General features: G+C 40.9%; 12 protein-coding genes across 29 annotated transcripts in view; 6 read left to right on the forward strand and 6 right to left on the reverse strand.

Moving 5' to 3' along the window:
• Positions 1–7,266: 7,266 nt before the first annotated feature.
• On the reverse strand, positions 7,267–26,785 carry klhl14 (kelch-like family member 14). Of its 2 annotated transcripts, none has more exons than XM_076744235.1 (9): positions 26,599–26,785; positions 20,567–21,467; positions 18,427–18,548; positions 14,106–14,195; positions 13,456–13,534; positions 12,933–13,123; positions 10,947–11,105; positions 9,511–9,668; positions 7,267–8,929 (listed from the first exon to the last, which is right to left on the reverse strand). In XM_076744235.1, the coding sequence occupies exons 2-9, from the start codon at positions 21,442–21,444 to the stop codon at positions 8,789–8,791; spliced, it is 1,818 nt and encodes a 605-aa protein (XP_076600350.1). In that variant the 5' UTR covers positions 21,445–21,467; positions 26,599–26,785; the 3' UTR covers positions 7,267–8,788. The 2 variants fall into 2 exon arrangements, with proteins under 2 accessions (XP_076600350.1, XP_076600349.1); XM_076744234.1 differs by lacking the exon at positions 26,599–26,785 and adding an exon at positions 22,304–22,352.
• Positions 26,786–30,559: 3,774 nt separating this feature from the next.
• On the reverse strand, positions 30,560–48,835 carry ccdc178 (coiled-coil domain containing 178). The gene is made up of 19 exons (XM_076745706.1): positions 48,722–48,835; positions 45,985–46,121; positions 45,821–45,882; positions 45,650–45,729; positions 45,190–45,393; positions 44,839–45,059; positions 43,495–43,637; positions 42,739–42,892; positions 42,541–42,636; positions 42,174–42,310; positions 41,873–42,056; positions 41,692–41,754; positions 41,291–41,419; positions 41,056–41,169; positions 40,705–40,850; positions 40,190–40,349; positions 37,448–37,597; positions 33,381–33,515; positions 30,560–31,035 (listed from the first exon to the last, which is right to left on the reverse strand). The coding sequence occupies exons 1-19, from the start codon at positions 48,777–48,779 to the stop codon at positions 30,907–30,909; spliced, it is 2,502 nt and encodes an 833-aa protein (XP_076601821.1). The 5' UTR covers positions 48,780–48,835; the 3' UTR covers positions 30,560–30,906.
• Positions 48,836–50,360: 1,525 nt separating this feature from the next.
• dtna (dystrobrevin, alpha) lies at positions 50,361–70,862 on the forward strand. 4 transcript variants are annotated; one of them, XM_076744593.1, is made up of 22 exons: positions 50,361–50,538; positions 54,471–54,538; positions 55,364–55,444; positions 55,528–55,741; positions 56,082–56,167; positions 56,671–56,825; positions 56,938–57,043; positions 57,536–57,702; positions 57,907–58,031; positions 59,404–59,487; positions 59,712–59,771; positions 62,182–62,277; positions 63,398–63,479; positions 63,816–63,910; positions 65,056–65,169; positions 65,332–65,428; positions 68,375–68,534; positions 68,625–68,714; positions 68,794–68,893; positions 69,267–69,381; positions 69,495–69,533; positions 69,615–70,862. In XM_076744593.1, exons 2-21 carry the CDS (start codon positions 54,472–54,474, stop codon positions 69,510–69,512), a joined length of 2,112 nt encoding a protein of 703 aa, XP_076600708.1. In that variant the 5' UTR covers positions 50,361–50,538; position 54,471; the 3' UTR covers positions 69,513–69,533; positions 69,615–70,862. The 4 variants fall into 4 exon arrangements, with proteins under 4 accessions (XP_076600708.1, XP_076600707.1, XP_076600709.1 ...); XM_076744592.1 differs by lacking the exon at positions 50,361–50,538 and adding an exon at positions 50,619–50,699; XM_076744594.1 differs by lacking the exons at positions 50,361–50,538; positions 59,712–59,771 and adding an exon at positions 50,619–50,699.
• A 1,235-nt stretch (positions 70,863–72,097) lies between these two features.
• Positions 72,098–86,179, forward strand: mapre2 (microtubule-associated protein, RP/EB family, member 2). Of its 6 annotated transcripts, none has more exons than XM_076744548.1 (9): positions 72,105–72,173; positions 74,625–74,664; positions 78,640–78,801; positions 81,490–81,617; positions 82,257–82,402; positions 82,522–82,738; positions 82,869–83,011; positions 84,419–84,577; positions 84,791–86,179. In XM_076744548.1, exons 3-9 carry the CDS (start codon positions 78,680–78,682, stop codon positions 84,887–84,889), a joined length of 1,014 nt encoding a protein of 337 aa, XP_076600663.1. In that variant the 5' UTR covers positions 72,105–72,173; positions 74,625–74,664; positions 78,640–78,679; the 3' UTR covers positions 84,890–86,179. The 6 variants fall into 6 exon arrangements, with proteins under 6 accessions (XP_076600668.1, XP_076600663.1, XP_076600664.1 ...); XM_076744550.1 differs by having other exon boundaries at positions 72,140–72,173; positions 78,672–78,801; XM_076744549.1 differs by lacking the exon at positions 74,625–74,664 and having other exon boundaries at positions 72,110–72,173.
• A 499-nt stretch (positions 86,180–86,678) lies between these two features.
• On the forward strand, positions 86,679–115,716 carry spidr (scaffold protein involved in DNA repair). 2 transcript variants are annotated; one of them, XM_076745752.1, is made up of 20 exons: positions 86,679–86,882; positions 87,244–87,396; positions 87,508–87,571; positions 88,053–88,259; positions 88,870–89,009; positions 91,912–92,147; positions 92,689–92,789; positions 94,253–94,463; positions 98,755–98,959; positions 100,199–100,452; positions 106,377–106,535; positions 108,714–108,801; positions 109,788–109,928; positions 110,035–110,097; positions 110,618–110,816; positions 111,381–111,569; positions 113,611–113,704; positions 113,790–113,901; positions 114,491–114,547; positions 115,187–115,716. In XM_076745752.1, the coding sequence occupies exons 1-20, from the start codon at positions 86,868–86,870 to the stop codon at positions 115,304–115,306; spliced, it is 2,808 nt and encodes a 935-aa protein (XP_076601867.1). In that variant the 5' UTR covers positions 86,679–86,867; the 3' UTR covers positions 115,307–115,716. The 2 variants fall into 2 exon arrangements, with proteins under 2 accessions (XP_076601867.1, XP_076601868.1); XM_076745753.1 differs by lacking the exons at positions 113,611–113,704; positions 113,790–113,901; positions 114,491–114,547; positions 115,187–115,716 and having other exon boundaries at positions 110,618–110,865; positions 111,381–111,484.
• Positions 115,717–115,817: 101 nt separating this feature from the next.
• cebpd (CCAAT enhancer binding protein delta) lies at positions 115,818–117,150 on the reverse strand. The gene has a single exon (XM_076745754.1). The coding sequence runs from the start codon at positions 117,013–117,015 to the stop codon at positions 116,134–116,136; it is 882 nt and encodes a 293-aa protein (XP_076601869.1). The 5' UTR covers positions 117,016–117,150; the 3' UTR covers positions 115,818–116,133.
• Positions 117,151–119,547: 2,397 nt separating this feature from the next.
• mcm4 (minichromosome maintenance complex component 4) lies at positions 119,548–127,485 on the forward strand. Its single transcript, XM_076745386.1, has 17 exons — positions 119,548–119,579; positions 120,558–120,635; positions 120,752–120,910; positions 121,043–121,206; positions 121,331–121,432; positions 121,527–121,622; positions 121,727–121,822; positions 122,080–122,218; positions 122,381–122,601; positions 122,746–122,866; positions 123,326–123,585; positions 124,163–124,528; positions 124,628–124,755; positions 125,770–125,977; positions 126,105–126,333; positions 126,526–126,659; positions 126,960–127,485. Exons 2-17 carry the CDS (start codon positions 120,572–120,574, stop codon positions 127,053–127,055), a joined length of 2,583 nt encoding a protein of 860 aa, XP_076601501.1. The 5' UTR covers positions 119,548–119,579; positions 120,558–120,571; the 3' UTR covers positions 127,056–127,485.
• A 1,609-nt stretch (positions 127,486–129,094) lies between these two features.
• Positions 129,095–136,193, forward strand: ube2v2 (ubiquitin-conjugating enzyme E2 variant 2). Its single transcript, XM_076745770.1, has 4 exons — positions 129,095–129,325; positions 134,728–134,876; positions 135,002–135,127; positions 135,304–136,193. Exons 1-4 carry the CDS (start codon positions 129,310–129,312, stop codon positions 135,448–135,450), a joined length of 438 nt encoding a protein of 145 aa, XP_076601885.1. The 5' UTR covers positions 129,095–129,309; the 3' UTR covers positions 135,451–136,193.
• Positions 136,194–193,880: 57,687 nt separating this feature from the next.
• On the reverse strand, positions 193,881–196,047 carry snai2 (snail family zinc finger 2). The gene is made up of 3 exons (XM_076745505.1): positions 195,850–196,047; positions 195,154–195,675; positions 193,881–194,702 (listed from the first exon to the last, which is right to left on the reverse strand). The coding sequence occupies exons 1-3, from the start codon at positions 195,926–195,928 to the stop codon at positions 194,521–194,523; spliced, it is 783 nt and encodes a 260-aa protein (XP_076601620.1). The 5' UTR covers positions 195,929–196,047; the 3' UTR covers positions 193,881–194,520.
• A 3,998-nt stretch (positions 196,048–200,045) lies between these two features.
• On the forward strand, positions 200,046–230,669 carry sntg1 (syntrophin, gamma 1). Of its 2 annotated transcripts, none has more exons than XM_076745119.1 (19): positions 200,046–200,654; positions 209,013–209,332; positions 209,997–210,046; positions 211,454–211,588; positions 213,583–213,639; positions 213,844–213,901; positions 213,985–214,028; positions 214,434–214,475; positions 214,877–214,979; positions 215,510–215,592; positions 215,940–216,070; positions 217,184–217,313; positions 221,231–221,269; positions 222,711–222,827; positions 225,254–225,325; positions 225,875–226,027; positions 226,213–226,305; positions 228,613–228,723; positions 228,829–230,669. In XM_076745119.1, exons 3-19 carry the CDS (start codon positions 210,020–210,022, stop codon positions 229,009–229,011), a joined length of 1,578 nt encoding a protein of 525 aa, XP_076601234.1. In that variant the 5' UTR covers positions 200,046–200,654; positions 209,013–209,332; positions 209,997–210,019; the 3' UTR covers positions 229,012–230,669. The 2 variants fall into 2 exon arrangements, with proteins under 2 accessions (XP_076601234.1, XP_076601235.1); XM_076745120.1 differs by having other exon boundaries at positions 200,134–200,654; positions 209,997–210,050.
• Positions 230,670–232,055: 1,386 nt separating this feature from the next.
• Positions 232,056–248,251, reverse strand: pcmtd1 (protein-L-isoaspartate (D-aspartate) O-methyltransferase domain containing 1). The gene is made up of 6 exons (XM_076744119.1): positions 248,007–248,251; positions 239,371–239,827; positions 238,768–238,870; positions 237,934–238,105; positions 235,215–235,338; positions 232,056–234,853 (listed from the first exon to the last, which is right to left on the reverse strand). Exons 2-6 carry the CDS (start codon positions 239,675–239,677, stop codon positions 234,480–234,482), a joined length of 1,080 nt encoding a protein of 359 aa, XP_076600234.1. The 5' UTR covers positions 239,678–239,827; positions 248,007–248,251; the 3' UTR covers positions 232,056–234,479.
• A 3,210-nt stretch (positions 248,252–251,461) lies between these two features.
• Positions 251,462–288,358, reverse strand: part of st18 (ST18 C2H2C-type zinc finger transcription factor) — a 41,115-nt gene continuing 4,218 nt past the window's right edge. For 2 of the 7 annotated variants that reach the window (XM_076744123.1, XM_076744120.1), the window contains exons 3-23: positions 273,019–273,134; positions 270,123–270,174; positions 269,287–269,317; positions 268,875–269,062; positions 264,553–265,263; positions 263,745–263,879; positions 262,801–262,891; positions 262,613–262,705; positions 261,859–262,067; positions 261,342–261,541; positions 259,215–259,460; positions 257,888–257,997; positions 257,222–257,284; positions 256,824–256,892; positions 256,509–256,571; positions 256,105–256,185; positions 254,539–254,760; positions 254,289–254,374; positions 254,065–254,168; positions 253,822–253,968; positions 251,462–253,687 (exon numbers count right to left, since the gene is read on the reverse strand). In XM_076744123.1, coding sequence (XP_076600238.1) covers positions 253,547–253,687; positions 253,822–253,968; positions 254,065–254,168; positions 254,289–254,374; positions 254,539–254,760; positions 256,105–256,185; positions 256,509–256,571; positions 256,824–256,892; positions 257,222–257,284; positions 257,888–257,997; positions 259,215–259,460; positions 261,342–261,541; positions 261,859–262,067; positions 262,613–262,705; positions 262,801–262,891; positions 263,745–263,879; positions 264,553–265,263; positions 268,875–269,062; positions 269,287–269,317; positions 270,123–270,174 — 3,042 coding nt within the window. In that variant the 5' untranslated portion in view covers positions 273,019–273,134 and the 3' untranslated portion in view covers positions 251,462–253,546. Of the gene's footprint in view, positions 253,688–253,821; positions 253,969–254,064; positions 254,169–254,288; positions 254,375–254,538; positions 254,761–256,104; positions 256,186–256,508; positions 256,572–256,823; positions 256,893–257,221; positions 257,285–257,887; positions 257,998–259,214; positions 259,461–261,341; positions 261,542–261,858; positions 262,068–262,612; positions 262,706–262,800; positions 262,892–263,744; positions 263,880–264,552; positions 265,264–268,874; positions 269,063–269,286; positions 269,318–270,122; positions 270,175–273,018; positions 273,135–279,297; positions 279,450–283,586; positions 283,824–288,358 lie in introns of those variants that run through there. The other 5 variants (XM_076744122.1, XM_076744126.1, XM_076744127.1 and 2 more) reach the window with 5 other exon arrangements.

Genomic DNA, 288,358 nt, shown 5'->3' on the forward strand with positions numbered 1-288,358 from the left:
CGTTTTCACCATAATGCTACAAAATAAAAAAAAAAAAAAAGGGTACAGAGGCGGAAAAATTATGACTGAATGGTGGTTAAACACATTCATGAACCACTGCTCAGAAAACACTTCACATCCTGCATGTCCCCTCTCTGTTTGTGTATTTTTAGCCACAATAGCAGCATGACTCCAGGGACCGCAATGTTGGTCAGTCCACCACTTTGATCCAGACTGAAATATCTCTCTGATGATTGGATGGATTGCCATGAACTCTGTACAGATAGATGAACCTTAATCTGAATCCGATGAATTGTAGGCCAAAGCCATCACACATCAGTGAGATATCTCTGATAGAAGGGGGCTCAGCTGTGGAACAGTTATATCCAAACTGCATCTCATTCTGCTTCTCTCAAGAATTTCAACGACTGGGGTCAGACCTGTCTGATGAACAAAACTAAACTATCCCAACTGATCATATCTGAGTATGACCTTTTTCTCTGTGTTTCATAATGAGTTGACTGAACAAAGTGTGCTTCAGTATGTCTGCACACACACACTCTCCCATTCGCTACAGCACACACACGCCCTCATTACATTATTTATTAATTCTGTGTCTTTGCTGTTTTATGCTGCATGTTTGTCTTTTGATCTCACGGTCACTTGTTGGCTTGTTTTTGTGGATTATGTGACTTCTGTATTTGCTTACTGTGGTGAGATTCCTTCTATAAGCCTGTAGGGCTTTTCTAAATCTTAGCTGTGCAATTTGCTCATTTTCCTTTGTTGTTGTGTTTTGCTGCAAATAAATAAATAAGTAAATCTCAACATCTTCTGGACATATTGGCACAAAATTTGGTACAGATGTTCATGGATCGCAGATATTGTATCCTGATGACTTTGACGATAACCTGATTTCTCCTCCAGTGCAAGCAGGAGGTTGACCTTTGGGGTTTTGAGTGAAATATCTCAACAACTATCGGACAGATTGCCGTGACATTTGGTTCAGACATCCATGGCTACCTCGGCATGAATTGTAATCACTTTGTTGATCCCTTCACTTTTACTAAATACCTGCAAAACTGACGGTACTCTCATCAGCCACAGCTGTTCCTTGCTTTTAGCACAAATTAGCAAACGCTAGCATACCAATGAGCTTATCTAAGGCAGTGTATATGGTGAACATTAACCCTGCTAAACGTCAGCATGTGAGCATTGTCACAGTGAGCATGCTGACACTTTGATATCAGAATTTAGCTCAAACCACCGCTGTGCATTTAAAGGGCGACTGAGAAGCTTGAGTGTGAAACACAAAGTAGATATACCGACAGATCTGAGAATAAAAACTGCATTTTTCCACTAAACACTGCAGCTTAAATTCAGAATGACTGCCACCATCTGACTGCACTGTGTCTAAACGATCACCGCAGCCACTGGGATCCGTGCATATGAGTGGATGAACAAAAGCTTTGAATCAGCAGCCATCCAGAAATAGTACCAGTAATCACGCTGGTGAGCAGAATAAGGTTTTGTACGGAAAGTGGGTTTAGCAAAAGTAATGAAGGCACATTCAGAGAGGTGAGATGATCTGTATCCAAAAAGCATCGACTGTGGTTTAGAATTTCTCGCTTTAATCAGTCTCGTGTTTCCAGAATACTGAACACAACATAACAGACCTTTTCAAACCATTATCCTGGCGTTGCTGCCATTGTCCAGTTAAGCATAGATGTGTGCGTGCAACTGAGAGAGAGACATATGAGGGTGATGATGTGGCAAGGCTGGGAAACGGCAAGTTTGAGGCGAGCCAGTCAGAGACGGACGAAACAAGGCTGTTTCCACTGAGCCGCAGCTGAAAGGAAGATGACTGAGTGTGGGAGAGCTGAAGCAAAGGCAGAGTGACTCACTCATCAGCAGCAGGGCTCCTCAGACATGAACTGGACACGGTCTGAGTTGAGCTCTGCCCTCAAACACGGCACAGCGCTCGTCCTAAAGCCGGGAGAGGCTACAAGGTCAACGCACACATTCACACGGGTGGCTTGATGGCGGCATTATGCTGCTGATAGGCGGGCTGCCTCTGAATTCAGCGCAGCCGTACAAGTTCAAAAGATATGCGATGCCTTGTGATACCTTGAATTACCAGGTGGGTTTGCAGCTGGAGCTGTGGGGGAATTAAAATGTCAAGGCGCTCGTATCAACAGGCACAGCTTCAAACGGCGGCAGGGCCAACAAACTGGGATGCATATGCAGGGCGAATCCATCACATCTGGGTTACTTATTCAAACAAATGAAATCAACCATGAATGAGCAGCATTGATGAGGGTGCCTCATGGAAAAGAGCATCAATAAGCCAAATGCAGTGTGCCTACAGACAATAATTAGTGCTGCAAGATGCGTCCACCTTATCTGTGTAATTCATTAAAGTTCAAACACCTGTGTGGAGATGCTTTTCTAGTTTAAATTCAAATAATTTCAGCTCCTGGCTGTGATCTCCTTTAATTAGTGCAACCACTGTAGAGCCTACAGGAGACAACAGACTGACCCCCCCCCCCCTCTCCGTCTCATTTGTGCTGTTGTCTGCAGTCGTTTTCTAAATACATTAAGTAGCCTGTTAACGGGTTCTGCTAATTAGCATGATGTGTCTTTCTTCTGGTGGAGTTAAGTGTTGGACGCAAGTGAAGAAAGAAAGAAAAACAACAACACACGGAGCAGCAGCCATAAGTGGAGATACATGAATAAGATGCTAAAAATGTTCACTGGAGGAAGAGCGTGGATGCAGCGCGCGCGCCAGGAAGCAAAAGAAAAGATCAATTAACCAGTGGAAGGATTAATGAATTTGACGGCTTTACCTCGAGGCGACGCGCGCTCCTTCATCGTCAACAGAGCCCCGATCAGGTGGATCCCAAATTCAGCCCCTCAGCACTCAAGTCCCAAGTTTAGTGGTTTGAGGAGGATTTCGCGAGGATTCCTTGAGTGATGATTACGGCTGTTTGGCTATAAATACCGCGAGGTGGCGATGAGCCAGGGGAGTGGAGCTCAGATGAACGTAAACAGGCATGGGGACAAGCGCGAGGCATGGCAGTGATCCCAATCATCTTCACGAGCTGGCTGCGGTGATATGAGTCACTTTATGTAGGTCAGGATTAATGGCTCTTCCTCCAAACTTCATCTGAAGACTTAATTCTCTCAATTCTTCAGCGTCTGAAAAGTTATTGGCTGTCCAGAGATCAGGAGGGTTTTAGTGGGAGATGAATGCAACAGGTCCGCGCGCGCGCGCGCGCGCTGCTCATTTGAGACCGCACTGCTATGAGCGCAAACACGTTGACTCGGATATAATTAACCACTAGATGGTGGACTAAAGCCGCATACCTGACGTCCAGCAGGTTCAGTGGGTAAAGAACTGCATCGACACCACAGGTGATCAGTGCAGGTTTTACCTTCAGCTGCATTTGCTCCTCACATTTCTGTCTTTTGTAGTGTCTAACAGCACCAGTTTGTGTAACAGCAGGGCCGGCCCGAGCCTTTGTGGGGGCCTGAAGTATCTGTCTGACCCCCTCACCCCCCAAATACATAAATAAGCATTAAACAAGAAGTAGTCAGATCTTTTGCTTCATTAAAAGAAGTAATTGGATACCGCAGAGTGAAAATGCTCCATTATGTGAAGAAAAGGCATCATTTGAAATTGTTTGGCTACTTAGAAGTATTATGAAAAAAATGCACTTAAAATAATGCTAAATACTTTAAAGCAAAATTACTCCTGTCAGTGTTACTTTATGTATTATAATATTAGATTATTATTAGTATTACTAATGAAGTCATATCAGAATGAAAACTTATTTATATAACATAATTCATGCATAAAATGCAACACAAATTACTTAATATAAAAAAGATAATCATAACATTTATGATGAAACAAGAAGAAAAAAAGCTGTACTGTACATAACCTACAACAATATAGGCAATAAGATGATACAATTTGTGTATTTTCTGTAGAGTCACTGCAGTTGTTAGTAAGTATTTGCAGTGAGAACAAAAGAACAATATTTGTCTCTGAAATGTGGCCGAGCACAAGTATAAAAGAACTACTCAAGTATACATACCTCAGAGCTACTCAGAAGTACCATACTTGAGTAAATGTATTTTGTTACATTCCACCACTATTAAAGAATAAATCCATAAATAAATCAATGAGTAACTTATTGCTATAAATTAGTTCATTATCAAATATTACCATAAGTGATTTAAGGACTGGATATACTGTAACATGAGTGGCATTAGGAGTGATGAACCAAAGGAATAAACTCCATTTAAAACCACATAAATAAAATAAATCGATTAACCTGAACTTTGTCAACCTATACTTCACACAAATTCAGTAGTTTTGTCTTATATATAAAACCAAGAAATGATTTGGAAAGTACACTTTAAGTATGATTAAGTCAATTCTCCCCCTCAGGGAAAGTCAGAGGAAAAAGTGGACTGACAGATAATCAGAGAAGTGCTGCATGTAAGGATCAAAATCATACAAATTAATGCTAAAAATGAGATGCAGGAGCAGGTGAAGTACAGTAGGCTTTAAGTTTAATGTTTCATGCTGGGTGCTTTTTAACTTAATGGCTCTCACAAAGAGGGAATCTGATGTTAGCACACATTAAAAAATGACTGAACACGAAAAGGAAGTCCTGCAGCGACTGTATGTCGATTCTACACCCCGAGCAGGAATAGATCCAACATAAAGAAGTTCATTTTTATCAAACTAAATCCATTTTTGTCAAGAAAAACAGATGCTACTGATGAATGAATTAAATGAACTGTTGATCAACTATTTTATGTGGAAAACAAGTCTTAAACTATTACATAATACACATATGTATATATATATATATATATCTGTATGACCTCTTATCTTTGATTAGAAACATATATACCATAGATATGAATCCCTTCAACCCTTTCCAGGCCACATAAAGTAGGTCTTGTGGGTACTATTACGAAACTAGCGCCAAGGACATTTCCTGTGATTAAAACAGAGCCATGATGGCCCGTGTACTTAATTAAAAGGCCAGCCGTCTTCATTTTAACCAATCCTGTTATTCCCTAAGCTGGGAAAAGGTGTTAGCAGTGGGACTGAGAGCAGAACAGAAACCATCTGCCGCCACCAACACCGAAGGGTAAATGAAGACTTCAAATCCACACAGGCGCCACTCTCAGTCTTTCTGTGTCTGAACCTCTTGATTTCTGTCCTGGGGACGTCTTTCCAAATCTCCGTGCCCGTCAGCTGTTTGTCGTGATGAAGTCCGGTTAACACTAACTAGATGAGGCATTCAAACACCCTGCAGTATCCTGGTGGTTGTTGTCAGACATGTCTCTGAGGATTTTGCCACATGAAGAAGACTATTTTCTAACATCCCGATGTCATATTGTCTGAATTAGATATGGATTTATGTAATCTAGCAGAATCATCTCTGTGAGGAAATAATTGCCGTCTTATCCTCTAGGCACATGGCCAAGCGGAAGCATGAAGTGGAGACGCCAAGCAGAGAAACTGCTGCCATTGGAAGAAAAAAAAAACAAAAAGATGTTGGAAATAAACCGTCAGGTGTTTGTGTAGGGGGGCGAGCATGCTGTTTGGTGCACGAGACAGTTGGTCGTAAATGGTTGGCAAATCAAATCTGGTCTGGCATGAGAGGCTGCCCTGAGGGTAAACATCAGGTTCGCTCGGTACGCTCACTGGTTTACATCTTACAGACTCCTCCTTGGTGTAATGCTGTGCTTTTCTAATCATAAGGTGTTTCAAGGTCAGGTTTATTAATAATCGTACCTTTTGTAGGCTCAGAGTACGGAGGCAAGTCTTCACTGGTATCATCCACAACAGTCGATCTACGAGAGGACTGCTGAGGTGAGCTCAAAGTTCAATTAATCTCTCTTCAACTCATGTTGACGTTAATTAGTGTGCAGTCCAGTCAAGTCGACTACAGTAAAGCATCCAAGTCGAGCTCTAGTTTGACACAACTGCAAGCTCAGTACCCAGCGAGCAGGAGGGGAAAATGTTCCTGCTCATGTATCGAAACATTTCAAATGTCTGAACGAGCTGCGAACACTTGGCATTCACTGCGTGTCTGAGCTTCATTCTATCAAAGTGTGACGTTGTGTTTTAATCATTTAGATGAGTTATTACACAGATCTGCCTCTCAAACTTTTCGTTCACGACTCCTTCAAATTAAAGCAATTCCTGCTTGATTGGTGAACAGTTCAACCAATGGATGGTTTTGCCTCTGGGTTGTTTCATGTGATTACATTCTGAGGCAGAAAAATATTCCAAGAAAAATACAAAAAAACTGAGAATAATTTGATGAATGTGATGGGAGAAATATGTTTTCTTATGTTGGAAGTCCATCTCCAAAGTCAGTTTTAGCACAGTGTACAGTATGTACAATCAGAGAAAACTTTGTCTTCATATGAAAAGATGCTGAATTAGCTCAAAACTAGAAGGTATTAAAGTGTTTTTTGCTGACATAGAAGTTATCACAATGTTGACATGTCTGATTCCAGTGAATTATATCCTGTGAGAAACATGCTGTCTAAGGAGCACAGAGGACTGATAGAGAGCTTCATCACATGGTGCGATGACAATCACCTGAAGCTCAGTATCAGCAGAACCAATGAGCCTGTGGTGGACGACGATGCTTCAACTATGAATGTTGCTGCAAAGAAGCTACAAATCGTAAAACATGGATGCTTCACACGCATCTTCAAGCCGGCAGCACAGAAGATCCATACAATCACCACAGTTTGAAGATGGACACGTAGGATTAGTGTCACAGATTCAGTATCTGACCAAATATGAAATATAGTCACAGTCTCCCCTTCTGTTCCTCAGTTATGGTGCTGAATAATGACCAGAAAAGCCAAACATTATGATGTCACAGTGAAGCTGACCTTTGACCTTCTGAATAGAAATATCATCACTTCTTCATTTTATACTATAGATATATATTTGTGTGAAAATGTATCAGAATTAGCATATAAATGATTCAGTTATGGCCAAAAAATGTATTTTGTGAGGTCAGAGTGACCTTTGACTACCAAAATCTGATCAGTTCATCAAAGACGTTTGTGCCAAATTTGAAGAAATTCCCTGAGGTGTGACTGAGATGCTGCATTCGCCTCAGGCCGCAGCTGTAGCCATAAATTAATAGATCACGCTCACATCTAATCTGTGGGATTCACAAAAGACTCCACAGTATTAGCTTATTTTCTAAAACGTCAAAGAACTGAGAAATGTATTTTAATCATCAAGAGTCAATTTATTTTCATATTCTAAAATGCAAAGGACATAACAGGATTTGAGAATAAATCCAAGGTTGAGTGCACAAAAATGTTTCACTGCAAGCGATTATGTACAAGAATGAAATCAACAAATCTTTACAGAATTCAACAGGTACTGCATCGATATTTAGAGTCAACTTCATGAACCTAACGTAGACTAGACTGGACTTAGATTCATTTGTACTGAAGATAATTTTTTTTAAACACAGCACATTAATTAATTTACATTTCAGTGAACTAAAAGTGCTGAATTAAAAGTTCACTACTAGTGCATTAAGGACCACCGTATGCTTGTTTGTTTTTCATACATTAAAGATTAAACTCCCGTCGAGGCTCCGTGGCCTCGTAAACAGACATTAACTTGTGAAGAGAACAAACCAAACTACCGTCCTCTCCATCTGTTTACGCAAACGTGCTACCCATAAATACACTGGCTAGCAATTACAATTTGATTGTACCATCATTGTGTAATTAATGTGAACATTAGTGCGTCGTAGGAATATTAAAGGTTCAAAGGTTAATCTTAAATTGTTGTGCTTGCAGCGTGAAGAATAATAGCCACAAACGTTCGGTGAGTTTTTTTTTCTGTCGAGCAGATCATCAGATTCCTGTAAGGAAGTCTCTCTGTTCAACAAGTTATACAGACACACGACTTTAGTTAGGGTGTGAATTCTGAAGATAATTAGTTAAAAGTTAGGGCTGGGTGCTATGGACACGTCCTCATAAAGTTCAGCACGTTCTGTCTTTTTTACAGTGTTTGGACCCCTGCTTGCAGGTCTTGTTACGATGTGTTGTTGTTCATACAATGTCTGTTAAATAATGACAGATGCAGTTTCGGGAAATGCTTAGACACGTAAATATGTTTGTTTCAGAGAGACAACAAAACAGCTGCATCGTGATGCGACCAGGTGATGCAGCAGGATAAGTGCACAGTCCAGCCAGAGAAAGATGAGTTATAACGTGAGCGATGACGAATATTTATACACTTTGATCATCACGGTTAATGTAACTCACCCAGCCCTAGTTTAACTTAACCCCATGACAGCCTGGGATCGATCACCTTTCACCCAGTGTCAGTCCATGAAACAACACTGCGCTTTGCTTGAATTATGCCTCTACTGAATACAAGATACAATGGATCTGAAAGCTATAATTCAGTTCAACACTATGCGTGCTATAGAAGAGAAGCCAAAAACACTTACTATCAGTTTAAATCAAATCAAATATGAAACTGACCATTTCTCAGAACACAGATGAGTTTAAATACATGAGCTACACAATTCTTTTTTTCTGTCTTTTTTTTTTGAAACCTTCAGTTTGGAATAACGAAAGTGCTCTGGTCAAACCTGTAAAAAAATAATTTATACACACCCCCGTCGTCTGACCGGAGGGTTTGTCACAAAATTGTTGACAACTGTTTTGCTTATTGATGGTCCTCCCCCCATTCACTCTGCTGCTCCTCGCCCTTACTCGCCCTTAGTTGTCATTTGTTAAAGGGAAGGCAGGCAGGCAGTATGACGGTGGAACAGGCTGGGCCCGCTAAGGGCTCTGCCACCTCTCCCTCCAACTCTGTCCATGTTCCTTTCTCTGGGCTGTAGCAGATGGTAGAAGACTTATAGGCCCCCTGAGGGAAAAAGAAAATCAAGTCATTCTCTTCATTCCTCTGGAAAAACTCGGCTTTATATGAATGCATGTCGTCAAAAACTGCAGGGGCTACTTTAAAGATGAACTCTGGTGGTTTTCTAGATTTTTCTTTTGTCAACAAATTCCATAAAAAGACCAAAACTAATGAGTATTGGCTGTGTAGCTGAAGCTGGATATAGCTTATTGCTCTGTGCAGCGGATTCCACTGTTGTCCAAACATCATTAAAAACACATCAATGAGGCACAGTGTTGCACTTGCTGTCACCTTCCTGCATTACCATGAACACACACACTGTACTTCATTTTCAGTTAGTTCCAAATATACCATCCTGCTGCTGGAAATACTCGCTAGAGTGCCAAATGTGGACTAACCCGCAGCTGAAAATAGTCCACCATAAATCCAGTACTTATTCCCGTTTGAGTAACATTTGCTAAAAGCTACAGTGCCCAGATTGTTGGTTTTTGTCTTTTTGTGGGATTTGTTCATAATAACAAAATATAGGACTTTGCCAGCTTTATCCTCTGATCTAAAATAACATAATCTGACGTGTAAGAATATACCATGCTCCAGCTGTAGCCCCCCACGAGGAAGATGCTGTCATCTAAAACAGCACAGCCCGGGCCACTGCGACCCTCTAGGATGGGCGTCTGCAGGATGTTCCACTGGTCGGCTTTCGGGTCGTAACACTCCACCAGCATTACGTCTAGATGGGAGAAACCTTTGTGAGAGAGGAGGAAAAATATCTTAAAATGTCAGTACTTCAGTGTATCACATGCAGTCAATAAGCCCTGTAATTGTAGGTTCAGGGTGCAGTAATAAACCGTTTGACTTTAAAGGACTCCTCTTACTGTTTTTCTGGGGGGGAACCGGTTGGTCATATACTTCTGTGCACCAATCAGGATTTAACAGCAAAATCTGAAGGCAGTTGTGGGTTGTGTGTTTGCTTAAGTTGTCAGGCAACCACATATATAATCTGATCAAACCACAGCCACACAGTCCAGATTAGCTGCAGATTAGCTGAAAGTGTTAAACTCTTAATATTTAATGTTATAAAGAAATACTTGAGATTCTAAATCAAGGTTTGAATGTAGTGCATCATATGCAGCTAACAGGCCGTCACTGCACAGCAGGTCCAGCTCAATATATTCTTTACACTTGTGGATGAATATATACAGCGACATAATAGCCACTATATATGCAGGTAAATACAGGAGAAAAATCAGATGAAACATTGACATCTGGATCAGTCCAGAGAATCTGTTTTCTTTCCTCATTCCTTTGAGGGCCTCTGAAGTCTGCTTGACTATATTTACAAGCGTCTGCTTTTCCTGAAAGTACCTGCACATTGCCAACATATGAAGGCAAGGGCTTGTAGTAATATAACACGTTTCACTATAAATGAACTCAATGTGTTTTAGATTAAAATGAATGTACAAACACCCACCCACGCAGTAAAGAAGCTACGTTCACCCGACAAAAACAGACCAGAGACAAAGACATGTGCAGATACACTCCGACACACACATGCAGTAATGGATCAAAGAACACAGATCTCAGTGCACTTATGGAACATTTTCATGCCCTGAATTTGTGGTTGTGAAAAGCCAATTAGAGTTTGCAAACTGTTCACCATGTACAGTAAATGTACATTGAACAGTCTTTTAAATTAGTAGGGAAAGACCGTATTTCAAAGACACACATTGAAGTCGAGCTTTTTCATGATTCCCATTCAAATGCCAGCATTCAGTTTTGCTGATCAAAACAAAATGCACAACACATAACAGCAATTTAGTTGTTGGTCCAGTTTTTTTCATTTTGTACCTTGAATGATGAAGTGTGAAAGAGAGGAGGGACTGTGGGGTCACTACAGCAGTATAATAAAGGTCATCGCTGCCTGCTCATAATGGCAGCATCTCTTTCATACAGCTTTGAAAAAAAAAAAAGGAGCAGTCTTGACCTGCTATCTGTTCATTTTCTGAAATGCTCTAGTACTTACCTTTCAAATGGTTTCCACCAATAGCATATAGGCGGTCGTTCATTCCAGCCAGGGCATGAATGGCACGCTTTGTGTTCATATCCTGTTTCCTAGCCCACACGTCCATTATGGGGTCATAACAGTAGAGCCATGACACATATTCTCCATTGTGAACTCCTCCTGTGACAGAGAAACATAGAACTTTAATACTGTGACACACTCTGTAGGGCAAACTGACACATGTGTACTGATCAATGATTAATTATTAAAAAAACAACAACTATTGATTTATTGCTGAACCTAGTAATTACCAGGGTTCATGATAACATATGACTAATAATTATAGATTTCTTTCTTTACATTTTATCTAATCTTTGGTCTGACAGATCACACTGCGTCAGAGTTAATGGCGCCTTCTCCAACCAGCTCTATTCAAACTCAGGATCCACTCAAGGTTGGTGCCTTTGTTCCCTGCTTCTAGTTTCATATTTTAATGACTGGCATGCTGCATAATACAGTACAACAGTCACATCATAAAGTTCACAGATGATTCAGTGATAGTTTTGGAAGAGGAGGGTTTTGGTTTATGACTTTTTGTGTTGGTGTGACGAGTCTTTGACAGATTTAAATGTCACTGAAACAAAAGAAGTCATTATAGATTTCAGACTGTGGAAGTGTTTCTATAGGCTTTATACTGAAGTTACATGGGGTTGGTTTCAAATCCTTTGCGCTTCAGCCTTTGATGGCACCTATGAACTGCAAGTCTGCACTTTGCAAGAAACCCTGTGACAATCAAATCAAAAGGGTAAAGCGGGTATTAAATCATGTCTTTGGGAAGAAAAACGCCAATCTGGATTTTTTCTGTTTAGCCTTGCTCACTTGTTCCTGATTTAAGAGGAACTCCACTGATTTCACACATCAAAGTACATAATTTTCACGTAACCAGATGGTGCTGTGCTAAACATTGATTGGGTCTGAAGATTACAAGTTTGAAAATGAAAAAAAAAAAATCTGGGGGTGTGGAGTCAGAAAGAAGTGAGCTCCTCAGCTCTGCCTGAGGCTAGTGGCCTGAGGTTACATTAGCTGCACCAAGCGTAACACTCCTGAATCTCTGTCTCTCTCTCTGTCAGCAGTCAAGCTGCTTTGTGTGTAATGTTGAGGTCAAGAAGAAGACTGTGTCGTATAAAAGAAGACAGTATGTCTGTTTCTGTGTGTAACTGTTCTGCACTTTTATCTTTCTGGTATGTACTTTCACAGTTTTTCTCACTGCTAGCATGTTTTATTATTTCTAATGTTTAATTTGTTATAAATAATCAATTACATGACTTTAAGTCCTCCATTCCAAATCTTTCTCATGCAAAAGTACTAAAGTATTATTAGCAATGTTTAATAGCAAGTTCTCATTAGGATTATATTATTATTAAGTTAATTAATTAGTAATTACGTTAATTAATTTTAAATAGTGATTCATTTCTCTGTAAGCAGCACTTTAATGACGTAAAGGGTCTTGGTGAAGGTTAATTTAACTACTTAATATAACTGCTGTGTAATTTAATCTCTAACAACACATTATATTTGATAAACTGATCATGTTTCATGGATCATATCTTAATCTGCAAAGTAACTATTAACTGTAGCTGTCAAGCAAATGTAATGGTGTAAAAAGTACAATATTTCCCTCTAAAGTCTCCAGAATACTAAAACTATCTGTTTGTACTTGAATGAAAGTTACGCACACTGCACTTCTGCTTTATTCTGTCAGGCATGTGTTTATAGTTGTTGTCTATGGTCACTGCTGTTTTAATATGACAGCAATACATCTTCTAACTGTGTTTAGAAAGATTATTGATTAATATTGTTAGTAGATATGCCAAATACGTATGAAATGCTTAGCAAGGAACATTATAGTGGAGTGATAATAAATAATTTGCAGAAAGCTCAACAGGTTTTTCATGACAAAAGAAGACGGGGTAATAAGTGTGACTGCGTGACAGCTCCTCTCCTGACCTGATATGTAGATCTTGCCATTGTGCACTGCTCCTGCATGGGCGGCCAGAGGCTGTGGCAGAGACGACACGTAGTTCCACTCGTTAGTCTCCAGGTTGTAGGACTCCACACTGGAGAGGTAGCCAGTCTCGTTCCTACCACCAATCACATACAGGTGCTTATCCAGGCGGCAGGCAAAGAAACTGGCTCTCCTGAGGAAGGAAGTGTCAACCAGACAACATCATTAAACCAGCGATGACAAGATTTAATGTAGGATTTTCTACAGTTTGTGTGTTAGATGGAGAGGATAATGGGTGTTCTTACTTTTGCAGAAGACATTTTTTTAATATTCTAACTTCAGAAATATATAGAGAATTTTAATGGCAATAAATACAGCTATAGAAATAATGTCTGTCCACAAACTGATGAAAATGTTTGTGCAGTTCTTTCCAGACACCTCAAAATCCTACAATCTTAGACACCATCAAGTGACCTGTACAGATGAATGAATAAAAATTCTGTATTCAACCGCAAATAGACTTACCTCTCCTGCATCGGAGGCAGCTGTATCCAACTGTTGAATCTGGGATCATAGCGGCTGACAAAATTAGTGCTGTGCTTTCCTGCAAAACAGACATAATCAAGATCAATACAGAATAATTAACTACAATGTTAACTGAAGACTTGTTTTTCCAATAATAGAGCGATCTGGTTTTGTACGATCATGTGTAAAAAAACATGTTAAATGATCTCTAATGATGGTACTGAGTTGGTTTTTACTCTCAGAGCTATATAAACTGGTGTGCTGTAATGTTGACATTGAATGGAATAACAACAAAAGGACAGATTTTTTGATCATTTACAGTCTTTGTTTCTTACTATGGCGGTGTGTTACCACCATATCACAAAAAGCACTCTTGACACTTCTACACCACAAATATTTCAGTGTTACTAACAGTAATTTTTCTGTGCCAATCATTGACAAGTGTTGACTGGAGTGTTGTTTGTCCACTCAGAGCTGATCTGGCTCAAGGATGAGTGTTTGAAACTATCTCAAAGTGCTACATTAACTCTGATGGGTTTGAACTTACATCAACTCGTGCTCAGAGTGCTCTCTAAATTAAGTAAACACTGACAAATGTGCCGTGTGAAGTCACTGGAAAGCAAGACGTTCAGTCCGTGGTGTTACTGTACCGTTGGGGTTCCACTGGTCCTCTCCACCCAGCAGCAGCAAGAAGTTCTCCACCTCCACCACGCAGTGATGGGCGCTGTTGTAAGGCATTACTGGACGAGGTACAAAAATCAAAGGTGTCAATCACTAAACATGGGAGTGATGTAGGTCAGTAGTACCCCAATTTGGCCATTTATATGATTTCTTATAGATGTATTGTAAAAAAACCCATTATAAATAAAAGGCTAATATAAACACAATAAACATGACCTTGTACCATCAAATATTCCAAATGAAGAGCGGCATGTAAACCACACTATTTAGGCTGTACTATGGACAGCCCTGATCTTAACTCTGCTGTTGAAATAAAATCTAATAAACTCGTGAGATAAATAATAGTAGATAATAATCTCACAAACAAAAAAAGTGGTGGTTTAGAAGAAAGCCTGTGCAGAAAACCTTTTTTCAGGGCAACGACAAAAACACTACTTTCATTCATCCATAAACAAATAAAGCCACTGTTCATTTTGAGTGGATAACTTAGCAATTTTATCTGCAGTCTCGTAGCACAACACAGAACGTGTGAGCTTGAGTGGACTAAAAAATACATCTGCCCTCAGATATCCTAAAAAAAAAACTTCTGTAGATCAATTTTATTTAATATTGTAAAACTACATTGAAGAAAGCTTCAAAAAACGAGCACTGGTTGAGCAGTAATTGCCGATCCCCGATAGAACTCTACTGATCTGAACAATAAATGTTAGTCACAATTCATAATTTATACACCATCGACAAAATGTTATCTTCATTTTCAATAAGAAATATTTGCTCTGGCGGTGTTTGCCAGTCAGTGACTATTTTTATTTCGTCGTGCTGCGTGTCCTATTGTTCGACGAGGAGTGCTCATAGCACATGATAATGTCAAGATTGATTTAATTTGCAGTGCACTCATCACAACAGGCCAACGTGCTTGTTACGGTGACACAGGCAAACATCTATTTCACAATCCTCAGTGTGAGCCAATGTTATAGGATTTATTTCCCCTCCTCATTGCTTTTGTTTTGTAACCTTCCATTCATCCATCTACAGGAAGTGATTTCTTGTGGGGAATCAAGCCTGTTGACTCTTAAAGTGGAACAAATGAAAGTATGAGGCAGAGTAAAACGGTCTCCTGTTTGTCAGGGCAATATCTATCCATGTATCTATGTATCTGTGTATCTATCTATCTATCTGTCTATCTATCTATAAGGTAAGGTTAATATGTGTCTGTTGTGGGGGATTAACTCACCTGCCGTAAGTAATTTAAGGACTAAACCTCACCCAGCAACACCTTTCCTTTTTTTTCCTCGAGCATTAAAATATGCCACAGCAGCTACCATCCAGTAATATAAAGAGCACATTCAACAACAATGATCCTTTGTTTATCACATTCCTCATCCTGTGTTAGCACACATCCGCATAAACGGCTACAAGCCCACAGCTGCAGCAGAACACCTTGTGGAGGATTTTCCCTTGTGTATGTTTTTGCGCCCCCCCCCTCCATCTTCTTCTGCTGAAGTGACCCCATTGAGATGTAGAGAAATGGTCTTAGGTGACAGTCATAATGAACATGATCGTGTTCACTCAATAAATCTCAGGCCCGGTGCTTTTTGAGCACAAATCAGTGAAATGTTAAAGCCCACCTGTCTGTCTCCATCAGTCATTTCCACTGTCACCTCCACAACGCCTGATGGATCACAGTTGCTGCAAAATTAGACAGCCTTGAATCTCATTTCTTTCCAATTGGCCTCTCCCTGCAATCTCACTCTGGCTGGCTGACATGTGCCGGTCCTCTATGGGAGGGGAGTCTCAGATAGGAACTAATACTACATACACTAAACACAGCTTTATCTCGAACGAAGGGATTAGGTTGCCTGCCTCCAGTGCACCTCAAAGACGAGTGCCATATGACTGCCAAATTCCCTTACATGCTATTTACATTATCATTCAGTCAGCAGTATATAGGACACGGATGGGCGGCTTTTTATTTGATGTCTCGCGACTTGTACTCATTCTAAAAATCATCTCGTACCCCCGTGAAAAGAAGATTACTGCTTTACAGTATGTCACAGGCTACAGTACGAGGAGTGCTGTGGGAGGTTTTGGGACATTTGCCCTACCTCTACACGTCCCTCAGACACAGGTGAACAGTGGGATAAGTGGCAAGCTATAATAACTGAGCCCACTGTAATAGTCTTGTGCAGTGAAAATAATAACACATATTAATTATTTTTCCTTTTCAATGTGTAAGACGTAATGAGAATTATCACCTGGGAAAGAGTGTGAAATTAATCTACCTAAGTGTCCCTTTTCCATGAAATCTTCCACTAACTCTGGGTGTGAACAGCCATAGCAGGGCAGGATGAGCACGTCCTCTATGAGATGGACGCCATCACTCCAGTCTACAGTGAGCTCTAGGGCTCACTAGAGGGAGTCAGAAACCTCTGCATAGAGGCACAGTCGGGGTTGGTTGAATGACTCCACAGCTAATGCACCACTGCTGCTCGAGCTCTGACGTGCCTTTAACACCATTACAATTGCATCCCACTGAGCTGAATTCCTTTGTTCTAGGCCATGCTGTGTGGATGAGGTCCATTTCCAAGTGGGAGATTTTAATATCAGGTTGGTTTGAAGAATAAGAGGAGAATAGTCCAGCATCGTGGCTGCTGAGCCTGTGCCTGCCTTTGTTTTGTGTTCTTCCACGCTGCTGTGGGTACACTAGATGGCAAACTTTACACTGGAATCAGCGAGCAGTAGATATATCCGACACAACGAGAGGGATCAGATTCTTCCCAAATTGTGTTGATGAATGTCTTAATCAAAGGCTGTCCCTCTCAGGTTTCGCCTCATTGAAAAGTTATGATTGAATGTTAATAATCTTCTATTCCACATCCATTGTGTGGAGGCTACATCAGATGGTCACTGATGTGTTAAGGGGATGATTTTGCAGTTTTGTCCTTCCACTTGGCCACGGACCATTTGAGTGTTAACTTTTTAGTTTTGAGTGATGGAAATCCCTGTTGACCTTTTGCTTGTTGCGGTTTATTCCCATGAGTGTGAGTTAAATGAGAAAATGACAATATAAACACCAGAGAGACTCAGACTGCTGTTTATGCATGGCTCCTTCAGTAAAATGCACCCTGATTTGGCCAAACATGAGCTAAAACAGCAAATGACTGCAAAGACATATTTGAGCAGAGGAAGAAACAATGTCCACAACTTTTAATGAATTTAAGAAGCAACAAGAGAAATACCATCTCCGATTCAATAAAAACTTGTGCCATAAAGGGAGAACCAACTGCACAGCATCAAGCTGAGAGAAAAACAGACCCTATGGATAATATGTACGAATGAAGAGACACTGCTGAGATATGGCTCCAACCAAAACAAAAGGACAAAAACTCAATAGGTCTGGCAATGATGATGCAAAGCACAAATATGGTTTCCTATTAGCTCTTGTTTGACCTTTGCAATATGGCAACAATATAGTGGTGAGCCTTAAAAGGTCAGGGAAGACAGAGAGAAAGAAGAGCTTAGTATACTTTACAGAGGTGAGTGCTGCAGGAGTGCATTTGGTAAACTCACAAAGGCTTCACAGATGTTCTATAGAAACACGACTTTTTTTTAATGGAGGGGGGGGAAACTATGACAACTTGCTCTCAATATGACATTGTGAAATCAATACCATATGCTGTACCATAGTATAAATCCCTGCAGGTTATAGGATATGTCTTTATATCTTATATTTTTGCTGTTCAGTCAATTAAAATCATACATTTGCTTGTGAACTTTTGTATCAGATTACAACTGATGTGTTCCACTAAGCCCATCCATCTCTTGGTGTTTAACTCATAGGTGAACAGGCTAATTCCATGCTGCATTTCAGTATGTACGGGGTAATTCAATCTCATGTATTGATCAATGTTAGCGAATGATAAAGCTACATTTAAAAGCTACTTTGGAGAGATGGCATTCATTATTGTTCTATCTCTGCCACAATAGATCATTAGATTCAAGTAAATCTCATCATGCATCCTGCCAGCATATTTCAGCAAAAACAAGGGAAACCGGGCATGAAGCTCCACAGTGCTGTGAAGTCACGCTCTGATTAAAAACTTATATTAAAAGTGATAGTGATACATTATTACCTAAAGGATTTAGGGAACTCCTTCCCCTCATTTTCTGTGGAAATTAACCTGTGTTAAAGTCATCCATAGGAACAACTTCCTCTCATCATAAAAGCCACTAACACAAGATGCCTCAGGAAAAAAAAAAAAAAAAGGCAGCAGAGGCTTTGCTACTCACTTGTGAGGATCTTCCATGTCTTTTTCTCGTCGTCATAGTACTGGACCAAATTGCTGGGGAGACGATCAGGTCCAGGAGGCAAACCACCCACCAGTAACAGCATTCTCTTATTGGAACGGATCCTGTAATGTCAAAAGTGTGAGTGTGTGAACAAGTGTTCGGAAACAGAGAACAAAACAGGTATTGGGACTTGAAATAAACACCCAAAGGCCAAAATACGCACAACCTGAACCAAGACACCTTTAATTTCTTCATTTACATAATTACTTTGATAGCATTACCAGCACTTACCCAGCATGTTGTAATTCTTCACTCTGAAAATGCTCAATGTATGAATGAAACAATCAACCGATGAAATAAAGAACAAATGCATGGTTGAATGAATAACTGCTCCTTGTCTGGGTACAAGTTCTGAACTTGAGACTACTAATCAAGCAATATGTGGCCACGTTTTATCATTATTAACGAAAAAATTGCTCAACAGTGTACTTATCCTTTTGATGTGTTACTGAATGGTTATTGTACTCTGCAGATATCTTTTCAATTAGCTGTGAAGCGAGGACAGTCGTGCAGGGTGCCATGCTGGAGGCTAAAAGCGCAATTGAGTACATAAACCTGCCTATACACTGTCTCCATTTCATTGGCTACAGTGATTCATGTGACATCTCTGAGCCAGTTGTGAGATATTTCCCGCTGTTTGTATATGATATATAACCCAAAAGCTGCACACTTTACTGTACATTAATGACCATTATCTGGCTCCTAATGGATTTCATAACTAATCCAGCAATTAATCACAATATGCAGTAAAAAGATTAAGAGGAGCTGGCCTTTATATTCCGTCACATTCACCTTTTTTCCTTTTTCATGTTTTATTTTTCTATGCTTGGGAAAATCACCGTCGTCTCGGTACATTCTCTCTGCTACTGGCCCACTCTGAAGTGTTTTGAGGTTATTCGTATGCAAATGAGCCCCTGGACATAGATAATGGTGATTAATTGAGAGAGGAGAGAAACAGTGGCATGTGAAACTAATTATGAGGATTCCTGATTCTTTGCTCATTTAGATCCATATGTGGGGATAGATATGTTATTGGGTCAGTGTGGGAATAGATACATGTAAAATTATTTCACTTAAAGATTCTTTGAAAAAATGTGATTTTCAAGTTCGGAGATTCTCAATGTCATGGCTCTAATTTTCTGCTCTTTGAAGACATAAGCAGTGAATTGAAAAATATTGATGCAATCACTACTGAATAGATTTTCAGCCTTGACTGTACAGTCAGCTCTGTAAACAAAACCTGACAACAGCCCCATCAATCAATCAACTTACTGACAATGTGTGTCTACTTACCAGCTCCGTAAAGTGCTGATCAGGACAAACATGGAAGTAAGACATGTTGTTTGGCCTATTTTTGTGTGAGACACGTGTGTCTAACCTGAATATAGGCAGCAATGTCAAATTGTCCCTTATTTAATAAATGCTGCATTTTCTCAAATATGTACCCAGAAATATTGAATTCCCTCTGACTGTATTTCATTTTTGTTTATTGTGACCTCAATAGCCGGAGTATCCTTGTACTTATACCAGAATTATTGTCTAATTACTATGTAATTCTGGTAACGATTTAATTACAGCATTTCAAATTGTATTCATGAGAGCTGTTACACATCGAACGCATAACCTTTATCTGGTTTGCTGCAACTTGTCTACACTGATTAGAGAGCAATTACACAGATGTGTGAAGAAATAGAGTTGTTTTTTCTTCACTAAAACATAAGGTAACCTTGTACAGTGCAGCATAGAGTAGATCAAGCCCCTTGACAGCTGGCATTCTTGTACAGGAAAACCCCCACAATCCCCATTACCTGGGCCTCAAACCGCACATCTCTGACTGACCACCTCCATGCTCTCGACTACACAGGCGATGGGACCAGTACATGAGCAAGTGGGCAATACTTGAGTTGGCAATTTGTTCAAATTTAACAAGTGGGAGGCATTTAATCGCCTTCCGTCCACTCTCACACACCTCATTGCTGTTGTGTGTCTGTGTGTCTGTGTGTGCGTGGGTGTGTGGGTGAACTCAGATATGTGTATTTGTCTTTTTGTATCTGTGTATGTTTGTCTGTGTCATCCTCACCTGCTGGCCACGGTCTGCCTGCAGTGCTGCCTGAAGGGCATTAGGTGGTAGTTCATGGCATCCAGGAGTAGTTTCTGGCACACAGGGTCACTCCTCATGAAGTCAACAGACTGCACCCTCTCCACCAGCTCTGGAGCAGGTATAAGGGCAAAGCGCAGCCTCTTCATAAGGTCCGGCGCATAGTGCATGCGAGTCTCCCGGTCATGCTCCAGCCAGAGGACTGACATCTGGAACAGAGCCAGCTCTGACTCCACTGGAGGTGGCAGAGCATCTAGCATGGCACACATCTCCTCAAAGTTCAGCAGCAGCACATCCTCCACCAGGTACTTGTTGGCCAGCTTCTTGGTCTCATCCAGTCCATGGAGTGCAGCAATCTTGCAGATCTGCTTGTAGTTCTGCACAGAGATCTGGTCGTTGAGGAACTGCACGCTGAGCTTGGTAATCTGGGGGATGTTGAGGATCTTGCTGACTGACAGCACCTCTTCCACTGTGTCCAGGGAAAGAGTCACGTTGGCAGTGTACAGGTACTCCAGTACTAATCGTAGTCCAATGGAGGAGCAGCCCTGGAGTACCAGGTTATTGATGGGCCTGGCACTAGGGGTCACCAGCTTGTCGTCAGGAGAGGATGAGGGGGTCCCACTGCTGCCCTGGTCCCCTTTGCTCCCCTCGTTGTTGATTACATTATGGGAAGAGAAGAGAGATCTGAAATACTGGGAGCAGGATGCCAGCACAGCTTTGTGGCAGTGGAACTGCTGTCCCTGGGCAGTGAGAGTCACATCACAGAAAAGCTGTTTTCTCCATAAGAGATTGAGCCCGTGCAGCAGGGTGTCACTGTGTGTTGGGTCAAAGGTGGATGTTCTATCACCCGATCTGGACATGACTTCCTGACTGTGAACGCCACCTAGGCAACAAATAAACCATGCAAGCCATTTACCTCAGGTCATTTATTTGCACAACACACGTAGCCTACAGATTCTATCAGTCAACTATTATAAAAGCAAACGATTTCTCGAGTAAGTTATTGAGCAGATCTCGCGTCCATCCAGCGGGGAATAACCATCATGCCATGCCTGCCGGCGAGAATCTACATCCAATACGGCTTCAGTCGCTTTCAACTTTGAGCCTTGGTCGTAAAGCAACAAACAAAAACGCAGTAGTTCCCACAGCGTGCCACTGTTATTCATTCTTAACTCGAGAGAAAGATGATTTAAATGGAGGCTGAGGTTTTGAAGGGCGCTGTCAAAACAAAACGAGGATACGGAGATGCTGCAGCGCTTCCTCCCCCCCCTCTCCGTAACGCGGCTGAAGTTGTCGGATAAGGAAAAAGAGACAACGGTGGACGGATAACATGCAGCATTCAGCTAACGCTTATCCCTTCTCCTATCTTGCTGCACACCCCCACAGTGAGGACATTACACATCGCACAGGTTTACGGAGTCATACAAAAGCAATTAGTTTGTCTCCGAGCAGCAGCACGGGCGCGTTTCGCTCGTAGCCTACAGTACCTGAGTTACGCGGACGTGAGTATCGAAAAATATTCACTGAAATGCAGCTTTCGGCAAAGTTAAATGTAAAATGCATATCTATTGTTTCATAGGCAGTACAAAAGCTATTTCTATGTGCGTGGTGTGTGTAAACTTGACACAAGCGTGCTGTAACGTTGTCGCCAGATTCACTAAAAGCGCCTGTCACAACTAAATGATGTGAGCAGCTCGCCTGAGAAGGAGCCAAACTTACCTGACTTGAGCTCTTGACACACAAAAAAAAAGAAAGTAAGCTTCAGGTTCCCAAAATAATCTCACTTGAATTTTCCTTTGTTCTCCTTTAAAGAAGTGTCCTTTCCTTTAAAGTCTATGGTCGGTGGTGTCTCAAAATAACCATTGATTCCAACTCATAAAGTCACTATTTCAGGTTATTTGTTGACGTTGATCATTTGTTCTTCTGAATTAACAAGAAGTGTGTGAGTGTGTGAGAGGGAGCTGTGCTTTCTGCAAGAGAAGAAGAAGAAGAAATATACGTGTGACAAATTATGCTACCAAGAAACAACACATCATTATCCTTGGGCCTGGGGCTCAGTGAGTCGTAACGAGAGTAATAGGAAATCCACGGTTGGGGAGAGAAACGGTCGTGCATGGCCGGTGGAGAGAGACCATGCAGGGGTATGGATGCTGGAGAGACTCGCAAAATTATGGCTCAAGGCTATTGTAAAAACTGTCGAGCGTAAATGACTGCGATTTCAAACATCTATGGAAGAAAGAAAAGAGAAAGGGGGAGAAAAACCGAGTCTTTCCCTCGCTGTTATAGAGAGAACCGTCAAGTTTTAGTGCGCATTGCTAATTAGTCAATTTCTCTCTGCCTTCACAGCCCGACGACTTTGCTGCTGAGCTGAAACTGCTAATTTCTGGGACCAGCCTTTTTTTGGCTGTGAACTGGATGGATGAATGGCTTGTCTCGCACAAATGACAAAAAGCCCCTGCCTTAATCTCCATCGCCAAAATAACCCCTCATCTCATTCTGCTCCTGCTAGTCCTTCAAAAGAAGGTGCTCTACACAAACTCAAGTTTTGCATCTGTATCACAAATAGCACATGTACTATAATGTACACACCTTGTTTATAATGTCGAATTAAAGCATATAAAATCCCCCTTTTTCATTCCTGTGTGGCAGAAGCATCACCATGAAACACGACACATGCCCAAAGTGATGTGAACTCACAAACCAGAAAAAAGCAGAAAAATAAAGTCTGACATGACACACAGTGTTTTCACGTGCTATTATCTTGTCTGATCAGCCCATTGTTTCTCTACCTGAGGTCTAGCTGAGGGCCTGAAAACACAAAGGGTGGAAACCTAATACAGCATCCATCAGTGCACAGTAGTGCTGGTTGCATATTTAAATTCCATATGGCTGCACACTTTCACCTCCGCAGACCCACAAAGCTTACACAACTGGCCTTTATCCATTACAACAAGTTGACGGATGAAATAATGAAAATAAGGCTCCTTGTTGTCATATGCGGATGCCCACTTGATCTTATAGTGCAATTCAGAACAATCCATCACAAACAAACAACAAACTAAAAGCCCAAAGGTACTTCCATTCCTGTACATCTAGTTACTGTCATAATACTTTATGGTAGCTTCATTTACTTCAACCACAGTATACAAACTCCCTTCAGTTCTGTCCTGCTTTGAACTGAGGCTTGACGTGTCTTACACTGACAATTAAAAACTTGGAAACAAAGCCTTCTAATCTTATTATCTAATTTAAGACGGTATCCTTCCGATGACCCTGTCCATGAATGATCAGGCACTGTAATCCTAATCATTAGTAGGTTGACATCGAATGGTTGTAGGTTCACAATAAGCAAAAATAACTTTCTTGCAAATCCAATCAATACCAACGGTTAGAAATGACTTATTAGGACAGACTAAACTGTCAATTAAATAAAGAGCTCAATTAGAGTAAAAAAAAAAAAAAGCGTCCATACAGGACTCCCGGGGGACCACAAGTGACAGATACCTCACAAGTTATGAAATGACAGATAGGGATAAATGGGTTTGTTCATGTACTATGAAATAGCGAAACACCATGCTAGCGTCAAGCAATAACAGGCCATATATAGGTAGCATTTATAATAGATGAAACCACAACATAGTTTGATGTTTGAGTATTTGACAAGCACGCAACCTGCACATCCCCCACTTGTAGTTGTACTGAGCAGATTCATTCTACATGAACTCTGCGAGATGACTGATTAGATTGTGTGCAGCATTTCAAATAATAATCACCACTGATGGAAAACTATAATACTGTAGAATTAATTTGAAACCACTAAGAAAGCAGTTTGTATGTGTTGTTTACTACTATTATTGTGTTGCCTCATTTTCACCTGACACCGCAGAACATTACAGTAGTCTGCTGTATTTCACTTCGGAGTCACATACTGTTATCTGTGCTAGCACTCAGTTAGCACTACATTACCCAAGTCTCGAGCGAGCTATTCTAACGCAATAAAATGACCATTTCCAACTCTTTCAGCTCTTTGTAGCAACTCAGTCTCCTGAGGCCACTGGTCTTCAGATTGCAGGGCGTTTATGGTTGTAAGTTGTTGCAGTGTGCAGAGGGAGGAGGCGCAGGGGGTGGGTGGGTGGGGGGGGGGGTCATCAGATAAGAGAAGAATTTCTAGACTAATTAAACCCTTTGAGACAAAGAATCACACCACAGTGATTTACAACTCTCTGTACCAGTTAACCCGACTCATATTTATCTGTCATATTACTCAGATACCATATCTACCTCTATGGGTAAAAAGTCTTTTTGTCCTCAACATTATGGAAACACAAGAGGGGAAGATACTAGAGTAAATAACAACAGTTGCATGAGATTTAAATACTGTAGTTCACTCATGAGTTTTCAAAGAGACAGCTGCTAAAAAAAAGGGTACACAGAGATCCCAGCCACTGATTATCTACTTCATACAGAGAAATGCTATAATAAGCTCCTTATTTTACCCTCAGCTACTATTCAACTTCCTGTGTAATGCTTACATTATAACATGAATATGTCATTGTTTATAACACATAAAAATAAAACTAAACAACACAAAGCATAGATATTTTTGTGGCCTTGAATAGCTGATTAAAGAGTGAACATTTAATCTAATCAGGGTAACAGAACAAAACAAGAGAAGCTCCAAAGTTGTGAATAGCAAAGTCTACCAGGCATAATTCCTTTTGCTGGCTGCTGCAGAGGGGTATGCTAAGATAGAAAGTATTATTTTCCTAAATGGAAGGTGTCAGATGGTCACGGAAATGTGATCGGCTGTTCAAGATCACTGCTTCCCATCTGCAATTTGTGACGTGTGAAAGATTCAGCCCAAATGTGCTCACCAAGCGTAAATCCTCAGCACTTTCTCTTATCGTGGAAAAGCAAGATAACCAGCTGTTTACAGATCAGAGAACATATCATATTAATATCATGGAGAGGGTGATATCATCTTGTTTGTAAAATATTTTGTTAACTAAGTGTGGTGTGGTATGGCAACCTATAAAGTGAAAGTTGTAATTTATGTGTTAGTGAAACTGTTATAGTTTAAAGGTTTTTGTCTGATAAAAAATATTTAAAGGGGGAAAACAGAAGATGCTGCAGGAGGAAGCATCTTTAAAGAGACAAGATTAATGCAAACTGCAGCTTACAGTAAATACAAAATTATAAAGCAGCATTATATCAGCGTTATAACCCCATTCCTGTTAACTGTATGTCAAAACACAAGCAGGCTTCCTTTTATTCAACATCTATCCCCATGTATTTTATATGATCGTAGAGGGGTTCACAGCTATGTGTGAAATCATATTCTAATGTGATTTGACTGCTTTGGATATGGAAACTGAGGGTTAAGGGCCTGTGATTGTGAATCCCAGTAAAACTGTAACTTTAACTTTCATGGTATGGTTGTACCAGCTTGTCACCTCCTGGGAGTAGTTTTGACATGAAAGGAACAAATGAGTTCACCTGAAGCATGAGTTTAATTCATAGAGGTGACGACAAAGTGAAAGGGTCAGTTTAAGTGCATCATAGCAGCTTCGGTTTATCCCGGTGAATTAGGAAATTTGAACAGGTGCAGTCATGTGCTTACTTGATTAAATATTTCTGATGTAAATTTTGATGTGGCTGATCAGCGCGTGCTTGTCATCTGAGATCAAACTTAGTCAGAGATGATTCATAAACCGTCCACAGTGTAATAAATTGGAGGCACTTATATTTGCCATTCAGGGAGTATGGGAGGCCTGCTGTTTGAAACCCCTAGATCCCCACACATGGCGTAGCCACCACAGACACGGCTCAGAGAGTCAGCCGGCAGCCGGGAGGTGAGCAGAAAGGAACAGGCGGTGTCCCCTTCAGAGTGAGCACAGGAGCATGTGTGTGTGTGTGTGTGTACAGTATGTGTGTGTGGCATTTCTCAAATGACAAAAGGATACCAGTTGTGCCGCTCAGGTGGGAGGAGACATGGAGGTGGTATGGAGACTCACCTGAGGGAGAGTCTGGACTGTAGGGACCATGGCTGCACTGGAGACCCAGAGATGTGTAAGGGCCGCAGGAGGCCACTGTGCCGTGGAGGAGGTTTGGGGGCTGGTGGGAGAGGGGGCTGCTGTTGCGCAGTCTCCCCAGCGTGATGCATCTACCTTCAGGGTGGCAGCAGGCGTGGAGTGGGGTGCGATGGAGCGAGCACGGGCTCAGTGGCGCGGTCACCTAGGGACGCTGAAGCTGCTGTAGCAGGACTGATAGTTATTCCTTGGGAGAATTGCAAGATGAGCCCCATTGTATTAGCAACCCCCGTCTACTAAAACTGTATCAATGTTCTCAAGCCTTTAAAGAATGAAGTTGGGGTGCAGAATATCTGACACTTATCTTAGGAGCAAATGCAGCATTAAAAAAAAGAGACAGAAATAATAATAATGTTGAAGCACTATATACAGTCACTTTGAAAAATAAAATAATGACAAACAAGGTTCTTTATATTCTGTGCATCAGAACGACTATTGTCAGAGTAAAACTTCAGTAAATTCCTTTGGCAATGGGAAGCCAGCAAATTATTCCATACTGATTTGAAATTCTCAGACATTAAGCTTTCTAATTTCCCAGCCATACTTTTGTGTTGCAACTGTTTGAGTCGTATGTTTTAGAAATTCTCTGTGTCTAATATGGTCAGCACTCCCAATTATTCACTCCACTGACAAGTGAAACAAATGGGACCAACCAGTGCATTCTGTATTATCTACACCCCTTGGATTCCCTGACAATAATTAATACAATGGCAAGCTGCTGTTACCAGCCCCGACGACATGAGCTCAACAACATAAGCTCTCCCTTTCCAAGAGCTCTTGAGAGGAAATTACATCCAGCGGTGAGGTCATGTACATTGTGGCCACTAGCTGCCGGGTCATATCATACTATAGATAAAGGTCTGACTGTAGGGTGCTGTTAACATCACCAGCTTATTACTCACATCATTACACCATGAATGTAAGGTGCATGGAATATGTCAAGAATAATACGAATGTAGCCCTGACCATAGAGATACACACAGCCTTTAACAGCAAAGATTGTCCCACAAGGGGAGTTCATTAATATGCCACATGATCTTACTGAAGCAGCAGTGCTGACCACCTCGTTGGTGTGGTCACACACCATTATGTAGTGTCACTTCATCTGCTCATAATACACATAAACAGGAAAACTACTACATCACACAAATAGGATATACTGTATGTAAGCAGTGCTTTATAATTTAGGTGTATATTTTTTTTAATAGATACACTAGTCTCATGTTAAAACTTCAAAATGAAATTAAGGCAGGCACATTTTTCAGTTTTTCAATCAACTGACCAATATGTCCTTTTGAAGGGTAGTCATACAATCATACTCACCCCTCTTATTTTAGCCTGTGAGGATATTAACAGGTTTTTTTAATTATAGAGGAGCACATTCCCCTAACATCCATTAAAGGAATGCCATGCTAATTTTAAATCCTCGCAGCAGGCATTGGCATCAACAGAAGAAAAGTGGATGAGTTTCTCTTTAACAGCTGTAATTTGTGTTTTCCAATCACCATGCTGATTTCTGCTCATTATACTCCGGTTTCACACCGGTAAGTGAGCAAAGTTTGGATTGATTGACTCTAATTAACTAAAAAATGTTCCAAGCCATGGATTTATTATCATGCTAGCTAGCCACAAATGTCAGAGACTTTCACAAATTATTATCCTGTTAAGATAAATATCTTTGAAATCAAATGAGTGTGGAAACACAAGGAACATGTATTGTTATACTGATGAATTTGTTTGGCATGTTTTCTGCAGAGTTCCACATTAAAGACTCACCTGGGCAAACACACTGTTCCAGTGTATTGTTAAGCTATGCAGTATGACTGAATGACAGATGCTGTAGTCACCTAAACTTTAAAGGAACACACTCCCTAATAACCCACTGCAGTGTATAAATACTGAGGGGACTGAACAGTAGACTATGTTTAAAATTATGCAGTTAAAATAAAACAAAATCTTCTGCATAAGATGAAAGATATTACAAGTGACCATAAAAAGCAGTGCAGAACTGCCTGGTCCACTCTATGTTAACAGAGGACCTATTCCCTCTTGTGTACTCCAAAACTTGGCAGCATCTCCCTCATTGATATTTTAGACACAGTAGCACCTCTCTCCACTCACATTCTTTCCTTGACTTCATCAGCTCCATGGCTCAACTCTCCACTTGCTCATGAACAAAGACAGGACGGTTAGACCGGACACCTCCATATTCCTGGTTTTAAAAAGATCTCAGAACAGAATTTTGGTTAGCTTGAGAAGACAGAACGTTCACTTGGCTTCACGTCAGCGATCAGAAGTGATCACTGAGGTGAATCCAAATGAAACGGGCCCATCGTCTGCATGGTGGCGCCAGGCTGAAATTGAGAATCATGCTGCCTGTAAATCAGATTTTCCCAACATGCCTCTTGCAAAATATACCTTTATACAAAAGTACAAAAAAATCCTCTAAACCAGCTTTGATGTATCACAGAATTCAACAACACAGTGAGGCTTGTGCTGTATTTGCCATCCTCATCATACTGAAACAAACATCTAACATAGAAAAAAATACATCTGAGCTGTCAAATAGCCCCATCAGTATTTCCACAGTCCACTCGCTTTTAGAGTAGCAGCATTTAGGTGTGTGCACTTTGAGGCACGCCTGCAGATAAATGTGATGACATCTAGTTGTGGCTCACTTTCATTTATTTAGGGGATTGATTGGATGCAAAGAGAGTAGATAAATGTGTTGGGGAGGCACTTTCGTTTGAGATATTACCATATAGTCAGTAAGGAATATGAGCCAGACTGAACATTTTTCTCTTCAAGGTGCTTTTGGAAATCTAGTGGCATCGTGCTAGTGGTTGATATGAGGTGCCATTATGCCTACATGTTTGTGAATGTATAATACTATTTAGTGTATTTAATTCAAAGCTACAGAAGAAAACTTTTAGGCAGATAAGAGACTATGAAAGTTTAAATATTCCATTTTTTTCAGACAAATTATTTCTAATATTCCAATTGACTGAATAATAATAATCCTTCATCTGACATGAAATGCTAGGGCCTTGTTAAGATAGTAGACTGGACCATGCTGCAGTCAATTATGTCCTTCTAAGGTTGTTGTGTTCACACTGCCCCCTTCTGTCCCCAAGAATAGGAAAGGCATCTGGCGTATCAACAAAACAACAGCATCTCTATCAACCAGACACAGACAGGACGAGAGGGCAACACATATTTCTAAGGAGCAGCCTTAAAGCGTCGACCTTGAGACCAGTAAAACTGCACGGAGAGCATCAACAGCATGTGCACTCTTTCAAGGGTTATATGACCCTTATTATTCACTAAATTCAAAATATGTAATCACCATGTTAAGATTTAGACAAGCACTGTTCAGCCAGAAACATTTTACTTAACTTTTTAAGTCTACATGGAACAGGCATTTGGGTTGTGCATCATTAGTATGACATTGTTGAAACATGATGAAACAAAAATCAATTTTGTACAAGTACTAAATGTGATTCAGTTAAGATTCCAAATTGAAAACAGTGTTTCCCCAGGGTTCTTTAGAAAGCCAGTGGATAGTGCACACACAACATCCTTTTGTGCACACTATTTACCCCTGGATTGCTTCAGGCTAATGTCTCAATAATTTTCACTCCTTTCTCAGGTCCTTCCCACAAAGGACTTAACTAATGATCCATGGACAAAATGAAGCATTTAAATTTATTCATTAATCATTCATCTCCAGCTCATTGAAAATGCTAAACTTCCACAAAATTAAGATTGAATATTGAAAAGTGATTGAGGGAGACAGCTTTCAGAGAGTGAGGCGAGTGAAGGAGTGCAGGGCGTGATAACAAAAACAGGGTCTTTCAAAGAGACAGTGGTCTTCACATGGGCATGGTCAAGGTGGCCAAGGTGTACTAAGTGCTAGTTAAGGTCACGGGGTTTCACTAGTTGTAATTAGATCTTGGAATCTGGAGAAGCGTAGAATTTCTGTCAACACTGCCTGTAATTATTCTCTTTTCCAATTAATGGTGACATAGATTAATTATCTGATGAGGCAAAGCCAATTGCAATCATTCACCCAGCTAAAATTAGATCAGTCCTGACAGCAGCATGAAAGTCACCTGTTTCATTGTTATGGATTTGCTGCAAGTAAAGAGGGGGGAATAGTGAAGCGTGCTAGGGTAAGTAAGTTGTCTGGTACAGGTGAATGTCCAATTACACTGCTATTTGAAGTGAAGGCATCTACTCATTCGATCCAGTGGCATCTGGACTGGCTTGTTTGTTCACCCCGGCATCATCGGCAGTAGTAGATTCATCTGTCAAGGACTGCAGGAACACAGAGATGAGCTGAATTTCTTCTGACAACCCCTCCTATTTAAATAAGGGACAAATACAATAAATGGAAACAAGCTAATTAAGGAAATGCTGCTTTTTGTCGAAAGGCAATAACACAAACTGCTCACTCTGTGTGCATCCCACACACACAGCTGATGGTGGATCCGCAATTGTGAGAGTAAAGTTACCATCTTGTTCTTATTTTTGTGGGGAAGGAGAACAAGAGGCTCCTGGTGAACCACGTCCAGGTTCAGTGCTCTTCTGTTTTAAAAACCTCAGCATCCAGTTTTTCTATTAAACTGCCTGGCACTGTCAACCAGCTTGGGAATCTGAACCGGCCTAGCCATGCAGAAATTCTCTGACTAACAATTATATCAGCAACAGGATCTTGGATTACTGTCCCCTGGGACTGGGGCAGTGGGCGTCTGCTCCAATCATTACTGGCCATTCAACAAGGCTCTGCACTGCTCTCTGCTGTTAGCCATTGTCAATTATGCCATCCCTAGTGTAAACTCGCAGAACACAAAACTGAACTGCCAGTTCTGGCAGGAGTGTAACAGGATGACAGCCCGCCGCCCCCCACTCCCAACACCAACCCCCACCCACTCCCACTCACCCACCCTAGGGTTCCCCGGCCTTCCTCCCCTCAAGCTACTTTTGAGCAAACTGCCATTTGGCGTCTGTTTCAAGCATGCGTTAGCCGTGAAAGCACTAACCTGACCTCTCTTATGTTCTGCTGGTGGGGTTAAGTGGACATGATGGATTAGTATAGGCCTCGTCAGGATTCAGCTCGGTTTAACTCCAGTTACAATATCAGTTATCGGTTGTGATTCCTTCTATTCTTTCTTACAAAGTGGCAACCATACTAATAATTTGTGTATCATGTAATTGTGAATCTCTGTGTTCAGTACTGATCTATGGAAATACCGCATGCATTATCACTATCCGCATACTGTCACATTAAAGGTCTTAATATTTAGGTAATCATGCAGATTGCGTGATTATGCCGTCTTTCAAACTGATAAAGGTTTTGTTCTTCTCTCATAAAGGTTTTTCTACATGTGTACATTTTGGAGGATACAACCCGAGCTGGACTGTTCATGAGGAGCCTGTTTAAAGTGAGTGTTGCCTGCTCTGATGGACCCTGTGCTGAGCTGTGACGGGTGACGGTGTGGTGCGCTTGAATACACCAGCTCTTTTGTCCTTCACACTCTGCAGCTCTCTGATAGCTCCTCCCCCTGTGCCCTACTCCTCCCTGCCTTGAGCTGTGATCTGCTGGGGCCTTTTGAGGCTGGGCCAGTGAGACATGGCTGCTCCCTGTAATGTCTGGACCAGACCCATCAAAAAAACATGTCAGCAGTCAGAGGAGGAGGAATTGAAACCGCTTAATAGTATTTTCATTGGGCACTCCCAGAGAAAACCTCTAATCAAATCTGAGCATATTTTGCCTCTAGCATATCTGTTGAAGTTGAATTTGATTTTTGGCGAACAACAAATTAATCAACAACGACAATGTAAAAATTACAGACTGTGAATGAATAACATGGGTAGTTAGGAGTTTGGGCTGACCTGGTGTTAAGGTAAAGAAAAAGTAAAAAGGGGGGAAGTAGTTCATAGTATGATTGCATGCCACCTGGCTCTGCGGTAATGCTGGACAGGACATTTCATAAAGATTCATCACTGTCTCTCTGTCCGCTTTGACCTCATCTCACATCACAGCACAGATTAGACACCGATTATCCTCTAAATGAAGATCCTTACTTCTCAACCTTGTAGAATATGCTGCTACTCTTCTGCAAGACAGACAGAAGGCTATTCTACTCACGAAGAAGAGGCTGTAACACAGATATCTTCCATGTGGTGCAATGAACTCACTCCAAATTAGCCGTAAAAGTCACAAATGCCCCTGCTAAATGGCAAACAGGCTCAAATGTTAATGCGATGTGACCAAAGCACAATGTTTTGTGTATATCGAGTTATCTAGAGAGGCAGAGCTAGCCTTAGACATGGAGTCACTGCATAGGCACTCTAGCAGACACATCATCCATCACATCAGTCTGTGATCTGATGAGTGAATGTATAGACTGTAATGTAAGAGTGGCGTCTTTAACTCCACCATAGCAGCGAGGCACAAAGCCTTGGTGGATGCTTGCCTGGCTGCCCTTGCTTGGCAAAGAAGACACAAGGCAACTGACTAGCCGGATGAGGCTCAAACAATGCCAAGCATAACATGGAGTTACTGTAGTATGCAAAAGAATACGCTTCCATCTGGTAGAATACCTACACAGGGATAAAAGTTGAATAAAGGGATTTACCATTTAAATGAATTGTGACAGTTTGTGAAGTTTTCCAGCCTGTTTTACATGTATATGTACAAATACCTGGGCTGTTTTTATTTTCTGGTCGGTCTCTTGAGAAAGAGCCTGGCACCGGTCCAGTTCAGCCTGGCTGTAGAGGCTGCGTTGTTTGAAGTATTTCACCAAAGCTTTGTGCATCCTCTTCTGCAACAAAGAGAGCTAGGGGGAGAGAAGGCAGAGAAAAGGAATTGGTAAGGCAGGAGAGGAAATTAATGGCAGTGTTCAAGAAGAATGATGGAGGGGAATAGAGAAAGCAGTCAATAGCCCATTCTGCAGTACACGGGCCTGACAGGAATTTCACAGTCTCTTGGTTTCTCTGCCCACTCGTGTGCACTCATCAGAATCCAGTCACATCTGGCTGCCAGGATGGGGGGTTAATTTTCTCTAAATGCTTCAGCAGTTTTGTTCTAGCCGAGGCAAACTCTGTGACTGCAAAGCTGATGAGTAAAATATTTCTACTTCACCCAGTTTAACTTTATACCAATCCCCTCAAGACATATTTTACACATACACACAGAGTCATGAACCCCCCACTGAAACCAGAAATTATTCCTAGTCTCTTGGAAAGACATGCTGCTTGCTTTATTATTTGAACACAGTTTCAAGCAAAGAGGTTTAAATTCTGATAGATGCCATTGCTTTTCTTCCCCCTCCATCTCTCTACTCTTCCTACAAAGCTTATCATTGCTTGGCAATGTGTTCCCCAGTGCATTGAAAACTAAAGCGAATTAGCTCAGTCATCAGCTCCTGAAGAAAAGACAATAACAAGAATGCTCTTTATGGTGTACCCTGTTAAAACCCAAGAGCTGAAAGCCTCCACATAAACAAAGCAATGCTTACATGTACAGTAGAATCAAAAGGATGGTACATGCTGCCGAGTGGTATCAGAAGCTAATTAATCATGCTTTTTTTTTAAATTAAAAATGACAATTTGCTTATTTGAATGTATTTATACTTGTTGATTTTTGTACCATCTTAGTACAAATACATTTAACATTACTACATCCTCTCTGTGAAAGGAAACACCTCTAACATTAGATAAACCAGCTGAAGTGTGTCTTGATTAATTAATGAATTAATAAACAGCACATTCTTTTTCCACTATCAACAGATAAAGCCTTTGTACACCACAAAATACAGCATTTTAAAGCAACTACAAGGAACTTTCCATTGGTGTGGATTTTGGAGGCCCCTGTGGACAAAAACAGTAGTGTTTCCACTGCCTCGTGTTGTAAAGATCTATATCTGGTAGCACATGCATTTGTTTTGGAGGAGAGGGAAAGAAAGATCCACTTTATTTATGATACTATTATACTGATACTAGGATGCATAGTGATGAGGTAATGCATGTATTTGTGGCTATGTAGGATCAGTAACTAATATGACAATATCGAAGCAAACTTGAACTTTGTCTTAGTAACCCTTCATATTTCTTACATGTAAGCTCAACTAACAAATTCGGTTGCTCAGTGATAGTAATTTTGTTGACAGAGCTAATGTTATCTATATTCAACATATTACATAGCTATCTAGGAGGAACAGGGCAAATTCAGAATTGGTTCTGAATCCCTTCAAATCCTGCAAGTCTCTCCATCATTTGAATGAATGACCGAGGCTGCCTTGTGTTTCCACCAGTGCTCTATCTCTGTCCCTTTTAGCTTTTTTTTTCCTTTAGTCAATTCTTTTATTTTTCCTCTGTTGATCTTGCCACAGTATTAGCCATGACTACAAAACATAATGTCAGGAATAAAATTCTCAAAAGAAAAATGTTCTCCCTCTTCCTTTTAATTGGCTTCTACTCACTGCAAAACTTTGCTTGGGAAAACATAAAAATATGCTCTTTCAGCTTTGTCTGATTTTGTGGGGAATCGTCCCAGTGACAGGCATTACCAAAGGCTATATAGAAATAGCCAGCCTTCTTGCTGATGGTCTCATTGGCTTATCTATGTCATTTAGAGGCATCAGTATTAAATTGAGACTGTTTCATGATCTGTTAAAAACTCTGTGTAGTATGTTTAAATTGTGTGGCTGAATGGAAAATATATTAAAGCTGCAATCGGCAAAAAATGTGATAATGGTTATTGGGTGGCACCTGTCCTGGTTAACAGTGGTGATAAATATGGAATAAATATTACACTACCATCAGTGGGGGACAAAGTGTTGAGATCTTTTTCTTAAGTAAGAACAATAATACTACAATACAGAAAATAATCCATTACATGTAAAAGTCCTGCATGAAAAAAGTCACTCAGGTAAGTATGTAAGTATTATCAGCAAAACATTCTCTGAGTATTAAACCATTAAATATTATATTATTAGACTAATATTACTAAGTAAGTCAGTAGCATTCTACTGTTACAGCTGGTCAAGGTGGAGCTAGTTTTATAAACTGCTGGATAGGCTAATCTATTAAAGCGCATCATATTCTATAAGCTCATGGTGTGATTTGTGTGTAAAATCTTTACCTGTGAAGTAACCAGTACTAAAGGTGTCAAATAAATGAAGTGGAGTAGAAAGTACAATATTTTCATCTGACTGGAGCAGAAGGATAAATTAGCAGAAAATAGAAATACTCAAGCGAAGTACAAGTACCTCAGATTTGTACTTTAGTACAATGCCACTTACATTCTGCTGCGATGTTTCAGTTTTCCATGTTTGAGATGCTTTTTGTATGGTTTTGGTCAAAAAAAGCAAGTTATAGTAGAAATATGGGCCGTATAGTGTTTGCCTTGAAAGCATGGTTAGGGCTGTTTAAAACTTGTCATTTGAACTACATGTCAGGCATACCAGCTGTCAGGATTAGATTTCTATAAAAGGATACTTGAGAGATGCTTTTCATTGTGTCCCTCAGTTGAATATAATAAAAGAGATTATAGGCTCTCCAAACACAAATGACTGGTGTGAGGCATCTCACATGCATGCAGTAATGTTCCGATCTCTCAAATGATCCTGACAATGTTAAATGCTTTTACCTTATTGCCTCCAGTACAAACAAATCAATTAAGGGCAATCACGTTGTGTAATATATGTACTAACTGGGACATAAAATGCAAACATTATAAGGATGATTGTACATTTAAAACAGGGAAGAAGAGTGCTTGACTGTCCCTGTTTAAATCATATTAGATGTGATAGGCCTGCATCTACATTTCAGGAACATTTTTGATTATAAGCTTGTTATAAAAACTAAATTCAGGCATAAAACACTTGCCGAGAGGCTGCTGTTGTAGAAGTGTAGAGTTGAAACAAACAAAAATGGTGAAGGCTGAATCCGGAGTAAAAGAAAATCAGGCTTTGATCATGAGCGTGGAAAATCCTGTCCACAGGATTTTATTTTTGCATGCATTTTTCACTTGATAACATTCATGCAGTTAGATGAGGAATTGCTCAAGTAAAGGTATTAGTCATTTTTGGAACAAATAATATGTACTTTTCATTGCAAGAATCAGTGTGGCTTCTTCCTGGTGTTATGGTTGTCATGTGTAATTCTATTCCAGTTAAATAGTGTCAAAAACTATAAAGATTACACAGTAAAATGATGCTGAGTTGTCTCCCTCAACTAGTCAAGAGCTCTGGTACTATTTCAGCATTGAAGGCACATTCATTGTCTGATCCCAACCTGTGTTTGCTGCTGATCCCAGACCAATGGTGTGTGTGAGCTGTGGTGAGCAGAGGCAAATTTGTAACACCCTGATAATAAAACGTTTCACCTCTGACCACCTCACAAAAACTATAATCAAGAAAATGGAGAAAGTAAAGTATTTACATGTACCATCAACCTCTCTCTTTACTCCCCTTGGTGGCAAAACTACATAGCTATCATTACATTATGTCACATCCATCATCCTCCTCCACTCATTATTAGATTGCTGCAGTAACCTCCTCACTGGTTGCCAAACTAAAATCTTCTTAAAATTACTGCCCATGCAAAGAAGAGCTATCTACTGCGAGGAAGAGTAGCATGGAATAGAACATGAGGGACACAGGACACAACATAACGGCGCAAAAATCCGAAGTCATAAAGCATAATTAAAGCAAAAAGAGAGGGGGTGAGAGATAGTAAGTACAACAAAAGGTTATATAAACTGTACCTGTGTGTAATAATGGAAAGATGTATGTGCATGGTTTTTCTCGCTCAATGCAGACACTGCCTCCTGTTTGGCCTCCATGAGCATCTTCTTCAGACCTTCATACTCTCTTGACAGCTGATGGTTCTCTTTCAGTGCAATTTTTAGTGCTTCCTGTACACACGAAAAACAAAAGGTTTTAGTAAAACAGTACAAGTAAAGTTTACAGTAGCTATTAAGCAGCATGGGCTGGACGTACGTTGTAGCTACTGTACTTGTGACATACCGACACTACATTGCCATGATGCGCTGATCTGACTTCTTGTCTCACAATCCTGATTCTACTCAATTCAGAGTATCTGTCAACACTGTGTACCTATCCAGTATCAGTTGTCTCATTTCTTCAAAATTAAATTGAAGTTAAATTTAGTGCATCTTATCTTAAACTTCTCTGTCAATCTTATTGCGCAAATCTCACTGGATTCATTTTTCTGTAAGGTAAAATGAGGCCACGGATCGCCGTGACTAAATGAATGTAACTGATATCCGGAAAAAAATATTTTCTGAAATTAACAAAGAAACCATATTTAAAGTGGCTCAGTCATTTTTTTCTGGCTTTTTCTGGTACGTCTCAAGCTGTCAGCACTATACTAAAAAAAATCGGAACACCAACGTCTCACACTTAAATGTTAATTTTGCAATTAGAGCAACCAGCACACAAAATGGATTTACGTTACTAATATTTGCAGTAGGCCATGGCTACACTGGCAGAGGAACAACTGCTGAGGCTGCATTAAGTTCAGCACAGATGTAAAATGCATATTGAATGATCACATAGCGCAGTGTTTTCATGACTCACAATCTGCTATGTACACATACCCAAGACAAGATTTTATGAAGGGAACTGGAGAGTCAATATTCAGTGCTGTACATACTGTATAGCAACACCACGATGACCATTTAGAAGATATTTTAGTTGTACCACTGACCTGCTTTGTGTGCATACAATGCAATATACTTTGTGTCTTCGTGCTTAATATATAAATAGCAGGCATAAAACAATGGACACTTTTCTGGGAAATCAAGCAAATAAATCACAGTGAGTATGTGTCTCTCTGCATGTCCTCTTTTCATTTGAACAATGTTTCCCAAGTACAGGAGATGTGGCTGGTGAATATCTCAAGTCTACCTGCAGACATAATGAAGTGTGTCTCTGCAGTAAAACAGAACAGCACTAAAGTGATGAGTTTAACCCAGCAGAAAGAGGGGCTGTAAACATGACAAATGCCTGCTATTGATTTCAGGTTTAATTACTCCATGCAGCACTGACAAAGCCCATCTGATGCTGTTGTGAAGTGTAAATGGAACAAATTACACTTCATTGCCCATAAGAAACTGATAGCGTCGGCAGTTTGCATTGTTTACTTTGTGCTCACCAAATGACAAGACCTGATCAAATCAAAAAATAGGTGCATGTATGAAAGACAGAACACGTCCACATATGTTTTGGTTGAATAGACATGACCGTGGACTCCACAGCATGAACAAGTCAACCTATTTCATCTTGATATACCCTGTAAATGTATCCTTTAAAATAATCATGTTAAGGCTGTATTTAATACAGCCACATACAACACATTCCCATAAGGCTATTACTTATACTGACCTGAATCTCAGTTTCTAGAGCAAAGAGCAGCCGCAACCTTCAGGAGGTTATAAGAGCATAGCATTTGGTCAGCATTTTTAGAAGAAATCTCTTCTTTAAAAAATATTTCAAAGTGCCTAACCATTCTGCTTCATGCACTCTGCTTTCAGAATGCACACTCTGCTTATTATGTTATGCTAATGCAGACATTATGTGTGCTTTATATTGGTCTCAATGATTAAAGTGACCAATTTCCCTCCAACTTCAGCCTCTCTCTGATCTTTTTATTTGGTGAGGAGTATTGTTGTTATATCATCGTATTTCGTCAAGTGAAAAGACTAAACCCTTTTTTGCATGGCTAACTTTTATCTGGCTAATGGGAGTTGTGTCTATGAGGAAGACTTCTAATTCTTAAATTGTCTCACGCCAACAACTTCTTTAAAGTTGCTGCACTTGGATGCATGGCGGCTTAAGCTCCATTGCCTTTTCTTGTTTTGAACTAATGCATTCTTGATCACCGTTTAATGAAACTATATACCACATGGCGATTTCACATTAGATAAGCCATGTGAAACCCCCATCAGCAAAGAGGCTCTGGCTGGGGCTGATAATCCTGCAGATGAAAACCTTACAATAAATAGGGGCTTCTCTTACAAAGGAGTGTTCAAATACATGCCGTACTGTGCACAGTGTACTTGTGTTTTTACTAGATCCTATTCCTGACATAGACAGACACAGATTATATGTGTATTTGATACGGTGACCTGTATGCTTACATTGAAATTGCTATTGAAAACGTTGGCCTACAGGTAACAAAATGGGCACCGCATCTTACCACGACACGCATCATCAAATTCGTCCAGACAAAAGACTATAACAACAGTGAGTTGTCATTTGTGGGAAAAGCACTTAAACAAGATTGACCATGGCTTGTAATTTTAATTGCACACAGCTCTTTTCTCTGCATCTTAAGGGAAGTATTGTGACAAGCAATGTGCTGACACTAATCCACAAACAAATAAACAATGAGATGTTTTTTGCAGCCTGTCTCTGATTGCACAGAATTTGACACAAAAAAGTCATGTATTTACAGAGAGTTGCACTGAACAACGTTTTGTTACCTTGGTGTCTTCCACTTCTTTTTTTCTTGCTGTAACATGAGCAGTGTGTGTCTGCATGGATCGCTGTGTTCGTTGTTGGCAGTTATTAATATCAGACTGCAAGGTGTTCATTATGAGAGCAGCTGATTTGTTTTTGAATTCCACCACATCAAAAACACTTCTGCCAGCAGAAATCAAACACACAAAATTATATTATTTTCCTAAAACCATTTTTGAGTATCATAAATATATGATTACTGCATCAGTGCTCCCACTGATACAGTTATCACAGCTGGTAGAAATTTATACTCAAAACATGGCATTCATTTAAGAAAATCTCCAAACATAAAAATACTCATTATCAAATGTATTATCAAACAAATACAAAACATTCTTAGAAAAAGGTTGAGTATTTTAATTACTAGTAGATTTTCTTTCAAAAGGGCTGCGGAAATGTTGAGCATTCTCCAACAATAATATCCCATTCCTTATTAGAAACTATCATACTGAGTGTTTCCTGTGTAAAACCAACTTACTGGAGTTCTGCTATGACCTCTGGCATGCTTTCAACTATTTTTTCAATTTCATCTGAAGCATCTCGGTATTCTTCGGTCTCCTTCATAAGGTCACTGATCCTGCCCAGAGTGTTGTCATATCTCTTTATAGTGGCAGTCTGTAAATCCTGTAAACAAACAGGAGCATTAATGTTACTGTTAAACATATTGTGCTTGGGGCAAGAGATTATTTTGTTCAACAAAAGAATGACAAGATAAATAGCTGTGACTAGCTTTGTGCCCAATGAGCTCTGCAGAGTAAATCTGACTTAGCAAGTATTCTTTGACTCAAGAAGGATTGCCTTATGCAACCCTTAACTTTTCTTTTCCTACCTGAGCAGCTTTCAGGAGGTCACGTTTGAGTCTTTCCTCCTTCTCCAGGCTGACTAATATGTTCCCGTGTTCACAATGAATCTTTTCCAAATTTTCTATCAAGTTCTTGATTTTCTATTCAAACCAAAGATTAGTCAAAAATGCAGTTGACGTTGAATACATCGGTTTATAAGCGGTTGCTTTTTTGATGTAAAATCATAACTTTATATTAATCACTATTAAGCTTGACCAGTACCTCAAGTTTTGTCTCCAGAGTGTTTGTTGCTGAGGATGCATCTTCAAATTCTTTCTGAAGCTTTTGGTTAGTTAGCTCTGAGCTCCTTTGCTGTCGATGCAATTCTTCATTTATATTTGCACACTGATCCTGAAGCAAAAGAAAATAAAAGGCAGAATGTTTTTATCCTAAGGAAATGTACTGGGAGTAGGATTTACAAAATTATACAACTGAATCCAGCCAGGCATTTAAAATCACCTTTATGACACACATAACGTTCAGCTTTTAGCTATACAATGAAAGTGTTACACAGAAACTGAAAAACTTAGATTTCAGTTTAAATCTATATAAATCATAGCAATTTTGTGATAACATTTTCGTCTCACTTTTGCTGAGTAAAACGTATTCGTCAGAGAATTTACCTTGAGTAGTTCCAGGGCAGTCATCTGACCTGTCAGGTCTTTCCTCAGGTTGTCTATCTCTTTCTGTAGAGCATAGAAAGAACACTGGATAACACTGGAGAAAGCATCCTTATCTCGCATGTTCTTTACAAACTGTGACCAATGCAGAATACACAGAACATGTACATATGTTGTCACTGACCCTGGCCCTTTGTTCTTCCATGAAGGTGAGCTGCTCCTGCTCTTCCAGTTTAGTCTGTGTGACACTGTGCTGGTCCACAACTTGGGTCACTTCCTCCTTGGCCTTTTCCCACTGCTCGTCATTGTCAATGATTTTCTGGAGCATCTGCTTCCTCTCCTCGCGCATCTGCTTCACTGCTTTCCCGCTAAGAAAAACACACAAAAAAGTAACAGAACGCACACATTAGTGGCCTTCTACTGTATAGTAAAACCTAATATGGGATTTTGTATTTTCCTCCACGGTTTTCGCTTCCATACTGCACCTCTCAGAAAGTTTCATCTTGTAGTCTTCAACGTTCTGCTCACACTCCATGTTTTCTTTACGAAGTGCTGCAAAAGCATTATGTTTTGAATGGAGCTGCTCTTCAATGCAGGAAACCTCTGCTTCCCCATTAAGTCTCTGCAGAGAACATAACATATAGTGTGCCACTGAGTGGATGCACTTATCCAAGACACCTTACAGTGCCATGAATTCAAACATTATTAGCATGCATAGCTCCAGGGAGAGTCCAATCATAGTCTGGCAGTTATATACCATGCTCTACCCAATGAACTATCAAGACACACATAAGTTGCCAAAGCAGCACCAACATCATATAGACATTTTAACACTATAGTGACAATACTTACAGTTTTCTCAATGTCTTCCTGTAGGGAAATTATTTTCTCTTGTAATTTATTATTCTGTTGCATTTCATCTTCAATTTGAAATTTCAGTTGCAAAATCTATCATAAAAGGAGAATCAAAACATGAATTTGACTACTTTTATATACTGTGGAAAGCTGTTTGAAAACATTTAAAATGTAAATATGGACAATATCAGTTACCCGGTCTTTTTCCGTTTTCTCCAGTTCCATAATTTCAGGGATACGCTGCGTTACGGCTGCGCACTTTTCTTCTGTAAGAGTAACCGTGCTTTCAGCATCCTTTATTTCAGCACATACACCTTTCTCAAGCATCTTCAACTGGTTTAAATCTTCGCTGGAGAAAAAAATCAATTATATCTTTTGTGAATGAGTTGGTAGATTACAAGTAGTTTTTGAAATCTAGTGCTCACTTAAGGTTGGGAATGACAGTGTCAGAACACAGTGCTGTCACAATATATATACCCTGGAATATGCTGTTTTTACAAAGCAGGAATCAAACCTATATAGATTTTTTGGTACTGGCTTTGTCAGCTTTAAAAAACAAATTCAAAACATTAAAATAATTCCAAGTCCATTGTTTTCATATATCAGCACATCTCAATTTCAGAGTTTGTAGGTCAAATGGTCAGGTTCATTACAGTGAAGCTTGTTATGTGGTAATGCAGCATTAAGCATTGCTGTTGGAGTGTTGTTGCTATGGTTGTGTGCAGTTTACTATACCTTGCACGTGTGTAAACTGTTGACTGTAATTTTGTTTGAGGTGTCATGTTATATAGTTTTAACAGACCCCTGCCAGCCTGACAGAAACCAGAGTTTTCCTAAATACTGCAATACTTTAAATAGGAATTACACATGAAATAATTAACAACAATTTGTGGTTATTCCTGCAAAAATGATGCAAAATCTGTTTTTCATTGCAGCAGGATAGATACTCACAATTTGTTAGCAAGTTGATTCTTCATCGACAACAGGACATGTTCCAGTGATGCCTTTTCACGGTTAGCGTCCAGCTCCATCGTCTTTAACTCATCCTGAACCAGTATGAGATCCCGTTGTGTTTTTGAGCATACTTCATCAGCCTAAAAAAAGAAGGGGCTGAATCATGGGTTTTATTTTCCTCAGATATTATTTGTTAAAAATCCCATAACACTACTGATATCAAAGACAATAGTTTATCCTTTTATCAGATCATACCCTGTCAAAACCAAATATCCTGAATCTCATACCTACAAGAAGCCGCTGCACAAGCCAACAGTGAGGCTGTGCACTAAAGGAACTTTTACATTATTCTTAGCTTTGGCAAATCTTAGAAAATCCATGAAAGCCCAAGGCTACCTTTAATCCTGGGCTTTCAGTAAGCCTGGTTTTAAAGAGTCACACTTGAATATCAGAGCCCAGGGTTAACATCTTCAGAGCACTCACAGCCAATGACTAACAAATGTAATTAAAAAACAAATATTTCATGTTCGTGTTCTAACGCTGAATCAGTCTGGTGTTTTCATTTGGTAACCATGAAGCTGCAATGGTTTCGAGTCAAAGTTAGCCTATTACACGTTGACCCCATCCCTCTTCTCTCTACTGGTACACTTTCATTGCATATTTGCATGAAGGCACAAGCACAGCTGAGGCTGAAATTGGTCATTAGATTTTAATGCATCCTGACTTGAACTAAAGAAATTAACAAGTAGAAAAGCTAAATGAAAAGTCAGGGAATTGTGAAAGTTATTAGGATTCATCCTCTGGGGGCCACGAATGTCTGTACCAAATTTCATGGCAATCCAGCCAACTGTTAAAATGATTGAATGATTTTACTCTAGACTAAATTGTTGGATGAACGCTGGACCAATAGACCAACAAACATTGCAATCCCTAAAGCCATGCCACTTGTGGATTAAAAATAGAGTTAGAGAAGAGAGAGGGGTTGAGTGAGATAGAGTTAGTGTGCGAGAGAGAAACTAATGAGAAACTAAAAAACCTTATTTGGGGCTGATTTTATTGTGCTGAATTGTTAATGTATGAAATGCACCAGAATGCAGTTTTGCACTTATCTGTATGGAACTATAGCTGCAAACCCAACTGCCCATGACACAACTGAACTATGTTAACAACAAAGTCTTCCCTGTTAACTGGTTCATTTTTGCAAAAATAATTCTTTAGCTACCACTGAAGACGGAGCTATTAACCCTGTCCCTGGCAAACACAAGCGTCCAGCCTTTCTGGGCTTCAAACAGAAACATAGGAATTATTTTTAAATCAGCAATAAATGAAATTAGAGGTTACCTCAGCTTGTGCAGTGTTGATTTGAATTATAATGCCTCTCTGGAGGTCAAGGTTTTCTTTCACAATGGGAATTTGTTTTCTGGCAAAACCGATGTCCTCATGCAAACGCTGGTTCAACACCTCAGTGTGTGACAGTTTCTCCTGGGCTTGGTCAAGTTTATCTCTTTCCAGTTTCAGCTGCCGCTTCAGTTCAGTGATGTCTCTAATGCAAGCCTCGTGCTCTAGCAAAAAGCAATTGTCAAAAATAAATTATAACGTTTATTAATGTTTTGAAGTACAACAGCATCACGGTACTTCACGCGAGACAAATATGTCTATGAGGAGATGACAACACACTTCTTAATCACTGACCTTTTTGGACTACAGAAGAGTGCTCTTGTTGCTTCCACAGTGAGATGCTGTTAACTTTGTTCTCCAAAAATCTTCTTTTCCTCTTCTCTTTGTGGAGAGCTTCCTCTGCATACTGCCTATCAGCCTCCAGCCGCTCAATCAGACACACTACCTCTCCGAGGACATCATTTATTTTCTTCAATAGTGGCGATAATGGACAACTTTCTAGAGAATGAAAAACTTGACAAGATTGGCCCACTGTTTTGTACATCACTTCCAACTCAACAAACTAAAGAATAAACAATTTAACATGTTTTTTTTGCAAAGCTACGTTAACATAATCTGATCAGGCTTCTCCAGCCAACTTACGTGTTGTTCTTTTATCTGCATGCGTATTAGGATAGTGTTTGCTTGTCTCTAGTATAACAAACAGTCAAACAAAATATTTTAGAAATGTCTTCATGGAGTTTTTGTTGCTCACCTCTTGCATTAATTGCAATGCCTTCGACGAACAACTCTGTTGACGTCACTGATTCGGTATCTGAGTCTCTGGAATGAAATCTGTTAAAAAGGAATTATCTCATGTCATATTTTAAAGCTCTAGTGAAAATAACAAAAAGAAGTGGGAAATGAAATCAGCAGAGGACCTCACCTTAACGTTTTGCTGTATTGGTGCTTGTCCTGGTCAATCTGTGGCTGACATTTTCTAGATGGCTACAGAACAAAAGGAAAAATATTTTTCAATTGATTTTTACTCCTATCTTATATTTGTCTTACAACTGTTCACAGATTTGATCACATCCAACATCAGTTTACCTGTTGACACCAATTTTCCACTGTCATCTTCAGCTCTTGGATGTGGTAAATAGCATTGTTGACACATGGCGAGGGACTGCTGAGCAAAGCACAAGTGCGACGTCTACCAGAGCAGACAGCTTGAAGATCTGCTTGATCTTGAGAAACACAAAATAGTGAGAACTGGAAAATCCAACTTTAAATTTTGTTTATCATGAACAAACAGTATCTTTCAGAAAAGCAATGAAAAGTCAACCTTACAGGTCTTCCTTTATAAAATTCCCCTAATAATTCATAAATAACACACGGATGAACCATTCCTAAATGAAAAAACCTCCAACAACTTTTGTTGGAACAAACATTCACCCTTATTCATTAACTTTATTTTGAAAAGTAATTACAAAAATGTATTTGGCTGTGAAAGATGTTCTGTGGTTCTTTACTTTTCTTTGATTCTGCTTGCACAGACTCTGCAATATACTGGAAGCATCAGTGAGAAAGCAGAAACAACTAATTTAAACATCTCAAGACAAACCCAAGGGCACAATTCTTAGTGGTGAAAGGACGCCATCTGGCTGATGAAAAGGGTAAAAAGACACCAGTGGTCTTGACTGTAATCCTTCATATGAACATCTGAGAAACAGTGACTTTCAGAGCAGTCTTTTGTCTATATTTTAGTGCAAAGATATGTCATTCTCTCAAAAGTAAGGTAACCTTTGGGCTAATTTGATTCAATTCAATTATTGAAGACAAAACTGATGTTAGTGCAAAAGTACCACAACCCTGATTCCAAAAAGGCTAGGATGCTGTGTAAAACATAAATAAAACAGAATCTGATCATTTGCTAATCATGTTTGATATATGCGCAATTGAAAAGTGCAGAGACAATTTATTCAATGCTTTACCTTATCAAAATCATTTCTTTTTGTAAATATCTGCTTATTCTGAATTTGATGCCAGCAGTGAGAACTGGAAACGCAGCACGATTCAAACACGTTGGGACAGGAGCGACAAAAGACCGGGAGAGTTGTGGAATGCTCCAAAAACACCTGTTTTGAAAATTCCACAGGTAAATTGGTTCATTGGTAACAGGTGATAGTATCATGATTGGGTATGAAAGGGGCATCCTGGAAAGGCTCAGTCGTTCACAAGCGAGGATGGAGCGAAGTTCATAACTTTGTGAACTTTGTAGAGAGGATATTACTGCATGGGCTCGAGGACACTACGTAAAATGTTGCTGTTTGTTTGCAAATGACTGCATTCTGTTAGCGTACAGTCTTTTATGGAATCAGAGTTGTATATACTATATCATTTCAGTATACAGTATGTGTGTATGCTCCCACACATGCAACTTTTAATTCAATGTTTGAGTGATTAATTTAATGAGTCTAGACTTAATCCAACAGTTAGAACTTAAATTTTGGTCCTTGGGTCGAACGTTGTGGCACTGAGGTGATCTCTCACATGAATTTCTAAGAGAAATTACATAAAATTTAATTTGTGATATGATAAGCAGATTTAAAAAAAAAAAAAAAAAAAAAAAACCTGAAACAACCACTTACCATTATTAGCAATTCTGGTGGATGTTTCTGTTTAGGATATCATGTTACATATCATAGACACACATCAGCTTTGTAACACTTACAAAAGTGTACAGAGATGTTAATTATATTATGAATCCTCACTCCTCTGTCTTCATACTGTAAGCTGCTGAGTAAGATAGCAGGTGAGATGGGGGGAAAATTTGGTTTTTTTTTCCCACTGCAAGGCCCACGAGAGAGGGGGAGAGAGCTAAGTCTGTATGTATGGATTGGAATGTAGTTGGAGAACTATGGGTGGATTGTGTTTCTTTGTCAGGCCCAAACTGCTTCTGTCACCCGTGGGTGTGTGCTCGACTTTGTAGGGTGAGGACCAGGATAAAGGGTCCACCCACAGATTCAGCTGAGCCTGAATATACACCACTGAAGGAAAGACCACACTGTGCACAGTGGGATATGTAATCCACCTTGTGGAGATACTACTAAGAATGTCAAGGACCTGGAGCCCAACATATACTCTAATCAGTAAGAAATGGGTAGCTCATAAAGTTTTCCTGCCATGATGCTCCATTAATTAGGAGTGTGGCTTGTGACTGAACTGATTCAGGCCAATACAAGAAGTGTCGAGGAAAAACTGTGGAGAGACCTGAAGTGAAGGCCATCTGTTGCTGTGCAGTTTAGATGAATAATACACAGTGAAAGAACCAAGTGGGGTAGGAAGGTGGTAAGGCAATATGTCATCAGCAGGCTGCATAAGCTCTAAATCATACTGGTGAGGTGTATAACATCCACAGAGCAGGCCCATGAGAGCCCGAGGGCCAATCACCTTCACCTGCCACATTCACTAATGATATCTGATACTTAAATGTAACTATCATCCGAAGTTATTTACATATATTCACCACGTCAACATAATTTCAAGCACTGAGACGACAACAGATTGCAGTTTACAGGCTAATCCAATAACATCACACTGAAGACAACACAAAGACAGGTACCATTTTTCTGCATACTTTTACTTTTGATATTACTTTTGATAAATGTTACTATTAATGCACACATGCTTTATTTAACCTAGGTAAGGTTTTAAAGCCATACTTTTAGCTGTGGTGGAGTATTTCCACTGTTTTCCACAGTTTTCCACATTACTGCTACTTTTACTGAACACTTCTTTCCTCACTGGTTGTTAGGTTAACGTTAATAGACTGAACTCTTCTCACCTTGCTGACTGGGACGTCCTTCTCTTGACGGGAATCTGAGCGGTTCAACGTCTGGCATCGCTCAAACTTGTCCGAAAGGATTAAGAAAGTACCGGAAACGTTGAGGCGTTTAAGTTGAACATTAACCTAAAAATTAGGGGATAACAATGTAACCGTTAATTAACGTTAGCTATTTTATTTACACATTAAGTAGCAGAGGTTAAACTTTCTGACGAAGTCAACGTTTGCTAGCGTTAGCTTAAGTTGCAACCTTCACTGAACTGTAGGTTAGCTTAACGTTAACTTAACGGTTAATTAACTTCGCTAATGACAAATTAATGAGCGCGGGGGGGTCGTTGTCATAGCAGAAAGTGAAAGCGAAAAATGGCTGGCTATCAACTTACTTGTATTAACACACCTTTGGCTGCCAGCTATTTGTTAGCTCTCTTGAAGTTTGTTATTGTTATTTCGTGTGGAAACGCCGCAGCTGTTCTGTAAAAAGTTGCGTGTTGTCAAAGTTTTCTCGAAACGGATCAACCGAAGTTGCTGTCAATCTTCTGCGGAGGTTGCTTAGCAACAAGGGGCTGCGCTTGGAGTGGGTGAGTTACGTTCAAGAGCAACAATGGCTGGCTGTGTTGTTGTTTAGCAGCACTTATTTTTCTCTAGTTGATTTAGGGTAATTCTGGTTGAGTCTTCTGCTGTGTGTAAGCACATGCATACTAATAAGACTTTATAAATGACAACATGCTACAGTATTTTTCTCCTGTGCAGTAATGTGTGACATATTGATGCTGATTATCATAAGCTGCAAATCCAAAGAACATATTATTATATGTCCTTTATATGTCTGATTTCAGTTTTGTTTTACAGGTCTTCCTAGAGCAATGCAGCCATGCGCCATTTGTGGCAATTGCATTACTGTAGCAAAATAATTTACATCATTTGGACATTTCTTGAGAAGGTGCTACACAGCTAAAAAGCTCTAATACAAACCAGCTCAGGTGCAAAACAGTAGAAAACTACACAGCCTTTGAGAGCTTAATTTTTCTTTTTTAATTTGTGGTTGCAAAACCTCTGCAGTTTCATGATTATCTTATTTACTAAAAGCGTAAACTAAATGTGACTTGGGGTCACAACTCTATCCACTGCAGGGATGTATCCAATGCTACCAAATAGTCCAACCACAGGGGGAATGACAGGAAATTAACAAGTTTGTTTTGTAACAGCTTTGCGTCATTTACATCGGTTTTACAAAGTTTACCTAAAGAGTACCTTTAAAACAAAAAGAAATGGCCACTGTAATAAATAAAAAAAGAAAAGTTTGTTTTTAATGTTATTATTTTGATGAATATTGTTTCCATTCACAAATATTTACTGACAGAACACTCATTTCTTTTCGATGACGTCATCTTCCTAAAGCTGCAAAAATCCTTCAATCAGCCGATGAACGCATCTTTGCATGACCCCCACCATGCATATAGAAACATACGTTTTTATTTATTGGGGCTTTTTTTCTTTTCTTTTTTCCTCTTTTCGTATCAAACGTGAACATTTTGCAGCCGAATTACACTGACGCAAATGAAGAGATTCCGCATTACGTCATCGCGAAGGCCACATACAGGAGGCAAATGCTGCCTGTGCTCTGCTCAGCCAGTACGCTATCCGAAAATTTCCACTACACAAGCCTTGCAGGAGAGCGGCACAACAGCGGCCGCTTCGTGCAGTGATGCAGCAGCCCACACCAAAGAAACCCTGATCGCAGCGCGGGACACGACCGGCCGTCGCACTCCTGGGTGGAAAACAGTGATGTTGTCTGACATGCCTCGAAATAAATACTGGTAAGTCTTTTGCAAGTGCGCTGCTGCAGCTGCTGGAGGCTGGCAAGCAGTGGAGGAGCGACCTTAACCTACTTTGTCACTTTGAGTTTTCCGTTCAAGTTGCAGCGATTTAAAAACAGGGATGTGCGAGGATAAAAAACGCAAGAAATGGAGTCGTGCAGGTAGATATTTCTCTAACAATGAGACCTTTTGTCTCTTGTATACACAGGTGTCTCTGGGGTGACAGGTGATGCTTGAACTGAATATTTACCATCAGGTGCCTGTTGCCTTTCTTGCTGCCCTCACCTTCAGTCAATATTCCTGTAGTGGAATTTAGTTTTCCTTAATGTCTTGAAGACGACGTGTCATTGTCTGTGCCCAGGAGTAGAAGCTTGTGATTGAAATGCAAATGTAACTCTGTGCTGGCTATCACATCACACATTTGCAAAGGGAAGCACACTGTGTTTCCCTTTATTCTATGCTCTGTCTGATACTTCAGCTTAAGTTTGTGCTAAGAACTTAAAAACAGTGTTGTAAATAAAATCACAGCACCAGCAAACCCTAAATTTGTAGCTGTGCTCTCTTTTAACATCAGGGTCCCAAAGTTTTGGCCTTTTTGCAGCTGAAACCATGGTGATCATCAGCAGGGGACAGAGAGCAGAGGGCCCTCCAGCAGACATCACTGGCTGGTACCAGACATGAAGAGATGACTGTTTCACTACCTACATAGCAAACACTAAAGCACAACATCTCTGGCTGTGCTGAGCTCCAAGTGATTAACCTTAAGTCAATGGCGCAGCTTTTTTATTCCTGTCAGGGGATGGGATCGGATGCCAGAGTAGTTTATAGTCTCGTGATGTAAAAATAACTCTGGCCAATCAGTGGTAACAGCTGCGATGTACTGTACGGAGCCAGCCAAACACAGATTGCTCTCTAACTCAAGTTAGTGCTTGTGTTTGGAAATGTTGTATGACAGTCTGTTCCAAATACATCAAGGAGGACATGAATTCACAGCACTGTCCACTCTGTTTTATCGAGCTGCTGCAGAAATAGACTCATAATGTAAATAACCAGCTAATAAGGCATTTTTTTGTTCCCGGCCTGAGATGCAATTGAGTATTCGACCAAAAGAAGTCTGTGCAGCATTAAAAGATAGAGTGAGTCATTACTGTGAGACCCTTGGTTTGCTTTTGGCAGCGCTTACCCCACCAGTCTCTCTGTAATGTTAATGGTATATGATGATTTGCTCTTTTAAGGGCAGTTATTTTCTAATGCTGCCAGTGTGACCGTGCCACGGAGAAAGAGTAATGTTTGCTGGGTACACTCCAGGAATGAGGTTTGGGGTCTGCAACTAGAGAGCCAGTAAAGCTGTACAAGAATGTAGAGCCTCCTCATTTGTAGTTAAAGATAGAGGCAGCACACGCTGTATCCTAGCTGACAGTTTCTAATTTCAGATATCTTCACTGAGCCCCATCCGTTTGGGCTGCTTTTGTTGTAATATTTTCTTGTCAGAAAGGAGTTTGTGTTGTGTGCGGTTGTTTGCAGAAGGAGGCTTTGGCTTTGTAAAACTCAGCTTAGGCAAGGGAAAGAAACACAACCATGGTGCTGTATGAAAGGTATGTTGATCATTGTGTTGCCTTCACCAGCATGCAGTCTGTATTGGCTTTGCTGGTTTAATATCTGCTCTTGCAATAGATTGTATCAATCTCAGTTATTTCTGAGACTGAAAGCAGACCGCAGAAGGTCATGGGGCTGGAAATCAGGATGTGTTTGCTTGTGAGGTGGAAAGCGTGCCTATGTATAACACAGTATATGCTTGTGTACACTTTTACATTCACTCATTGTGTAAGTGATTAATGGACTTTTATGTCCATTACTACCTAAATGACATTGCTGTGTATACATTTAAAACTGCTATTTACAGTTAGAGGTGCATTCATCATTGCCTTATAGCAAATGAAACACTCGTTTATTGTTTTTAGCTATTACCAAGATGTCATTTACATCATCGCTGTATAATATAAGCACTATAATGTAGATTATTTTAATTGTCATGTGGATGCTCTGCTCTGTCTTGTTTTGATAATATGCCATTAATAATCAGTTATTACCATTTTATTCTATTGTAGCGTATTTCTTTGCTGTGAGGTAATTTCCTGAAATACTGCACTTGATTCTGTAATTCCAGGTTAATTTATTAACTTCACCTTAATAAATCCTTGTTAAACTGGATTGTAAAGATTCCTAAAGCTCCATAAGTGACTGGCTGTGCTGACTGGAATCAGAGATAGGATAGGGGAAGGGGAAAAAGTGTGCTTTTGTTTGCTTTTTAACACTAGGTGAATTCTAATTTCCACACCACGGGTCTCTGCAGCATAATATTTGGGTCTCCCAATTACTGTCAAAGTAATTTGAAATACCATGCCTGAATGATTGTCTTGCAGAAAAACTGTTTTCAAGCCGTTCGCCCAAGAACTGCCACTGTGCTCTCAACTATCATCCCACCGAGCGTTCTATCATAAAAGATATTAACTTGAGAAAAAACTTTTCTGTACAAACTTTGCGAGTCTGCAGTGGGAGGTGTAGTGTATGTGTGTGAGTATGTGTGTGTGTGTGTGTGTGTGTGTTGGGGGGGGGGGGTGACTAGCACTATGTTTTTACGAATGGAGCGGCTGGGATCTTTGCTGCCATGGCAACAAACCACATGACTAGGTGTATTAGATTGCCTCGGACAGAGTGCAGTGAGGCGTGGTGTGAGCACTCTCTCTGCTGCTCGGCCCCTTTCAAAGTCTTGTCCCTGTCTTACTTAAACTTTGTCTGTGCCCCCCCCCCCCACACACACACACACACACACACAGACGCACACACACACATTTCTGATAAGCACTGTAGTGTGCTACATTCAATTTGCAAATGCACAAAAAAAAAGTGGGATCAGTGTGTCTTTACCAGGGCCGGATGAACCTGCTATGGGGCCCTGGGGTAAAATGAGCTGCCCCCCACTAAGTATTTAATAATTAGTTTTTAGTAGTTTAATTAAGTGTGCTTTTATTTAGGTAACTGTACAATTCAAGCACAATATAAATTAAAATAATGAATGGCTTATTAACTAAGGACCCCTCTATGGCATTGCCATAAGGCCTCAGTCATCTCAGTTCATATTCTGCTTTAGAGGTGCATTCAGTATTATCACATTATCACGCTACTTGACCTGTTAGCTGAAGCCCCTCCCCCAAGCAGCAACTGGCCAATCATAACTTAGCATCCGTAACGCATTAAACAGTATGTTTATCTGCTCTAACTTAAGCTGCAATCATTAGCATGTCCGGCTAACTTCTTTGCACATACGTTTTACCCTGGGACACTGAGCTTTTAGCATATCACGTATTTAGCCATGAAGTGCATATTTGAAACCCTCTTTGCAGGTTTTCAGATAAGTCCGCTGGAAGCTTTCAAAAGTCAGCCAGAGTTTTCAGCCAACTCATGGAGCTAATGTTAGCTTAATTATTTAACTTGCCACCAACTGGCTTTGTGGCCATTGGGCCCTTGGAGATCTGGGGCCCTGGGCAGCTACATGCATTGCCTGGTTGGTAGTCTGGCAGTGGTAATTGCTATTAGAACATCATGTCAATCAATCAGTCAATCAAGTTTATTTGTCGCATGTAATCATGTAAGGTGCAATCACAGTGTAATACAATCCCACTAGTTTCCAGGAGTTTCATAGCTTGAATAGTGATAAATGTATGTGTATGACTGATGGGGAGGGGTCCATGAGAGTAGAAGCTCCTCCTGAGCCTCCTGTGTATCCGGTACCTTCTTCCCAACCGCAGCAGGGAGAAAAGGCCGTTATCCACAACAGGCAAAAGGAATAGCAATAGGAAGAGCGTAATGATTAACCAATGTCTTAACTGGAGCATACAGGCTCTGACATGACTTTTTCTCCTCTTGATCAGAATGATTGAAGACTACGGGCAGAGCGGTGACAACATGGCAGATAGAAGGCAGCTGTTTGTCGAGATGAGTAAGTGCTCTGAGCCACAGCCCAACGCGATCTATGCCAGACCGTTGTGCTCACTGATCATAAAAATGGCAAATTCTAACTTTTCATGTAAAGCAAATGGCCTGAAGATCTAGTGTCCCCACTAGTGTCAACCAGATTGATTTTAATCACAGACAGACACCAGTATGACCTCATTCTCACTCACTATTTAGACAGTGTGGAGGCGCACTTCCATGGAGACCCAAAGTGGAGTGAAAAATCATATTAACAAATGTGGACAAAATCTAAACATAATATAGCCATGAAATGTTGAAGTAACACATTTCATTTTTAAGATTCGGTCCTTTTCATCATAATTCTTGTTCATTGTAGCTCATTTTTATTTTTATCTAGTGGTAAAAAATGTCCTTTTTTCCAAAGTCTGTTTTTGTTTCACATCACTGTGTTTCCTTGTGACTATTTTGTTTCATAATGCCAAGTCTTAAACTGTGTCCCAGCTGCATACTACATACTGATTTGAAGCAGATTTTCAGTGTGTCTTGTGTTCATAATGGAAAAATGAGAAGCATCAAAGCCAGTATCCACACTAAAATAAGCTTTTTTCCCTTTTTTTTTGAGTGTGCTTTTGAGAGACACATCAAAATGTACTGCACCTGGTGAGAAAAGTGGCATTATGAAATAAAAACAGACTAATATGAAAAAATAATGTTTAAGATATTATCGTATATATTTTGTCTGTATTTATTCATATGACTACGCTTTAGGCCTCCGTACCCTCTCTCTCCTCATTATCTATGAACTTGCTCTGACATTTCCAGTCTTACTTGATGAGTTATTCTTCCTCAGGGGCTCAAGATTTGGATTCCATACGATTATCGACATACAGAACAGCCTGCAAACTCAGATTTGTGCAGAAGAAATGCAATCGTGAGTATGATGCAGCGTACGTTCAGCTACATCACTATGCTCATCATCGCTGTTTATGTTCAGTTTTCCCGTTTGCTTTCCAGTGCATTTGGTTGACATTTGGAATGTCATTGAGGCTTTCCGAGAGAGCGGCATCAACACCATGGACCTCAGCGCTGACCTCTCTATGGCTCGTCTGGAAGTGGTACTGTCCACCATTTTTTACCAGCTGAACAAGCGCATGCCCACCACCCATCAGATCAATGTGGAACAGTCCATCAGCCTGCTGCTCAACTTCCTGCTGGCAGCCTATGACCCGTGAGTTAACATGTCACATGACAGGCGGCGGCCGCTTGTGTACTTTCGCTTCTGAGGTTTTGACGTGAGCTAATGTAGTGTGAAATGTGACTCTGAAGTGGAGTGAAAATACAGACTATTTACCTTCAAAATGTCACAACATGTTCGTGTAGAGTCTATATTTTAAGATGTCCTAGAAGCCAAGCTAAACATTTTTTAGAACAATGATCATTGCAATTCAAGTTTGCCTTTAAAGGCCGTGCTTTTTAGAAAAATAGTCGAGTTGGTAGGATTCTAGGCCTTGACAGCTCCATTTAAAAGAATCTATGACCATAATGTAAAATTTATTTTCTCCTTTTAGGGAGGGCCATGGCAAGATATCTGTCTTTGTTGTGAAGATGGCCCTAGCAACCATCTGTGGAGGGAAAATTCTGGATAAATTAAGATGTAAGCAGCACAACAAATCCTTACTTTACTTGTAATTGTGAAGAATGGAATTAAAAACACCTATTTTACCTGTAATAAATCTTTGTAAAGTTCACACAGTTTCTAGTCTAAGTAATGTACTGCTTTAGAATTTCTAATACAAGCTTATTAGTGTGTGCATTATCTATATCTCTGTCTGTGCTTTGCCTGTTGTTCCTAAAAGAAGAAGCAGTCCTGGCCCAGCTCTTCATGGCTGGGAGAAGTCATTATTCATTATCTGAAGGATAGAGTTTATTACATAATCTACAAAATCCGTGGGAGCAGTCGCAATGGCTCGTGAAGGGGGAAAAAGGAGGACTGTGTTGCTGGTGTAAAGAACAATTGATTTGAATAACTGCTTTACTGTGATTTGTTTTCAAATAAGTGGGATAATTGTATTGTGTAATACTGTAATTAGCCGACTGTGGTGGCAACTGACAATTAGTTTGATTCATTTGTATAATGTCTCCCCGCATTGTTCCCAGATATTTTTTCACAGATATCAGATTCCACTGGAATAATGGTGTACCCGCAGTTTGACCAATTTCTGAGGGAGGTTCTCAAATTACCCATGGCGGTTTTTGAGGGACCCTCTTTTGGTTACACTGAACAAGCTGCAAGAACATGCTTTGCACAGCAGGTAAGGCTTCATTAACCAGAGTCTAATACTAGTCAATCTGTGTCTTAGCATTGACGCAGCGGAGGATTTTTGCAGTTGAATCTCACTTCTCTTCTGCACCGACCGTCCACAGAAAAAGGTCTCCCTCAATACATTCCTGGATACATTGATGTCAGACCCGCCCCCTCAATGTCTGGTGTGGTTACCGCTCATGCATCGGCTCGCCAACGTGGAGAACGGTAAGACACCACACAGAATATTTATAAAGCTAGCAGGGCTGGGAGGATGTAAAGTTCAGCCTTGCATCATAGTCTTGAGTCACTACACACACAATCAGTCAAGCAGACATATAAAAGGAAACACACACACATGCACACCTCCAGTGATGATGACCCACAGGGACCTTACACCCTTAGTATGAGTGTGTGTGTTTGTGCGTATTCGTGATGCACTCATCATCACAAGTCACCTCCAAGTGAGCAGGAGAAACACCGTCACAGCTCACACATACACAACACGCCTGAGCGGCGCTGCTTTGTGCAGTTCAAACGAGATGAATGTTGTCGTCAAAACAGACTCAATAGCACATCTGTCCTTAAATTAATTGCAAATTAATCCTCTGCTCGCCGCAGTGTGCAAAATATCTGGGTTTACAATCACATCTGTTTGTGTGCATGTGTCTGTCCATCTCTATGAATGTGTGTGTCTGACCCCTCCCCTCCTCCCTGCAGTCTTTCACCCGGTCGAGTGCTCCTACTGCCATACTGAGAGTATGATGGGCTTCCGCTACCGCTGCCAGCAATGTCATAATTACCAGCTCTGTCAGGACTGCTTCTGGAGGGGGCATGCCAGCGGTTCCCATAGCAACCAGCACCAAATGAAGGAGTATACGTCATGGGTAAGGAGAGGGGAGGGGAGGAGGGGAGGAGGAGAGGGGCGGGCTCAGGGAGGTGTGTCTGAACTAGACCAGTTGTGGTCGCTATTTTTTGTTCACCACAATGTAAGGATGCTGACTGTTCGGCGCAGGTGGCAGCGCTACTGTAACGATTCTGTATGTCTTGAACAGAAACTCGTGGCACCTCACCTCTGTGTTTCTCTCCAGAAATCCCCCGCTAAGAAGCTGTCCCATGCCCTCAGTAAGTCACTGAGCTGTGCATCCAGCAGAGAGCCTCTTCACCCCATGTTTCCCGAAATGCCAGATAAACCTCTCAACCTAGCTCATATTGTGTAAGTGTGTCACCTTGCATTTTTCCTTTCATAATACTGAAACATTCCAGATCGGCACTCCTGCAGTCAGAGGGTTGTGTTATTTTCAGAGTCCGTTTCAGATTTCGAAATGTTTGAGCTGAGCTGATAATTGTCTTGCAGCTGCCTTGAAATCTGAAGTGATTCCAGTCAATCTCTTGGGTCAACTGATCAATGAGGCTTAATTACAGCCTGGGGAATGATTGTGCTCTGCAACACTGCCTCTACCTTTTCCTTGACTTGACTGATGGTTTGTGTTGTTATATGAATAATGAAACAGGAGCCTACACAAACACAGACTGGTGCTTTTGTTAATGGCTAAATCAGGTATAGGAGCATAAGGCTATTTCTGGTGCAAAAATCACCCCCCAACTCTCTCCTTTTGCCCTCAAATTGAAGGTCAAAGTTGAAGCTCTTCCCTTTGTAGTTGCTGTATTTTATAACCCTTAAACAGCTAAAAGGATTCAGGTTATTCAGTTTTCTAGACTTTCTGTGACATGGAGTCATTTTATTTCTACAATTAGCCATGTTTTGTCACTTTTGAACTTTACTGCCATCTACTGGATTTTGAGATGTATGGTATTTAATCTACGAAGGCTAAATGTCTCACAATGTTAACGAAACAGCTAAATAATTAATGCATCCACCAGGTGATTCATATCTTCTCCAACATGAAATGGGTTCTTCATTGGCCCATGCTACACCCTTCCACCAAGTGTCATGACAACTGGGCCAGTAGTTTTTCTGTAATCCTGCTGACAAACAGGCAAAACAATAAACCAGAACAACAACATATTGATACATATTGGTTGATGTGTCCATGTGCAATTGTTTGTTACTTATTGCTTGAAATATGTGCTGATACCGATATAAGTTAATATCAGCAGGGTTTACTTTCTCCAAATGACTGAAATTTCTCTTTGCTGGGCTGATTGTAATAAATTGTTTTCATTCCTTTTCTTGTTCTGTACATTCCTCAGAGATACATGGTGAGTTTGCTTTGATTATTTAATGTGTCTTTGTACATTTTTCTTGCTGTAGATTTGAATCCTTTGTATTGTCCTAATCACACACAGTATTGTCAAGTCCCCTCCATCTTAGCGCACTGACAGTCACTATTGTTAAATTCTTTCTAAACACTTGTTGTGTTTATTGATTCACGGGTTCACTCCCTCCGCTCATTGCATGTTTTCATTGTGTGCCACACACTACAGAACTAATCATATCTGACTTGATTATGTACAGCAGATCATCTACGGAAATGGAAAGTCAGAGGTTAAAGGGTTGGATGAAAGAAGAATGAAAATGAAAAACCCATCAGTTTTGGTTTAAAAAGATGTTGTTTCCTGTACAGGCCTCCAAGACCAGTGAACATCACCAATGACTACTCACTCTCCCACTCCATGCCGACATCAGGGAACCCTTACTCCACCAAAAAGTGAGTACAACAGCTGAACAATGGATGTCCTGGATTTTACAGCAGATCTTTTCAGTTTGCCGTGCTCCCTAAAGGCCCCATGCCCCACAGACTCCATGACCCACACTGCCTTTATTTTCTTTTCCTTTATTTCCCAAAGTGTGTGTGCGCACTGTGGACATTTGTGTATCACCGTGCTTTTTCTTTTCTTTGCGGTTTCTTGTGCTGAATGTCTTGCCTTACAGCAAGAATAATGAAAGAAAGCCCTTGACTGTGGCTGCTCCACATCTGTTGAAAGGGAAAGGGTAAGTGACACAGGTGTGCATCTGAGAATGCCTTTGTAGCTCAAATGCATGTGTGATCTAATATAGATAATAATCATTGGGCAGAAACTAGTATGCTTATCGTCCTAAGGAAACTATTAGCGAAGCAGTTGTCTTATAGAGGGGTTCACATTGTTGTACTCGAGGGCCTATTTGAAAGACGCTAGATGATGCATGCATCATAAAGATCATTGCCAATTATTTTCAAGTGTCTATTGCAATCTTTTCATTCACATAGAAATTGGAAATAACTTTTTCTAATGTTTTGAATTGCTTCGAAGCTGTAGCAGTTAAATAGTATACATTCCTAGGCTCATTGGTGAACATGTTTAGATGAAATGGGAATAGCTTGGTTTTTCATTTGCTATTTATGTTGTATTTTGTAGGCTGAAGGTATTGCTTATCCTGATTTCTCTTGCAAAAAAAGAGGCCATTGAGCACCTCTGCACCTGGGCTTGCAGAAGAAAGTGTCTCTTTAGGGAACACCGCTCCCTTTCATAACTCAGGCTTATAGAAAAAACATGCAGATGTGATGAGTGAGTGGCATTCTGTAGGTTATTCTTGATGTGCATATCAGAACTTCTGACATTGCAGATACTGTTTGCACAGGCAGAAACACCGTATAATATGGGGCTTTTAGGTGATTTAGGGGCCCTCTGGAGGTTGACTGACTAGCTTTTGCACAACAACAACAGAAAACCTGATTACGTTCCAAAATTTATAAGATACGTGACTTAAAACAGCTGGAATATGTAGTTAAAGGGACACTTGAGTTGGTGACTTTAGTATCACACCTCCATAAAGTTGAAGGAGTGATGCTGACATATCTTGGCTGCATATCCTTATCCACAGTCCCGTACATTGGTTAAGTTCTAAAAAAAAACTCCAGACACTACATTTTTTTCCATAATGCAACACAATAAGCTTCCGAACAGGTAAATGACAACATCGTTCAAATGTCAAGCTCCCACACAAACCTACAGATTATTACTGGTGGGTCCTCTCAGCTCCTCAGGGGATTTTAGCATCTTTCAGCTCATTGTTTTGGTTTCATGTAGGGGACAAAGTTAGTGACTAGCTGGTGACCATAGTGGAGCATTTAGCAGCTAATGAGACACATAGAAGAAGAAGTTGGACTTGCATTCATCAGGTGGACAGAAACACGACTCCAAATTAATGCTGATGTTGCTGCATGTGTAAGTAAGCAAGTTTTTGCTAACATGTTAGCCATAACACCTTAAGAATATGAATTACAGTGTTGTGTTCGCTTGTTCGGCTGCACACAATCAGCAAAAAATATAAAAGTAAATTAACACTGCTAGTTGCAAAGTCCAACCTGAGATCACTCACGATGTTATTTTCTTTCTGTTTCACAAGCTGAGCAGAACTCCCCTTCAGTAGTCAACAGGAGTAAAACTGGTGCAGTGACGCTTTAATTTTTTACTGAAAATTCATAACTTTAATTAAAAGAGTAGTTATTGTGAATACTCAACTACCAGCTAAAAATACTCACTGACATAGTGTTTGCTAGTGTTGACAAGCTGATTTGTGTGTTTAGATCATTAGAGCTCTGCTAACTGTTGGCTTGTGACTAGCATGTATAGCAGCCATCATTATGAGGTGAGTAGCTGGTATTTGAATGTTTTGTTCATTTAATTAGTAATAGAATTAGCTTAATGTTTTTTCTTAGCTTGCTGGTTAACAACCCAAAATGCCAATTTTTCAGGTTCACTGGCCACAACTTTAAATGGTTTAGAGCTTAAATTAAAGAAGCAAATAATCAAAAGGGTTCCACCTAGAGTCAGAAACAAGATTAACAAGACAATATGCACTTTTTTTTTTGGTTTTTTGGTTTTTTCTGGATGGATTGACTTTAAGTTTCTTTGTTGTTGCTGCTGTTTTATGGTCCCAGCTAAATCTGCATTGACCTGGTGGAAGGAACCGTGACTATAGGGCTTTGTGATGCAGGTGTAGAGCCTCATCAAAAAGACTGTGCATGCTTGACATAGCCCATCGTAGGGGGGAGAGTGTTTGACTCAAAAATAATGACTTTCGGTAGTTTTAATAATAGAGCACTGAGTGATTGATGCTTGTAGAATGTAAACAGTGCATGTAGCTTGTAGAGATTTTTTTTTTTTTTTTTGGGCCGGGCATGTCCTTAATCGTGCTCCTAGCCGTCATCGGTGGTGTCTCTCCCAAACATAATATGGCCTTGTTTCTCTCTAGTCACCCATGAATGGCTGCTTTTCAGCCTCTCTCCTCCTCTTCTCTTTTGTAGCATTCTCTCTCTTTCTCTCTCTCTCTGCTTCCTCTCCCCTCTCACCCCCAGTCTCTCTGGTATCACCTGTGTAATGTAATGTTTTATGTTTTGTTAAACCCTGCACTGTTCCAGGTTGAACTACAACCTGGATGTTGCTGATAGACTTGCTGACGAACATGCTCTGATTGGCCTCTATGTGAATCTACTCCAAAACAACCCTAGAACATGGTTAGTTGGTGTGGTGCTGTGTTTGCCAACCACCAGTGGAAACTATTTGCTCTGCTGAATTGCCGCCTTCCCCTAATCTAACCTTATTGTGAGTGTGTAATAGCCCTAACGCTGCATGCTGTCAGTTTTACAGACTAGTTTCTGATTTATATCCAAAATGGTCAGTCAGGGTTTATTTTTTATTTGATTCCAAGGTGAAACTCCATTTTTCATATTTGAGTCCTTAAAAGAACACACATGACTTTTTAATATTAAGTTCAGTACTTGTCCAAATCATAATGTACTTACAACTGAAACTTATTTAAGAAAAAAGGGAAATAGTTTCATATTTGTGTGAAAATTGTATAACCCAAAATGCTGAGTGGAGATTAGTTCGTAAATTGGTACTAAATAGTAATTATTTAGCTGTGCCTCAGACTTGACTGCTTTCTCATGAGGTAATCTCTGAAATGAGTTTGGTGTGTTTGGTCCAGTAACTCCTGTGTAAATTTTTAAAGACAAAAAAAAGGTGATGTGTACGCTGACTGTTTTTTATTTAATCACTGGGAATATGGCGCATGCTCTTCTCATCCCATGATTATAGGGATGCTTGTATTTTCAGTGTGCGTGTGCACTAATATGCTTGTGTGTGTGTGTGTGTGTGTGTGTGTGTGTGTGTGTGTGTGTGTGCATTTTAATGCTGCTTACCATCTATCATTTTGGCTATCTGTATTATATTATATATAATAGCCCCCCCAGTATCTTCCTCTTTGAATGCATTTGAGTGCTTTTACTGTGTGCTTGCAAATACATAGCCATGTTTTTTCCCTGTATCAGTCATCAGACTGTACAAGTAACCCCTCTGGTCTTTAAATACAAAGCGAATGATTACTTCACCTGCACTTTTACATAATAACCCAACTTCATTCCTGTTTTTGTGGTTTAACATAAGTAGCTTAGCATGATTATGCAGGCCTCTGCTGTAAAACGTATGAAGCTCTCCTGCCAAAGAACTAATCTGACTCTTGACCAAACTGAACTTTTTTGTTTTGTTTTGTTTTTTTTGTTTTTTTTGCATTTGCTGTACCTGTGTAGTAACTGTTTCATGTTGTGAGTCCCATCTCTATTTTCGTTTGATTAGTTTGCTGGAGAGCAGTAACCATCAAGATGAAGAGCACAGTCTCATCGCCCGCTATGCTGCTAGACTGGCTGCCGATGCTGCGGTGAGATATATATACCATAAGACATTTATTGCACACAATATCATGGCAACTTTCATCTGTGTCCCCTGCCAAAAATCTGTCATTGATGAGGAGAAAGTACCCTGCCTTTGGGATTTCAGCCCTTCTTATTGCTAAGATGATGAAGGGATTTAGAGGTGGTGATCATTTCTAACCTGACTTGTATGCCTGGTTATGCTCTGATCAGCTCTTGATGGATGGCTGGTGACTTGACTGTTTTGTCCCCCTCCCCTGTGAGATATGAGATAAGGTGGTGGGTGACATCATCCAGAGGTACAGCCAGTTCACATGATCTCTCTTGCTTGGTTTCACCAACAGGCTCAACAGCAGAGGGTCCCCACAGACCTGCCCTGCTCTCTGGATGCCAACAAACAGCAGAGACAGCTCATTGCCGAGCTGGAGAGCAAAAACAGGTTAGGGATGACTGCCTTGGTGATACTGTTCAGATCCTCTCTCTTTGTCTTTTCTTTTCTCTATTCCACAACAAGAAATTCACCTTGAGAATAAAGGGATTCCTGGTCTGACAAAACAAACACTTCATTCCTGAAAACTAGAATTATTATTAGCCAAGGTATCATATTTCCTTACTAAAAATGAACATTTTAAGGAGGTAATTAACAGACTATGTGCTGTATAAAATATAGGCCATGTGAGGTAAGTCAAGGCTATTTATTTATATACTATATATTTCCTATATAGTGGCCAAGTGCTTTACAAATTGCTTAATGAATAGGATTAGACCAAAGAAGAGCAGTTAAGAAGATTTGCTGTATAACTGAAAGTAACAATAAATTTAACATGAAAATCAGATCTGTAAATGATAGTGAATAGTTCAGTTCAATTAGAGGCAACAGTGAACAAGTATGAAGATTTTAATGCAGCTATAATTAATATTTTTTAAAATAAAGCAATGGGTCACATGACTGCTTGTACATGACAGGGGTCACTTGTTTCCCTCAGTTCTGCAGAGCTTTATGGGCTCACTGTCACGGCTTACAGGGACTCTTGAACACCTGTACTTTTCCTCCATATAGCTGTCGTGAAAAGTGACTGTAGTGCCTTCACCTCATTCTTTTGGTTTTCCTGCCCGAAATTTTGCTATTTTGGTCCGCTTGCACAAATCTGCTCAGCACCAAATGGCAGACAAAGGTAGTGACTGGATGGTGAACATAGTGGAGCATTTAGCAGCTAAGGAGCCAAGAGCCCTCAGGAGCTGCTAAAGACCACAAACAGTTGGAAGAGAGTGAATATTGGACTTACATTCATCAGGTGGACACAAACCAATGTTGCTCTGTGTCTGCTGGATGTGGAAATAACCGAGGTGATGAAATATTGTTGTCACAGCTTGTTTTTGCTGCCCCCAAGTGGCTAAAACAACACAATAAAATCAGTTATTGCAGGTTTAATGTTTAGATTTAAGCATAGGTTTGGACAGTGCATACATATGTGTAACACAGTAGCAAAATGCAGTTTTATTTTCTGTTGGCCCAAGATCGTACAATACCAATGTCTCAATATAACCCGGTCTTGTAATTGCGTATGCTTATGCTTGTCACAGAGAAATCCTGCAGGAAATCCAGCGGTTGCGCCTTCAGCATGAGGAGGCCTCCCAGCCACCACCTGACAAGGGTCAGCAGAACCCCACTCTGCTGGCTGAGCTCCGACTTCTCAGGTAACTCTGCCTGCTTCAGTACTGCACAGTACAATGTGTTTATGACAGACAGTTGTGCTTAGGCTGAAATACAGCGTACATATTGCAATTGCTTACAGATTTTATTGGGAGCGACGTGATATTGTGGTATCATCGAGTTGTACACCTTGTTCCCTTTGTTAGGCAACGCAAAGATGAGCTTGAACAAAGAATGTCTACTCTGCAGGAGAGTCGCAGGGAACTCATGGTGCAGCTGGAGCAACTAATGATGCTTCTCAAGGTACTGCAGACGTGCCTTTCATCTCTTTGGCTTCACTGGGCTCAATTACAGAGTACAGTTAAGACACATTCATGAACACATATGCTGTGTCCTGTGAGGAACGGTCCGGCTGTGCTTTAGTTTGCTTCTGGGCCAGGACCAGTTCTGCTGCAGTTCCATCAGACTTTACATAAGACGACATGGACGTGTGTACTGCAGCTCGCATTTGTTATTTTTAGGCAGGTACTGAGCAATATGGCCAGATGTGATGCAATATCTCCCAGCTGTGGGTGATCACTTCTGCTCATGTAAAGCAAGCACTGCATTTTGCGGATGAGGAAATGTGCGAGCAATTACCCAACATGGCCACTAGAGGGTGCCTATCTCTAATAATGTAGCTTTGTTCAGACTCGTAAAGATCAGAGGTACAAAGCATTCACTTATATTAGTTAAAATTTTGAGCTATAGGTGAACTATCTGCTTCTGTGTGTTTCTCATCTGACCAAAAGTAATATATTCATGTCAACAGCCTTTAGCAGCATCAGAAAAAAGATTTATCGAGTTGCAGCTGGTGTCTAGTGTTAGTCCTGCTCAAAGACCTGTCAGTGGATTTATGAGTGACAGCTGGCCTCAGTGCTTTACTCTGGTCTTTGTTCCAAATGTTATTGTTCTGTTCACATTTGGATCATCAGAAAGTGCCCTCCGTCACACACATTGTAGTAAATGATGTCACATATACCCCTGGTTAGCCATGTTATGTTAAGGTACCTCATGCTGCCAGACAAGGAGTCCAGATGGACCAGTTGAGAACCGGATATTGAGTTTGGGATTATGCCTCACTGCACCTCAAAAGACAACATGTCTGCCCCCCTCTAAGACGGATAACCTTTGGTGTGAGAATATCTTCTGCAGTCGACAAGACAGGAGTTCCTCAAAGCCTACATAAGCTGCTTATAATACTCGCTTAAGCGGGGAGGATATCAATCTAATTAGCTCAGTGGTTCTCAAACTGGGGGCATAGAGTCACTGCATGGGGGGGCATGGATGACCAGGGGAAAAATACAGAGTAAAACTAACTTAAATAAATATGATTTCTGTTGGAAAAAAAAGTGGGATGCTATCGTGCTGTCATTTATTTCACTAAAATTCAACTTTGATTTTTTTTTTTATCAGTTGCTTCCCCTATCATAGTTCATGATTGCTAAAAATTGTGGGGTGGGGGGCATGACCTTTTTTCAGCTTCTAAAGGGGGGCATGCCAGAGAAAGTTTGAGAATCACTGAATTAGTCTAAAAGGATCAATGTTAATCCATTAAACTTGCATGAGGAACCCACATGCTCGTCACGTCCTGGAGGACATGGTGAATGGATTTCTTTAGAAATACTCGGTGCATTGTGGTTGTTGTTTCATGAGCCATAAAATATTGTTTTTCAGCTGGAGGAGGAACGGAAACAAGCTGTAAGTGTCAAGCAAAAAGAGACTGAAACTACACTTGGGTCTGAAATGACTGCACGCATTGTTGTCAGGTGAAGACTTGGTATCTGCAACATTTGAGCTAAAGTGGTGAACATACTTCAGTTCTTCAGTTTTCTGATCTTTGGAGATACATGGTGTTCACCAGACAGCATCAGCTTGTTTGGTTTGGTCCGTGGGAGTGATTGGAACAGCATCTGTTTTAACAGCATGTTGAATAAATGCAGCTTAATGACTCCGCATACTGCACATTTCTAACGTGTGTGTAATGTTTGTTACTTATAAAGCTATTAGGACAAATGAGGTTTTCTGCTGACTTCAAAAACTATCGAACTGAATTGTTTGTCGCTGTTTTTATGCGTCCATGCTGTCATACGTGCAGATGTCCGTCCCATCCCCCTGAAAGCGACGTTTAATTTGGCACAAACTTTCACTTAAATCAAGGAGTCTTTGTTCCAAATGCTACTGTTCTGTTCACATTTGGATCATCAGAAAATGCCCTCTGTCACACACATTGTTGTTAATGATGTCACATATACTCCTGGTTAGCCATGTTAAGGTACCTCATGCTGCCAGACAAGGAGTCCAGACGGACCAGTTAAGAACCGGATATTGACTTTGGGATTATGCTTCGCTGCAACTGTCTGCCCCCCTCTAAGACGGATAACCTTTGGTGTGAGAATATCTTCTGCAGTCAACAAGACAGGAGTTCCTCAAAGCCTACATGAACTCCTTACTATACTGGTTTAAGTGGAGAGGATATCAATCTAATTAGCCTAAAAGGATCAATGTTAATCCATTAATCTTGCATGAGGAAGCCACATGCTTGTCACCTCCTGGAGTTTCTAATGATTGGATTTTTTTCAGAAAGACTCAGTGCGTTGTAACGGAAACAGAAAGGAAACAAGCTTTAAGTGTGAAGCAAAAGGAGGCTGAAACTACACTTGGATCTAAAGTGATTGCACGTGTGTTTGAAATAAATGCTTTGCTGTTGTCAGATGAAGACTTGGTATCTACAAGATTTGAGCTAAAGTGGTGAACATACTTCAGTTCTTCAGTTTTCTGATCTTTGGAGATACATGGTGTTCACCAGACAGCATCAGCTTGTTGGGTTTGGTCCGTGGGAATGATTTGAACAGCATCTGTTTTAACAGCATGTTGAATAAATGCAGCTTAATGACTCCGCATACTGCACATTTCTAACGTGTGTGTAATGTTTGTTACTTATAAAACTATTTGGCCAAATGATTTTTTTTGCTGAATTGTTTGTAGCTGTTTTTTTTTTTTTTTTTTACGTTTGAGTGAAGAAACTTTGCTGTGATTTGAGCGCTGAACATAAAAAGAGATATTTGTTGCATTGTTCATGAAAGGTGTGCTTTGATAAATCTTTTCCGATCCAGATTATATTTTATTCTTCTTACGGTCGGGTATCTCCATGACGGATGCCAACACAGTGGCACTAATTAACACTGAAACGGTCTGTATGTGTTGCAGACTCAGGGTCCTGGCTCTCCACGCTCTTCCCCAAGCCACACCATCAGCCGGCAGATCCCCACACCAATCCACTCGGACTCTGCCGGCACGACCCCGACACACACACCTCAGGACTCACTCATGGGCGTGGGAGGGGATGTTCAGGAGGCCTTCGCTCAGGGTAACACAGTCGCACACGCAAGCATTTGCTCACGGTCTCAAAGTGTGCTTTGGAAGCTGCGTGTAATCACATTTTCAAACTGTCTCAAAGGTCCAAGGAGAAATTTGAGAAATGACCTACTCATTGCTGCTGACTCCATCACCAACACTATGTCATCACTGGTTAAGGAACTCAATTCAGGTAAAAATGAATGAAAAAAGCTTGTATTTTGTTTTCTGAGTTATTATACAGCAGCTGTTTCATGCCTTTTTTTCCACAGAGGGTGGAAGTGAGACTGAGAGCATTGTGGATTCAGACTTCGGACGTGGTGACCTATTGGCCACAACCTCCTCAGACCCCTTCTTCACATACAAACCAAGGTACTTAGCAGACATACTATAAGATTTGACCTGAAACGCCTTCAAATGGGTCATCGCCATTTTTGGCAACATTCAGTACTTATGAGTGTCTTCTTCTACACTTCCCCAGCTCATCCATTGTTGCTGTTTAACCTGAGAAACTGCTTTGGCACACCTTGCTGTCTGTGTTGCCAGCTTTGCCATGTAATCATTTGTTGTAAGAGATTACAAGTTGGTGGGACTTAAACTTTGGACAATTGTTTTCAATCTTAAATGAAATTGTGTCACTTAACAATAACAATAGTTCTTTCCTATTTTTCTTTGGTCACAATACCTCCAGTTTTCAGGTTGATTTCTGATCTTGTGTCTTGTTTTAACCTGTTTTCGGCCACAGGAGTGCCAGCGCTGCAGAGGAAAGCTTCGAGAACGATCTGGAGCAGCAGCTGGAGGACGAGCTCAAGTTGGAGGAGCTGATGAAGCACAGGCAGGAACCAGACAAAACATGCATGGTGAGAGTGTATTGGAAGGAGAAGATGTCGTATTGTGTGTTTTAAATCATTAAATGAATCCTTATTCTAAGCTGCCGTGTGTGTGTTTTGGTGGTGTTCATGCTGTGGTACAGGTGACGCTGCAGCAGTGACTGTGTTAGTCTGGGTGACCGGTAAGTTGCTTTGGATGTTGGGCACTTAGATTACGTTACATTAGATTGAGCTGTTAGTAACATGGTCTGTGTTCTGAACAGGTGAGCAATATGAAAAGCAACAATAGTAGAAGACACTGGACGAAACAACACTGAGGCGACGGTACAGAGCACTGAAGATATGAAGAATTAAAGCTGAAGAAACGCTGAATCCAACCACAGAATACATTTATGTAAAGATATATTTTTTAACCAACCACATATTTAAGGTAATACTGTGAGCTGATGTAAAGAGATTAATTAGTGAGCTGTCTATTATACCACAGGTGCCATAAAAACCACAACTTTGGAGAATTATTTCTTAATTTTTAGCCTTTTTATATGAGTTGTCAAACAAATGTACAACTGCATTGTTAGTACAGAGTGGCAAACCCGATTCTTTCAAATTCTCATCTTCCTGAAAACAGTGAACCAGGTTTAACCGTTTCTTTGTCATCTGATTTAAAATATAAACCTGAAATTACATCAGAGTTTAAATTATAGATCATACAATTTGCAATATTTTGTAAATGTATAACTCTGACAGTTCTACCACTGTTCCATAGATTTCTTACTGTTGCTGTTGAGTGGCTTTTGTATCGTTTCTTGACTTGCTTTTTTGGAGCAGGCCAGTCAGATACGTTTGTTTTATTTGATACATTAGTAATAATAATGCACACTGCCTTAGCTGATTGGATGAGCTCTCAAAGAGCTCATTCAAACTGTCAATGCAGCATGTAGCTAACTACAAAACACACCTGTTCAGCAGGTCTAATTGTCTAAGTGTCTTCACTGGACAAACGAGGCTAAACGCATTAAGGCTGTTGCTGAGAAGTCACTTTGTCCGCAGAGGGATTTGGTTTGCAAATATGTACATCATCTACATATAGATTGTCATTTAAATATAAGATGTAGAAGGCTCTGTTGTAGTATCTGGGAGTGTTTTCAAATACAGTGGAAAAAGATGCTACAGAAAGACTTCCAAATCACTCAAATTCAAAGGTTTACACTGGTAAGGGCATTGAACAAAATGTGTTTACTATCAATGGTTTATGAATTAAGGTTCGACCATAGATCATTTGCCATTGTTTCATTTCACACAAATCTCTGTGTGACTTGCACAGCAACATACACACTCTTGATGTATTTTCTGAGTGTGCATGAAACTTTACTCAGTCACTTTGGGAAAAGTGGCAAGCCAATCTAAAATCATAAATGTGTGAAATATATCTAGTTTGATTTTTGAGCAAGTTCATAGCAGTGATTTTGCATGGTGGTGATGCATAATAAAGTGTTGACACAATATCACAATTTTTGCCTATGAACTCCTTTTTCTCTTTCTTTTTCCATTCCAGAACGGCACACTTCAATTGGCTTGGTTTGGCAGTGCACATTTATTATCTGTCATAAATGCACTGTTGGCTGCCCTCAACCTATTGTCTATAATTCATCACATAGACCCACCATCTGAGGTAACATAAAAGCAGCCATCCAGCACTGAATCTCACAGTCATGTGAATAGCAGGAGGGAGAATTTTGTCCTCTGGCTCAGGCAATATTACCAGTGTATGAATGAGCTGATATTATTATTATAAGTAGTAGTAGTATTACTTTTTAAAGACATGGAGACAAGCCCGTCCTTTCACCATTTAAGGACAGCATTTATACAGTAGGATAAACCTACAGCATCCATCACCAAGTCCTTGCATAATCACCACACAGCCAAATAAAGTCTTCCCCATCTCCTTTCTTTATCTAGTCACTCTATATGAGCATAGTGGGCAAAGCTGCTGTAATAGTGATGAATTTCCTATTTAGCCATCTCCAGATATCTTTTGCCTTGTATCAAGTGCATGACTGCACCCTGGTGTTAAAACTGAGCAATGCAGTTGTGTCTGCAGCTGCACATCAGGTTTATGGTGCAAACTTTGAGCCCTGTTTCTTCTCTCTGAAAAGCAGTGTTTCTCTTTGATTAGAATTATATTTTGGCTATTTATAATAATGGTAAAAAAAAAAATGTTTGTCAATTTGCTGGCTCAGCAAAGAGTCTGTTGTGCGTACATAATTCAAGAGAGGAAAATGACACTTACTATCAATTGGTGGAGTTAGTCAGTTAATGATTAGATTCATTGAATGTCCATAAATAAATAATAAACAAATTAGTGGAAAAAAAAAGCCATCACAAGCCATCAAGCCATTTTCATAATTCGTTTTTTTTTTTTTTTTTTTTTAAATTTCTCTATGTATTCCTCTATTTATCGCTAATTGATGTTCTACATATGACACGTTATTCATTTTGGATGGTGGTGAATTGAGTCAATGTTGCGTTGAGAAAATATTCATTAGTTTACGGAAAAATATTACATTTTGTTTGTAGGAGAAGTGATATGACAGCGACAAGGCGGAAAGCTGTCTGCTGCTCTGAATGATCAACGCATCAAGACGTGATTGGTCAAAATCACAACATATGTCACCAGCGGGCCAATCAGCTGCCACATCGATGAAGCATTGTCCAATCAGCTACCCGCTTTCAGCTACTCGTATGCTGAGTTTGAGGGTGGGGTGACTCAGCCGGAAAACAGCAGATTTAACACCTTGTAACCTGCGCAGCGGTGTACACTGGTAAGTCCCGTTTGTTTTGCTGAATAATGCCAGTGTGTAATGTGATTTGAAACGTACAATATGGCGTGCAAATGTCAAAACCGGAGCGTATTGACGTGTGTGTCGGTGATTCGTGTTACCCCGGGTCAGGGCATATGTCTGCTGTCACTATTCTGACTAAGTGTCCGCGCGAACAAAATTAGCTTACTGTTACTTGGCCATTAGCTGAACAAGATGTGCGGTCGTCTCTGTGAGTAAGTTCATGTCTGGCTGGGTTAAACTCTCTGTCTTCGCTCTGGTCTCATTTGTGAAATAGCTTGCTTCCCAGTCACTGCTTCTCATTTAACTGTCATTTCCAACTCGACGCTGAGTGAACTTCGCTCATGGCGGAGATTGACTGCAGCTAGCTGCCTTCGTTACGGACCTCCTTTAAACATCTCACTGTTTTTGTATTTCCCCCCATCAGCAACCACTCTTAAAGCTGGTTCTGAGCATCGTGCACTGGGCTCAGACGAGGAGATGAGGGGGTGACCGTGGACCTCCTCGGTCTCTTCTTGTCTTGTGTGCAAAATTTCCCTTTTAAAAAAAAAGGCAAATGAAACTTTTCTGTCCACACATGTTGCCTCTAAAGGAAAGTCTCCAGACACCCACTGAAGATGTGACACATCAGAGCCCCCTCCTCTCTTGTCTTCGCCCTCCCTGCCCTCATTTCGGCTCGGTTTGAAGTCCCCCTCAGTGTCCGTGCACACCCCTGATTGTCCTATATGTCAGGAATATTTTCCATCCTTAATCGTAACTTTAAGCGACCAGCAAACATTTCAACCCACCCAACATATAATTCAGGGTAACGGTGACCTCCTTGCTATTTTTTAAACGTTGAGGGCTGGATCTGTTGGGTGGAGCCACCACCCCTCACCCACCCACTTGATTACCCAGTGCAAGAGAGAGCTTGGCGAGATGTGAATGGAAGGAGCGAGCACATCTGTCTTTACACTAATGGAATGAGTTCCTGCACAGCGACCCAGGGATCCACTGCAGCCTGACATGCAGCATTAGCAGAGGCTGCAAAGCATCATCCTCAAGATGTGCATGGACATGTTACTCCACCCTCAGAAAGCTGAAAGCAACTTGAACATGGAAGCGAGACAAAGCAGCTGTTCGAGCTAAATGATCTTGCTTGCTTGCTGTGAGCCTGGACTGTGGCCCACCTGGTTCTACCATAGCTACATAACCCCACTAACCCCACACAAGTCCAACAAATACATCACTCTAAAAAACAACCCTGATTCCAAAGTAGTTGAGACACCATGTTAACCATAAATGAAACAGGATGTGATCATTCGCTAATCCTTTTTGACGGATACTCAATTGAAAACAGCACAAAGACAATATATTTCATGTTGTACCTCATCAGCTTCATTGATTTTTGTAAATATCAGCTTATTCTGAATATGATGCAGCAAGACGTTTCAAACAAGTTGGGACAGGAGTAACTTAAGACTGGGAACACCTGTTTGGATCATTCCACGGGTAAACAGGTTCATTGGTAACAGGTGATCGTATCATGATTGGGTATGAAAGAAGTATCTGCCGCTCCGGATGCACATTTCCATCTGAAACTGATCCCATTTTTTATGTCTGAGCTCGTCACAGTTAATGTAAGCTGGAGCACTGAGTTTGTCACGCAATTGATAATACCATGGTTACAGCTTGTCTGTTTACACATGTGTGGACACCTTGTAAGTGACTTAATTAGGCTCTAAAGGTAGATTGTTCAGTAGATTACTAGCCCGCCTGATGTGACCAAACCTGAATATCATTTCTGAATTTTTGTCTGAACCCAGCTGACCTCTCAGGTCCTGTCGGGCCCACAGAGGGTATCTACTGTCTAATTCACAAGCAATTACATATTTACATCTTACACAGTGTCCAAGCTTTTTTTTTTTTTTTTGGAATCAGGGTTGTGAAAAACACAGTACTTGTTCCATGTTTATGCATTGAGGTCACTGTTTCCCAAAATCACAGCAATGGATTTGATACATAATGTGGCTGACATCTCATTTTTGTTATTATTAACCCCTGTAAGTGGGTCTACTGTATGTTTTCAGTGGCTCATCAGTCATAGGACGGTTTGAGGCCATGTTCAGACAGCAGACATTAGCTCTGTGTAAAAGAAACACAGCCCCTGTATTCATGTCAGATGTGATGTTGTGCAGCCAAAAGCTGAACTTGGCACCTTTTTTTCTGCAACACAGTGCAGCATCATCTGGCCATGCATTGCTTTGGTCAGTTAAATATGTTTAAAATGGATGGTGCTGGTAATGACAGTGCTGTGCTGTTTTTGGTCTGAAAGCCCAGTGACAGAGTGTCATTCCTTTCAAAATGTTATTTGGGATATGCTCAAACTTTTTGTGCTTTTATTGCAATATAACTGCAGACATATCTTTGGTTTTTCATGGACGCACGTGTTAGCCTTTTGTTAAGAGCGCCCAGGAGGACAGCCCCTCTGCAGGTGAAGCCGTAAAACAGAAACGGGCCTGAAGGGCACTTGTCTCTCTTGTTACGGCCTAATATTTACTCATTCAATTCTACAGCTTCACAGTCTGATCGTTTACTTTAAACAGGACATGCATGCTTCATCTCTGTGGTGACACCTCAAGACCTGTCAGACTGGCAAGTGGCAAGTTCATTTCAGTGACAGCAGGGCGATAGCTTTGCCACCCAAGCGGCACAGTATGGGGGATGCAGTTGCTGCCCATCTGAACAAGCACATGGTTTCTCATTTTTCCTGCTTCCCCTGAAGTTTGACCATGTCACGCATTTGCTGCTTGTCCCCAGATACAAAGTGGACTCCTGTTTTGCGAGTATGATGAGATCAGTGTGCTGCAGTTGTCACATTCCAGTCTGATAGGGCCTTTAGCATTACTGTAGTAGAAATGTAGCATTGCATGCTTTTTGTTCTTAGTGGAGACATTTCTGTTGTCCCCAGTTGAGTCATTTAATGAGATTTGCTCTTGGTAGTGTCTTGCGCTTGGTTCTGCAGGAATTTGTGTAAAGTCTAGAGAGTACTTTTGCCTTAGCAGAGGCAGCAGATACTCAATATTTGTCTCAACAGAATAACCACGAGATGGATTTTATGTCATTTATGCCACTGCCTTGATTTATTTCTAAAAATTTCAAATGTTTTAAAAACACTTAAAAGAGTAGCTTTAATGCGCACATCAGTACAAGGGTGAATTTTTGCAGTCAGATGTGGAATCTGTGTCACATACATCGGCTTTGCTGACATGTGACTTTCAAAATCACCAGTGTGATTAGTTTAAGATGAATGCATGAGTGTGATGGTGTAAATTATGGCCACGATTTCACAGTGAAACACTGTTGGAATATGGAACACATGCAGCTCTTTACTGGAAACCCTGCATCAGTTAACAGAAGGCGACCTCGTCTAACGGTGGCTGAACATACAGAGAATGAAAATCCTGGTGAATAACCCTGATAGGCCAAGTGCAGCGAAGATTAGATGAACTGGTACAACAAGACAAAACTCAAAATGAATGTCAGTATTACTGGGTAAAATAAATCAGACTTCATTGTTCATTGGACATTTATCAGACATAAGTTTAAGCGTCTGCCTGAAGGCTCGCTGTAGAAGTACACTGACAGTTTGGCCTGATGGTGGCACTAGAGGAGCTGTTTTAAGTGAGCACAGGGACGGTGACCAAGTGTTGTGGGAGTATTTGGCGTCCCGTACCCAATTTTAGAAGCATTGATGGACAGTTTGAAATATTATTCTTGGGAGAAAAAGTAAGTGCTGGCAGCTGGTGTACACTGGAGGATGAAACGTCTGTTGGTGAGCCCCGTCAGAGGCTTCTAAAGATGCTTCCTCTGCTCTATGGTTAGGCTGTGATGAGCTTGTACTAGAGGAAGCAAAAAAGGTGTGTTGAACAAAACATTCTGTGACCTGGTGACTCATCCTGGCCCAAGAAAGTCTGAAGACAAACTGTTTACACGCAGAAATGTTCAAACATGACCTTCAGAATGCGAGCTGACCTTTGGACTGATGGATGGATCGCTGTATTGATCTGAAAGGACCGCCATAAGAGAGAATAACAATGGAAATCATCATAATCATTTTATTTATCTACCACTTTTTAGATTGATGGATTTACAGAAGTAAAACTCATAACTTGTAAGCCCCCCCCCCGGCATGAAATGCAAAAATTAGGAACACGAGGGCACATCTGTCGAGCAATACTGAGCCCATATACAAACAGTTGCAATTAAAAGTAAAATAATTAATTTCATGTACAAATAAATGGAATGTGGATAAAGGAAGGATAAAATAGGTGAGATTTGAGTAAAGGATATAACCCCATTTATAAACAAATAAGATGCAAATATAAGATATGATCTCGTGTAAATAACATATATAATGATCTCATATAACACAGATAAGAGAGGAAACTCTTTTGCATATCAAAACTTAAATGATGACACTAAAACAAGCACAGTTTAAATATGTCATGACGATAAAGTTCAAATAAAGCATGACAAAATAGTAGCGTAAGGAGGAAATATGAAAGTGACGCCATAATGGAAAAGAAAAGGTGGAAAAGCACGTGGCCTTTTTAAATAAAGCATCAAAACAGTGACATGAATGAGTACATTTCTGGCTGAAGTACAGTGATGGTGATAAGAAAAACAGCAGGAATCAAATCAAGGCAGTTAAACAACCTTACAGAATCATAGAAATGCTGTGCCTCTGTCCTGAGGCCTTTGCTGTCAGGACGTCCTGACAGAAGTTAAACATACATCTTGCATTAAATTCCTGCATTAATCATCAGCTGTAGTGTGTCGGCTCGTGGTGTAGTCCAGTGCTGTTCTAGAGCCCTGTCAGTTTTCCATCTTGACCTGCCGGTCCACATACAGTAGCGTCTTGACATTGATTACTAACCATGCTCACGTGTAGTCGAACAGAGTTGGCATCATGCAGATATTTTCATATTAGGGGTGTAATGATTTATATTGTCATTCTCCCAATTCGACAAAATTTAGGTTCATTACAGCAAAAAGAGGTTGTAGTTGTGAATTCACTCTTTAGATATAGACTTGAATGAGACAGTGTAGCTTTCTCGGACCCGTTCAGAGCAGTTGCTCAGCAGAATGTACAACAAAAGCAGGGTTTTATAGCATGAAGACAACAGATGGGGCGACACTAACAGGAGAAAGCTTAGCAACCACAGGACTTTAAACACAGCACCGTATGTACTGAGCTGAGCACCTTGTATGAATGGCTAAAGCATATCGTTACACCCCTACTGGACACTTACAAGTTCATACACATTTTAGAGGGAAATGATTAGTCGATCAATCGATTTGTTGGCTTGACAGAAAACTATTTTGATTTTAAGAAATGCTCAAATGCAGAAAAAATACTGTTCAGTCTCTCAATTATGAATATTTACTGGTTTTCTTAATCTTTTAGGATATTATATTTAATATACTTGGGTTTTGGACTGTTGGTCAGACAAAACATCTGAATATGGGTGATGGACATTGTTCACTATAAAAAAAAAAAAAAAGCTGTAGATCAGCTGAAGAAGGATAAGTTTCATCATCCGTAAATGTACCTGTTATTTTCTTGATCAGTCTAGACTGTCAGCAAATAGTGAAGAATGGCCCTCACAAATGTCTTTTGTATGGAGAAGAATCCAAAACTTCCAGACAAACAGAAAACCAGTCACAGTCACATTTGAAGCATTAGAACGAGTGAATATGTGCTTAAAAATGGCTGAACACAAATCACGGATAATTAGATTTGTTGCCGATGAAGTTTCTGTCAATTGACCACTGATTAATCCACTAATCAGCTAATCACTGCTGCTGTAGTCGCGGCCCTTGGAGCAGTCGAATTGACATGGTTTGATATTGTAATTGATTGATTCATGTGGTTAGTAATCAAAACATTTCACTGCACCTCCTCACGCCATTTGTAGCCGTCATCTGTTCGGATCTGCCTGCTTTTTCTTTGTTCCTTTCACCTTCATCTGTTGGGTGTCGCAGTGCCAAGAAACCATCTAATCATCATCAATTTGAAGGTGAATCTGGGCGGGCTGCGTTTTCCTTTTGATCAAATTCATACTTTGCGGTTGATTGGATATTGTCTCTGAGCATTTGATGAGTGCTGTCACAAACTTAATCTGCATCTCAAAAGCCTGAACAATCGAGCATTGATCTGACCGGTGATGATGATTTTTATTTTAGTTTTTTAAAGCACACACAAGTGATCAATGTAATTTGGTGTGCTGAAACAGCCCACCATAAGGAACAGGCAGCCAACCCCATCAGTCACGTGGTACAGGGTGCAGCGACGTCATTAGGGCAGAGATTTGTGAAGAATAAGCAGACAGACGGAAAGAGCCCCGGAGGTGCGGCACTTTCTTAGCATTTGCATCGTTCCTGTTGTTTTTTTTCCCCCGGCCAGAGAGAGAACAGAGTATCTGTTCAACATTTTAGAGACCCAAATGCCCGGTCCCACCCAAGCCCTTTCCCCAAATGGAGAGAATAACAACGACATCGTCCAGGACAACGGATCCAACATCATTCCTTACAGGAAAAATACAGTGCGGGGAGAGCGCGCCTACAGGTAAATCAGTGTAACGTCGCTTTTTGGTTTGATGTAAGAGGAAATATAAAATCCTAAAAAGACACAGTGCTGCAGACAGGACCCTGCATTCTGGCCTGGCTTGGTTTTGCTTTGCACCATCCGCTCTTTCTCCCCTGCTGTCCTTTAGTCTCCTGTCATGTTAGCTGTGTGTGTGTGTGTGCGTGTGTCCGACACCATGGCGTAAACGGCTCTCAAGTTGTCTTAAACGCTTCTCCGGCTGCTCCATGATACAGCACTCCCAGATGATTGCTGCCCCCCCCCCGTAGAAAGGCTGTCAAATGTTGTGTTGCGTGGTGGCATGAGGTGAATTTTGGAGGAGTGGATCGAAAAGGTCCAGCTTGTCAAATGACAGGGACGCGCAGACAGCCGCCCCTGCTGCTAGAATATTCCCATCGAGACGTGACACTTCGCAGCCACCCAGTTATCCCTAATATCACCATCAATGTGTGCTTGGGGTTATGTTTCAATGTGTGGAACACCCCCCGAGCTGCCACACAAGCCCGGTCCCCCCCGGTTTGAATTGAGGCAGCAGCCCAGCCCGTGTCGGCCGGCTATCCCTGCCCGGCTAACAAAGCATGCTAGCAGCTCATACATCCGCTTTGTTGACATGAGATCGGCTGGCCCAGTTTCCTTCCTTCCTCCCGGAGAATCAGTCAAGCGAGCCTCTGCTCCTGCAGTGCTGCGATAGCCCAACTTTAACGCTGAAGGGTTATTATCATCCTGCAAACCCGAGTGTCGGTGGATGGATAGCACCGATGATGATTTAGCATGAGTTAGCAGCGCTGTTTTAATGCAGCGCATCTCTATCAATGAAGTCAGCTGAAATGGTCATTATGCCCCAGTCCTCATTTCTGCAGACGAATTGAAGAGGATTTATATAGTGACTATTACTGAGCACTGCTTTGTATGTGCTAATATTCAGACACTACATGGTCAAATCAGTTTCTTTGCATTAAAAATGAAGACCCACACGTTGATAGGAAAACTGGTTGCATTTGTACAGCAATGATTAGTTCAATGTTCTCAGCATGATCAATGAAATTGGTAATATTTGTTAAAAAATGAGTCGAGATACGCACGGGCAGGCTTATCTTCTTGGCTTGGCTGTTCAGGTATGTCCAGAGTGTGGGACAGGCCCCAGTCCAGTGTTTGTGTCACTGAGAGTTAACAGATGAATTTGTAAGCGTTCATTTATTGTGATGTGGCCGTGCTGTGTGACTGTTTAATCTGTAGATTAAGGATCAAAGTTTTAGGTCTCTGATGCTTTTTTTTTTTTTTTTTTTTTGGCACACGGTATGCTTTTGGTATTTACTGCCGGCCTGAATATCCTTAGTACAAGTGGGGCAGGTGCCATGGGGCGAAAAAGCCACAATTTTGCAAGCAGGCAAAATTGCAGTATATTTCTACTCCAACTTTGCTGCAGCTTTTATTTACCCATGCAGGTAAAATCATATTAAAGCATCCCAGGCACAAATTCAAAGAAGGCCCACAAGGCCCGCGACAGCCAAGATATTAATAAAGTATTATGTTAGCACCATATTCTGTATATTTTATGACTGCCTAAGCAAGGGACATTTGTGAACTAAAGTGTAGAGACACATCAGTGTGTTTTGGAAAATGCAGAAAACAATTTAAATGTACTGAAACAGCTGTAGCCAGAGTTTAGCAACCCAACAGACTAATGACACATTTGTCACCGTTGTGCTCTGTGGGGCCGGTAGTTTAGTTTCTCGTTGTATTTTGAAAGTATGTTTTGTCACTGTACAGATTTTTAGAGCTGCTACAATTAGTTGATTAACCAACCAGCAGAAAATTAACCTGTATCATTTTTGATATTATTAAAATGGCCCCAGCTTTTCAAATGTGAATATTTTGCTTTACCAACTGAAAAACTCTGGAGTTTTGGACTGTTGGCTAGAGAAAACAAGACGTTTGTCGATGTCACCTTGGACTCTGGGAGCGACAAATTGATTACTCGACAGAACAGTCAGCAGATTAATCCATAACATACATCAGATGCTGCAGCCCTACAGGGTTTAAACTCATGACCTAATTATGGAGATAATGCTGCATACTCAGAGAGTTTTGGCCACTATGAATTCTTCTCATTGGTACATTCCTAATTCAGTCTACAAGTCCAACCTTGTCTTTTTAAAAATAACATTGTGTTATCATTGGAGCTTCGACTGCTTTGTGTTATCGTTTGCCTGAACTTCTTCGACAGGGTGTGCGCTGAACATGAGGCACATCCACATTGTAGAGAGTGGACGCTAGTCCTGCTGACAGGGTCCAGCGTACATTGTTGTGCTTCTTTGCAGGTCAGTCTAGTCATGTGGATGAAAGCCAAAGATCACATCACGATGTAAATCTTGATTCAGCCTTCAGGAACCTGCTGTGTGATCACTGAATGTAATATGACCTGATTGGTTGGTTTTTCTTATTTATTGGTCTTTTGAGAGGATACACTATGTGTTGTGTTTTTGAACTCCTTTATGTCTTTCATTGTGGTGTATGTGCTTACTTTAGGATATATAGTAAATTATTATCATCTTTTGAAATCAGTTGAGTTAAAGTATGTAAGAAACTAACTGGAGGCCTGAGGAAGAAGCACCTTTTATTCTACATGCGTTGTTTTTGTTTTTAAGCGCTGTTGTCTTTCTGTTGCAGTTGGGGGATGGCGGTCAACGTATATTCTACCTCAATAACCCAGGAGACTATGAGCAGGCATGACATCACTGCCTGGGTTAACGATATTCTCTGCCTAAACTATACGAAAGTGGAGCAGCTCTCCTCAGGTGAGAACAGAGGGAAAAACCTCTCTCTATTCGCCTCTTCCTCTGTGTTCACATGGGAAGCGTGTCACAGAGATTACGTCTTCGCCTGTAAAGCACGGCGTTCAGTTCATTTTCTATGTAAGCTGGCTGTTAAACCAACCTGTGGAAACATGCTCACCTCGCCCTGGCACAGAGTTGGCTATAAATAAACTTGTAGTCTGCCGTGTTCTCCTGCTGTGACCAAGTAATCCAATTTCAGCCACTCTCTGCCTACAGAAACACCCTCACCCCCCTTTTGTTTAAGTGGAGGCTAATTATTTCATGTAGATTACTTCTTAGCTGCTCTCTAGTTGGGTTAATGTGAGTGTTATCTGCTAGCTAACCCACTGCCAGGTTGAGCTGGTGCCCTCTTTTTCAATTGGATAAAAGTCTAAGTTAATATTAGCCGTGTTACTGAGAATGGGCATTAATAGTTTTCTTTTTAAGGAAACAGGGGCAATGATCTAGACATAGAAAAGGCTCCCAGGATTTTTTTTTCTTTTGTTCCAGTGGATTTTTATTAGGCAAATGCAGGCTTGATAAATCCTGCATTTTTATTGTAGTCTTCTAATTGTCAAGCGACGGTTTCTGTACTCAACTAACATTTTCTTATGTCTTTAGGAGCTGCCTATTGCCAGTTCATGGATCTGCTCTTCCCTGGCTGCATAAGTCTTAAAAAGGTCAAGTTTCAAGCTAAGTTGGAGCACGAGTACATTCACAATTTCAAACTGTTACAGGCATCCTTCAAGAGGATGAATGTGGACAAGGTGAGTTTGCTCATCCGTGTTCAATGTTGTTCAGGTTACCTGCAGTTAAATCTTTGCTCCACACTGTATGTGCTTTGAGAAAACTGCATGAATCTCTCTTTTCGTCCTCCTCGATTCAGATTATTCCTGTGGAGAAACTTGTCAAAGGCAGATTTCAGGACAATCTTGATTTCATCCAGTGGTTTAAGAAGTTCTTTGATGCCAATTATGATGGTAAAAATTATGACCCGGTTGAGGCCAGACAGGGTCAGGATGCCATTCCCCCACCTGACCCTGGTGAGCAGATCTTCAACCTGCCAAAGAAGTCCCACCATGCAGCCAGCTCCCCTACTGCAGGTAAACATCGTCTGTCAGTTACATTAGTGGCATGCTTTCATTTTTATGTTCCTGGTCCGTGAAACGTTTATTTCACATCAACAGCTCCTGTGATTATTACTGTGGGTCATAAACCTTTTGTCTGCCGTAGGTGCATCAAGGTCGAGCTCAACAACCCCCAAGTCCTCTACACCAACATCCAGACCCTCATCAGCCAAAAAGATCCCTGTACCATCAACTCCTGCTAAAGGAGAGAAGGAACTGGAAGCACAGGTCACACATCTTACCGAGCAGGTACGTTAATGAAACGCACATTTCTGACGGCTGGAAGTCAAATTTTACTCGCTGTCAACAGTCAGACCCCCAAACTGGTTTGTTCACATTGCTCACATTCCTGCCTCCAACACCGACTTTTAATTGTCATTTGTTTTCTTGATGAATTGTTTTATCTTTAAAGCGTCCAGAAATAATGAAGAAGGCCTGTTACAGTGTCCTCAAGCCCAAGGTGGCGATTGCTTGTTTACTAAGACATTCTAAGATGGTTTAACATCATGTAGGACAAAGAAAAGTTTCGAATTCACACCTTTGAGACACTGAAATCAGGGCATGTTATGTTATGTGACAATTCTCTGATTATTGAAATAGTTCCCAGTTGGTTTTCTGTTGACTGACGACCCACATGAGAAGCTTTATTACCCATGGAACCTTTCCATACTCCTCGTCTTTAAAGCACAGCACCAGATCGTCAGGAACACATCAGTTGCAGAGCGAGTCAACGACCAACAGCCATTGACTAATTGTTTAACTGTTTGGTGTTTTCTGTGGCTGCTGCTCCCGTACTTGTGAAATTTAAACGGTGGAAGAAACGGCCTGTAAATATATCACATGGCTGCCAAAAATGGTGCATTGGCCCTATCTTTGCTCAACGAATAAAATCATGTTGGTGGCTTGAAACTCGGTCATCGTGGTGTCTTTGCTTCAACAGGTTTGCAAAAAGAACGATGGAAAAAAAAAAAGATGTAGCATCAAGGCTAATAAAGATCAGCTCACATAGATAGAGGCTGTAATTGTTGCCAAAGCTACTTCTAAATATGATTAAATATCATTATTTTCTGTCAGTTTTTTTATTCTTTCTGCTGATCAGTGACAAAATCCTATTTACATCCAATGTGATTCAGCACGGTCCAATATACAGTAAGACATGCACAAGAAAAACATATACATACAAGTCAAATAAATTGTTCCATTGTGTGATTCAACATGTTTCTGCAAATGTAGCCAGCCATTCTGGCTCCATTCGTTTGGTTGGGTACACTTCAGATCCAAGCCAAAGACAACTGAGATGAAAGAGCGCTGGAACTTGGAGCTCATGTTGTGTGACCAGTTGCCAGCAAAAACCCCAGAGCGTTGAATTTATATAATGGGATCTAATGAAGAGAAGTCTTAACATTTGTGAAGCTGTAACCAGTAAATCGTAGTTTTACTTGACAAATGATCAAACAGATTAATGGATTATCTAAAATTAGATTAAGATTGACTTTTAGTCCATAGAACAGTCAATTAAGCATCTTCCTCTGGACTATAGTTATTTATGCACCGTAGACTGCTTCGACCAGTTAATCAGTAACCAAAAAAAAAACCCCACAGTGTTCTGTGTCTTTTGATATCGATGCTAAAAATAATCTTTTTTATCTTTTGTAGGTGAACACGTTAAAGTTGGCACTGGAAGGAGTGGAGAAGGAGCGGGACTACTACTTCAGCAAGCTGCGAGAGGTGGAGCTGCTGTGCCAGGAGCAGGGTGAAGAAAATGCCCCTTTTGTCGACCGGCTAATGGAGGTCCTTTATGCCTCTGACGAACAGGTGAGTCTGTGACCCCCAGATTGATCAGGCTGTTTTTTTTGTCTTGGCTTAGATACGTTTCTGCAGCAGTGTACACCAGGAAAAGTGTGAGTGCCACTTGTTCTGGTGGTAAAGTCATGTGGAAGAACTGAGTCTGTGTGTATAATCACATGTTTGCCTTAGAGCATGCCTCAGTAGCACTAGTATTCAGCTGTTTATGCCCTCCTTTTTTAGGAAGGAGCAGAGCTGGCTGAGGGTGACGGGCAGGAAGTGGACCAGCAAGCCCATGAGGAGGCACCAGATGATCAGCAGGAGGAGCAGGATGAATACTGACTGCCATCATCCCTCACTGCAGTTACACCCTTCTTTTTAATATGTGAGAACTGTTAAAGGATTTTAATTTTTCCTCATGGTTTATTTTTATTTTTTTGTCCTCTCCAAGACTGAGCACATGAAGCAACCTCCTGAATAGAAGCACCATCACAGTTTTTATTTTTTGTATCCCTCTGCTCACTGTTCGATGTTTTTTGTGACTTTTGGTGAACTGCTGTGGCAGACGAGCTCAGACCATCACAGAAGTTTCCGAGGACTGTGGGTGGAAAGTCGGTTCAAAGCCTACAGTAGACGTGATGATATGCTGAAGTTTAGACAGGTAACTGTTATCTGTCAGTGCAAGTGTTAACTTCCCAGCTTCTGTCCTTTTTTTTCCCCCCTTTATTTTGTTTTTATTTTGCATATCAACAATATTAATCACAAGAATGCAATAAGCAAAGCCCTGAAAGGGCTCGTAGTAGCTCTTATTTAACCTCCTTCCATATGTTGCACTGACATTTGACTCTGTACTGGACAATCTGTCCATAGACCCTCACCATATTTATTATTATTAAGCCTTAGAAATTGTGCAAGATTCTGCTTTGCATCCTCATGAAGGAGGAGAATACATTCAATGAATTGTGAATAAAGTGTAGTATAATGCCAATTTATGACTGTTTGACATTCTCACAAATTACAACATTTCAGATAATCAGTGTGCTCAACCATGTGTTATTTCACATCATACAAGGTGGTTTGGTGATATAGTTTACTTGGTATGCCATACTCATAGGGAAGGAAGCAACATTATTGTGGACTAGTCTTATTATGATGCAGCGTTTTAAGTTTTAAACCTCAGCTGGAACTTGTGGTCTGTTCAGATTTTTTTTTTTTTTAAGCCACAGGTCTTAGGGAGATGAGTCGGTTCACTGAGTAATTTGCCATGCTATATTCCAGTAAGTACATTGTATACCCTTTCTTAATATTGCATTTACTAATATTGAACTGGGCAGTGCACCATAATGCTTTAGTCATATATTATTATTGTGTAAATGAAAAGGAATGTAAACATGTACTGTCAATAATTAATGAATGGTAAATGTTTTTTTTCATGTCCCACTCATTATGCATTCCCCCAACGATGTGTTGCATGTTTGCATTTTATTTGTGAATAACTTGACCTGCTTTTTACATATTTAATAAAAAAAAAAAACACGTATGTTAAGTGAGCTTTTTGTATGTTTAACCTGCTATTTGAAAGATGTTGAGATTCGGATGGATTTGCTGGAATAAAATTTCGTTTTGAGTCAATGGGAGTGTTGTCATGTCGCTCCAACAGCTACTAGTAAATGTATTTAAGCATTGCTCATAAATGCAAGTTTGAGGTACAACTTCAGTATTTTCATTTTTGCATGACTGATACTCCACTGCATCCCAGAGTGAAACACTCGCTCCACTATATTTTACAGCAGTGTTTCTTTGCAGATGTAGATTTTACATGCAGAAAACATGATCATCCTCTAAATTACAATTTGCTACAGATCAACATTTTCAACATTACTTCAAGTAGCTACAACTGCAAAATGCTGCTTAAAATGGTAATACGACAAAAAACTATGAATAACAAGGCAAAGCACATAATAAAAATGCAGCAAAACTCAAGTAAAAGAAATTATACGTAAGTCCCAAATTCCACCAAGTAAAAAGTACTCGATTAAATTGTACTTATTTACTTTCTATTGTCACAAACGGGCCATCATTTTGAATGAGAGACTCACACATGAGCCGCCTGCGGTGCACGCTGTTGGATAATGAAACACACCCCTTTACAGACGGAGTAACAGCGAGAAGTAACTCGTGCTGGCAGTGCAAACGTAGCAATCACCGGCAAACCGCAACTGCTCAAAGATGGGTTAATAAAAAAGACGTGTTTGAATAACGTTTTGTAGACACACACATAATCTACGACAGTGGCATAAGCTTACTTTATTTTGCCGTCATGTCTTCCAGAAAGGTAAGAAACTTGCTAGCTAGCTAGCTAGCTAACGTTAGCGAGCTAACTACCGTGCTAGTCAGTTTACGCTAACTTCAGGCTACAGGCTAGTTAGCTTTGGCTTTGGTTACCAGTCTCTGCCCACCCACAGCTCGGTGGAGGTTACCTGTTAATCATGTCTTAAATGATTTCAATTTTCTTTATTATTACAACAGACACACAAGTGTTTGCAATTTACGCAAGCTGTTTCAGTGACCCCGGTAAAAAAAAAAAAAACTGATGTCGATGCAGGATAAGTCAGAGCTATCAAACCAGTTGTTCAAATAGTGATGTAACACGTCTTTGACATGACCCCTCTTGCATTTTTACTCAATTTTTACAGCGTAAAAGACACTTCAAGGATATAAAGTGTGTTTTCTTTCCGGATGATGTCGAAAGTGGTTTTCATAAAGTCAAGAAAGAGCCATCATCACTTTCATCTGTGTCCTCCGCCAAGAGCTGGGAGAGGTGTGGAGACAGTTTCCTGAATACTCCAGTGAGTTTTAGGAGGTGCATGATAGGTACCCACACAGTACCCCATCCCCTCACTCTTATCTATTCATTCCTGTTGCTCTAACATTGTTGATGATAGTTGTTTTTGTTGCAGAACTTGAAGTCATCAGGACGGAAACTGTCTGCCGTAAGAAAGTTGGCTCACCCACCTGCTTCAGGTAATTTGCACTTTAGTCAAATTAAATTGCGCAATACATTCATGGCTGTGCAGCGTTTTGGTATTTTACCATTGCTATAATCATATAGCGGGTTTTCTCTCTACCACAGATTATTAAAAGTGGTCAGGTACTGAATGTTTGGTCAGATTTGTAATCTTGTTTGCTTATTCTTTGATGGGATAGATCCTTATTTAAATAAAACAATTTCCCAGTTTAGACAGTTTTATGAAGGAACAGTTATTGTACAGCTGTTTGCATTCAATATTTGAGAAGTCTCCCTACCTTTTCTCAAAGAAAAGTTTTAGAGATAAACATACTATGTTGTGTAAATAAAAGCAATACCCAGCCCCAGTTTCTTCTGCTCTTTGTGTAAACAGTGGAGAGGACTTGGTTTGGAGCGGACAGGGATATACAGTAAATGATGTGCTGAGCGCTCTGGTTGTATAGTATTACTCTCTGATGTACTCCTGTGTTTTCCCAGTGCAGACCGGTGCCGTTCACTGTAATGATGACTCAGTACACATTGCCTGGAGCTCCAGTGACAGTGAACAGTCTGGTGATGAGACCCAGGAGCTGCACCTGTCCAGAGTTGTGGCTCCGCACCAGCAACATCTCCAGAGACCAGGGAGACCCACAACTTCCATTCAGTCTTACGCCAGAGAGCTGTGCATGCTCAACGCCGACAAAGGTCAATGAATATTGTGACTTGCTGAGTCAGGACTGGGACATATGGGATTGTTCTTAACAAGCTTTTCCAGCTTTTCAAGAGCTGACCTTTCATTTAAGCCTCGTACCTCACTAGCTTTATGTGACTTGTGCCATTTGGGGAACAGTTGTTTCACAAAATAAAAAAAAAGTTCAGCATTTTGGGAAATCTATTTATAACCTGCTGCTCATTATAAACAAGATCTAATATATTGTGAGATTTAGATAAGCAAGTGGACTAATTTTGTGACAGAGCCAGCCAAGCTGTTCCCCCTGTTTCCAGTCTTTGTGCCAGCCAAGCTAAGCTAACCAGCTGCAGGTTGTAGCTTCATATTTACTATGCAGACATGAGAATGGCATCGATCCTCTCATTTAACTTCCAAAATGTCAACATTTTCCTAACTGAAGATCAATTTATTAGCTTTTTCCTGCATTTCGTCTGTTTCCACAGGGTTGACTCAGCTGTCACTAAGGAACTTTGTTCGCTAGATAACAACTGAGCAATCTCCATTCACTGCTCCAGAAAAAGCCACTAAATGCATCTTGAGTTAAGCGTGTTTGGTCAAACTTAAACCATTTGTTTCCTTCATTAGATGACCTTCCTCTTATCGAAACAGACAGTGATGCGGATGAGTCTGAGGAAGATGCTGAAAAGGACAGTGGGCAACAAATCTCTGACTGTGAGTCAGAGTCCTTTGATGAGAAACAAGGTTTACCTGTTGAAACTACAAACGTGAGTAATGTTGTCACAATGCAAGACTTTTAAACTTGGACACAATATTAGTAGAAAAAAAAAAAAACTCAATACCTCCTTTAGTACACCAGCAACAATTAAGAAGCACACACATTACACTCGTACAATGATGCATAGTGGTCTGTAGGCACTTTAACATGGCCGTTTTCTCTGGTGTTTTAATGAACACTAGATGGAGCCACACAACCACTTCAGCTCTATACAGCTATCTGAATCTGTGTATGTTTCTAATTAAAAGAGTTCAGCTGACTACCAGTGTAAGCAGTTTTCCTAGAAGTACTACCTTAAGTGTCAGTACTTTTCCTAGAGTCCAGTGAAACACCACATGATATTCTCCTCACTGCATGTGTTCAAACGTAATGAGCCTCACCATCAGGTTTGGCTCACATGTCACAACAACTTATCTTTCAGTATAATGTAAGATAATACTTGTGACATTGTGTTTTATTTTAAGTTGTCGTATCAGTGTTGTTGTAGCTGTTTTGATTTCATTTGTTTTGATTGTATATTTAGCCATTATACCACCAGGTGGAGTATTGCAGTCGACATGTCCTGAAAGGGCCTTACAGGCTTAAACCAGCGTTGCACCGTGTACTTTCTAGACTCAGGTTATGTTCCAAACTGTCAAAGTTCACTAGCTGAGGTAGCAATAAAACACTGACTGAATGTGGAGGGAATAGCTGCCACTTATTTGCTGATCCAAAGCAGATAGTAGAACAGATGGTCATGTATGAACATTTCCACTTTAATGAAGACAATAGTTGCTTTTGATCCCCTGAAACTCAGATGTATAAATAATATTAAATCACTTTCAACAGGGTTGTTTCTGGAAGTCAAAACACTGTGGCGCTGCAACACAGTTTATTGATAGAATTGATCGACAGATAATTAATTGGCTGTTATTGACTATAATGCCAAATCTTTGATGGTTAGTAAAGTAAAGTAAAACATTTTCAACACAAATCATTCAGTGACATCAGCGTATGCTCTGAAAAATTGCGATGGGCATTTTTCACCATTGAAATTTTAGAAACCAAACTATTTTTCCAGAAAATAATCAGCAGATCAATCGAAAATGATAATTATTGCTAAAACACTAGTGCATGCAATATGATGTGTGCACTGAGCACAGTTTTCTTGCTACTTCATTCGACAAATGTGTTTGTGTTATCATTGTATTCACTCTTTTGTGGGCCCTCCTATATGCTGTGGAGACCTGGATTGACTGTTCCTTCTCAGAAGTTATTCAGACACAGTGTTTGTCCAAGGCAGGGCTGGCATGGAGAGAATGTATAAGGAGTGGTGAGGGTTTCACACTCAGGTTCAAGACCACACACAGCAATTGGTTGTTGCAGTGCACACTGCAACATACAATTGATCAGGTAGATGTGGCTGAATTACTGAGGTGATGTGGCTGTCTAGATAGCGGTTTTATGAGAATGTCCTTGAACAGCATGGTGCTGGTAGAAGCCAGTAATCATCTGACTCAGCATGGCACTGTACAATACTGTGCCCACTAATTAAGCTCGGCTATTCATACTGTAAAACACAAGATGAATTTAACTAGCCAGTATCTGGTGATGAAGCTCCAAGTTTGCAGGCTATGTGCCGAGAGGAAGCCTTTAGACTGATTAACATCACTGCCGCAGACCCAGCTACTTCCTCTTGTCACAGTTTAATTTGCTGCTATCAGCTCTCTGGGGTCAAACAACATTTAAGATCACCTAACAGGAGGCTTGTGGCCAGAGGCCTACCAGAAAGACAGACTCTTAAGGGTCCTAGTTTTCAAATATGGTTGTGGTGGAACATGTGCATGTGGTATTTTTGACAGTTTGATTGCTCTTCGCTTAATGCATATTCAGCAAGGGGAATAGCATTTTGGTATTGACTTCAGTATTGTGTTTCAGTGTACATACACTGGATTTAGATTTAACCAGAACAGCAAAATGTAACCTAGTTTGAATTTGTGTGCTGCCCGGAAAGCATGCTTGCACACTGCCAATTGTAAATCAAACCGGATCTAACAGGATACAGAGGAGACATTCCCAGTCCAAGTCAAAGTTTATTACTCCAGATAAATGTACGGCTGACTCACTTGACGGATTTCGGCCAGATTTCTGTGTTATTGTACTAGCGCGGAAAGTGGACAGGCGGAGCTGTGAGCGCCGACTTTGCATTTCAAGGCCGAAGAGGATGGCCACTTCCCAGATGAAGCTCGCCCAGAAGGGTCAATGACCTCCACCGCATCAGGCCTACGCTTGATCAGGGCCGTGTCGGCAGAGCAGGACTATAAACATCTTTTTTACTACTGTTTGTTCAGGAAAGCATACGAGTGGAAGAGGCTGCGCAGAGCTGTGTACTTACGATGCTTTCAGTGCCGGGTGAAAACATTTTTGAGCCGGGGCCAGGAACATAGTGTTCCTTATTCTCTGTAGCTGGTTAGAGTGTGACGTGTGCTGGCACTCCGCCTAGCAGGGTCAAGTTGATTCAAATAAGAGAGCGCGTTGGCTGACAGAGCCTGGTATGCTGGTCTTGTCTGCACATGACAGGAACTCAGGTTTCTTGTGGATTTTTCCATGAGAGCTGATTCCCTCAGGTGTAGTGAGCGGTGATACAGCAAAAAAGATTGTTTTGTTACCATATCTTGTGAATTAATCAGCCTGACAGCGTCTCAGTGTACCGTATCCAGCCAGTTTATTATTGAGTTCGTTGATTTTATTAAATCTTTAATGACTGTAATGAATTTACTGAAAGCCATTTTAAATGTCTGATACCCCCTGATTTATAATGGTATTTTATCTGTAACTTAACATATCATTTAAAAGCGGTCCAAGTTTTTCTTTTAAAATGAATTAATCAATAATTATGATTTTATCCCTAGGTGACAGAGCTAGACATCTCAGGCTACGTGTCTGATGGTGAGAATATTGGCCATACACTGACCTCAAGCAGGCCGGACTCTGAGAGCTTTCCTCTCCAAACTGGTGAGGGCAGCAAAAGGTCAGTCAGTGACTGGGTCAGATCTGCTCAGGCGATGCTGCAGACACCTCAGAAATCACTCGACAGGCAGTCCAAGACGCCTGAAGACTCCGCCAAAAAGAAACGGAAGTTTCAGAGGTGTGAATGTTGTTCTTGTTTTCGAAAGTCACATTAAAGATGCACCAATTCAGCCTTTCCGCTTATAGCTTTACAGAATTCATGAAGAAACTATATTTATTATGGATGGGTCACGTGTAGCTGGTTTTAAATTTAGTATTGGCCCAGTACTGATCTGGTAGATCTAATCAGTGCATTCCTGTGTCACTTTGTTCTTATGAATCAAGTGTTGCATTGTATTGCCTCATAATAAGAGCAAACACAGTAACACCATGTTGCTCGCTGCCAGATGACAGTCAAACCTTGGTGGCAAAGTTTCCACAGCAGAGCTGATGATAAAAGGGACACCTGGTGTCATGATGTGGGTGCTAAATGTCATTGCCATAACCAAGCCCACCAAATCTGACAGATGGCTATCTGTACTCATCCACAGCTTGTTTTGTTGCATCACAAACAGTTTTTTCCTTGAAATAAACTATTTTGCACATGCTTTTGTTCAAGCCACACATGCCGTCATGTGAGTTTATCAAGTAACATCATCTATTTACCTCTGTGTGCACAGCGGAGGTCTTGCTGAGAGGCTCAATCGACTCCAATGCAGACAGAGGTCAGCCGTTAGCTTCTGGAGGCACCAGTCCATCTCTGACACCTCCACAACAACAGGTGATCCACACGAACCCACCATATCATCCACAGTTACACTCACCTTGTTGCTCACATTCACCTCCAAATCACCATTCATGCTTAACGATGAACTTTGATTTGTGAGTGGGATCAAGCTAGTCTCTAAGTGGGTGTGAATTTTTTTTTGTTTGTATGTGATTGTATGGAGAGGCCACATCGAGGAAGTGCCGGCTGTATGTTGATACCTGTGGCTCTGAACTGTGAACTCAATATGTAGGTGACAGGAAACTGCTTGCCTAGGTCTTTTTGTGTGTGTGTATGTGTGTGTGTGTGTTTTTTCCTTTCCGTGGTGTACAAACCACTTGTGTTCGCTCGTTGTTAAGTATCTTTATAATAGGACACAAGCAGTGGCTTAGAGGTGACAGTTGATTGTGGAAAAAGAAAACACCCGCCTGATGTAACAGCGGTCAGTCGATGGTTTGATGCGCATGATGTGTAAAGAGTTTAACGCAGGGTAGAAGCGTGAAAGTTTACTATTTTTTAAGTTTAAAACTAAAGTCAGATGGTTCTCCTGAGGATTTTCTAAACATAAAACATGCAAGTTAGCATATAATTATGCTTTTTCAGGTGAAGTTTCTTGTTTTTAACTTTAACTTTAACACTGTTACCCCAGTAGATTGTGCTGTTATAGGACACCTGTTTATCTTGTAGTTGTTTTGGTGTGTGATGTAAGTGTACTCACACATGCACATGTGACGCTCACTTACTTCCTGACATAATGCTCTGCCTACAACTTAGCAGATCCTTATAGGTCAAAAGAAGGAGTCGAGTACTGTCTAAGTTTTGTTCTGCTGCAGGTAGGTATTCTGATGATGTTGTAATCTGAGGTGTAACTGCACAAATTATGCACTTAACATTCATGTTTGCACAAATGCATTTTGAAGTATAATGGTTCGCTAGCACTCACTTTGAAATGATTTACTCTTATGATATTAAAATCCCCCCTCTGGCATCTTTCACGGATCGTTAACGTATATAGGCTGAACTGCACTGACTGTGTGCTCTCATGCTGCAGTTTTCACAATTCAGCGCATTCAACTTAACACACAAAATTCCAATGCAGCCAAGTTGCTTTCATATCTCACTTTGATTTACGGCTTCAGGGCATTGTCTTGATTTGCCCTTCTTAATTATCTCTGTCAACTTTATTCTTCAGGCCAAAAGCACAGTCAGTGCTGTGGTAAAATTCCCAACATTTGCACACTCACCCAGTGGGATTCACTGCGTTTCATGTCCAACTCAGTCTGTAACAACTTTTACAGTTTCTGTATGCAGTGTGAATTGTTCTGATGCTAAAAGTGAATTACTCTCATAACTCGTAATGAGTCCCACAGAGGGTCCGTGATAGCGTGAGTACGCTCTGTATGCCGACACACAGAGTTACGCACACACGCACACACGCACACACTCAACATCTGTGTTGTTGTTGCTCTGCTCTCCAGTGGACAGGCCTGGCGTACTGGTGCTGGAGGTGCTGGAGGTTCAGCAGGAGTGCAGCATGCAACTGGTGCACTGTGAGCCCCCCAGAGAGGGCCACCACCACAATAATCCTGTCTCTGAGGAGGGAGCTCGTATGCTGGTGTTACTCAGCAGAGAGACTGCAGCCCAGCTGATCCCTGCACCCGGAGACATCATTCACATATATCCACCATGGTGAGAAGATGCAATGCATGACGGCCTTTAAAGTCCCCCTCCACTCAAAAATGCATTTTATTTATTGTTCCTTCACCTGGATGTTTGACCCTCACTGTGCAGAGTTTGACACTAAAAGGCTGTTTTCACGTAAATCTGCTGAAGGAGGAAGGTTTTTCTGTGCTCACCTTCAAGTTAACACATGAACATGTGAGCATGATTTTGTGACATCGCAACTCGTTTGGAAGCCAATCACGGTCAAGTACACAGCTTACACAAGTATGATGTGGAGACTTGAAACCTCCAGTGAAACTGAGTTTACAGTGTCGTAGAGCACATCTTGTGTCCAGCAGTGAAACTTTTGAAATGAACAGTACTTGCATATATTGATAAGTTCTGGATTTTTCAGAAGGGGAAAAGGCGTAGATATAATATTTTGCAAAACTTTATCAGACACATTGTTATTCAAAGCAGAGTGTTTTCAGATGTCTTATAATGTGTCTGAAGGGGATATATAAATGAAAATCACATTTTGCATGCAAGGGGGTTAAGTCGAAAAGTAACCACTTTGACTTGAGCACCGACAGCAGAAAACGTTGACTTTGGAAGGTAAAGTAAGGTAAAGATCATTTGTCTCCTTGGAGGGTGTTTTCTGCAGTTGAATCACAGGCTGCTGTAAGCATCTGGACTGCAATTAATGATTATTTTTATTATAAGTAATCTACTGAATGTCGCGATAAGGGCACATTACAATTTCCCACAGCCCACGGTGACATTTTCAACTGTTTTTATTTTGTCCAACCAATACTCAGAAACCCAAAGATATTGTGTTCACAATGATATGAAACACAGACTCCTCACAACTGAGAAGCTGGAACAAATTACTCCAAAGAATTCATGCAGAGTGATTAATTGATTATCAAAAGAGCAGCTGATTCCTTTTCTGAATTGTTGATTAATTGTCTCAGTTATAATAAGAATTAAGTTTCATATTACATCACATTACCCACTGAAACAGCAGTGAGAGTGGGGATGGTGACACATCCTGTGAGAGATGATATGCTATTGTTATACTGATGATACTTTTTCTTGCATTTCCCTGTTTTGCTAAATCGTCTCTTTGCAGACCATCAAAAGGCGACACACGGAACAGACTGTTAGAAAGAAGTTACACAGTGCAAGAGTAACAGGATCTCACAAAATAATGCAGAGGAGGCATACTGATAGACCGAACACCACACATGAATCTATGTGTTAAACATAGTAAAAGTCATGATTAGATATGGTGATACAAGCCTTGTTTATATCGCGATGAAATACAAATATTTTGGATTTCAAGTAAAAAAAAAAATGTACTTTTCTCAGCTCACGATAGTAAGCAGCAAAGACCCAGATGTGAAGAACAGTCCCTCACATACAGAGCAGAGAGAGTGGGAGGTGGGGGCTTTTTTTTTTTTTTTTTTTTTTTTTTTTGGGATTGTTTTGGAGTTGGAGCAAGGCAGCAGTTGACTCCAGCTGTTGGGAGTTTTGGTTGAGTGTGCTCTGGAATATCCAAGCTGGCGGAAGTGCAGGGGCCTCCTCAGCGCTCTGACGTCACGAACAGCTCCAGGGAATGCTTCACATTCCTCTTCCTGGCAGTAGTTAGGTCATTTCCAGCAAGCCGGGGAAAAAACACAGTAGGATTATTTTCTGGAGCATTTGGGAGCGGAGAGTGGAGGGAGCCAAAGGGCCGAGATTGAAAACACATGGAGGCTTGAGAGTATCTCTGGCTTTAGCACCTCTCCTTCCCTGTTGTGTGCTATTCCTGAAATCACATGATAGAGTGGAGCCCCCCCACCAAACCCACCCTTTTACTCTTTCAAAGAATTGCTTTTCATCTGAGCAGACACCCCTTAACTCTCTTTTGTTTTGTGTAACTTACTGTCAACAGTCACAGCATTTGGTCCATATTTTAAATCAATCAGTATTCTAACTCAATAAAAAGTCCTTAAATCATAACAACAGCCATAACCAAGAAAAGCTGATGACAAGCTTAACATTCTCTGAAGAGATACGATTTAATCTAACTTTTACAGCTGACAGGACAGGCCAAAGTGGAAAAAACCCGGAATTTAGAGCACTTATCAGTTTCCGGTGTGACACTCAGGGAGTTATCCTCCCCCATGATTCCGGCAGTGAGTAGGTTGGCTCCTCCCACCTCCCACGCCTTGTTGTGAGTGGGCCGAGGCCTCAGTGGAAATACCTGCAGGTATTATTCACTTACGAGCTGTGACGCCAGCAACCAGGGCCACTCCTTAACCTGGCTACCTGTGTGATGATGACAGCTGCCCACTCACCTGTTCACAATGAGATCAGACTTCCTGCATGGTTGTTGTACCTGTTCTCGTGAACGGTACGTTCCGCTCTACTAACATAACAGTATGGCTTTCTCTGATTGCACATCTCTGATCAGATGTTGGTCTGATAAACATCACTATCAGGTAACAGTGGTAGAAGAATATACTACTACTACTATTTCAAAGTAAGCAAGTAGCAATAGTTTCATCATGTGGTACACTATAAAAAGACCCCATTTCAAGTTAGAGAATGCAGAATAAAGACAGAAAAAGACAACACAGATGGTTCAAGAGGAGATAAGAGTATACAGTTGAATAATAATAATAATAATAATAATATAATAACATTAACCATTAAAACTGATGCATCAACATGCATCTTTACTGGTTGAAGGGGAACCTGTTAGGACTGATTTACTGTACATCCTGCTCAGTCATTTCATGAACAACCCCGATTCCAAAATCATGGTTTGGTATGTGTGCTTAGTAAATGATAAAACTGTTTACTGTCGCGATGCCAGTGGATTAATTTTCAGTTGATTGACTAACGGATGAGTCATCCCAGGTGTCTGTACCAGCACACAGTGCCAGGAACCACATGTACAGTCAAATGCAATCAAGGACAATGGCCCTGCAACAAATACTGCTATTGTAAAGCTTGCAATATAATTTATTTTTCCATTTATACAGCCTGAGGTGTTGATTTAACTGCTATGAAGCTGTAGTTCGTACCAACATTTGTGTGATTGTGTACACCTACGTTCTGGCTGAAAGACCTCTCCGAAACAGTTTAACCCAAAATGAACTTTACAGCCGTCACAAAGGTCCCATTAGGCTGTGTTTCTTTTTACACAGGCAAATCTGTAACTGGCATCTGAGTGTATATAATAATTTGGTCTCTGGATAACAATCTGTTCCCTTCTGTTTTTGTTGCACATCCAAACAAATTGTCTTTTCCACTTTATCCGTGGGTTTGATTTCTCTGGCTGAGCTATCGCCTCATCTCTGAGACGAGCTGTGACATGTACCTCAGTACCAGTCACAGAGCGCACTTGGCTCTGAGTCAGTGATAAGCCATCATCATACTATTTATCCATGTCACATGTGCAAGAAATTAAGTCGTAACTCAAACTTAATTCAAACAAAGCCCCATATAATTATCTGGCTGTTATTCAAGGTCCTTTCTTCTCAGGCTCAGTACCGCACAGGTGTGTGTCATTTTTCTTAATGAGCCAAAGCACATGACCAGAACTGTTTTCCTTGAGCTTTTATGGATAAGCTCAGCATCTCCTTCTTGGCACTCACGGATGAGAGTTAAATCTGAGCTGATAACGGTTAAAATGAAACACCAACACAGGAGCATTTCAGGTCACACATATGCAGCCTTTGCGTTTGATTTGCTGTTTTTCATCAGCGAGCTCTTGGCCTGTTTGATTGTGACGGGCGGTGAAGTATTTTTCCACAGATGATGTCACATTTGGAAAGTGTCTTAATCAAGCTGTGCAGCGCTGCGAGGTGAAGCCTTTTAAGAACCTCAATTACATGGAAAATGTATCTTGTACCTCAGTGAAAGAGGACAGATGTATCCGCTGTGTATTTTCACCTTCCTTGGAGGAGTTTAACACATTTGAGCTTGCTGGTTGCTACAGAATGAACAGACCTGCGGAGGTGGTTGGTACCTTATCTGTGTCTGGCATTCAAACAGTCTCGAGTTCTCGCCCCCCTACGTTTGTGCAATAATCTATGCACTGTAAAAGCTGAGTTTTTGCATCTGTTATCAACACAATCACACAACAAACTTCATCATTGCCCAACACCTTAAATATGTATAATGTCTTGTGAATTTAAGGTCCCAAACTCAATTATTTTGCACCAATCATTCAGAAAAGGGAAAATCAAGACGCAGAATGCAATGATAGCGCTGAAAAGCCTGCCATACCTTGAATCTAAAATTAGTCAACTTTTTCTCTTTGCAGGCAAAGTCTCTCTGTAGAAGGTTTCGACTGTGATATTATTCTGAACACACACCTCAGCCAGAAAGTCTACTCTGCCTCCAAACCAGCCAACATGTCCACTCCTAGAGGCTTGCTCTCTGCAGAGAGGTGCAGTCCGTATTCTCTGTGTAAAACATTTGGACTGCTGGAGGTATGCGGGGCCACAGAGGAGCACAACGCCAAACAGGTGTGTATGCTTTAGTATTCCCAATTCAAAATATACTCTATTTAACGGCGTAAGTTATAGGCATGTAGGACATGTAGGACATTAAACAAACTTATTTAAACCCTCGTGCACGCGCTCGGTGCGCACTCAGCTACAGTAAAATGTTGTCAGTCCAATAAATCAGCATACAAACATAGCTGGTGGTGACAGCTACAGTATACAGTGTGCAGGGCAGTTTGGCTACTGGCTTTAATGTCACTGGTCTACTCGGGTTTAGTCGTTTATGTGCATACAACAAAACAACATAGCATCATCATGCATTAGGAGGCTCGTGCCAGTATTCATAAAATTAATACAGTTTAGTTTTCGTAATGAAGTCTTTTAAAATGCCAATTAAATCACAGGTGCAACTCTGCCAATAGAGGTTTCACTTCACAATATTTTTACACAAAGAATAATAGATTCTTAAATAAATAATGTCTCAGTGGAGCATTCAACCCACATCAATCAGTAACAGGTGAATTCAGTCTCCACTGTTGGGATATTATAAGTGGCTGGCTGACACATATGTTTGATTTCCTCTGAATCTCCGTTTGCTTTGAGCAAATACAAAAAAATTACCCAACTACTACTGGCAGTGATCGAGTAAAGCCATGGCATCATCGGCCGCGCCCTCTTTTTAAAGCAGATTTCGAACACTGTGTGAAGAACAGTTGATCCTCGTGGTAAATACTGCTCAGTGGCATAATTTGTGTTGACGACGAACTGTATGCTGATCACTGTGTGACAGCATCAACTGTAACTGAGATTAGTACTGTGTTTGTGTATGTATCAATCGATTAGTTCATCATCAGAAAATGAATTAAATGAAGGGAACCATTTTGATAATATTAATAATAATATTTTGATAATATATTAATGGTGTCAAGAGGACCAAAGTTCACCTGGTTCCACTTTCTCAGTTGAGAAGGTTTTCTGCTTTCCGCTTCTGCTCGTTCTCTCTCTTTGGTTTTACAACCAAAAGTCCAAAACTCAAAGATATTTTTCTACAATTTTAACTTAAAAGCCCAACAATTATTCATATTTGTCAAGCTGAAACCAGCATCATGGCTTTGAAAATCACTTAAAACTATGGATTGCTTCTCAAAATGCTTAATTTTCTGCCAGTCAACTAATTGGTTGAAGGAGTGATTCAGCTGTAAGGTGTAAGACATCATTTGCGTTAAGTACTGACTCTTCTCTTCTCTTTGTCCCCTTCAGGTTGTCGGCTTTGATGCGCTGTGCAGTTTTGGAGGTTCAGGAGTTTTGACGAGACACTGCCTGTCTCTCCTGGAAGCGATTGAGGGGCTGGGCCAGGCTGGCTCTGTGGGGCAGGACGTGGAGGTGGTGGTCCAGAGAGTTTACTCCATCCCTGTGCCTGACTGCTCGCCCATTTCCATTCTTAAGCCCAGAGTTCCCTCCAGGTCTTCGTCGGGTCCTCCTCCTCCTCCTGCTGCAGAAAAAGGGAAAACCAGGTACTGTTGGATGAGCTGATAATGAGCGGCCCATTGAGGTCTTCGGCTTGTTATTTAAGACCAAAAGAGACTGTCAGAATGAATCATATTTTATCTGCTGTGCATGCTTCTCTCCCACAATATGAATTACTCTTTTTGTAACAATTGCATGTTGGCCTCCTTGGTCTGAGGCCTTGCATGCTTGTCCGTGGTGGCACAATGTGTGTCTCAGTGGTCGAGCTATTGTTCACAGCGCAGCAGGCCCCACAAAGTGCTCACACTGTCTCCAGCCATATGGCATTGTTTGACAAAGGACACAAACATTTCTAATTGAATCCAGCCGCTCTGTGAGCGATTCTGGCCAATTCTCAGGAAAGACAACATGATGTTTTCAGAATGTCGTGCACCAGCAAGCCAGAGTTGAATTGGTGCCCACTCGTACTCCACTGGGTGGAACAGATTTGCAACAGCTTTTATTACCTTAATGCACTAAAGAAAACCACAAGTGTAACCACATATATTATATGAGTGTAAAGATGTCATGCCTCCCATTCTCAGCAGTACAAAAAAAAAGGAAATTATGGAGCTGAAATTATTCACTGGTGAAGCGATTAGTCGATCTTCTTCGTCATACACGGTAGTAAACTGAATATCTTTGGGTTTTTGATTGTTGGTCAACATAACAAGAAATTATTTTTACATCATTATTTTCATAGACAAACTTGAATTAACAGTTCGTAAAATACAACACTGACACATCATCACCTTATAAAGCAAACTGCTGCTTCTTTACACATCCAGCAGAGCAACATTAGCACTCTTTGGAGTCATGTTTGTGGCCACCTGGTGGATTTAAGTCCATTATCCGCTCTGCTTTTAGCTCTGTTTTGGTCTCCACCATCTCCTTAAGGAAGTATGTGACTCTTTAGAGGCTAAATGCTCCACTGTGTTCACCAGCTTGTCACTAACTTTGCCTGTGTGCCATTTGGTGCATCGCTGTAGCACCCAGTGGTTTTATCAGACTTTTCTGGCTGATATAAGCTGCCTGTTGTGTCTGTAAACAAAATGAGCGCGATTAGAGTGAACTAAAACAACAACGTTCTGGGGTGAAAAACCAAAATAATGAGCTGAAAGACACTAAAAGGCTGTGTAGAGCTGAGGGGAACTGCAGAGTTAAGTGATAATTCTCTGTATCACTATGAGAGATCAGTTTCACGTCCTTTATTTTTTCCACTATTGATACAAAAATACTTATTATTGCAGCTTTAAAAACATCTGATTATGCTAAAATAACATTATGTGACTATTTTACCTTGAAGTAACAGCTTCACAATCATTTTGATGGTACACGGACTTGTAATAGAAAGAATGGTGACTCTTTCATTGCCGGTCTGCACCCCGAACACCTGTTCTTTCACTATGTAACTTGGGTTGAGCAGGTACGATCTTTATGGCACGACATCACACACCACCAACTATGGGTTATTCAGCTAGCTATAGCAGGAAGCTAGCTTGGTATTTTCAGTATGCGCAAAAAATGGAGAGTGACTGAGCAAAAGGCTGCACTAGAGTAAATCTTGGATTGGCTCATAGTTGTTGGCGAGAGGGTGGAATGGCACTCCGAAAATATCAGTTCTTGCAGAATGTCGCTTTTATCCAGTGACGTGGAGTCTGAGCAATTTTTTTTTTACAAAAACGCAACAATAATTAACTGTTGTTAAAAGGCTCGCAGTGTGGGCTGTTTTCCTGTGTTATTGAATTGACTTGGAGGTCTACTCGAGTGGTCTTGTTATAGTTAATGAATCACTGAATGTTCTACTTGAAGCGACTCCAGCGAGCATGGCCTTTAGTTGCCTGGCCCTCCCCAGGCTTGTTGTTTTTGTCCTTTGCTGAGTAATAAAAGAAAAGTATTGGTTTCTCTGAGTGGAGTGGCCCGAGGGGCATGCTGTGGTGAAGGGAGGAGAGCCCCTGTCAGCTGACAAGCTAACTGACTAAAAGAGCATGGGTTGTAACCTGACACTAATGCTCCTGCCATGCTGCTTCTGCGGCTGGTAAACAAACGCCGCCCTCTGACCGGAAACACTCCTGCCCTTCCCTCCGTTTCTCTCTAACTCAACCAGATGCAACAGGCTCGGTCGGTAGTGAGAGGATGGAGGTGGGGCAGAGGGTTAGAAGGTTATAAGGAGGACTCGAGTTCAGAATATCTGTGTGACCCTTCCTGCTTATTATGACAGATTTGAACATTGTCTGGTCCTCTGGTACATTTTTATTCGTCTGCCCTTTTACACATTATATTTTCACTTTTTACCATTTTGTTTTTTCTTAAATATAATAAAGTGCTAAAGTAACTACCACTTCTATCAGTTTTATCCCTTTTCATGCGAGGTTTTGCTTTGAATTGCTGCACAAAAATAACAACATTTCGCACAATGTGCTGCTTATAGTACTTTTCCAGGATGCATGCCTGCTCTGTGGAGAGGAGGGTAGTTTACTTGGCAGCCCACTGGCCCCATTCTGTATAAAGACAAGGACAGTTTGTACCTCTAATGTTGTGTCCCTAGCCTCTATGACTCACTCTCCTGGTCAACATGCTTATTTGATCCTTTTGTTGTTTAGCCTCTGTGTTAAAACACACATGGGAGAGACGCCAGTGTGATATTTATGCCTGAAGAAGATGTTAAGTTCCCGTAAATTCAGAATAGAATAAACAAGAAGATTAACTGTTTGCAGGAAGTGAGGAGAGGCTAGTTGGTGTTTTTTTTTTTTTTTTTTTTTCCCCCTCTGTGGAGAGGGAACACAATGTGCTGCACAGATCCTCTTACAACCGTGTTTATCACTCTGCCTGCACTGATTGGTGGACAACACATAGGAAGGAATCCCGCCTGTCCGCCCCCCCACCAATGAGGCCTCTCTGCTGTATTCCTAATGTGTGGGTCACTTGCTTAGTGTTGCCAAGTAATGTGCATGTGCGTGGGCTAGCATGCGCAGGCAGTGTGACTGTGTGTGTGCGTGTGTGTGTGTGTGAAGGAGCATGTGTGTGTGTTTGCACAGGCTCAGTGGATCGTAGTTCCTGGAAGAAAACCTGACTTGCTGAGAATTCTGTGATCGCTCACAATAACAAATTCCTGAAAACGGCCTGTGACTGAAACCGGCCACCAGCCAGATGATTTTTTTTGGGGGGAGTGAGGGGTCGCTGTTTGAGGAAGTGGGGTTGTGAACGACTAAAAGAAGGCACTGAGTGGGGAGCTGGTTGTTTATATCGAGCTGGTGTCTCATCACCCTTTTCTTTTCTATCTGTCAAGTGTCATATCAGATTTCATACCAAGTTTTTTTCAAGTTCAGACAAGCAGCACTTAAAGTGAAAGTGTTTATTTATCCCCACCAAATGTGACTCTTGCAGCTGTATTGATATTGGAGGCAAAGTCAAATGTTGTTTTATTGATTTAGTTTAGCACTATTTTGTAATATGACAAGGTAGTTAGAAACTCCTGGTTTCACACACAAAGATTAAGTACAGAATACAGTACGTAACAGCATTTTTCTTTCTTTTTTTAATGTAGATTTTTATTTATTTACTGTGTTTTATATGTGTGTAGTAATAGTCAAGGGGGTTATTGTAGAATTTTGTTGTTGTCAACATACCCTATGAAAAAGCCAATCCGGTGATAAATTGATCCTGTTACTATTTCCCATGTAGACAAAGGCTTGTATACATTATTTCTCTGTGTGCTGTTCATCTTAAACATTCTAAATACGAACAGATCAATAAGCCACACTGCTGCACGGGGTCACATGATTCTTCATTACGATGAACATGCACGCTGTTGATCATTTTGAGTCGGGCCACAAACACCGTCCTGATGCAGCAAACACTCACTTGAACATTGAGTGTGTGTTAATCCACCGCTGAAAATAGTCCCCAACAACAGTAGCCTATTACTCACTCCACAATGATAAGTATTTTTTGTGTTTTGAAAGAATGTGAATGTGTTCGACTTACAGGAATTACATTTTTCCTGAGGCATGTTCTTGTCTGTCTTGAGAAAGTGTTTGACATGTATTTGCTTTGCTATATAAATTGCTGTTGACTGGGGTCTGTTCTTGCGGCTTCACATTTTGAACATATGCACTCATGTTTACAGCCCCGTAAACATAAAACCTACAGAAACATCATTTCTCTCACTTTTTTATGTCCAACATTCCTCGTTGCTTTAACAAGATGTCATATAGGTCTGATTTTGGACCGGGAATAAAGCAAACAACTGAGAATAATCCTGGTTACAACGTTGGCCCTCACCACCAAATGTCATGTCAGGAATGTTATTTAGATATCTATTTCCAGGTTTGTCAAAACAAACACAGACAGACCCCATGTTTACCAACAGAAGACATTTATAGGCCCCGTCAGGTGGTTGAAAACAGTCTCAAAACTTTCCCAATGTCTGGGATGTGCGCATGCATGCACATACATGATGGGCTCACTGACAGTCCTCCTCCCGCTTCCCCGTTTTTGTTTTTTTTTTCTTCCTCCTCCTCCTCCTCCTCCTCCTCCTGTTCTTCCTCTTTGGCCGTTGCTTGTCTAACCAGGAGATATGAACTCCACTGTTTACTCTCAGGGCTGGTACAGGGCTGTGTCTGGGCTTGACTGGCTGAGATACTGGAGCCTATAGCAGTTCCAGCTCCTCGCTCACTGGGAGCAGCAGAGTGCAGGAAAACACAGCAGTTCACTGCCTCACAACTTTGTAGGCCAAAGGGCTTTTCTGTCAGCAGCAGCCTGTCAAACCAGCCACCAGCATTAACACTTTCAAATGTCAGTACTAAGCCATAACTGTGTATCGTTAGTGTGTCACCCCTGAGAGCAGTGGTGTTTCATTCACATAGAAATGCTTAATTTTGTATTAATGGATCGTTATTTTTTGTTAAGAAAAAAAAAAAAGTTTCAGATTTTCTGGTTAAAAAAATTAGAAGTGACAATCTGACTACTGCAGTTGTATTTTTAATGTAAATACATCTACTCTTATTATTCACTGATTGATTCGTTTTAAACTCATGAACGTGCCAGAAATAGTAAAAGTTGTATTGTGTGCACATCCAGCTCCAGTAGCCAGGACAAAAGCAGCATACAAAGGAAAATTAGATGAACTCTGCACATGAAGTGCTGCAAATTCCAAAAAATGTTTCCAAATTAACTGTCAAAACAATCTCAACTCAAGATTGAGTGCTTGTTTGTTCTGAGTTTGCTCAGTTGCCGTGAAACTCTGGATATTTCAACTTTACATTACTCTGACAACTTTCAGGACCTTTTGTCCACGTTGGCTTAAAAGTGAACTTCTTGACATTCAATTCTTGATGGTCAAAATGCTGCCTCATCACATTTTCGGGAGCTTTCGATACTCTGTGTCCTTCAGTGCCTCTTTTCTTTGCATAGTGAAAATCACAACTGTTGTCTGCTTCTTTTGAAAAATCCATGCGATTTCCAATGAAACCTGGTTTAAAAAAATGAACGTGACATGCCCATACTATATCAACCCAACCCATGTTGTGAGATCAGGACAAGTATTCTTTTTTACATCCAAACACACACCTTCTACTCTGTTCTGAATTTGCTAACTCTTACCACTGCCTCTATCCATGTGGCTGCAGTGACTCACATGCTAATGGTCAAGTGCAGGGTTAGCTGGAGTCCACAGATCAGAATTGATTGAATAAGTTTACGTGAAGTTGAGTTAAAGATGAGTCATCTTTTCTTGTCCGGTAAAAGGATGAGAAAAAAATGAAGGATTTTGACATGAAAACACTCATAAAGTGAACAATTAACACATGGAGACAGGATTGAAACTTGAAAAACGTATTCCTTTATTGAACTCTGTCTTTAACATGATTACAATGTTAAGTCCATTTGTGTCTCAGCATGTGGTGCTTTGCTGTTCTTGTTTTTTTCCCAGGCTCTGTGTGCTTGTCCAGGACAGCTATGGGATGTTCAGCGTGGTCCAGCTCCACCTCCTGTCCTGCAAGGACGACCTCCACCAGTACTGCCACATGTGGCAGGGCAGAACCTGTGTGCTGAGAGGCATTAAAGTGGTGCAGCGGGTCACTCGAGAAAGGTGAGACCCGCAAGCTCCTCGTCCCCCATCCCTCCGAGCCTGGGTAGCTTTTCACCTAAATTTCATATCATAGCCATGGGTAAACTTCAACCTGTGACCAATATCAATCTGTGATATGGATTTCTTCTGTATTAGAGGTTATCTTATCTCGCTACTGAGCCATCTTGGACAACAGCCCTGTGATAGACTGGTCCTGATATGAAATGCTAGTAAAGTATCCTCAGGGCGTTGTACTGTAGAGGCACTGAGCCTCAAGCTAAACCACCACACACGTTCATATTGGTTTTGGTGCTTTATGTGTGAATCTCTTGTATCATAAACCACAGCAAATTTCAACCATGAATGCCCTTCACAAACAGCAACACACACAATTATAATACAATGAGAATTTAATGTTTGCAGCCCATGTGAACCTGATTATGCTGTGCTGCCAGCAGTGCAACTGTGTTTACATGTAAAGTGATACCAAGGTGCACGCTCTGTGTCCCTTGTGAGTTTCCATAGTCAGGATCCCAGATTAGAAGCAGTTAGAAGAACTGACATGGGAACATTTAGAGACTGGCTGGGGGTATGTTTACATCCTTGGTATTTTTAATGCCACCGCAACCTATAATGTCTCTGGAGGTTGTCTGTGGTCAAGCTGTGATGGATGGGCTATCTTCACTGCTCGCACATGGGCTATCTTATTAGCTCGAGTGGAGAAACACGTGGGCCTGGTTGGGATAAATCAGGCATTCTTTTTTTTCCCAGTCTCCTAGAACCAGTAAATACTGGACTTCAGAGCATATCATAATAACCTATAGTTTAATGAATAGTTTAGCACTTTGTGGAATATGCATATTCAGAGTTAGATGAGAAGATTGATGAGTTAAATGATGATATGAAGCTGTAGCCTGGAGACAACACTGTCTCAGTTGTCATTTTTACACTGTTGTACAGATTGGGAAACAAGATGTGACATGTTAATTAATGAGCTTTAGAGGTGCTGGTAGGTGGATTTTGTTATCCCTTGGATAGAACCAGGCTAACTGTTTCCCCCTGCTTCCAGTCTTTATGCAAAACTATGCTAACTGTCTCCTGACTGTATCTCCATATTTAATGGAGAGATTTAACCAAAAAAGCCAACTCTTTCTTTTCTTTGAAGGGTGTGGGGTTTCTGAGCAAAGACTCAGAGGCCTCTTTGGCACCTGTGTGAATAGTGTGTGCTGCAGTATTGTCCTCATGGTAATCAGCTATTTTCATAGGAAAGTTTCGTCTTCATGGATGTACGCCAACTAAAAAGTATATGAAAAGTTGTACTTGAAAGTATTGATCACCTCAGCTCTGAAGATTGGAAACTACAGCTGTACCTTGAAATATTTTAAAAGGTGCAATAACATTTGTTAAACAAGTGTATAAGCTCAGTATCAAAACCACAGCGAGTTGAATGAGTCCTGTTAGTGTTGTTACTCATCCTTAAGCAGGCCTCACTGGTCTTGAATGGGCTGCAGAACCAGTTCCATACAAAGAAACCCTGTGAATACAGGCTGACTAACAGGTTGCTAACCACTGACTGATATGACAGCACACATATGGATGAATAAGTATCATTGACCAGCCACCCTCAACAACAAGTACTTCTCAGCAAAGAGACAATAAATCAAGAGATTGACATGTCCTGTCAGACTCGCGGCTTGATATTTTAATTATTTAATCCATACTTCCAGTATCAGTTTGACATGAATGAATCATAAAAGCACATAGAGTATGATCTTATTTCAGTCTGTCAGTGCTGAGATTAAGAATGTGGTGAAAGACAGCAGCATTAGAAATGTGCCCGTTAAAATCACTTGTAATTGGCTTTCTAAACCTTGTTATTTTTGCAGTACAATGATATTGTGATCTGCGTAGGGTGTGAACTGTTTTCCCACCATTCAGTATCTCAAAACCTGCTTGTAAAAACACTTTTTGTGTGCGTCTGCTCTGCCAGCCCAAGCATGCTCTCTGTTAATTCTAGGTGACGTTAAAACCAGCTCTGTGTTAACAGATTCATATTTCACTGGAAGTGAAACTGGCTGTAAAAGCTCTCTATCTTCCCATCAAAGTCCCTTATTCACGAGTTTCTCCTCCTTTTCCCCCCTTTTCAGTGCCCCCTCCTTACTCTTTTTTTCTTTCCCCTTTTTTGTGTTTCACTCTCAGGCACTCCAGGCTTTTCAGCTTGATAGACAGCCTGTGGCCCCCAGTGATGCCGCTTAAAGATCATGGAAACACACCCAATCTGTCCAGTGTAAGTTGTTGCCATAGCAGGAACCATACATCTCCACCAGGAGAGGGCTTGGTTTGGGAAGGTGTTCTTGTTTTTAGGGAATGGCTGCAACTAGTGACTCTTTTGATAACTGAGTAATGTGCTGACTATTTTCACAATTTGATTTTTATTTGGCCACCAGAACTTCCTGAAACCCAAACATTACTTTAATATTAAAATTAATAGAGTGGTTTAAGATGATTTTCTTGATTAGTCAGTTGATGATTCAATCTCCTAATCCTTTCTGCTCTAGTAGGATTTAAATACATTCATTTGAATAGGGAATATTGTTTTTTCAGATAATCAGACTGAATTACAACTTGACAGCATGTTTCGCCTCATTCATTCAGCCCAACATCGTGTTCACGTGAGCTGGTTCTTTGTTGGGAGTTGGGAGGTAAATCAGGGTTTTGAGTCATGGATCGGATCATTCTTCAGATTAGCAAAAAAAAAAAAAAGAAGAAGAAGAAAAAAAAGGGGTTGGGTTAAATTCATTTAAAAATGTGCTAGTTTGGCTCTGATGTAGCTGCCTCTCTCTGCCTATAGTCCCCCTCAATGTCCTAAAATGATAAGATCTCCATTATGTATACATTCGATAGTATTGAAAGTACGGAAGCTATCAAAAAAAGCAGATCTACAATCATATTTTCAAATCATGGACGGATGAAACAACAGTGAACAAACAACAGGTCCTCAACAATTACTATTAACATTAACTTTTCCTGTACCAGCACTGTGTGCAGGTTGTAAATAAAGTATCATTAACAATAATAAAAAGAGTCATAACCTGTCAACACTGAAGACTACTGTGCTACAGACAGAAGAGAATCAAACTGCTCCAGTGAGCGAGTGGGGCTGTGTGTCGAAGGGAAGGCAGATATTGCTGAAGTTGCGATAAATATCACAATCTCATGATCGAGTTCTATGTTGACGAGCATGCCCATTCGCCCCATGTCTTGTTTTTGTAGGAAAATAGACCAGCAGGTCCAGCTCCGAGTTTTTGCTACCTTCTGTCTGGTCAGGAGAGCTCAGTTGAACCGGCAGAGGGGAAGACCGTGTCCTCACTTTACCTCGCGCCCATAAAACAAACCTTACAAGACATACTGCAGGTAAACAGTTTCTCCCACACTCAGAAAATTTTAAGAATTTCTGCTGATCATGATAACTTATCTTCGGTCGGTCCATCTCAAACCTGTTTTTTTCCATCTTTCTCAGAGTGATCTTAAAACCTGTCGCTGCAGTTTTGTTGCCACTGTTATATACAAGAGAATAATGCAGGTATGTCTGTCTTTTTTCTTCCTCCTGAAAACCAGTGATTTGATTTGACTTCAGTCAGAAGAACATAATAAACATCGTGTCTTGTAGAGCTCCTCAGTCGTCCTTTTGGATGATTTGAACCAACACACTGATAAGATTGGACTCTGACGTAGAGAGCAGCGTTCATATCGCTGTGTGTATGACAATCTGTGTGAGGCCCAGGCGTTCTTTACCATTGATTGGTGAGACCTTTAAACTTTGACCAAGATGAGATAGCAGCACAGAACAAAGTGGTGGACTTTGCCACATGCTCACACCACGTTTTAATGTCATACCAGTAACCACCATTGTGTGTGGCCTGTTTAATGAATAATCTCATCACAACTGTTTTTAGAAATGACAATTTGCCTGGAATTTGTGCTTTGTAAGCATTTGGTATTTAGCATTTCCTTTAAGCTGTGTCTTTCTAGGTCATTCAATGTGCCTGTTTCTCAGTAATTCTGTTCTTTTGTGTCTTTGTCTGCCTCTGTTTCTATTTCAGAGCAGTGATGTAGGTCAGGGTGAGGTTTGGTTGGTGCTCACAGACCCCAGTCTTCAGGAGGAGCAGCCCGAGAGGTCGTGCAGGCGAACGGTGGCCCTGTGTGTGAGCACTTCCTGTGTGCTCACTTCCTCTGTCCTCGAAGCACTAAATTCCCCCGCAGCCTGTCACATGTCATTCAGAGATGCCGTCAAAGAACATGGTAGAGCTTCACTTTGACCTGACATGCCAGTCAAACACTCTCTCACAAGGTGTTTTATCTGAGAGGACTGTGTGCATTTACTCAAATACAGTTCCTGAGCGCCTCGGTTTTCTGCTACTTTGTACTTATACTTTAATGAATTTAAGAGGAAAAAATTATACTTCCTATTAGCTGTAGTTATTAGTTTCTTGCAGTGGTGATAGAAGTACTCAGATCTTTGACCAAAATAAAAGTGCCAGTACAAAAATTGTAAAAATACTCCAGTACAAGTAAAAATCCTGCATTTAAAATTCTACTGAAAGAAGTATCAACAGTTTTATTTTAATTCGTTTTTCTGGAGTCCAACAATGTTATGCAGTAGGAGTGCAATGTTAAATCGATAGAGTACTAATGATGAAATGTTTAATCATTGTAGTACTGGTACTTTTACACTGAAGTAAGGGACCTGCGTACTTCTCCCACCACTGCACCCAACTGGTTTTGGGATCAACTCATTGGAGACACGAGACTGTTTTTGCATATTTCCATTGTATTAACATTCATTTTCAACATTTCCAAATTCAGGTGTTCTCCTGTGTGTGGAGCAGTCAGTTGTTGAGATGTGCTCTGTGGGTCCTGAAGGCAATCTTGAGTCCTCACCAGAGTCACTTTCACGGTCAGTGTCTGAGCTTCAGCCAAAGACCCTGCCCCAACCTGTGAGACTGGATCCCCTGAGCCCAGAGGTCACACCCAACTCCCTCTGCTCTCTGACAGGTCAGTTCCCCCCTTTCACTGAGTGCTGTGGTTTCCCTAAAACCCGCTTCATCTGTAGTTATTCCTGCAGAGCATGCCCGACGTGTTGTTTTCTCAGGGGAAGAAAACCACTTGTTTTTTCATATATAAGTTTAGAGCTCAGCAAGGGGCCTTGATGTGGCTTTAAGGCATTGCTTTCTGCTGTTTGTTATTCAGTGGCCTCAGGCTGTCATTGTTTGGGACTTTATGAAACACAAACATGAAATTTTGTTGGATTTGTGTCAAGTCCCATGTCATTTTTCTGTGAAATGAACATGCCTGCTTTCCGTAAGGCTTTGAATTCCAGATGACGGTGCAACAATGTTGTGAAAATAAGTTTGAAGGAAGGAACATAACATTGTTCCCCCAAATCTCAATTGTATCCAGAGAGCGTGCATGTTTCTTTACATTTTTAAGCTTTTTACTATTTGCAACCATCAGATATAACTGCCACAACTATTACTAAACTTTATTTTTTGCAACTTGTAACTGCTGCTATTGTCAAGCTCATTTGCTTAAAGTCCTGGTTGTGAAGTATTCCTTTGCTTTTTCTATTATGTAAATGTGAGAGCAGTTTAAATCAGATAATAATCTGCATCTGTCGACTCTGTGTCACAGTTGAGGGCAAAGATCAAACTGTGAACCCTCTAGTTTCAGGCCCCTCTGGTCCTACATGTTTGGTCAGGTGGCTGAAAAAAAAATAAAACACACTTATTATCTTCTGCACTCATGCACGAATACTATCTTCTGGAAATTACCAGTGGAAAAAGGCTCAGACCGGAATGTACAAGAACGATTTATCAGCGTTAAATTCAATATCTTCTTTAAGGTCCTGTGCTTGTATTTGTGGGGCTGCAGCTCTGGTTGTTCAGTGAAATGGTGTTTAGGCAGGGAGTACTCTGCTGCATTTATCACTGCAATCTCAGATAAAAATGAAAAGGGATGTGTTTATCTCTCACACCCTGTCACAAACATACATACACTTTGAAACCTATGTGTAGATCGTGATAAGTGTTTCTTCTAGTTAGGCGTCAATGTTTTTCCTTTGGCATCCACCAGTTGAAAATACCTTCACATGTAAATGAATAATAAAAACAACTGAAACCATGTAGAAAGGTACACCGTGCATGGATATTTCCCAGAGATGATTTTGCATGTTAAAGGTGGAACATGTCAGAATGTGAATCAGTTTGCATGTATTAATCACTCTGCATTGCCAACGCGTGTACAGTTACTTAACGTAACCTGAAAAATGAGACCTTCCCCGTCTCCTGTGTTCCTTGCTTCTCCTCTGATCCCCTACAGTGCCAACAGTGTGCACTAGCTAATGGTAGCTTAGAAATGGGTTCTGCTAATGTTAATCTGATCTGGTAAATTAGCTGGCTTGCCATTTGCAAATAACAAGTAATATCAGCTGGCGTTACAAAGCAACCTACGGCAGATCTATGTAGCGCGGCTAAGTTACAGCTAGCTGGCTAAGTTTGGCTTGCTTGCTAACTTTATAGCTAATAAGATACTGAGTGGGTATGTTAGTTGGCTAGCTTTCCAAATTATTTCACCAGCTAACGTGAGCCATGATACTAACTTATGAATCATGAAAAACTGTGTTCATTTCAGCCTACAATAAATTATGTATATTATGTACAAAGCAAATACATATAACTAACATTTGCTTCCTTCTAGCCAAGAGTAACACTTGGCTGCATAGTGTGGGTCTGGTGATGATTGAATTGTAGCGTTGGCTGGTGGAGTTATTTGAAAACAGCAAGCTAGTTAGCGTCATGGAGCCAATGGTCCGAGAAAAATATGAGAACTTTACAGGAAGTATTCTATATATATGCAAGTTATTTTCTAGCTTTCATTGTGCATTTCAGCTTTCCTGCTCGTACCTACAGAGAGCTAGCGACAGGATGCTAACTGCAGTTCACTTGACAGCCAACGGTGTCATTAAGGACATGGTCTTCTGAACTTTACACATAGTACCTTTAGTATAATACTTGAACGGTTCTGTTTCTGCCTCCAGGAGTGATAGTTGGTGTGGATGAGAATACTGCGTATTCCTGGCCTGCCTGCAACCGCTGTGGAGGCGACAACTTGGAGATGTCAGCTGAGAGGCCGTAAGTTCTCAACTTTATTCAGAGTATCATGATATTAAATAATGTGAAAAATCATAACTAACAATTTTCTGTTTTCTTTTGATAGTGAAAACTTCCACTGTGTCTCTTGCAAGTCAGTGGTGGACAAGCCGGACACAAGGATTCAGCTGGACGTGTTCCTGAGTTCTTCACTACATAATTGCACTTTGAAAGTTAAGGTGAGAAACAGTGTTATTGGGTTGAAGTGTGCATTTCAGTACTCTTATTTTTATATTGTTTGGTGAATCAAACTTCAAAAATCTAAATGTTTTAAGGCGGACTGAGCATTATTTTAGACTATGTGTAACGGCAACTTCTCCCAGGCTTTAGAGGTGTTAGGCAGAGCCAGGCTAGCTGTTTCCCCCTGTTTGCAGTCTCTGTGCTAAGCTAAGCTCACTGCCTGCTCGTTCCTGATAAAGCAGTGTCCTCGGAGTGGTCACGCTCGGTTCAAACCTTTTAACAAACAAGCATCTGTCTTGTCTATCATGAGACTCATAGATAATATTCTGCACTTCAAAAGAAGAAGAAATAAAACCCGTCACTGTAAATGTGTCTGCACGATGGCATTTTTCATTATGTAAAACCTGCTGAGACTTTGTAATCAGAAAACTAAGCCAAACTGATAAAGTTATCAGTGTTCTCCTTATCAGCCAGCTCATAGTTTAACCTCTTCTGTTAGTCTGTTACTCACTTGTGTTTTATTTACAACATGAAGGCCATGGTTAAAAAGACATTCATGGCTCTGCACCTTTTTAATCACTCTGACAGCTGCAACAAAAGACGATCATGTCCATCCTAAACACTGCAGCGCTGGAGGGCGATGAGGTAGGTTTGCTTGTTACATATGGTTACATAACTCTGGACTGAACTGCGCGGTGCATTGATCTTCTGTCAATATGTCCTGAAAGCAGAGTCATCTGTTCATGTCAGGGTGATTAAGCCTGTTCTGTACTGAACAGTAAAAATCCTTGAGTCATGCTGGTCATTGGTACAGTTGAAGTAATTTGCTGTCAAAGCAATGACATAATGTCCCACCACCTCTTGTATTTAGTGATTCCTTTATTTTTTTTTTTTTAAGTTTGCATGCTGTTTTGACTCTGGGGATATTAGAATTCATTTCCTGTTTAACCAGTGGGTGGTGGAGTTTTTCCTAATCTTGCAAATACAGTGTTATTTGCATTGTAGACATTAATGCTCTTTACCAGGGGAACTTGTGAGTGCAGAATAAGTTGTTAGAGCAACAGAAATAATGCTGACCACTGTGCAAAGGTCAGGGCCTTCAGTGCACTCAGATATTCTTGCAGCATAATCAGATTGAAAATCTAAGTTTTTCTTCTTTTTTTTCATGTGCAGATAGCAGAGGAAGATTTTTAGTTGGAGATGTTTTATGAGTAGATGGCCTGTCAGCCTAAAATAGTCTCAACAAGCAGCAAGTGAAGAGTGTTGTAAAGCTGTATGCTTCAGTTCCCAGGTTACGATGTGGAGAATGTCCTGGGAAAAGAGGTGGGCCCCCTCACCGTTTACGTCCGAGTCGTCACCAGGAAACCTGCCCTCTGGATCGGCCTGGAAGAAATCTGCCTCTGAGGCTGTCAGGGCAAGTAGCTAATGATATCAATCCTCAGGCTTGAGCTGGCTCCAAGGATCTGCACACTAGGCCTTGGTCTGAGCCAGTTTAGCCTCCTCTCCCCCCTCTAAAGGCCTCCCTGACAGCTTCAGGCTGTGCTGAAGTGAACGGGCTGCAAGAAGACAAGGTCTTGTTTGTGTTAATGATATGTGATCCTGTGGACCAGCAGTTGACAGCCCAAGGGTAGAGACCAGTGGCATGCAGTCTGTCAAAGCAGCCCACGTGGTTCATCAAATGGGATGTGACTTTCTGAAAAGCACTTTTGGCTGTAAACATATTCGTTAAGTGGCCTGAAAACCTTTTTTTTTTTCCAAATCATCTACCTCTGTATTTAAGATTGACACCATCAATAAACGTATTTTTATTTTCCATCTCCCGATGCACTTTCTGACTTGTTGTGAGAGCACCCTCCCTCAACCAAACTTAACCATTCCCTGCAAAGAGCACTCACACACCAGGGTATTTCTGCTCCTTTTCAGCAATTTTATTATAGATTCCATAAACAAAAATGTTTCAAGGTTTCATACAAACTATATAAAAGATCATGCTCTGGCTCTTATACAAAGTTTGGAATTATAAAACATGTACCATATCAGGTATAACATCATGTAAATGCAGTGGTAAAATAATTTAATACAGAGAAAATCCCACAAAAAATATGGCAGCAACATCATATATTTTCCAGTGCCATTATGGTAAGCTTAAAATACATCTGGTACAGATGGTAAAAACGAAATGTCTGTTGAGGTATGTCTCCTAAAACTCAGTTCGTAGAATAATGGATTTGTCACCGGCTCTCTGCACTCGAGGAGCCTGCAAAGGAGGAGTTGGGCATCTGCTTGAAGAAATCTCTGAGCCCGGTGAGCTCTCTGGTTAGCTGCTCGATAGTTTTATGAAGCCTGTCGTTCTCGGCGCTCAGTTCAATCAACTTCTGCTGCATCTCCATGTTGCGCATCTTGGCTTTGTCCCTGCTTTTTCTCACCGCAATGTTATTCCTCTCTCGCCTCTGTCGGTACTCCATGCTGTACCTGTCCACCGTCTTCTTCCCCTTTTCCCTCCCCATCTTCCGTGGAGAGGACTTGGCCGAGCTGACATTGGAGACGGGCTCCGGGGTGGTGGGGGGAGTTGGCTGCCCTGTGGGGAGGCTGACAGAGGTCTGGGCGCAGGTCTCGATCTGTGAAGGCAGGGACGAGGACATGTCGCTGTCACTCCAGTCGGACTCCTGCTTGATGGGCGCATTAATCGCCCCTTTCTCCAGCACGTTGTCCACCCTCCTCTCTGCCGTGTACGCGGCTGACGGCTGCTGCATGCCGCCGGGCTGCACGGAGTTCTGCAGGTTGTAGAAATCCACCTTCTCCTGCTTCACAGTGTTGAACAGGTCGAGGAAGAGCTCGTCGTTGCACAGCTCCAGGTTTGGCACGGCTGTCATGGACTCGATGTACTGACTGAAGTCGATGGCACTCTCGTCGTCGTACATGGCAGGGGCGGTGCTCAGCTCCACCATGGTGCCGTCCTCGCCCGCGGCGTCGCTCCTGCTGCCCGGCTTGCAGCCACCCTGCTGCGGGCCGCCCAACTTTGCGCTCTCGTAGAAGTTAGCGGGTTCCATCGCCCAGCTCATATTGCATTGTGGAGACACGCAGTGGGAGTCCAGGCTGTATATGTCACACATGAACCTTGGTGACTTGTCCACGTGGTTTACGAAGGAAATAAACTTTTTAAAATGTAACCCACAGGTGTGACAGCACAATAACCCTGCAGTGACTTGCCTTTCTCTGCACGCGCCTTTTTCCCTTTTTAAAAACGCTTATCTGTTTTTTGTCCCTGGGTCTTGCCTGTCAGGGTCCTGTCATTGACCACACTGAAAGACTTATCTGAGCTTCTGTACTTTTCGCGGAGTGTTTTGTATCGTTTCCCTGCTTACGTCACACGTGCCGCCCTCTCACGAGCCAGTCAAGGCGAAACGGAGGTCACGTGGTGTCCCTTCACTTCCCATTTGAGGAGAGAGGGGCGTGTTGCTCATGCCACCCACTTTTACTACGAGTGTATGAATGGTTCGGAGTTGTTTACATACTGTAGGCTCTGGGTGTTTGGGATTAAGATTAATTTGTCGGTCGTCACCAGCTCTATGAATATCTGTCTCAAACAGTGGTGGGAGAAGTATTCAGATCATTCACTTAGCCTCGTGACACTGCACTGTCAAAATACTCCATTAGAGGTAAAAGGCCTGCATTCAAAATGTACTAAGTAAAAGTACAGAAGTGTTATCAACAAAATATACTCGAAGTATCAAAGTAAAAGTACTTGTTATGCAGAATGTTCCCCGTGTGTTGCACAATATTATACTGGATCATTATTATAATGCAGCTGGTCAAAGTGAAGCTCATTGTAACTATTTTACATGTGTAGTTTAATCTCAGGTCATCACAATTTATAAACTGATCACTGGTTTTGTTCATAAAATCTTAATCTGAAAAGTAACAAATAATTATAGCTGTAAGATAAATGTAGTGAAGTAAAAAGTGCAATATCCATTCAGGGAAGTATACATGTGCAGCAGCAGAAAATGGAAATATTCAAGCAAAGTACAAGTATGTTACAGTTGTACTTAAATACAATATGCGAGTAAATGTACTTTCCAGCACTGGTCTCAAACGTGGTCAAGTATGCCAAACAGTATCTCATGAAAGTGTTGCAAGGGAGGCCAAATGTTTACTAGATTTGCACTTACCATGTACAGCATGTTACGAGTATGGGTTGAGCTGAGTTTGGGATCTGGAGTGTTGGTTTGATGTAAAAACCAGCATTTTTCAAGATCTTCTTAGTAGCTCAATTTACATACACACATAGACCAAATTTACAGAAGGATGCAAAACCGGACACACACTTAAACAAAGATTACAAACTTAAGTAAGCAGACTTTAACATAAGGTGTAGCTGCTCCATACAGGCGAGAGCTGGGAAGAAAGCTTCCTGTGTGCAGGCCAAACTGTTTCTCTGTGCTGGAGGCCAAACATGAAGGAATAAATGTGTGGATCATAACTTACACTATACACAGAGGCGGGTTATTTGATATATGATGAGAGTATATTGGAAGATATGTTCGTATGACGTTTACATTACGAGAACTCTTAATTAAGACCCATACTCCACCCCCCCGAAGGGACACATGTACTGACACTTCTCGGAAACGCTCCCGTGTTTCCGCCTTGGAAGTGCTGTACTTTTCCTCTGTCAAAGTCCTTTATGAAATGCAAACTGCGCCACACGGTGGTCAATGAACGCATCCGCAGGATAAAGCCACATATTTTATTAAGTTTAACTACAGTTCAACACCAAACAAAGCCAAAGAAATGCATCATTATATAAGATTAGGCCTCTTAAATACCCAGACTACTTCTGGAGAGATATTACACTACTCATCTTAGCTGTTTTCTGCAAACTGATAAAAATAATAATAATAATAATGATAATTGAAACTTATTTATTCCCAGTACCACCAAACATCTGTGTCTTTTTGGAAAGTTTCAACATCATCAGTCAGAAATAATTCGTCATACTTAATTTTCTTTTGGAAATGCATCAATAATCCTTATATTTTTGGATAAAATTATATGTGCTCCGGTAAATCTATATATATCATGTATCTGGCGTTGTATTTACCTTGTTGTAATACAAGAAGGTTATAGCACTTATTATAGAATTCAGTTAATTCTTTTACTAGCTTATTTATTTGCATTTACATATCTGCTATTTATATTTTCCATTCCTAGTCTGAGTTCATTCAGTCATTTTAGTTAATTATTTTTTAGGTATTCGCACTTCCGTGTTGTGCTACGGTTTCATTTGTTGTATTTTTGTATGGTGAACTGTTTCAATAAAGAAAAGACAGAAAAAAACGTCATGTGTTGTTGGACCAAACCAAATCAGCTCAGGGTGTCAGAGAGCATAAGGCTACGGGCAGAAACACAGATTTTCTATTTTAAATATAACAACAGAAATACGTTACGTTTCAGTAAGATTTGAACGAGTTATTTAGTTTATTAAGACATTTTATCATGTTTAATTAAAGTCATACCAAGTGAAACTCAACACGAACCTCCCTCTGCAGTGGAGGAATCGGCCGGAAAGCGATGATGATCCTGGCCTGCTATTGGTCCAAAGTTCCCCGCGAAAATAACGTCATCGGCAATTTCGCGCCAGATCTGCAACATTCGCACGCACAAACAGGAGGAGGTAAGAGCAAACTTCATTTAACCAACATATTTCTTTTTATTTATCGATTACACTGATAGAGTCAAAGTGTCTGTTGATACACATGTTTGTCTGATTGTACAGCAACTTCTTGTTTCAGTCAAATGCTCACTTTTATGTGTTAAATCAGGTCAAACTGCTCCTCACTTTCAGCTTATTGTTTCCTCTGCAGCCACATGTCAGATGGTGGAGAGCTTATCGTTAACTGACCGAAAGCTTTAAATAAAAGTAGCAAAAATATAACGTCATATGTGAAGTAGTGGCCGTGTAGTTTGTTCACGTAAAAGACATATAAGTAAAGTTAATCTGATGTTCTGAAGTATCAAGTAAAGGGTGAACCTATTGATGGCAACACTATTTTAACTTTGACGATCGGCTCAGTGGTGCTGGAGAATTTCCATTATGCTTTTATTTGGTTTAAACTGTAACTGTAAATAAGAGTTCATTGTATACTTTGCATATAGTGTCAATCTACAGGAGCCCGTTAAATGGATGATAAAAATAGTACAGTGTCGTGTAATAAAATGCAAATATTAAACTGCAGTAATGTTTGTAATGGAAGCCTACAGCCCCTTATCAACATCAACTAAAAATACACAGTAAAATAGCACATAGAACATGGAGCAAAAATAAAAAAGGCTGGTTAGGGCAGACAAAAGCTCTGTGTACGCGTTTCAACTACTGGCACTTAACAAAACAAACAACCCAACAACCGAGTAAACAAAACCTGGAGGGCAGGAAAACTTTTTCAAGACTATGTTACCAAATATGTCGAATACAATTTTCTACAAATCGAGTAGATCTGCATGTGACAGTCTGCCTTCAGCAAGGTGTTCAGATAAAAGCCCTACTTGAGAAAATGCAGCTTTTGTTTTACTTCCCTTGCAGAAGAAAATACTATGGCAGCATTTGTTTTTTCTGTCAAAAAAATGAACCCACTTGAATCCATTTGATCCTCAGATATCACAGCAACAATGTCTTCCCCAACATCGACTCCTGGTGGCCGCAAGCGAGGCAGGAACGCCAACCCAGCCACACGTGAGTTCACTTTGTCAGCGGTCTCTTATGATTTCAGCCGCTGTGCTGCAGAGATGTCCTCGTGATTGTCTGTGTATGCTGTTATTAACCTGTCTTGGTGTCTTGTGTATCCCCAGCCACCAGCGAGGACCCCACATCGCCTCCCTCTCAGCGGCGCAGAGGCCAGGACTCGTCCGCCGGGGACCTGATGCCGATGCCCACCTCCCCGGCCACCGACATGCTCAGTCCAGCAGCCCTTCAGGACACTTCTCTGTTCTCCAGCCCACGTCCCTCCGGTACAAACCACACACAGTGTGCAGAGTCTTCATCCAATAGAAATGCAAAATATTTTTTGAAAATCTTTTTTTTTTTTTTTTTGTTTTGACACGCTTGAGTTAACCAGTGTCCTGTTTTGTTTTTTTAAACAGTCCTACCCAGTGAAGTGGACATGAGCTCCCCTCTGATGTATGGGACCCCCAGCTCCAGGGTTGAAGGGACCCCACGCAGTGGAGTGCGTGGCACCCCAGCCAGACAGCGTCCTGATCTGGGGTCAGTCAGGAAGGCCCCACAAGTCGATCTTCACTCTGAGCCGGTCAGTGGAATCAAGAATATTCAGAGTATTATTTTTAATGTGTTGGTCATTTATTGGAATGGCGTGAGCCAGAAAAAGGACCACGAGACTCAAATTAACTAACACGTCGTGTGTTTTTTCACAGCCCAGTGCCGATGGCGCCGCAGCCAGCGAGCCAAACGCAGGCCAGAGACTGGTGATCTGGGGGACTGATGTCAATGTTGGGACCTGCAAGGAGAAGTTTCAGGTATGAAATCTTACATCGCAGCTATTGTCAGATATCCCTTACTCCTACGCTGAAGAGTTCATTGTTTGCATGCTTTGGGTCACTTTGCCTTCAGAGGTTCCTGCAGAGGTTCATTGACCCGACCTCCACTGAGGACGAGAACGCTGGTCTGGACCTGAATGAGCCTTTATACATGCAGAAGCTGGAAGAGGTAGCCTGCTTATTTATGTTTTATTTCATTTTGTTAATACAGGAACAAAACCACAGGAACTCTCAGATGTACTATTATTTTAATATTTCCTTCTTGTCTCACAGATCAGTGTTGTCGGTGATCCAGTGCTGAACGTGAATTGTCTGCATGTGCAGTCCTTCGATGCTGAACTTTACCGGCAGCTCATCTGCTACCCACAGGTAATGTCCCACAGATATTTTCTGGCGCCACTGTTCCATCTGTTTTTGCAGTAGTCTTAAAAACTGAAGCGCACCAGAGTGCTTAAACAGCCACACAGTAATAAATCAACGTTAAAATGCGATTATACATCTGAAGCCGTGAACAAGCTGCAGAGTTCATTGTTGTCCGCATCTGTTTGTTATTGTACTTTATTTCTCTGGGGGCTGTTTGACGGCATATCGATGCTGTTAAGTGAGTAATTGTTTTCCCTTTGCAGGAAGTCATCCCAACCTTCGACATGGCAGTCAACGAGCTTTTCTTTGAGCGTTTCCCAGACTCCATCCTGGAGTTCCAGATCCAAGTCCGCCCCTACAACGCCCTGAAAACCAGAAACATGAGGAGCCTGAACCCAGAAGGTGCGTGCCGGATGCGTACAAAGTGAAATCACACTCTTATTAGGGCTACCATTCCAAGATATTCCATCCCATGTGGGATTTTTATCAATGTTGCACATTGCATCGATAAAATGTGAGGTATTGGCTCGCGCTAAAGCTTCTGTGTGTGTGTTTCCTCCACAGACATCGATCAGCTGATCACCATCAGCGGCATGGTGATCCGCACCTCGCAGCTCATCCCCGAGATGCAGGAGGCTTTCTTCCAGTGCCAGGTGTGCGCCTACAGCACCCGTGTGGAGGTGGATCGCGGCCGCATCGCAGAGCCAGCTGTGTGTCGCCACTGCAACAACACCCACAGCCTGGCGCTCATTCACAACCGCTCCACTTTTTCAGACAAACAGATGGTGAGAGTTCGACGGGGCTGGTGGAGCAGGCAGACTGCTTCCAGTCAAAGACACCTAATGTCACATTATGAAAAGTGGTAATTAATAGTGTGTTGCCGTTGAGGTCATGACATCTGTGCAGTTAGTGATCTTGTGTGATTACAGATCAAAATTCAGGAGTCTCCAGAGGACATGCCGGCCGGTCAGACGCCTCACACGACTGTTGTCTACGCTCATAACGACCTGGTCGACAAAGTGCAGCCAGGAGACCGCGTCAACATCACGGGTAAGAGTTCCTAAACCTCTCCTGCAAGGGCACCTTATCTTCTCTATTAATCATTTGGGTCATAAATGCCACAAAATACTGAGTTTTCCAGAGCTGAAGGTGACTTTTTTTTTTGCTCCAAACCCCAAAATTTACAGTATTCTGTGACTTCAAACAAAAAAAGCAACAAATCCTGATGAGGAAGGAGCTAGAAATTGGAGGATATTTGTAATTTTTGCTTGACATATGGCTTAAAAACAACTGACTACTTCAACATATTCATTTCCTGGCAGTCGACGCCTCAGTTCAGCTCTTATATAATCTATAAAATTGATGACATCTTCATACTTCCCCTTATGTGGAACAAATATAACATTTAATATACTCATTGAACAGTGACATAAAACATCGATCTCATGTTCGGAGCAGTGTTTTCACTCGTCGGTCGACCTCCTAACAGCCTCTCGAATGTCCCTGCAGGTATCTACAGAGCGGTCCCCATGCGCGTGAGCCCCATTCAGAGCAACGTGAAGGCCGTGTACAAGACTCACATCGACGCCATCCATTTCCGTAAGACTGACGAGCGCCGCCTGCACGGTTTGGACGAGGAGACTGAACAGAAGCTCTTCACCGAAGACCGCGTGCAGACCCTGAAGGAACTGGCAGCCAAGCCAGACGTCTACGAACGCCTCTCCTCTGCCCTCGCACCGAGTATCTATGAGCATGAGGACATCAAAAAGGTGTGTGTGCGAATGGATGCGAGCCAGGATATGAGTGTTAACCTGCACAAGCATGCAGCAGCGAGCTATCAGGGAGGTTATGATTTGCAGGCTTTGTCTGTAACGGTCTGAGCTCTGCGTTTAATTGCAAACATGCATTTTAAGAAAAATCTAATGCAGTTCTGAGCCCTGTTTACAGCAGCAGACATTCTGAGATGTAATAGGAAAAACTCAGGTGCAGTTAGTCACATTAACGTCTACATTCGTGCCACCTTTAACAAAATGTGCTTTGCTGCTGCTTTTCCTGCTACAGCCAATTGAAATGTCCACGAAAAGGGTCTGTTTGATATCAGTGGAACCATCATTAATATGATCCCACCTGTTGTGTCTGCAAGAGCAGAAATCAAGTTAATGTGGTGTATGCCCAAATGAAGATAATGTGATAAAGGTGTGAACAGAAATGCAGTGATGTATCGCTTGAATTAGAGACCGACTCTAATAACACCATTTTAATGGTCACAGAAAAGGTATTAAAGGGACTCACACACTTTATGTAGTCAGCTCTTTGAGCACTGATGCCCCTCTCCGTTGGTTCCAGGGAATTTTGCTGCAGCTGTTTGGCGGCTCCCGCAAGGACTTCAGTCAGACCGGCCGGGGCCATTTCCGCGCCGAGGTGAACATCCTGCTCTGCGGAGACCCCGGCACCAGCAAGTCCCAGCTGCTGCAGTACGTCTACAACCTGGTGCCCCGCGGCCAGTACACGTCAGGGAAGGGCTCCAGCGCCGTGGGTCTCACGGCCTACGTGATGAAGGACCCGGAGACCAGGCAGCTGGTCCTGCAGACCGGAGCTCTGGTTCTCAGCGACAACGGCATCTGCTGCATCGACGAGTTCGACAAGATGAGCGACAGCACGCGCTCGGTGCTGCACGAGGTCATGGAGCAGCAGACGCTCTCCATCGCCAAGGTAAGTTTGACAAGTTTGCAAGCAGGTGAGGAAAATGTTTTGTTTCGTTGAAAATAAAAAAGAATTCGGTAGATGATTGTCTCTTTTTAATGTCTGCAGGCTGGAATTATCTGCCAGCTGAACGCCCGCACCGCTGTGTTGGCCGCCGCTAATCCCGTCGAGTCTCAGTGGAACCCCAAAAAGACCACGATTGAGAACATTCAGCTGCCTCACACGCTGCTGTCCAGGTGAGCACCATCACACTGACGCACCTGATAGAAAACGATTGTCACTCTCTTGATTACAGTACAGATCTTTGCAGGAAAGGTTTTTAATTTTGCACAATGGCAGCATTTATAAACCACGTGAGCTTTCAGAGCATCGCGAGCTCTTGCAGTTAAACGCCGACATGAGCTCTGATCAGCTGTCGAAGGAGAGGATGAAGAGTCACGGTCTCTACATTTATTTTTTTTTTTCACTAGTTATGGTTTGACTTGCACTTTTTTTGATTACGCCATTTTGTTCTCTCTTCCTCTGCGATGGTATAATGGCTTTCCGATCGGACGATTGGCGCCACCTACTGTTTTATCTTGAACCAGCTCTTAATCATCACATGATGGCGTTCATTCACATTTCCTTCTGCCAGTTTCTGCAAAATTCTGTTATGCTCTGTGATACATTTAGGTGGAAACCAGCTGCAGCCTCTACACTCATTACCTGTAATCCAATCCAGAGTTTTTACCGATCATCTGCTCATTTTAATCAGCGTTGAACTTTACCTTTTCCCTCATTACAACAAAAATAATACTCACATACTGGAGCAAAACTGCTGTTCCAGCCAGTAAAAATGTGGCACGTTAGAGAAGATTTGAATTAAATAAAAAAAACAAGCTCACACTTTCTGTGCCGTATTTATCACCTTGCAGCTCGAGATGAGAAGCCAGATGAGATAAACAGTGACTGGGGGATTATCTTCTCTCTTTGTTGCCTTCTTTCCTTGCTCAGCTTGTTCTGCTGTCACTGCTCCACGATTTTCACTCATCTGATTAAATGTCACGTGGATCCTTGTATACAACACATCCTCCGGTGAATCATTTCGTATCTCTTAGATGAAGCAAACTAACAGCGCTGATAAGGAGGGGCCATGCAAATCCTTCTAATTCACATCCAGCCTCATGTCGTCTTTGTTGATTACGTCTTTATGGTGGAGCTTCTCACTGGTCATGTTTCTGATTTTAACACGGCGCCATGTGCTCCTTCAGATTCGACCTCATCTTCCTCATGCTGGATCCCCAAGACGAGGCTTACGACCGCAGGCTGGCCCACCACCTGGTGTCGCTGTACTACCAGAGCGAGGAGCAGATGGAGGAAGAGTTCCTCGACATGGCTGTGTTAAGAGACTACATTGCATATGCACGAACATACATTAACCCAAGGCTGAGTGAGGAGGCCAGCCAGGCCCTCATCGAGGTTAGTTTCCTCTCACGGTTCACACTTTATGTGGTTTGCCTAATAACACGCTGACTGGTCTTTAACGGTCAGGCAGTAATCATCTGACATCGACCCCCCCACTGACCTCCTGCATGTTGGTCCTCAGGCCTATGTGGACATGAGGAAGATCGGCAGTGGTCGGGGGATGGTGTCCGCCTACCCCAGGCAGCTGGAGTCCCTGATCCGCTTGGCAGAGTCCCACGCCAAGGTGCGCTTCTCTGAGAAGGTGGAGACCATCGACGTGGAGGAGGCCAAGCGGCTTCACCGAGAGGCCCTAAAGCAGTCGGCCACTGACCCCAGAACGGGATTTGTCGACATCTCTATTCTCACAACAGGTATGCAACACAGGGCCTCGTGGAGGCAGAATGTGATCTGACACTGGGTGAGAAATGACACCAGATTGCTGCTTTGCTTCGTCTGATGTGCTAGAAAACAGAATATGATTTGGTTTTTGGACTGCGGGTCAAACTGCTGATGCACTGATGCAGCCCGACGGTGTGTTTGAGTGTCTTAATTTGTGATTCCAGGTATGAGCGCCACCGCCCGCAAGCGCAAGGAGGAGGTCGCCCAAGCCCTGAAGAAGCTGATCCAGGCCAAGGGGAAGATGCCTGCCATGAAGTACCAGCAGCTGCTCGATGACCTCAGAGGACAGTCTGAAACTGTAAGTACTTTATTTTGCCTTTAATTGTGAATCTCCAACCAGTTTTCAGCAGCAGTGAGAGTGGATAAGAAATAAAACCTTTTAATGTCAAAAAAAGGGGGATTCATTTGTAGCAAAAGGTAAAATGTTCTATTTTTATAGCGAAAGGAATCAATTTACCGTCGCTAAAATATTGGTAATCAAATTCAAATGAAAGCGATAATGTGAAAGTTTTAGCGATTCACTTTTTTAAAATGGCACATTGTCCATTGTCACCAACACCGCCGCCTCCTTGAATGACTTCCTCGTGACTGTTTTCAGGCGATCACTAAGGAGCTGTTCGACGAGGCCCTCCGAGCCCTGGCTGACGAGGATTACTTGACAGTCACTGGAAAGACTGTTCGTCTCCTCGCCTAAGGCACACCCTGCAATTATGTACAGTCCTTAATTTGAAGTCCTACCCTGTGTCGACCTCTTTGCTCTCGCTGTAAAATATTTTTGTATAACTGAACCACCATATGTTTTCTGGGCGTATTAGGTGCTTGAATATCTTTGGACTTTGAGACGTGATTCAGAATAGCCACATGAGTCATTCAACCTTTGAAAAAAGGAAGCAAAACACACATTCTGGCGAGTAATAGAGGTAATATTTAAAAGTGCTTGTGTTTGTTGACTGTTTTCAAGTAATGCTCTTGCTGTTTTTTTTGTTCTGTGTTATGGTAAAAAAGCTCTTTTCCTCTAACTTGTAATCAAGTCTGTGACTTATTTCCACAGTGTTGAATTGTGCTCGTAGTTTGCGTTGACTGCTCGTTAATAGAGGAGAAAATAAACTGTTGCTCACTGAAAATGCTCGGGAAGTTTCTTTTTTCCAGCGGTCGCAAGTTTTTGTTGAATTCCATCATATTTTCCCTTTGAAAGTTTTCTTGCAAAGTTGCAGCAACACGAATCCTTGCACTGAGTGGGAGAAGGCACACAGCAGCTGCAGTGGAAGTACACATTTGTTGTTTTCTCTCATTTGTGACCAAGCAGAAATATTAAAAATTAGCTGCTATCTGCTCCCCAAATGCTCTGTTCAGAGAAGCATTCTTAATTAAAGCTGCTGGAAGATGTCAGAACTCCAGCAACACTATGAAATATCTTCGCTGTCAGACCTGTGGGCTTGTCCAGCACGTTTCAGCTTGTTAGCCAGAAGTCAAGCATTTCTTCCTGTTCTGCTGCTAATTTGACAGCTTGTTGGTTGTGAATGCAGCTTCCTTGTTACTGCTTGTTTATTTCATTCTCACACCTTTGGTCTAACTGTTGTTAATGACACCTCATCTTCTTCACCTGCACACTAACTTTGTGCCACAGGACTGAAACAGCGATGTTTGGATCCCACTTGGATCTTCCTCGGGTCAAAAACGTTTGCCAAATGGAAACCACACCCATTTATACATCATGCACACCAAACAGCCGCCGAGCTCTGATGACAGGTGTGGTTAACCATCTAAACCCACAAAGGGTGAAAAACAAATAACTGAGAGAAAAACACTAATACGAATGAGATTTAACAAGCATAAGTCGGGTTGCTTGTAGCCATAACTTCAAATCTATCAGCAGAGATTTAAAACAATAGTTGATATGACACCATTTCCACCACTATCTGGCTCAGCTCCTTCCAACCGCACATGGTTAACAACTGGTATTTTACAGTATTTGTTGGTCAATTTCTTGCATTTTTCACCTTTATTTTGGTGCTTGATAAAAGCCCCTTGTGGTTTCTTGTTGTGATCAATTTGAGCAACTAGAAACGAGGCATTCTGAGTGTGTGTTGTTGTGTGTCCTATGCAAAAAAAATCACTTCCTGCCCACAATCTGCAGTTTGCACCACAACAAAAGAGTGATATGATATTATATGCAAACAGTCTATGTACATTGTTTCCTTTTGTATGTATCTGCTTTTGGAAATAGTTTATTTCTGAGGACTTAAACAATAAAGTATGAAAGCTTGATATTATATTAGTATGGTACCACTCAGTCGTGTTGTAATTAGTAGAACTATTTTAAACACAGAAATGTAAGAAACTGTAAAGTACCATAATGTTAAATGCTATTCCGACATATCCGTGTGTGTATGCACATGTACATCATGCCACCCCTGCATAAATCAGTGCCCCACTTGCCCCCTCCCAGTCAAAAAGTGTGGACACGCCACTGCTTCAAAGGCCAAACCCTGCCTTCAACCTTAACCGGGAGCGCGGTCACGACGTGATTGTGCACGGTAACGTTACCTAACTGCACACACAGTGAGGGAGGAAGTGTTTAAATATATTAGCCAGAGTTTTCCATCTAATGAAATGGTGCAGCCTTTAAAAGACTAAAGAGTGGTATAAGCGAGTTGGTGTAAAAGCAGATAGTGAATACGTCATAAAAACACATAGTCTGCTTTGTTGACTTTAAATAAATAAATTAAAAATAAATGAAAAACTCGTCGTGCTTCAAGTGGCTAAAATTGAGCAGGTGTATAACTGCTGTGTTTGAGACTACACTGGCGGTGTAAACAGTAAACTGTGTTGAAAGCAGAGTGTGAACCGGCAGCGTGCAGTGCAGTGATCCGCCGGTGAGCTGCTGCCGTCGGTTTTAACCGCTGTGATGTCACAGTTCTGTGTGCTTCTGGACTCGGCTGAAGAAGATGGCGGCCTCCTCAGGTTTGTGTGCCTTTAAACTAACATCTACAGCGACAGAAAGTGTTCGCGAACCCGGGGTCGCGCTGACTTCTTAGCCAACAAACGTGGCCACTCGTTGTCTAAAAATGCTTACAAAATTGCTCCGAATTGTGATTTATTCGTTAATATCTGTTCTCGTTGAAGCAACGGTCTTTCATGGGAGCCATCTATGTCATGGAACCACTGTGTTGGCTAACCTAGCTTAAGCGAGCGAATAGCTTGCCCCGTTAGTTAGCTAAAATGGCACAAGGTGTGAAATAAGCGTCAGTAGTGCTAGTAATTACTCTATGTGTCCAAAGAAAACCTAATAGCCAGTATAATGCGATATAGAAGTTTGATGGGTGTGTAAGTTGCGGTTAATATGAGGATTGTAAACAACCGCAGACAGTGCTAGCTATCTTAGCTAACTTAGCGACTAGAATATTCCAACACCGCGCGGCTACGATTGTCGATCCGTTATGTCCGGTTAGCTAGTCACTAATCGGAATAAACCTACTCTATTTGCGTTAACAAACCAGGCACAAATCGTATGTGTGCCTTAATATTCATTAAACTCTGACAACAGTGACGAATACAATGGAGATTTTGACTGCGCCTCTGTGACACACCGCACATTGCCATGGCATATAGCTGACGGTAATATTTAATGCAGGGACCAGTCCCGCTGCTGTTTTCACTAGCGCGCCGCTTGCCATCGTTGTTGTCGAATCTTAAAGGGATTTTTACTCACAAACTGTATGAATAGACCGAGGAAATAACTCGGTGTCTTTACATCATTTAAATGTCCGCCAGTGTTGGGCGGGGAAGCGTAGAGGCGCACCAGATTGATAAAACGTTAACGTTGTGCTGTGGTCGGCACGCTTCTTTTCAGCAAATAGTCGGAGCCCCTGCCTGCTTTAGCGCTCAGCAGGAAGCGTGGTCATCAAACTTACAAAATAAACTCTGAATTTCAGAAAAACAATTCAGTGTTCGTTGAGATAAGAATTTCCACAAGATTGAAGTTATTTTGATTTTCGTCATTTTAACCACACGACGGAGACAGTATTACAAGGTGGAGAAACGGGGAAGTAAGTTCATAATCGAAACTACCTTGAGACTTAACGGCGCGACCCGCTGATTCACTTTTAACCTGAATGGTTTAAATTACTACACTTTGAGATAACATGGGGTGAAAATGACGAGCCTGGGGACACTAGAAACAGGTACAGGTTTGGAAGTGTAGTGAAGGTGTCTATCAGGAAGGTTAACATTCCTGGCATAGCCCAACCCGTGCCTCGTAGATATGATCATTGCAGTTGGATGTAATAGTAATACACTGTCCCTCAGCAACTGAATTGTACAAATGTTTTAGATTGTCGTAGGAACAGCAGCATTACTTTACTACCAATAACAATATTGCGGTCCCAAAGAGAAGTCACGGCTAGAACAACCACAGACAAGAGACAAATACAAAAATACTGATAATAACTATAGAGCAATGAATACACATGAGAGGCACAAGCTGTCTAATCCTGACTGTACTGAGTTATTCTGTCTGTCATTGTGTCAGATAGCAGTGTCCTCTGCTGAGCACATTTGCACCAACATTAAGACTAGATTAGCAACCAAAAAAAAAAAAAAAAAATTCAATATCCCTTAATTTTTTTTTAAGAGATGTGACCACGACCATTTACATAGCAGGATGTTTTATAGTTGAAAACATATGGCCACACCAGCTGCAAATATAATGGTAAACTTAAAGCGTAAACCTCACTGAAAATGTGATTATCTTTTAGATAATATTACTCAATTTATTGAAACTCATTGAATTAGTCAGTTTACAGAACATGAATTGGCAAATATTGATTGTCAACTAATTATTTTCAAGCAAAAATACAGAACATTTGATGATTCCAACGTCTCAAAAGTCACAGTAATTTGATGACCTTGTGAATTTGTTTCTGTTGTCTGACTTTTTATCAGTCATTCTATGAATTGATTTCTAGTAAAGAAAAAAAAAACTGAAGATTAATTGATAACATTGACTGTGAGTTGCAGCCCGAGTATCTTCAGGTTGTCTATGCTGCAGTTTCTTGTTACTTAGCAGCTGTCTTGTATGCCTAATACCAGTAATGCTGTGGTGAGCTAAAATTAGCTGATAACATTGGTCTCTTTACCAGTGTTTGCATGTTGATAAGGGACTGAAAACTTAAACGTCTTGTGAGCAAATGCCTTTTAAGAAAATGGGAGAGCTCATGCACCACTTGAGTCGATCCTTCATTGTGGTTACTGCACACCAGATGTGAACTATTGATTTTAAAAAGTGATTTGTGAATGCTGACCGTGATTAATGTTGTCTGAGATGAGGTGAGATGAACGATTCGATGACAGGGGGAAATTTGAATGCTTTCACTGTGTCTTCTGTCTCAGTCACAGGGCCTTTTTTTAAAATGCTCTTTTCACTTCCCTTTCTGTGAATTTGTCTTCAGGATCATAATTATGAATAGCAGTCGTTTTACTTAAGTGCTGTCTCCTCAACCTCCGCCACTCCTCCAGTCATGAGCTGTAAGTGGTTCATCATTTACACATCCGTGAGTGCCTGTCAGGCTGTGTGTAATGCCAACGTCTGAACTGAGAACATTTTCCCAGTAGCTGAGCACTTTGATTGACTAGTTTTGAATGATGTTATTATCAAGTCAGCTGTTACATCGGTCATAAGATGAGTGGATGTTGCCCTGAACCAGTTGTTAAAAATCAGCAGTATGGGCCCATGTGCTCCAAATCTCATGACTGTTTAAACAGTTGTCAAGAGTGCACATTGTTTTATTGAGCTTCAGTGTTAATCCTAAGATATCCTCAGTAAATGTCTTGTGAACAAGGTATCAAATTAGACGCAGCTCCACAGTTGGTAGATCAGGATGTGCTGTGGCCATGTGCGCAGAGTGCATCAAGCCACTGAGTCATTTCTTGTATTAAACAGCCCGTTCTTGCACATGTTTAACACTCTTACTTATTTGCATGTATTACTTTTTCTATGATTAGAAACATGAATGCATGTCTGCATCAGTTTCCATGCAAGGATGCACAGGTGGAGCACCAGCAGTGACAAAACGCTTTGATAATGACGTTCCAGTTCTCTTTCAGAGGAAAACTGTAAATTTAAACTATTTTCATCTAATGGTAATGCTAATGCTGTTTTCAATTCATTGATTAATCATTTATTGTTAAAAACGTTAGTGAATCAGAAAACATGTCATATTTTCTCAATCTCACAATTTAAAACCAAAAATCTAAGTGGCAAAGAAATTTAAAGGTAATGTGGGTAATATATTCAGATGAACAATATTAAACTTCCATTCATGTTGAGTTTCACGATCTTTTGTCTACTATAGGGTTGTTGTTCAAACTACATAGTGTACTTCCCCATTTTTGTTTGCCTGCCTCCACGAACACAAAGAGTATAGAGTTCAGATGAAGAGAGAGGCAGTGCTGATCAAATATAAACCAAATTTATCTTACTGCATTGCCCCTTTCTCATCCCAAAAGTGTACAGAAATATATTTTAGTGTACTGTTGAACTGTATTACAAGAGTTTTTGACTGGGCCACCATTGCTTGAAAGTGGATGAGCCAAAACGATGCACCACCCAACCCGCAGTACGTCACGCACCAGTGGGAGCATTGTGGTCAGGTGTGGTGCAGTGCATTCTGGTTGCTTTAGGTTTCTACCTTTTGAGCAAAAGGAGATACCGCAGCCCTTTTTTCTGTTTTTCTTTGTTAATGTAGCACCAATTTCAAAAACATTACATTTTTTGGCATTTTTGTTGCAACTATCAAAGTAACTGCAAGTTAATTTTCAGTTGAGTATTAGTTTATCATTTCCCCTCTAAACCAGTTGGTTTTAAAAAGAAAGTGTGAATAAGAACATTCTCTTTATATAGATCATATACTTGTTGTTCCCAAATGCCATGAAAAGATCAAAACCAACAGTGTGTTAATTCGTTGTCTAACAGAACTTTCTGACTTGTGGCTCTCAGCCTGAAGTCCACTGATTCCTACAAAACATGGAAATTTCCAATTTACAAATATATACTTTCTTTTTTATTAAACTCTCATTGATTTCACGAAACAGCTTAAAACTGTAGATTTTAGAAAAAGTTATTCAAAGAGGAGGAAATGGTGCATTTGCTGAGAGCTTCGCTTTTTGGCAATGGATTAATACACATTTGGTGAGTGTTTACAGCAGCGGGACAGTACATGTGGTATCGGACTCAAAACATATGACGGCGCCCATGTTCATCTTAATAGAGGATCATGTCAGTCAGTGTGACAGTGTGGCTCATTGATGGGGTTTTTCAGAGTTTTTGGACAACAGTGGAGGCCTATGTGGCAGAGCAATAAGCTATATCAGGCTCTGGCTACACAGGCAATCCTTGTTAGTAGAATTGATTTAATGTTGGTTTTGGTGTTTTTATGGAACTTAGAAACAGTAGGAGAACTATATAAATTTATATTAAAGATATATCATCATGACCAAAGGTTTTCCTTGTTGACTAATAGTTGTTAGTTCAGCCACTAGTCATCGCATCTTTATGAGATTGAGTTGATTATTTTGCACACGTGTGAAGCAAGCCGCCTGTTAATGATTGGCAAAAGTGATAAGTCTGAAGAAGTCGAAACAACCAGCCATGAGACTGAATGTTCTGTTAATTTATTTCAAGACAGCATAACGCCGGACAAGTCTCGTTGTAGAAAACATGGTAATAAATAACACAATAACATACAGTAATATCGCTTCACAAAAACCAATACTCGTAGACTTATCAACACGATGGATGATGTATACAAATTAACTCACTACACACTCGCTCCTCTCCAGCTTCATGCTTCCTTTGTCCCCGCCTGAGTCTTAATCGCTCCTACAGTCAGAGTCCCGGTCGGAGCCACTGTCAATCACCTCTGTACTATATTTCCTGTTGTCAAATTGGCCTCTGTCGATCTCAGAGTCTGTGGTTGGTCCTGGTCTTGCAATGTTCACTGTGAGGCTGCTGAGCCCAGTTCCCTTGCCTATTTGCCCCTACTTGTCCGCCCTGTCTTGAAAATCTCCTCCCGATGGTCCAAAGCTTCTGTGCGTAAACACTAACACTGCGTCCTGCTCCGTTCTCGCAGACAGAGTCAGCTAGCTGCACAGCTAACTGAGCTAACTAGCTAATGGCTCCCACAGCTAGCAGCAGACTTTGATGTTACAATAGAAAAGGTCCGCGTTGCATCCGCCCCCTTGATAATTTCGTCTCAACCAACTGACTGGAGAAAACTTGGAACTTGGTTGACTAAGGCTCTTCTCATCGGCTAAGACTTTGGTCCACTGTTAGCCTGAATTCATGTTCCGTGTTTTTGTCCATTTAGGAGTTAAAGTTCCACGCAATTTTCGCTTGTTGGAGGAGCTTGAAGAGGGGCAGAAGGGCGAAGGCGATGGCACAGTCAGCTGGGGCCTCGAGGATGACGAAGACATGACTCTCACGCGGTGGACAGGCATGATCATTGGACCAGCAAGAGTAAGCAGAGCAAACTCAGCATGTGGATTTTCAGTCCAACACAGACAGAAAATATAGATCCTCTAACTTAGATCCTATAATGTATGTAAATGTGTTTTTCTATTTCTCTGTTTTGTTTTTTTCAGACCAATTATGAGAACAGGATATACAGTCTGAAAGTGGAATGTGGATCCAGATACCCAGAGGCAGCCCCGACTGTTAGATTTGTAACAAAAATTAACATGAATGGGATAAATAATTCCAACGGGACGGTAAGTGTCATCGCCAATCTGACACGGTTCTGTGTGCGTGTCGCTCTGTGTCATATTATGTGTCGGACATGTTTTGCACTGCAGCTTTGTGACGCTCAGATGTGATGTGTGCAATAACTCACTGTCAGCGCTGCTGTCACAATGACGCATATTTTCTTTGTTTTTGTGTCTCACAGGTGGATTCACGTAGCATACCAATATTATCAAAATGGCAGAATTCTTATAGCATTAAAATTGTTCTTCAAGAGTTAAGGCGTCTAATGATGACCAAAGAAAATATGAAGCTTCCACAACCACCAGAAGGACAAACCTACAGCACTTAATCGTAATGGATTGTTTCGACCCTCTGTCTTAAACCTTACTCTCTTAGAAATATTGTGTAAAATCATCAAGAGGCTCACTTCGCACATCAACAATATCGTCTGCAAGAGCAAGATTGGACTTTCTTATTACATAGCTCATTCAAAAAGAAAATGTCCCTGCAGTTAAGCACTGAATTGATAGTTAAAAGACTACAAGACCACAGTTATCCGCCTTTTAATCAAGTTATTTTGACAATGACTTTTATGTTCGACGTGTTCCAGCTTGAGTGGGCTTGAAGAGGGAAGCATGACGCCACGCAGAGGCTGTACCAGAGTCCCAATAGTTTTTATGTTCAAATGACTGATCACTGAAGCAAGCAGAAAGATGTGTGTATGAAGGCATGTTCTGTAACTAATACCTAGTCAAAGAGAAGCCACATTTTTGAGTTGTTAGTCAAATTTAGCAGGTTCATTGAAGTATCATGCAGATTGCTGAACATTGAACTGTGGCTGTAGTCTAAAAGTAGTGTCACAAGGTAAGAAAGATTTTTTTTTATAAATATATATATATATCTGTATTTGACACGATACCAATATGTTTCTGTTCTGCAGCTCTTTGACATGTAACAGACGTTGAAGCCTGTTCTGTTCTGAAACCCTTGCATTTAACTTCTAGTGAAAATGGCAGGTGTATGAACTTGTGATTTTCTGAAATTAAAATCACTGTCTGCGAAAAAAAAAACAAAAAAACCCCAACATCTCAAGGTTGAAGTTTATTCGACTCCTCAGCTGCACCTACAGTTGCCAGTTTTCCCACAAGGGGGCCTTAGATGACAAGTTGACTTCTGTTGGCAAGCGCAAGCACAAGTCATGCATTATGTTGTGAGTAAGCTCTCGCTGTCCCTGTCGGGCCGTGTAATGGAAACCAGGTTAATGAAACTGCTGGGTGACACCACACTGCAGATATTTGATATGTGACTGGTGGTCATGAGAATAATATAATCAAAATGCCTTTTATTAGACACTGCGGTTCTCATTTAGAGGGATTTTTATTAGATGAACAAGCCTGTCTCCTAATGAGTGATGCTCCATCCAAACCTTTTTATGTTCTGCACTAATTCAGTCTGAACACTGCACTGTGTTTGGTAGTAGATACCCAGCGTGGTAGTGAGAAGCAGGGGTACTGTTCCCTCTGAGAATGCTCCTCAGCTGTTTGATTATTCATAAAGTTTAATTAACCAAATGGCCGTTTAAAGGGGATTCACTGCAGATGGCGTAGTCTTCTACCTTTTTTACACTGGGTTTGTTCATGTTTACAATAATTGTGCATCGCTAAATATTAGGTTGCAGAAGCAGCTTTTTGAATTTCAATATTTAAAACCCAGTTTACCAGAAAAATTGGGTGAGACCGCTTTCTTCTTACTGTGATGGGAGAGTAGTTGGTGTGTGAGGGAGGGTGAACCGTGTATTTTGGGTGATTTCTGGTTATTTCCATTCTCATTATACACTGACACCAGACTCAGCTTATTTTGGAAGGATCCGTATTTAATAACCCAACTGCAAAAAAAAAACAAAAAAAAAAAAAAAACCCTGATGCACCATCAGTCAAATGATCCAATTGACTTTTCAGTTTCATTTTTTCTGCTATTCACAGCTTGTGACATTGACCCAATATTGTGAATACCTTAATGGTGGATGTGTGGACGCTGCATGGGCCCCCCTTTGTAAGCATTTAGAACTCTTGATGAATCTGCGTCCTCAGAGGCATTTCGAGGCTTCAAGACAGTGTGTCTGTGTGTGACATCTAAAAGTGATGAACTGTGGCGGCTTCCACATCCGACCTGAGTGACCTCCGGGCCATACATCTCCCTCGCTGCAGCAGAGCCTGACTCCCGGCAGCTTGTCTTGTCTCTGGGCTGGGATGAGCACACGTCTGTTGAACCGCACCACAGCACTGACGCTGCGACATGGCAAGAGCTCTGCTTGGTGATGATTCAAAAATTCCCCTCTAAAAAACCCTCATTTCACTGCGGTCACATACTCGATCTGTGCATGTAATCCCAAGACAGCTGACTTGCATAAAGATAAAAAGAGCCACACAGGCATCTTGTCTCAGTATGTTGTACTTTATATGAATATAAATTACACATTTGCATGAGCACAAGTGTGAAAGCAACATATATACACACAGAAAGAAAACATGCTTGGATTGAGAATAGTAGGAATTAACAATTTGTGCAGCATTTGCATTTCAAAAGTCACATTTGTTTTAACTATTTCTATTTTCAAGCCACATTTGCATAGGGTGAGCTTTGATGTGTTGCACTGTTATCGCTTGACTGCCTCTCATGTCCGATCAACTCAGAGCTCTGTCCCCTAGAGGGCGCTCCACACTCATGCATGTCCTTGGCAGGGCTCTGTGAAGGGGCCTCTGTTTAGAGGACATGACTTGTCTGAAAAGGCAGCGCCACTGCGATGCTTCCAGGCTCCATTTGTGCATGCTGTCATTATTCTCCAGAAAAGTGACGTGTTTTGCAGTTTGCTGAGGGGAACTACAGCCCCGGCTGTTTGTAGGCTACTGTCACAGCATCTTTCTGCCGTTGTCCCTGTGTGTCCTCGCAGGGCTGTTGAGGTTGTGCACATTGATGGATTTGTAAGGCAACATTTGTACTATTAAGCCATTAGATCTCTGAATGCAAGCGAGATTTCTTATTTCAATTTGTGTGCGTGTGTGTGGGTGTGAGATGAGTCAGTGTTTGCTGCGGAGGATGACCTCGCTCTTCCTCAAGTCTGAGCAAGATGAGGTTTGACTTTCTAGATGTGACAGTTAGTATATGGGCCTAGCTTCCATCAGCTATACTCTCCTTGCTTGTTGTTTTGTTTATTTCCCCCCCACTCCTCTCGGAAGTCATGAATATGAAATCAGAGGCGGCTTGTGTTGCAGCCAGTTCACTCAGCAGCACAGTCATCCCCAAATATAAAAGACACAGCCCCAGGTTACTCAGGCTTATTCCTTTATTCACCACATGTCTTTCCACAGCAGACTGACTCTGAGCCTTTGCTCCTGATGACTACACTCTCATTCGAATTGAAGAAGGAAATCCTTACTCGACTATTTAACCTCCAGCCCCGTCAGGCTCATCTGAATTTCAAACTCAGGCACCTGCACAAAAGCACCAGCGGAGGCCGCACTGGAAGTTCACTGAGCTTATTACACTTGTACCACCCAGTTTATTTTGGTTTCTTTATAAGGTGCCGTCCGGGCAAAAATAAAGAGTTATATTGCTTTGGGTTGGAAGGGACTGAAGGCAGAGAGCCGGAAAGAGCTGTTCGGTGATCTAAGATGGGAAGGAATGTGGTGAGGAGGACATACGTCTCGTCTGCCGGCAGACTGCTGGAACCAGGCCTCTGCTCCCAGAGCTCTCACCTTTTGCCCTGAAAGGCCAAAAGGTCACGTCTTGTGTCTGCTGATACTGTAAAAAGCTTTGTCTTCTTTATAGCCACTGAACGTAGAATGTGTCTGGCTCGAGAAACCCTGTCTGTTACTTCAAGTCCTTGTCATAACTTGAGTTTGACAGAGAGGAGAGCTCATGTGATGTGTGGTGTCAGATTTAAAACAAGGCCGAACAGGACAGAAGGTTTGGTTTAGTCGACAATAAAAGACATGATAACAACAGTAATGTAAAGGATAACACAATCAACTCCAACACTTGTTTCCTTTGTGGTGCTTAATGTAAAGATGTGTAGGTGACTACAGATTACCTGTATCATCATCAATAACATCACTCCAAGTCAAACATCCCAGAAATTGCTGATAAAAAATATAACTAGGATGATGAATTATGCTTCTGAGCTCCCCATAAGACAGGACTTTACATTCTTTTTAAAAACCGGGTGGTTCTTATTTTTTTTTAGTGCGCAAAGGTAATTCAATCCCATTCCTGGCACCGCAGAACCTAAAGGAACGAGTGCCCATAGTGGTATTAAACCTTGGCAGGCACGTATCTGTAATGCATGAGTTCCCCCCCAAACCTATAAGATACTGGTCTTTGCGATACTCAGGGGCTCTGTTGTTATAAATATTATGTATTATGCACTGAGCAGTGATTTTACCGCTCTGTCCTTCAGTGGTGGCCAACTGAGCTGTTGGTTCTGCTGTATGCCAGCATGTGTTCTTGGTTTCAAACCCAATAAGAAAACTACAACCCCCATTCCAAAAAAAGTTGGGACGCTAATCCTTGTAGCAAATTAATGTGCAAAAAAGTTTGGACGCTAACTTGCTAATCCTTTTTGACATATACTCAACTGAAAACAGCACCAAGACAATATATTTAATGTTTGACCTCATCGGCTTCATTGATTTTTTTTGTACATATCTGCTTTTTCTGGGCTTGATGCAGCAGCACATTTCAAACAAGTTGGGACAGAAGCGACTGAGGACTGGAAACACCTGTATGGAACGTTCCACAGGTAATCAGGTTCATTGGTAACAGGTGAGAGTATCACGATTGGGTATGAAAGGGGCATCCTGGAAAGGCTCACTTGATCACAAGCGAGGATGGGGTGAGGTTCACCACTTTGTGAACACATGATTGTGCAGTTAGGTCAGAGTTTTTCTGAGTGACCTGTAGTTGATCTCGGTAGCCATGCAGCAAGCTTTATTGTTGACATCCGACAGACATGGAGCCTTCATTTGCTGTTGTGTGTGTGTTTGAGAGAAACATGGCTCTTAAACTGCTAAATGATCCACAGTGTTCACTGCTGTGTGCACAGTGGGTTTATTTTCTTTGGAGAATCATGCTGGAAACAGCATTGATGAGAGCAGTGTGAGTGAAGCAAAGCGCTGAATTTCAGCGGCATACAACTGAAACAATGAGCTGAAAGGTCCTGAAAGGCTCTGTAGCACTCTGATCCCTGTTACTGCAGATTAAGTGACGCCACTCACATCACATGTAGTTCTTTGATCCAGCGTTAATATAATGTGATAATAATAGAAATGCTGCTCGTAGTGCAGCTCCAAGTGTTTTCCCTCCTGACCCCTCAAGCCACGAACAGGTTGAGCAGTCAAAGCAAATCAGTCTTAAGTCTTGAACTCAGTCAATTAAATTAGATTAGACTAAAAAAGTTCTGCTCACCTTCCCCAGGGTCTTTAATGCCATGCTGTCTTCAGCCAAATTAGGGTTTGGTAGAGTCAAATCTGACCATGTATGACAGCACTGGTTGAACTTGCTTAGCACACACTGAATTTACAATATCTTAAAATAGAGACTGAGAATGATTTTATCCATGTATTATCAAAATCAGTAACAATATCAGTGCTTGCTTAAGCTAATTATCCAAATGGACAGGTTTTTTTTCTTTTTTTGGGGGGGGGGGGGGGGTTTGGAAAACAGTGTGCCTGTTGAGTGTTTAAGTGCTGTATTTACAGTGAGATAAATGAATAGCCTCGTCTCTCGCTGTGACAAAAGAGACAGATTGAAAACACATGTCTGCTGCACTGCCGGCTCTCTGGGCTATTGACATGCTCTTCACAGAGCCATCCACACTCGGATAGGCTGCTGCAGCGAGGGCCTGAGGTCATTTTTATGCTCATTGATGTCAGACTATAAGACTCGCAGAATGACAGTCTCAAGTTATAGGCAGGCTTTGATTTGAATGCGCTGTCAGCGTATGATGTATGGATCACGCTATCTGGAACTTGAATTTAGAAGTCAGCGTGTCGCCTGTAGCTGCACAACCTCCACTTGGGTCAAAGTGACACAGAACAGGGCTTCTTACAAAATGTTGCAAAGAGCAGGAAGAGGAAAAAAAAAAAGAGCAAATCGTCCGTCTGTGTACTCACTGCATTCCAGGTTATTTATACAGAGTGAAAAAACTGTGTAGACTTCATGTCTCTACTTGGTGAGAACTATTAAATTACTGGTGGATGTTTTTAATTACTTCACATAAATGTTGGAACACAACACTTCTCCAGTGTTTGGAGGAGGAGGAGGGGGGTCTATAATGTCTCACATGTTTAGGGAAGCACTGGCTTGCACTTAATCATGGTGGTCCCTGTGTGATTCTGGCGTTGGAAATGTGGCTTTGTGAGAGAAAAGTGAGCATTCCTTCTGCTGGCGCAAGGGAGAGGAAATGGGTAATAAAACCAGGAGAAAAAAAAAGCCTCGGCGGCGTGCTGGAGCCAGTGATTCTGGGATCCACTTAATTGCTCTTAAATGAAAAAGATTTTTGGCTTCCCATTTGCTGTGTTTAAAGAAAAGTCAAGTCAAATCCCACATGTATACCAGCCAAGCGGTGACTTCTCATTCAGCAGTATGAGCACTAATCCCTCTCTTTCAGTGGTGCCATCGGTAATATTATTATTAATATCGAGAAAGCTGCTGTTCACAGTCAGCAAACGCCAGAGGAGGCAGAAATTCAGCTCATTTACTGAGGCCAGAGAAGTCACTGGGGAGGGAGGATATCAATACTACTTTGTTGAATGTTTAATCTCTGTGGTTTCTCAAACTTCTTTCTGACAAATACGATGACAAACAACTATCTTTGAGATTGCAAATGCTGTTTTTCTTTGCTATTTTATCATATCTGGGAAGATGATTCCCATCAAAAACGTTGCAGTAATTCTCCTTATAGCTACAGTTATAGAAATTTCACTTGGGCTGAAGTATAGAAGTATTAGCAGCAAAATAACTTTAAACATCAAAGTAAAAGTACTCATTAGGCAGCAGAATGGGCTCTGTAAATGCTGTATTATAATATTGGATTAAATGGAAACTGAAACATTACTGTGTTGAGGTGAAGCTAGTATTAATACTTTATATACTGCTGTGTAGTTTGTCATATATTTTTTGTACATAAAATCTTAATCTGCAATGTATCTTTAGCTGCTAAATACATATAGTGGAGTAAAAAAATACAATATTTGCCACTGAAGTATAGAATAGCATAGAATGGAAATACTCAAGTAAAGTACAGCCTCAAAATTGCATGGTGGAGGAGTAAAGTACAGTGCTCAGCCACTTTCCATCACTGAACAGGCGTTTTTTCATTATTTTCTCACAGTGTAATTTTTTTCAAGAGCACGACCTCCTGTTGAAGAAATCGTTCTGGCTAGTCTTTTCCGTGTTGCCATCATTGGCCAGTTTTTGTTTCCAAGTGTGATGGCCGGGTGTGAACATGCCACTCAGCGAGCCATTAAGGCCTGAAGTGCCACGCTAAGCTGTCATGTTGTGTCAGCCGCTCCTTTTGTACTCATTAATTGTTGAGAGAAGTGTGTCACATCCTGTCAGGCTGACTGCTGGTGTCCCTCTGGTCACCCCTCAGTGCCCGCTGCCCGCTGATGCTATTGTGGCAGCGATGGCCGCAGAGGAGAGTCGGGCCCTGCAGGATGTGAGACAATACTGGGAAGGAAGAGGAGGGAATCCCGGAGCTGTGTGCAGAAGCCCGGTCAGCCGAGTGTCTCTGAGAGCATTCCCCTGTGACTTCTCCCCCCTCCTCCCCCGGGGATAGACTTTGTCATCCTTTCACCTTTGTGCTGCATGTGAAGTGAATCAGAATGAAGGTTTCTGTCGAGCTACTCCACAGTTTTTCCAGTCTTCATTTGAGGGATGATTTCTTCATTTGGTTGGCTTCAGTAGAATTCACCGTGGCACCTTATTTAACCCCCTCATTTAGCATTTATAAACTGTATATAAATCATTGATAAATATTTAGAAAATATTATTCATAACATACTATAATGTAATTCTAAGAAGCTTTAAGCACGTTAGATGCAGGGAACCTGCATTCAAAAATGACTAAAATCAGTGTTTTCTGTTCATAATAAATGCATGCCATCTTCATAATTTTGTAAAAATAGTTATCCAAATCCTGAATTCTATTTAAAGTTCATAGTGTTATTTTACATTTTCATCATCAAATTATCCTGCAAATATTAGTCATTTAACTACTAAGCTAATGAAGCTACTATAGCCTACTGTTAGCTTGCATGCAAATGCTAGCAAGCTAGCTATGAAGAACAGTAATTTCCTCATGTTAGCATGTTTTCTTTCACATAATTTTAATCAAAATGAAAATGTAAAAAGTAAACAGCTATTAATAGTCATATAATATTGAAATGAATATCAGCTTTTATATGTAGAAAATGTAAAATAAACTGATAATTTATTTACATAGCTCTCTAAGTTTTGCTACTTAGCTGCTAGCCTAACCTGAACTATTAAACTACAGATGCTTTATAACTGTCAACACTTATGATTGTTGACAAATAGGCTACATTAATTAACACTAAATACTTAGCAAGGCCGCAAATCCACAATCACACAGCAGCTCTGTGAGGTTGCTTATGAACAGCGGTGCCCTAAGCTAAATGCTAATGCCAACATGCTAACAATATGACAACATTAGGATGCCGCTTTTTAGCATGTTTAATGTTTACCGTGGTCACCGCTTTAGTTGAGATTGTTAGCATTTGGTAAATAGCACTAAACACAACGAAGGCTACAGCTGCTACAGATGTGAATGCCATTAGTTTTGCAGGCATTCCGTCATAAACCAAAATATTGGACAAACTGAAATTTTGTCTGAGATCAACAACATTACAACAGTTAATCTTGAAGGGGATCTGAATGTGTGTAAATTTCATGGGAATCTATCCAATAGTGGCCATTTTTTTGCTCAAAACCACAAATGTTGACCTCGTGGTGACACTAGAGGAAAAGTGAGGGATCACCAAAGTCAGTGGGATTCATCAAGGTCTTGACAAAACAGCAAACTGTCTAATAGTTATTAAGATATATCAGTCTGGACTCAACAACATTGCCGCCTCTACAGCCACACTGCTGGCGTGGCTAAAAATGCCCTTATAGCTGTTTACAACTACATTATAGTGTTATAAACCACTTATTAATCATTTATATGCTGCTTATAAATGCTAAATAGGGGAGGTTAATATAAAGTGTTATAATTCACCTGCTGTTAGTTTAAAGCCAAGACTTGAACCTCTTAGGAGATGAAATATAATCCAAATGAAAGATTTTATGGCACCTCTGTGAGCTCAGTAAGCTGCCTGACTGAGGAGACCCAGACCCTGTATGCTCATGTTGAAGCAAAAGCAATTACATAAGATTTTCTCATATTTCCACAAGCAGTTTCACCACATATAACACTGCTTCAGGAATACTAGCAGTGGCCATTTCGGTCTAACTGAAAACAGGCCGTGCTTTTATGGACCACTGTGCATGAATCAATGCTCAAGCAGTGATAGACTACATGGCACGGATGGAGAATTAATGAAGAAGAATCTGCGGTGTCGGGATGCGGTCGCAATTTGCTCCTGCTGAGTGGCTGAAATGCAGTCACACAATAAAAGAAAAATGCAAGACCAACCTTTTAAGGTTCTGCCTCTGGCCACTTGAAAACGTGTCTCTCGACCACAAAAGATGATGCACTGGATTGCGCTACAGACAAGCGGGGGAGCAAAATAGATGTCCAAATATTTCCATGGCTCCTGTGGCCTTCTGCTTGCATAGTCCTGGCATGAGCTCATCGGTGTGTGGCTAGTTTGTGCTCCCTCAGCACTGTTCTTTCCCAGTCTGTAAGTATCGATGTCGAGGCTAACTAGGCATTGACAAAGTCCTCTGAGCTCCCTTTCCCACTACCCACTAGACTGTGGCTCCACTTGGTATTGAGGGTTTTCATAAAGGCAGATTATATCTTTGTGTCACCTTATACTGAAAAAGTCCAGGTCACGCTCTCAGGTTTGACTTCATATCTGGAACAGAGCACTGTGCAGTGGTCATCTTCAGCCAGGAGTCTGGATGATAGCACCATTTATCACCAGCTCCAACAAGGTATGCATTCTTTGTGGTCTGTAATGTCTTTTTAAGTGCGCTCACTGTATGAAACAGTTATTTCTTTTATTCCCCTTTAGCAGTTATTTTTGTAAGCTGGAATCCAAATGGAAAAAATTGTCAGAAAACGTTGGGAGGACCCTCTTTTGGGGGATAAGTATTCTTTTCAACTGCAGTTCAAATCTCCCAAAGAGTGACTCTCTTGTGGTATTTAACCAACGAATAAATTGACATGAAATGTATTCCTGATAATGCAAACATTGGGAACAGAGGAGCCAGAAATAACTCTCACAGGCAAGATGTGGAAGAGATTAAGGCTTAACCAACGAAATAAGCGAGTGGAGGCGGGAGGTTTGGAAAATGAGACGGGGGAGGAGGGTGAGAGGAGAGGTAAGAGGAGGTGAGGAGATGGTGTCTGCAGGGGTGAGTGTGTATGTGTGTGGGGAGTCCATAGAGGGTTAGGAGAGTGAGTCCAGAGGCGAGAACTTAGCCGAGAGGGGGGGTGGCCCTGTGAAAAGGAACTCATAAAAGTCACATTTGTTGGTGATGCATGAGGAAGTGAAGCCAGCTTTGGCACATGTGTCTGTGGTGCTAAATTAACTGTTAACACAAATAATCAAAGTGCAGGGCCCATTGAGCGCTGGCGCCAGTGAAATGAGGGGGAGAGGCTGGCTCGCTTCTCTCTGAGAAGTTGCAGCAGACTAGTAGTGAGCTAGCAGGTGGAGGTCTACCAGGGGCTTTCACAGGATGGAAGTGCTTACAAAACAGGCCGACCAGCCCACTGACAGAGGAAAGCACCGCCGCACTCCTGCTTTCCAGCTATTGTGTGGAAGCGTGCTTCTCTTTTTAGATCTCTCTTTGTGAAGCCTGACATCTCAGAGTACTGAAGGACATGGCACCAGCAATTACCTCGGTGGCTGGCTGATGGTGATTAAAATGCCACTATTGTGACCTTGAGAGTTTTGTTTTTCATCCCACAGGAGGCCCAAACACTTCTCCTCTACAAGCCTTGTTGTGATCGCGCAGACAAAACCACATCTGAGTTGAGATGATCTCCTCACCGCTGACACCGATGGGCTTTTATGAGAATCAACATCCCTGTTGATTTATTACAGTGAAATAAAATCTCTTACTCTTGCTGGGGCAGGTTAGAACAGTGTGTCTGGTTGTTGTCATACCAGATGAGGGCTGCTCTGTTGTGTATGCTAATATAACTCTCACGGCTACTTAACATTGCATGAGTTGTTTCCAACCTTTTTGGCTTGTGACCCTTCAGTGAATAACTAGACATTTTAGGAAACACGCTTATTTGGGTTTTTGTCATGAGAATGATTGATGCTTCTCTTGTGTCTGTTTTTTCAATATGAAGCAGGAGCCAGGAGTCGCTTAGCTTAGCTTAGCTTAGCATAGCGCAAACACAGGAAACAGGGGAGACAACTTGCGTGGCTCCATCCAATATTTGCTCTTTTAAAATGTTCCAGTATTTTAATGTCTATGTATTATTTCACCATTTAATTTTGCTTTCGCTGTGCACACCCTATGAGGATAGTAATTAAGCATTTCACTGCACATTATACTGCGTACGATTGTGCATGTGACAGAAAAATCTTTGAATCTTGACAACATGAAAGCAAGTACTTTCAGATAGAACTTTATTAAATCAGCTGGGAAGAAAGCAAATGAACAAAATTGATTTAAACTGAGATGTTTTGCAATGTATTATCTTAGCCCCATGAGCTAAATAAGACTAAATTGTATTAACCAGATCAAGATGTAGCTGTATTTGCAGAGTCAAGTCACACATGATACGTTTGATGCCTTTATGCAAGATTAAACAAATGAGCAGCGTTTAAATTTGTGATCATAAGAGCAATCTTTGTCTTTACAAGACCATTTCAGCTTTAGTTTTCCCCTGCCAAAAACAGTCAAGTCATGAGGGGAAAATAAATACAACAATTTGGAAAAAGTAATACCCTGCAGCTTTGTGACATCAGCACAAAAGAAGCATGGCCCCTGATACTCTTCACTTCCCATGCAGCCCACAACTGGGCCGTAGACCGAGGTTGCCTGGCGCCACAGTCATCATGTGTGTCAGTCACTTGCAAAACTCACTGTTTTCCTTAGAGGATGAGCTAAGCTCCTCCTTTAGCCCTAACGATTTATTTTAGACTCTAGCGTCCAGAGACCCCCTTTCTTGAAATCCCAGTTTATCTTGGCCATGTTGTTTCAATATGAACCAATCAGCTTAGCCTACAGTGGAATGTCCCCTGAGACTTGCCTTGGTTTCCCAATAGGCCCATTCATTTTGAGGACACCAGTTTAACATCTGGTTTGTATTAACGCTCCCTACAATAGCTCTCATCTCGGGCTCAGTCACACAGGAGGGACAAGAGGGCAATCGGTCCCTACAGAAATATTATTTGATACAAAGACATATGAAGAAATTATTACTACCTTTTGAGTTAAGTTGACTGTGAGATAAAAATAACTTAAAGAACTGGCATTGACATTTTGGGAAATGTGCTTATTCGCTTTCTTGCTTAGAGCTTGACACCACTCTCATGTCAGTATGCTAAATATGTAGCTGGTGGCAGCAGCCAGTTAGCATAGCTTAGCAAAATCTGCCTACAAGCACCTCTTTGAAGTTTTAACATTTTATACGTACTTTGTTTAACACATACAAAATCTGAAGTTGAAAAATGATGAAAAAACAAGACAAAATCTGCCAACATCTGAGCTTTAGAGATGTTGGTATGTGGTTTACTTTATGTTTTGTGAGAGCTAAGCTAACATGTACCTGGTGGTATCTTTATAGTTATCATACAGTCATGACATCATTGGCACCTGACTCTCGGAAACAAAGCAAATAAACATTTTTCAAAATGCTGAACTGTTTGTAGCCCATTTGGTATGTTTAATCTGTTCAAAAGTGTAAAAACATCAGTTTGCAACTTAACGGGGGATTGACAGGCCACCAGCAGAGTCACTGCTCTTGGCCAAGAAACAGTCTGGTACATAACCCTCAAAACACAGAACTGTAGTTTTTCCACTTTGGTTTTTGTCCAGATTAAACAAGAGAAGTATGACATGAGGTTTAGAGTTGCTGGGAGGTGGCTTTTGTTGCCTTCAGACAGAGCCAGGCGAGCTGACCAGTCGGTATGCTAAAATAAGCTAATGAGTGTGAGAGTAGCATCATTCTTCTCATCTGCCTCTCTGTAGAAAAACGAGCACAATTATTTCCCAAAATGATGAACTTTTGTGACAACTCCTGTATCCATGTATGAATTCATTTCTCTGTAGTCAGTGTCCCATTGCACATGTAGCTGGATGTGTGCTGCTTAGTTATGTTGACCTCCAAATGTGTGAAAATTAGGCGTTACACCTCTGCAGACTGCTGTGCGGACAAATCTCTGTGATACCAGACAAGAGCACTTTAATACTCCAGTAATTAGCCTCCATGTTCCAAGTGTATCCAGATGTACCATTGTGGGGGGTTTGTCCTCCGTGAGAACACAGTGAACCAGCAGGTGCACATCTCAGGTAAAGGCTGCTGCTCCCAGCTCCTGATAACGGACCACTTTTCTCCCCGTCTCTGCCTCTCTCTCCCTTTATCATCTGTGCCACCCTGGAGTGCAATGCATTGAGGTGCTTGCCAAAATACATGCCAAATGAAGAGCAAGAAGGGGAAGCAGGCAAGGGTGCTCTAAGTCTCTTATCTGCCTTTCACTGAAAATTTCTTTTAAGAAATAATTCATTTGAAGTAAACTTCAATTAGGCAGTGCACAGAAAAGTGTAGTCTTTGACTGCAGTGTTAGGAGACTTTCACAATCTGCCTTATCATGTCAGTATCTGAGACAAAAAGTATATACATTGTGCTTTAAATTAACATTGTCCTTTCAACAGACTGTATCTCTGTCTGGTAGAGTCCTGTTTAACTTAATGGGGTCTTTAAATTTATGAAGATGAATTATAAGCTTGTTATCTATTGTTTTCACTGCCCTTGGTATTCATAAAACAGCTCAGGCATATTGTTTATGCTTCATTAGTACACTTCTGTTTCTGTCTATTGTCGCTATGGAGCCAACTACAATGCACCCTCCACTTATAACCAGAAGCTATTCAGTCAAAGGTTTATATATAATCCCACCAGAAGCCAATTGACCTCTTTTAAATCTTTGTTCCTTTGTTAGATCACTGATTATTCTTGCGTACAAAGAAAAATACTTTTCACCTCAGTTTGCCTGGACTCGGCACAGCACAGCTCCCTCGTGCAGCTCAGCATGACACACTTGCTCCAGTCTGTTCGAACAGGGTTAATCCAAACGCACACCTCGCAGATGAGCCACGTTTCCACTTTGCTGATGAGATATAATGCTCATTCATCCAGCGTCACCTCTCTGACTGGCTTCTCACTCATCAGTACAAATGTATCATCTGGTTTCACAAGGTGCAAAATTAACCATTTTGATTCTGTTATGTGAAGAGGAAGTGATGCAAATTACACCTGATTAGAATTCTACATTCTACATCACCTTATTTTCAGTAGTGCTTGTTAAGAAAAGAGGTTGGGAGCAGATTTTGCCAGTGATTTAAAAAAAAAACAAAACATGAAGATTGTAGCTAGGGGCTCTGTGAGCGGTGCTTTAAGCTAAATGCTAATGTCAGTATGCTAACATGCAGTGGTGTTGCAAGGGTCTCTTGGGGCTCCATGCAAGAAGTCCCTAGGACCCCCACCCCAGCCATGCACGCCACAAAAATTTGGTTTTTGTACACATAAATACACAATTTCCAGGGCCCCCCTAGTGGCCGGGGGCTCCAAGCGACTGCCTGGCTTGCCTGTCTGCAAGCCCCGCCCCTGCTAACATGCTCTCATTGACAATGCTAACATGCAGATGTTTAGCAGGTGTAATGCTTACTATAGTCACCAGCTTAATTTAATGGGTTAACATGCTAACATTTGCTAATTAGTGCTAAACAAAGTACAGCTGAGGCTGGTGGGAATGACAAATTTGGGTTTCTATGGTGGTTTATCTTATTTCATTTTGCCATTTGGTCAGCTCATGTTGCTTTAGATGTACTATAGAAATAATTTTGACTTGATTTGATTTAAATTTTGACCTTAAGACGGCACCAGAGGATGACATGAGTCCATTATAGCAATCCACCTAATACTTACCAAGACATTTCACTTAATTTGATGATGGTGTTCGCGGAGAGGTCAGGACGCTTCGTCCTCTGGGGATCATGAATGTTTGTACAAAATTTCATGGCAATCCTTATGACGTTTGTTCAGATATTGTTTTTTAGTCTTAACCAAAGTGCAGCACCAGTGGACAGAAATCTATTGAACCATATCACTAGCTTAGCTAAAAACAATGAAATAGCAATTAAACACATTAGTATACCATACAGATAAAAAAGAAGTAATAATAAACATTGATTATATATAAATCTCTAAAACCAACTTCAGTATTATCCATATAATAAAGTGTGAGTTTACCCCTCTAATAACCTGCATCTATTGCCTGGCTGATCTACATCTGGACTTCCTCTGTATTGTCTTCCTATAGTATATGAGCCTCAGGTCACTAATTCACAGGCAGTAACTTTGTGTCAGACTTCATATAAAATCCCGGCCATGCTCAGCCCATGGCGTCTCTCTGAAGCCCAAAAATTTTGACCTCTGACCTTCTGGGAGGTTTGGTTTACAGCTGGAGTTAACAGTGCTGATAGCATGCTGAGAGCCTGCCCATTTGATCCAGGAGACAGCTTGTTCAGGACTGTTTTACAACTAGAGTCATTATCAAAGAAAGGCTCATTTATAATCCTGTAGATAACCATGCACATGCTTTCTTCCCCACCTCCCGCGAATCCATATTGATATCCAGCCTAAAATAGAAAGCACAGGGACACAATAACACGAGCGTCTTTCCATGAACTACATTTTCAAGAATTTGTACATTAAATTCATATTTAATGGTCTGCTCTGTCCCAGAGACATGAGTTAAGTGTGGTGGGTAATGTCATCTAGCCGTTATGAGACACAGACAACACTTCTTGTATAATCTTGGACAGACAAAAGAGGTTTATAATAATGACAGGTTACTTTCTGTGTTTTACACAAGGCAGGACAGACTGTGTGAGGTGCTCGTAAAAGACCTTCTGGGATTTGTCACTGCTGGGTGAACTGGTGGGGACTCCTAATGTGTGGGTGATTATTAGGGGTGGAAAAGAACATCAAAATGTCTTGTTATGTTTACAATCCTGAAAGTTACATTTTTCAGTACAGGCAAGTAGATGACTGGTGAAATGAAATGTTTTTAAAGGATAATAATAATGAGTATAATAAAGGTTTTTAAGTGGTAAATAATGGCTTAATCAAGAAACAATAAACTTTGTTTTAACACTTGTATGTCTGTTACAAGGCATTAATAAGAATAACTTTTATGAAAAACCCTTTAGGCTGATGCTGATCTTTGCAAAAAACATAGTCATAAATGCTGGTAATGCATTAATAAATGCTCTTGGTTTCTCACTTTCAATAATGCCATCAGGTCTACAGTTGCGAATATGAGTAAGTCATCAATAAACTTTTTTTAAAAATAATAATCCATCCAGTCTGCAGTGGTAAATGTTGTTAAATTACTAATTACAAATAGCCTTATAATAAAGATTTCAAGGGTAAATACCCACCAAAGGGATTTTTCCTTGTAAACCTTATATAGAAAATAGTGTCTTACTAATCTTCATTCAAGGTCAACTCATTAGCTTTCAGCTGCATCTCATGGTCTTCATAAGCAGAAGGAGTTTGCTCTTAGGTCAGGGACATGGCTTGGTTGTCGTCATATGACCTAGATACAAACCTTTGGTCATGTGATAACAAACATGGGGAGAGACTGACACCGTGGACTCTGTTCAAAGCTCAGTCTTTGGTGCTGGATAAAAATGGTCTCTTTGACATTTCTCCTCCTATTCACTGAGAGTTGGTTGGTTTATTAAATCTAATGTTTGTGCATGTTTAAAGCAATTGACAATAAATCATGTATACCTTGCACTGTTGCTGACCTTGCAGACAGCCTGTCCACTTATTTCAGCTCAATATGAAATTAAACTCAGATCATGCATGACAGTGAACAGCATTTATTTGTCAGGGTTGTGTTTTTGTTGTCCTGTAATGCAGTGCAGACTTTTCAAATCAAAATAATCTTCGTCTGGATTCTTTAGACAAACAAAAGGGGGAAAATAATGATGTTGTAAAAAGGATTATCTACATTTGGAAGCTACTTTCATTACAAAGTTTGTTGTTTAGCAGTTGACTCAAAAGTCTTGGATGCCACAGCTTCCCAACAGCCGATGAAGGCACCGTACTGGCAAACAAATCAGTCCACGCTTGCAATTGCATTACCATGCAACAATAACATAACATGGGCCAAAAAAAGCAAACTAAATGTTCACTTTGGTGGATTATGTCTCTCAAAAAAAGTTTCGGATCTCTTGTTGATTTAAAAAAAAAGCATTAATATGCTCAAAAATGTACAAGCCTTGGTTTGCTTTGGAAAGCAGTCAGCAGAATGTAAAGTATACTGTATGCGACTTCTAGTGAATTGGCAAAATTATGCAAAACCACCAGTGTGACCTTTAGTAAAACTGAGCAGCAGCTTATTAAGAATGTAAAGGTCAGTGAAAGTTACATATGAAGTATCTCCTGCAGTGCAAAAAGGAGCAGAAGACAGAGTTCACTGTGTGGTATGTCTGAACCTTAAAAAATATAAGATTATGATACTCATGTTACTACTTACAGAGGCTTATTGCATTCATCTTTCTATCAGATTTTCCTATGACACGGATAATCACCATAATCTAATCAGTGTAGTCAGACTCCAGAAATAATTTGAGCCACTGATGCAAAAGCTGGTTTGTAACACAGGACATTTGTCATTTTGGCAACCAAAAACCCTTTTTAAAACATGAAATTCATCTGAGGCTGCAACAACGTGGCATAACATTCTGTTGATGGATGAATGGAAGAAAATGGAAGTCCAGCTTATCAGCTACTGAAACAACAACATATTTGGTCAAAGGCCTGTTCTGCTATCCTTCTCACCCTGCAGAGTTTTAGCTTCGTCCCTGGAGAATTAACACCTGATTTCAATTTGCTTTCAGGATCATTTTCGCCCTCTTAATTGAGATCGAACACATGCTGTGCCAGGCTGAAAGCAACGTGATGCAGCGATGCTTCTGAGTGAGTCTCGCTTCATCGACTACCTGTCTTATTGATGGCCCAAAATATCTAAGCCCTGGAACTTGAAATTGAGGGCACAACAGATAGGTGTTATTTCAACAAGACATATTGCCTCCTAAATGGTGGCAATAGAATATATATTTTTTTTACATATGGGACAGCTATTTCTAGGTCAACATCCCTTCTGGGTCAGACTGGCAACTATTTCTTTTGAAGATACATGAACCTGAAGCTATAAATCAACATGATTTACTGGACTGGAAGCAGTGACAATGCTGTGGTGAATATCTGTTTCAGCCATTGATATACAGAATATTGACAGCGAGCATTTCTTAATGATTTGCCATGGAGAGCCTTTTCAACTACAAGCTCCCTTTTCATCAAAATTAGCCATACAGATGGATTAGATAATGCATACATTTAAGAACACCTACCACAACTTGCTTAAACAGGATAAATGCACAGTTTTCAGCTCCCTGATGCAGTAGTTTAAAGCAGATACAACATGAGTGAATATGAAAAAATACAAGAAAAATAGCTGAGGGCAATACTTCAGATAAAACATACTTGATTAAAGGTGAGTTACTGACTCAAACACAAACAGTACCCAACAAGGTTTTACACAATGACAACAACACATTATTGCAATAGATTTGTGGGCTGCTTCAGACAAGAATATTGTTGTATAGTCAGGTTCAAAGTGTTGGTAGCTTTATAAATCCGGGCTTGTTTTGGTGTACAAGCTCTAACAAACAGTCTTTGTGTCCATGACGTCTGCTCTCAGTCGAGTAGCTCCACAAGGAATCAAACAAAGCCATCGCTGATAAGCACCACAGCCGTCTGGTTTCTGGGTTTGGTAGAGTGGTCCATATCTACTGCTGACCATTACTAAAATATGCTTTTGTATGAATTATGCTTCAATGCACTGCCAAGATAGTTGAACTGATATTTAGTAGCAACAATGCAAAACGTCTTTGATGCTGCCTTTTTGTGGCGCCTAAGAAAACAGTAGTGTATTTTGAGAAGAACACCAAATCTAATGGAATGCCATAAAGAGAAAATAAAGGAGCCTCTCTGATCAAACAGTTCTTTGTGAGAATGAAGTTAATAAGCTCTAAGTGTCAATTAAGATCGTTCCACATTAACTACCTCATCTCAGACTCTTTTACCACACGTTTATTTCCCAATTAGCAGTAATCCTCTGAATGGCTGGCAGAGCATCTTGCTAGCCTCTCTGAAATAGGCTACAATTAGACGCATTGTATTGAATTAGCATTATGGAGCCTGAAGTCGCACTCTTGTGAGGGCTAGTGTTTTATTTGTCACCTGGGAGCACTGCTCTGAGGCCAGGTCACAGCTCCACACAGCAGGGACCCTGTAAATCGCCTGTTGCTGCCGGCTAGGCTGACCTGCAACAGGGCTGCCATTCAAGCATCCTTAGAGGAATGTCTCCTGCACCACTGGGGGGGTTGAACGGAAGTTAGATGTGGTTTAAAGGGAACAGACGGATGAACCGTGTGCGGACAGTGTTTCCTTTGAAAAGCCATTCAAAGAATCCTTTGACAGCGACTGTGTCAGCTGATTACAAGTCCTTTGACTCTTTTCTCTGGTGTCTAATGTGGTGAGACAGTCCAAACACTGACACTGCTCTATAATACTCTATAGTACTGCACTTACATTTGCATACAAAACATGATCTACCTCTAAAACATGAGGATTTGTTATTGATTAAACTGTCAGAAAATTATATAAATTCTGACAGCTGTGAGATTCAAATGCTGCGTACGTATTATTGCATTAGTAATAATAATCCAATTATATATTTATAATAATGTATAACGTTCTAAAATGAGCAATTGAACATAATGAGTGCTTTGAATTTTGATATATTAAGTACTGGCTATTTTGCCAATTCTGTACTTTCACTTGGTATAATTTTGAGTAATTTAACACTGTGGTGTTACTATTTGTGTTTATGTAAAATATCTGGATGCTTCTTCCACTTCCACTGCTCTTCCATCACTGGAAAATATCAAATTTTTAAAATGTCATGAAGCTAACGTCGATCAAATGAATGTTTTAATCACTGACAGCTGTTAGCTAGCTAACAATTTGAGCTAACGTCAGATAGCCAACAGTCATTTTAGCATTACTTCAGTTTAACATTACAATAATGCTACAGGACATAATCCTGCAGTTATCTTGCAGGACTGAAGTAATTCAAAAGTACTTTAAAAACAAAACAAGTTAGAAACTCATCATTTATTTTGTTTAAAGCAAATTTACTGTAGCCAAAGCTCCCCAGACTTGAAGGCTAATGGCTAGCTAATCCAGAAAAACATGGAGTAGGTCAATGTGATTGCATGCACCTCAAATACCTATAATTTTATTTTAAAAAGTGCAAATTCTACTTTAAAACCGATTGAAATAGACAATTCACTTAGCATACTGTAGGCTACATACTAGTTAGATTATTTTTGTTTTTCCTGTGAGTATTTGTGAACCAAAACAACAGCTACAATGAACCAAACTCCACCTAAATAGAACTGGATTCATGTATGACCACAAAATATTGATCATTTATCTTCAATTTAAGCTTACATTATGTCAGAGAGGAAGAATATTTATCCAAACATCTACAAGTATATACAAAATACACAAAACATGCCTGTATATGTGTAGCGGGTTTGAACATAACCTGTCCCCATCTTGGTCAATATCCTACGTTAGGTTTTATGGAATTATGTCTAATAATGTTTGAATATCGTACAAACATTACAATGACGCCATATTACTACTTGACGGGATTATCGTCATGTTTTTGTGTTAAACAAATGCCCATAAGGCTACAGCAGTCAGAAGAAGTAACAGTTTGAGGTGATTAAAGAGGTCAGTCTGGATTTCTGGCCGAAGACGGAAAAATGGTGTGAAACACTCAGACTCGCTCTCTGCAGCCAAAAGCACCACGACTTATGCGTCATCAAATTACCACGAGTGCTGCCAGTCTCAATTGTAGGGTAACATAATGAGTGTGCTTTGCCGTAATAGCGAATAATTGCAATTCTAATGGCACGGCATATTTGTCTTCAGCTCTGTATAGCTTAATTTCATCATACCTCCCTCTGTTTTTTCGCTCTTTCTGCTGATTCCATCTTATCAGTAACCTTTCAGCCTGCTGAGACAATCATGTTCGAAGACTGTATTCACAAAAGACAGTAAGTGTCACGAAATACTATAGAGGTTGTATGAGCCTGTGATTACATTCATCCTTCTGCAAGAACCACTATCATCAGCCCATTCTCCATTATTCAAGCACAAATAATGAGAGAAACACTTGAGTAAGAGTTCCTCAGTCAGTTGATACTTGCCTCCAGCTAGCTGTGACAGTGAATAGCCCATGACTGGAGCACAATTAGCTGCAGCAGCAGGGGGCCAACCTTAACAATGCTGTTGTTTTCCTCCTGCTATTGCGGTTCAGTTTTATGACCATCCCAAGCACACGTTTTCACTTCTGTTTACTAGGTACATAGTTGGTGGAGATGTGATGTCAGGAGTAAAGGAAAACAAAGAGGATAAAATATTTATCTTATTTATTATTTAGTGCAGTATTAGTGACAGTATTCCTCACCTTCAGGAAGACAAAATATTCTATTTGTAGTTTGCGTAGCTGAAGAAAATCACAAAATGAAACTCATCGTATATGTTCAGACAGTCAGGTGTCGGGTTCATGAATGCATTGATGCTGCAGCAACCTGACATGAGCAGGTAGGGGGTGTAATGAAAAGGCATGCTGAGGTGACCTGTACCGGCTTGTGGTTGGACCTGTGAGTGCGTGTTGCTGGTTAGAATCGGCACAGTCAGGGCCAAGAGTTGAAAGGGCGAGGGAGGTGGTGGCAGGAGTGCGGCACAGTCAAGGATAGACCTCCAGTGTTTGTGGAGGGAGGGAGGCCGGCCAGCTCGGGTTCTGGGGGGACTGTGAGGCTCGTGGGCTGGCTGGGGGGGCGGTGGCGGTGGTGGCGGGCAGGAGGGTTCTCTAACCGAGAGACTGTAACTCATTGTAGCCTGACTCCACTGGCTTGGGTGGCAAAGATCGTGAAGTCCTGGACATTCATCAACCTGCCGAGGAGGGCCGACTGACTGGAGCCAGGGTCTGTTTTCCTCCCCCCTTCTTCTGCTTCTCACCGTGTCAATGGGATCCAGTGCGACTGTGCCGAGGCAGCCGCCCCGAGGAGGCAGACCTGGGTCAGTGCAAATAATCAGCCCTCTGACGCCTTGCCTCGTTACTGGGCAAGGGGGGAAAAACCCAAAGCTGAGTGTGGGGGATCCCAAAGGAAACTGGGGACAGGGGTCGGGCAGTAGGTCTGTCTTTCACAGATGAAAAGGTCATGATATGGGCATACCTACAAAAGGATAACAACGCTCACGATATGCATCCAGCGTGGTGTTAGTTTCAGCTTTTTGGATCGAATTAGTTTGAAGATCAGGATCCGTAATGATCCCTCCTTTCATTCTGCCATATTGTTACTTTCCCTGTCTGAGGTCTTTGCCATGGACATGCATACATGTAAAAACCCGATTAGAAACCCAGTTACATGGCCAAGAAATCAGCGCTCTCCAGAGGAAATCTAGCTGGGGACATGACGTAATCCTCCAGTCCAATTATGGATGCTGGTTTCCCACAAACAACCCTGTTTCCAAAAAGGTTTGGACGCCGTGTAAAACATAAATAAAACGCAATGTGATAACTTGATAATCCTTTTTGACATATGCTCAACTGAAAACAGTGCAAAGACAATATATTTAATGTTTTACTTCATCAGCTTCATTGATTTTTGTAAATATCTGCTTACTCTGAATTTGTTGCCAGCAACACTTTTTAAACAAGTTGGGACAGGAGCAGCTAAAGACTGGGAAAGTTGTGGAATGCTCCAAAAACACCTGTTTGGAACATTCCACAGGTAAACAGGTTCATTGGAAACAGGTGATAGCATCATGGTTGGGTATGAAAGTGCCATCCTGGAAAGGCTCAGGCGTTCACAATCAAGGATGGAGCGAGGTTCATTTTGTGAACACATGACTGCATAAAGGACACAAGTACATGAGCTCAGGAACAGTTTGTAAAACCGTTGTCGGTGAAAACAGGTCATCTGTAAATGATTTCTGCTTTCTGTTTTCATTTATGTTTCACACAGCGCCCCAACTCTTGGAGTCAGGGTTGTCATAAAGCTTTTAACCAGGTGACAGTTAAAACAAAAAATGATAAGCCCTTCTCTTAATTCCTTCGTTACTTGTATCTTTCTCATGCCTCAGACTGTTCAGGGTCACAAAAACATGGCTGACCTTTAATAACATCAGATGGGAGGAAACCACATCGAGGACGGAGCTAAAACATTCGTCTGGACATGAGGGCTTCACTCTGTAAGTCATCAGCAGCTTTCCTATGACTTGGTCTCAGTGATAATGGCGCTGAGTCAGAGCCGGGGCTCTGAGCATGGGAAAATGTAAAGGGAGGAATTTGCGGGGGAAACGCTGTCTGCCCTGATGGCACTCCAGAGTCTGCTCTGTGTCCTCTCCAAAAAGAGCTTTGTCTTTATTATGACTCAGGCCCTGTGTATTTACATTAACTGATTGATGTTGTATTATTGTCATTAACCCTCTTTTTCTGTATTCATATTTTGGTTTCGGTCCTTCTGTCAACTGCTGGTGACCAGCACTAACTACTTGTAAGCAGTAGCAGGTCCATAAAATCTCTTTGTGTTGGCCTATTTTATTTCAAGGCTTGTTGAATTGTCTTGTCTCTTGTTTTATGAACTTGAATCATTTTATCTACTTGGATTTAGATGATTTGATTTAAAGCATGCTGAAATACCCCGACTGTGACCTGCTTCCACACTCATGTCTCCATTTTCGGCAGCGGATAGATTTCTCTGCGAAAGTCATCATTTATTCTCATGCCGACGTCATTCTCTTCTTGCTCATTTGCCGTCCAACTGAGCCAACTGAGCTCATTATCCCTTTGGACGAGCACATTTAGACGTTTGCTGCACCTTTTTTTTGTGTGTGTTAACAGTCTCTGTCCCTCGCTACTCATCAGTTTTGAGCTCTCACTTCCAAATATCCTCCCCTGCCCACTTTTTTCTTCTCTTTGCAACACCACCCCCTTCACACCACCTCCCCCAAGGCCTCATGGGAGCTCAGCAGTACAAATTTCCGTTTATACCAGTGGCTGGGGCTGACGACACCGCAGCGCTCTACCCCACAGATTGACGAGCCCTCAGATGCCGATTTACTGTACATGGCAGCCACTCTGGAGCCGCTGCACATCTGGAGTGGAGTACGCTTACTGAAAAACAGGGGCCAACCTTGGCCCAAACAAGTGTAGCAGAGCAAAACCGATGAAAGGCAGCCCCCCCTTTCTTACACACACACACACACACACACACACACACACACACACACACACACACACACACACACACACACACACATCCTCCCCCCCCAGCACCCCACAGCCCAGATCTCCAGCTATTACAAAGACCTTGGAAGGACTGGATTCTGTAAACAAAAACTTGAGAGAGGCATTAAGAGACATGGTGGAGCTAATGATGTGATTGTGGTGGGAATGTCTTCACCGGAGCTGCTGAAATCTCCACTTTGAAAGTGTGGCTGTGTGTGTGTGTGTGTGTGTGTGTGTGTGTGTGTTTGTGTGTTCCAGCGAATGCATTCTTGGAAAAACAGCGAACCTTCAGCTTTGATAAAGTTTGCAACAGAAACGCTTCCAAAACTGAAAACTGTAAAGAGGAAAACAATGATGGGGAGATCTGAATAAAACATAAATTGCATGTGACACATTTATTTTCTTTACATTTCCTGGGAATTCATTTTATTTGGCTTTTAGACGCGACTAAAAATACACGTCTGAAAAGTAACAGAATGTGAAAACATTAATAATTAGATGCCTTGGAGATTCAGAATGATTTCACAAACTGACGTGGCCTCCAAAAACAACATAAGAGAGCAGTTGGCTTCCTGTAGGAACTTCAGATTTTGTAATCTGGTCTTTTGCAATTCACAGCTGATGTTGTTCCTCTCAAGAAGGAATGGTTTCATAAAGCTGGGACTGAGCCAAGTCAGGAAAAAGACACTGTAAAATGTCAAAATGTCACAACACAAAGGAGAAGTCAAATCTGTGACCGTCCTCCGTCTGAAGATTTTTCCAGGACTCGATAAGCTCAATAATTATGCTTCTGCATCACAACATGAAGCTAAAATCGGTTAAATCTCCAAATTCCCAACCCAAATTTTCTAGATTGTTGTTACATTATATTCTCATGTGCAAAACCTTAAAACAGGCTCTGCTCTGCTCTCAAAATGTGCTCTACATCCTGTTAGCATTACTCTCAGATCTGGTTGTTGCAGAGCTCAAACCGCAGAGACGGCGTCAGGAGTCTCTCCTGCTCACCATATTGAAAGTGTGTTGCTGCGTGTTTGAGAGAGCGTCGGTGCCTCTGCTGTGAGTGTGTGCGAGGTAAGAAGTGTCAAGGAATTCATTGTCTGTTCTCCACCTGTTATTATTCTGGTCCCAATCAACCTGCTAGCCAGTCTGGAGCCAGTGGCCATCTGGAAACACTGCTCTGTTTATAAACTTGGCAAGGATCAGCACTCCGGGGCTCTGACCTCCCACACAAATCTGGAAACAATTAGAGCAAGACAGTCTGGCTGATTACTGCGAAAGAGCCCAGCGTGGATCCCACTGACGGCTGCGGGGACGCCAGACCCTTGTTAGAGAAAATGCAAACTCAGTGCTACACAAAAACCCTTGCACTATGATCACACAGACACTTACACTTTCAGGATTATGCAGCCTTTTTCATCTACAGTCTCTATTTTTGTATTTTATGACCTTTTTTTTTTTTTTTTTTTTTTGTTCTTGCAGACGGATGGACACACACACAGCCGCCCACACGCACAAACAAACACAATTTATTGATCTTTTTTGCATTGTTCACGGAGTGACTTGCACCTCGCTTTTATTTAAGGAAACGGGCTCCCATAACCTCCGTCCACATGTTGAGTCACGCCCGTGAAAACCGCCAACGTAAAGTCTAAATTTAGAAAATGCCTTTGAAAAACAAAAACAATAAAGGGAAAAGAAAAGAAATCTTTCATTGGATAATGTTTTCTTAGATGACGTTGAACCTCTTCTTTTTATTTTGCTGCCATAAATAACCTTTATACATCTCTAATTCATGATACACAGTGCCTGTAACACCAAAATGCCCCAGAACCTGGGAATCAACTCAGTTTGGTGACAGCTCAGAAAAAGGGGTTTCCCTTGCAAACGAGCAGGGGGTGACATGGAGGTCACATCAGATCATGACATTTCTGATTGGTTGTCTGTTCAGCCTTCGCTAAACCAGTACAATGGTCGTCCTGACAGGCGATTTTGCGACTCATAATTGACAAACAAGCACTGAATTCTAATTAAACATATCCGGTTTATTAGCATTCATTTGCAGTGCAATTTATGCATATTAAAGCAAACGAAAGTCTTTGGAAAAAAGTGTTTCCTCACTGTTATGTTGTAAATGGATGTCTGTGCAGTGATCCTGGGTCAATATTAATAAAATACCGCAAAAGATTAATTAACAGCGCATGTTGTTCCTGTTAGAAAGGTCTTATTCATTTCTCACGTAGACCACAGCAGCAAAGCCCTGAAAGCCTGATCGTTCAGGGATCTGATTAGACATACCTGGCACGCATTCATCACAGGCAAATATCAAAACCATACATCAAGGCAGGAAAACGTACAAGATTCACATTGTGTTGATGGTGTTTGTCCAGTGTCTCACTGATTACCAACACTTTCCAAATGACTAATTATAACGCACAATTTGCCATTAAAGCTCCCATGAACGTAGAACCCTGCATGTGGAGCGTTGAGTCCTAAGCTTTGCCCCCTCGTTTTCTTTTTGGAGCCAGTAATTAGGTGGATAATGAATCAAGATGATAATGTAGCACTGGTTAACTATAAACCTGATAGTTAATGGATTAACATGGACAAAGCTAGAGCACGGGGATGGCATGCTATCTATCTATCTATCTATCTATCTATCTATCTATCTATCTATCTATCTATCTATCTATCTATCTATCTATCTATCCCGGATGTATAATTGAATTATGTAAATTCTCCCAATAAACATGAGAATAACAATCTACAAAATAAATCTCCACAAATATAAATCTCATCTTACAATAATAATGATGGTGAATAATTGCTTTGGCCATCTCTCTCTCTCTCTCTCTCTCTCTCTCTCTCTCTCTCTCTCTCTCTCTCTCTGTCATTTTCTCCCCTTCAGTCTCCTTCCTTTTCTCTCTCTCACATTTGGTCTTTTACAAGGATTTATGGTATTCTGTTGCACAGAGCATGTGAATAAAGCAGGAGGGGCTGCTTTTAATTAGCAGAGATTATAGGAAATGGGCCCAAAGCCCAATAGAACATTTCCAGCTGGAAGTCCAGCCTCTGTGTGTCGCAGGAGTGCAGCTCAGCAGCTATAGTTTAACAAGGAGGGAGATGGAGATTGAATGCAGATACTACATTACATGGTACTTTCCCATTTCTGTTTCATTACTTATGCTGTCGGCCAGGCGGCTCCTGTGCTCCCAGCGGTGGAAGAAGTATTCAGGTCCTTTATGTAAATGAAGCACCAATACATTCATTCAAAATACTTCATCACAAGTTAAAGAGTGGAAGTGTTATCTGTAAAATGTACTTATGCTATTAGTACTCGTGCTGTAGTAAAATGCATCCTGGAGCTAATATGTGATATATTACATCATTACTTTTAATACTGATGGATCAGTTATAAGAAGCTTTTTATTGCGATAGCTTGTTGCGGTGGAGCTACTGCTTCACATACAGCAAGTAGCTTAGTCCAGTTGTTCCCAACGTGGGGATTCGTCCCCTCCAAAGGGTCACAAAATAGAAGATCAATTGTGAGAAAAAATACATTTCTACCACACAAATTTGTGACTTTCCAGTAATTTTACTTCTTGGGCCTTGAGCATTTATTTGAATGAAACTGCCCGAAAAGGTTCAAACAGGAACTTCTTCGATGGAAGAACAACTACCAGTGGCCGCTAACAACTCGTAAAAGAGGTCCCAACAAGACATTTTTTGTCTTTGGGTCACAAGCCAAAAAAGTTGGAAAATGCTGGTTTAGTCTTTAACAGTAGAATAATTGTATTTAATAATATTATTGTAAGTATTTATGTAAAATCTTAATTTGGAAAGTAAGGAAGAGAAAAGAGAGGTCTTGTCTCGTAATTATGACTCATAAATACAAAATCTGGTAACAGATCTGTGACCCATCACATCCTGTGACCTGACAGTAGATGTTTTTTTCTTTGTTACATGCTTTATTTTGATAGCTGTTACCAAAGCTGGTGGTATTATGCAAAATGCTGACGTACTACTTATAATACATCCACATTACTCAGTGACGTTAACATCTCCCAGTGTGTCCAACCAGAAAGCAAATAAAACTGAATCAAATCAAGTCGCACCATCGTGAGTTTGTTGTCTGGCTTTTTCTTAGAATTATGAGAACTGGCTCACATAACTAGGAGAAAACAATTTCATTTATACAAGATAGTTTTTTCATAATCGTGAGAAGTTAAGTCATAATTATCAGATAAGACCTTCAATATGATTGCAATGCACTTCCATAGAAAGGTAACCAGTGACCAAGCACCTTAAGCTGTCCAATAAATGTAGTTGAGTAAAGAAATACAGTTGTTCCTTCTGAAATGTGGTGGAGTAGAACTACACAGAAACATAAAATGGTAATATTTAAGTAAATATGGTACTTTCCATCGCTGTGCAAGCTGTTTAAACACTGTACTACAGTCCTTCCAATAAATCCACATTATCTCAAATTGAAGGTCAGAGAGAAAAGCTTGAGTTCTCCAGAGCTGTTTTAATAATGTCAAGTGACTTATGAATCACTTGCCACTTAGATATTGTGACATGGATTCAGAAGTCAGTAATAGCTCGATGAATCATTGCAGTGCTGCAACAATCACTTCCTCATACAGCAAACCTTTCAAACCTCTGGATATCCAGAGTCCATAGTGTGATCAGCCATCAATTATTTCCACTTGGTCATATGCTTCCTCTAAAATTAGACACCGTGCTGCTGCTTTGGAAATTATGGTCTCCTTGACATTCGCGGCCACGTTTGGTCACGTGTACTACAAATAGATGGACCCTTCTCATTTTTGTTAACAGATGTGGAACAGAAAAAAAAAGAGTGAAAACAGGATCCTGATGGGGCAGCGTCTGGTGCCTGGAGCTGGTGTATTTTTGACGTAGCAGAGGAAGAGCGAGGGCAGTGTCCTTCCTGGTTTTCTACAGCTTCCTGTACAAACTGGAATTTGATTCAGAGCCACTTGTCACATTCACTCCCGATGCCATTGTTTCACTGACCATTGATCTTTGGAGATTTGCTTCCGCTGACTTCACTGAAGTAACATGTTGAGGTACTTTATTTGAGTATCTCCATGTTGGGCAACTTTACACTTCTACTTCACCACATTTCAGAATATTGGTACTTTTACTCCTTAACATTCAACTCAGGCTCTGCACACCCACGCAGGTGTTTTCAGTCTGGCTTATTAGTCCTCTGGTTAGGTGTGAGTTGGGTGGAGCTATGCTGGGAACACTGTGGTGAAGTAAAAGGATGATAACAGGGGCAGTTTTCCACCTCAAAGTGAAGCTCCATCAATTTTACACATCAAAGTCTGTTTACAGGTCTTGGGAAGTGCAGCTACATATGTGAAAAAAGCGGTGTAAAACCATCCGGAGGGAGCTGCATGAAGTGTGATGAAGCTGAGGGAATGTGGAGTTAGGAAGAGGTGAGTTTACAGACCTCTACAGCCCACTCCTCATGTCTGCTTGAGGCTAGCTGCTCAAGGCTATATCTTGAAAAGCTGAAGGAGCTCATGAAAAGAATTCAGCTTGGAGGTTAAAGCTATTTTTCGGATCTTAAACATACAGACGACTCCAGACGCCTCTTTGATATCATCAGCCACACACAAAACCTCCCACACATTTTATTGAGCCCTCAGTTGATGAAGAGTCTTCATCATTTTTCTCTCATGAGGCTCAAGATGTTTGGAATGTAATTATCCCTGACCTTTGCTTTAAAACCTGCTGCACCCCGCGAGCATTTAAAGGAGTCACTAATAAACAGGTAACCAATGTCATTACAGAAATGGAACCATCCTCTTGTTCACTGGATATAAGTCTAACTCCTCTTTAGAGAAATATTGCATTCAGCTTGGCCTTGCCATTGTCAGTTCCTCCTTAACTGCTTCCTAAGAAGTGATCTATTGGTGCATCCATTTTAAATAAACTCCTTCCCTTCTGAGCTAAGGTCTTGAAAAAATAGTCGCTGAGCAGCTAATCGAGCACATGAATGGCAATGGGCTGTCTGATGAATTTCAGCCAGGTTTTAGGGTGGGCCATAGCATTTCTTCTAGAAGCTAACAATGGCCAAACATCAAAATATAAGCTGCTACTCTCTGCACCGATTGCTGGTGCATTGTGGGGAATGTGGCCACCATCTTATGTCTCGCTCTGCTGGTCATTCAGAGAGAGAGAGAGAGACAATGTTATAGGAGTTCAATGCTAAACCACTGGATTTTAAAGAGGTGCAGCAAAACTTAAGGAAGGATGATGGCGATGTCAATCAAGAGCAGTTTACATGCCCTGAGGAGAGGTCTAATTAGGCAACATAAGTGAAAACACCTGCCTGGGTGGACTTCAGGTACATTCACATCATTATACTCCTGTTCTGCATCCCTGATTCCAAAAAATGTGATGCAGCAACACATTTCAAACAAGCTGGGACAGGAGCGAGAAAAGACTGGGAAAGCTGTGGAATGTTCCAAAAACACCTGTTTGAGACATTCCACAGGTAAACAGGTTCATTGATAACAACGAGCATTCGTTCTGTCTCCCAGTAATTTCTACCGAAGCCCGAAAGATGGACAAATTAAAAATGCATATAATATGTGTAATTAGCATAATATGATACATAGTAAAAATGTTCTGGGTAGAGAATTTTACTTTTATGATAACACATACTTTTATTTAAGTAATATTTTGAATGGCGGACTTTCACTTGTAATTGTTTATTTTATTACATTGTGGGTCTGGGGTCTGAATTCTTTTCCCACTGTTTCTGACTAATCCTCCTCCTCTTCGGATAATCATCATCACTAACAACCATGTGAATCATTGCTGCTGGCACTCAGCGTGCCTCGCACCCTACGTTTTCAACCAATTTTCAGCCACATGCGGTAACATGGGGAGAAGTGTGTCAGGTTTCATAGGAAATGTTATCAGTTAGCTGCCATGCTCATCAGTATCACGCAGAGTCACAAAACACACCCCAGCCGTGGTTGTGGGGTGATTGCTCTTAATTAAAAAGCCTGTTTTTGTCTATAATAAGCAACCTCTGCAGAATTCAGACAAATTTCCCACATTAATTTCACCTTTTCTCATCAACACACCACTCTGACCAACGAAATACCTACGTGTGTGTATGTGTGTAAACAGCACATTCTCATTAGAGTGAATGAACACACCTGTCTGTTTGGGTCCAGGTGTTCCCTGCAGGTGATGATGCATTGCAGCTCTGCTCCAGCTGGTGGCAACAGGCTCTTTCATCAGGTATAACAACCACCTTGTGCTCCTACATGCAGGTCTGTCTGAGTCATAATAGGAGGCTATTTGGTGAGCTACAGGCAATATGATAAACATCTATGCCCCAAAAGTCGACCATTAGAGATTAAAATGTTAAATGTCCCTTTGTGCATGAGCATTAAGCATTTTATTAGCCTCAGACTGTTTCTCATTTAGCTCTGAAAATAGGCACTGAATAAAGTTACTGTAATCACTTGAATTCATTTATTTAACCACCGTTTAGTGAGTTAAAAGAGCCTCATTACAGCAATTCTGCATGTACTGTCTGATCAAAGATGGTTACTGCTGGCATTGTTACATTTTCATTTTAGTTGTTAGACTTGCTGCCTTTTTTCCCCAACAACAACAGGCAATTTTAGGCAGTCAGTGCATCACCATGGGGCTTGGACTTAATTGACATCCGTCTGTAAACAATTGCTGAAATTCGTCCAGTCAGTTCAAGTTTGAAGCAGCTCTGACATTCTCCTGGAAATCCTCCACTCGGTGGGTTTGCGTCATTCGAATTGGACAAGCTGCAGCGGCTTTGTTTGACACGCAGCATCCAGAAATTTGACTGTTCAGCCTGAAAAGATTTTTTATTCCAATTTGTCCATTAATTACCAGTTTAACTAAAAGTCTGTTTATCTGCATCACGGCATACAGAGCATCATTTTGATCCTGGTTTTGATACACAGTGCTGTATATGAAACACAGTGGTGTTGGTAGGTAACAGCTGCAGTTTACTTTATACAGACATAATGCCATGTTATCAGTGAAACTACATAAATTAACTACTATAAAAATTAGTAATGACATCAAAATGCTGTTTACATGTTGATGCAATAATAATCTAAAAATATGTTGAATTAGAAACACTGCACTGAAAAAGCAAGTAAAAGTCCTGCATTAAATTGTTATTGAAGTAAAGGTACATATTCCTACAACCCATATTCCAAACAGCTTTATGAAGTGTTCCTGAGCCCATGTAGTAACATCCTTTATACAGTCATGTGTTCACAAAGTGGTGAACATTGCTCCATCCTTGCTTGTGAATGACTGAGCCTTTCCAGGATGCCCCTTTCATACCCAATCATGATGCTATCACCTGTTACCAATGAACCTGTTTACCTGTGGAATGTTCCAAACAGGTGTTTTTGGAGCATTCCACAACTTTCCCAGTCTTTAGTCGCTCCTGTCCCAACGTGTTTGAAATGTTTCACCGCATCAAGTTCAGAATAACCACATGTTTACAAAAATGAATGCAGCTGATGAAGTAAAACATTAACTATTTTGTCTTTGTACTGTTTTCCATTGAGTATATATCAAAAAGGATTATCAAATGATCATGTTCTGTTTTATTTATGTTTTAAACAGTGTCCCAACGTTTTTAGATTTGGGGTTGTAGCTGCATGTACCTAAAGCATCAACAGTAAAAGTACTGTGACTTTTATGATATTATTTATCATATCATTTGATTGCTTGCACTGATATACTGATGTGTAAGCCGCATTTTACTGTTGTAGTTGTGGACAAGCTAATTCTAACTGGTTTAGTGCTGCATCCAGTTATTACTGATGAATCAATGGATTCTTGAGTCTGTAAAATGTTAGAAAATAGTGAGAAATTGCCATTAGAACTGCCCAATTGTCCAATGTGACATCTTCAAATTGCTTGTTTTTGTCCAATAGTCCAGAAGACAATTGGCATGACACGGAAATACTTAATGAGATGTGTTTACTCTTACTTACAAGGTCCTACTTACAAGGTAATTCAGCACCTGGAGCAAGAAAAAACTGAGCACAAGAATCACAGTCTGCACGTCATGTGTAGTTGTGAAAAGAGGACAAATAATCCACAGGCATCACACTGAATTGTATGCAACAGAGCAGGTCAAAAATATTGCAAAACGGCAGTGAATTACAGCGAGAGAAGCAGTGAGGCAGAGAGAGACAGGCATGAGAGAGGAGGACCAGGGCAGCCAAATATGCTTGTTATCAAGTCAAGTTGAAAGGATGCAGCAGAGCATGCTGGGCAGAGCTAATACAGCCGAATGGAAATGCACTCTGTTATGTCCCGTGGAATCCTGTAGGTGGAGTGGATCCTCCTTCCTGTAGTATGTTCCCAACAAGCATGATCATCAGTCCGCCATCTAAATCACACTGATCTGTCCGCCTGTAAGCACCAGTCCTCCTCCTTATTACCCGGGAATACTGAGCGCTACGAGGACACACCAGCAAGACTATTTGATAAATGTTTCAATTAAAGAAAAGAGGAAGAGGGAGAAGATTACTGAGCAGATGCAAGGAGTGGGTCTTAATATTAGGAACATTTTCTGTTTGATTATGTTGGATGGGGATTCAGGAAAGTTCCCTTTCATAGCAGGGCAGCTGGAATGAGAGTGGAAAAAGGAGCATGGTTAAAAGAGAGGGGAATAAATATTAGAAAAGTGGGGTATACAGTATACAGAAGCTATGAAATAGTCTTATGAATGTGCATGGGATTTGATATTTAAGCTCTGATGTGGGAAAGATACCGTTTTGGTTCTGGGTTTTGGGTTTTTTTTATGGCTATTTCAGTGTTTTGTGCAGTGAGCCAGCTGGCGGTGGACGCTGTGGAGGAAGCAGGTGTTTCAGATTTGAGTGGCAGGTGGTGATCTATGCAGATCTATGCAGCCAGAGTGAACCACAGGATAAATCCATAATTTCTTACTACAGCATGCTAGACCACTTCTGTGCTGAAGGTTTTATTTAACAGCACTTGTGAATAGAAACTATACACATTTATGAAACAAATATGAGTCGAATACATGTAACAATCGAGCAAAGGTGCGGTTGATTTTTAGCTGAAGGAATAGCTTTACATTTTTGAAAATGTGCTTATTTGCTTTCTTGCTAAGAGTTAGATGAAAAGATTGAAACCATTCTCATATCTGCATGTTACATAAAGCTACAACCAACAGCTAGTTAGCTTAGACAGGAAGGAGGGGGCAACAGCTCGTCTGGATCTGTCCAAAAGTGCAAAAATCAATTTCCCAGAACTTCTAAAATCACTAACTTATTACTGTATGTTATATTTTGTTTGTTTGATCCATACAAAAAAATGCAGCTGTTACCTGTTTCCACTCTTTCTGCTCAGCTGTTCTGGCAGTTACAACCAACCAACCAACCAACCAACCCACAACCAAACTGCAACAACAATAAAGTGTCATTTCACAGCCTCCCTGATTCCAAAACAGTGGGGACGCTGTGTAAAACATAAATAAAACACAATGTGATAACTTACTAATCCCTTTTGACATATATTCAATTGAACGCAGCACAAAGTCAATATATTTAATGTTCTACCTCATTGATTTTTGTAAAGCTGCTTATTCTGAAACTGATGCCAGCAACACATTTCAAACAAGTTGGGACAGGAGCAGGAAAAGACTGGGAAAGATGTGGAATGCTTCAAAAACACCTGTTTGGATCATTCCACAGGTAAACAGGTTCAGTGGTAACAGGTGAGGGCTTCATTATTGGGTATGAAAGGGGCATCCTGGAAAGGCTCAATTGTTCACAAGTGAGGATGGATCTGGGTCGTAGATATGAGAATGGTATCATTTCACTCTCAGCAAGACGGTGAATAAGCACATTTCCCCAACTGCTGAATTGATGCTTTAAATCATCAATAAACCCTGAGAGTACGCAGACTCTTCACTTAACAGGTGAAGCCGATTTTCCATTTTCACCCCTGAATAAAACCGGACAACCACAACACACAATCCTTGTTTGGGAAATCAATCCCACCCTTGTCCTGAAGCTATGATCTCTAAACACTAGCTCTGAAAGTATTTACTAAAACAGTGGTGGCTCCCGGCTGCGTGTTTTAACTTGTAATCTGTGCTCAGATTCACAGCTCGCAGCCCAGGAATGCAGGGCTTTTCTGCTCGCTTGGGGTGGTGCTGTCGCTCCCACTGTCGGTCTATCATTATGCCAGAGTTGACACAAACACACGCATGCATGCATGCACATGCACACATAAACACGAGTACACAAATACTGCAAGGTATTGCATTGTACTCTTTGGCCTGCAAGATTTAGCGCTAAAAGACTTCACAACATGATATTAAGGAAAGATGAAAATCAACATTCAAAAAGCTTTGGAAAGAGTTGTAAGCTGAAATAAATTATGGATGACTATGGATGTTGTGCCAACATTCATTCACTGTACTTTTGGACCACACCAGAGTGTATTCATGGAAACATTAGCTGCACTCCACACACACACACTAAAACACACCTACAGGCACAGCCATTCGAACAGAAGACACATTAGGATGATGATCACACCTGTTCTCTGTATCTCAGAGGCTCCAATGATCAATGAGACTATGAGATGAAAAGGAGAGGGGGGAGAGGAGTCTTGTTGCGGTACAGAAAGTGATTCCAATCAATTTGAGGAGAGACGCTGCTCTGCTGAAAATCTACTATTACATCCTCGCCTCAAATGACAGCTGATCTTTCTTCAATGTTCTGGAAAAACCATCGACTTCTCTCCAGCTCCCGTGAGCCGGAGCAATGACAAAGACATGTTTGCATTGAGAGACTGTAAATGCACTTATATAATCCACATCTACATAATATGTGAGCATGCATTTGCTCTGACATGATCGTTCTGACAGACTTTGAAGTTGCTGTAGGCATTAAGCTGACAGGCCAACACTGTGTCTCCTTCCTGGACAGGTAACTCACCTTACAGGTCAGCGTCCCCGGATATCTCAGAGGGCAGTCTGTATTCTCTCTGTTCTCTGTCTGTTACCGTCATGAGGTGAGAGAAGCAGCAGAATGGATGACCTCACTTTTATTCACAATCTTGAAGGACACACAGAAGTTCTATGTATAAAATTTTGAGTAGTGTGTAGCCCTGAAATAAATACATGTTTCATTACATTGATTTTTTTGTTGTATTTCAAAAATATATTTGCTGTTGGTTCGTACCAACTAAAAAATACTGGGATTCAGGGTATGTGGGCTGGTTGGTTTCTTAAGTGGCAGGACACAGATTGTAGAGGAAGAGCGTCAACTGGACTATTTTATATGGAAAAGTTAAGGACAGGAGAAAGTCACTGCTGCTGGCAATTTGCATTATTTAGAGATAAAATTTAGCACCATAGAGACAAGTATATAGCATGGACCAGTGCCACACACCACAGTGTTTCTAACCTATAGTTTGCAGTTCTCATCCTATAGACGTGCCTTTGTACAAAAAAGGCAGCTTTATTTATATAGCACATTTCAAGTCAAAGTGCTTTACATGAATTGCAATGACAATATATTTAATGTTTTACTTCATCAACTGCATTGATTTTTGTAAATATGTGGTTATTCTGAATTTGTTGCCAGCAACATGCTTCAAACACGTTGGGACAGGAGCAAGAAAAGACTGGGAAAGATGTGGAATGCTCCAAAAACACCTGTTTGGAACATTCCACAGGTAAACAGGTTGATTGGTAACAGGTGATAGTGTCATGATTGCGTATGAAAGGGGCATCCTGGAAAGGCTCAGTCGTTCACAAGCGAGGATGGAGCGAGGTTCACCACTTTGTGAACACATGACCGTATAAAGGATATTACTACATGGACTCAGGAACAGTTTGTAAAACTTTGCAAATGGATGCTGGTCACTTACAACCACATGACTGATCCCTCTTCTGTTTGTTGCTGTTTTATCATTTAAACAGGGACAACAGCTGATAAACAGCCTACCTCTGGCCCTGTTTCATTAATTATATGATCAATAAATTAATGAAATAAATATTTTTTTGTGTGTTTTGGGGAAAAATGTTTACAGACAGACCTACTTTGTACTATTTTTTGTATGTTGTGATATAGATATTGGCATTTATTTAAAAAATATATGTTGGGTCCTTTCACACTTTTAGATATATGTATATTTTCAGTATACGTCACTGTGAGTTTGATAACTCGAATTGTGTTATACAGCTGTGTGTGAACAAACAGTCCTCTTTTTTCCGGATTAGCATGTGTCTCAGTGTGAACATACTTTTGTAAGGAGAGCAGTGGAGTGATCTTGTGAGCAATGAACTCTTAACCTCTGCCTTTGGGCTCTTGACAGAGGAACTTCCTGTTGTTTTCTTAGTTACGTGGATTGAAATCTCTGAATGGGTTTGAAACAGCCCTCTTTTACTCTTGGCCCTGGGCTATGATTATAGAATAACAGCTAGCTGAAGGCAGTATGAAGATACTTTTAAGATAAGCGTGACTTGGACCTGTCTTCCACTATGACTAAACATCCAGTGCATCATAGTAAAAGACTAAGTGGACGTCATGTGTTTAAGATAAGACCCGTCTGCAGTTCTATAATGTTTAATTCTTTGACTGCATTCAAAATGACTTTAATAGATCATGCATGCCTGTCTAAGGGCAAACTGATCAGTAGTGTGGGAGATGTTATATGCCTTGGCAAATACCTTTTTGGCAGCTCATTTTCAGTTTAAACTTCCTCTATTTGTGCAGGTATATTTCCCAGTAGTGAGGGCTCCTAAGTCCACCGTGCAAGTACATGTCTCAGGAGATTGAGTGACATCCCCTGCTTTTAAGAGGATTTTATTTTGTGAAGCCAGAGAGATGGACCGTGGTGCTAATCTATTCTGACACTGCCATGCTGGTGGATCTGCTCTTCATTCAGGCAAAGCAAACAGAGGAGGGAAGGCAGATCATTTCGCTTACTCTGCCCTTATTGTTAAAGAGCTCCTCTCCTTCAGGTGTCTGCGGTGATAATTGCAGCTAAACATTGTGTTTTTAGGTCCATATCATTACATTTGCTCCACTTGTCGCTGAGAGTAACATAAAAATTGGGATAGCAGCATGTAGTGTGAGTCCACTCTGAAATTACCTGCTGATAAAATGTTCCAGGCTAGAAGGCTTAAAGAGGGTTTAAACGAGTGTATTTAAATTCCTGTGACTCCGTGTTGGTGGGCATTGACGTGGTCTTTGATTTTCCAAACCAGCATGAGGGCGAAAAAATCTTTCATATCATCTTGTTCAGTTTTTTTTTTTTTTCCTTCTTCTTTTTTTCAACACAGGCTGAAACAAGCTCTGGATTGATAAGTTCTGGCTAAACACCACCATAACAAGGAAGCCCCCCCTCTCTCCGCAGCGTTGCAGTACGTCAAAAATAAGTTTGCATGGAACATCTTTGAACCTGAAAAATGATTGCCTTAGGCCATCCGTTTGCCACTCCTACAACAAGAAAATGTTTTGAGCGGGTTGCACATGGTGAGTCACGTCTCCTTCAGAAGATTCTTCTTCGCATTTTTCACACTGAGCCTTTTCATTCGCTTTTTCCCCGACTCGGACTCTTCAGTGAAGATGATTACTGTTGCACTGTGATGACAGGAATCCCATGACATGGCCAGACTTGCAAGCTTGCCGATTCGCTGCGCTGTAGCTACAGGTGCCTCTGTGGCGTAAACACAGGAGAGGCAGAGTGGAGCAGAGGGCTGAGTACAGGAAGGGCTTAATGAACAGATACGATGGTTTTATTAAGAAATTCTGAGGAACTTCTCAGTGGAAAATGGGAATACTCTGATGTAAAGCTTCATGAGGGTCCCGGTTATTATGTGCCCTTTAAAACTCTAGCTTTAGGATTAGTCCACTCCCATAAAAACTAACATTTTGAAATTTAAATATAACTGCTGAGCACTCTGTGAATGATATATGACTTAACTGCAAAGTCTGTAAATGCTTTTAGTGTTCTTTTAGGGTGGAACATAAAAGAGACAATCCCTGGGATTGTAATTGCTGTTATGATGTATTATCTTCCACATTAGCCTCCATGACAAGCATCACAACAATCCTATAATTTTATGTTCGAGCCATGGGATTTTCCAGTTCCTCCATCACGTCTTCAGAAGTGCAAGTCATAGTATGCGGATCTGGTTAGCTTTTCAGAGCAGGGTGGTGACTGAGTCCTCCAACTTGTCCCGACAACTCGGCAGGTTGGGTACTCCTCAATAGAATCACCTCGGCAGCGTCATGTCTGCTACCTGCACCTGCCACAGGCAAGTGCTTCTGCCTTACAAAGGCATAACTTAATGCTGAAGCAGGTCCCAGCCTGCATCACCCCCCCTCCCCAACCCCCGCATCCTCTTACTCAGCCCTGCCTTGTTATTCTCACCGCCTTATTGTCAGACCACAAGGAAGGCAGGAAAAAGTGGCTGCTTGACCTTCTTTGGTCGCTTTCTTTGCCATGACTTTTTACATAAGAATGACTTCTATCCTGGAAGAACTGCTGGATTGTGTCCAGGAGGAAGCTTTGTTGGAGAATTTGAAATCCTCTTCCCAGCTCATGCTGTGGCCCACAAAATGAGCAGGGCTGATAACACTGTTTACAAGCAGCTCACAATGTGCCTTGTATATTGCCATATTCAATTTGTCTTCTGCGCAGGCCCTGTGTGCGCTCTGATCAGGTGGGTATAGGCAAGTTTTATTACAGGCTTCTTTCAGGGATGCTGCAATATTCCTACACAATATGACCACCACTGCTGCAGTGAAATGTCAGATTTCCATAGCTCAGACCCCTGTAAAATGAAAGCACTTGAGCAACAGTGAATCAGTGAGACAAAAGTCAAAACATGATCCCTCTGTGCTTGTGATAACCCCCTGATGCATGCCCAAACAGATATTATTTTGAATTCCTTCTCCTCTATCTCCATCTTCCTCTGCATCTGCTGCCAATTACATCATCAAAATGCTTCAGTTCCTGTTTCCTCCCTCCCCTGAATGGCTGATCACCCATCAGTGGCAGTCGAACAGACCCACAAAGGCATAAATTTAGATGGCGCACGTACAAGTGTATGTCTGTATGGATGAAGGGGAGTTATTAATGTCTGGGAAATACAGTAGGTATTAGAGCATAAGAGCCTTACTCAGCTCCAGAGGGTGGAATTAAATTCATAATCAGGAACTGTTTAAAGTGTATTCTCTAAGCCTCTATGCTTAGTATGTACAGGTGGTGGACAAAGTAACAGGGATGCCAACACAGGCTCTGCATATTTTACTTATTTCTGACAATTCATCAGTGAATCGGGAAACTATTTTACAGATTAAATGATAAAGAAAATAAATAATTTTGAAAATCACAAATTTGCCTCCAAGGACTTCAATCTGCACAACAGCCTCTATTCATTAACCCGTGATTCAGATACGATAAAACTGAAACCCTTCACAAACAAGCGAGAACCCTCAGGACAAGCAACAGAGGAGAGAGTAACCAGAAATAACTTGTACCATATGATGAAATGGTCACACTTCATATTAAGGTACACATAACAGTCACATATTAAGTAGCTGCTCGTTAGTGAGCATATTAGCAGCACATGGCTGTTCATTAGTCATTCTAAAGCTTATTAATGCCTTATTCCAGTGATTATTAAGGATTAGGTTATTGAAATTGTTTCTCGTGTGCAGCAACCTCTTTGCTTACTATTAATAAGCAGCAATTGGGAGGTTATTGAGGGAAACCTCTTTGATGGCCTCATAGTTGTAGAATGTGGTCATGCACAATAGGGCATTGATAAATACTTAAATGACTAACAATGAGCCAGTATGCTGCTAATATGCATACTAATAACCAACTCCCAGGTGCAAACATATATGAGGAATATGTATCAGAGAAGCAACTTCCAAGTGGGACAAAGTCTAAAGTTTGTAGCATAGAAATAGATTTAACTGTAATATTCCTGTTATTTTGTCCACCCCATGTGTATTTCAGTCCCTTCAGTCTACTGTCAGACCACTGCAGCCAATTTCAGACTGAATACACTCACAGTGTTTGGCCCAGTTGAGGGACTGAAGGTGAATCAATGTATACATTGAAAAATTCCTTTTCATAATGACTTGCGCCGGGTGTTTCCACTACTAAGTCTATTACTTTATTGTATTTTTCACTCCTGAGTCTACTTTGAATGATGGACAGGGATGTGGGTCAATAAGATGACCACACATAAAAACGTCTGCTCTTCTCTCGCTGCGCTTCACCAAAAAAAGCCAAGTCATTTGTCATTGATTTTTCCCTGCCTCGCCTTCAGATTACTCCTCCACTAATACCTCTGGGAGAGGTGCAGGAAAAGAGGGCAGCTACACCTGCGGCTGCCGAACAAGTGTATCACTGTCTGGGTGCTCTGTCCTGGCTTGTCGGGCCCTCTCACCTGGAATGTGCCGATGAGACAATCAGGTGCAATAGGCGCGTGGCGGCTTGCTGCAGGGGAAGATAACCTGCTCTGAGACAGCGAGCAAAGAGCGGCGAAGGGCTTTCCACCCCTTGTCGACACCTCTCTAAAACCCTGAGACGTGCCAATACAGAGAGGGCCGTGTGACATAGCGGCGAGCACGGCGGCTGGTTTCTAAACAGCTCTTCTCCAGGGGTAATATCTGTAGATTCATCGTGTAGGCTTGTTTGACTATCCCAGCATGACTCACTCAAAGGGTGGAGTGCTGCGAGATTTTGTTTAGCCTGAGGGGGAGAAAATTTCATTTCTATCAAGAAAAGGTCATGAGCAATGTTCCAGCTTCACAGGAAATGCATCAACGCACATAATTGGATAACCTATCAGTTTTGGGGGCACAGTGATTGAAGTGACACTATTTGCTTGTGATATTTGGTCAGCTGGATTGGAAGTGAATGAAAAATGCCAAGTAGCTCTTCGGCTGCAAAGGACCAAGTGTTGCTGTAGCATTAATCTTTTATTAACATGTGGTCGCATAAGAGCGCGTGTTTAAATATACTGCTTTAGATGCCAGGACTTGACTAAGCAGGCTCAAAATTGAATTATCCATCTGATTTCCAACTAAAAATAACATTGTTGCATTATCGTGTTTATTGGCTGGCTGATGCTAAGACTTTTCTAAGTAATACAAATAACCACATAACCTCTAAACTGTTTAATTTTCAGAGAATTATAAGCTTCCTCTCCAGTCGCATCCCCCAACCCCCTCCCACACAGTTAAACAACTTAAGTCTTGGGTCACAATGCGGTTATGGACATCATAACCCTTCACTACTTTGTAAATTTAGATTAATGGTTTGATAACAACAGGTCTTATATGTATTATCTCGAGGCATTTTTGTGAAGCTGCATGATTTTCCCCCTCTGAAGGGAATATTATTTACCGCTGAAACCCAAGCAAGACGTTTTGAGGAGAAAACGACCCCTCTCAAGTGTTCATTTTTCCAGAATGTGTGTGTTTTTGTTGTCTAGGTTTTCCTTGGTGGCAGTGAACAAAGCGTTCTACTGTGGAGTAGTTTCAGCAATCGCAGACACAGTGTCTGTACAGGGAGTTCCTGTCCCTGGCCCAAACCCACAGACCAACAGCAAAGAAGGACAAGGTCAACCATTGCCGCTGCTTTCTCTTGGCATCAAGGCAGAGGAGCTTTACCTCACCCTCAAGTTGTACTCCTCCAAACCTCATGTCGGTGACTTTATTTTGCAGTGAGAGATGAGGAATAAAACAACCTTTGAAACATATTTTTACGGCAGCGCTGCATCAGAACCAGTCCAGCATTTATTATGGCAGCTTTTAAGGCTCTGTTAATTGGTTTTCTCATCAAATGAAAACCTAAAAATACACAGACAGGAGAAGGATGACAGTACAACAGAAATTAAAAACAAGGTGGGAGATGGGCAGCTGCTTCAAAGGTCAACTTAGATGTTACAATGTGATGTATGTACAGCAAATGATGAAGCTGCTCATCTGATCTCATGGATAATATCTCATCCGACCGCTACATATTCTCCAGTTTTCCACAGGGACCACAAAACATAACCAATCTGCCCTGATTTAGAGGGACAATTTGGCATTTTGGTGGACTTAATCTCTTCCCTACTGAGAGTTACCTGATCCCATAAATATGGATATTAGCTTAGCTTAGCACAACTTCTTTATAAAACCACAACTTGTCATTTTTACAGGTTTCTAAACTCATTAACTAATTACCACTTAAAGTTAATGTTAGTAAGTGAGCTTTAGCGGTGTTCGTAGGCAGACTTGTTCCCCTTTTGACAGAACCAGACCAGCTGTTTCCCCTTGTTTTTGGATTTTATGCTAAGCTAAGCTAACCAGCTGCAGACAGTAGTTCAGACGCCATACAAAGTAGTTTGACATACTAGGCCATACGCTTATTTGCTGTCTTGCCAAGGGAGATGAGAAAGTCAATACCACTGTTGTGTCTGTATGTTAAATGCGAAGCAGCCTGCAGTTAGCAGGGGAAAAGAGCAAGTATGGTTGTCAAAAGGAAACAAAATCCCCCTATTAGCGCAAAACACCCCTAAAACCACAATGTGTCTTTCTTACACTTTAGTTTTTTGTACGGATTAAACACATGAGATATGACATGTTAATTAGTGAGCTTTAGAGGTGCTTGTAGGCAGATTAGGTTAACTCCAGACAGAGCCACGTTAGCACTTTCTCCCCTGCTTCCAGTATTTAATGTAAAGTAAGCTAAGCTAAGCTAAGATAACCAGCTGCTCTTGAATCAATCATCTCATCATTTGAAGTGAATAAGCATATTTCCCAAAATGTTGCAGCATTTCTTTAACTGTAGAGAAATTCGATCAATGAAGCCCTGTGAACCACATCGACCGCGCCGAGTACAGAACTCCAGCCTCTTCCCATCACTCCACTGTTACAGCCAAACTCCATTTCCATCCGTCTCCCAGTTGATCATAAATAGAAGATGTTTCTCCTCTACCTGAGAAGTTTGGTAAAAATGAATAAAAATTTAAAGGTGTTCTTCCAGGAAATTCCTTCATGGCAATCTTACTGACTTACAGGTGAGGTTGTGAACCAGTTTGTGAAATATTTCACGGCCCATGTTAGTTTAACTCTTTGCTTGGGTAACCAAAGATTACAAGACAATTATCAGAGGCTGGAATTCCAGACCGTGCTGCACATGATAAGAGAAGCTCAGCAGTTGTAGAAGATAAAAGCAAAGACTCACCAATGAAAACTCCAGAACTCTTATCAGATTGTGATAGACTTTGTAGATCCTCCCTAAACTATGTGTGTACTTGCTTTGAAAGAGCTTTCACTGTCACATTAACGGCCTGCCATATGTGATTCGTCACCTTGGTCTGCGTGGGACTTCATGCAGTTGTTATTTCTTACAAAAACAATAAAGCTTTTATTCATTAAAGAGAATTGATTTACATTTTTTCAAATTAGCTGTGTGCTCCAGTGCTGTTCAAAGCAGACAGGCAATTATTCTTTCGCAAGTGAGAACATCTATTAAATCTGGATAACAGTCAAAATTAATTGTCGCAAGTTAAAAGACAGCGTGACAAGATAAATTTCCTAATTGTGCTTAGATTTGTTTTTGAGATCTGCCCCTGTAATATAAAAAAGAGCCTGCCATCAGCACAAAGAGCACAGGATTTCATAATGTGTCACTCTGTAAAAATGATGCACACGATTAGAAAATACACCTCACAGGATATTAGAGATGATGCAAGACCTATTTTCTATGGTGTTACTATGACAGAGGGCTTACACATCCTCCCTGACAACGGCACCAGGCCTGCAGGGGGATGTCTGGCCTTTTGCAATGCACCAATCTCCAGCGTCATTTTAGTTCCAGATTACATCCAGTCCATGCACTGGTATCTGCGAGGCCGGCTCTCCACAAGGCTCCAGCGGAATTATGTGGAATCTGACCTTTGACTTCACGCTAACACTGACATCATCAACATGTTTGGAGCCGGAGGAACAACATTGTTAAAACATGATCTATATATGACAAAAGCGGCATCGTTTTGCCTTTGTTTTGGCATTTAGATCTGACTCATGCTGTTTCTCATGTAGTCTGAAGGCCCCTGCATTCAATTGGTATTCTGCAAAAATCATGTTTTGGCTACTGAGCAAGCTGAAGGGAAAGGAAATCTCATTATCAAACTCTCACCAGTGAGCTTGTGCAATGTGTGACTAGTGCTTTTTTGGAATGACACTGATAGATTTGGCTTGTTTTCGAGTCCCCCATTAAAAGCACAACTGCTGAATGTAATTGGCAAAGTAAAATCAGCAACTAATTCTCCATTAATTTCCACACTGAGGACATTTCTGATTGACAGCTGGAACTCAGAGTTACATGGCAATATCCAAAAATGTATGATGAATTGAAGCATATCTCTTTTGCTATTCTATATTTTTGTATTGTCAACAACTCCCATAAAAAAAGCTATGCACTGATCCTGGTATTCTTTTCAATCTCACCTACACTCCTCTTCTGCCAAATACTTGCTATAGAGCACCAAATGTATATTAATCCACAGCTGAAAGTAGTCCCTTACAATTACATTAATTAATTGATTGCACTATTTATTGCTCGTTTAGTGATGTTTGCTAGAAACTACAGAGCCCAGACGGTTTAGCAAATCACTGAGACTTTTTTCATAAGAATGAAAAGTATATATTTATGACTTGTTAAAGATTTACATCTTGTGGGCTCGGGGCTGAATGGAAAGTCGGAAAGTTTGGAGAGACATTCAAACGCATTGTTGGTTTTGGTCTTTTCATGGAATTTGTTGACAGTAAGAAAAACATGTGTTATTGGGTATTGCCGGTCTCATCCTTTAAATGAATAACATTTTGGGACATAAACCTTTTTGCTTTCTTGCTCAGAGTTAGATCTTCTAACTTTCAATCAAGAAATGCACATACCACACCTCCCCCCTTAAACTACAGCATTTTTACACTTTGATTTTGTGCAGAATAAACAAAAAAGATATAACATATTAATTAGGAAGCTTTTTGAGATGCTGGTAGGTGGATTCTTCTCTTTGGACAGAGCTAGACTGACTGCTTCCCTCTGTTTCCAGTCTTTATGCTAAGCTAAGCTAAACAGCTATAGTTTTATACTTATCATACAAACATGAGTGTGATGTCAATCTCCTCATCTAACTCTCAGCAAAAAAGCACATAAACACATTTCCCCCAAAACTATTTCTTTAACTCACATTTTAAAGAAGCAGCGATGCAAAAATCAAACTCCAAGAAGCAAAAGTGAAGACACAAAAATGCTGATTTTATGTCTTAAGTTTCTGGTTCTTTATCAAACTCCTGAACCAGGATGAATGGAAAATGCATTACCATATTTTAATATGGCAAAGTAACAAGTTAAACATACTGTCACTTTGAATTATGCAACAAAAATTGTACTTCCAAATGTACTGCTTTGCTTAACAAGTCTTTGATGTGACACCCCACAGAGAAAAAAGCACAACAGGCCTGCGCTTCATGATAACAATACAATTATAGGACATTGTTGACCGTGGTCGTTGCCCATTTTAACAAATCATGCCCATGCAAGCAGACCCCATTTGAGAGCTCCCTTGTCTAAACCACATCCTAGTGAGTAAGAGCAGCCTCAGACGCTGATGTACTTCGAGCCCTGCCCACTTCTCCACACCTACCCCTCCGTGTCATCACGGTCAGGGCAACTCGCTGAGCTGTAATTACCTCAGGCTGACACACACAACAAGGGAGATGCCTTCAAGTAAACACAGTCCAGATTCTGGCCCAGCTCACTTCAAAGCTGCAGCACGCTGATAACAAAGCAGACCCTGGAGAGTCCCCCTTTCCCCTCCCGTGGAGAGGATGGCCAGGGCCTGCAAGGGGGGGGAGCAATAGTGGCGGTGGTGTGAGAGAGACAGGAGGTGTGAAGTGGCCTTTGACGGCACAGCACCTGCTGCGTCTTCAGCACCAAGGAGCTCCTCGCCATTTGTCTCGACTGACCGGTTAGCGGATTAGAGCTGGTGGGGGGGTTCAACCAGGAGGCATGTTGATGGGGAAGGGTGGTGTTGAGAGAGGTCGGGGGGTGGTGGTGGTGGTGCTGTTGTGTGATCGGACACACCTTCTGTCATCCCAGTGGAACATTCCAGCTGTCTGTGGCAACTAACACTGCTGTTGTGGGATGATGACGTGTCTGCCCCCGGAGGCCCTTGATTCACATCCATCCCTATGCTCAGTGGTATGTCTCATATTGACGCTATCATCAGTGATCTCACGCCAGAGGGTTTTTTTTAGTGTTACTTCAATCACAGAGGCCTAAATTAGTGTTAATCTGATCATCGTTAGTATTATCTCCTAATACAATCCAAATGCTGCTTGTTGCCTTTTAAGTCACGCCTTATCCCACATCACTCAATGTCTTTCTTATCATCCGCAGTTTTCTCTGCGACTCATGACACAGCTGGATCAGGTCTCCTGTGATCAGTCCACTGGAATGAAAGCAGTGGTGCAGACCAGGCAATCTTAAAATACTCAAAGGCTGTGGTGAAGGCAGAGGAATGCACCAATGACAGAAGATATTTATGGCAAAGAACTGTGACTACTAGCTTGGAAAGACAAACAATCTATTTCTCGGAGGGGGATTGTAATATTGATGCTGTGTTTAGAAGATTCATAATTGCAAAAAATCACTCTGCTCAAGTACTCAGCTGCCTGGTGGGTTATGTTTGAAATCTTAGAGTGCAGAAATATTTCCGACTCCTCTTGAAAAACAGGGAAATAGCAATAGCAAGTTCTGTTCATCATAAATAAAAAGCAGTCCCAGAGGAGTTTTCAGTCCGTCGTGGACAGTTTTGCTGGATACTGTTGTAAACATTATTCTATCTATTCTGTTCCAGTGATCACAGAGAAACTCGATTCGAGCCAACAAAACTAGTCACACTGAAGCAGTTTTTTAAAATGACGGATGATGTTCTGCCATTTTGTTTTTGTATGCAGATGGTCTTTCATGATGCATACATAACACGTGCATTGAATGGTGATGCACTGAAATGTATCATCACATCGGATTCATTATTTTGTGAGAGAGGGCACTCAAATATCAGGCTGTGACTTGCAATAGTTGAAGTATACTCATTTACAAATCTGCTTTGGGAAGAGTTGCTCATAAGATTTCTGAAAGACGGTTCAAACAAGAACAGACTGCAGTTTTCTTTGAATAAAAACAGCTATGAAGGATATCCATCAGCAGAATAATTCATTGTGTTCTGTGTGATAAACCTTTTGTAACTTTTGTTCTGTTTCAGACAGTTTAACGCCTTTTCTTCTTAGCTCGTCAAGCTGACAACAGGGGGCATAAAGCACAAAGACTGAATGGGTAACTCAACTGGAAAGTGAAACTTAAAGTGTTCAGTAAATCCAATGATGACATGCCTATGAATTTTACAAATACACATGTTTCGGCCTGAGGACAGGTCAAGACTTGATTATAATCAGGGGTTCATCTTTTATTAATCATAAATTTCACAAGAAATCTTACAGGATCAGATATGTCATGTGAAAAGTTGGCATTTTGGCCAGAGGTGCTCACATAGAGTCTAGATTGATGGGTTTGTCCTTTCGGAAGACAATGTTTCATAATCCAAAAATTCACTCTCTGGAGACAATGGATATCCACAGCTGATTTCATGGAGCTTTTAGTTTTTTGATATCTTAATGTGGAACAAAGGGTTTTTTGGCCTGATGGCTTTGATAGATTCGTCCTCTTGAATACCCACAATCACATTTTATGGCTCGTAGCCATGAGGAGATTTTTCTCAAGACCAAACCAGCCTCCTGTCAGATCAACCAACATCTCCAATAGTGCGGAGTAAAAATCTGACATATCTATTGTTCTTCTACAGTTGCAGCCTGTTAGAGATTGTATTGGTTTTATTGACTATATGTTATTTGAAGCAGTGGTTACTAACGTGGACTCCATCAGGGGTTGCAAAATCAGAGGCATCAAGTTCTGATTAACAGGACAGAAATGTAGGGAAAAAAAACATGTTTCTACAAAAGAAAACTACCTTTTTTTCTTTTCAGGCCTTTTCACTCATCGTGAATTGCTGCATGATTTTACTTCTTCAAGCCTGAAGAAAATGTTCAAATAAACCAGTCTTCGAGAGAAGACTCATATCTTGGCTGATTGGCTCACAACCTGTTCACTTCATGGTACATGTGACATGGTGTCCAAAGTTAACACACACTCATTTTAAAGAGCCCAAAAAGTCAAAAATCGTTTGTGCTGTTGTTGGACTGATAGTATTATTTTGTGGGTGTTTCTAAAGGTTTTGCCCCAACTGTGAAGTTGACAAAATATTGGGAACACCTTTAAATATAATGCAGTTCAGGACAACATAATTACAGCCTCTTAACACAACTACAACTAATGCAGTGTGAAAAAGAAAAGCATATGTAGCGGCATTTCCAGCAGTGCTGCTGTGCTGCTGCACTGCATTGTGTAATATCTTACAGGTGTTTCTAGTTCTCTAATTGTGACATTTTATGTGGTACAACAGATGTGATTTGTCAGCAGCTGAGATACAGATTACCCACAAAACTATTTTTAAAAAAAAATTTGCTTAGATCCTTGTTGAGCAACGGAGTCCTACACATCCCCAGAGAGGCTTCTCTGGAGGTTCGTGTCTTGTTGAGGCTTGTCAGCACAATACAATACCCAGAGTCTGAATAATGTGGCCGGGAGCTAGTTTATTCAAGCACCTTTTGTTTGCGCTCCATACTCACCTTTTCCCTTGACTGGTGATCAGATAACCACTAGACAGAAAGAAAACAAAATCCAGAATTATCTCCAGCGATGCTCTGGCTGCCAGTGGCTCTTTGTAGAATGCGTCTCAGTGGATATTGTAGACTGACTTCATACTGTGTCATGGTCTGGGGCCAACACATTCATCTAAGAAATCCAAGAAATTTCTCAAAGCAACATATTCAAGTCTTAAATGTGCTGTGGATGGCGCCTAATACCACTTGGAGGCCCAATGTCATGCCAAACTACAGGGCGAGCCTTTCTCAAGCCCCCAGAGTATTCTGTTTCACTATTTACCCATAAGTTAAGAGAGGTCATGCAGTAATGTGTGTGTCCCCGAACAGCTGCTCTTTGATGTCAGTACCTGGGACTCTGCAAGGATACGCACATTTTTAGGACAAGCTCACACAATTTAGCTGCAGTTTTCTCCCATAATAGAATGGTTCAACATTAGATATTAAGTTAGATGATAAGATTGATACCACCCTCAGGTATGTCTTTTAAATATAAGGGAGATAAGCCACAGTTTAGCTTAGCATAAAGAGTCTACACTGGGGAAACTGATAACCTTGCTCTGACCAGAGTGTAAAAAATCAGCTCACCAGCATTTCTAAAGCTCACTGATCAACATGTGGTATCTTGCTTCTTAAGTCTGTACAAAAATCAAAGTATAAAAACAAGTTGTGGTATTGCAGGGGGTTATGTCTGAGATGCAAGTTTACAAATTCAACTATGGCAAAGGGATGACCCACCTTTGCCTCTGATTGGCTTACCCTGATATTCTTACCCTAATCTGAACCAATCATCACTCTGCGTGCCTAAACCTAATGTCCCCTTTGCCATTTTAGATTTCACAACTTAGCATCCAGGACGATTTTTGGCCAGGAGCAGTGGCATCCTGAAGTCCTTCCACCAAGAAGTTTCTAGTCCCCAGCAGGGACAACAGGAAGTCACTGTACCCGGCCAATAAATAGTGCTGGATGTAACCCCCAAGACATAAAGTATTCATTGAATGTTAGAAGTGTTATTGGGCAAATATTGTTACTTTTGGACATAGCAAGGCTAGCTGTTTCAAGTCTTTATGCTAAGCTAAGCTAACCAGCTGCTGGCCGTAGCCTTATATATACTGTACAGATACGAGAGTGTTAGCAATCTCATCTAACTCTCAGCAAGAGAGCAAATAAGTCCACAAAAGTCTGTGTCAATCAATAGACATGCTGCCTCTGCAGAGCTCGGAGCATCCTTGTCATATTTTGTTGCTTTGTTGAGGCTGTTCATGCTGTTGCTGTGGAGTGTAAAACCACTTGGAAAAGGCTGGTGGCCAGACAGCTTTTCCCAGCCCTGATTCATCATAATTAGGTCACTGGCTCGGTCTACTGGCCTCTCAGGGATCATCTCACACTCACACTCTCACATACACCAGTGTGCACAACCGCCGCTGCTCAGAGATAATCTGTGATCAGAATAATTTATTGTGAATGGACTGTAATCTTCCTCGTATTTACCTGCTACCTTCTTTTAGTCACAGTCCATGTCTATTTATTGTCCTCCTCAAACCTCATCTGCTGTTCTTTAGCTGTCTTCTACTGACTGATTGGTATGGATTTGGAGAGTGAAATCAATTAAGGATAATAGCTTTTTCCTCACGTCACTTCATCAGTGCACATCATGAAAAGTGCCCTATAACATTATCGATATTCAGAGTATGTTATGGATTGAAAAAATAGTACATTAAGATGCACAGTGCTTCCCACAACAACAAACAAAGTGAGGATATTAATTTGAATAAATGACTTGGGACACAGCTGTACAATTAGAAAGTAAATCCCATTTCCATGATGATTATTTGTCTTTAAAAGTCCGGTGCATTCTGGTTTGTAATTTCTCCTCCTTATCAGGATGTGAATGAAAGCAGCCACAATTGCGAATGGAACCAAACAGCTGGTAAAAATGCATTTGGCATAGACTTGCCCCCCTGCTAATTTGTTGCTCAGAGCAGAATTGATTGCGAAATAGTATAATCGCCTCTAAAAGTGGAGATCCAGTGTGAGGATGTGGTGCTTCTGCCCAGCCTGTAGCACACACAAGCTGGATGGAGTTACCTTAAAGATCCTGGAGGGCAAAAAACCATGTGTGCTGTAATTAAAGTAAACATTTACCATCTCTGATTATTTAGTGGTTCTGAAGCTTGTTATGTCACTAAATTCTCATTACTGTCTTTTATCCCCTTATATCTGTGTCATTAACTGATAGTGTGGGCTTTTCTCTAATTTGGTAAAAGACAAAGGAACTGTTGGTGCCTAAAATTCATTATGATAACCAATTACTGAGGAAGTTACCACCCTGTGTGAGCACAGACAGTATATGGGAAGCTCCAGTGGGATCAATTTACTTGTAACTTCTGACGGCTGTCAAAACATCCTCTGAAAGAGGCGTACCACGTTTTGTGTTGTCTTACTAAATGAGGAAGATATTAATATTTAATGTTTCTGAAAACTCTGCTGCTGAAAATAACAATCAAAGCATCCTTTTTGTCGTGAATACGAAATGAAATGAAATACCTCCACATGATCTATTTACAGTGGAGTAGAACGGGTTGTACACAAATGATGGTTTTCAGTTAAGAAAAACAAAAATATATATTATTCGAGTTTGTTTACCCTAAAGATTTAACCTTGAATTTTTGTTTCCAAAAGTTTCCCAATCTGAACACCAGATAATATGCAAAGAAAACTACCGCAGTTTTTAAAAGCTGGCTTTTCCCTGTTGACACCACAGTGCGAACCCAGGCTTTTCAAGTTTATCCACTTTGGAGAGGTTTTAGAAAAAATACATTTTCTTTGGCTGTAAATGCCAACATAGAAGATAAAAGACTTCTAATCTGCTCTGGTCTTTTAATCTGTTCGAGTGTGGATGAGCCTGGTTTATCCTGATTTTTTCTTCTGTAGTTCATATAAAAATGAAAATTAAACTCTATCTGCTTAAGATCACTATACACCAACCCGTTCACATTCCCATGTCGCCACTTTGAATTGCAACCTTTAAGCCAACACGGGTGAGAAGTCCTCAAAGTGCGAAGAAAAATACAAATTTCAACATCTACAATTTACAACTGTGCAGTTAAATTTAAAGCTCCAGAGCAGTGGCGAAATGGCTCTTGTGGTAAGGTTGTTTTGACAACTACTGCGTCCAAGGCAAAGAGTGAAATTTCAACCTTCCAGTCTGAACTACTTCAAATTTGTTGTTTTCAAGTCGACAGCCATGCTAGCTGCTCTGAGGCTGTAACCTGCTTAGGCACTTCAGTGCTTTGTGCTAAATGCTGATATCTGCCTGTTTACATGCTCACATAACAGTGCTAACATACTGATGTAAAATTACCATGTCATCTTTGTTTAGGGTGTTATGCTGTTATGTGTGTGTATTATAGCATATCATAGCAACAAAATTAAACGTTGTTTTTACAAATTAATTTGCCCAGAGGAGGACGTGTTCGAAAAAAGGTTTGGTCCAAAAATTGAGCCATGAGGGACTCCAGATATGGTGTTCACTCAAAAGAAAGATGAGTTTCCACTGGTAAAAATTCAAGTTTGAGAGGAGGGAGATGAATCAGTCGAGCACAGGGCAGGTAATACCACCCAGTGCTTACGGTGTTCAAATTTAAATTGGATGATCAATGGTATCAAAAGTAGCTCTGAGGTTTAAAAAGATTAAAAATGAGGAATTTGCTGCATCCGCTTTTCAAAGCATGACATCATCATTATTCAAATTAAAAGCAGACTTTTGACTCTTACTGTGACAGCAGCTTTACGTCAAACTATTGGTCTCCTGCACCACTTTGTGAAACTGACATTCATTCAGAGGTCGTTGTCACTATATTATTTGATAACTATGACATCTGTCCAGCTCTCTTTATGCAAAACACAGCTCATCTTGCATATTTTGAGATTGTATTGAATACTTACTTATGAAAATATCTCTGAAAGTTCAGGGGTTATGTTGAATTCAAATTGGAAAGACCAAACCAAAACCAAAACACTAGCCTAAAGAAAGTTAGCTGCTGAGCTAGTCATGGCTAACATTAGCTAAAACATTTTTTCCCCTCAATATCAGTTGTACATGAATGATTTTGCTGATCTTGGTATTTCAGTTTGTTGTTCCACATAACTTTAATGAGGCAGTAGCTCGAGAAAATCCAGTCATGATGGAGAAAATGAAAACCCGGCTAAACTCCTGCTAAAGCTAACTAGCTTAACAGAGTAGCAGTTACCATGCTACCAACCAAGCCATTTCAGCTTTTAAAATTCATGTGAAGCTAAGCTACTTTTAAATCACATATTAAAATGTATGTAATTGTTGATTATGTTGATTTCAAAGTTCTAATAATTTTGTTTAATATGGCCTAAAGATTAGTAAACACCTGCTAACAAAACAGAGATAGGACTACATTCAATTACTATGAACTGTGGACTTGAAATAGAGAACGTCTCTTTTGTAGGCCTTGTTAATGCTCCCTTGTGAGGCAGTTTAGTACATTAACAAGCACTTAAAAATGTCCTTATCTCCGCTTACAGCCACAATATATTGTGTTCTGTGTGCTATGCTGTAAACAATTACATAGCTTGCCTATGGCTTTTAAATGCTAAAAGGCAGAAACTTAATCTGTCACAACTGTTCAAACTTTTTATAAAAGGGACAAATTTCAATCGGTCAAATTATCTGTGGCCACAAAGGGCTGTTTTGTTTACAGAGATGATGTTTTACAGCTGTGATCATGGGTTTAGTGGGTTGAACATTAAAGAGGAAATACAATCAGGCAAATATGATCACAGGATCTTTAGACTGCTGACCTCTGCTCAGCAAGAAGGCAACAAAAAGAGGCCACAGAGCTATTGATTAAGACAACACAGCCTCGTCTGTCTCTGCTGGACTCTTCACTTCAGTGCTCATAATGACACGCAGGACAAAAATCATTTCTGACCTACATGGAGGGTCACACGCGTGCAGCCCGCCGCACATCAAACAGATGTACAGCTCTTTATTTTTTCTAGCTAAAATACAATTTCTTTAAAGTCAACAACAGTTTTTGACCTTTTACATTAACCCTTTTATTTTAATGAGATAAATACATAAGACTATAAGACACAGCAAAACTTCAAACAGATTCATCTTCCCTGGTGATTAAATTATGCTCGCTCAATCTGCATGAATCCAATTTATCAACAAATAGAGTGCAGATGCAAAGGACGCTACACAATTAGAGGCAAACAGTATTATCTAGAGAATATGCACCTCCAGCTGAAAAGCAGTGCCATTCTAAGCAGCTACCCAGTCACTTGAGGAGACAACTGAAATGAAAGAGAATAGTTTTTAACAAGATGCGGGAGCTCAATAAACAGACAAACATTCCTCCAGGCGGTCGCAGTAAAGGGGAATACACAATCATCTCCTTTCTGATGTGGCGGGGTTAGAGAGGAGGGTTGGGGATCACTTCCCAGCTAGGACAATCAGCCCTCAGAGGACACCCTTAACTTTATTTGTTCCACTTGATGGTCATAAAGGAATCATACTCCCTGATTCACCATAAAGTCAGCAGGTTTCTGAGAGCTGTGCCCTGTTTTACATCTAACACAGTGCTCTCTGAGGCTGCTCTGGGTTTTTATGTCGCCCTAAGCGCTTATATGTGCAGAGTGAGGACATTTATTTTACATGTGATATAATGTGCGTGATAAAATAAAGGGTATTATGAGGCTTGAATAGTGACGAATAGGGAAAAACAAAAGGATGGGCAGCCAAATGAAATGACGGCTAAAGATGGTGGCATCATTGTAAAAAGGCTGCAGCAATGAGTTGATTAATCAAATAACCCACAGAGAGAAAACTATTTTGATAAGTGATTAATCATTTGAGGTATTTTTCAAGTAAAAAGACTAAACAGTCTCTGGATCCAGCTTCAGATGTGATGCTTTTCTCTATCATGATGTTAAAGTAAACTAAATATCTTTGGGTTTTGGACTGATGACCAAACAAGATATGCAATTTGAAAACATCGCCTTAGGACTGAGGGAAACTATTACGGGCATCTTTCACAATATTCTTACATTTTATAGACAAGCACAACAATAAAATTAATTGCTAGATGCAGCCCTAACTCCTAAATTCCTGAATTATTGAATTGAGGCCTCAAATATGCTCATTCTAGTCAACTATTTAGGACAAACAAATAAAATCTAAACTTACCTTAGTAAGCTAAGTAAAGTAGGATGTGGCACAATCAGATTTTATTTGCAATGAAAATGATGAAAGTCTTAATTCAGGTCTCAGATCTGTGCATTCTAGCTGGCTATTATAATAAGCATCATATTCTACCCTTGCAATATTTCAGCACAGAGATTCTCCTTTTTTCAGTCTAATTACAAAAACACCCACAAGGTATCTACCTGCATTTGGTATCTCTGGCAACTTAAACACTAGAGTGTGACGATTAACAGTCTCCACACCTAACAAATATTTGATCTCACATTCTTTAACACATCCTCTAATAGCCATATGCTTTGAAACAAATGAGTTCCTGCTCCTTCTCCTCCCCTTCTCCTCCCACTATCATCACAATGGATAAATCAAATATTCATGTTGGAGGGGAAAGCATTTAACACATTGTTGTTATCTGAGAAATCAGTCATGCAGTTAATTGTTGTTGTAAAACGGGAAATCTTGCAAGATTATGGAGCTAATTGGCATTATGCATCCATTGTTTTTATTCCTCTCTGACACCAGTACGATAAAGTGTTGCCTATGGAATGAAAGATGTCAGATTCTCCAAAGAATATTGAGGACAAACAACTTCACTATCTCAGCCATATTAGAGTTTTGAGTGCCCTCTCGATGGCACTTTCCTTTTATGAGGCAAATGATCTGAATAATAGGACCTGCTGCCACGGCCGAGGTTTAACACTATCTGTGGACCTGTTGCTGTGGCTTTGTACCCTCCTGGTTGCACCTGTTTTCCAGGGAGGTTGTGGAAGAGCCCTGGAGCCGCCCTGCCCAATCCAAAGAGTGGCGGCGAGCACCTGGAATAGCTTGATGATGACTCACAGCGAGGAGAATCTACCTACAGGGGAGTTCAGCCCCTCGCAGCGAGAAAAACAAGTGTCTATTTGTCAGATCACATCTTTCAGGTCAGCAGCTTTTGGCCATTAGGGCAAACGGGAACACACTGTGGGGTTTGTTAGAAAGGGTTCAACTTTGACTGTATACCCTGAGGCATTGCACTTTTGGGCTCTAATCTCTATCTGCTGCAAGTAGACAGCATATGGTAAAAGACAACAAAATGTAGCCGGAGGAAGTCTATTTAATCCTTGATGGCAAGCGTCCCAGAAATTCAAGGAGGTTGTCAAAGCAAATGCAAATTTGAGCTTTTTGTGAAAAGATATTAAAATCTAGATATCTGAATGCCCCTGTGCCCTTGCAATGATTGTTGTGATTGAGTAGAAAGTCAAAAAAACACATTTTCCCTCAAATTGATGACATGGGTTTCAAAATTAGGATTACTCTCTAAAAAAGCAACGCCCTCGCATTTAAACTCTACACACACTTGGGTAAAGAGAGCGTCATGGGCCCTCAAAGGGTATAACAAGTGAGTGCAGATCAATATAGCTAGTATGTGTTAAATTTCAAGATTGTTTGATGTCTGGACAGGTTCACAGGGAACAGGTTCAGGCCTGATTCAGAGCTGAGTCACCTCTCCTCATTTTTACATCTCCATAACATGAGATGGTGCAAGACGGATTAAATATCATTTTCTTTTTGTGCAAGTTATTCCGTTTGAAGCGTCTGACAATCAGCGAGTCCTGCTGAAGGAGCAGCTCACACACCAAAGCAGAAGAGAAGGCTTCACAGATGAAAAAGCAGCTTGAAGGATGTCAGAAATTATACAAAATGTCATGAAACTTTATTTTCAAAAGTGTCATGAGAATACGAAAATATCAAAATCATTCAGCATCACAGTTTTCACTGTTGATATACAATCATCTCAGTCACGCTTACATTCAATATATAAAAATATAAAAGGAAACATACATATTATTGCCAAGTAAAACTGAGGCACTTGAGAAAATTTGCTTTGCTGTTTGAGTGCTGGCAAACTGTTTCTAATGGCTGTGCAAAAGTTATAATAATTTCACCCTAAAAACTAAGTTTGCACTTGTTCCCTAAGTAACAATGGCTTCAGCATTCCTCTGATTGTATTTATACTGTCATTCATAATGCTCCTTTTGGTATCGTTTGTGTGGTTCGTATAAAAAAAGTGGAGGACTGCATAACAGCCTTGGAGAGACATTGGTACAAACACTGCAGATAACATTGTGAAGGCATATAAAACATTCTAGACATGCAGGAAAGTGCATGAATAGCACAGGTAGGTGAGTACATGGTATGACAAAGCTCGACACTGATTGCAATCACAGAAACACTGCTTGAAACGAGAAGCACGTGAGCACAGAGCTATTTCTCACTCTGAAATGAAATCGACCGCTCGTAGGAAAAAAAAAAAAAGTCTTGGGAACAAACCCCCTCGATGTGATTCCCTGACAGTTCTCCTGGGCTTGGAAAAATAAAGAAGGGTTTTTTTTTTTCTGGTGGTGGAAAAGTATCCCAGTTCAGTGTGCTACACAACAACCAGATTCCTCATGCTTGTGCAGAAGAGACATCCTGGAGAAGGTTTTGGAGCAGTTCTTGCATTGGTATTTTTTCACATCCGAATGGGTCTGTAGGTGAGCCCTGAGATTGGACCTGTCTGCAAAAGCCCTGTTGCAGTGAGGGCAGGAGAACGGCTTCTCTCCTGTCAGGGGAGAGAGGAGAAAGAAGACATTGTCAGAGATAGTGCAAAGACATGCAGTAGTTTTACAGAGGCATCTTGGCCTGTTGTTTTTGGCTGGTTGCAACATAGTGTTTTAAAGACCAGCACTCTGCTGAGTAGATTCTGTCTCTGGTTGATTGTAACATGACATTTGTCTGAAAAAAAAACTATACTTTTCTTTCACAACACACCACCAAAACCAAACTTCGAGGAAGTAACAACATTCTGAGGGTTAACATTTTTCAACTTTTCAACAATAGGCCTCTGAGCCTGACCACAAAAGTGTAGTGAGCTGTGTGACAGGGTCTGCTGTAGCTGTAAAGGCTACTGAATCTCGCACTAGGTTCAACACAATTAGTCTGTGTCTGCAAAAACCCACAACACTTGAGCCTCTCCACTCAGAGGGCCCCTCTGTTATCCCCCAGTCACTCACCGGTGTGCGTCCTGATGTGTCCTTGGAGCAGCCACGGTCTGGAGAAAGCTTTCCCGCATATTTTGCAAACACAAGGCAAGGTGTGAGTCCTGATGTGCATTTTGAGAGCTCCCAGGCTCACATACTCCTTCTCGCAGTATTTACAACTGAAGGATTTCCTCGTTTGGGCGTCGCAGTGCAGCTGTTTATGCTTGAGCAGTCCAGAGTACGTGGAGTAGGACTTGCTGCACAAACTACATTGGAATTTCTCTGCCTCCACCCCGTGAGGGTCTGTCAGCTTGGGCAGCATCTGCTCGTCTTCATCACTTCTCGGGCTTTCGGAGCCGCTGTGGTCTTTAGAGGAGGTGTCGGAGAGCGATGAGGGGTATCCAGAGATCGGGGAGAGGTCACTGGGGAGCGGAGACAGCGGCAAGTTGCTGGTAGTCCACACTGTGATTGGGCTGTAGGCTGCCGGGCTCAGGATCTCCGGCTGGGGGATGACGGGCAGGGGAAGGGCCCTGTAGATGTGCGGCGTGAAGAACACTGAAAATAAAGAAAGCAAGATGAAATGAATGGTCACATGTTGCCTGTCATCGCTTGGCTGAGGGGCGCACATTTACAAAAGCAAACACAAAGTTTCGCCAAACGCGACTGCGTGTCAGAAACGCAACTTTGTAAAAAGTTCGCAAAGTCAAGTAGTTCCTTTAAAAACGTTACCTGTTGGGCTCTCCAGCTCACTATAATTTGGCTTCTTTGCGGAGTTTATGTGTTTCTTGACCAGGAAAGAGCGTGGCATCTTGGAAAACAAGTGGACAACTTTTGGCAAACTTTTTTTTTTCTCTCTTGGAAAAATATAGCGGTGCGCGTCAGTTTACTGTGTGAAGACGGAAATCCTTATTGCTTAAGTCCAGTGGAGTGTCATGGTGCGGCGCTGCGCTCTTGGAAACAGTGCAGTGGGTAGCTGTAAAGAGCTGTAAATACTCCCCATCAGGTGCATGGGAGGAGCCATCCGCTGCCATCTACATATACTGGGAGTTCAAACCAATTAAATCTCGCTTTGACCACGGAGCCTTAAAAATGCGCCGTTAGCCTATAGGAGAGCGTAACCCCCCGAGGGGCTGGGTTAGTGCCATCCGCTCCAGTCAGACAGGTGCCTTGTGCTACACTTGTGTGTGCTTCAAGGATGCAAGTGTACGTGGCATCACACAGTTACCCAGTGTGACAAGAAGAGCAGCCACAAGGCAATTCAGCAAAACTTAATTTTTTTTTTTTTAATATTCCTGCACCTACAGAGCTCATGAAAGAGTGGAGTGCAAGGAAAAGAGAAAGAATAAGAGCTGCAGGGTGAGGCAGGCAGGATTATTTAAAATGCCATTGCTAATGCAATCACTGCACTGAGTGTGCACGGTGACACTGATGACTGTTGTGCTACAAACCTCTGGGGTCTTGATTATCCTGTATGGGTGGCATATTTGAATTGGAGAAGACTCCTACCAACGCCAGCCCTCCTAATGATGATGATAATGACTTGACTGAAGGCTTATTGTCTATATATGCGCACACATTTTCCTATACACCCAAACCTATAGAGCAGACAAATCTGGGACTTCGTGATGCATCAACAGGACCAGCCTGCATGCTGCCATCCACATCTTCACTCCGTGGCTGTGCCAAAGGATGGACATTCCTAATGCAGCCGTGTGTGGAGAAAGCCACACATTTCCTTGCCAATAATGCAATAAGGCATTCCTCCTTGAAATGTAAATTTAAGTGTAGTTCCCTCTCAAGGTCAGACGTGACACCATAATCAAATTTATCCCTGCTGCTGTTGCTGAATTGGACAAGGACAGGCAAACTTAGCAGTCTACGCCCCCTTGTGTTCAACTCAGCTCTTCAGGGGCATGAGCTGAACGTCTAAAAGTAACAAGGCAGAAGAGGAGAACCGCACAAAGGCGAAGGCTCAGCAATGGTGATATTGAAAAGCAGCTCCTGGAGTGGTTTGATTGGCTAGGTCAGCAGATATGAAAAGCTCCTTATGTCTGGGGCAAGCCTTAAGTTAATTGTGAACTGCTTATCTTATCTAGAAAACATAATTGCAGATCATGAATAGTTTCCCTTTGTGCCTGCTTGGATTATAAAGCGAAGGGAAGGTTATCGGTGCATAATAACTGGCAGTTACTGTCACACATTCAGCGTTCTGTATGGCAAGTGGGATGGGTGAGGAATGCTGGTGATCCAGCAGAAAAACATTGTGCACCCTCAAAAGGATAATGCCTTGAAATCAATATTACCCACCAACCTAAATATCCAAGAGGAGCAGACCATGTATAAAAGCCCTTGTGCTTTTCATGCTTCAGTGCTGTTCTGTACATTCAGAGCATATGGATGCCGCTCCACTGACAGCAATGAAGGAGTGAAAGCACGGTGCACCGACTCAAATCATATCACTGATTCTGAGAAGCGGAGGCTGGAGTTTATGAGCTCAAAATTAATTAACAGAGAGGAAGCCGTGTATGCTGGGCCCTGCATTGTGTCACACCCGCAAAAATGTGCTCAATTAAAGCATGAACATGCTTTTGATTTCTGGTCAAGCATCAGGTAAAAGGATAACACAGCAGCAGCAGCAGCAGCAGCTTCTGAACACACCATTCGAGACAGTCCATACGTTGTCATCTCCTTTTGTGCTCCAGCGGCGCGGTTCCATTTTCATCTGGATGGTGTTTTGTTGGAGTCAAACTCGCACACTGTCCATCATTCATAATCTCCTTTGAAAAAGCATCTCGAAAGAAACATTGGTGACGTCCCCATTACTGTGTTGACTGATAAACAACAGGAATCAGCAGTCGTTCTTATATATTTATATTTCTCTTTTTTCTTTGTTTTGTAATTGCCTTTCCAGCTCTCATTATTTTCATTTCATGTAGTCCTTCTTATGTTGCCTCGACTTTTTAGGAATGTTCTTTGTGTAAGCTTTTAGCTTCCTGCCTCTCCTGCACAGGCTTTTGTTTGTTTATCATGCACATATAGGCTGCAGCATGTGAATATATGTTAGTGTAAGTGTATCTATATATCTATGAGGTCTTTATGTGCATAGCATATCCCTTATTATAGCTGTATTTCTAATGTGCAAACAAATAGAATAAATAAATTTAAGTGTGCAGTAGCTGTGTGCAGGAGGTCAGAGTGGCCAGTAACATAAATATTCATGAATAGATAAACAACAGTTTTAAAGAAAGTCCTGCTTCGTGGAGACTGTGTGGCTGAGGTTTGATCAGATTTGCTGGTAGCTGTTATCATATTTTTATTCAAATGTTGCTCATTTCTGATTGGTGCATGAAAGTAGGTGACATCACCTAAGTCAACTGAGCCCCACCCCCTTAAAAAAACAGGTATAAAAGCTCAAAAACAGCTCACTTGAAACAACCAGAACTTATCCAACTGTGGCAGATGATTTCTGGTGATGTAGGGGCCCCGTCGCTCATAGCGAGAAGCTGATGGAGAAAACTTGTTTTTCACAGATGCACCGATGCAACGTACTTTTTTCGTTTCTGATGCAAATGATGATAGTTCTCTCTTTTTCCATAATCTAAAACCTGTACATCTCACCCTATAGAAAGACTGCAAAGGCACTGAGTCATGGCTAAATTAATATAATCATATCTTTTATAATGCCTGTATTTTTAAGGGAGCGATTAGATTCTATTAGAATAGAATAAATAAAACTGTACAGTGGCTATGTGGGGGGGGGGGGGGGGTGATTGGCAAAAGCCTGCCAAAAAATTTGATATTTACCACTAACAAATATTCATGGCTAAATAAGCTACAGTAAAAAGCAGCAGAAACAAGAAATGAACACTGACTGAGAAATTTTATTTATAGTGCATTGGCCACATCGTTGGCTGATACTTGATCTACTTAGCAGAATCAGTGCTGACCCTGATCCAGCATATGAGCATAGGACCAGGACATCCCTTAGCCAGGTACAGGGAAGTCAGGCTGGTTAAAGGTACAAGAAGGTTAAATGTAGCGCTCTTACAAGGCCTCCAGTGAGACCTGAAGGCTATACAGGAGCCATAATCCGGGTTTGAATTATCTTTGATTTGCTAATGGATCACAGCTAAGCCATTAGGGAGGACGGGGATGGAAAGCCTCACAGTGGAAGACACTGAGAGATTGCTGTTGCACAGTGGAGAGTGCCTGAGAGCCAGCAGCTAGCCTGCAGGACCAAGAGGACTTAGTATACTGGTCCAGAGCTGCAGGTTTTGACCCTTGATTAACAAACCTTTCAGAATAAGAAGCTTGATCTGGATTGCCCACGTGCTCCTCAGCTCAGGTCGCAGCATGAAACGTCAAAGAGTCAACTTGCATCATGTGGGGAGACAGCGGGAGTCTTCAGCTGGCGTGATGACAGCATGGAGAATGAGGTGCACCTGGTCAGCCGCGCGCAGCTGCTCACGCCAGGGCCCCAGGGGAAGGAGTCCAAATACTGAGTGACTGAGCACATATGTACAGTGTGTGTGTGTGTGTGTGTGTGTGTGTGTGTGTGTGTGTGTGTGTTCATTGACAACACAAACTGAGTCATGAGAGTCTGACTGTACTACAAGGCTGAGAAAATCCACCCATGCCTTTCTTTTTTTTCCTCTCTTCTCCTTCTTTTTAATGCCATTTTTTGAGCTCAGGGAAGTTGTAACCTACATACAGACACACGCTGGTCTTTCATGTAAAAACAACTTTGAAGCATGAGGCCATGCGTTGAAACAAATCAAATATTCCTTCTCCTTTTGTCTTTTGCCGCAGATCTCATCTGTAAGCGGGCAAACCTCGGTATGAATCCCGAGTGAATTCACAAATACACACACACACACACACACACACACACATACAGGCACACACACGCACACACACACACACACACACACACACACACACACACACAGAGGACCGCAGTGCACGCAAATGTAATTGGCAGAAAAAGGGGGAAAAACGCTTTGTGAGATGTTTGTGTGTCTTTAACGCGAGAGTGATGTAGGAGAGGGCAGCAGACGTCCCTGGAAACAGTAAAAAAAAGTAGAATCATGTAATATTAATGGATCCAGAGTTGTGCGGCTGCCTTGGGTAAACGAAGTCGATTGACGCGCGCGTTGAACCAGCCGCATGTGATTTCCAGCTTCAGTCATTTTGGCAGCACGATGCGAGGGAGAGACGGACGCGGAGCTGTGAAACCGGACCCTCTGCCAGAGATGTCGACGGAGAGGATTCCCTGAAACCGCCGCTGCCCAGGAAATATGGACAGATCTCGTTTTCTGTGCGAGTGCGGGCTGTTTTTCTGTCGGTTTTTGCACATCGCCACAGAGTAGTGGACCAGGATGCCGTGTGGGCGATGCTGCCACAAGGGATACATTGTGATTTCGCAGAGATGTTTAGCAACCGTTGCATAAATTAGAATAAGAAAAGCCTTCACATGAGGGATTGGAGTCCAAGGGGATCTAATAAGACATCACCACCTGTTACTAGAAAATCAGGTAAGGCTCACAGACCTTTTTTTTTCCGCTTTTACATTCACAGTGTCTCATAATACAGTGCATGACGAACGTAGGTAGTTAATTATTATGCCAAACATCCATGAAACGAAACATTAATCCGTTCACAATGCACTTTTTTGAGATGTAATGTGCCTTAATGCTGCGCACCAAGATTTATGTACCAATCGGCTACATGATCCGATGGATAATAAAGCATCACATCCTGTAATAGTCACATTGGTGGGGTGCACTGAGCTGAGCAGTTCACTTATGATGGGCCTCATGATTAAACACCGTTTCATTATTGTGTGATTTGCAGGGAGTATGCGGGCTTGCAGAAACCTTTACATTGCCTCAGTGCAGGTATAAGCGGCACCCGCAGTTCCTCCAGCCAGTGCAGTGGCAGCAGACCTCTTTTCTTCCATGGTGCTGCTATTCAGCAGCCTTAAAGTACTCTCTCTGCACTGCATGCCAATAATCGTCCACATTTCTAGTTTAAAAATAAAAAATAGGCCATTTGATGTCTCAGACGTCACTGAACTATTCACAAATCGCTCATCCGCAGCTTCTTCTTGGAAAAAGCATCAAGGCAACGTCCATCTGTGATAAACCTGAGGAGTATTTCAGCACAGCCTGCTGCTGCTGCTGCTGCTGCTGGTCCAGTGTGTTTTATTAGCCTCGCAGAAAGCTCCTGAACCCTCCAGTGTTTCACAAAATTTATGTTGCTTCTTTAGCTATAAACTGCTGTGGCTTGTTTTTTCTCATTATGGGCTGCAAGGTGACAGACGATCAGTGCAGTTATTTTATTTATTTTTTTTAGTCTAAGAAGCCCACTGAGATGTAGAAATGAGACTTCCCACAGGCAGCTCCCTCAAGCTCATACAAGCATATTGAGCCGAGCCGAGCCGAGGTGAGCTGGTCCATTCCCTGGTCATAGGTCAGGAGCAATCTGTTTGATGTACTGGAGGTCTCACTTCCTACAGGAGCAAGACGTTGACATGTCATTGACGATTTTATGCCCTAGCACACGTGTCCCCTCCCCCTTATTTCCGCTTATGTCCTAAATCAAAGAGCAGTTTGGCTAAGTGACAGAGGTACATTGGCAGAAAGTCAGGCCTGAGTGAAATGGTGTCAGTCAAGTCTGGTCAATATGTCAGGCAGGGAGAGAGAAAGAGAGAGAGAGAGAGAGAGAGAGAGAGAGAGAGAGAGAGAGCCAGGGACAACTTGTTTGAATCTTTTCATACTGTGCTGCAGTCGGGATCAAAAAGGAGACTGTCACAAAGTTTCACCCAGCATCACCATGATCTGAAGCGTACTGGCATCAATCAAGATCTGGAAACAATGTCTACGCTGCACTTCAAAGAGTTCCTCCACACTTTCTCTTCTCTACTTAAGCAATCAATAGCCTGCTGTTCCTGCTGATCCCAGCGGGTCATTCAAAAATCTGGACTAGTTAAATGTCTTGAAATGTACAATCGGGGATAAGTTGTCCTAAGGCATTACTAGAAGCAATGAATGTACACATTGACATCAATTATGCATGTTAACACATTCAAAGGGCTGTTTCACTCCCGCAGCATCACCCTGTAGCTCGATATGTGAGCATACTGTATGAGTTGTTCTAAATATTCAAGGGTTACACTTTCAGTGAAGCGCCATTTCACTCTTTTAATGCCATGTGGCTTTATTCAGTGACCTATTTTGACCATAAAAAGCAGTGCAGTACTGAACATGATGCACACAAAACTTGACAAGATCCCAGAGAGGAATGGAAAAGTAGCTGCGAGTTGATGCAAAGTAAGAGATAAAAACTGAAACAGGATTTTGCAGATTTTTTGCATATTTAAAGAAAACAGTTTGTTACCTCGAAGTAGAGCAATCTTTTAACATTTCCAGCCAGTGCTCTGTCCAAAGGGCAGCTGGGAGAGCCCGTAGTTTGTCACCGTAAGGCTGGACATCTTCATTACAATCCAGCCCCGGAGCCTGGCAGCAGAGAGAAAAATAGATCACTCCCGCTGTGTCTGTGGGGCTTTTATCGCAACTGTTTGGTCGACCATCCATACAAACTGCTCCAGATGTTGCATTCACTGAGGAGACGCCATATGCTTTTATTGTGCTCTGATGTATGAGCCGCGCAAATCAAAGAAACTGTAGATATCTCTCTCAAAGTGCCGGAAAAAAAGATTGCTGGTCTGTGCCACAAAGTCACTGTCATGCAACAAGAAAACCATTAGTCTGGCTTAGCGGAGACTGATGGCTAATGAAGCGAATGCACACCAAACTCTCGTAGGGAAGACAGAAGACACAACTCTCATTTATATGCGTCTCATATACCAGCCCATCTGATTTAGAGGTTCAGGACTGCAACACAGCTCAACGCACTGAAAGCTTCATGTAGGTGATAACTGCCCTAAGAAAAGCAATAAGGGGTTAGATTATACATAATGATTTATTATACCAGAACGCTGCTTAACACACAAGTGACAAAAACCTCAGAGATAACATTTATACCTCCAACACTGGATTTCTGTCGAGGGCGAGCAGCATTTCCTATGCTTTACGACGTATAGGTAGCCAGGGCTGGACAATTTCAGGTCACATTTGATTAATGTGGAGAGCCTGCTTATTCGTTAAGCACTGCTGCCTTGAGAGCACGCCACAGTGGCAGCTCAACCTTGATGGAAGGCAGTCTTGTACTGTAAACTGCATTACTGTGTTTCCTTGGTACATTTACAATTCATCCAACCTGTAAATAGTAAAATAGCCCTGAGCAGCAATTAACCGGCATCAGTTTTTGCTTATGATCGCAGAACAGGCGGTACGGCCGTCATAGTTTCTGTTTGCTGTGACGGTCGTGAAATTGAGCACAACACAGCCATTTTTTAAGTTATTTAGCATATGTAAGGCTGAAACTATTAGTCGAGCGGCAGGCTCTTAATCGCTAATTATGTGATTATCCATTATTTAAATGGCTTAATTCAAGTATTAAATCTTTCAGTTCAAGCTTTTTTATCTGTTTTACATCACAGTAAGTTGAATGTATTTGCAAAATGCATTTTGAAGACGTCACTTTGGCCTCTGGGAAGTTGTGATGGGTGTTTTTCACTGCTGTCTTACATTTTATTGGCTAAATGGTTGAACGGTTCATCAAAAAAAATCATCAACAGAATAATCAATAATGGAAAGAGACATTAGTATGTATGTAGTAGTCAGCTGACCCCGAGGGAACCACGCAAATCTCCTAGGAAATAAAGTAAACATACAATGGTCCACAGAACTTAATTTATATCCCTAAGATCGTAATTTGTTTCATGTCATGCAGTTTTGAATTCATAAATAATTTGCCTGAGTAATTGAGAGATTCTTTATTTCCCTACTTTATATTTAGCCAGTGAGCAGATGTGTCCCTCGACTGTGCAGCTTCATTTCAATGTAGCCTGGCCTTCAGCAATATGCTGAGCTTTTTAATCCTTTCATGTACTCTACACACAGCATGAGCCATTTCCAGACCCGCAAGTCCTGCCCTGCAAGACCTCATTGGTTGAAAAAGGAAAACGGCTATGTTTATATATATATATATTTCTACATATATGATATAATTAGAAGAGGGAATTACATTGTTCAATGTAGTATAAAGGCTCTGTGTTGAGCCTAATTAAGACCCCCATGTAAGATAGCATGTGTGATTTGCCCAATCCATTTATCCACAGGCGATGCGCCTTAATATCACATGTAAAAGAAGAAAAAAAAGATTACAATCCCATTAAGGAACCTGTCAGTAGCAAACATGCTGCAGGATCAGTTTCCTCTATCATTTATTATCCTGCGTGTGTCTATTTGTGCTCCCTGATAGGCAGTGATATAACAGGGAACCGGATTGTGAAATGATTCTCACTGATTTAAGTTGGCACCCACCTGATATCTGGTCGCTTCCTGTTGCCAAAAAACATACATCATAGTCAGGAAGGTCAAGAGTCCGGTCTATAAATGTGTCCATCACTAATTTACTCCTCTGCCTATCATTCATGAGCATCTGGCATGAAGAGCGCCGCTGGCTGTTACTGAGGCTCAGGTATTGACTTACGAGGTGATGAAAGACTTATTTTTTGACAAATGCTCTAAAAGAATAGAAAACATGATGAGATACTGTTTCGATCTTGCCTGCATCATCTGTCTTGAACATAATCTGAAGGACTAGAAGGACAAGTAGCACCTCTAAGCAGCACACCCAAACAGGCCGTGGAATGCAAGACGACTGAGGGTTGAATATTAATGTGTCATGAATTGCCAGATGAGGCTGGAACCTGCGAACCACACAGGCTTAAACACTCTACTTTCCCTTGATTTGCAACTTTTCTCTGTTTTATATCGCTGTAAATTGAATATTTTGGGGGTTTTCCTCCTTGGGCTCTCTTTTTGTTGGACATTTTTCGCATTTTATCAAGCAAATGATTAATTGAGAAAATAACAGGCAGATGATGAAATGATGAAATGATCAATTGTGGCAGCCTTTTAATTGCCTAAAAAAAAGCCTTGAGCGAAAATTCAGTGGTTCCAGCTTCTAAAACATAAATATTTGCTGTTTTTCTGACAACCTTGATTTCAAAAAAGTCGGCACGCTGCAGAAAACATAAATAAAGCAGAATGTGATAATTTGCTCATCCATTTTTGACAGATACTCAATTGAAAACAGGACACAGACAATATAATGTTTAACCTCATCGGCTTAATTGATTTTTGTAATTATCTGCTTATTCTGAGTTTGATGCTGCCATGTTAGATCAGAATGCTCCAAAAACACCTGTTTGGATCATTCCACAGGTAAAAAGGTTCATTGGTCACAGGTGATAGTATCATGATTGGGTATGAAAGGGGCATCCTGGAAAGGCTCAGTCGTTCACAAGCGAGGATGGAGCGAGGTTCACCACTTTGTTAACACATGATTGTATGAAGGATATTAGTACATGAGCTCAGGAACACTTTGGAAAACTGTTATCAGTAAACACAGTTTGTTTGCAAATGATTGGATTTGGACATTTTACACAGAGTCCCAACTGTTTTTGGAATCTGGGTTTTGGTCCTCTATGATGATAAATTGCATATCTTTCAATTATTTTATTGGTCAGAGAAAACCAGCAATCTGGCTGGAAACATGAACATTTTTCACTATTTCCTGAAATTCATAGACCCAAACTCTCAACCGATTAGTGGAGAAAATCATCGGCAGATTAATCAATAATTAAAATAATTGCTGGCTGCAGCTGTCAGTGAGGAATGTGCGTTTTCTTTCTTGGCCACCCATTTCCTGTATGAGGGCTTATTTCACACTGCAGACATACAAAACAGATCACTGCACCCACACTTCAATTAAAACTTCCATTTCTCCCCATACTGTTTATACACCTACCTAAAACAAACATAAGAAAGCAACAAAGGCAAAAACAAAAGGCAGCTACAGCTCTCAAGTTTGAGACACAAAGAAGCTTACATTCGCTGACGTTAAGTCCCTAACAAGCAACACCGTGGAGAAGTCGAACAGAATCTGTCCAACAAGTCAGCACCCCCTCCAGATTTAGATAAATCTCCAAGTTCTCATAACTGAAAAAAAAAAAAAAATCCAAATCTGAAAGAAAAAGAGCCCAAAAATCTCCAGTTACTCCCTCTGAGGTAAAAACTGATAGTTGATCGAAAAATAACTTCAGTGCAGGAGGAGTTTTTTCCTTTCAGGCAAACAAAGACAAATAAATAAGAAATCTTAATTAGCATCCTTCACTTCCTGTTTCCCCACAGAAAGATTGTGTTTTGAAGAGAGTGGAAGGTGTACATTGCTGGCAGCTTGCAACTGAGATTTCATTAGGTTTTCTAACACGAACCGGGCAGATCCTGTGAAATTCTGTCAGCGTAATGCGGTTGATGTTGAGCAGGGCTCTTTAGGGATGCCATAATATTTGAGTAACATAATATCTGCTATCATCACTCGCCAAATTAAAAAGCTGCACTCCCAGGCACCATATGTTCCAGGTCGCAGAACAAGTGGACATACAGTAAGTGAAACCCATCTCAATTTTCGTGTAGTAAAACTACATTTGCTGGAGCACTCTGCAGACAGCTGCTCCACCTGCGCGCACAAACGACCATTCATCATCCAGCATGGGCCACAGCTGTCCCCCGGTCTAAGAGATGGAGATGTCACGTTACAATCTCCACATCATCCAGGCAATCTAACTCAGCTCCTCTCTCTCCGCTTCCTGCCTTTGTGTCAAAAGACAAGAGTATTATTCAAAAAAAAACATTGCTCGGCAAATTGGTAGGACTGAAATATCTGATGGCGTGGTGGTAAAAAGAATTACGCTGACTCGACTTAAAAGGCACAAAAGGTTGGGCGTACTTTAATCTTTGGATTCTCACGGGGGGGGGAAAAGAGGAGCGCAGGCGTCTGGGGGGACGTGCAGGAGGGCACCGGCGAAGACAAAGTGCTCGTCTCAGAGCCGCAGACGTATTTTTCAGCTGACCATGTGAGGACATTCATTTTTAAAGCGGGTCCACAAATGATGTCAGGATTACATGCAGTACAAAGCTGGCTCGTCTCTGATGCAGACAGCTCCATGTGCAGGCGGACAAAGGTTCAAGACAAAAACTATGATGCTGTTTGTCAAATTGAATTTCTAAAGTCAATAGAGTTGAAATGATAAATCTGTGGAAAACACAGATATAGACATATACTGAAAATATAGACTTTTTATGTAGAAATATAGATTAAAAGTACATGTTTTCTTCAGTAATATTGCAAAATATATCACAATGCATCACCTGTCTTTTAATTATTCATATACATGCACATGTGAATAATACCGTTTACAGTTACAGCAATAAGTCAACTGACTGATCAATTGTTTGGTCTAAAATGTCAGAGGATGCTTGTTTTGTCCAATCTAAAGCTCTGAATGCAGTGATGTTCGATTAATGATTGGATAAAAGAAAGGAAAGCAGATTTTTGGCATTCTTTCCCCCAAAAAATGACTTCAATGATAGATCGATCATTGGAATTCTCACAGACAAACTTTCTGTCAACCAATGAATCGACAAACTGTTCCAAGTCTATATCAAACTAAAGGTGTTGTTAGAATTATCTTTATAATAAAATATGAAATTGGTAAATAATATGAAATGTATGAGCTACACCAAACTACATTAAAGGCAGTCTGATACATCTGATTTCACCCAGATACAAGAGGTGGACAAAATACTCGAAACATCACAGAACAGTTCAACTGAATCCCAGACTACAGCCAAAATGACCATTAGCTGAATCTCTCTCAAACACAAGCTGAACATAGCAAAGTTAGGCTTTATAGCAGGGCTGTTGTGTTCGACTGCATTAATTCAAAAAGCTTTTCAATAGTCTGAGTGTCAGTGTACAGTATGACAACGTATTATTATCCTACAGATGAGTTAACTTTATTGGCATTACAACAAATTTTGTTTAGACCTTGTAGTGCACAACGTGTAGGATGGCATTCAGATAAAAGTGCCAAAGGATACAATTCAAATACATAAAAAAAACTGCATATAATTACGAAGAAACTCAGCTCAAGTCAAAGTTTTATGGGTCACATTGCCTCAGGAAATGTATGTTTTTAATGCACGATATTTCTCTTTTATTTGAATGAATGTTAGATGATCTGATCATCTAGTAGATTTCTTGAGTCTCTGCACTGACTTTAACATATTATTAATGAATCGCCCTCTTCCCTCTCAGCGCTATAACAAATAGATTTGCAAGTTTCATTAAGGCTACAGTTACTGTATAATCAGCAGTCAATGATTTATGCATGAAATGTAGCTTGAAATGCATATACTGTTATTTTTTTTTAGATCCAGTAGAACAATGATCTTAGCGGCAACACTGCAGCTCAACAAAAAAAGTGGCATGGAGCCAACAATGCATACTAACGAGGAGGATTTCTCAAGGGTGTGCTGTTGGAACTTAATAAACACTTTGAAGGAGTCATTTGTGCTTGGCATACAAAGATCCAAAAAATGGAAGAATATGAGTTAATTGCGTTTTGGCATGCGCGCTCATGAATCCACAGGTTTTTACGAGCCAGGTAGTTGAGAGGCTCCTTCATCATAGGCTGACGAATGGGATTCATAGTCTGCTTTTGAATCTGCTTTTTTGGTACAAGGTGCTGGTTTTTGGGGAATAAAACCGTGAATCGCGTCTGATTCGACATCCTACGAACATGCAGTAGATACACTGAAATCAGGCTTACCTGCATGGTGGGCAAGGGTAGATTTCATCTTTTCAGTCGTCATCAGAAGCATTTAATTGCATTTTTTTTTTTTTGCTTGTTTCAGTTCTTGTGTTGAACGGCAGCTCCTCACCTGCGGCTGGGTTTACCATCAGACTGATACCCTAACCACATCGTCCTCCTGTTACTGTGCACGGCCACCGATCAGGAGTGAAACCTCACCACCCGGTAGCCTCATTCTGCTCTTAAGCATCATCTGCGCTGGGAATAATCTAACAGCCAGCCAGGAGAGGTGACAGCCCCGCTCTCCCACCACCCTGCTTTGACAGCCATGATTCGGGAAGGCCCTCTGCTACGATCAGGGATCAACTTGCTGCTCCATGGCTAGATCTCACCATACAAAGAGCTGGGGGCCTTTCTACTGAGGTAAGTCTGCGACTCCCTCTGCGGCGCAAGTGTAATTCAAGTGTAAGCCATTTTTGTTCTGTACTCGTTTTGTCGAGTCAAGTGGGAGTCGTGTCTGATTAAAACTGAGTGGAACTGGTTTATGTAAATGAAGCTCTGGCAAAACATTCCTCCAGACAACGTGTGTCTGTAAGGAGCAAGTCACCTGATTTCAGAAAAGTGTGTTAGTTATTGGTAGTGCCACTCCTGGCGTTGTCTCCTCTTGTGGCTCACTTTCATTCTGTCTGTGAGAAGGCATCAGATATGGTAGCACAGCTCACTTCTGGGAGCACTGGACTCGATATATATTTATTAGGATACCTGGGTGCTCACCTTTGCTAGGGAATTATTCATTACTGCTTAATGGTCTCCAGTTTTCTCCCAAGATTGCTCAATGGATTTTTTTTTTTTTTTTTTTTTTTTTTTTTGCACATTTGAGTGTGGAAGAGACACACTTTAATAAAAAACTCTATTTCCTTCCATTGTTTAAGTTCTATATGAGAAAAGCAGAGCTATAATGAAAGAAGGTGTCCCGCTAACAATGCCGGTTTAAATCGGCTGCACAGCTCTGCCGCAGCGAGCCGGTCGTGTCATTAAGCATTTGCCTCCACAGCCTAACTCGAAATCTTGTTTTTCTCCATTGCAGTATCCCTCACTGCATAGTAGCACATGGATTTCAAGACTTCAAATGAAGAGGTTGGTAAGATTCAATCGATGTAACATTTTGACAGTGAATTGACGATGATTATAGAAACAGCCTTGGAATTTTCAAGTGCCTGAAATGTCTCTTGAGCAGCAGCGTAGCACAGAAATCTCGATGGCTCCCCCTCCCCTTTGAATACATCCATTGTTAGACCTGTGCAAATACCTGTAACAACACGTGAACAATAAAACAAACTTCTTCACTTCACCCTCACTTTCACTACCCTCTGTACTACACCCCCTGTATTAGAAGGAGATGTCCTTGTTGCATATCTAGCCTGATCATGATGTAGATAATAATGGAGGGGGTCTTTGGAGGGAAGAATAATAGAGAAACATAAAACAGGATCAGCGATAAGGCTAATTAGGTATGATGCAAAGCGCTTCAGCAGGTCAACGCTCAACCACGTGAGACGCGGTCTGCACCAGCTATGCACAGTTATGGCACTACTGCCCTCATTTTGTTCGGCTAATGACTCCCATACACACATTACTTCATATAATGTGAATTAATGCGTCCCTCATTTCATTTTTCATGCTGCAGCTGCAGGCGGAGGCTCATTTCTTCACATTCCTCATTATGGGTGAAAGATAATATGCTCCATAAACTGACTTTGATTCAAGTTCGACCTGCAGTCGAGATGCTCGCTCTAAGAATAGCAACCACGCGCCTGACTGTCTTGTTAACTGATGAGCGACGTATCCCAGGTGACAAGGATGCTGACACTGGTGGCTTTTTTATTAGCAGTCTTGTCAGGTGAAGGTGCTTCTTTTATTGAGACCTTTTTAAGTCAAGGACAGGGCAGGCATCACAATTAGCAATTAGGAAGGATATGCAGAATGCAAATCTTAGCGGATTAGCATGTTTTAAGTGGATCATTGGAAACAGACACAGTCCTCACACATGGAGCATGAATAGCTTGATCCCAGGTGTATATTTTTTTTTTTCTTGATTCATCATAATCGACATCATCATCAGCCTTTCTCTCACAGTAAATGAGATGATATAAGTTGAGGGTTTTCTTTCTCCGAGTGTGGGTGTATACAAAGCAACAGAGGCCACATGATGATATCACATCTCATAAAAAGCTGCTTCAGAGAGAGTTGGTTCATTATTTGCACCCATGAATCAACAGTTGTCTTGTGTTTTTTTTTCTTTATTTAGATGTGTGTTTATTAATCAGACTGCTGAATTACCTGTTACAATATTAGCAATAACATTAGAAAGGAAAGTAGTAAAAAAAAAAAAAGAGAGAGAGAATAACAGACGTCGCCAAAAGCCTGTATCCTAATTTCCATGTTCATCCTGCATCGAATATTCCCGATGACATTTCATTTCATGGCCAGTTAATTTAGTCAGGGAGGGATGATGAATGATTTTATCTTTCTGACTGTTCGCAGACAAAGACTGGGATTTATTTGATGCAAGAAGGTAATGAGGAGCCGTTTAATATTCGACTACACTTGGCCAAAGATATTCTGACCATTCAAGAACAAGATGTCATCTGTGTGTCAGGAGAGCCTTTTTATTCAAGTGTGAGTAATCGAGTCCCTCTCTTCACATGCTCATACACTGAAATCAGTTAATATATACTGCACAATGAGTGAAGGTTACAGCACGATACTGAGAACACTCTGAATGTCTGTGTCAATGACGAATCTGCAGCAGTTAATCTATTCCTCATAAATCAAATGTAGCTATTAAATAGTCATTCACCTGCTGGATTGTGGTGTGTAGACTGTAATATTAAGGCTGCACTTATATCATGGCTGGCAACTTTTTCTTCACATCAGTAAATTCTCATGAAAAAACTCCACTGAGGCCCGAGTCCATGACCTTTCTCAGAAAGACATTATTCACTGAGTAACATTTTGCAGTCAAAGACAAATGGAGGAAATGCTCGTGTCCTCTGCAACATGATTACCAATTAATTGAAAGGTCGAAGACAGGTATGATAACACAACCTTAGCATGTCAGAGTGGAGACTTTTTAGCCTCAGGGACCAATTTAACTTAAAAGAAAGTGTTGAATCTTTGCACGCTGTCAGCACTGAAAGTACTGAAAATGTAGCAGCTGTATTGACATCTATGGTCAAGTGAAACTGAAGTGAAATTTTGAAATGTTGCAAAAAAAAAAAGAAAGAACAAAGAAAATGCAAATTTAGGGGCCAGTAAACCTGGCCACATAAAGTACAGTTTCATCAGAAGTTGGTATTTTAATTTTTTTTTTTTTAAGGCTGTAACTTTAAATTTAAAATGGTAATTTGCTGTCTAGTGAAACCTACAGTATAACTGAAACACTGCATTTTCAGTGAACTTAGTGGTGACAGTGTGTGGCAATCACACAACACTTTGCTTTACATTATTTCTGTCTACCAGGTGGACAGTAGACAATGTTGAGTTGTCATTTCACATTTACCCACCACTGGTTTCTCAAAAAGAGTTCAAAATGTTGTCTTGTGTAGTTTTAAGTGGGTTTAAATAGTATTAGTAGTGATTGCTTGTTTTTCATCAAATGAGTGATGAAATCAGTGAACTGTACAGATGGGACTGATTGATACGGCTGAAATGATTATCATGAAATAAATAAGAAGAATATCCAGTTTATATTACAATATAGCAAATGTACATACATCAGGAGTGATCAAACTTATATTAAAAGCAACTGACTGCGTCCCACTGAGCTATAGCCAGCAGACAGTTAGCCTAGCTTAGCATAAAGAGTGGAAGCAGAGGGAAACGGCTAGCGTGGCTCTGTCCAAAGTGAAAAAACACACTTATCAGCACATCCAAAGTTCATTTACAAGAAAAGAGGCTGAAGTGTTAAAATGTCAGTTGATGTTGTTACGGAGATGATTCTCGCTGTAACTGTAACTAGTTACAGCACGTAACGCCTCCAAAAACCACATGTTGATGTTTTATTATTTCTGAGTGTTGGAACAGATACATAACCCGTTAACCACAATAACAATCAGGTTTGATTGCCAAGTAAGATTTGCCTCAGTATTAGAGAGCATTAGAGGAGCTGGTTAGTGGATTTTAAACTTTTGGGTAGACCCATTGTTTCGAGTCTTTATGCTAAGCTAAGCTAACTGTTTCCTGGCTCCAGCTTCATATATAATGCTTAGGCCGGACAGTAATATCTTTTCATGTAATTCTCTCCAAGAAAGTGACCAATTGTACTTTACAAAATGTTTATTCCTTTCACAATTAATTAATGTAGAAGTTGCTGATTATCATATATTTGTACAGCCAACAATTGTACCATGATAACATGTATGATTGGATAATACATTGAATTGTAAAAATAAGCTACATTGATACTTTTAAATGCATCTTCCAACAAATAAATGATGCATAATTACATTTTCTAGGTTTTATCTTGCACCATCTTATTAACACATCATTATTTTACCACAGTTTGAGTCTTGAGGAAGGAGACCCCGTCCCCACCTGTTCTGTTGTAAGAGCTCCTGCAGGTTCAGCATCAGTCTGAGCTCATTTCTCGGTTCTAACTGAATCTCTTCCAGGAGAGGACTGTAACGATCAGGAGGCAGACAATTGGAGGGTTTGGCCTGAGCATCAAGGTAATTTAGATCCCAACTGATATGGCTGCTCCTCCCAACTTCTTTAAATTAAGTCTGAACAAGTGTTATTGATCATTTTCTTGTCAAGCTGCTGCTAACATCATTAGCTGAGGGATTCACTGAGAAATTAGTTGCTTTTCGAGTGTCTTCGTCTCAGTCTGTGTTTGTGGTACCTCTGTAATCCAATTTGATTTGTCTCATCAGGGTGGAGCAGAGCATAAAATCCCTGTTGTGATATCAAAAATATCAAAAGAGCAAAAAGGTATATTATTATATTGCTTTTCACAACTTCTTCCATTTTGCTCTTCCTGTTGGTTTTACTCAAGTGATTTTTTTGTTTTCTAGCTGAACTCTCCGGCCTGCTTTTCATAGGAGACGGCATCCTTCAGGTAAAATGCCAAAACTCACATTAATGCATCTCATCCCACTCTGCAAAATACTGTATCTTTAATAATTCATGTGCCACATGTCCACAAATTTGTGTCGAATAATGATGCATCCCTATAGATAAATGTCACATCCTGAGTCTTTTATTGGTTACATGCATTTCAGCAAGAAAATATCTCCCACATCTCATCTCTCTCAGCTCATGTTATGCAGAGAAAACATCTTCAAGCCAGCCAAAGACGTTCTGTATTCATGGCAACTGTGGATGTGACTCTCTTGTTTACAGTTTTCAGCGCAGATGCCATAACAGTTATTGTGCTTGCCTCATTAATCATTCTGAAGATGGAGCTACAGTGATATGATGCCAGCAGTATTATTTAGGGTAACCCTGTTACTGTTGTTTCCAGATAAATGGAATAAACGTTAGAAGTTATCGCCATGAGGAAGTGGTAAGCTGTCAGCTCATATCTCATATTTTCTTACACTGCAACAGCTCTTTCAACAGCTTATCTCGTCTCACTTTATGATTTGTGTCTTTTTGACATGTGAAGCCAGTTGTTTTTGTTTGGTCCTTTTCTAAATGTAACTGCAAGGGAAATGTGTGTGTGTGTGTCTGTGTGTGTGTGTGTGTGTGTGTGTGTGTGTGTGTGTGTGTGTGTGTGTGAGAGAGAGAGAGAGAGAGAGAGAGAGAGAGTAGAATCACTTCTTTGTCTGTGTAAAATCTCTTATCTTGGCTTTCCATTCTTAGTTAGACATTAGCGCACCATGTTTCATCACAGCAAGCAATCAGCAGAAAACCTCACAGTTTTGCTCCTGCAATAAAAGATACGCTTGTGTTTTTACCTTCCAGGTCCAGGTTTTGAGAAATGCTGGTGAAGAAGTGACTCTTACTGTCTCTTTCCTGAAGAAGACTCCAGCCTTTCTGAAGCTGCCCCTGTGTGAGGACTGCACATGTAAGAAAACTCAACACATGCTCCTTAATTGAAGTGTGTAATCACCGTTACTGCACTGCAAAATAATTAACCAAGAGTATTTATAGCTGGTATTATTTTCTGTCAAGGACCGGTTGTTCTGGTGACTATGCACTTGAGCAACACTTTGCCAAAGAGAGGGAAAAAAGGAGGACAGGAGACATCTCGAGCTTCACAAAAGATGCAAAAGACTAAACTGAAAGAATTGACGTCGCTCATTGTGGTGCAATTGATTGCTCTTCCATGAGAAAGCTTCAGCCCGTCATCAGACATGAAAGCTTTTATAAAATCCTTTTCATATGCGTATATAGGCCAGGTTGACTGGCCAGCCAAGCAGTTAACTGAATACAAATTGGCACAAAGCATGAGCCTACTGTGGCGGAGAACAAAGTAACACACTTTTGCTGATAGCCGTGATTCACCGCAGTTGGAAACCTTGAAATAGATGGAGGTGTTGTTCAGAGTTTGCATGGTTTATTGGCTTTTTGTGTGTGTCCCTGCTGCACTTCCAGGCATCCCCAGCGACCAGAGTAGTGGGACTTCCTCTCCTCTGTGCGATAGCGGCCTGCACTTGAACTACCATCCGAACAACACGGTACTTTTTTCATTAGCCTCCTCTTTGACTGATTCTATAACTGTCCCTCTGTAACCATGCAGCAGCGTTAGCGGTGCCAGAAAGTTGTTTCCATGCAACTGTCACTGCTCGCTGATAACTGGGATGCTCTATCTTTATCTTTTGAGGAGGGTGAATCAGCTTTCCTCTGCAGCTCGCACGCACTCAGCCTGCCTGTTCACCCGCTGCAGCAGCAGCAGCAGCAGCAGCAGCAGCAGCAGCAGCAGCAGCACAGAAGGACTCAAGCTCAAGCTTGACATGTCAGCGGTTTGAAATGTGCGAGGTGGGAAACGACAAGCTCTTCTAAATTGCGTTTCACACTTCTGCAGGACACACTGTCTTGCTCATCGTGGCCCACATCACCGGGGCTTCGCTGGGAGAAGAGATGGGTGGACTTGCGCCTTATTCCACTGCTCCATTCACGCCTGTCGAAGTACATCCCGGGCTCTGACGCCTGCAGGTGAGCTGTGGGACTTCATCTTGAAGTTTCACTTGGTATCTCCCTATAAGGCGCTGCAAGACAGTAATGATAAGATCTCTTACTTCTTGAATGCTTGGGGGTTTCAAATGGAGCAGACTGCCATCCTGCATCTGTAACAATATGATTTTCTGCTATTTAATATATCCCTTTAAACACCGTTAAATAAGGAAAACAGCTCTGTGTGTCTGCTTAAGGACAGACCTACTGAATAGTGGAGGCTTGATGTAATAAGCCATTAAGCTGTCAATAAAGACATTTCCATTTTGCCACACTGTGGATGAGGGAAGCACTAATCTTGTGGATTGACTCTTAATGGACCACAGTTGTGGTTTGACGTGTTTTAGCCCATTAACTGAAAATTACAGAGAGGTACCATAAATATTCGTATTGATTAGCCATGTCCAGGGCATTGGGTTCAGGTTATTTTATAACAATGAAATTTTTCACACCTTATATCACTTCAGACTTAAAATAAGGCCCAAAAATTGTTTATTTATTTGAATTAATTAATTAATTAATTAACGTAGTTTTTGTTATCAAACAACATCAAACAGCAGCAAGACACAGTTAGCAACTAGCTCGTGAACTTAGTGGAGAGTTTATCAGATAATGAGCCTGATACGGTGGATGGTGGAGGCCAAAAACAGAGCTAAACAAGAGAGAATCATGGACTGTTACCTTACAGGTGATGGTAACAAGATAATCATGTCAGTGTTTGTTTCCACCGGCCCCAAGTGCCCCAAAAAATCTGTTGTTGCAGGTTTAAATGAATCATTTTGGGAAATACTGCTTTCTTACTGAGATGTGAGATGAGAAGTGTTACGTGGGATTTTTCCCAGAGGAAGTGAGTTTTCAAAGAGTCTGCCCAGTTTTTTACATGCTGGGATGAAATAAAATACCCAAAAATAAAGCTGAGGAAAACATTTTGCTCATTCCAGTCTTCCAGTCTACTGATGTAAATGAAAAGCAGTGGCTTCTTTGAATGTTGCAAATCTATCATCAGAGTTACAGCTTGTATGTCAAATGTATTTCATGGGCTAAAAATGTAAAATCTTCTCACCATCTTTTGGTTTTTACTCTTGATTCTTTCAGGAAAAATGCTTTCCAGGTCATAGCTGTGGATGGAGTTTGCAGCGGAGTTATACAATTTCCCACAGCTGAAGACTGTCTGGATTGGCTTCAGGCAATAGCAGGCAATATTTCCAGTCTCACCAAGCACAATGTGAGTATGAAACAATAACACTTGTTAGACCTGCCTCCTCTTGCAGTCCTCCAGGTAAACCAATAAGATATTGGGTTTGGTATTAATGCAACAGACTTTCAATTTGTGGATTGTCTAACTGTTCCTTTGCAAATGCCATGGCATTAAGTAGACACATACTAATGTCTTTTCACATTATGAGTAATGCACACACATTTCTAAGAGCCTGAGGTCACAACAGCAATTGCACCACACTACACCTACTCCCCCCAGCTAAGCCCATGCACTTATTATCTATAATTCACCAGGATACGTTGAATGATGACAGCAAGGAGGCAGCGAGAAACAAAGAAAACAAAGCCGTGTTTTTTCTCTTACTGTGAGCCCTGAAAAAAGGGTACGTTTCTGTGGCTCTTGATCGGTGATGATGCTCAGGAGAAGGGTCAAACACATACTGCAAATGGTGGCTCATGCAAAACCTGTAAACCACCCCCCCCCCCCACCCCCCCCTCGATTTTCCATTATCAGCACATTTATGTGTATTTTCTTCCATTTCCATAAACTATAAGGTACATTTCTGGAGAGCCCATTAAGCCGCTCTCTAGAAAGATGCAACCAGAGAGCCAGACAACCCAACAGGGCGAGGCAGACGGCTGCCCACCCAGAACCCTGTTCTACTCCAGGTTCCTGCCTGTTAAAAGGGAAATTTTCCTGTTTCTGTCGTAATTTGGCGCAATATAAATAAAGCTGAATTGAACTGAACTGACGTTGGCTCGCTGCGTGGCATCAGCATGACATGGAGTGAGCAATGAAAAGCAGGTGTTTGTCATTATCGTGTCTGAGTGTGTGTGTCTTTGTATTTCTGTGTGTGGATGTGTGTCACTCTGATTGTGGGGACTTGCCTTCCTTATGGGGACAAAATGCAAGTCCCGGTAATGTAAATCATTAAATTTATGTGTGAAGGCTTGGGTTAAGGTTAGGGTAAAGGGTTAAGGTTATGTAACTAGTGGTTATGGTCATGGTTAGATAGTCTCCAGGAAATTAGTGTAAGTCTGTGTAATGTCCCCAAAAGTGATGGAAACATGACTCTGTGTGTGTGTGTGTGTGAGAGAGAGAGATTCTCTGGAGAATAATGGAGCCCTGGTTAATTGGAGTGGATGAAGTGAATGGCCTCAACGGTTGAGAGTGTATTTCTCACTCTAGCCTTGACATTTACTGAGCGTGTGAGTGAGCTGGTAACCTTAGGTGTATGTATGATACACAGATTTCTGCTGGAAGGAAGGAAGGAATAGATGTGTGATTGTTAAACACTGCATGCTTTTGTTATGGTTGAACCATCAGTGATGGCAATTATTTCAGACAACTACCTGGATTCTTTTTAACAAGTAGAATTTCATGTTGTTATGTGCACAGCGTGTACACTTACAGTCATAGAAGGTGAACTGAAACATAAAAGACAATTCAAACTCAAACCATGCTAACAGCTCTGTGAAGCTGTACTTAAATGCTCACGTCAACATGCTAACATACTGACAGTGACCATGCTAACATGCTGACGTTTAGCAGGTATAATGTATTCTTATGTGTACTATCTTAGTTTAAAGTGCTGTCATGCTAACATTTGCTAATCAGCTGAGGCTGATGGGAATGTCATCAGTTTTGCAGCTATTTTGGCTTTAAGAAAACTACAAGACGAATAACATTTTTGTCCTGATGGTGGCGCTAGATGAAAAGTCAAGGGGTCACCAAAGCTCTTAGAATTCATCCTGAGGGGGACACGTATGCCTGAAACAATAGTCATCCAATGGCTGCTGAGATGTTTCACTCAAAACTGGAGGTGTCAACCTTTGTGTGGCTTAAAAGCAATGAAACAGATATAAGAACTCTTTTATTTGCTATCTGTCAACTATATTTTCTCAATCAAAGTCTGAATTACAGCATATTTTATAAATTTATGTTTTACTCCTAATGAGTCTTAAATAGGTTTAACTTACTCTATGTTTACACACATCTCTTTGTAAATCTCTTTGTAATACGCTCTCTTTTTACAATGCTTTTAAGTGTTTTGTGTCTTTGTTTCACTGCTGCACTACCAATTGCCCTTTAGGGATGAGTAAAGTGATTTATTGACTGATTTATCATGCTGAGGATTAGCCCACAAAGGCTTTAAAAAACCCAATAAACTGTAAAGCTGGGGAATGTACTTGAGATGTTCAAATTAGCATCTGTTTTTTAAAAAGCCAAACTAAATATTTATAGAAAAACCTTTTGAAAAAAAAAAAAAAAGAGAAAATTAATGAAGCTCACTTATTAAACAGGAAACCTTTCCACTGGGATGCACAAGTGGACAGAAATAGCACAAACACCCAAAAACATGTGAATTTCAAGGACTGAGTAAAGAGAAGGGTCATCCTTTGCTTGCAGAGCGGCTTCAGTCCTTCTTGGGTAGCTGTCATACAACTGAACTGAGCTGTTTGTAGTCAAATATTGCACCATTCATCAGGAAAAAAATGCCTCCAGCTCCCTGAGCAATGATGGAGGAAGGCGTCAACTCTGCTGTCTGCACTCCACAGATGTAAAATGTTAAACTGCACTTAACTCTAATAAAATAAAGATTGAGTATATATACAAATACCTAGCATAGAACTGGGATGTACAAGCATTTCTCAACTGAGGGATGTCTGTTTTTTCTTTTGTTGTTATATAATTACTTTATTTCATGACAGTTTTTTTGATCTTTTCTTCATTGTGATCTCTCTGTTATTCTTCGGTATCGCATTATTTTACCTGTCCTCAGGTTTCCCTTGAAAATGAAAAATGAGATTCAATCTTAATGGGACTTTGAGGATCAAATAAAGGTTATAACAGGTACATCACCCTGCCAGCAGCAGATAAAACAGTATAGGAGTTAACTGCAGTGGAGAATGATGATATATATTATTGTATAAGCAGTGAAAAAGGCAGCGAACAGAGAGGCACATCTGTGTTACATTAACTCCAATTGTCACGTTAACAATGTCACAATAGTGAAGTAAAACGCGATATTTCTCTGAAATTCTCTCAAAACATAAATAGCCAAGCCAAGTACCAACACCTAAGATCCAACTTACCCTAGTAGACTAATTGTTCCTGGTTACCTTTGGTGCTTCCATAAACTCCAGTGAAAGTTCCCCTGTATGTATTTTTGGACAGAGGAAGACTTGACTTAAAGAAGTGGACCCCACAGCCTCCCCTGATTTATGTGTCAGGTGGGTTAGACCTGCAGTCACTGGGACTGAATCTGAACAAACCCACTGTCACTGATCCCGTATATCCAAAACCCATCTTGACATCTACCTGGCTGCTTCCTTTCGGTCCCTCCACTGACAACAAAAGGCATCTTGTTTCCTCCCTCGGCCCAAACCTCAGGAACATTTCAAAATAAGCAGCTGTGACTTGTTCTCGCCTCTATAGGAGGCCGGGATCAGGTCTGGACGACTTAATTTGGCATTGTACTGCTAAGGAAGAGTTATATTGATAGTATAGTGTGGATTAGGAGCGAGTGATACCTGTGATGTGAGCAGAATGTTTTAATTTAAAGCCTCACTGCTCTCTCAGTAGTTTCCCTTGCTTTTATTATCACAGAGAGAATGGATTTTTTTAAATGGATTTTTTTAGGAAGAGCCTCGGGTCCTTGTGGAAATGACTCTATCTATCTCATTTTGTGATTTGCATGCATTGAATAAATGAAGTAGCTCTAACAGTATTCCTTCAGTGCTGTGGTTAACATGTTAGCACAGATACTATGATTCATAGTTTATTTGTTCTTGGGCACATTGACACCGATTGTGTGTCCCTGCGGGATCCTGCTGCTGTTTTGACTTGTACCAGTAATTGTTGTCTGCTTGTTAGCAGGAGATATTTTAATGAGTTATTGATGCTTTTCTCAAATTTAATAGGTGAAGAAGATAAACCGAAATTTTCCAGTAAACCAGCAGGTAAGATGGCAGGACGGCGAGAGCTGCTGCTGCTTGTTCAAACTTTCCTTTTGCTTTGACTGACTTTTATTTGTGTATTTTATCCCCATCTTAAAAAATCAGAAATAAATCTAACCAGGTCAGCCAGTCAAAGAAAGGACACAGTCCTGTCTTGCCAACTATTGCAACACAAGGAGAGTGTTTGCATCATTAAAGTCCGTCCACTGAGAAATGATCAGAAAACAACTTAAGTGCCTTCAGTCACTTCATTCGTGGCGTCATCTCTCAGTCTAAACATGGGGAGTAAATGCAGCAGCGGGGTTCCTTTTTTGTTGCTTACTCATTCCTGTTTTCAGCCCCACAAAAACGTGTGAATTCACTCGACAATTCATTTAAGAAAGAAAATGGCATGAGATGCGACTGCCTGTCCCAAATCTTTCACTGGCTTGTTTTGCCTTCCATCAAAAAACTACAAACAGAAAACCAGGAAAATATTTTACTCGGTTTGCAATCACCCTGACTGTAATGAGTAGTGATGGTTAGATGCTCTTGATGTCTAAAATCGTGTCTCAAAACATTTGCAGTAGAGGCTTTGCTTTTTTCTCCCCTCAGTCTAACCTCTTTTTTTCTCCTGAATACTTAATTTTGTACCCTTTGCCTTCCTGTGGGAGTTGGTATTATGACGATGCTGTGACACACAGATAATTTTCCATACCCCTCATACCATTTAAGCTACATCTTAATTATCTCTGTATGTATTGGACCATTGTGGACAATGTGACAAACAAATAAGAGCTCCACGATGACACTGGATTTTTTTTTTTTTTATAAAAGTTTTCTATCAGTGTGATTAAGTACCTTGATTTGTCAGGCATTTAATCAGCTGGATAAACCAAAAGCAAACATACCTATACAATTCATCTTTAAAACCCCTTTTCACTTCTGAAGTATTTCTCAATAGAATTCAATATTCATGACGAAATGAGCAACAATCTGAATTAAAATTAGGAGAAAAAAACACATCCTCAAATATTATTAATTAAGAGTTTAATGATCTCAAAACTCTGTGGGTGTAGTTTGATCAATTTGATTGACAGAAGTGTGAGCAAATGACCCAAGAACTGCTATAACTGGTAGATATTGCTAAATTCTGATTAATGCATTTCCCCAAGTTTACCTTTTTTAACTGAGCGCTGCCACAAATACAGAGATTTCATGAAAAACCAAAACTCATGCCAAGTGTCTCATGTGTGGTGTTATGAGATGAATGCATCATAAATTGCTGTGCACCAAGAAGAGTCTTCATGTGCTCAGAATTTGATCAAATGTGACACGATGCACTGTTTTGTGTATTGATCCTATTGAGTGTTGATACTCAAAACAAGACTTTGCTGTGATGTAAATATATTTCATCTATGCTTACACCCCACATCCCTCATGTCTCTCTGTCACGCTTTGGCAGATTATCTACATGGGCTGGGTCGACGAGAAGGAGCAGGACTCCGTTCAGGACCGAATGTATTCACCAAAGTTCCTCGCTTTGAGGGGTTCCTCACTCTTCAAGTTTTCAGCACCTCCTGTACGTTTGTTTAGCTTCTTTAAACCATCAAACTTCTGTGTTTGAACTGATGCCGCTGAACTCCACAGGAGATGTTTTTGTTCGATGTTAATGTATTATAGAGGGAGAAAACGCTTTCCTGGAAAACAAGGAAGTAACTCACTCATAAGCATTTGTGCTGCATCGATCTTCCTCGTGATTGATGATGATCATTAAATCTGTTTACATTCTGCCAGCTACTTAGGTGATTATGACAAGAGGGATAAGCTGTCGATGGCACTGGAGATGGAAAAAGATTGATAGATAACTGAAATTGCGTGCTCTACTTGAATATGCTGATATAAATGAAATATGCTAATGTGAGTGGATGGTGGAACACAGGAACCTGCTTGCTCAGGCGATGTGACAAGCGTCTTCATTACTGAAGACTAGTTACCTATGAGGAATATCTCCTGTCGTGTGGCGAGATGACAGTTTTGAATTCAACAGCCATTCATCAATAAATGGCCATTCACTAAATCTTGAACAGCGATTTTCCAATCATAGCTTGGCAGCAATGACTAGAGGCTGACAGGCCTGTCAAGCTTTGGATTTTCCCACATGCCGGAGCATTGTCCATGGGACTGTAGTGAGAGTGATAGCCGGTATCCAAAAACACAAGAGGCAAAGTGCAAGGAATGCATTACATAGTAAGGTTACAGGTTAGCTATGAAAGGTGCATCTCCAGCCAAACTTGGATTATATAGCATTTCGTTTGCCAAACTCATTAGTTATGTCACGGTGGAAGGTAGGCAGTAAGCTCCACCCCTTCAATGATGTGCACCCATTGATGGCACCTGCACTCATTAGCACAGCTGGGACTAATCAGCCGGGCTGCTCTATAAGAGGAGGCTTGTGGCTCTGCTTTAGTTGGTTGTGTGACACCGGAGGGTTAACACCTTCAGTTGGCTCTCCTGGTTTTGTGTGTGGCATTGTGAATGAGTGTGTGAATGTTTTTAAACTGTAGGGTTCTGTCTTTTCCAGGATTTCACTCACTCCTTTTTAGTGACTCCCAATTTTTTGTTTTCAGGCTCATTTCTTTTGTTCTTCTATTATTCTGATAGAATTAGTGGGTGTTTGTGGATAAGTTATTCCCCATCACCTTTTAGACCACAAGGGACCCATTTTGTGTTGAGTGCAGTTTGTTTTTTGTTAGTTTCCCCTACCAGCAACCGCCATTAGGTTTTGTTCTGAGGGGAAACGTAATAGTTATTTCTCATTCTGGAAACCTTTTCTCTTGGAAAAGTAAAACATCCCTTTTGAAAATGCAAACATTAAAGCATCAATCTAAGCACAGTGTTGCTCGTCCAAGTTATTTTTCGGGTTATGTTTGAAGAAATAACATTACGTTATATTTTTATTTATATTGCTTTATTTCAACGGTTGGACAATAGCTTTACCAACAATACACAATCAATGCTGTTCCTCAATTCCTTTCACATGGAGTTTTAGCATTAGCCTACGCTAGCTAGCTCCAGCACATGGCCAACAATAATTTTATTGAAGTATTTCCAAATGAGGCATAAATGTGCATCAGTTTTACTTGTATGGGTAGTTCCTAGGGTTGAGCCGGATACTCATTTCAGACGAGTATCCGGTACGGATAAAACATTTTTGACAATTATGTACATGATACGAGTAAAACTCCTCAATATCCGTGCTCGTGCTGAAGGAAAATCCTCATTGGGTAACCGACTGTCTTCACGCTCTGTAATTGGCCAGTCACACACAGCGCCCGCCCCTCCCTACACAGCTGTACACCAGTCTCGCACACTCAGAGACAGACACAGTTTGTTTGGCTGTGCTTGGCTTGAATGTAGCTCACGTTGCTCTCTTCAGTACTCCTTAGGTTTTGTTCAGTTCTCCTCTATTTCGGTTTGTATGATATTTAAAGTTACTTGGTGAACTTCTTTCGTAACGTACGCGGTGCATTTGACAGGACAGAGCGGAAAACGGCTCGTGTCGCGTCGGTCACTGCTTCCACTCCGGTCATTTTTTTTTTTTTTTAACCGTCTGCTTGCGCTTAGTTTGGCTGGTGATACACTTAAGAATATTCATATTCTGAGTTCATAATAAACTTGTTCTGTAAATAGTTCTCTTACTTTTGTGATCAAAAACATTTGAATCTCAATTTCGAGGCTGTTCTGTAAATAGTTTTCAAATAAACAAATATAGCAACTTCTGATCAATTTCAGACTTAAAATAATGTACCGATTTAAGCCCCACCCATTCCCACACCCACTTCCGGGTTATGCCCCGCCCACTCCGAGTACAGATACGGATACAGATCATTTAGATGGTTGAACAGATACAGATACAGATAGTGGTGTACTCGCTCATCCCTAGTAGTTCCTCTGTCTTAAACCATTCTTCAAGTCAAACATAAAACATATGTGACATTTTTTCAGGTGACAACATGGGACTGGACCAGAGCAGAGAAAAGCTTTACTGTGTATGAGATAATGTGCAAGATTTTAAAGGTAAGTTAGTCTTTTCTGTTCCATTTCTTGAACGCTTAGGGAAGCAACCCTCACACTGGATACACTGAGAGAATATAAAACAGAAAACGGAGGAATGCACTTGCTACTAACTGTAACTCACTCATTTATTTGCATGTGAGGCTCTCAAGGTTCAGACTGCATTGTTCATTCTCTTCAGGTTCGAGGTCACTTTGAATAAGATCATGAGAATTTATCTGCAAGTCAATATTTCCAAACTCATTATAGCAAATTTAATTCATACGTATTCACATATTAAACCATATAGTTGACCTACACTGCGGTATCTTTCACACCGTGACATTTGGGTGACATAAATCTGGAGAAAGATACATTAGGGTCAAACATATATATGCATTACCTTCATTCAAGTGTTCTTAAGGCCGCGGTCGACAGTCTTTACTCTGTCGTCAGAGTAAATGAACCTCCCTTTGGCTTCGGGAAACTGCACTGCTGCTGCTTTGTCTTATCTCCACGTCACTCTGCCCATCTGTACCTGATCAGCATAGCAGCCGTACTGTCTTATCTTAGGATAATGACCTTCTGGACAAGAGGAAGCACTGCTTCAGCGTGCAGACGGAGAGCGGGGAGGACATGTTCTTCAGCGTGGAACTGGATTGCGAGCTGCTGATCTGGGAAAAGGCTTTTCAGATGGCCACTTTCCTAGAGGTGGAGAGGATACAGGTCTGCACCTGAACAGTAGGCAACGTGCAGGGAATTGTGATGATTTTAATCTTGCACACCGTTCCAACTCAGTTGTTTTACTACAAAGATTGATAATGCTCATATGACATTTTCAGCAGAGCGAAAGTGGCTTTTGTGCCCTTGTGAAGCTGTTGTGTTTAACATCTTCTTCTCCTATTGTGCAGTGTAAAACATATGCCTGCATCATGGAGAGTCACCTCATGGGACTGACAGTTGACTTCAGCATGGGCTTTGTGTGCTTTGATGCAGCTTCAAAGGTGGGTGTGGGACAGTATCGTACACAGTGTGATGAAACTAATCACAATTCCTCCGCCTCCCTTTTTCTTTTTTTGGTACTACTAACTTATTCTGCACTGTGTGCGTTGTGGGAGTATGAGCACATTTGTTTTGACGGCTGGTTCCCCCCAGCTCAAACATCTCACTCCTGCCTGCAGTTCATTTTGGCCTTTCCCCAAATCTGAGAGCCATGCAGACTACTCCGCTGGTGCACATTATGTGGTTGAGCAGGACACGAGCGCTGCCATATTGTTCTCTAAGATTTTGGCCCTAATTCCTGCAATGCGAAGCAACAATATTCCCCAAGGACACTAAAAATGTTGCCAGCGTATTGTTTACAGAGAGAAATGCACAAAACACAATCCATATGTACACTGCAATTGCAGACAATACACTGGGTGGGATTACTCTGTAATTAAAAGCTGCTATTGGCAAATTTCAACGACCATGTTTGAATTTGTTTCAGTCGGAGACGGCACAAACACAATGTTCGACAAGTAATCTGCAGACTCAGGGCCCAGTGAGATGCTTCACAATGGCTCTGGTTTTTATAAATATAACATTAAAAAAAAATCTTAATTTGAGTCTATAGACCAAGGATAACAATTGAGACACAATTACTCAAATAGCAGTGACTCCCTGTCCAGGTTGTAGAGACCCTGTGATAAATGGGTATACATAATGGACAAATTGATAAAGCAGTGACTGTATTGTAGTTATAATAATTGAGACATATAACATGTAAAGAGCAACATTTTTATGTATGAAAAGGTAGTTTCACACAGAGGCTCAGAAAGTTCATCTTGTAGGAAGTTCTGCTAAATTAAAGAGCTAATTTGTCAAATACACAAACCAATTAGGGAAACAGCAAGCAAACACCTCGAATTTAATATAAACTTGTCAAGTGCTCGCGTTCAAAAGGAAATTAAATGTGTGTACAAAAGCTTTTGCAAACAAAGAACAAATACATCATGGCTGCAGCTGTGTGTCATGCTCCAATGCAAAAAAAAACCCCAAACATAATGCCCTCCCAGGTGCATGCAGATCTTAACCTTACCCATAATTCTTACAAAACAAAACTATACAAACAACTGGCAAAAGCAAAAACATCTATGTAAACAAAGTGAATATCTAGAATGAATCAAATGCTCAAAGCCAATAGTGAAGAGCTCTTACAGTATCAAAAGTAAAAGTATATCTTTACACAGGAGAATGGCTGCTGTCAGTGTTTGATTTATGTAATATTGGATTTTCATTGACGCATTAATGTTTAAGCCTTAGTTTAAGGCCGTAGCTGGTTGAAGTGGAGCTAATTTAATTCATTTATACTGTCCGCTAATTTAATCTACAGCAACATGCTCTATAAAGTCAGCTGTAATATAATCTGTAAAGTAACTAGCATCTGCAGCTGTCACATAAATGTACTGGAGTACGACATTTCCTCCTGAAACATAGTTAAGTTGAAATATAAGATATAAGACACGGGAGCATTGCCCCTAATTTCATTAGTTACAGACCACCTGCTTTATCGCACAACAACAACAGTGCGTCTCATGAGAGTGTAACCCTATGAGGAAACACAAGCGACACAGAATTTCTCCATGTAGGTCACAATACAGATATAATATTGGGTGCTTGACACGAAGGAGATTGTGATATCGTCACCTCTGTCACAGTGAGCGGAGTCAGGCTGGGTTTTAAAGGAAGGTGGAGAGGTGACGCTCATGAATATCCGCTCTGACTTCCAAACAAGTTTCAAATATATCACAGCGGCGTTTCTTGCGTGTGGTATTTTAAACATGATTTTTTTTTATGCCGCATTAATCACACTGGTGTTATAGTCATGAGAACAGTGGCAGGAACGGTTAGTGCAGTATTGCAGTATGTAGAGAACAGATACATATTCATGTGCACAGCCTGGCCAGCTGTCTACCTGAGGAATCAGTCTGGAAACTGACTGTCGTCTGGCTCGCCGTGCAGCTTTTGTTTATTCAGTTCAGCACTAATTGAATCACTGAAGGAAGCTCTGCTATTTCAGGTGAAATTGCTGTGGCTTGTTAAATTTCCCAGTGGCAAAAATAACAAGTTTATATCTCACAACGACTGGTATCTGGTTGATCTGCTGACGTGCCCCATTTCTCACCGGATCCGTGTGGATTTTAACCAGAATTATTCATGAAATAGTGGCGCAAGACGGAATTCACAAATTACATTACAGTAAATAAAGATTTGAAAGTTTGTGTCTTAGTTGTTTAAAGTGAGACTCCTATAATCTGTGTATGTTCCAGGCCGTGCTGTGGAGATACAAGTTCTCCCAGCTGAAAGGATCATCTGATGATGGAAAAAGCAAGATCAAGTTTTTGTTCCAAAATCAAGACTCCAAATCGATTGAAGCAAAGGTAATTCACTTTGAGAGGTTTTTAATGCTGCGTGTCAAATGTTCTTCAGTTTCAAAGCAGCAAGTTTCTTGAAAGTGTTGAGTATTGATGTTGTCTGTCTTTCAGGAGCTGGAGTTCTCAAACCTCTTCGCCGTGCTTCACTGTATTCACGCTTTTTTTGCTGCCAAAGTTGCTTGCCTGGACCCGATGTTTGTGGAGAGCCAAGGCACCGCAACTACCACTGGATTCCCTTCTCTTTCCAGTATCTCATGTAATTCACAGACACCTAAACTCAAATACGCCACTTGACAGTCGCTGCCCTCCCCAGACGCCTTCTAAAAGGACGCTGGACTTAGATGCGACCGTGGCCTAAAATGCTCAAATTATGACAGCTGCATCCAGATGTGGAATAAAAGACCTCTTTGGGAGTGATATACTTGATACCTTTCAGATTTCTGGAATACTTGTGGACCTAAACATGAACCTCTACTTTGAGAAACTTCCCAAAAACACACTGTGGACACAAAATGTGCGATTCAAAGATGTTTTTAAGTGAATTTGTCCTTCTCTTGATCCTCAGACATCCTTATAATCAACACATCACGGAGAAAACTGCAGTTCTTTTCCTAAGAAGTCTGCTTTTCTATGTCATTTTATTCAAGATTGAAGATTTTGAGTTAAAAAAAATTAGATTTTGGCCTTTTTTGCTCCACATCAGACAGTACATCACTTGAACTTCTGTGAGGATTTGTCTGGACACTGGATATGATGACGCTTTCATTTCCATTGTTTTGTGTGTTCTTGAGACGAAAACTTTTACCAACATTCATACTTCAATTAGCAGTGAAATTGATTTACCACGGGAGTGTGATTAGAGATGAACGAAGAGCCAAATGGCAGCACCAATCAGACCTGAATCTGACACAGAGGTTTTCTGGCAGCAACAAAATTTATGCTTTAGATCAAGTTCCTCCTTTCTTTTTCTCTTCACAAGACGTACGCCCACAGGTTGAGGTCAGAACAGAGCTGTTTCCTGGATTCCTGGCGAGAAAGGCTGTATGAAAGTGCAGTTTTTATTGCATGGGTGACGAGTGACACTTTGATAATCAGGTTCACCGTGTACACGACCATAATCCGACAATACCACTCTAAACATGATTAGAAACACCTTCCATCATGTTTATAGCATTTTTCCCCCCAAAACTTGATTATGTAAATAAACACTGACATTCAGATGAACTCAAAGAATGATCAATTATTGCGATTACTTGAGGGATTACTTGTAGGGATTATGGCATTTGTTAATTTGATGTGCACCAGAGACGACTAGCTAGGTAGCTCATAACCTCGTGCTCTCTCTCATCATTTACTCTACGGACCAATTTAAAAGAATAACATCAGCTATGGTGTATTTTTGGAACATTTTATCTTTTGTCTGACTTCAGCTTGTAAATATGATAACGACTATTCACTGACGATGAGAAAACACAGCGCGAGGACAATAGAAACATGTAGCGTCACGGCCTCTACAGGTTCGACATGCCCCTACAAACTTCACTCTGTATTAAACTGTTTATAAATGCAGCAGAGTGACAACTAAACTATTCAAAAAGAGTTCAGGTCAATTAGCACAATTAGTCATGCTCTTACCTTCCATTTACAAAGCAGAATCCACACAGAAGAGGCCCATGGGTAAGTAAACTCTAGAGGATAGTAAATTAAATGGGGTCAGTAAAGTGCTTGGCACTGTGCGCGCTTGTTAAGCTGACATGAGTGTCTGAGGGAGACTAATGGCGGTGCAGTCTATGCAAAGAAAGTCTGAGTGATGCTTTCGTGCTTTAAAATTATCTCGGTTGCATACCCTATAACACAGGATCTAGAGAGTGAGGTTTATTTTATTTTTTGCAGATGTTTTATTAACAAATATGCTGTGTAATAAATTAATAAATAAGAACTTTTGTAACATGGCTCGGCTCGTGGCTCGTTTTGTTTTTCACGTGTGGATATTCCACCAATTTTTCCGTATGAAATCCAGTTTACCCAAGAATCAAATGACACTTTCAGGTGGTTATAAACTATTACAAACTTTGTTTTTGACAGTGATTTTGCACTTAGTGTATTCATGATATGTAAATATAAGTACTGCTTGGCTACACTTAAAGGAGTAATTCAACATTTGGACAACTACGCTTGTACACTTTCTTACTCAGATTTGGATAAGAAGATTGGAACCATGTTGCTACGATTAGCTTAGCACAAAGACTGAAAATGGGGTAACAGCTAGCCTGGTTCTGTCCAACAGTAACAATATCAATCACACTAATATAATCTTATAAATGAACACATTATCTCACTTGTGTTGGATCATTACCTTGACTGCACTGTGGTGCACTTGCATGTGCTACTTTTTGATGAAGTCTATACACTTTCAAACTGAAGAATAGCTTCAGTGTACTAAAATATTCTTTGATTATTAAATGTGTATTCATCGACATCCAGATATCAAGTGATATAATTTAAGTATAATGTATAAGTTGAACTAATCATATGTCATTAATATGTTAAGCAGAAGAGCTTGAAACCTGCATCTCATGAAAGATGCTACTGAGCTGTTTTTTTCTTGGAAGAAAAGTATTGATTTCTGGAGTTTGAATCACATTAGGGACTCACAGTCAGGATATCTTTTCCTCTGCTGTTTCCATTCCAACCATTTAAAATCTGTCTCCTTGTATGGCTCATGGGAGAACAATCAAAGTCTGTTTGTGACCCTTTTAAGCTCAGTGAATTCCTTGTCTGGAAGAGTAGCTTTACAGTTTCAGATTTCAGAGAATTCAGTATTTTGCAATAAATTCAAGGAAAACTGATTTCACACAGCAGCTCCTGTTTCCGTCAAACCATCTGTTTCCTGCAGGCAGAGGTCGAGGAGTTCTGTCAGACATCAAGTATGTTAAACTATAAATTTGTTATGCATGCAGTCTGTGTGCAGGTAAGGGTCTGTTTACTTGTTTCTGGCTGTCGGATGAACGGGTTACAGCTGCACCGGGTAACTCAGAGTTGTCACTGAAGTTTATTTTATCACACTCACACAGCCTGTCACTTAATATTTTCATTGAGCAGCACAGGCTTTCAAACAGCAAATGCATCATCTGTAAGTTGATCAGAGAAGCCTTCTGTTATCAGTTCAAAGTCGCAGTGACAGTAACATAAAAGGTCATCAGAAACATGCCAACGAGCGGCATCTTTCGTCCTCATCTGCTCGCAGTGACGACTCATTCGACTCCTTGGCCACGTTGGACGTACTTGGGGAAGCGAAAGACTGAACAGAGCCACTGCAATGATTAGAAGAGGCGTGGTGTGATTGTGACCTTTATTTTTGTGCCAAACATTTACGGAGAAACAACACATTTTCAAAATGAACTGCACACACTATGAGGAATCAACCTAGGCCTGATCAGCTGCAACAGAACTGTTTTGGCTCCTGACAAATTAACTTAATAGAAAAGCAGAGAACTCGTGATGACTTGGTCTTTACTGGGTGCCATTTTTGTAGTCGACTCTCGTCCACATTAAACGTAATCACAGCAGTCCCATTAACTTTGGTGCAAGGCGTGACCTGAGAGTCGAGGTTGTAGGTCCCCTGCTTTCAGTACTTAATGCGCTCTCTAATTAGCAATTACATTTTAGATAATGGTATATAAACTGTTGCATGCCTGTAATTGGTCATGTGAATTTTAATGGATACTAGGCAAATCAAATGGGACTATGTTGTTATTGGTAATTATAAAGTGAGAAATTGTTCCATTATTGCTTACTTGCAAAGCTTTCTGATGAATGTAAAAAAAAAAAAAAAAAAAAAAAAACCTTACAGAAAATAAATGTTACCTCTTCACACACAAACTACTAATAGAATAATCACCCCCGTTTTCAAACAAAATATTTTTCATTACACCAGAACAAAATGAAGACCTCTATAGCACTAATATATCTTATCTATTTAACAGACAGCAGTGGAGTTTTTGATCTACAGAGTTCCCAGTGTCAAGATACAGTACAGCAACAGGGCGCTACAACAAACCAAATGCAAATTAAACTGTATGCAGAATCATATGATAACAGTACATATATATCACTGTAATATTGAATAGAATTAATATCAACAACATTCAACTCAGCTTTTGGAATACTAAATTATGCATTCAAAGTAAGATGAAGGAAATTTCCGAGTCTGTGACGGTAAAAGCATGAAGAAAAAAAGTGTGACATCTATCCGTGATGTGCTGTTTGCTTTTTTTCACTGTGGAATGTTTTTGTAGAAATATACCATTTGTCTGGGTCAATTCGCTGTGCCAGCAAACTCACAGAAGTCCTAATGTGATGGGATACGTTGGCACTTAAAAGCCATCACTATCAGGGAGGTTCTGCAAGCAAATTGTACTTTGATTAAACAGGATTTTATGTTACAAGAAGTCCAGTCCACAGTACAAATTAAGCCAAAAAAATGGCACCTTTTTTTTTTTGTTTTTTTTTGTTTTTCTTTTCTCCACTTGAGGACTGCAGAATAAGGTGCTTTGCTGGACAATTCGACAGTCCAGGATACAAAAGGCTTCAAAATCCTCAGAGATTCTGATTTGCATTGTCTTCGATTAAAAAAAAAAGAGCAGTTCTATACAGAACTTGAGATTTGTCTCAAGGCCATCTAATTGATTCTTCTTCTTTTGTCTTATGTCAAACATTTCCAGACTTGATCACCTGGGACATCACCTCCAGTGACCAATCAGAAGATGTGAAGCAACGTCAGGAACACCCACCACATATACAGTATATGCATGCATGTACTCATTAATGACTAAAACCCCCACGTTAGCAGTTCCCTCCTTTAAAAAAGCTGAACATGTGAATCACTGAACACCCGTCATCAGCTTTATCATTATTTCTGGTATGATTCATTCAACTAATATACTATTTGCATCAAGAAGAGAAAGAAAAGCATGGAGAGGAGAGGGCCTACGAGACCTTGTCACACCGAGCAGGATGTCAGCTGCTCATACGCAAAGTGAGAAAACACAAGTATGAAAGCACCCTGTAGAAAAAGTTACATCGAAAGGTGCCCTGTAGAAAACATTATGAACCAGTCTAGTCTCTCAATGATCTCTTGTAATAGGAAGGTACAAAACACACTGACCCAAAATGAAATATCACGAAGAGTAACGACACAAGAGTCCCATTCATGATTTGATGCACGATTATGCGTCTTACTCTTGAACTCAGACTGGGAGGATGTGGCCTCATTTGCCTTTATGCGTTTTTTTTTTTTTTTTTTGCTCTCTTCAGCATCACCAAATCATCCGACACTGATAGTAAGTTAAAGCTTCTAAAAAAGCTGCAATAAAAGTCTTCATCTTAGCATGATCACATTTTAACAAATATAGTAAGAACTTTGTTTTTTTTATACAATTTTCAATCCGCACACTCGTGCAGAAATCCTGACATTGTGATAAAATCTGAATCTCAAAACGAGGGCTGCTGAAACTCTGTTCGTTTAGTTTACTTTTTACATGGTTCTTTTTTTTTTTTTTTGATATACAAATCAAAAGAAAATGTCAACAAAAACTAACAACTCGTGACAATCATAACATTATTATCCAATATTATCGTTGACGCCTCTTTCTGTTACAGTTCTGCCATCAAGATTTAATGGAAATAATGCTACATTTGTACTGAAAAGGGTGAAGAAAAGCATCTCAGCAGGCGCTGCACCCGTTAAAAGTGGATATCAGTCATTTCTCTCTGTAATACAGCAAATATGCTTTCAGTGACTCAGGCAGCGGCAAAGCCAATATTTGGTCTCTCAACATGTTCACTTGCTTGAGGATTTCAATGTCGCCAACGTCTCTTTCCTCCTCCTCCTCCACTTCCTTGTGTTCTTCCTCGGGGTGCTCCTCCTCCTCGCTCTCCACCATTTGAGGGATCAGCTGGTTGCCTACAAAGACATAGGTGTTGATGCGACGCCGCCGGCAGCGCCTGCGTTTGCGCTTCTGGGGAACTCTTTGCACCATCCCCTTCCCCTGACTGTCCTCGTTGGCCAGGTTTCTGAGGGTGCGGCGGATGTAGATCCGAGACAGATCCTGAAGGCTGCGGACAGTCACCGGGGCTGAGGACAAAGAGAGACGACACAGGGCTTCAGGGCGATGCGCCACGGAAATAAGAATAATCCATATAGCTGCACCGGGCCTTCAACTAGGTCAGCATAAACAAGTGAGACTGTCAAAGAAGAAAAACTGCGTCTCAGAATTTCAAGGAAAGATTTGGCTCTATGGAGCAGCTGCAAGGCGAGCTTCATGTGTCAAAGCAAACACTGCTGTAGGAAACGTCTCATCACATCACTTTGTATGTACTGCCTGACTTTAAAATATCGCCCGCCTTACACATCAAGAGCAGTTAGGCATCATAAGACAGAGACTCTGAGGGTTTCTTTGTTGTGTTTTGTTGGGAGCAGCGGCTAAAGAACTTACGCAGCTGGACAGTGTCAGGCTTCTCTCCATCAGCTCTGCTCTGCTGGACCAAGGGGGCAAAGGACACCGCCAAGATGTTTTTGCTCTCCCATGTGCACTGGCCAGTCCTGGTTATCTGGGTCAGCTGCATTAAGAGACAAAACCTAAACTCAACACTTGAGCACTCATGAAATATGAAACACTGTGTATTATTAGGCAGCAAAAACTGAAGGCTGGAGCCGCCGTTTCTTCAAAATGTATTTATTTTTTCAGCTGGTGATCTTACATCTTCAATGCTAACTGTGTTTTTGTTAATTTGCCACCTGAACAGAGATGATTCTTAAGGGATGTGTCTTTTCTACAGATACCAGCAATACACTGTTCCAATTATTAGCGTAGTCTTTGCTTATTAAATAACATGCGCACATCTAATGATCTTCTCCAAATTCCAGGTGTTCATTATGGTTGGCAGATGTGCAAACAGTGTGTACCCAGAGAAATATAAACCATGCCCCTGGAGAAGAAGCAGGCCCTCCTTTAGATTTGCATATATGCCGCTATGTCAAATAGGTTCATGAAACATTAACTCCAGTTGATTTTTATATGAACAGATTACTGCCAGTGGGCTGAAAGAGCCATCTGACAGCATCAAGACAGGGAAGACAATTGTGTCGATGCTGGACAAATTAATGGACCAGACACGAGGGATGGGCAGTAAAATCCTTTACCACAATACATCGAAGTTTATATAGTAATATGGATATAAATTGTCTTTGAAATCCGTTCAGACATTCATACTAGATAAAACAGAAAAGTCTGTTTTTGACTAATGCAGCAAATTGAAAGAGCTGCCAATCAAAATACTTTATCACACTGAAGCCAAACCACACCAAATAAGAATAATTGAAATCTTTATTCAATCAGGTGGCTTCGCTGAGATCAAGAAGAGGGAGAGTTCAGCAGAAGGAATGAGATAAGACAACCAAACCGCACACAGACGCCGTCAGAAACGACGATAGACATCTCTGACAAAGGCCCAAAATTAAAAGTTCAAATTCATCCAATCAGACGAGACTTCTGATTGCAAAATTCTTCCACTGCCATCAATCAATTCTGCCCAGAATGTCCTCAAGCTACCAGATATATGAAAGGAAAGAAAATCTCGAACTGCTGCAGCTAATAACTATTTTCAAAATCATGATGTTGCAATTATTTCCTCAATGAATCAATGACTCCATAAAACAAACAGCCCTTTAAAGGCACTGAAGGCGACGCCTTCCAGTGTGTTGTTTTGTCAGACAAAGAAAAGCGAAAGCAGCAAAGCCGGAGCCCTTAAACATCATTAAACGCTTTTGTTTGAAAAACGCCTTAAACGATGATTCAATTATCAAAAGAGTAGCCGATTAATTCTGCCGACGAATCGAGGTGTTTATAGTCTGCGGTGCGTCGTCCTATGGCTCGCCCCGACCAGACATCTCATCAAAGTGTCTGCTGGTGTGAGAAGTTAGCCTTCAGCAGATGACAGATATCTGGTGGCTCGGGCCATAACAAGTAATTACCAGTCCACAGCATGACAGTTATCAAAACACAATTAAAGGAGGCTGTGGACTCATCGTGCGTGGTGATAAAGTGAGTGTGTATCTTGGTAGGGGGAGGTGTAATGGCTCGGGGGGGCATTCGAGTGGCACACAACAGGTCCATTAATATGAGCCGATACCATGGACGCCTTGAAGCAAGATGAAAGTTCATCCATTCATAGCCATCTTTAATGTACTTCATTCAACACAATAAGACTCACTGTCACTGCAAGGTCTGTGTTTTTTCTTTCAACATATCCACAGTACAAGCAAACATGTACATTTACAGAGTTCTGATTGAGGCTCATAAATGCGACACGATCAAAGCTAAGAGTAGTTCCTGAGCAGATTTATGTTTCAGAGGGCGTCGACCAGCACTGAGTACTGAATGATGATCTGTATCTAAAGGTTATATCAACAGACAGAAGGTGGAGGGACTACATGACCGCCCTGCCACGTCTTTGGAGATAATCATGCAGTATGTCAGCATTTCCAAAAAGATCTATTCTCCCCGTACTACAGCGTGATGCAGCTCTCACGCTGTTTAGATCTCTGATCAAAACTACGTTTAATTATTCTCTCCACCATGATTCATAAGTGTGTAGGCTGCGTTCCTTCTTACTAATGCCTTCTGTGTTCCTTACAAAAAAAACACAGCGAAACATGTGACTGGTTGAAGTATATTTTTCTCTCTGAACTCCTTCACACTCAACAGACAACATGAAACATCCAAATTTCGCGTCTCAACGTTTAACCTCGGTCAAACTTTGCATCGCTCCGGCTCCGTTTTTCTCTTTAAATTGGCCACAATCCTTCACTGTGACTCTGTCGAGACGTCCTCCCTCCTGGAGAAGGTACCTGCCAACCATTTCTTCCACCTACTTCCCAAAATATTCTTAATGCCCTCTTACATGCCCCACGGTCTGTTCACACTCACACATCCACCGTTTTAAATAAAACATTTATTTATACAGCCCAGTGTGTGCTCCTTGCACGGCTGCTCAAATCCAGGGGCAGTTGTGGCTCAATAATGCATGTGAAGGTTGCATAACCGGCCTCGTAGGTCAAAGCTATTTCACCTCGTTTGCCCTTGTGTGTTAGCATTTTGAATAGCAATCATGATTTGTTGATTCTGTACCAGCCTGATGGCTTGAGGGACTTACCTGATCCTCTATTGGCATCACCAGAATGCCTCCAACTTTGAGCAGCACTTTCATGTAGTTTTCGTGGTCCTTCTGCACTCCTGCGCCGCAGTAAATGCGATCGTATTGGTGGCTGTCTGTCGAGATTTCGAGGCAATTCCCCACCTCAAAGACGGGTTCACAGAACTCAAACCTGGGAGAAAATAATAGCAGGTACAGTGGATAACATAGATCAACAGAGATCATTTGTGAGCTGAGACAGAATTATTATTATTATAAACAAATCAGATGAACAGAATTAGGGAGATTTAAATGTTTTTAATTTGCAAAACAAAGCCCGAAGGTCCGCAAGAGAAAAACTGGCAGGTAAAACTAGTTACTAGTGCATGTGGTTTGAATACATTCAAGTTGTGCTAAAGGAACAGTTTGACATTTTGGCAAATTTGCTTACATTTCGAGAATTTGCTGAGAAAATGTGTCTGCTAAATTTAAGACAACATCAAGCAGCTGGTTAGCTGAGCTTAGCTTAGCAGCAAGACAGGAAACAGGGTAGACCGGCTCTGTCTAAAGGTTACAAAATCCACCTTTCAGCACCTCCAAAGCTCAATGTTTGGATATGAAACAAAGAAATGAGATATAAGATTAATTAGCTTTAGCAGATATCGCCTTCAGGCTGAGCCAGGCTACCTTCTTACCTTTGTTTCTAGCTTTCATGCTAAGCTAACAGCTGCTGGCTGTATCTTTACCATTAAACACACACATTTCAGAGTGGCCCCAATCTTCTCTCCATCTCTTGGCAAGAAAACGAATCAGCGTATTTGCCAAAATGAAACATTCCTTTAAAGCATTACTTACTTATCAAAGCTGTCACTATTCTTTATGAAATCATCCAGTTTCTCTCTGGCGTATTCAACCACGTCCTTATGGAGCTCAACTCCATGGTTCACACCAAAGGGCCCTTGGAAAAAAAAACAAAAACAACAGGAACAATTTTTTTTTTTTTTTTTTTTTTGCATTACTCACCTCCTATTATAGCATCCCGTAGAGCTGAAACAATTAAAGGATTTATCGTTTGACCCAAAAATAATAATATGCACCAAACATGCATCAAATAATCTAATTTTCTCACAAAATGTCAAATTTGAGGATTTGCTGTTTGTTTTATGTGAGTGTAAACTGGATATTCTTTGGTTTTCATATGTTAGCCAGACAAAACCAGCCCCTTTAAGAAACTGTGATGGGCATCTTTCACAATCTCTGACATTTTATCGGCCAAACAACTAAACAAATCAGGAAAACTGTCAAATTAATCATTGTGGTCCTATTATGATTGATGCCGATTTGTAGGCACACACTGTACTTTCATCGTAAACCTGTTTATTGAGATTTTCCAGACCATCTGTGCTCTTCCCACACATGAAACAACACAGCTGTGAGGAAAGGGTACTCTACGCTCACCTATGATGAGGCCAACCATTGTGCTCAGGTAGCCGGTTCCACTGCCCAGATTGAGGAAAGAAAGTCCTGGCTGGAGTTTGAGGGCCTCCATCACCTCTGAGTATATACAGGGAGCAGACAGGTGTATGTTGCCATGCTTCCACGCCAAGTCTTTGTAGGCACTGTCCCGGTAGCCGTCCAGATAGTAGTCCCCGCGGTCTATGGCCCGAAAAGCCTGCTCAACTTTTTCCGTGCGAATATACTGGGCCTCCTTCAGATTATCAATGAGGTCGTCATTGTCCTCCCCGGCGCTCACGGCTCCCCCCATGGTGCAAAGAGAAGAGAAACACAGGGGCCGAACTCGTGCTCAGGATGAGTGATTCCTCCTCAGAGTGGCATGGAGATGAACGGCGGACTGAAGAATGCTGCCGCTGTGACTCCTCAGACGTCAGCTCAGACAACGTTCATGTCCAGTGACCTGAGAAACATGACATAAAGGCGTTATGGCAACGCGCCGGTGTGGGAACACGGCGTCCGGCCAGATCTACACGTACAGTGCAGATTTAAGACGCTGGTACAGGTAAAGATGGGATTGATGTCGAATTAACAGCTGTGAGCGAAACAGGCTGAAGAACGAATGAAAGCATTAAGCTCCAGCTGTGATTTTCCAAATGAATTTCCTTCAGGATGGAAACATCAACAATTTATGTTTCTCAACGCCTTTGTAACGGACTTAATGAAATATGAATGAATATTTATTGCAAACAATAAATTCACCAAAATGTCATGTTTGAAAACAATCCAATAACACAACATTAAGGCATTTTAATTTGATAACATAATTTACGGCCTCATTCGGGCAGCCACGAGATCACTGTTTTGCATGTCGCATTACCTCCACTGCACAGATTAACCCCAAAACACACACTTACACTTACACACCCCTTTACAGGTTGTTTATGCATATTCAACATACGTTGTTTTTTTTTTTTCACCATAAACATTGTGACACGTCAAAACAGGAAGAGCGCAGGTATAATTAATAACCTCCATTCGTTTTCGGGCCCTGGTATAATACACACCGGCTTAATGGAAAAGAGCCGTCATGGACGTAATTTGTGACATCTGTGATTTCCACGTTACAAAATATCTGTTGTGAAAAAGCTCTATTTGTCATGTAAAAATGAAGTATGAACTATTTCCATCATGCGTTGATGTAATATATCACACAGACAAACGCCCTGTGCCGAGCTCTATATGGAACGTTATTAGAGCTGAAACGATTAGCTTAATTGATTCGTGAAAGCAACAGGAAAGCATTCTTCTCACTGATGGAAAAATGCCAAGAATTGCCTCAAATATGAACATTTGTTGGGTTTTCTTGGACGTCTGGCTCCGTAAACTGAATATCTTTATGTTTTAGACTGTTGGCCGGACAAAACGAGCAGTCTGAAGACGTCAGCCTGCCGTCTGGGAAACTATTTTCCGACATTTTCAAGACAAAACACATCAGAAAAACTGGCAAATACATCAATAATGGAAATAATCATTAGTTGCAGCTGTAATGTTTTAATAAATAAATGAATTGACTTTCTGTTATGTCCAGAGGGAGGTATCCTGTAATAGACAGCTGACTTCAAAGGGATAAAACCCTCTATCATGGCACATTACTTTATACTACATAATCAATATTCATCGTCATATTTATTGTTTCTGGAAAACCTACTAAAAGAACTGTTGATGGACAAATAACCAGCAGTAACCAGCCAAGAATGTTTATTGGCTAACACTGAAAAAAGGTGCATCATCACACTGATGCAAAAACCATAAAAACTCAATATCACCATAAATCCATCCTCCGCATTGATTTCTGTTATCCACAACACAGCAGCCAAACACACACAATGATAATAAAGATCAGCTACCAGAAACGGTCGTAAAACCGCTCAAGGCAGAAAAACGTCACATCACCCAATCCGAGCTAACACACACGTCTTTTTGGCCAAGACAAAGCTGAGAGGTCACAGAGAGACTTTCATCTATCGTTTCTTCTTTCTTTCCCCTCGTGAGGCTCCAACTAATGATTATTCTCTAGATTAATGTTTGGTCTATAAAAGACCAGCAAGCAGCGAAAACAATGTCCATCACAGTATCATAGAGCACAAGCTAACGTCAGCAAAAGTTTGGTTTTCTCCAACAAACAGTCAAAGATATTCTACATACTGGATCAAGAAGACGGAGAAAAGAAGCAAATTCTCACACTTGAGAAACTGGAGTTGGTTTTTGGCTTAAAACAGTGATTTCAATGATTCATTTATTCTCAAAATAAACTTGACTGATCAGTGGTTCCCAAACCAAACCCAACCATACATAACTACTACAATATACTTCTCATGGATAACATCAGCCTCTCTGGAGTCTGTGTCAGGAGGAGGAACAATCTGGAAGGTGTGTGTGTTTCTGGAGTTTCTCCAGGAGTTGTGGGCCTTGGCGGAGCATTGTGGGGATTTGCGGTAAAGCATGGAGCTGACTTTTGAGTTGTCTTTCTTTTTGTAGTTGTGAACTGTGCTGGGATTTGGCCCTTTGGTGAACTGCTGGACTAAACGATAAATCATTTAATTAATTGTCGCAGGTTTAATTCTAGAGTGAAACAGTCTGACAGCATACTAAAATCACTCTTTTGTCAAACTGTTCAAACCAAATGTCCACACTACAGCCCGAAACTGTGATGAGGGGTCACAAGCGGACATTTCCCTTCTATTTTTAGGGTACACAAGGCAAAAAGGGAATCGTGGGGCCAATTAAAACACACAGATCTCTGGCGGTTTCAAAGTAACTCATACTGTAAGTACTAAGCTACTGGCTTTACTGTGTAATACTGAACTCTTGAGCACCACATCGCAGTAAAAAAGAGGAAACTCCGAACACATGGTGTTCTTTAAACGTTTTATAGATGCTTTGATAACTAAAACGTCTCACACTGGCACGGAGTGAATGGGAATAGCTGGAGACGCAGCCAAGGGAGACAAGTCTTGAATTCCCTCTCTGCCTCCTCAGCATCTCCACATCTGACTCAGCTAATACAGATTAAATTCAGAGGTGACTTTGTAGTGGGAGGCCTGGTAAGCTAATTTTCCACTGGCGCTTCCTCGCAGGCCAAAAAAAATCATTGATTCGCTCACCATCACTGATTGTACAGCAGTGTATTTTTTATCCTAGTTTTTCTACCCTCTCTGTAATACACAGTCCTTTGACTTGAACGCGGTTGAAAGACAATCTGGGAAAATGGGTCAGGCGAAGTATTCGACAAGCAAATTGCTTTTGGGTACTGCTGTACAGTCAGAGCGACGACGAGTCTCCGAACAGGGGCCATTATTCACCCACTCCTTTACGACAAATCAGAAAGGACCTACTAGGTAATAACATTTGTTGTAATAATGAAGCTAGTCCTGCACCAAAAAATAAAATGTCTCTTTAGAAATGGGAATCCATTCGTAAAACACACACACACACACACACGGTGTCCTGGCTTGACCCCTGGTGTGTTTAAAAAGTGCATCGACGCCATCTCAGGTCATAACTGGCTGCTACGACCCTGTTAGGGACAACTCACTGAACCACGCTGGATGACGACATGTAACAGATCTGCTGGCAACACGAGATCAAGTCTAGCGCTGTAACCAAATACCAAAGACGTGTGCAGGCAGCACACCGGGACGTGCACAGCAGCGTGCACAGGCAGCGCGAGGTAAACTGATAAGCCTCATGGTTACCTGCATTCACAGTCTAAATCCAGACTTTTATCAGGTGGTTTGCAGCTCTGTCAGCAGGGCAAATTCTACCTGTGTGATAAAGAATCTGTATGAGTAGAACAAAATCATGCGAATCTCAGAAGTCACAAGTCTCGCGTTTGCGATCAGGAGCACACAGAATTAATTTGTGATGCTGTAATGACAGATTACAGCATTTGTAATTTGCAATGACTTGTGTTTCAAAGCTGCAACAGCCATGAAAAATACATTTCTGATTAATACTTCACAACAGGCTGTGAATACGCACATCCTGTCTGTGAATTTACATTTCCTGAGGCTTGTGGGTGAGTGTTTTGTCCTGTACTCGCTGCAGCTAAAATGTGAGCACGTTAGGTTCACGTCGAAGGAAAAGATAGCAGATAAAAGAGCGGAGAAGGCGTACTTAATGAGACCGAGCCGTGCGGGAAATTCATTCAGCGACAATTTACATGTTTGCAAATATGTTCAAACAAAGTTAAATTCATAGACGTGCTCGTGCGTTTTGCTTCAGTGGTACCTGAGGAGGAATATATTATTGAAGTCACATTCAAAACAGAGTATTCCTCTGTGAGAAGATGCGAGTAGAAGGAACTGAACTGTGTGCTGAGGGAGTGAGATGAAAAACAGAAAACACCTGTACATTGTATTCAGGGTTTAAAGCAAGGAAAATGACTGCGCCTGAAATGTGTTCGGGGCAGTAATGAGCCCAGAGCAGCGATGTCCGCAGGCAAAAATCGACGTCATAAAAATCATAAAACATTCTGACTGTGGGTGAAAATTTTTCATTATGAATGAGGAAAATGTTAATCACCTGCAGCGATGCCCTCACGGCAGAAATGATACGTTTGTCTCCCCCTTAGGAGAGATGCTCTGCGCATTTACGCACAAGGCGCAGCAGCATGAATTCACAGATCAGGCGAGGTGGACGCCATCGGCCTTAAGACTGGCTCTCTATTAGCCTCGCTTCATTATTTTTCCTGCCGTGACGTGTGTGTTGCATTCAGAGACCACTTTCTTTATTGCTGAAAAAAAGAAGTTGTTTGTTTTTTGTATTTCTGAATTGCCCAGTTGGCCGGATCAAACGCTCTTGCAGTGTGAGGGTTCCTCACCCCTGCTCTAAACAAAGGGTTTTGTTAATAAAGCAGATGAACTAAGAACAATACGATACTAAGAATATTTTCCATACAAATATAACGGTCTATTTTCAAATCTAAAATGGCCCCAGGCATGGGAAGGGCCGTGTTGGTCGATCAGTCAGCTGCTCCGAATGAATCTGATGGCTGTTTGAGCCCTCATCTAGTGGCACCAGCAGGTCACATTTCCACTTGTCCCTCTCTTTATTTCATGACATCATACCTCAGAAACTAATGAGCCACTTCCCGTTAAATCTGCTCTAGAGATCCATGGCACACGCATGATTTTGGTCATCTTTTTTTCTAGCACTACTGTTGCATTGAAATGCCCAGTTTCACATAATCTACTTCAAAATCTAAGAAGCGGAATATGATGATACTTGCTGAATATGTTCATTGGATCTCGGAGGACACATCCTTTGGGTCTTGATGACCTACTGACCCCTCCTCCAGTGTCCAGGCCCAGGGCAAACCTTTACCCATAATCTCTTATTACATATTTATAACACAGTGTAACAAGTTCACACTTCCAACAGGAAGCTGCATGTCGTTCCCCCCGCCATGACCTTAGGCCTCTTTGACACTTCTATTAAAAGTTTGGGGGTCTATTTTTGATGTGATGTTGCAGCATGTTGCTGTGCGTTACAAAGGCCAAATGTGTACTTCCTAACACACTGGTACAATTCAATTGTCCAATCCTGTGAGACGGATTTCTTTTCAAAGCACTATATAAGACCGATGTCTACTTTATACTTGCCGTTACAGTGTTACGTCTTCAGTTCCAGTTGCAGTTTTGGGCACTGTTAGCGGTGAGACCATATAAAGACTCACTATAATGAATCTGCCTTTAGTACCATCCTCAGAGTAGAATCAACCGAGAACGACTGCCATGCAAGGCTCTGAACATCTCGATGCTCAGCAGAGGATAAAACCCTTTCATTTAGGTAACAATATGGCTTTTCCTCCGACTCCATCCCCAGGCTAGTGTTAGAGATCTTATGGTGCTTTCAGACTGAATGAAAAGTGTATTTGCATCGCTTCTTATTTATGCAAGTTTGTCCACCGAACTGTGTTAATTAGCCACAAACAGCCAAAGGATGTGACAGCCGAGGCTAACAACAGGAACCGACTCCGTGCGTCTGTGCGTTTCTGTGAAAAACCTCACATTTTCAATATTTACCAGAACTCCAGTTGTTTCACTGATTCTCCTCTGGACCCTCTCCCCTTTGCTCCTGTTGTCTCTGCATATTCATGAAAGGAGCTCACACAATTTTGGGATAAGCGGGACTTTTTGGGCGTAAAATAAAACATTTTCAACTCAAGCAGATGTGTCTTTCCCTTGACCTGTGGGACCTAAATGAACCTGCAACGCCTCCAAAGTTCACTTCACTTTCAGTCTCATCTTTAAGATGGTGAAGATTTTATCCATCTTGTTACGCATCATCTTTCTGATGTAGGGATGTGGAATGAGAATGATGGCATCACAGGCTGCCAGCAACCATACACTTCAAGTGTTGTTAATTGCGGTCAGTTTGTCACAGACGTGTGCATTCAGCCGGGGCTGAAGTCTTTTTAAAGCAAAAATTCATTGGTTCCAGCTTCTGAAATGTGAGTATTTGCTACTTTTCCTTGTCATATATGATACTAATTGGGTTTTGGAGTGATGGAAGAACAAAATAAGACATCTGAAGATGCCACTTTCGGCTCAGGGATCCAATAATGTTTTGGTTTTTTTTTTTGTTAAACTATTTTCTGATGTTTTATAGAGAAAATTATTACTTGAGAAAATGTCCAGCATATTATTTGGTAATTGTTAGCTGCAGCCCTCATCATTAGGATTTACAATCATGTAAACGGTTTGAAAATAATGATTTTAGCTTTTCAATTGTGAGGGTGTGCCTCTCTGTGTGTTATGTGACACTTAGCTGAACATCTTTTTTTGAACTCTTGATAGTACAAAAAAGTAATGTGATGACATTTCCCTGGGATTTTTTTTAATTTATTTATTTATTTTTACTTCTTTCATACATACTGTATACTGTAGATAAATCAATACTGGCAATAATCATTAGCTGCTCCTCTAGTCTTAACTGTTTCTGCAGCTGTTTCCTGCAAGTGTTTATTCAACTCCATGGTAGTTTGTGCATTGTTTTCTAAGGTGGCTCATTTAGAAACAACTAACCAGTCATGGAAAGTACTTAAGTACTGTTTTTAGGTACTAGTATTTCCATTTACCATTTTCTGCTAATGTATACTTCTATTGAAGTACAATTTAGAGGGAAACATTGTGCTTTAACTCCACCACATTAATTTCATATCTTTAATTCTGAGTTACTTTGCATATTCAGCTTAATAATACAAAATATAATAGAGAAATGAATTGCACTTTATAGGTTAAGATAAGGCTTCATTGTTCCTGGTAGCAAATTTACAAGCTACCCAGCAGTATGTTAAGTAATTTAAACAAGCTCCACCATAACCAGCTGCAACATTAAGTGAAGTACATATGAGTATATCAATAATTATAACCCCTTAACATAATATATACAATTCTGAAATGGCCCATTCAGCATAATGTGTTTGGTACTTTCAGTATATTTTGATGCTAATACTTTCATTCTGTTTAGTTTTGCATTAAACTAATGCAGGACTTGTGTTTCTACACTGTGGTATTACTACTTTTACTAAAGTAAAAGATCTGTGTACTACTTCCACCACTGCAACTAACATAAAATCAGGCTGTACTTATACAACAGGGTGTTTCTATTTTTCTGGCCACTCAGTACATGCTGTGATGTTCACAGATGTTCCTCAATCCCCACAACTGACACCTGATGAGGCCAATCAGCGCGCTACCCGGTCACGTGCTGCAGTTGCCACACAGACGGCAGCCTGTCAGCCAATCAGCTGCCCGAACACTTTCATCGCACTGCGCGTGTGACGATGGAGCAAAACAACAACAGCGTTTTCATGAAACGTTGTCGGGCGTTATTAATCACGTCTGTTTCTTAATCCTGCCCGTGCACACCTGTGAGAAACACACGGAGAGTCAAGCATCCATTACACAAGCTGCCACACACTAAAAGAGACTGTGTGTTTGCGTGCATTCACGCAGCTTTTGTTCCCACTTGGCGACCAAAACGCAGTTGCTGGCCAGCTCTCTGCAGTGCGATTAACCTCAATCTTTAGCAGCGACTAGCTCAACCGGTTTGTTAAGGAGAGGCTGAAATATCAGCCCCGCAGCCTACTGGGTTTTGCTGAGGGGAAAAACACCACCAAAGAAACAAAACAATAACATAACACTGACATGTCGGAGCCTCTTCCGCCTGATGATGCAAACAATTGAGGCTCCTGAAACCCGCAGGTACACACATCGCTAAAATGTGTGAATGTAGCGAACGTTGGGCACGCTGACAAGTCAAACGACGGGTTTAAATGGTGCTGATTGCATAAGTTAGCATCCAGTGCCGGACATAGCCATCTGGGCTGCCAGTGAACCAAGCTAGCGTTAGCCTTTGTGGGCCTGAGTGCGCCATCATCAAAACAGAGACAAAGCAGGTTAGGTAAGCTCGGCTCTTTATGCTCCCGTTACACAGCCAGCGAACGCACAACACCGCTAGCATAGCGTGTCACATTTAACAAAGCTAACAAAACGGTCACGCTGCCCGCCGCACAAACTGGATAAGTCACAGACAAAAAGACAGTTAGCGTCCAAGAAACTAAAAATACTCACAATGCCGTGTCGCATTAACTCACTCCGTGGAAGTGGATGTGCAATGCGACGGTCAGTGACAGCGACTTTCAGACGATAACAGCCCCCTTCAGAGGCTACGGGCGAGCTAGTTCGCCGAGCTAACGAGCTGGACGGGTGAAAAGGTAAAGAAGTGACGGCGAGCCGTTGTGTCGAAGTGGGAGAAGAAAGAAACAGCTGAGAAGAGGATGTAAACACAGGTCACGTGGTCTCCAAATTTTGTCGATAGAGGGAAGCACTGTTGCTCATATCTATCTATCTATCTATCTATCTATCTATCTATCTATCTATCTATCTGTCTGTCTGTCTGTCTGTAGTTTTTTGTGTACGTGCACTTTTTGAAGTATGTTTACTCCTTACTTATGTACATACTCTCACTTATTGCAGTCTATCAATCAATCAATCCATACCGAATAATATACATACAATACAATAACAAAGGCTCTTTTTACCTGTGTACATATACTGTACGTTTATATGTGTGTTTTAGAGTCAGGTGTAGTCAGTTATATTTTTAATTAAGCAGTGTGATGCACTACAGAGGCAATGACATCCATTACTGAGACCAAATGTTGTTGTCAAATTGGAAATTAGTGTTATTATTTTGTCATTTTCCACCTGAAACACTCTTGACTCCTTTCAGGTATTTGAAGTAAAGAGCCCACACCTGTCTATCTGCAGATGAAGGGCGGCTCAAAAACACACAGAGCAAGAAACAGTTCAGGAACAATATGGCCGGGCCCGCTGTGACAAGCCTGCTCATTATCATTGCCTTTAACAAGAGAGTACAAAATTGGAAAGATCGTGGAAAGCTTCACCCACCTTGTAACCTCACACAGTTCCCTAAAGGAAAGGCCTAAATTTAGCCTGCAGCTGGTTTCTGGCCTGTTCTGGAAGTGTGGGAATGGATGATCACCAGGTTTAATAAGGAAGCAGTCGCGGTCAGCAGACACACGCAGGTCTGGGCTGAGGTTTCAGAGGCCTCCGCTCAGCTGCTCGGAGGAAGGTTCTGTGTGCAAGATGTGCAAGAAAACTTTCAGACTGAAGCAGCATTTATCCAGTTTTCTCCAGTGTCTTCGCTCAGGCCGTGAAAGGTGTTTCAGAGAGGCAGTTAAATGCAGCTGAGGACTGAATGTCTGCTATACTTTTCTGCATTCATAGCAAGGGGAAAGTGGTATTTCTGGTAGATTAGATGCTAGAGTGGCCGGTAGAGTAGGACAGCTTGACAAATCCATCAGTTAATATTTTCACTGAAATACCTGACCACCTTTTGCAGTGCGAGCGCTTGCTGTCCTCAAAGGTGAAGTGTTTGTTTACTTCCTCAGTCGGTGGTTTCATTGCATAACAGCGACGTATTCGGCCCTACTTACACGACCACAAAATACACAGCGTTTCAGATTGTTTATCGTCAGTTCAAGTTGTAAGTAATTTAATGCTGCACCTTCTCACCAGGGATCATTAGTCGTGTCATGCACGCATAACAGGCCTTACTAATGAACACCACTCCAAGTATGTCCTGTTTATAGTGTCAGAATTATTATGTGATACTTGAAGCCAGAGCTGTAACCCGGATTTTAGAAATACTGAGGTCAGGAGTCTCACAATGCTAAGAAATCTACCAAAAAAAAAAGACCATAAAACATCAGATTTTGAAAATTATTTTCATATTTTATTCATGCACCTTTTCCGCACTGACAGGAACACAATGCTACTTAGCCCTTTTAGTCTGTTTTAATTATTAAATGTAACTTTTAACATCTCAAAATAGTCCAAATTTAAAGATAGTGACTCACAGTAAGCTAAGAAACCTACTGTGCAGCAGCTTGTCGAAACTCTTCATCAGATCATTAAGAGTCCTGAATGAGAACATGACCTCAGTGTCCTGCAGCAGGAGCGATGCCTAAAATATTTAGAGTATTACTTTAAAAAAACTACACTAATGCATCACAAAAACCCAGATTCTGGATTTGGCCGCACTTGCTTCCTCCATCAACCTGAATATTTTGCAGCCAGCTGTATTATTAGACAAATGTGAACAGGCAGTGTTTACTACAGCGGGGTTAGCTGAGGTCACACCCCAGGAATGTGTTTGTGGCTGTCGAGCTACTTTCTATATCTGCACCCCACTGCCAACACAGTCTGCACACGGCATGTATGTCACAGGAAGCCAGGGCGATGTGCAGCGTGATGGAAATGACGTCTGTGGTCGCGCTGAGCCAAAAGCTTCGTATTCTGAGTGCTGTTGCTTTGGTGTGTTATCGAGGTAATACGCTGCCTTTGTTTCAGTCTCACCTCGCATATATGCTGACTCTTTTATTTCCAGCTGGAATGAAGGTCAGTGAATATATCAAAGATACAGAGATTTGAATATTTTTTGCTTTGTGTAACTTTCACCATCATCATGGCTGCAGACGATAAACAGGATTAAGAAGTTTACAGAAAAGGCCGCCTCTGTTTGACTGCTGAGCCGAAAATATCTTTGAGAAAAAAAAAAATTCTTTGGAATGCCGTGATACTTTGCTGATACACGGGTTGTGTTTTTTGATATTACTCGCAAGTATTGTGTGTTTTTATGATGCAGATTTTTTTAGGTTTCGCTTATTTTCAGTGACACTTCCACTCGTCCTGTTTTCAGGTGTACCAAATTGGGTCAGCCTGTTATTTATTAATTGATTGATTGAGATAAATACTTTAATTTAGTGCCTGAGCTAAGCAGTACCCTCTTTGAATTTGTGCCGTGTCTGACTGGGGATTAGTAAAGTTATCTATGTAGGAATATGAACAATTAGTTGATTAATCAATGAGTTGATAGACATAAATTTTATCAGCAACTATTCTGATAGTTGATTGAATGTTTACGTTATTTGCAAAGTAAAAGGGAGCCAACTTTAGCTCTGAATTATGAGGATCTGCTGCCTGTCTTTGTCTTATGTGATAGTCAACTAAATATTTTTGGGCTTTGGACCGATGGTCAGACAAAACAATCGACGGGAAGACAAAGGCTTCTGGAACATGTGATCTACATTTCTCACCATTCTGACATTTTATAGAACAAACAGTTAATCAATTAATCCGGAAAGCAATTGGCAGATTAATTGATAATGAAAATAATTCTTGCTTGTAAACTCAAGATGGGGGGATGACATGTAGCAAAGGTCCCCGGCTGGACTCGAACCCGGGACATTGCTAGTACATGATCAGCACCTCTAGGTCACCACTGCACCCCCTTATTTGATATCTAACCCCAACAGCTGTTGGTGTGCAGCCACAACCATCAGTGTAGCATCTTCACTTCACTGACCACTCCCTAATACTCCACATGTAATACCTAGGAATCACCACCAGGTGATGCTAATGCCAAAGGAAACTTGTTCCATGCTGCCATCTGGGGTGACTGGGTTTATGTTTGACTGGCTGGAGCTTTGAGAAACCACACAACCATTTGAAAAGTTTATTTCTACCATACACAAACTGTACAACACAGCGCATATCTGTTTATTATGAAATAGTAAAAGTAATAGGAAGTTTCAATTTACAAACTACCTCAACTGAAAAAAGCATTACATTTTAATGTAAAAGAAAAGAAAATACAATACAATTTCATATCATACTAATATCGTTCCACAAAAAAGCATTTCACAATACAAAACATCAAATACTAACAGGGAAAAAAATAAATATTATTCACAAAACTTCCTGAGCAAACAATGTGTGGTATTGGAATTAAATATAAGAAATGATAAATAAAGGATTGTTAGGTTTAAAGAGTGCGATTCAAATTTGGAAAAGATTGAGATGCTTTAAAACATATTGAGTATTTGGATAAAATAGGGTCTTATTTTTCGGTAATTTGGCTCTTTCGCTGTTACATTTTTTGTTTCTTTGAAATGTCCAAGGCTACATGTCTTTGAGTTCATTTTGCAGAAAAGAAAAATGTATTGCTCAAACGAATTACTGTCATTTTTCTCTTGGGATTGACTTCATGTAAAATTGAGACATGTATGGTACGCTGACGCAACTACAGTCTCCCGCTTCCCTCGTTTTGTTGAAGTCAAGGGCAGTGTGGCGAACTAAAAATACAAAATCATTAAAAATGCAAAAGTGCAATTGATGCAAACAAACAACTGATTAGCCAACAACTATCATTTGTCTATGTTTTCATTTCTTTTTTTCTTTTTCTTTTTTTTAATCGTATTTAATGATTGAAACTGAAATATGAGTTGTGGTGGTAGTCAGCTCGGTTTTTGAAATAGCTACTATTCAAATCTGCCCCAAGCGTTACAAGAATATTCAAACTGTAAGACTGGTTGAAATATTAAGGCTTGTAAGCAGGTTAAGATAAAACAGGAGTAGATGTTGTTTATTTTTTTGTCTTTTTTTTTAAACTCACTCCTTCCTTGTCCCCCTCTCCATGCTAGCAAAAGTTAAAATAAACACCAGACTTTTCAATCTCAGTCGTGATATTTCAAAACCTGACTCTGAGATTACAGCTACTGAGACAACGGTATTTAAACAGTCATCAGGAACATTTCCTCCTATGAAAATAATTGTACTGTATAATAAATTAGACACCATCCACATAATACTGTCCTACCACAAAACATAGTACTCGTATATTTTTATGGATTCATATACATTTAGGCACATACTATATGCACACTTCAAAGTGTGTGCACAGAAGGCAGTTTAATATCTATATTTAAAAAAAAGACATCTTGACAAAGTGGAGTTTTTGATTTTTGTTGCACTCTTCTTGTGGCACGCGATGCAAAGCAGAATCTGACATTCAGTTCACCGAATGATGTTGCATTTTTGCTCAGTGTCACTTCCTGGTTGCATTCAGCTGTTATTGGTTAAGAAGAAAAAAGGTACAGTACAGTTGCATTGCATTTTTTTTGATCTCAGTGTTCACTTTGTCTTACCATACATTCAGTTTCCAATAAACAAAGCAAAAGCAATGCTTAAAAATCTTGATGCTTAGTTTGTTTTGGTAGGTTTTTTTTTTTTACTTTGAAGGGAGATCCAACTTATGGTCTAATAATAATATACGCTTTTCAACACTAGATGGCGAAAGTATGCCATGAAATTGGAATGTGCTTCTATGTAATTTACAATGTGCAGAAAGTCAAACAGATTTCTCAAATATTAAGCATTTACAATTCTAGAAATAAATAAAAATCAAGGAAATAAATACACTGATGAACAAATATAATAATAAATAGCGATAATATAAGAATGACATGAACACATACAGATTAAAATCAAGCAAACCATACAAAATAATTAAGTGCAAGAGGGGTAAAAATCTCACCAGGATAAACATATCAAGTGAATGCAGAAACAGTAAAAGCATTACAAATCTGGCTGGTAATTTTCTCAGTGCAGTGTATTTACCGGGAAATGCCAAACACATTTCCAAAAGCCTTGTCTTATACATGCAGCCAAGCCAGCACTCTTCAGTAAAATAGAGCTATCTAGTGCCATTATCCCAAGTCAAAGAAACCTCTTGGTAGCTCTACAGCTTAAACATGGATGCCCTTAATAGCCTGTTTGATATTATCCAAGAGGGCCTTGCACTCTGGAGAGTATTCATGCTCCGAGTTGTTGTACATATCAGTTAATGTGTTCACATAGGCTTCAAAATTATGCTCACTGATGGGTCCCTGCAACAAAAACATGTACGACTATTAGTGAAAACAGCACAGCAGAAATGACAATTTATAGAGAGTGAGATTTCTTCCAGGACAGGTTAGATATAATGAGTTGTAGAGGAGTCTGTGTTCAAGGCTTACTGTACCATTTGAGGCAGCTGAATGTCTGTTAGACTGTTAATGAGAGCTTGGCTAAGGCGAGCGAGCTCCTTCAGAAGGCTGTCGTTGTGCTGTTCAATCATCTTGTTCTCCTCTTCAATTGTCTTCAGGTTACATTCCATTGATGATATCTGCTTTCGGGTACAAAAAAAAACAAACTCGTCAAATTGAGCGAGCGCCGGATCTCGAAGCTTTGTCCTTAAAACGAGCTTGTCAGAGTGGATATTTACCTGGGTTTGAAGTTGCATCATGTCTGCTTCTATTTTCATGTTGGATTCATTCAGTTCCTGAATTTCATGATCCAGATGTTGAATATCTTCTTTGTTTTCAACACCTGAGTTGAAGCATATCGTCTTCATTTGTCACATTCAAACCGAAAACATCGATATTTTCTGTGTCAAGAAACATGAATGCAAAATGTCTCCATACCACACAGCACGTCAGAGTAGCTTACCACTGCTGGCTTTCAGTTTGATAGTCATCTCTTCTTCTGAGTGCTTTTTCTTGATACTCTGTGCGTTCAGTGGGCAACCCGACAAACTAGTTCAGCAGGTCATAAATGACAGTTTTTCAGATGGGAGAGTATCACAGAAGGAACAAACTTTTGCATCAGTCGAGATCATGAATGAGAGCAAAGGTGTAAGAATGCAACAAGTCGACCGTCGGTATTGTTTGGAGATAAAATGGAAGACAGGCGACCTCACCTTCTGTGAGTGGCAAACACATTATTGGCATGTCCAAGGCCATTGCAGCCAGGCAAGGGACAATGGGGCAGTTCCTGTTTACTGGTCTTCCAGGCAAAGGGCAGCCCATTGATGGACGACTCCTTCTGTCTTTTGGCAGCAAGCGGACAACTGCCTGCACTGCGATGGGATGTGTATTTTCCCGATATATGGCCCTGTCCGTCACATCCAATTACTGGACACCTACCAGAGAAAGAAACAAAGAGTCGTGCATGTTGTAAACCTGCACACGCTGCTGATTCACGTGGGGAGAATGTAAGTAACTTGCATTTAAAACCATTTTTTTTTTCCACGCTGCAGACTAAACAAAGACATTCGACTGCTCAAAAAATAACAACCACATCATTAAAAAAAAAAAAAAAAAAAAATCTCTCTTTCAATCACTAGACCGGAAGATTTGTTAACCATTAAGTTGATTAATCCAGCCAAATGCTGATTAAAAATAAAGTCGCCAAAACTAGATATAATCGCATTAACTATAAGTTACTAATCCGCTGAAACTTGAGGTAGAACGAGCGCTCCGTTCAGTGCATACATTTCGAGGTTGCTGATATTTGTGCTTGAAAACATCTCACGCTGAATATCATTAAGAGTTTGTCAGTTGGAATTCAGGCCTGTTTTCTGCAGGTCAGTAATGGAGTGACATGAATTACAGATAATTGTCATGTATCCCCTCATGCGAAAGAATGTAATTTGGAGGTGGCTAACCCTTTCCCTTATTGATAAAGGTGAAAGGTCACTGGAGATGATACAAATGGCACACATGCTGTAGAGTGCTGCTGCAAAAAGCCTGTTTCAGCATTTTGTTACTCGACAGCACAGCAGCACTTAGAGGACAAAACAACACCAGTCCCATTACTTACAACTATCACAGGTAGGTGGCTTGATGCAAGGCACCAGGACAATGGAGGCATGCCATATGGCCCACTATTTACAATAATCTAGGGACATTTGCTACCCTCCCCCCTTTCTCTCCCTTTCTCTCTTAATGTGTATGAGATCTATTCCAGTCTAATTCCTAAGCTCATGCCCTTGCATTAGTAATTAAAAAGAAAAAATCTGTGTCCAGATGTATAAGTAAACAAGGGCTCATACTGTATATCTGACTTGGGATTTAACCTGGAAATCAATTACATTATTTTTTTTTCCAATAACACTTTCACAGACAATGATTAAGCTGTAAACGAGCGCACCGCCATGGGAGTGGGCAATTCAACATTTTTCTTAATATACTATAATTATAAAGAAAGCACTCAGTGAAGAGTAATAAGCCAGATATTCCATTCAGAAAATGGGGAAAATACAAAACCCTGAAAAAATCCCACAAAAACACGCTGCTAATCCTTAGAAAATAATTCACTAATGTTACGGCAAGAGAAGTATTATTTTCTTTGTTTAACTTAATGGCCTGCAGGTATAATGCCCCGGGCACAAAAGCATGACGCATTTTCACAATGTTTTCTTGTTTTATTTTTGAAACAAAAAAATATGACAGCATGAGATGAGGAAAAAAAAAAAATCTCTTACTTAAGCTCTTGCTCATCTTTGTCATCCTTGTTTGGTGTGAGCTTCAAACCTCCCTTTCTGGCACGTGGACATCCTGACAAGCTACAAATGATTGGAGACAGTATGGGTTAACGTGAAGGAAATTCATATAGGAGCGAAAGATGTTACAGGCAGCTGTGAGCTTTATGGACTTTCACAAATCTATAAATCTAAATAAATGTTTAAACACTGAAAAAGCTGCGCATATTGTGGATTTTAAAACGATACATAAATGCATGGACGGATGAAAATGCATCCAAATAAACACAAGAATTCAAAAAGTGCAACATGTTTGCAGCATAAAGTGAGACTTTCACCATCTGTTTGAATGTCATGCATCTGACAAATGTATTTCATGCTCAGTTGCGATGATTTTTCGCTGCTACCTTCTGTGCGAAGCATAGTTCCCAGTCACATGTCCAGATCCATCACAGCCAGGTGTTGGGCACCTGCAGGTTGAGAGACACAGAGACCAGGTGCCTTTTACAGCAAAAGACTGCGAGCAGAGCAGTGGATTCATGCTAATATGCAGAAATCTAGGACAAATACTAAACAACTTCACGTGGAGCACATAGAAGTCATGCATAATGTGTAGTGGAAAGGAAAGGAAAGGAAAGCATTGACCCAGGCTGAGGCAAACATGCTGCCTGGTTCAATGTGAAAAATCCTTTAGCAACAATAGCAGTTTTCAAAACACATACTTTAGTTCCTGAGAGTTGGCTGCCATCAGTGATTTGAGTGTTTTGTCAGCCAGGGGACATCCAGACACACTAGAGAGGATAAAGAGCTAACAGTCATTTTAATGCACTCTTTGATCATGGCTGAATTGAATAATCTTAATACAATGTCTCAATGCATATTTATACAAAATTACTTGAAAACACAATTCCACTTCCTCTTCACGAGAAAGCTTTTCATCTCACTATGTTTGGGGAAAAAAAAAAAAAAGGAAAAAAGACATATGATAGAAAATCTAAGTCTACAAGCGATGTGACAAGTTTTCAACCGTAATAATCAACATAATTAAACAATCAGCACTGTTTCCCTTGTCTATATCTCTGCTAGCTGGCGCTAATGAGAGTGTAATTAATTACAGTACCTCCGATGTGATGCATAATTCCCCGTCACATGGCCGCTGCCGTCACAGCCTGGGGTCGGACAGCTGCAGGAGAGCACAAAGCACTTAATGCACAGATTACTCTACTTCCCACAGACTTTGCCAAGCTTGAACTGAATCTTTCTTTTTACACTGACAACCTTTTCATGGGCATTAAAGAGAAAAAAAAAAAGAGTTAGTACAGCGGGAAGTTTAGTAGAGAAATTCTTATCATATTGCTCAACATTCAGCTTAATAACGTCTCTGAATGCCGCTGAAGGGGTGCTGTGCTGCGGAATCTAGAGGGTCCTACTGTTCTCGTGGTGTGATTCTCAAGGGGAGACCCAGCAGAGCATGCACTCTAACTACAAGAGTCAAGAGTTGTAAGCTTGTACAGAGCATACAGGGAGAAAACTCACTTTCAAATAGATATATTTCTGCTCCACATGAACCTGCAGACATACCAGTTACAATGATAGGTAACACAGTGAGTTTCAGTGCGTTCTGACTCACTTATATCAAACGGTCCTATTTAAACAAAGGTATGGTTTGGCATTACACTTTTTATCGTTAATACTGACCATCTGCCAACTAAGAGGGAAGCTCACATTATTCACAGCTGACTGAGTAAAGATGCCTCCAGATGTTTCTTTCTTTAACGTAGCGTACCTCAAAAGCTCTTTCTTTGAATCTCGTAATAGCAGCTTGGCTTTGGGACTCAACATGCTGGCGTCTCCTTGATAGTGTTGGTCCTCCGAAGAGGCATGATCGTAATCCTCCTGCGGAGAGAGAAAAAGTAAAAGCATGGCCTTAAATGTCCAAAGCATCAAACCTGACCACGATCTGCAATGACCTAAAAGTGAATAATTAATGAAAAGCCCTGTGTAATACTCTCCTAACACAAGCCTTGGGGGTTAGAGTGCAAGGCAAAGAGATTACGCTTAAGGATACTTATACTGTAGTAAACCATACATCCATTTAAAGTCACACTTAATCCACATAGTATTTATGATGTGGATAGCTATGACGTATGGATTTTTTTTTTTTTTCCACATACGAGATTGTGCTGTCACCAGATGCTGTGTGCGATTTAAAAGCAGGTCAAATGTGATAACTGCTGATATCGACTACAAATGAATATCACCTGTGAAATGAAGAGAAGAAAACAAACATTAAGGTACTTCCAGGCCTTTGGGCAGGAATGATTCGTGGCTTAGCAGCAGTGGTCAGTGTGAAATATCTAATACAGTTTATAGATTTAAAGATCTGACTGGAGAAGCTGCTGCTTTGTCTTAAAAAATGTCACCAGAAATGTTCTCACCAAGTGTGTTACCAGCAGGGCTGAGACTCTCTGTGACGTCTGCTTTTTGTTCTGAAAATTTGGGGATTTTAGTGGCCTGGGGAGATTTTATATTCAACAGTTCCAAAACTTTGTAGTATTTAAGTATCTTAGACCAAATGTGACTATTTTGACTATTTTTAGAACACATTTGAGTACTTTGACTCAGTATTTTTAGACTAAATTTGACAAATTTTAGGCTAACAAAATATTTATTTACTTCCTATCAGCAAGGAGAGGGCTTTCAAACAGCATCTAGACATTCATGTTGGGAAATAAAATACCACTTTATGTCAAATCAGTAATTTCCAAAAAAGTCCATAGTAACTTTCCTGGGAGGTCATTACAGTGATAATAGAGAAAAAGGAGAATTATAATTGGTGATGTTGCATTAATTTCAAAAAAATGTCAAAAATCCAAATGACTTAAACATTTTCGAGAAGTGCAGACGGGGGGACCAGATAAAGTCTGAGCCTCACTGTCCCTCCATGTCTGTCTTTTACTTCCTGTGCTGTGGTCTCATTTTGTTTGCCCTTTGCCCTGACCCCAACACACCGCAGGCTTTACGCCATTTGACCCTCGATTTTTCACCCTTCAGCATTCACATCTTCCATTTTTAGCCTGCATCTAAAGTGTCAGTTGTCAGCGTGCTTTTACCTCTGCGTCCTGTAAAGTGTGTGCTTTGCTGAAGTTGACGGGGATGGGGCTCTCCCAGCTGTCTCTCTCACACAGCGGCTGGTAGAAGGCGGGACTGATGAGCACGCTCCCGCCTTTGGCCACGGTGGACTCAGAAGGGGACAGCGGGTCGTCCAAAGGTGTTTTCATCTGGGCTTTAACGTTTTCCTTGCACTTCTTCATGCTCAGGTCCAGCGTGCCGTTTTCATCCACCTCTATGAGCATGTCCTGAAGGCAGAGAAGTTTAATCCTCAGCATTTAATCAATTAATACGAGTGTGGCTCACATATCATCGCAGTGCGTGCGAACGTATGAAAGCGAATGAATCAGGGGATAAAAATAGAACCTATTTCCCAATTACACTAAAAGGAATGTAAATAAAACAGTACGATGTCTCATTAATATGACAGCAGCGATATGGTAAACTTGAACCCGGCAACATTCCTCTGTAAACATGAAAAATGACTTAAAACACAGAGCAAACAAACAATGTATTTAAAATAAAACATACAGTGGTTATCTCACACCAGACAAAGTACCAAACTAAGCCAGCGTTAATTCTGCTGAACACAAAAAAATAATCACTGGTGTGTAGTTTTTCTGTGACAGCTGTGTCATCTGTTTTCTAGGACACACAACCAAGATGGCAGCTGGGGGGGTTTGCTGGTTTTAGGTCATCATTATTATAGCAAAAATTAAAAAGCTTAATGTGGCATAAGTTTCCCTGCTGACAGATGTGTTTGTCGTTCCTGTGCTCAAACCCAATAGCATGATGACTTATGGCTGTTTTATGGTATTAAAACTTTTACCTCATTACATGCTGAAATCCTTTTCCATAAATGAAACCAATTATTCAACGCATATGTTTCATTAAACCCTATACATCATTATTTTTTCGTAACAAAGGGGAGCTTTTCAAATTAATTAAAGGGGATAATTTACATGAACATTGGATGTGGCTGTCCACTTTGATTATCCAGCCATTTGATGATGTGTGCACCTAATAAAAATAACACCAGTGGAAAAGACTTTTTGTGGTTTTTTGTGTGTGATTTTAATGTCGTTTTTAGCCACAACTAAAAACCAAAACTCAGGAATTTGCTCTTTTTTTTTGCTGTTATTTATTATTTAATAATGTAATTTAAGCATCTCACATTGTTAAATAAGTAAAAGCAGCTTGTATTCACGCTTTGGAGGCCAGCTATTTGGTGCTTTTTTGCGTGTGAAACGGGTAATATACATATGCAGATAAGTTACAGCATATAACACTCTAAATATGGCCCCTTTTTTCAGACCTGAAAGCTGTTCTTTATTTTGTACGTCTCTCCAAGACAACTAAGCTGTAAATGAGAACAGATGATTAACTTGCTAACACTGTTTTATTCATTCAGTGGGCTGGTACCTGGTACAAGGCCACATTCTCAGCTCAACAAGCTGGGAGACAAGGATCTGTGCTGTGTAGGTGTGGAAACCTTGAATCATCTACAGTACAGTGTGCACGTATGTAACCCACAGAATGTGATCAATATTAATCGTGAAGTGAGTTTGGAAAAAGCTAAGCACAATGCCGCCTCGGAGATAATGACAGCAGAAGAGATTTCAGACCTGCACGCATTTCCAAGAAGAGTTTTGTGCGAATTAAACTTTTCTGATGTTAACTCCTTTAGCTGATTGGCTTAATCCGTTAAAACACTCATAAAGACTATCGGGTGTAGACACACAGCCTATGCTGGATCATATAACTAAGCAAAATATCCTCTGCCATCTGCAGCGGGCAAGATGCAGTTTCAGACAACAGTTCAGGGTTTTTACATGCCAGCTGATGTCGAAACAAAATACACTACCACATGTTTTATTAAAAAAATATGCGAGTAGTTGTAATTGGGAAAGAAGGATGATTGTATTTCTTCTTTTGATGTGATTACACAAATTTTCATTTGTGTACATTAAAGCTTTATGGAGTGGAAACCTCCTTGTTTTTCTGCCACCAGAGCGCCAGGCTCGCTTTGCCAAATTCTGTCTTTTGATGTCTTCCCTTTTTATACACAAATCAGAGTTCCTTTAAAATGACCACATTAAATACCTTTCCAAGTGGTCTAATTTGATTACCTTTGTGGAGGTTGCCAAGGGCCGGCCGGCGACAGCCTCCATGTTCTTCCGGTAGCGAGTGGAGAGGTTGAGGATGGCGGCGGTCGCTGCTGCGGCTTGGAGTCCGTCTTCTTTTTTGAATTGACTCGGCGGGCTGTGCTGACCAGAGGTGGGCAAACGGCCACCTGGAGCACTGAGGAAGCCAGGATACTGCTGAGGTGCTAAAAGACAAATAATTAGCGAATAATTTAGATACTGAGATACCAGGTGTTCTGCCCAAACTTAACAGCACATAGAAAACAAGTTGGGAGTTGATATTTATGGGTTTTGCAACAACTAGTCACACAAAAGGATTGATGCAGTTTTTTAAAAGGGATAATATGACATTTCCATGTAGGTTGTTGTTGTGGACTAATATTAATGTTGTGTCGAAAACCAAGGCTCCATACTTAAAACGTGACAATTTATTCACCTTCCACACAACGTTAACTTACCACTAATTGTTTTGGATCAAATGAAATGAATGCATGCGACTTACAGTCAGGGAAATGTGGCGTTTCCTGGTCCTGGTTGGTCCCCATCAGAGGCTGTTTGCCGAAGACCTGTGCATCAAAGCTGGCGTAATCAAAGCGGATTCTGCTGTACTTGTCCATGTCTTTTGTGAGGCTCGTTTGCAAGGCTGCTACTGGATGAGAGAGCCTGTAGTTCAACTGGTTCATCTCGAACTTCTTTATCAAACCGATGGCTCTGCAAGGAGAGAAAAAACAAACAAAAAAACCTGATTTTATTGTGCAAAACTTGTGAAATATCAAGCTCAAATTAAGCAGTTAAGTATAGACATTGTTTTAAACCATTCAGGGATGCCAGTGCTTTTGTACACATAGAGTCTGGGATCTGATGTGTGTTGTAGATCCACAGCCAGGTTGCCAGACTAATTAATATAGTAGGAGTGGGCATCCTGCCCATGATATATCCACAGGGAACAAAGAGTTCTGCTCTTTTATCATCTCTAATAGAGAGGAACTCACAGGACCAGCAACCGTTGCTTATGTCTGCTTGGAAAGCTCGAAATAGACTGTGTTCTGCTGGGATCAGTGAATAAAAATATCCCACAGTCGCCTCAACAATAATAGTGTTTATCACTTTTTTGCATAACCTCAGTTACGCTTTTACGACTGCAGTCCACTACAGAGCTGAATGATTTCTGGATGCTCGTTGTCGCTGTTTTCCCGCACACGTGACCGCATCAGCAGCAGAAAAAAAAAAATCCTCAACGCTGTCTGACATCATACCTCGGTGAGCGGTCAGGTGTTTGTCTGCATTTCAGGCTCTCGTCCTGAGGTTTGGAGACCTTCACTGCAGCAGCGATGGGGCAGCCTGAGAGACTGTTCAGGGAGGAAATCAAACACATTAGCCTAATACTGTAACTCATCTATGAACAGGGTGCAGATTTTCTAATGGCTTTGTCTCGTGGATGTACCTCCGGTGCGTGCTACGGTTGCTGTTGACATGTCCTCTTCCTGTGCACCCGGGTGTAGGGCACTTGAGGACGTTCTCATGCATGGCCAGAACTGATGGGACGGGGACAGGGAGGAGATGAGCTCAGTCAGAGAAACGTGTCCAACATAAATCAACATCGAAGACATAATCAAGCTTAAAGATTATACGATGGTAAATACGTATCTACACATATATACCGAGCATTTTGGAAATAAAACAAGTAAATGAGGATTGGTTGGTACATTAGTGCCTATAGAGCAAAGATCCTACAGAGACAGAAACAGGAGAAGAAAGCCTCTCTCATTGTGAGGAATGCTGTAATGTGGCTGAAATGTAAATAGCTTAGTGCAAAGAGGAGCGTAACAAGACAGCTGATTATATTCTTCAAAACAAACGCGTCGTTAAAGGTCCGCTCTGTATCCTTAGAAACTTCTTCTCTGTACATATTCTCCAATTAGTTTGTTGGAGTTGTCTATTTATTTTTGAATGCTGCGTTAGCTAGCCCTTTGATTTGCAAATACTGCCTCCAGTCTAAGAGCACGCGCTTTTTTGAAAAAGTTAATTACTTTTTCTGTTCCTTTTGTAACATTACTGTTTAATGTTGAATGTTTGTTGAGTTATATTGAAATGACTTAACAATCGCCAATGTGAGGGGAGAAAAAAAAAAAAAAGGACAAGAATTCAGTATTCACACATTACGACACGACGAGACAGAGGAAGAGAGAAAATCCTTTAAATTTATTTGAAAAGTTTCGTGCACATCTTTGAATTGAACTAAATGTATAAGCAGGTCTTTCTTGTCTTTGGGTCCGTGCTAAGAGGATTTCAATTACTGTGCCTGATTGTAAATCCGAAAACTGGCAGTTTTTTCGTTTAAATCATCCATTATACAGCATGTATGCACAGAAAGCTTGTGTGACTTACTCTCTGGAGGAACTCGGACTTTATGAGGACACCCAGACAAACTCCTGTGATGTGGGTACAGGCCTGTCACATGACCGGTGCCATCGCAGCCAGGAGTTGGACACTTTATGTCCTTTTTATCTGTACGTGGAGAATCTGCAGACACAGTAAAGGAAGATTTCACAATAAATATATGTGATACAAACGCTGTGCTGCTGCCTGAAGCAAACCAAGCCCTTCTGTCTTCATAGGTGTTGGAGAAATAAGTGAAATATACATATAATGCTCTTCTACTTTCCGTATGCATAGGTCAACAGATTGAAATATCATGCAAAGCGAGACACTTTTTTCACAAAATGCATCTTTTAATCTGTCATTTTAGTTAAGGCCGCAGTTCAACACAGAGCATTCACTTCTTAATGCCCATCCATCGAAAGATTACATCTAGGATTACACATTTAGCTGCAGTCATTTGAAGAATCAGAGGGAAACATGAGAGGTACTTTAGGAGGATTTAAGACTTATGGTCATGGTTAAATATCTAGTTGATTCCTATCAAAATCCAATATTCTGAGTAGTAGCAATTCCATCAGAAAATTTTGTTCTTCTTTATTTTATTCTGTTTATTTATTACTTCACTTGTTGCCAAAATGTTTTTAGTACTTAAGAGGATTTCCTCCCTCTGATTTCCCCTCCTGCGTATGCTTCTTTTATTCATTTTAATGTTTTTTTGAGGGCCCCATCATCCAAAGCAGAAGTGGTCTGTCTGATTTATGCCGTTCATTCCCACACTGATAACTTTCCTAAGACTCCGTTTTCATATGGTTACCTTTTCCTCCATGATAGTTGAGTCTGCTGTCCATGTCCATCATCCTATGGTGCCTTCTCTCATTGGTCATCTGCTCCATGAGGAACCGGTCCATCTCCCTGTAGGCATGGTGTAGGGCCTGTCTTTGCTCTGTCTGCAGAGCTATGGCCTGCTCCAGCAGGCTGAAGTTCACACGCCCTCGGCTCATCTCCAGGCCTCTCTCATGAAGGCCCAGAGCCCAGCTGTCCAGCCGAGGTGGCCTCTCCGCCTCCACCTCCCCCTCGCTGTCCTCCTCTGTGGGGAGCGGCCTGTATCGTAGAGCCTCAGCCTGAAAAATACTCGCCCTGCCCATCAGACCACCTGAGTCTGGGTGAGGCTCTTCTTTCATGTGGCCATTCCTGCCTGACAGATCTTCGGAGGCTCTGGAGGGACTGCAGCCTGAGCCGTTCACCTTGGCAGACAGAGACAGCGGCTCCCACTCAGCCTCCCTCATGTCTTCGTGTGGAGTCTGAGGCGACGATGTGCCGCTCATCCTGTCTTGACTTTGGTCTTCTTCATTATTAAGGAGGTCCTCATCGTCTTCATCCATCAGACGTTCAGATGTGTCCGGCTCGCACTGCGGGGAGCCATTCGATGTAACCTCCGACCATCCGAGAGAATCGCTGGACTTTGCTGCCATATCATAGCAGCCATTTTTGTTGGTAACTCCATTGATTGCACTTAAGTTTCCATCTAAAACAAGGAAACACTTATTATTTTACGTGTTTTCAAGACTTGGCCAAACATGTTCTTTTGTGACCCCTCGGTCACATCAGGATAAGAATTGTATGTCCCCGATAATCTTCTCCAAATCCTTTAAAGGTTTTAGGTTTTGTGTTACTTTTCTACAAATAATATCTTGAGAAAAACATGTTTTTAAAACCTTACAGAGGATTAATAAGAACACATGTTGCAACAGAAATGATAATCATAAGGTTGCAAGATGTCCAAGCAATTCAACTATATTTTAAATAACATATATGACCCTTCTTTCTGCTAGTTCAACATGAAACCTGGAGATGAGAAACACAATTGTTTTCTTCTTCCTCGGTGTCTCCAATTGGAGGAACAACCCAATGTAGATTTAGGGCAAGATTATGGAGGGATTTACTGTGTGGTGGACAGCAAACATCAGTTTTTAATTAGTTATGTGTATTTTTAAGTGCAAGCAACATTTTGTCATCTGCACAAAAACGGATTTAAAAACACATAATTGTTGTTTCGAGGGAGGAGAACAAGGAAAGTGAAGAGGATTCCTAAAAACACAGATGGAGGAAAGCAGAAACATGCAGATAAAAGAGAGAGAGATCTCTGTGAGCTGCTGCTGCTGCTGCCTGTGTGGCAGAACAGAGTTTATGAGAAGCCAGCCATACACCTCATTTAAAAACTGACCATTTCTGTTATTAAAAAAAAAGCTATGACTGCACAACTAACTGCTCGGAGAGATGAGTGGCATCCTCAGTGATCATGACCCAAAATCACTGAAAAAAATGAGCAATTAGATTCATTCTGATAAGAATTACATTTTTTATTTCACCTGCTTAAAGATGAAATTAAAACCACAAATGAGTGTATTTGATTTTAAAAGCAACAAGAGGAAATTGTTCGAATGTCTTTTTCTTTCTACTTTATAGTAAGATATTTTTAAAAGTAAGGAGTGATGTGGACGTTGTTCAGTTGAGTTTTTTTTCAATCACATTTTACTGTTAAAATATAAATAACTCACAAGAGACTATTAAGATGCAGGATGCTGTGGGGAAAGATTGTCACCTCGTTTTATTGAGTGTTGTATCAAATGACAGGAAAGAGGAGCTTTTCTAATAATGTCAATAAGATTTAGCCTTTTTAAAATCCTTGTGGGTATCATAAGACAACATATATGATAAATATAATACCATTATTGCAGATTAATGAAATATATATACATATATGCATTTCTTCTTAAAAATTTTCACTCATTTCATATAATCTCTCTTCTCCAGTTTATTTTGGTGAGTGCTCTCAATAATTTAATTTGCATTGACCTTTTGCTGTCTATCTTTTAGTATAAATCCAGAAATCCAGGTCACATGCACAGAAAGCCACAAGATTGTGTGAAGCCTGGCGCACTGAAAGTCTGATCAGGGGAGCAGACAAAGAGGGTTACGGTTATCCCTCAAAATGCATCTGAAACAACACTTTATTAACGCCACTGATTATAATAAGTCATGGTCAGTGATTAACAATGGGAAGCTATCATCTGGATTGATTCAATAAAATCTCTCTTGATCCTCCAAAACCGTTCAAACTTATGCTCGATTAAGGCTCTTTGGACTGCGAGGGCTTCAGCAGGCTGGACTGTGGGCCTATATCCTCTTAAGTGGCTGGACATCAGAAGCAAAAGTAGGATTCGATAGGGTGAGGCGATAGATAGAGATGGATTGTGAGAATCAGATCACACGCTGCTGAGGATGATGCAGATATTGTCAGACAGATACGACTGATTAATGGGAGCAGTACAAAAAAACGTAATCCTCACCAAAAGAGCTTTAAAACAAAAATTATGTGGCGCTAATAAAAAAAAAAATATATACTTTTGTACATGATCAAATGCAGTGGAACTGGACATGTCTGGTGTGGTGTGTGTACTCAGGAAACTTTACAATGTCTTACTTTCAGTTACCCGATAAATATATTAGAAAAGACGTGTCTAAAGACGAGCCCTGTTGAATGAAAAATTAAAGCCAGTTACACGTATTTACATTTATGAGGCGAGCAACAAGGGTTTTGTTTTTCATCCAGATGGACTCCCCGGCCTGACACAGCCGCATACAGTCAGACAAGCACACAGACGTATACACACACACACAAACACACACACACACACACACACAAACACAGAGAGACACAGAAGTGCAGTGAAAAAAGGAAAGAGATGGAGGAAAAAAACTTGGATCCCTGCGGTGGTTTGTGTGTTGGAACAGGTGAACAGTTTGTACTCCAGAATAGCCATTACCAGCACTCTGCAGCAGGGCTGCAGTTGGCTGGAGTTGAACGCAGTGTGGCTCGACCAAACGAGAGGCTTATTTTTCTCCCTTTTTGTTAAAATGCAGATATGACCAGCTTCCCACTGCAAAAATTCTTACTGCCTCCATGCAGTCCACTTTTCCAATTTTTGTTTTTACACAGAAAATAGCCCCCAAATCTGACAATAACAGCAAAATATGTTCTGAAATTGTTTATCAATATCCACGTTCTGTCTCTGTCTCTCGCTTTCTCTCTCTCTTTTTTTTTTATTTTATTCTGGCTGTATTTTGTTGAGTTTTAAAACTAGTCCGCTGAATATCAGGTTCAAATAAGGGAAATATCCAGCAGTCAATCAAAGTTGCATGATAAAAAGAAAAAGTATGTAGAATACTCAACAACAAAAGGAAAAACTGATGATGCACAGTGAATTACTTAGATAATTGTAATGTAATATGAACCCAGGAAACAAATAAATTCCATTTCCAATGAATCCACACAATTCAGTGAGCTACTCTCCTGGTCCATTTAACTACACACATGTGTACTATAATGAGCTGTAGACATTATGCCTAATTATGTATTAGACTGTGTTAGAGGGCCTAACAAAAGCTTTTGAAAGGGACAATTACGTTTGTTGCTTAGTTACATCGTTAAAAATATACCAAATCAGTGCAGATTATAGTGGGCGAGAATGCACATGTACACCACGAGCATTGTTGCCAAAATGCACAAAATTCAATTCATTAGGAAAAAAGAAAACATTTTCGCTAGTGAAAAGGACAGTGGCATAAGTGAAAATAAACAATTTTTAACTGTTGTTGATGAAATGTTCCTATGGTCTTTGTGAAAAATAAAACATGAGAACATCAGCCAAGCAACGTGGACGCCTCGTTTGTTTTCCACCTCAATAAAAATTCAGTTTAAAAGAATGGAGGAAGTTTAATTTAAAGCAAAGTGAGCTGGTGCACTCCCCCCATTCAGTGTTTCATTCTATGGATTCAATGGGTTTGGACTGGCTATTGAAAAAGGACAGATGAGGGGTCTGAAATCTGGCCTCATCAAAAGAGGGTAAAGCCACGCCAGAAATATCATGGCAGATCAGCTGTCAAAACTTCAATTTGTGGACGTGAGACACAACTAATGTGGACCCAGCAGTGTAGTCTTTCACTTCCACTGCACAATGACTGCGGCTGCTGGCTGATGGCAGAGGGAGGGAAATATGAATGCAACAGATGGGATTTTAAAATTCAGCGTCAATTGTTCATCAAAACAGACAAAACAACAGGACATCTGTTTACCTGCTGGAGTGTCAATGTTCCTCAGCTCTTCTTTGTCCTGTGGCGGTGCCAGGTCCTCGCTCTCCTCTTCACATGCCTCGCTGGGGCTGTAGTGGCGGGGCTTCATCAGCAGGGACTTTCTCTTGTTGACGGGGGCGCCCTGCACCCCTTCCTGAGCACTCCTCTTCCTCGCCATGGACCCATATGGGCTGAAGGGAAGAGGGGAACGGACAAAAAGCACAGCAGGGTCAACAAAGGACTCCGATTGGCTCATTTTAAAGCTCCAACTATTAAAATTTGAGGCTTTTTTTTTTTTTTTTTTCATTTTGGTGAAGTTAAAAACCTGCTAATATGTGATCTGGGGAGAAGATATTTTCTTTTTTTGGCGTGAAGATGAAAAAGATGAGAAAATTCAAGCGTCGTAAAATTTTACCTGTGAGTCTCGGCGACGCAGTCGGCCAGCCCTGTGAAATAAAGGCCAAAAAAGAACAGATAGAAAGTCATGTTTACATTTCCACGGCAGGAGCACAGCATCTGTCGACATATTCATCTTCAAACGTTCAAGGCGACGCACTACTTGTCTGCTAATGAAATTTTTACAATGTTACGTAAATATTTGTTCTGCGGATGATGTTTTAGGGGTGACACCACCTGGGCTAATACTGCTCCGTGCAGCCTTTTCCCATAGATTTGATTCTCTTTTACAATGCCATTGGGTATAATCAGCATAAGGATGGGGAAGTGGTCTCTTCATTGATCTGAAAAGCTTTTCATTCAATCTGCTCATTCTCTGGGACACCAACAGTAGCTCATCCTTTGACAGCACTGACAACATGATCTAAAAGGGTAAATCAATTTTCCCAGAGGCCTGCGTGAATCTCATTCACAAGTTCTGCCCCTACTCCCATGAAGCACAACCAATAATAACACTTTTCATGAATTTCCCCAGATGTAGTAATAGCTCCAGCGTGCGCAGGCAGGCCTCAGAGGCCCTGAACACTTGCATAATGACATATCCAGTCTAGAGGTTTTCAATCACACAATATATACACACTCCTTAACTAATTTGAGCCAGTGTTCCAATTTAATGAAGTTATTCCCCTCTGAATAATGAAATGGCAGTGCAGGGCTCTTCAGACCAGTAAGATAATACATAAAATTGACAGTTATAAAGTTGGATTGTTGAACTGATACCCCGAGCCCATGGCGGTAAGTGGAATATGCGCGTGTGTGCATTGAGTTAAAAGCAAAGTAAAAAGCTGCACTCACCTGTGCTACTGTTACATGTTTTCAGTGTTTGCTCCTCGCCTTCAGAATCCATCTGTAAATAAAACACGCGACGTACACATGAGCCACTGAGCAAACAGACTGGGTTCATTTCATTATTTTCATTCACTATTTGAAACGGGGAAAAAAAGGTTGAAACACTTTATAGATTATTGGCGATTTTTGCCGGTCGACCAGAGCCAGCCAGCCTTAAAATCAATTTGTGTGCGCGACAGCATCGCAAAGAGCTCCTAAAACATCAGTAATATGCAAACACATAAAGTATAATGTTGGGGAAAAAAAAAGTTTCAAAGGTGAGTAAAAATGTAATGACACTAAATAATGACATCAAAGTACGGACAGCACCTCACTGTGTGTGTTTAGACAAAAATAGTTGCTAAAATCCATCCACTCTCGCTGGCTGTTGCTTGTGGGCCCCAAATAAAACCTATTAAACATAATTATTCCAGGCTGATGGTGGCGTATAGTGGTCACAGGCCAGTGAAATCTGTGAGTCATAGGATATGCTGTTACTTTTCCCTGGTAATGGGAAACATGACTCCTCTCTCTCGTTTGCTGTTGTGATTGAAGGCACTGACCTGTCATACATTTATAATAGGGGAGCAGGTGTGGCAGTGATGGACCTTAATTTCCTTTAATAAACCTTTTATGTGCCACACTCTTAATGCCACACCGGGCCCTCAGAGGTCCTGCTCATAATAGGTTCATTACTTTTGATTACTACAGCCTATTGAGACAAACAACTCCCAAACACTATAGATTACATTCTGTAAAAACGAATGTACCTCATTAGTTTGTAACACTTTCCCACACAGACATGCTTCGATGTTTTGTATAAATTTGTTGTTCTGAAGGCAAAATGTTGCTCCTACATCCTGCAATCTGAGACTGAAACATGGACATTAATCAAAGTTCAAATGATGTTATCAGTGCACCAAAATATCACCAATGACTCACACGTGTTTATTACCAGGGTGGCTTTTTTTTTTTTTTTTAACTTTATTTGGCATTTTAGAAGAGCCCTCCTAATGTAAATGTTTTAAAAACAGCATTTTATCATTAAAATGTTTTCACTTTTTTGTACTTTTTATTTCTCTGCATCAATTAATAATAATATAAAATGAAATTTTGAAAGAAAAGAAACAGTGAGACTTGGTCTGCCTGTCCAAAACAGAATGAGGCTGTTCTGTATCTCTGATCACAGCTCCACATATTTTATGATACGCTGTGTATCCAGCTTCACAACATTATATAAGTTGGAGTCTGACAAGCAGATTTCTTTGTTAGCACTGCTTTTTAAAGTGCCTCACATGTACATTTCTGACTGAATTATGACAAATTTTGACAAAGCAGAGGCTGCCGTATATCTAGTTCACATAACAAGAAGTGACAAGTAACAAGACAGCAAGGAAGGCCTCCGTAGAAGCTCTGGTGTCATAACAGGTACTCCTGGCATGGCAACAACATGGACAAACATGTGACGCTGGGTGTTTACAAAAGCCGAACAAATAGATGCATTCAGGGTCAAATAGGACCTTTTATTTGACATTCCCTTCACAATATGGCTGAAAACCTGATATAATGTACCTTTTCATTATTATTGCTTGGCTGCTCTTTTGGTCATTGTGTCATTTGTCTTTTTATACAGAGTGCTATCTGGTATTGATTAGTGGAAAAAGTGTTGTCATACACATAATTATGTATACAGTGTGCCGTATACACATTTAATAAATGGTTTATAACACGATATAATGTAGTCCCGAGCAGATGTATGTGTGTTTATTAATGTATTAGTCAATGGCAGTAACTCCTATGTGCACCCATAAAACAGATAATGAATGCAATATAGTAAAACCAAGACGTAATAATGTAAGAGAGGAGAAGGTGTAATAGTACACAAACTCTGTGCATTTATAATCTCTTATATCTGCTTACTACTACATTATAGTATGTTATAAACTATTCATTTACTATTCATATACTGCTTATAAATACTAAGTATGGGGCCTTAAAATAAAGTGTTAACAGTGGAATTTTAAAAATGACACTGTCTTACAAATGGTCTTATTCCAGTGTATTAACCCGTATAATAACTTATTGAATAACAGTGCAAATACAGAACAATGCCAGTGTAATGTGCTTCCAAACAACGCGTTTCCATCTAAATTCCTTTTTCTTCGACCATGTCGGCCTGCTCTCTGGCATTAGATTTTGCAAAGTTGCCAAGGACTCACATAAAATGCTGTAAAGGAACAATATGGGATTGTTGTAGGATCTCTCTTCCAAGCATCAACACACAGAAATAAGGCCACTAAGCACACCGTTGAAGGTTGATAGCTGTGGGTTTTTTTTTTTTTTACACATTTTACTACAGAACACTTTACACCACTGACAAGCATTTTCCAAAGCAGGGGGTCAGCCATCTTAATGCATGTTTAATGTGTTTTCACCGACATGTTTGAAATTCACACTTAAACGCTTTATGGTGGTTAAAACACTGGTAATGTCTTTCAGATCTCGTAATGGATCTCTCTAAACTTTCTCTTATGGTTTCAAAGGGAGTTTTTATCAGGTACAAAAACAGCTGAGACAACCTGGCAACTAAAGGCAAGCACTACTTTCGAGAAAGCTGACTCAGCAATGCCTTTTAAAGAGTGTGCTAGGTGCCAGCCTCCCACAGATCTGCATAAGTAAAAACCAACCTGAGTTTGCGATCAGTGTGGTCAAAGGAGCAGTGACACTCCACCACTTAGTGTGCTACTTATCCAAAACACTGTTACACAATCATTTATCCCCTGAGACTGTTTGTCCCTAACAAAAGTCAATTTGATTTTGTACGTAGATTTTAAACTCCGTCCGTGCTCTTCGCATTATTTACCTTTGATTGTAGTTTTCCAACCGTTCTGGAGGATAAGATGCCAAATCCACACTGTCCACCCTGGTTGCTGCTTTCACACTTGTTATCTCTCAGGAGGTGATCATGAAATTCATTATCTAGAACAGGAAAATAAAAAAAATAAAAAAAACATCAGACAAACATATAGAAAAAAATCCGCGGCTTCCTTTTTTTAGCACATCTGAAATCAATTATATGTCTCTAAACCATTTTTCTGGAGGTTTTTATCGTTGCACTTTCATAGTCTAGAGACATGGATGCGAACCTGCAGTCAGAAAGAGGTGGAAAGAGCATATTAATACCTCACATGGAATAAGGAACACGATGCAAATTGATTGCTTGACAGAGATCAAATTGCTTGCTTCTAATTAATACAAAACATCCAAGAGGGAAAACAAGGATGAACACAATGAGTACATTAAGCCTCTTCACTTCACAGATCTTATTATGGAATTATTTATTTCTGTTAGCTTTGAAAAAAAAAAATACAAAAAAAACCCACAACATCTTCTTAATTATAGCTCACAGAGCGCTTCCCCAGAAAAACAAAACTGGGGGAAAAAAGATGGGGGGTGGGGGGGGTGGGGGGGCGGTTGAGGGAGGGTTATTCACTCGATTTCATTAGCATATGAAAAAAAGACTCACTACTATTTGAGCTGGTTCGTCATCTGCTGAATCATATTTATGCACCCCCCCCCACCCCCCCAGCCCCCCCCCCACAACCCGCCACACACACACACACACACACACACACACCCTCATACACACTCCCCAAGTCCAACACAAATAATGCTCCTCAGAGGACTGTTTCCCTGCGTCTAGGGCAGATTTCTCAGGGGGAAAGGAGGCAGCCTGATGCTTAGGGTCTATGAGATTTTCTATGTGTTAATCTGGCTGCTAGCTGTCCTTGAGCCCAGCCCATTCCCCCCTAACCCCATCTGCTAGCATTCCCACCACAGAGGAGAGAATGGGCTGCGACTGGGGGTAAAAAAAAAAAAAAAAAAAAAGAGAGAGACCTTCCCAGTCCAGCAATCATGAATAACCATTGCCTCGCACCATTATCAGAAAGGCTGGATCCAAGCTGAGATGGTGGAGAGGAAATATCTGTAAAACACCCCGACGCTCCTGACATTACTCTAACCACACTCTCGCTATTTTGTTGTAAGTGATGCTATTATGATTATTTTCATATAATGCCTTATTAATACCGTGCAGCTGCTGTGGATATTCATCACTGACCTTGAGTCTTTGTGTCCCCTTGTTCCCAGCTTATCCGTGCACTTGGGACGCTCTCATGTAATTAACAAAGACATTATTGTGATGGAGTAAAAAAAAAACTCACTGGAACTGTGCTGATACCTCATCTTGGAACCAATAAAGCAGGCCAGAGTAGCAAAGTAAGATTCTGGAGACCATAAAATTAATTACATTATTTACATTTCCTTTAGATACGGGGTACAGGCGAGATGATAGAGGCAAATGAGATTACACAAAATAAGATTTCAAAATGTCAGTGCTGCACACTCAACCAACCAACTGTTATGATTAGATTACACTTTTAATATAATTACTGTCTAAGGCTGTGTGTGGAAACAATGCATACATAAAAAACAGGAGCCGCGTCTTAACTGATTCCCATCCTTTTCTCCACGAGCCTTTTTCTCTTAACCTTTCTTCAACAGTATCATTTTGAATTATAGGGAACGGATGGGTGCTCTGTGCAAGGTCACTGTCTGGTGTGTACTCAACCCCAACCCCCCTGCACCCCCCCCCCACACCCCCTTCCTTGTTTTTGTTTCCTCTTCCAGAAGCACACTGAGTGAAGGGTTAAAACTGGAATGGATTTAATTATGGAATGAATGGAATTATAATGCGCCTGCAGCAAGTTTTCCTCCTTATTTATTAAAGCAGCTGATGGGCCAGGTTTGATGAGCCACTTCTGGCATAATTGAGTCATCACACAAAGAGGGTTCCTCGCATTCAGAGTGGTTTTATCAGCAGCAAACAGACCTGATTACTGGCAATTACACTCTGATCTAGGGGAAGGAGAAAAAAAGGGTAAATGTGCGGGGTAACTTCTGTGTTTATAGTTTACCCCGGGAATAATTTTCACATTAATTTCACATGCTAAGTGTTTTCTGTTTATGTATAATAAAGAGAAAACGGCAGGAGATAGCACCTTTTACTTTCATATTTCCTTGTAATGAATGTCTGAAGATATAGTGAACTGATCGCAATTCATATTTACCCTATAGGAGGTTTGAGGTGTGCAGAGAACCAGCGAAACATAAAGCCAGCCTAGCTGAACCAAAAGGTGAGCTGGCAGGAATATACCTGCTCGGAAAGTGCTCACACCTCTCCTGTGGAAAGCAGGTAAAATTGTATATAGGCGACTGCTTTTGCCATCTTTCATTGAGATGCAGATGGGTTCGTGGTGAGTAAATTAAGCTCTGCTCAGAGATTAAAATCAACTTCTGTTCAGAGAGTATTTAGATAAACAACTTTTCTTTTTTTGTGAGGCGACCAGGGAGCCATCAGACGCCCTGTGCCTAAATACCAGCTGGACATTAGAATAATAGCTGAGATATAGAGTATTTTAGGAGGGGGGAGAGGACAAAAGAGGTCCAGGATGTCTGATTTATGTCTAAAACTTGGCCTTTTTCGTTATCTCACAATGTTTAATTATTGTCACCCACGTTGTCAAATTGACAGTTAATCACCAGCTAACTGCACTGCAAAATTTGCTTTGCTTGTACAAAAATGTCGTTTTTTTATTTCAATCGATACGAGAGACGTGAGACACGGACCAGTGTTTAATAAACGCGCTTTAAATATTCAGCTGAGTTTATTTAGTGTAATCTGAATTTCGGTGAAAGAAAAATATCGGGCTTCCCTATGTGCTGCATGCGCCCTTTCAAATAAAAAAAAAAAACGACTGTATCTGAAAGAAAATTATTCTGCCGGCAATTTCTGAGCATTCCTCCGCCTGATAGAGGTTTCTGGATTCATGCAGACACAGTAAAAAATCTTGAAGTCAACTGCGATTTCAGATATAACAGCCTCACAGCTACCCTGACGGCCAAGCAAAGTGTTTGTGCCTTTTGCCAAAGAGTACTTTTATAGAGGAGCGTATTGGCATCTTATCACTACTCCAAGACAGAGATGCTTCAATAAAAGAACACAGCTCACAGAATTCTTAACAGACAATTAGGAGCCTGGCTAGCCACTATCGCTTCAATGATTTGTTATGATGGCATAACTACAGGGGAAACTTGTTATTGGACGGAGTTAGCAAGAGTCCCATAAAAGAGTCAGATGGTGACACCTTTGCCGAGGTGATTTATGAATCTTGTAATCGCTTTCCAAAGTCATCCCAAAGCCTTCCCTCTAAATTGAGTTCATCTGGAGCCGGACCACACAGAGGCACCAAGTCCAGATTGTTTCTTCTGACATCAAAGAGCCAATTTCTGTTTTTGACCAAATTTCTGGTGCTTTTAGTTCCCTTATCGTATGAAAGGGGTCTAGATGATATGCTATTTTATTTGTGAATTTCAATCCAATTAAGAACACCAAAATATTGAGACAAATAAAATTAGTATCCTCTTACACTACACTATGAATCAATAGCATAATAAATGGAGTGGCAGACAATTCATCCACTGGCAAGTCTCCAGTCTGCCAAACCACTCTCATGTTAGTTTGAATCTTTGAATTCTGTCATGAACATGGTTTTTCAAACCTGTCTAATTTGGGGACAGGTGTTTGGGGAAAAAGAAGTTCCAGCCCTGGTGTAACAATGAGCAGAGTAATCCCGCTCATTGTTCCTGCCCAAGGAGGCCCTTTCATGGAGGAGGTTGCATGAATGCTACCAGGTGGTCTGCAATTTGGAGAAACGTAGTAACCGTTCCAGCTAATCCCCCGACACAAAAGGCAGGTCTCCAGTGCTCCGGGGCTCTCCGGGGCAAAGGGAAAAGTTTACCTCGAACACACAGTGTCTGAAAGGAGTCAGGGACTCGAGCAGTGATTCCTAATCAGATTGCGCTGAAGTGAACAGCTCGCATGGCAGCTGTAGTTTTCCCAGGGTTAATTACCTTTCACTGCTCTCTCTAAATGAGTCAGCTGTTCCTGTCATTAAACAACTCCACTCTATCTCTGCTCCTCTGTCCTCCACACACATGTGCACATGTGCACACGAGCGTGCGCGGTCACACGCGTGCGCGCGCGCTCACGCACACGCAGACACACAAACCCATACACATATGGAGACCCACCTTTGTTTTTCTTCCAGTATTTTGTGAAGTATTTGGTATGGTGATTGCGCAAAAGGCTATTAAAACATTAATTATTTGAATATTACCGTGACTTTGATCACTTTACTAATCAGTCAGAGGCCATTGAAATGGAGGTTGCTGTCTTTTAATTTATGCCACTGATGTTTATGTAGATAGAAGGCAGTATTCCCAATACACCTCCCCTACCCTGTTGAAGCAAAATAATACCAATCTGTCAAGGTCTTATTCTAAACAGCCCCTTTAGTACTAATTGAGTATATATAGGAAGCAAACATGCTCACATATGCGCACACACAAACACAGGCGTACACAAAAAAAAACACACGGACGCACATACACGCGCGCACACACGAACGCAGAGTCCAGCTCTGATATAGTTGTGCTGTCATCAATTCTGAACAATCTGTCTGCTTACTGGGCTCAGTGGCTTAGGATGTTGGGGGAGTTTTAAGTGATTTTTGCCACTGTATGGTAAAATCCCTTGGCCACCTGGATTACAAACTCTAGTCCTTTAACTCATGCCAGTATAAATCCGTGTTAACTCGGATTTACCTCTGGCATATGAATTCTCAATCTGCGTAAGCTTTGTTTGGAATGAGTCGAACATAAGTATTTCGTGCAGTAAGGATGCCCGATGGTGAATTTGCACACTGGGAGATAGTTCAGCACCAAATCAGTTATCAGAAGAAGTAGAAGAGCCTTAAGCAGCGTTTTATTACACTCGAGAGGTGAGGCCCGCGTAGCCGATCACAACAAGGTGGAAGTGTGCGACGCTGCGCTGTGAAATCCACGTAACCATGGCGACGGATATAAACTCAGGGCTGTACGCCGTGGTCAAGAGTTTAATCAGATGCCTCACACCAAGATTCTGCTTTGCTTATTGTCAGACAAACATTATTTGCTCAGTTGTTCAAACACGAGCCCTGGTCTGCTACCAAAGCGATCATGATAAAATAAAATGTGGCATGAGCAGCCTGGAGGATCTAAATTAAGTATTATCCAATATCCATACAATCTCTCACACATAGATACGCACACACTTCTGGGCGAGCAGAGTTAAGCCAGACTATTTCGTACTTAAAAGGTTAGCAGGGCTGTTTTGTGAGTTTGATCCACGCTTGCCAAATCAGCAGATGGTCCATGAATATGATTATATGCATCAATAAAAGGAGTAATCTTTAACAAAATGTAAATTTGACTTAAGTCCAGGGTTTAATATACGCAATGGACTTTAACCCACTTTCCTGCCTGACAGTGGAGCATGATAAGCTAATGCACTTAAATTTTTGTATCACAGCAGTCACTAATGATGCTCCAGTGCTACTATTCAGAGATCAAAAAAGAGGAGTCCGAGGGAAGGAGCAAGGTATCTGCACAGTGTTCAAAATGTGTGGAAACAGCATCTTTTCACTTTAGAGTGAGTATTACAACTGTTCAGCGATTGATACAAACTGAGCCTGGGTGCTTAGCAATATCCTCTCTTGTGCTTTCATGCTCTATCATACATCTCAGTGATTTTTAGATAAATCCTTGGACAACAAGCTTTACTCAAGGATCAACAACAATAAACCACCTCTCAATAACCAGCACCATTAACAAAACACAGGCACAGACACACAGAGACGAAACACAATACTTTTGTGAATAAAAACCAAGTCACAGCTCCGATGCAAACGAGGAGAAAGCGCTCTTAAACGTAAAGTGCAAGGCAAGAGGCTTCCACGACAAAAAGTTTCAGCAGCGATTCAGAAGTTACCAACGGTCAAGTAAAAAAAACGTGGGGATCTTAATCTGAGTCACATAGAAACAGCATCACTGTTACTGACCCTTCCATGAAGCTACTTATCTGAGGCTGAGGCTCACACAGCACAGCACATCCTCACACAGACAAACAGAATCACTTGTCTCCTACATCTAAATGCACTCATGTTAACATGTCCGACAGGGCAGAATCACGAGCTTGACTTACCATGCCCCCTTTAGCCTTTGTTTTGCATCTCATAGTGACGTCGGGGAGGAGACGGAGCAGAAGGATACCGAGGTGGGCTACAGGGTAGTCCAGAGTCTCGCTGCTGAGAGAGTGTGTTTGGTTGGTGTGTCTGTGTCTGTGCGTGTGTGTGTGCAGGGACACTGTGATATTCACCCGAAACGCTAAGCTTTTTTTTTTTTTTTTTTTTTTTGTAGCCTTTGTGTCATTCACTTAACAACCAATCTCATTAGCTGCTGGGCTACAATGGGCTGAATTATTTTCTGTGTAAATACAACACATGGTGATCCTCAATGTAAGACCTCTGAAGGTCTTTTTAATCACATAAAAGATAGATTCACCCCAGGAAAAAAAAAAAAATCAATGATTACTGGAAAGAACAGCCTGCTACTAAAAATAATTGAATAAGACAGTCATTTAGAGTGATTTCAATTGAGGAATGAGATTTATATTCCTCAGGGTCTATAGTGAGGAGAATGTAAATGTATAATTATGTGACTGTAATTACTATAACATGCTGATATGTAGCGTTGACTTGATAATTATACTTTGAGCACAAATGCAAATAAGAGATGGATGGATGCTCAGAAGTTTCAAAAAATCTTAAAGGATTTTAGAGGTAAATTATGTGATCACAGGTAATAAACACACATGAAGAGCCGGCTGTTTGAGAATCGTGTGCATGTTTAGCCTTTATAAGCATATCTCTTGCTGCAGTGCTTGCTGGTGCAGAACCAGGAGTCCATGTAAAATGTAACTATTGAAAGTACTTGAAGTCATGACAGCTGTCTATAAGCATCAGGGACATGTCTATTGGCCAACTTGACCCTTGTTAGAAAACAAAACAAATACAAAAAGAGAATACTGCAGCCTGGGACTGCCGAGCCGGGTCACTGGAGATTTTCCAGACAAACGCCGCACAGGGGAGGGGAGGGGAGGAAGAATAAAAAGGACAGGCTCAGAATCTCATTTTAACAGACCGCACACAATCTGGGCTCCCACAGAACTATCTCTGCCTGACCGCTTTCTATTTATCCCTTATCAGTGTTTACCAACCGCTAGTTTTCTTTCATTCACACTGTGAGGCAGTTCTCTTACTATCAGTCAACAGCTGACACCGTGGAACAGCCTCAAAGGCAAGAGGAAGGGATCAAAACTAAACCAAAGCTGTTTAAACAATACAACAGAGGAAATAAATTCATAAATCCTAATTCTTCCCAACCCACAAGGGTATAAGCAGATCCTTTATAGTTAGGCCAACAAACAAAACCACAGCCAATGAGGTACATTACAATCAAGGTAAATTCTGAAATATATTTTTTAAAAAAGAGAGAGAGGCAGAAAAAATCCCATGTAATATTAATTGGGAACATTTCATAGTCTTGCCCTGTCAAGCAAATATTCACTAAAAGGCTTTTTCTGTTGTGTTTTATTATCTTTTCAGAAAAAAAAATCCCACCTAATTCAACCTTGTTAACATTTTTAGATCGTTTTGCTTTAAAGCACATCCAAGCTAGAAACCATGACTGCCATTATACACACCTACCTTTTTAACAAGATTTTCGAAATGTTGTAATGATCGTTAAATGCCCAGTTAGTTTTAGAAAGTCTGCTCAGGATCAGTCCACTTCAAAGCAGAAAAAAAATACTCATATTATACTGTAATTTATATAATGGGGATTAGCATTATCTAGAATTCTACACCCTTGATTATATATTATAATATTTAAGTTACCATAAGATGAACTCTAATTTATGCAATATTACTAATATTATTACAAGAGTGATACAGTACCATTGTGACAAATTCATGAAAATATATGGATCATGTATTTACACAAGACCCATTTTAAACAATATTAGAGGCCACATGGAAAGACTATTTAAAATATAACATGTTACTCACAACTAAAGGGCAAAAAATTAATTTGAAAGGTACATATCACACTGTTCCTTTACATTTTTTCCAGTTGGACACACAAACAGCACTGTTTTTTTCTGTCATACTGTTCAAAAGTTAAGTAATTAATTACATTTATCCTTTCACCAGCTGCTCACCAGCAGATGGATCATTTCTGAGACCTTGTTGAATTAAATCCACATCATTCATTTTCCTGGATTAACTAACTGAAGTTTGAGCAGGGTAAAAAACAGGTAACACAATATTGTCACTCACACGTATGCTGAGCTTTTTTTCCCCTGCGATTTTGTCCTTTACATTGTGTGCACCCGACGGCGTTCGACTTCTGATTAAAACAAGCAATTAGAAATCAAAAGATCCCAAAGCCTGGATAACTTCAGATTTTTATTTCTTCGCCAAAGACTGCTGGAAGTAGACGAAAACATTTTTTTTTTTTTCATCACAGAAGTTTCACGTGTATTGACAATAAGTTTGTGAATGCAGTTTTGTTGAGCAGCAGGTACCACGGACAGTTCCTGGAGGCGACAGAGGTTACATTTATGTGTTGTGTAGCAACTAACGTCCTGCTTTGAAGCGGTAGGGTGGGGAGCAGAGAGGAATAATGGCTCTTACTTATCACTGCCTTACCACACATCCCTCCTATAGCCTGGGCTGCTTTTATAATTAAAACAAAGAGGAGAGGTGTAACTTTATAGCCTCGCTCGCAGGTCCTGTCTTCATATGTTATCGCCTTTTGGATAACTTGCCCAACTTTTCCAAGGATTATCGAGATGTGACACTGTTACACAATGCTGTGTTATCTAATGTCTTTTGTTGCTCTTTTTCTTGTTTGTTGAGAGATGCGAGCTGGCTGAAATAAGCTGATGGAGTTGTGATTAAATGGAGGCTAACAGGCAGACTGACAACCGGCAGTTCGATTTATTTCACCACTGAAAATTTTCCACTGAAATTCTCCAAACCTAAAAATGATTTAACACCTCTGCCACAGAGAACAACGTCTCGGACAGACATGTCGATAGATTTGACTGGCAGATATAGCAGATGTTTTTGGTTTACGCGAACATTTTTGACTCTAGGCTAAAACCTTTATTTCCTGTTGTTTGAAAGTGATGAACAAAATCACACTGAAGTTGCGATAATGCCAGGAGGACTATAAGTTCATTGACTAACGCAGGCCTAAACTCTGCTGACATTTAAAAAATATATCCTGCTTTTGTTTAACAGCGATCAACTTAAAGTTGGGTCATCAAGCAGATTCTGAGCCATTAGTGTGCCGCAAGTTAGTAAATGATGAACTTTTCTAACCAGCATCCATCCTCCTAAATCAATAGTTGCTCTGGAGACTGTCGAGTGCTTTGGCCCCTCTGAATTTGTTCAAAGCTAAGGCTTGCCCACATATAACACAAAAGTTCACTTGTAGCTCGTGTTACTATCACAATAATTCAGCATTAGCATATAGTTTTTAAACTTTGCCACAGTTACAATGCAAATAATTACAAATATTCAGAACAGGGTGTAATTCTTTGGCCATGCTGAATTTGTTTAAATCTAAAACGTGCCCACGAAGAATAAAAGAAAAGCTGATTTGAAGGCAATTTCACTGTCACACTACATACAACGCTAGCATATAGTTTTCAAAACTTTCAAGGCAGAATGACATAAAGCCGGAGCAGGATGCAATAAAATACTTCACTGACTGTTCAAATATGTTATTGGAACACAGAGTCAATGTTTAAGTGCATTAGGCTCAGTGGTCTTGTATGTACAGCTGTCACTGTCAAAGCCACAGGCAACCTGACAATGCTTTGTCTCTGCGCACAATACGAACATGTGCTCTTCTAAGACAAGCTTATACTCCACACAAATGCTGTGAATTAAATCTAGATAGACAGTATCTCGTGCTATCTGGATGATCAAAAATAGGTCATGCCTCTCAAAAAACAGTTTGAGCCATTTAATCTCCTCTCAAACTGTCTGAAACCTGGACAGAAGCTACGCTCGCTTTCCAGCAAAGATTTTAAGAACACTGATTTGTATCAAGCAAACAATGTTCAGCACCACAGTAATATTCTCCAAATGCTCCCTGACACAGTTCAGAACAATTGCCAGCATAATACTGTTTCGTATAATCTCGTAAAATCCACAGAACACAAGTTTAGCTGCTGAGTAAATCTCTGTAAATCTAAGTAAGTTTCTAGCACTTACATCGCAGCTCCTGCTTTGGATTTCACATGACAGCATCTAACAGCATGAGCTAAAAGGCTTGTCGTTCATGCGATACAGAGCATCAGTGATGATAAATGCTGACCAAACTGACAGTATATTAAATAAAAAGAACTTTGACACCAACCTAGTGCTGTGATCCAAAAAGTTTGATTTTCTCCCAGTCTCTTGATAGCTGAGCTGGTGCTGTGGCTTTGAAAGGTAGTCCCCAGGAATATGACATACTGTGCCTTTGACAGCCTCGAGATAAGCACCTGCGTTCGGGTCCCTTTTTACGTCACACCTCCCCATTCACAGCCCTTCAACATGATGCACATTTGCACATCAACAGCCACCAACCCCCCTCCTCGCTCTACTCCCACATCCGCAAAACACACAAACAGGCACACAAGAAGGCAGATGCGCGCACTTGCCTCTACTCATGCGCGCGTACACTCGCACGGACACATGCACAGACACCACAGATTTGTGTGCGCTCAGTGGAAACGCAACATACATGCAGGCGAACACACACATGTACACACATATGCACTCACTGGTGATTTACTCCTTTGTTTTTTTTTTTTACCTCCTCCGTCCAGCCTTATTTCATGTATCGATCCTTATTCTATGTGGTTAGAATAAAAAAAAAACAAAAAAACTTTCACTTGCTTTGTCATAAGACCGGGGCATATGCCCTCCCAAGCTCCTCATACATCACTCATCATGCAAATGAGAGGGAATGTCACTCCTCGGCAGCAGATGGCCAGGGATGATAACAATGGCTCAACAGACCAGTTTCAATGTCTGCGACTTTATCGCTACGGCAACAACAAAAATAGATGATATGAAATCCTTGTCTGTTAATTTGATTTCCCCCTTTTTTTATGCTTGTACCTGTCAGTCTGTTTCATTTCTCCGGGACCATTTGAATGTAAAAGCTTTGTCCGAGGTTTTCCGTCACAAGAAGTCTGGCTATCAGTAAAAGGCAGAGACCTGGAAATGATTTTTGGTGACTACGGAAGGCTGCTGCCTCGCAGTTATTCAAGTAATTAGGTGTAATTCCTCCCTGTAGGCCATGTTAGCCTCCTGAGTTAGCTCAAGCGTTCGACAGGCCTGGATAGAGACAGGGAAGAATAAAAGAAGAAAGGGGCCCCGAGAAATCACAAATGCAGCTTTTCAACCGCCCCCCCCAGCCAAAGTGATGTCACCCTGCGTCCTGCTGACTCCTGTTCATACAAGCCCCTATAGCAGAGAGTAAACAGTGGAAGCGTTTAGCAAACAGGGCCAGATTACAATGACAAAGGCAACCACACTTCTGGGTGGAGCCTGGGGCGAGGGGGGCAAAAGAGGGGGGTGGGATGGTGTGGCTCAGGATTTAAAATAAGTGATACCCATGAGGGCCAACCCCCCCCCCCCCCCAAGATCCAAGCGTAGCCCTTCCCCAGCTGATGGTAGGGGCCACCCAAACATGCTTATCTGTCGGTGATGCCCCCCCCCCAGTCCCCGGGGACTGACGTGTGAACACAATATGTAATAATAATGTATTTTCAGTTCTTCTTTCTGTGATTTGTGCATTTGGTTATGCAAGGCTGGGGACTTGAGGACGGAGAATATCATTACTTAAGGTTTGGCAGTTGATCATCACCTTGTTTAATGCCTCATTTGAAAGTCTAATTTCTAACTGTCTTCAAGAGCCAATTCATGGTACACTGTGAGAGAGACATACAAAGAGAGCAGACCTGCTCTGTTTTGCCCTCTTTTCAGCATTTGCGCCTGATAATCATACAAACATATGAAAGTAAAGAATCATCTATCCAAGCATCTTATCGAATAACATGTTCTTTGTCTGCTGATGCAGACAATCTCACTGCGGGGACACAGCAAGCTTGTTCTAGGGATGATTATTTCATGTCCTGAGCTCGACATCAGAAGAATACACAGAAAGAATCAAGTCATGTGAAGTAATCTTGACAAATGGTGAGAGAGCCACATATTGAAGACTACACAGCAACGCCATTACAAAATGTAACATTTTCTTTTGGCCCTAACATCTGTTCAAATCTGTTTTAAAAAAAAAAAGAGAGAGAGAGACCTCATTCAGAGCAGGCATAGACCATAAACTAGTGTTTTGTCAAGCTATTTCATCAACTGAAAATGTGGGCATAACTGGAGAGAGCTGATGGAGAAATGAAAGAGGAGTGGGTTGGACAAAATTACATGTCAAACAAGGGTTCACATTTAAAAAGTCCTGCTCATATTTGTAGAAAGTGTTTGATTGCATTTAGAAGGGTATTACAATGGGTCACATCTGTGTCTAAAAGCTTTTCGCATTCTGCTGCAAATTATGTAAGCAAAGTGAAGGGTCACAGCACCCTGTTGTTTTGAGCACTATACCTTCCTCCTGTGAAACCTACACAAATATGTTTAACTGAATTCTTCTAATGCACTGCAGGATCAAAATGTCAGCAGTATAACTTCAACAAACCCCCTCACTCAACACCCCACCCCGTAATTTCAACAAAGCAACGCGACTAATTTCGCATGGCAGCCCGTGCACCCAAACAACAATGCATATTCACACTGTGCCATTGAATATGATAGACGTGTAAAAATCTATATTAAACTGTGGTTAATTTCAGCTATAACGCTTTAAGACTGGTCTAAAATGACACAAATGCTTCTTCTTGGTGGTACTGAACCCTCATTGTGCAACCACTTGATGCCGCTTGTTCATCACAGAAAGTCACATAAAAGGACTGAATTAAAATTTAAAAAAAATATTTGCATATGCAAATACAAGGAACCAAACATAAGTACATGTTGTTGATATGGCTCCAGGATGTAGAACTATCTTTATGTTAATGTCAGCAGACAGGGGATATTCTTTTGAAAATACAGTACATTTTTCATGGGGATCATTATCTACACTGCATGTCACTGTGTCTCAGTTAAAAGAAATGATTAGATTACTTCCCAGCAATCCCCTTTGGGGCGATTTGTGTGTGTGACCGTGGGCAACCTTACAATATGTTTATTCAGTGTCCTTTGAAGGCACTTCAATAACAATTCAAATGTTTTATGGACAAATATAGGATGGTTTTTTATATATATATCTGCTTTAAACTGATGCCTTTGGAACGCGGCTTCTGTTATATTTGAGTTGCTCAAAATCGCTAAATCTTCAATTCACAGGGTAAAGCAGCCAAAAATGCCGTTTTACTAGATATAGCAGGTGACCAAAGCTGGGCTTGAGTGTTGTAACAACTGAGGCTGTATGTTGGGTTTATAGAAATAAGTCTACTTGCAATTCCTGAAACGACATGGTTCCACAAATGTTGTTTGTTCAAATGACTGCCTTTCATGATAAATTATTTACCTTATCAGTACCAGTGGAAAGCATATGATTGTGAATAAAGGGCCAAAGATCCAGTTTTACAAGATGTTACAGGTGACCAAACATTTGTGATGTAAGAATCACAATGAAGGCTGGTAATTCCTAAAACGACTGAATTATCCATATAGCTGCATGTTTAAATCATCCATCTCACCAGTAACAACTAATAGCATCAGTCACCAGTGCTTATCACTGGTTCCTTACATTCACTGCCCTCAAATGAGAGCATATGATTGCTTACATCTAAGAAATCAATGCATGGCTGGTCAGTCGATGTCTGGCTTTTGTAGTTCACAGGCCGTGCACTCATTGTGTTGTGTCATTGAGAGGTTAGGTCCAGATCTGGGCGTCTCTGGGGGTCCCTACCCATCTTTTTTTACTCAGGCGGGCAGACAATGAAGCAGACACGCCTATAAATTGCCAGATAGGGGCTTGGATGTTCAGCCAAAAACGAGCATCTAAACAATGGTAACAGGTGTGTATAATGTGCGCTTTGATAATGACCTTGCTGGCCGTAATAGTATGTCTAGACACAACTAACAAGAGGCATTTCTGTCTGGTCTCAGAAGTCCTGTGGGGGCTCAATTGCAAGATCCTAAGGAGCAGATACTGGTTGGTTGTTAGTCATTAAAAACTAAAAGAAAAACATGTTAAATAGCATAGCATACAGAAAAAAATGCTCTACTGTGATACTGGCAGCATGAGAAGCATCAGAAAAGTTAAGTCTGCCACTCAACAGTGTTTTTTTTTTTCTGTCTTTAAAATATTTGTAGGGTAGTTTGCATAATAAGCTAAAATCATCTTGAGTATTCAGAGATATGCACTTGAATGAATAGAAAAAACTCCATTAATGTGGATGGCTTGCAATTTTTGATTGCGCCAGATACAGGAAGCTTGCTGACATGAACTAAAATGCAAATGCCCTTTGAGCAAAACAAAGAAATTGATTATGAAGTAAGTTTCTCCAGCACAAGTAGCTGGCTTTGAGTGATTAATGGGGGTGGGTCATTGATTTCCTTTTGTTTAGATCTTGGTTAACTTTCTGGAGACACAATTATGATTTGTTTCCAAACAATAAATCCAATCTAGCTTGAGCAAATTAAATTTCCCTATGGCCTCTTCTGCGTCATTTTACATCTGAAACGGATTGTTATCAAAAGGCATTGCATGTAAATGTATGCTTTTTCTGTTTATATTTGTTACATTTCTGATTAGATATTGTTTTTGTCAGTATGTTGGAAGGTGAGCACCTCCTCAGATTAGAAGGAGCTGCTTACAGAGATCTGCATGACTTGTCAGCCACGGTGCCAAGGGTTAATCTTCCAGTTCTCACTTAAATAGCTGTATGTCACACGCATCAACATTTCTGATGAGCCATATATCTACAGTACATGTGAAATACTGTCACTACTAATACTATGTAGTCTGAAACATGCCAAAATATGGAGTATTTGTTGAATGGGCACACATTGTCTATCTCTACATTAGCCTTGCTAAAGGTTGGAGAAATGTTTGTGAGTTAT

Source organism: Chaetodon auriga, chromosome 12, assembly GCF_051107435.1.
Source record: "Chaetodon auriga isolate fChaAug3 chromosome 12, fChaAug3.hap1, whole genome shotgun sequence".
Taxonomy (NCBI): domain Eukaryota; kingdom Metazoa; phylum Chordata; class Actinopteri; order Chaetodontiformes; family Chaetodontidae; genus Chaetodon; species Chaetodon auriga.

Bases quoted from the DNA above. Each gene is read 5' to 3' on its own strand.
- klhl14 (XM_076744235.1), bottom strand. From the start codon at position 21,444: ATGTCCAGATCGGGTGATAGAACATCCACCTTTGACCCAACACACAGT. The intron at 13,124-13,455 runs GTAAGTCTATTT...TTCCTTCCTCAG, and splicing joins CTGCCTCCGATGCAGGAGAG to GAGAGCCAGTTTCTTTGCCT. The intron at 8,930-9,510 runs GTATATTCTTAC...TTTTTCCCTCAG, and splicing joins GGGGCTACAGCTGGAGCATG to GGGGCCTATAAGTCTTCTAC.
- ccdc178 (XM_076745706.1), bottom strand. From the start codon at position 48,779: ATGCCAGACGTTGAACCGCTCAGATTCCCGTCAAGAGAAGGACGTCCC. The intron at 45,394-45,649 runs GTGAGCAACAAA...TTCATTCTCTAG, and splicing joins CATTGCAATTAATGCAAGAG to AAAGTTGTCCATTATCGCCA. The intron at 43,638-44,838 runs GTAACCTCTAAT...TTCTTTTTTTAG, and splicing joins TCAACACTGCACAAGCTGAG to GCTGATGAAGTATGCTCAAA.
- dtna (XM_076744592.1), top strand. The intron at 54,539-55,363 runs GTAAGTGCTCTG...ATTCTTCCTCAG, and splicing joins GCAGCTGTTTGTCGAGATGA to GGGCTCAAGATTTGGATTCC. The intron at 68,894-69,266 runs GTACTTAGCAGA...TTTCGGCCACAG, and splicing joins TTCTTCACATACAAACCAAG to GAGTGCCAGCGCTGCAGAGG.
- mapre2 (XM_076744548.1), top strand. From the start codon at position 78,680: ATGCCCGGTCCCACCCAAGCCCTTTCCCCAAATGGAGAGAATAACAAC. The intron at 78,802-81,489 runs GTAAATCAGTGT...TTTCTGTTGCAG, and splicing joins CGGGGAGAGCGCGCCTACAG to TTGGGGGATGGCGGTCAACG. The intron at 81,618-82,256 runs GTGAGAACAGAG...TTATGTCTTTAG, and splicing joins AGTGGAGCAGCTCTCCTCAG to GAGCTGCCTATTGCCAGTTC.
- spidr (XM_076745752.1), top strand. The intron at 110,817-111,380 runs GTAGAGCTTCAC...TTCCAAATTCAG, and splicing joins AGATGCCGTCAAAGAACATG to GTGTTCTCCTGTGTGTGGAG. The intron at 113,902-114,490 runs GTGAGAAACAGT...TCACTCTGACAG, and splicing joins ATTGCACTTTGAAAGTTAAG to CTGCAACAAAAGACGATCAT.
- cebpd (XM_076745754.1), bottom strand. From the start codon at position 117,015: ATGTGTGACATATACAGCCTGGACTCCCACTGCGTGTCTCCACAATGC.
- mcm4 (XM_076745386.1), top strand. From the start codon at position 120,572: ATGTCTTCCCCAACATCGACTCCTGGTGGCCGCAAGCGAGGCAGGAAC. The intron at 121,433-121,526 runs GTATGAAATCTT...CTTTGCCTTCAG, and splicing joins CCTGCAAGGAGAAGTTTCAG to AGGTTCCTGCAGAGGTTCAT. The intron at 122,602-122,745 runs GTGAGAGTTCGA...GTGTGATTACAG, and splicing joins CTTTTTCAGACAAACAGATG to ATCAAAATTCAGGAGTCTCC.
- ube2v2 (XM_076745770.1), top strand. The intron at 134,877-135,001 runs GTAAGCAGAGCA...TGTTTTTTTCAG, and splicing joins TGATCATTGGACCAGCAAGA to ACCAATTATGAGAACAGGAT. The intron at 135,128-135,303 runs GTAAGTGTCATC...TGTGTCTCACAG, and splicing joins TAAATAATTCCAACGGGACG to GTGGATTCACGTAGCATACC.
- snai2 (XM_076745505.1), bottom strand. From the start codon at position 195,928: ATGCCACGCTCTTTCCTGGTCAAGAAACACATAAACTCCGCAAAGAAG. The intron at 195,676-195,849 runs GTAACGTTTTTA...CTTTATTTTCAG, and splicing joins TGAGCTGGAGAGCCCAACAG to TGTTCTTCACGCCGCACATC. The intron at 194,703-195,153 runs GTGAGTGACTGG...CTCCCCTGACAG, and splicing joins ACACATCAGGACGCACACCG to GAGAGAAGCCGTTCTCCTGC.
- sntg1 (XM_076745119.1), top strand. From the start codon at position 210,020: ATGGATTTCAAGACTTCAAATGAAGAG. The intron at 217,314-221,230 runs GTGAGTATGAAA...CAAATTTAATAG, and splicing joins CCAGTCTCACCAAGCACAAT to GTGAAGAAGATAAACCGAAA. The intron at 228,724-228,828 runs GTAATTCACTTT...TCTGTCTTTCAG, and splicing joins CCAAATCGATTGAAGCAAAG to GAGCTGGAGTTCTCAAACCT.
- pcmtd1 (XM_076744119.1), bottom strand. From the start codon at position 239,677: ATGGGGGGAGCCGTGAGCGCCGGGGAGGACAATGACGACCTCATTGAT. The intron at 238,871-239,370 runs GTGAGCGTAGAG...TTTTTTTCCAAG, and splicing joins AATGGTTGGCCTCATCATAG to GGCCCTTTGGTGTGAACCAT. The intron at 234,854-235,214 runs GTAAGTTCTTTA...CTTTGTCCTCAG, and splicing joins GCCTGACACTGTCCAGCTGC to CCCCGGTGACTGTCCGCAGC.